This window comes from Mirounga angustirostris, unplaced genomic scaffold, assembly GCF_029215605.1.
Source record: "Mirounga angustirostris isolate CCGP_5_RB_7025 unplaced genomic scaffold, mMirAng1.0.hap1 SCAF_15, whole genome shotgun sequence".
Taxonomy (NCBI): Eukaryota; Metazoa; Chordata; class Mammalia; order Carnivora; family Phocidae; genus Mirounga; species Mirounga angustirostris.
The window spans coordinates 1,159,542-1,446,712 of record NW_026991723.1 but is presented as its reverse complement, the minus strand read 5'-3'; the positions used below and the strand labels follow the sequence as shown (position 1 = coordinate 1,446,712).

The following is a 287,171-nucleotide window of genomic DNA, read 5'->3' as shown; positions in this document are numbered from 1 at the left end:
TCTCCTTCCAAGGAGGGCAGACGTGAGAAATCTGTACCGTGTGTCTCTGCTAGGCTTCCCAGGCCAGGGCTTTGTGGGGGGCGGCTGGGGGCAGGGACTGGCTGTGCCTCAGTCTCCCCGTCGGCAAGCCGGTGATGAGGGCGCCTGCACGGGGTCCTGAGGAGGGAATGGAAAGGGCACCAAGTGCTTGGAAGAGTTCCCGGCAAGTAGGCAGCGTAGAAAAGCTTATTCCCACTGTTGCCCCCACGACCCTGGAGGAACTGGCCAGTGCAGCTGCAGGGACAGAGGCGAGGGAGGCAGACACCCCCCAAGGGGAGGGGAAAGAGGCCAGAAGCTGCTCTGGGGGCCGGGGGTGGTCCTGCCACCTGCTTCCCACCACCTGTCTCCACACCTCTTGCAAACCAACCAGCTTAAGCCACTTAGTAGCTGCCACTGTGCCTCCCATCACAGCACATCTCCTGCCTAGCCGTGAGCCAGAGACACTGGCCCCCAGGAGGCGCCAAGGGCTGGACTGACTTTGAAGGCACAGACATCAGCCAGGCGGCTGGGCCCAACACAACTCTGCCCCACACTCTCCTGGCACCTTACCGGTGGGAGCTCCTCTTGGGGTTATAGGACTGATTATCTCTCTCCCTCCTAGAGTTGTCAAAAGTCCTAGCAGGTTATACAGGGCATGGAGCAGTGTGGGCAGCAAGGGGTGAACCCTGCCCCTGGGGAGGGGGTCAGACCAGGCCACTCGGGTTTGCATGCTGGTGGGGAAACACTCCCAAACAAGTGACCTCTCACTGCAGGACCTGGAAACAGAGCAGCACCCAGGCCGGATTTGAGGAGGGGTCTGGGCTGCCCTCCAGGAGGCCCCAGGACAGCCCAGCGGTCACACTCTTACACTTCACCAAGTCTCTGGGCTGACCATGGAATAAGCAGGATGGCCCTCAGGTGGGCCAGAGGCCTGAGTCTGTAGCCCAGGAGCAGAGGTACGGGGGTCACTGTGGGCTAGGAGTCCTGGAGGCTCTGTCCCGGCCCGCATGCCCTCAGGTCCTCTGCGGTGTGGAGCGTCCACTCAGGGACAGAGTCTCAGTGCAAGGCTAGATGAAACTGTGAGCTGGACAGCCAGGGCTCCATGGCCAGCAGGGACACGGGTGCATGCCCTAAACTACAAGAGGGACATCGGGGCTCCCCAAATTGACCATTTGTCGTTTGCTCCTCCTGTTACTGCCCCATGTTATAGATGACGGAACCGAGGCTCAGAGGGGATAGAACTGTGCATTCATGGCTCGGACAGACATTCGCCAAGTTGCTGGATGGTTTCGGGCCTCTTTGTATCTGCCCCGTATCCCCAGCTTCTTGGAGCCTGGTCCATCCAGAAAGCCCACCAGGCACCCTCCGGTCCTCTCCACCTGCAGGCTCAGTGCCACCCCAGCTCCATCTGTCGAGAACTGAGTGCAGGCCCATGCCCATCTGTGCCAACCCTGACAGCTCCTCTCTGACGTATCTGAGCTGGGGGGCAGCGGTGTGGGGGGCTAGCCCCCAGCAGGCTCCTGCCTTCCTGCCAGGCACTCTCCGCTGGACCTGCCGAGGGCTCCTGGGCAGGGTTCGTCTTCAGCTGCTCGTTGATGCACCCAGCCCAGGGCAGCCTCAGTGTCCCCAGCCCCCCTGGTCAGTGAGCACCAGCCCTGTAACCTGAAGATGCCCCGAGGGACCCCAGCACCCCTCTCGCACTCCGTTCCCACCTCCAGAGAGACCCGTTCATTCTTCAAGGACGCCACTCACCCTCAGCATAAAGCGCCCATTCTTCATCAGCATGGGGCTGGGGTGGGAAAATATTTTCCAAAGGTCAGTTTTCCAATTATACTTAAAATTTGAGAGCTCATTTTTTTCTTTTTTGCCTCCCCTCGGTGCAGCCGTGTTCTGCTAATTTCATAAAGATACCATTTAGCTGAGGTAGGTGGGATTCTGGGCATCAGAACAGCTTCCCAACGTCAACAGCCAGCCTAACCGTAACCACTGACTTCCCATCATTTGTGGGGAAAAAAAACGTTTCTCTCCCCAAAAATTATGGCCTGTAGGAATCAGACAACATCCCCATTGCCCAGCGGGAAATTACAGAGATTTTCTTGCGTATTTAACTTTAAGCCACGTTTATAAAGTCCTGCTCTGTCTTAATGACTCGCTCCGGTCCTGGGGAAGCAGGAGGTTTGAGCCAGTCCCAGGGGCCTGTGATGCAGGTGAGTGCCCCTGTCACAGGTCAGCGCGACCCTGGATCCCCACTCACTGGCCTGCATGCAGGTCGGGGGGACAGAGCAGGGCAGACAGGATGGTCTCCGCTAGGCCCCTCCAGGGGGAACAGGATGAAGGGTCCACAGGCAGCAACCAGAGGACCCGATCCGGACGCCCCTCTCCCTCTTCTGCCTCCACTGATACCCAGACACCACCTCTCGCTCTGCTGACCCCACTGACCTCCAGATGCCCCTCTCTCCCTCCGCTGACCCCGCAGACCCCCAGACGCCCCTCTCTCCCTCTTCTGACCCCGCTGACCCCCAGATGGCCCTCTCTCCCTCCGCTGACCCCACTGACCCCCAGACGCCCCTCTCTCCCTCTTCTGACCCCACTGACCCCCAGACGCCCCTCTCACCCTCCTCTGACCCTGACCCCCAGATGCCCCTCTCTCCCTCCTCTGACCCCCAGATGCCCGTCCCTCCACTGACCCCGCTGACCTCCAGATGCCCCTCTCTCCCTCCATTGACCCCCAGACGCCCCTCCCTCACTCCCTCCCTCCCTCCTGACCCTGCTGACACCCAGACGCCCCCTCCCCCTCCATTAACCTCGCTGACCCCCAGACGCCCCCGTCTCCCTCCTCTGACCCCGCTGACCCCCAGACGCCCCTCTCTCCCTTGCTGACCTCGCTGACCCCCAGACGCCCCTCTCTCCCTCCTCTGACCCCGCTGACCCCCAGACGCCCCCTCTCCCTCCACTGACCCCGCTGACCCCCAGACGCCCCTCTCTCCCTTGCTGACCCCGCTGACCCCCAGACGCCCCTCTCCCTCCACTGACCCCCAGACGCCCCTCTCCCTCCTCTGACCCCGCTGACCCCCAGACGCCCCTCTCTCCCTCCTCTGACCCCGCTGACCCCGATGCCCCTCTCTCCCTTGCTGACCTCGCTGACCCCCAGACGCCCCTCTCTCCCTTGCTGACCTCGCTGACCCCCAGACGCCCCTCTCTCCCTCCTCTGACCCCGCTGACCCCCAGACGCCCCTCTCTCCCTTGCTGACCCCGCTGACCCCCAGACGCCCCTCTCCCTCCACTGACCCCCAGACGCCCCTCTCCCTCCTCTGACCCCGCTGACCCCCAGACGCCCCTCTCTCCCTCCTCTGACCCCGCTGACCCCGATGCCCCTCTCTCCCTTGCTGACCTCGCTGACCCCCAGACGCCCCTCTCTCCCTTGCTGACCTCGCTGACCCCCAGACGCCCCTCTCTCCCTCCTCTGACCCCGCTGACCCCCAGACGCCCCCTCTCCCTCCACTGACCCCGCTGACCCCCAGACGCCCCTCTCTTCCTTGCTGACCTCGCTGACCCCCAGACGCCCCTCTCTCCCTCCTCTGACCCCACTGACCCCCAGACGCCCCCTCTCCCTCCACTGACCCCGCTGACCCCCAGACGCCCCTCTCTTCCTTGCTGACCTCGCTGACCCCCAGACGCCCCTCTCTCCCTTGCTGACCTCGCTGACCCCCAGACGCCCCTCTCTCCCTCCTCTGACCCCGCTGACCCCCAGACGCCCCCTCTCCCTCCACTGACCCCGCTGACCCCCAGACGCCCCTCTCTTCCTTGCTGACCTCGCTGACCCCCAGACGCCCCTCTCTCCCTCCTCTGACCCCACTGACCCCCAGACGCCCCCTCTCCCTCCACTGACCCCGCTGACCCCCAGACGCCCCTCTCTTCCTTGCTGACCTCGCTGACCCCCAGACGCCCCTCTCTCCCTTGCTGACCTCGCTGACCCCCAGACGCCCCTCTCTCCCTCCTCTGACCCCGCTGACCCCCAGACGCCCCCTCTCCCTCCACTGACCCCGCTGACCCCCAGACGCCCCTCTCTTCCTTGCTGACCTCGCTGACCCCCAGACGCCCCTCTCTCCCTCCTCTGACCCCGCTGACCCCCAGACGCCCCCTCTCCCTCCACTGACCCCGCTGACCCCCAGACGCCCCTCTCTTCCTTGCTGACCTCGCTGACCCCCAGACGCCCCTCTCTCCCTTGCTGACCTCGCTGACCCCCAGACGCCCCTCTCTCCCTCCTCTGACCCCGCTGACCCCCAGACGCCCCCTCTCCCTCCACTGACCCCGCTGACCCCCAGACGCCCCTCTCTCCCTTGCTGACCCCGCTGACCCCCAGACGCCCCCTCTCCCTCCATTGACCCCGCTGACCCCCTGACGCCCCTCTCTCCCTTGCTGACCCCGCTGACCCCCAGACGCCCCTCTCTCCCTTGCTGACCCCGCTGACCCCCAGACGCCCCTCTCTCCCTTGCTGACCCCGCTGACCCCCAGACGCCCCTCTCTCCCTTGCGGACCCCGCTGACCCCCAGACGCCCCTCTCTCCCTTGCTGACCCCGCTGACCCCCAGACGCCCCTCTCCCTCCACTGACCCCCAGACGCCCCTCTCTCCCTTGCTGACCCCGCTGACGGGAACTGGGAACCTGCCTTCTCCCTGCCCCCACTCTGTCGGTCCCCACACCCCATCCTCCCCCTGAGCCAGGTCTTGTCCCTCCAGGTCCAAACCTCCAACGCCTCAACGTGGCTCGGAGCGAGGAGGCACCTCCCCAAGGCCTGCCGAGCCGCCCCTCTTGCAGGTCACGGGGGCACCAACCAGCTGAGGAGGCAAGTGATGCAGAGATTTCAGAAGCCACGGCGGCGGGGTGGGGCGGGGGTCGGTGAGCGCGCCCGGGGGCTTGAACCCATCTGCGGGAGGAAGGCCAGTCCTTTCCCAGGGTGGGGAGGGGGCAAGCTGCGGGACAGGAGGCGGCCCCCCGTGCTCTGGTGCGGTCACCCCTGGGCCGGGCTGTCCAGGACACCTCCAGGCAGGAGGAGTCTGCAGACCCACAGGCCTGAGCCGAACGATGCCGAGGCGAGCCGAGCGGAGGGGAGCCGAGCCGCCGAGCGGAGCCGAACGGAGCCGAACGGAGCAGCGCGGAGCGGCCGAGCCGAGCTTAGCGGCGAGCCGAGCCGAGCGGAGCCGAGCCGAGCGGAGCCGAGCCGAGCGGAGCCGAGCCGAGCGGAGCCGAGCCGAGCGGAGCCGAGCCGAGCCGAGCCGAGCCGAGCGGAGCCGAGCGGAGCCGAGCGGAGCCGAGCCGAGCCGGAAGAGAGGAAGCGGCTGGAAGGCGGGAGCAGAGGGCAGGCCGGAGCTGGCAGGGCAGGTCGGGGTGCAGGAGCAGCGAGAGCACGTGCGCCATGAGGGGCAGGGGTGCAGGGCCTGGATGGGCAGAGCCCGCCCCTTACTACAGGCCCAGGCGGGGGAGGAGGGAGACCCGTGCCCAGTCTAGGGGGCGGCGCTTCTCCGCTCCAGCCCGTGGGCTGATGGCGTCAGCAATGTCAACTTTTAGAAGCTGGGAATCTAGCTTTTGATAGGAAATACCCCCAATTTCCCAAGTTTGGCCACGTATTTCGTGTTCTTAAACACGGGGGTTGTCAAACCACACCTGCAGTTGTTCCCCGGATTGCTGGGCTCCAGCTGCCTCCTGCCCCTGCCCCAGGGTCTTTGCACATGCTGCCTCTGCCCGGTGATCGCAGGGCTGGCTCCTTCTCCATTCGGAGGGCCCTGGCTACCGCCGCACTTTGTTCTCTTCCCCGCCTGCCCTGTCCTGCCCTCACTTTACATTATATACTTACGGGGTCCTCTATTATCTGTCTCCCCCCACCTCACCCCCAAAGTGAAATTTGCTCCTAAGGCAGTCTGATTTGTTCACTGCTTTACCCTCCAGGCCTAGAACAGTGTCTGACACATAGTAGGAGCTTAATCAAAGCGCAAGCAAATAAGTGTGTAAACTCCTGCTCCTTCAGCACATGGCTGGCAAGCACCCTCTTGCCCCCATCATTCCCCTTTGTTCCTGGGAGTCCGGGCATCTCCAGCACCGGGTGCTGAGCTGGGTCCCGCAGGAAAGGCCCCCTGCCCTGGAGAGAAGGAGGGGCCTAACCTGGGGCTGAGGTTGCTGGAAGCCCCTCCTGCCCTACCCCTCTGCCCCATAACCCTGTCTTGTTTTGCTTGCAGAAGTGTTCACCATCTGAAATAACCGGGTTTACCAAGCCCGTGTGCTCAGTTGTCCTAAATCAGACCTGGGCTAAGCACGTCTGTGGGATGGCAAGGAGGTCCATGTGTCGGGGTACAGGCGTGAGGGTTCCAGTGGGGGTGGTGAGGTCATGAGGCCTGTGGGCAGGGTAAGGAGCTGGGATTTTTTTCTAGGGAGTCATTGAAGGGTCTGATGCAGACCCTGTGGGGTACAGAACAAAATCTAATAGCTGCAACCTGTGTCCTCAGCTTCCAGGCAGTAAAGACATAAGTAGAACAAAGTCATTCCTATACGAAGGCACAAGATAAAGGAGGTATGGCCCTGCCTTCAGAGCTAAGACCCTAGAGAGGCAAATAGGATAAACATTAATTCTCATATTTACCCATCCACTCATCCACCCACCCACTCACTCATCCACCCATCCATCCATCCACCCATCCATCCATAATCTACCCATCCACCCATCCATCCATAATCTACCCATCCACCCATCCATCCATAATCCACCCATCTACTCATCCATCCATCATCCACTCATCCATCATCCATCCACCCAGGGAGGTCCCTGCAGGACTTGGCTGCACTGGCTTCCCGATTGCCTGGATACTTTCCTGCACTCACTCTCTCAAGATGAAAATTGCAAAGGGAGAAAGGAAAAGCTCCAGGCTTGGACCAGGCTCTCCCCTGCTCAAGCACTGGGCAAGGAAGAAGAAAGGAAAGAAACAAGACTCACGGAACACTTATACTATAGCCTGGACCGTGGTAGGCACTTCAGAGGAATGAATTCTTCTCAAAGCTACCTTATGAGGGAGGGATTATCCTCTATATTTTTCCCAGAAGAAACTGGAGATTAGAGAGACCAAGTGGCTTACTCGAGGCCAGAGAATAGTCGGTGGCTGAACCAGCTTTCATACTGAAGGCTAGCTCATTCCCAACCCCCAAACCCCCAGTGAAAAGGAGGGGTTCAAGGAAACCTGTGTAATCGCTGTTAGGCAAGCAGTCTGTAAGCCATTGGGTAAAATGAGCACTGCCACACTAGGATCTTTTATGTCATTTTAAAAATTGATATAAATACATGCACAGGTAAAAAAAAAAATAGTTCAAATACAAAAGATGGACAGTAAAAGGGCCCCTGGGTGGCTCAGTTGGTTAAACGTCTGCCTTTGGCTTGGGTCATGATCCTGGGGTCCTGGGATCGAGTCCCGCATTGGGCTCCCTGCTCAGCGGGGAGCCTACTTCACACACTTCCTCTGCTACTCTTTCCCTTGCTCGCTGTCAAATAAAATCTTAAAAAGAGAATTTATATATAAAAAAGGTGAATAAAGAGGAAGTCTTAACCTCCAGCTCCAGTCATGAAGTACTGAGTGTAAGATTTACCCTGTCCCACAAGCAACTATAAAACTAGATAAAGTATATATGACGCAGCTGTTTTAAGTACTAGGCATCAGAGAAAGCAGAGCTGTGATTCTCAAGAGAAGAAAACATGCAAGGTGAGCTCCACATTCTGGCTTATGCCTGATGCACTCACCCAACCGTGGCACAGGGATATAGAACCTAAACAGACAGCTCGCTGGGAAGAGAGAAGAGACTGGTGCTCAAGACTACTGAGGCAGATAAACTGCAAGGCACGGTGTGGGAACGAGGAAGCTGTGTAGAGATGCACTGTGTAGAATTCTGCATAGAGCGCCTCCGGGTCAGCAGAATACTGGCTGTGAATGCACAGGGCTGTGCTCCACTAGGTTTAGCAGAGAACAGCTAGTGGGTGGCTGAGAGCTGGATGGGGATCCAGGAGGTTGCACAAGGCTCAAGGACACTGGTGTTCTGCTTCGCCATTGTGAGGGGCTCCTCTGGACCCACCCTAAAACACCTACCTGCAAACCTCAACAGGATCAATTTCATCTGCCAGTAAACTGTCAACACCCTCCAGAGAAAAATAACATCTAGACATCTTTGAAATGTTACCAAAAAATTCAATCTAGAATTCTATAGCCAGCAAAATCACCCCTTAGAAATAAAGGGAAAATAAGGATATTTCATGCAAACAAAAACTGAGATAATTCATCTTCAGGCAGATTTGAAATGCAAATGTTAAAGGAAGTTCTTCAGATTGAAAAGGAATAATAGCAGACGCAAGCTTACTTGCATGAATCAGTGAGGAGTGCCAAAAGTGACAAATATGTGGGAAAATAGAAAGGACACTGAAGTACCACTAGAGAAGGAGAATTGATTCATAATGATAAAAGTGGATTCTTCAGGAAGATACAGCCATTCTAAACATTAATGCACCTAATAACAGATGCTCAAAATGCAAAGAAGCAAAAACCTGAGTACTAAAGAAATGGGCACATCCACAGACACAGAGGTATAAGCTTCCTTCCTGATAAAGAATAGACAGTCCTATAAGGATACGGACGGTCTGAGCATCATAAACCACATTAACCTAACTGAAATCCATAAAACACAATGCTGAAGAATACACTTTTTCTTTTTAAGATTTTATTTATTTGACAGAGACACAGTGAGAGAGGGAACACAAGCAGGGGGAGTGGGAGAGGGAGAAGCAGGCTTTCCGCTGAGCAGGGAGCCCGATGCGGGGCTCGATTCCAGGACCCTGGGACCATGACCTGAGCTGAAGATGCTTAACGACTGAGCCACCCAGGCATCCAAGAATACACATTTTTAAAATGCACATGGAAATTCAGCAAAATGAGTCATGCTCAATTAAAAAGCACTGCAATAATAGAGTATGTTCTCTAGCTACTAGTAGAGATTAAGAAATCCATAGGAAGTTAATGAGAAAATCCTCAAATCTTTAAAAGTAACACATCTAAATAATCCATAGGTCAAAGAAGAGATCACAAAGGAAATCAGAAAATATTTTGAAGTAGTGAAAATTAAAACAAAACCTATCAAAATCTGTGGAAGGAAGTAAAAGCTGTGCTTAAAGAGAAATTTACAGCTTTAAATGCCTACAGAAGAAATGCCTACAAGGAATTATCTAAATTCTACCTTAAGAATTTAAAAAAGAACATATTAAAATCAAAATAGAAAGAGGAAAATAATAAAGAACAGAAATCAATAAAGTAGAAAATGAACAAACAATAGAGAAAAATCAAGAAAATATAAAGTTGGTTATCTGAAGATCAGTAACATTGACAAAACCCCTAGCTAGCTCAATTAAAGAAAAAGAAAAAAGGGGTGCCCGGGTGGCTCAGTAGTTAAGGTTATGCCTTCAACTCAGGTCATGGTCCCACGGTCCTGGGATCGAGCCCCGCATCGGGCTCCCTGCTCAGCGGAAAGCTGGCTTCTCCCTCTCCCGCTCCCCCTTCTTGTGTTCCCTCTCTCACTGTGTCTCTGTCAAGTAAATAAATGAAATCTTAAAGAAAAGAAAAGAGAAAGAAAGAAGAAAGAAAAGAAAGAAAAGAAAGAAAGAAAGAAGAGAAAATACAAGTTGCTGTTATTAAGGATGAAAAAGGAGATGTAATTACAGGTCCTGAAGACAGTAAAACAATAATAAAGGAATGTTGTGGACAACTTTATGCCAATAGATGTGACAACTTAGATAAAATGGACAAATCCCTTAAAAGACACAAAAGTCCATAATTCACATGCACGTGTGCATGTACACACACACACTCACATACAGTACACATGTTTAGCCCTACACTTACTAAAACTTTGAATTTTCCCCACAAAGAAAAGTCTAGGCTCAGATGGCTTCACTAGTGAATTATATCAAATATTTAAAGAAGAAATAATACCAATCTTAGACTAATTTTTTTCAGAAAATACAGGAGGAAAAATTTTCTAACCATTCTATGAGGCAATCATAACCTTAATAACAAAACTAGCAAAAGACATTATAAGAAAGTTACAGACCAATATTCTTTAATAATATAGACACAAAATCCTTAACAAATATTAGCAAATCAATTGCAGGGGGGAAAAAAGTGTGTGTGTGTGTGTGTGCGCATATGCATGCAAGTGCATACATGTTAATACCAGAAATGCATAGTTGCTTTAATATTTTAAAAATCAGTACATTTTACCACATTAACAATGAAGGAAAAATATATTATCACATCAATAAATGCAAAAATTTTTTTGAAAAATTCAGTACCTGTCTAAATCCCATGATTTGGGGTGAAAAAAAACTCTAAGCAAATTCTAGGAACAGAAGGAAACTTCCTCAACCTGATAAAGGATATCTATAAGAAACCAGCAATTAGCATCGCATGTAATGGTGAAAGATTGCATGCTTTGCTTTAGACTGAAAAGAGGATAGGGATGTCTGCTCTCATCCTTCTATTTTAACATTGTACTTGAGGTTATAGCCAGTGCAGTGAGGTAATAAAATAGAAGTCAAATGCATACAGATTGGTAAGTAAGAAACAAAAATATATTTTAAAGATGACACATTGTATACATAGAAAAGTCTAAGGACTTTACCAAAAAAAAAAAAAATCTACTGGAAATAATAAATGAATTAGGCAAGATTTCATGGTACAAGATCATCACACAAAAATCAATTATATTTCCATATAATAGAAATGAACAATAGAATAGGATTCTTAAAAGAAATCAGTACTATGTAGCATCAAAAATGTATAATGACTAGGAGAAAACTTAGCCAAAGTTGTGCTGGGCCTGTACACTGGAAAGTACCCAACAATGCTAAGAGCAATTGAGGAAAATCTAAATAAATGTGGATACATACCATGCTCTTGGGTTAAAGACAACATTGCTAAGATGTTGATTCCCAAACTGATCTATAGATTTAATGCAATCCCAATCAAAATCTCAGTAGCCCTTTTCTTAGAAATTGACAAGTTTATTCTAAAATTTTTGTAGAAATGTGAAGTACCTAGAATATCCAAAGCCATCTCAGAAAGAAGGGAAAGATTGGTGGACTTACACTATTTAATTTCAAGACTCATTATGGTATTGGCAAAAGGATGGACAAACTGATCAATGGAATAGAAATAGTCCAGAAATAAATCCATTCTTACAGAGTTAACTGATTTTTGACAAGAGCTCCAAAGAAACTGAATGGAGAAAGAAAGCCCTTTTAACAAATAGGTCCAGAACAACTGTATTTTTATATGAAGACTCACTGCCAGTCACCAAGATAGTGCTGGCAGCCTCGGGTGAGAGCTGAAGTGTGCTGTTAACACCTGGCTGAGGCCACACCATATGCCAGGCCTTAAGATGTTCCTGCCTACCATAGGTGAGGAAATAGAAAGATATCTGGGAGAAGATATGCCCAGGACAGAGCTTTGTTCAGATACCAGAGGGGCCAGAAATGGGTCCTTCATCCCAGAGATGAGGTAGCCATACCCCCATGCAGAACCCTTCCTGCCAAATCTCCAACCACCCTGAGCCACAAGACTGGGGCAGTGGCTGCAAAAGCAGAGACCTTCCTGGACCAGGAATCATGAGTCAAATCCCGATGTGCCTGAGTGGAGACCTCCTGGTCTCTCTCTCCTGCTTGCCTCCACACTCATCTCTGAGTCTGATCTAGACCCTTCAAACTCCAGCCTTCTAGTCCACCCTCCATACCTCCCCAAAGTAATAATATTTATGATATTTAACTTATGAAATTAAATAATGAAAAGACTTCTACTTCTGGCCAAGAGAGAGTAACAGTCTAGATTTACTTTCCCACATGAAACAACCAAAAAATAAATAACGTGTATGAAACAAGGGTTTTTCAACACTGAACATCAGACAATGAAGGAAAGTGACTGATCTCTAAGAGCCAGGAAACAAAGGAGATGAGCCCTGTGATTACTCCAGTTTACTGCCTTTGATAGTTTCCAGGTCATGATGCAGGGAGAGGGAAAAGATAGAGTATAGTGGTCTCACTGAGTTGAGAGATGGAGCTGAGACTGGGGAGACCAGATGGCAAGAGTCATTAGACAGAATACGAGAAGAGTAGAGACCTGCATGGAGAAAGAACTTCAGAGGGCTCCCTTCACTGATGTAGCAGAGGCAGAGTATGGGTCAGCATATACATGTGAAGAAGCTATTCAAGGATGGAGAAAGAGCCACCTGAGAAGATTAGAGGCAACGATGCCCAGTACTCTCACAAGACCAGGAAGGGTGCCTCTTCCCATCAGCTAGGTTGGAAACCCTCATGATTTATAGGGCACTGTAAAGAATACAAGAACAGTCTTGCCTTGTCAGTAGGGAGTCATTTGCCCTAGAGGGAATGCTGTTGTGGCCCCACCTAATAAATCTTAAAGACTTCCAATCATCAAACTGTTTCCAAGTAACTTAACTGTGTTCCAGAATGAAGCACAATAATATTTGTAGAAAAGCAAAATTATTCAGTACCCAACAAGGTAAATTCACAACACCTAGGATCCAATAAGAAATTACCAGGCATTAAAAGAAGCAGGAATATACAACCCACAATGAGGAGAAAAACTAATAAACCAAAACTGACCAGATGATATGTGAATAGTAACTTTCTGAAGTTAGGAAACTTAGAATGAAATTGAATTTAAATTATTATGATACTTCAAGTACAAAGTGAAACTTTCTTTGTATTTATGCTTGCATTCAATCCACATATGGACATAATAGACTCATATTCCATTTCTAGGAATATTTTTCACTTTTTCAAATTAATTCAAAATAAATATATTTTCTTCTCAAAGATTTAAAAAACTGAAAGTGAAACATATATTAACAGCAGAGAAGAATATTAAAGCAGTTATTGTAATTGTATTCTTTATGTTTAAAAAGTTAAATAGAGACATGGAAGATATAAAAAAAAAAAGACCCAAAGCCAAACTTCTTCTCTAAAAAATAAAAACAAAGTTGAAGGACTAATATTAGCTGATCACATAATTTATCATAAAACTACAGTACTCAAAACAGTGTGATATTGACAGAAAGATAGTAAGGTATATTGATGTCCAGAAATCAATTCTCAGAAATATATAAATATAGTTAGCTAACTTAACAATGGTCAAAGTCAAGTCAGGGAAGGCAGGATAGTCTTTTCAACAAATTATGCTGTAACAATTGGATATAAGCAGGGAAAAAAATTGAAGTTCCATCCAAAATTCATATCTATAATTAAACTCAAAATGGGATCATACACTTAAATGTAGAGCCCCAAACTATAACACTTTTAGGAGAAACCTTATGATCTTGGGATAGGCAAAGATTTATTAGGTACAACACCAAAAGTGCCACCCATAAAAGAACAAACTGATAACTTGTACTTCATCAAAAGTAAAGACATCCACTTTGCAATAGACACTCTTAAGAGAATGAAAAGACAAACTACAGACTGGTAGAAAAACTTTTCAAAGCATATATCCAATAAAGAACTTGTAGGAATGCTCAAAACTCAATAAGAAAAGAATCCAACTTAAAAGAGGGCAAAAGTTTTAAACAGGCACTTCACCAATGAACATATATGGAAGGCAAATAGGCACAACCCCACTAGTCATCAGAATATGAAGTTAAAAACATAAGGAGATACCACTACATACTTATGAGAGTGGCTAAAATTGAAAAGACTGACCAGAGACTGACTGAGACTGTAGAGAAACTGGGACTAGTGGGAATGAAACATGGTACAAACACTCGAAAACAATTTGGCAGTTCATTAAAAAGTTATGGTGGGATGTCAGCATGAGGAGCTCCATGGACTCACTCACCAGAAAAAATATCTGGTAATAGCTATTTAAAAAACACAATTATTTAAAGTCTCTGGAAGTTGTCCTGAGGGCATATAAAAAATGAAGAAAAGTTTATTCAAGGAAACATACTAAAACTTGGTAAGAACAGAAAGAATCTGTGGTATTTGAGCCATGGTTGCATTCCTTCTTTCCTTCTCCACTCTCAGCTTCTTACCCTCCACTCTGGGTAAGTGAGGCCAAGAAGATGGTGACCCCCTTCCCCTTAGCTCCCGAACAAGTCTTAATATACCTCACCAGGAAGGGCAGGCCACCAGCATTTCTAATGCCGTCCAGTTCCAAGTTGAGGAATTCCTGGTGAGTGTGGCTGAGAGGTCAGGAGCTCCCTTCCTCCACCATCTCCCACCCATAGGATAGAGGCTCTGCCCTAAGTACAGCCAGCCAAGAATACTGGGGCCCTCAGCACCCTTGCCCCAGATTAGGGGAGAATTTCCAGAATAAGAAAGTCAAGTCATGCAGACCAGAGTCTACTGCCCTATTCGGGGCTCAGTAGTAGATCAGAGACATTGTCCAGGAGGAGAGGCTTCCCATAAGAAAAGAGCTCCAAAGCTCTCCACAAAGGAACTGACATCATTTGAAAAAAAGCATGGAGAAGTTTAAGCTTAAGGTGGCTTAAATTAGAGGACAACAGTTCCTCTTAGTTAGGAGCAACAAGCTAAACTACAGGCCATCTAGTTCCTAAGCCTAGAGAGAACTAGGGAAAGAAACAGATAAGAGATGACCCTGGGAACTTCAAAATATAGTCCTGTCCACAATGAATTGGATTAGACTGGTGAGAAATACATGGCCCAGGGGATTGTTGAAAACTATAAAGCAAGCAATTGGTGATCAGTTGCACCTAAGGGGTGGAGAGTAACACCAAATGAAGATGACAGCCTAACAGAACTCAGAGAAAGAGACGATTCAAAGAGAGCCCCACCAAGCCACCACCATCCCAGGGGAACTATGTAAGTGGTCAAGGCTCTGCCCCCAGAGGAGCAACAGCAATGCCTTCATGCTGCAAGGAAAGCAGACTTCACTAAAATTGTCTAGCCAAGTCACAAAACAAATCGCAAAAATAAGTCCAAGAGGAAGGGCAATCCAAAGTTCCTAAAACATATTACCTAAAATGCCCAGTTTTCAACAAAAAATTATGACATACAAAGAAACAAGAACATTTTTACGTAGAATATAAAGAAAGAAGAAAGTGCTTCTAAGAGGACCATTAGGTCATATGCAACAAAGACTTCAAAGCAACCATTATAAATATGTTCAGAGAACTAAAGGAAACCATGCTTCAGGAATTTAAGGGAGATATGAAGACAATGTTTCATCAAATAGACAATACCAATAGACATGGAAAGTATTAAAAAGAACCAAATAAAAATTCTGGAGTTAAGAAGTATAATAAATGAAATGAAAAATTGATTAGAGGGGCTCAAATAGCAGATTTGAACTGGCAAAGAAAGAATTAGTGAGCTTAAAGACAGAATAATAGAGATTATGCAATCCAAAGAACAGAGAAAATAGAATGGAGAAAATTGAATAGAACCTCAGAGAAAACCAGGACACCTTTAAGCACAAGAACATACATGTAATGGCAATCCAAGATGAGAAGAGAAAGCAGAAATAATATTAGAAGAAATAATGACTGAAAACTTCCCAATTGCTGAAAAACATTAATCTACACATTCACAAAGTTCAGCAAAGTCCAATCAGGACAAATACAAAGAAATCCACACCCAGATATATCAGCGTAAAACTGCTGAAAGACAAAGACACAGAAAATCTTGACAGCAACAAGAGAAAATGACTTGTCACATACAAAGTAATCCAAATAGGATAACAGCTGACTTCTCATCTGAAACAATGGAACCCAGAAGGCAGTGGTATGACATAGTCAAAGTGCTAAAAGAAAAATACTGTTTAACTCAGAATCCTATATCCACCAAAACTATCTTTCAAAAATGAGAGTGAAATAAAAATATTCCCAGGAACCAAAACTGAGCAAATTTTCTTCTGGCAGACCCATCTTGTAAGAAATATTAAAAGAAGTTTTTTCAGGCTAAAAGGAATTACACCAAATGAAAATTCTAATCCACATGAAAAAAAGAACACTGTTAAAGGTAACTGTGTAATTACCAAAAAAACACACAAAAAACAAAAAACAAAAAAAACACAGAATACATATTATTTTCTTCTTTCTTAACTGATTTAAAAAACAGTTGTATGAAACAACATGCATATCAATGTATTGTTGGGCCACAAATGTCATATATTTGACAATAACAACATAAATGAGGTAGGTAGGAGCTGAGTTATATTGGAGTAAGCAAATGACACCAGATTGTAACTCAAACCTGCCTGAACCAATTAAAAAAAAAACAGAAATGGTAAATAATAAGATAAATAGAACAATTCAGTAAATACATACTTGTTCTCCTTTCTATTCTCAGTTTTTTTAATATAAAAACAGCAATTATAACAATGTACTACTATTTGGTTTGGAACACATATAAATTTAATACGTATAACAATAACACAAAAGGGCAGAGAGGGAATAGATCTATTTAGGAATATCATTTCTATATCACATTGGAATGAAGTTAGTAGAAATGTAAATCAGATTTTTTATAAGATATGTGTGGTAGGCCCTAGAGCAACTACTATAGTAGTAACCAAAAAAATATAAAGAATCACTAAAAGAATGAAGTAAAGAAGGAAGAGGAACAAAAGAAATAAAGGAGACAGGGAGTAAAGAAACAGTAAAAGTCTAACTATATCAATAACCACATTAACTATGAATGGATTAAACAATCCAATCAAAAGGCAGAGACTGTCATAGTCAATAAAGAACATCATCCAACTACATGCTGGCTATATGAGACACAGCATTAGATTCAGATTCTCATAGGTTAAAAGCATAAGGATGAAAAGAGTTATATCATGTATATACCAACCATAGGAAAGCTGGAGTGGCTATATTAATATCAGATGTAGTAGCTTTAACATTTTTTACTAGAGACAAAGAGGAACATTTTATAATGCTAAAAGTGTCCATCCATAAAGAAATTATAAAAATTGTAAACATATATGCACAAAATATATCTCCCTCTGACCCTCCCCCCCTCTCAATAGAGCCCTGCAATATGTGGAGGAAAGGCTGATGGAATTGAGGGTAGAAATAGACAATTCAACAATAATCATCAGAGCCTTCAATACTACACTTTCAATAATGGATAGAACTAGGAAGATCAACAAGGAAACAGAAGACTTCGAACAACAATATACACAAACTAGACCTAACTAATATGTATAGAACACTGCAACTAACAAGAGCAGAATATACATTTTCCTCAGGCATACATGGAACATTCTACAGGACAGATAATATGGTAGGTCACAAAACAAACTTCAATTCTTAAAAAAAAACAAAAACTGAAATTGTACAAAGTATGGCCTGCAGTCACAATGGAGTAAAGCTGGAAATTAATAACAGAAGTTGGGAAATTCACAAATATGTGCAAATTAAACAACATACTACTAAATGCCAATAGCTCAAAGAAGAAATCACAAAGGAAATTAGAAAACACTCTGAGATAATAAAAAATTTTAAAATGACACATGAATATTTCTGGATGTAGTTTAGGGAGCAATTTATAGGTATAACTTACAGGGAAGGAGAAGAAAGATTGCAAATCAATAAACTTCCACCTCAAACACCTAGAATAAGAAGTGCAGACCAAATCCCAAGCAAGCAGCAGGAATGAAATAATAAATACTACAGCAGAAATTAATGAAATAGAGAACATAAAAACAATAGGAAAACCAACTAAACCAAATGTTTGTTCTCAGAAAAATCCACAAAATTGATAAACCTTAAGCTAGACCGAAGAAGAAAAAAAGAGAGAAGATTCAAATTACTAAAGTCAGAAATGAAAGAGGGGACATAACTACTGACCTTACAGAAATAAAAATAATTATAAGAGAATGCTGTGAGCAACTGTATGCCACAAATGAGATAACTGAAATGGACAAATCCCTAGAAAGAACTAAAAATGACCCAAGAAGAAATAGAAAATCTAAATGGACTCATACAAGTAAAGAGCGTGTCTTAGTTATCAAACAACGTCCACACAGAAAAGTTCAAGACCATATGGCTTCATTGGTAAATTCTTCCAAATATTTGAAAAGGAGTTATTATGAATCATCATGAATGCTTCCTAAAATAAAAGAGAATGGGGCAGTTTCCAACTAATTCTATGAGACCAACATTGCCCTTATATGAAAACCAGACAGGGTGCCTGGGTGGTTCAGTTGGTTAAGTGACTGCCTTCAGCTCAGGTCATGATCCTGGAGTCCCTGGATCGAGTCCCGCATCGGGCTCCCTGCTCAGCAGGGAATCTGCTTCTCCCTCTGACCCTCCCCCCCTCTCATGTGCTCTCTCTCTCTCTCTAATAAATAAAATCTTAAAAAAAAAAAACAACCAGACAATCACAAGAAAATGGCACACCATTCACTTACATTTTCTTATGAATATAGACACAAAATCCTCAACAAAATGCTATTAAATAGAATCCAGCAATGTATAAAAAGAATTATGCACCATGACCAAGTGGGATTTATCCCAGGAACACAATGTTGGTTTAACATCTGAAAATCGGTTACATAATATGCCACATCAATAGAATAAAGGGGGAAAAATCACATTATCATTTCAATTAATGAAGAAAAGGTATTTGACAAACATCTTTTCATCATAAAAACACTTAAACTAGGAATAGAAGTAAATTACCACAACTTAATAAATGCCATCCATGAAAAATCCACAGTTAACTGCATAGGTAATGGTGAAAAAACAAATACTTTCCCCTACAATCAGAAACAAAACAAGGGTGTCTTCTCACCACCCTCTATTTAACTTGTATTGGAGATTCTAGCTAAGGAAATTGGGCAAGAAAATGAAATAAAAGCCATCTAGATTAGAAAGGAAGAAGTAGAACTATCTCTAGTTGTAGATGGTATGGTCTTGTATGCAGAAAATCCTAAGGAATCCACTAAAATCTATTACAGCTTATAAACAAATTCAGCAAGTTTGCAGAATACAAGATGAATATATAAAAATCAAAAATATTTCAGGGGCGCCTGGGTGGCTCAGTTGGTTAAGCGACTGCCTTCGGCTCAGGTCATGATCCTGGAGTCCCTGGATCGAGTCCCGCATTGGCCTCCCTGCTCCGCAGGGAGTCTGCTTCTCCCTCTGACCCTCCCCCCTCTCATGTGCTCTCTCTCAAATAAATAAATAAAATCTTTAAAAAAATTTTTTTCAAAATAATTTTATTTACAACATCAAAGGGAATAAAATATTTAGGGGATAAGTTAAACAAAAGTAATATAAAACTTTTATTCTGACAATTGAAAAATATTGTTGAAAGAAATTAAAGAAGACCTAAATAAATAGGAAGGCATGTTTTGCGCTAAACCCATGTTCGTGGACTGAACAACTTAATATTGTTACAATGCCGATATTCAACACAATCCCTACCAAAATCTGAGTTCTTTTCAGAAATTGACAAGCTGATCGTAAAATTCACATAGAAATTCAACAACAGTCTTGAAAAAGAGCAGAATCTTGCCCATTTCAAAACTTACTACAAAGCTATAGTAATGAGGATAGTGTGATGCTGACACAGGAAAGACATGTAGATCAAGGGAACAGAATTGAGAGTCCAGAAGGAAACCTTCACATTTTACAGCCAATTGATTTTCTGTAAGGGTGTGAAGGTGATTCAGTGGAGGAAAAGAAATGGTCTTTTTAACAAATGGTGTTGGGACAACGTTTTACCCTCACATCAAAGAATGAAGGTGGATTCCTACCTTACACCACATACAAAAAGTAACTCAAAATGGACCAAAGATCTAAACACAAGAGCTAAAGCTATTCGAGCCTTAGAAGAAAACAGCACTGTAAGTCTTCCCAAACTTGGAGAGAAAATGGTTCCTTAGATAGGATCCCAGAGGAATAAGTGACAAAAGCAGCATAGACTGGAAATCATCAAAATTAAAACTGGTTGTGCTTTAAAGGGCACCATCAAAAAGGTAAAAAGATAATTGCAAAGTGGGGTAAAATACATGCAAATCCTATATCTTATAAGGGACTTGTATCCAGAATATATAAAGAAGTATTATGACTAAGAAGATAACCAATTTAAAAATGGGTCTGAATAGACCTTTCTCCAAAGCAGATATACAAATAGCCAGTAGGAATATAAAAGGATGCTCACCATTACTGGCCATCAGGAAAATGCCCATCAAAACTATGAGACACCACTTCACACCGACTAGAATGGCTATAACCAAAAGGACATGGCAGCAGGTGTTGGCAAGGATGTGGAGAAATTGAAACCCTCACACATTCTGGTGGGAACATAAAATGGTGGGCTGCTTTGGCAAGCAGTTCGTTCCTCAAAAAGCTAAACATAGAACTACCATATGACCCAGCAATTCCACTCCTAAGTATTTACCCAAGAGAAATGCAAATATAAGTCCACACAAAGACTTGCATAGGGATGTTTAGAGCAGCTTTAACAACCAAAAACAGCCCAAACCGGAACCAATGTAGGTAAGTTATCCTTCAGTGATTGGACGGTTAACAAACTTGTCTATTCCTTCCATGGAACAATGTTTGGCAATAAAAGGAATGAAGTTTTGATACATGTAACAACATGAATGAATTTCCACATAACTATGGAGAGTGAAAAAAGGCTGTACACAACAAACTTTCCAGGGTGATGGGCATGTTTGGTATCTTGAGTGCAGTGAGGGTTCCATGAAGGTAGACTGATGAGAGAGGGAGAGGGTGGGGGGGTGCGTATGTCAAAACATATCAACTTCATCAAGAAGATGAAAAGACAGCCTACAGAATGGAAGAATGTATTTGCAAATCATATACCTGATAAGAGTTTAAGAGCCAGAATCTATAAAGAACTCCTACAAACTCAACAAAAATTACCCAATTAAAAATGGGTAAAGGACTTGAACAGACATTTCTCCAAAGAAGATATACAAGTGGTCAAGAAGCACGTGAAAAGACACTTAACATCATTAGTCATTAGTGAAATGCAAATTAAAACTAAATGAGACACCACTTCACAATTACTAAGATGGCTATAAGCAACAAATGAAAAGTGACAAGTTTTCAAGAGAACATGGAGAAATTGGAACCCTGGTGGCAATATAAAATGGTGCAGCCACTGTGGAAGACAGTTTGGTGGTTTGTCAAAAATTAAACATAGAATCACCATATGGCCCGGCAATCGCATGCCTCGGTGCACACCTAGAAGTACTAAAAACAAGGACTTGAACAGACGCTTGTGTGTATGTCAGCGTTCAGAGCAGTGTTAGTCACAAGAGCCAAAAGGTCGAAACAACCCGTTCCCACTGACAGATGATGGATAAACAAAATGAGGTCTATACCCGCAGTGGGATATTACTCAGCCTTAGAAAAGGAGGAGGTCCTGGCACCTGCTACAGTGTAGACAGATCTTGAGGACACTGTGATGACGGACGTAAGCCAGACACAAAAGGACAATACTGTGGAGTCCACGTGTACGAAACATCCAGACCAGGCAAATTCACAGGGACAGAAAGTAGACTGGAGGTCGCCAAGGGCTGGGCGGGGGGATGGGCAGTTGATGTCTAATAGGGACAGGGTTTCTGTGTGGTTGCGTGACACCGTGAACGTAAACAAGGTCACGGAGTCGTATACTTGAAATGGTTAAAATTGCAAATTTTATGTTGTACATATCTTACCACAATTGAAAATAATGTGATATACCAAACCCCATTGATCTTTAAATGGGTGAATTGTTTGTGAAAGCTATCACCTTTTTCACTTTACATTTAAGCATTTCATTGTATGTCAGTTATATTTCAATAAAGCAGCTAACAAAACTATGCATGTGTTACTTTGATAAAAATGAAAATTAAATTTTAAGAAAAAAATGTATGAATGCAGTCTCTAAGTAATTCCATAAATACAGATCTCCACAGAGCAAAATCTCTCTCTCGCCATGTCCCTGCTGCGCTGGGAGTCACTCACTCAACTAAGAACGAGGTGCAGGCCTTCACGCAAGCCAGGAGGCAGGTGCTGGGGTGCTGAGACGCAAGGGACAGAAGTGGGACCTTGCCTTGTTTCTTCTTCCATGAAGCAGGAAGAGCAATAGTGACCACTTCAAAGGATTTACAGAGGCATGTAGACAAGGCTTAGCTGCATCCAGCACACATCAGCTCTGAGTAGGGGGGCTCTGGCCCCCAGGCAGAGCCGAGAGGGGCCACGTCTCCCACATCCTGGAGCGGTGGGCATGTGAGTAAACCCGGGAGGGTGTGTGGTGCTGGGGGAGTGTTGGGAGCTGTGCCCTGGGGACCCAAGGTGGAGACCAGGGTCCCCATGACCACGAGCTTCTCAAAGTGCCTTCAGGCAGTGCTGGGCTCTGCCCCCCATGATGAGCCCTCATGGGCCCCCCGCTATTGTACTGGATTCAGCCCCATTCCGCCATGGGATGCACACCACCGGCTCTTGGCCTCAGTCTCCCTCCCCTCCCCCAGGGCCCGAACACGCCCCCTGCTGCCCTCTTGCATCTGCCACCCCACCAGGCCCGGGCCCCAGGCCCCACCTCCGGACAGCCCGCCTGGGCTATGAATAGCACACAGCACTTTTCCTTTCCAAATATAAAATGTTTGCTTTCAATCAGGGGCGTCTGGGGAAATGGAAATTATAGGATTGGAGAGTGTCCTTGGGTAAAGAAATACGTGGAATGCCGAAACCTTGCAGGGCCTCTGATTAGGGCTGGAATAATTCCTGCTGTAATATAAACAAGCCTTGCTCAGCTAATGGGGGGCAGGGGAGAGGGGCCGGGAAATAGGGCGCACGCGGCCTCTTTGTTCTCTCCCCCTGGCACGCCCCGGCAGCTGGACCTAGCAGCCAGGCCAGGGTCCAGAGCAGACCAGCTTGGGGGCCTCAGGACAGCAGAAGCCGAGGTTTCTGGGGTGCTGAGTGACCGCGGTGAGACCCTGTCCAGTGGGGCTTGCTGTTCTCACCGCGGCCCGTGGGATAGATGGGTTCTGTGGGTGGTGCTCCTGGCCCCACGGTCCTATCCAGGCTTTGGCGCCCTGGGCCTGCTCTGGGGGCTGGCGGGGTGCAAAGGTGGAGGCCAGCTGGGAAGATGGCCAGGGAGAAAGGAGAGGAGCCTGGGGAAGCCAATCTGAGCAAAGGTTTCCCAAAGAGCCGGTCAGTCGGTCAACAAACGCTTGGTAGTGTCCCCTTGAGGCACAAGGATGTGAAGGGGTGAGGACCCTCTCCCCACCCTCAAGGGACACAGGGTCTGATGACACCACCAGTACACCAGCCACAGACCTGGCAGCCGTGATCCCAGGCTCCCAAGTCGGGTCAGGAGGGATGGCCCGCCATCACTCGGAACAAGAAGGCCAGGCCTTGGAGGCCATCTGTAACTTGAGCACCGTGCCGTTGCGCTGTGTGAGGGCCAAGGCGCAAGGAGGCCCTCACCAGCCCGTGGGGCGCCAGGGTCGGCGAGCACCCCAGTTACCCGAACAGATCTTCCCGTGTGCAGGGGAACCTGTCAGCTGCAGCTCCTGGTAACCCGGTACTCAGACGTCCGGCCCCCCGTGCAAGCCCTCGGACAGACGGCGCGGAGAGCTTCTCATCAACGGGGGCACTGGGACGCGCCCTAGGAGACGTTTGTAAAAACTCACAAATCAGAGATGTGTGGCCACGCGGGTCAGTTCTCCCTGAGGAACTGGCCGCAGGGGCCGCAGGAGGGCTTGCTGTCTCAGGGGCCCCGGTCTCTCATCTGTACAATGGGTTCAGATGGCAAACAAAGCCAGCTGAGGTGACCCTGAAAAGGGAGGCTGGGCCCACAGGTCCGAGGCCTGTGAGGACCCCCGGCGTACCCCGCAGCGGCCTGACCCAGCCCCGCACCTGGCTCTGAGGCCTACGGAGGGAACAGGTGGGCCCTGGATGGGGCTGGGGCTGGGAACCCCGACGCCCTCCAAGACTCCCCCGCACGGTGGCTGTCAACGGGTGCAGAGCCCGGAGGCGGGTGGCAGAGGGGGACGAGGGGGGGACGAGGGGGGGACCCCACCCAGGGCTCCCCAAGGGTGGAGCCCATCCAGCCAAAGGGGCCCAGGGCTGCTGAGTGACGGAGTGACGGGACTCGAGCCTCATATCCTGCTCAGCGTCTGAAGTGAGAACATGTTGAAAGCCCCACGTGTGGGGCGGGGGTGTGCTGGGGCCTGGGAGCCCGCCTGGGGGCAGCCCTGCAACCCGGCCAGTCAGTCGGGGAGGGGGGGCTGCCCCGGAGCGGGGGCGGGGACAGGCCCCAGGAATGTGGCAGCCTCCTCCTCTTAGAGGGCCCCTGCCCGCCCGGGCCGCCAGTGGTTCCGTGTTTACACTACATTAATAATGGTTTAAACGTTCTCATAAATAGATGCTGATTAATTGGCAGCCCATTTGCTGCAGCCCGGCCTGCCAGACGGTTTCCGGGAGGCCCGCTCCACGTCCCTGTTTACTCGCGGGCAGGGAGCAGGGTGGGCGCTAATGCAGGGGGCAGGCGATGCCGGCCTGGGGGTGCCAGCCATGTCCCCTGAGCTGGGCCGGTGGGCAGTCCCCACGCCGGGCCAGGTCCTGGCGCCTCGGAAGAGCCAGGCCCTGAGCCTGCTGCTTGTTTATTCACCCGTGCGTTCATTCATTCATGCCGTCAGCTGTTAGTCATTTCTTCCTTCAGTGGAGTCTGCCGCTAGGCAAGCCCTGGACATGGCCAGGGAAGGGCCTGGGGCCTGGCCGCCCCTTTACAGGCCCTCGGACTGCGGGAGGAGGCCTGGTGGAGGGAGTCCCTCGGGCAGGGGTGAAGCGGGGCCCAAACTCTGCGCCCCACGAACAGGGGCTTGGCTGAGTGTCCCTGCCCACCAGGGTCCTCTCATGGCCCGTCTGCCCTGCTCTGTCTGGTCTCCCGCCCGCACCCCCAGCCCGCACTGCCCCCTTCCTGGCTGCCCGGCAGACGCTCCTGTGCTCATGGCCCAGCCCCAGCCCCACTCTGTTGGATGGGGGGCCATGCAGCACCTCGTCCTGGTCATGGAGGGCAGAGGGAGGGCCTGGCCCCTGCCCCACGCTGCAGCCTGGAGCCCTGCATCATCCTGCAGGACCTGAGCCCCACTCACCAGCGTTTCCGAGTGCTGTCCTCACAGGCCACGTATGCCCATCCCGCAGAGGGAACACAGCTCTCTCTCGTCGCCTGCCCAAGTCCTCCTCAGACCCCCGGTCCGCTCCGGAGGGCTCTAACCACCGGGCCATGCTGCCGATTCTGGGTTGCTGAAGGCGTGACGGAGGGAGGGTGAGTGCATGAATCCCACCGGCCAGGTCCGCCGGCGGGAGGGGGGGACGCGGGGAGGGCCTCCCTGGTGATTGGTTTTTAAAGCTCCGCAGACCTGAGCCCAGTGGGGAGGTCAAAGGTGACCGCTGATGGTTGTCACTCAAGCAAAATAGGCCCGTTTTCATTTTTCACTTGGGCCCAGACCCCTCCAAACAGACAGTGATTAGGCCCTGATTGAGCCTTTCCTCTGCCTGATGACTCCCACATGTGACCCGCTCCCAAATTACATGCAAATGTTCCACGCTGAGCTGCCGAGAGCCCCGCAGCCCCACCAGCTCCTGCCGCCGCCGCGGGCGCCCGGTGCACAGGTGTGTGCAGGCCCGGAACACCAGGGGAGGCACCTGCGGGCCCCGGGCCCCGGGCCCCTGGGGCTGGTGCACCTGAGCCTTGGTCTGCTCCTCCGAGGAGAGGGCAGGGCGCAGCCAGGGTGAGCTGGTGGATCCTGCTGCAGCTCCTGGGCTCCTGCTCCCGAGTCCCGCCTGCAGAGGTGTTGGGGGCAGGGCAGACAGACGCGTCAGCTGCATCGAGCCGTGCTGGGCACGGCCACGCACGGTCACTCTCACCCTGCCTCCTGGGGACACAGAGAGTTCAGCGTGGCACCCCCGAGGGGAAGCCTGGAGCCCGTCCAAGGGCATCTCGCCACTCCCTACACAGGCTGCCATCCCTCGAGATTTCTGACCGGCCAGCCCAGGAGGGGAGGGTGGCGACACTCTGGTCACACTGCTGGTCAGGGGCGGAGGCGGCCTGAGGCCCCAGCCCACATGTGGAACCTCAGAGCCCAGGCGCTGGCCGGCAGATGGCAGACAGGGGCGTCCAGCAGACACGGCTGGGGGTGTTCTGAGGACAGCCCAGAACCCTCCAGGTCATGCCACCCAGCCCCACACGGGGCGGGACTCCACTCTGCAACGCCCAAGTTCTGGCTGCACGCCCCCAGTGACGGGGAGCTCAGTCCCACGCCTGCCAGAGCCCTGCAACCCTGAGCTGGGGGTAAAGGTCTTCCTGTTGCATGAAGCCCCCCCGATGGTCCTGGGTCTGTGCTCTGAAGCCGCAGTCGGACCTTAGATCTCTTCCTCTCATTCATTCATGCATGCACACATTCATTCAGCACACCACTCTGCCCACCCACCTAGTTGTCTCCTCACCCTGTGCATGCTCCACTGTAATCTCAGTGCTCATTCCTCTCCGAGGTGATCTGCGTCACGGGCTGGGGGGCTCTTGTCTGCGTCCCAGCTAGAACGTCAGCTGCACCAGGGCGGGACCCCTGCTCACCTCCTCTCCTGGGTCAGGGTCACTGTGAAACACTGGAGAGACACAGAGAGATGGGAAGGCGAGGCAGAAGAGCAATTTGTGCTTTGGACCGGGGAAGTGGGGAGTGAGCTGGGGAGAGAGGGAAGCCAGGCCTTAGGAACAGTGAGCAGATGGGTGGACGGAGGAAGCAGGCCTTTGTGTTCAACCACGTGAGGGGACCAGACCCGCGTCTGGGGCCCGGCTGAGTGCGAGGCGTGGGGAGGTGGGCCGCAGAAGCAGGAGCACAGGGGCCGTGTGGAGTCCCCCCATTTCCCACTGCGCCCCCCCCTGCAAGAGGGGCATTATTTCGGGAATCCCACAGAGGTGCCCTGAAGTTGGCAGGGGCCTTGGGTGGGCCCCGGGGCAGCCTGCCTGGAGGATTGTCCGTCTTTGTGTTTTAGGGTGAGGAGGACAGGACCCCATTGGTGGGGGGTCTGGAGGGAGGGCTGTGGGCTCTTCCCTTGGTGCCTCCATGCCCCTCCTCCAGGCCCACAACCACCTTTACGGGGGGCCGGGGGGCACTACCCGCAGCCCTGGCCGGTCCCAGCGCCCTGTCCCCTCAGGTCCTGGGCAGGAAGCAGCTCGAGCTCAGCCCCTCCTTTGGCAGCAGGTGGGTGGCCCCTCATCAGCCTGATGTGGAAAGTGGAATAACTCCTCCCAATTACCCTCGAATCTGGAAACTTTTTGTGCCTCCGACATTTCCTCTAGCCCGAGAGTTAATCAGCCCCTTGCACCCCCCTCGGGCTGGGGCGTGGGGGCACAGGGCAGTGTGCCCCAGAAAATTATTTCTCATTGCCAATTATTACCCATTAGAGCTAATGGTTGTGCTTAATCACCACACACTTATCTGGGGTTTTTAAGCCACTGGAACGGCCCCCTCCCCCACCCCGCGCTCCCGAGAGCAGAGCTCCAGCCATTGCCAGAAAAAAATTTTTTTTCACCAAATCGCACATCTGATACCGTTTTGTTTGAAAAATGAGTTGCCCTCCCCTTTCTCGTGAATGCTGGTCACACAGCCAGTGAAGTTTGGGGGACAGAGATGGGACCTCCATGGGGTGCCTTTCCAGGCCTCTGGGGGAGGTGGGACCCCTCCCCAGTTGTCCCGCCTAGCCCCAGTTACAGAGGAGGAGACCCAGGCGAGGGTGCGGGGCGAGGCCGTGCAGCGCGTGCAGACCGAGCAGGGGCCCAGGCAGAGGGTCAGAGCTGATGCAGGTGGGTGCGGGCCGCTGGGACAAGGCAAGTCGGGAGGCTCTCCCACATCAGCCTGCTGTGCCGGGACGTCCGCTGAGGACTAACCCGTGTTCAGGTGTCCATCTGAGAAGTGAAGAGGCTCTGAGGGGGGCAAGGCTGCCGCTGCCCCCGCAGAGACGGGGGGCCTGGCCCTGGTGGGCGTTCCATGTGTCGGGGCCGAAGCCCGTGGGCAGAACCCGCTTCATGACCTCTTTCCACAGAAGTGCCAAAGCCTCTCTGAGTTTGGTTTCCTAATCTGAAACATGGGGCTCTGGATCCCCCACGGGCAGGGCCGCCAGGCCTCAGTGCTGGCCCCACCGTCACTGTGGAGGCCCCGTCCCCAGGCGGCCACCCCGCTAGCGGGAGAGCTGGGAAGCAAGTCCCCAGGACACACCCTGCGCCAGGCAAGCTCTTCGGCCACACAGGGGCTGAGCCGCCCAGCCCCGCCCACTGGCTTGCTGTGTGGACCCCCACTTCAAACCTGTAACCTCAGGCAGACCTCGGGGTCCACAGAGGCACAGCCTCCCAAAGTCCTCCTCGACCCGGGGTATGTGGTGAAGGATGGGCTGCCCTGCCCTGCTTCTGGGGGACTTGGGATGGGCTAGGGGGACACGTTAGCACAGCAGACCGTCCCCGAGCGCCCTGCACGGCCCAGGACGGGGAGGGAGGCGGCAGCCCGATGCGGTGTATGCACACATTCGTCAGGTCTGTGCGCCCGGCTCTGAGCCATGAGGGACCCGCGAAGGAAAGTCACCCCGGGAGCTGCGAGCCCGCCCACACCCAGGGAAAGGAACCCGGGGTTCTCGGAATACAGCCAATTCCACAGCTGGGGCAGGGTGGGCACAATCCAAGCCTGGACTGTGTGTTTCATGCGTTCCGTGGACGCACTCGGAAAACCCCCTGGCCGCTGTGGAAGCTTAGGGGAGCCAGCTCTCGGGGGCCCGTGGCCGCGCAGAGACAGCAACGGTGATGAGCTACGGACCCTGCCACTCAAGACCCGTCCTTGGGATACATAGAGAGCAGGGAGGGGTCTTTCTTCCGAGGCAACTCCCAGGTCCTGTTACCGGCTGGTGAGTGTGGGGGGACCTGTGTTGAACTCCGCGTCTTGCGGCTTCTGTGACAAAGGCAGTTTCAGGCAGGGGTCCCCTCGATGCTGACTCCGCCGGAAGCGGCTACCAGCAGCAGGATGTTCGCATGCTCCTGCGATTCCGCCCACAGACGTGGGTCAGATGCAAGGAAGGCGAGCTGCTACGAGCGAGGGGTCCGGCAGCACCTCAGCGGGTGATCACGTGCACCGCCATCGCGAAGGCCTCCGCGGCACCCGAGGAGGACACGTCCCTCACGTCGCTCACACCCAGCTAGGAAGACACAACCTGAACCCAAACAGGGGGAAACTCAGACCCACGGGAGGAGCATTCCGCAAAAGAGACTGCATTCACCCAAAAGGCCGCTGCCAGAAAAAGAGGCGTGGGCCCGGCTTCAGACTGCAGGAGAAAGGAGAGGGGACGGCCCTGGACGGGGGCCAGCGGCCTGTGAGGGACAGCACGGGGTCAGCTGACTCCGTCGGCGTGCGGACGGCAGAGTGTGGCTGCAGGGCCGGCTTCCTGCAGGGACAGCGAGCTGTGGGCTCGCCGGGGGCCGGGGCCCCCTGCCCGGGGCTGCCCGCAACGCCAGTGTGCACAGGACAGAGGGGACAGAGCCAGTGGCCCTGCGCCCACGAGCCAGGCGGCCGTCCGCGGGGCCCGTGTCCATGTGCTAAGTGGTTTCCAAATACACGGTGAAAACAGAACGGCCTGGAGTACAGAGCTGGGACCCCAGGAGAGACGGGGCGGGACAGGCACGGGGAGGGAGGGGCGGGCGATCAGAGGCAAGCAAACAGGGCTGGGAGGGCAGCGCCACAGGGGATGAGCTTTCCGTCATGCAAGGCATGTCCGGAAGGGCAGACGCCTACACTCTAGGGACTCTGCACAGGAAATTCCTGGACGCCAAGGGCTTTCGTGTCCCCCAAAGTCTGCATTTGCAGCGGGGCCTGGAGAGAGGGCTGGCTCCCCGTCAGGAGCCGTGCCCTCCCCAGTTCCAGTGGGCAACCCCTAGGCGTTTGAGCCCCGCTCTGAGTGACCTTTGTTCTCTCTCCGATGACAGGAGATGCAAGGAGGACCTGGCTGGTTGTCTGTGCTCAGGGCAGAGGCTGCAGGGGGATGGCACTGGGGCCGGGATCACTTGGGGGTCCCTGGGGGAGTCAGAAGGCTCAGCTGCTCTAGAGGGACTCCTGGGGGGCCTGGGGGGCCTGTGCCCTGGTTGCCACCATCCCCACCACTCTCTGCTGTCCCCACTGGAGGCCTTCTGCCACCTGCACTGGGGCTCCATCTGCGTCCAGGACAGAACCCGGAGGGCTGCCTGGTGGCGGCATCAGCAGGGCATGAGTGGACTGTGGGTGGGTCTCCCTCCACCCAGATTCTTCTTGCTAAAGCCCCCGCTGTCCCTCGGGCCCGCTGGACATGACACCTCTTCAGGGAGGGACCCATCCGTCAAGGAGCCGTCAATGGTCAGGCGCAACCGTGCACCACCCAGAAGGGGCAGAAGCGGCGTCAATCCAGGCCACTGTGAGCCGCCAGGCCTTGCGGGCGTGATGGATGGGCGCCACCCAGCCACTTTAGGCCCATGTTTACGGGACGCCCAAACAGCGGTCAATCCTCCAGGACCATCACTCACGCCAGCTACCAGGCGTCCCTCCACAGGCCCCTGGTGGTCTTGCTGGGGTCCGTCCGGCAGCACTTAGCCTGTCAGCCCGAGGGTCCTGTCCAGCCACAGCTGTGACAGATGAGCACAGAGCCCCCAGGGGCCCGCGGGGCCAGGGCAGGGCTGCCAGCCCGGCCGCCCCACACACCCACTGCTGTCCGCTCGTCCCTGCGCACCTGGTAACCAGGGCCCTCGCCGGGGACAGCGCTGTTGTGCGGTTTAAGCCGACTTCTGTGTCGGGGTCGAACAGGGCCAGGGGGTCAGGTCCTGGCTCTGAGGAAGTACTGTCCCCCCCCCCGCCTCTTCCTTCCTTCCTTCCCTCCCCCCTTCCCTCCCCCCTTCCTTCCTTCCTCCCTTCCTCCCTCCCTCCCTTCCTTCCTTCCTTCCCTCCCCCCTTCCTTCCTTCCCTCCTTCCTTCCCTCCCCCCTTCCTTCCTTCCTTCCTTCCTTCCTTCCTTCCTTCCTCCCTCCCCCTTCCTTCCTTCCGTCCCTCCCTTCCTTCCTTCCCTCCCCCCTTCCTTCCTTCCTTCCTTCCTTCCTTCCTTCCTTCCTTCCTTCCTCCCTCCCTCCCTCCCTCCCTTCCTTCCTTCCTTCCTTCCCTCCCCCCTTCCTTCCTTCCTTCCTCCCTCCCTCCCTCCCTTCCTTCCCTCCTGGAACCCAGGAGCCTCAGTTTCCATCCCCATAAAGCAGGACCATTGACTGCTGATGCAAGGCTGTGCTGGGGAGGGGACAGGGCGTATGACATCTCTTTCCTCATAGTGAGCATCCTCCGAAACCCGATGGCCACCGTAAACCAGCCTCACAGACGTTCCTCATACAGTACGGCTTCCAGGAGCCAGCCTTCCAAAGAACAGACCCACATCCGCAAAGGTTAACTCGAAATGGATGGAAGGCCAAGTGTAAGAGACGAAACTATGAGGCTCTTAGAAGAAAACGCAAGAGTAAATCTTACGACCTTGGATTTGACGGCAGTCCCTTGGATGTGACAGGAGAAGCACGCGCAACAAGAGAAAAAATAACTACAGTAGAATCATCAAAATTAAAACCTTTTGTGCTTGAAAGGGCCCCCTGAGGAAAGTAACAGGACCACCACTGAATGGGAGAAAATAGCCGCCAACCGTGGGTGCGCTAGCGTCTCCCACGCGGAACGTACAGACTCTACGGCTGACCTCAGGGACCTGCCCCCCACGCGCCGCAGGGACGCCACCGCCCCCGAAGCTCCAAAGCCCGGCGAGCGACGCAGAGCCGCAGCGCTGCTGCCCTCCTGGCGGTTCCTGCGCGTGGGAAACGCAGAGCTGCCCCGTGACCCAGGCCTTCTCCCCCAAGACGCGGGGCAGGGCGGTGAGGGAGGGCTGCTGGGTGGCGCCCCACACTGGGCGTGGACCCAGGCCCGCGGGCCGGTGTCTCCCGGGCCACCTCCGGGCTGGGGCATCTCCACTGCGCCTCCCCGCCTCCCTTTCCCGCAGATGGATTCACTTCGAGGGAGATGGTTAGCGCCGCCAGAAACCCCATCCCCGGAGGCCTAGCCGGGAAAATGAGGGTAATTCCAACCTGAGCCTGGAGCGGGGGGCTTGCTCCCGGAGCCAGCGGAGGTCCCCAGGGTGCTGGGAAGGGGGTGCCGCCCCACCCCCGGCAGGGCACCCGCACCGGGCCCCACTCCCTGCTCCCCTTCCTGGGGGTGCGCGTCTCCCGCTGGGGCCTCCGGGCAGCATTTGTTCAGCCAGCGTCCTTTGTGTGGGGTAGCCAGGCTGCGGGTGGGGGGCTTTGGGCGGGAGGTTGCACCCTGGTGTCAGAAGCCTTCCCCCAAAGCATCTCACAGCTGTCGGGGCCGCCTGGGCGGGCGGGGCGTCCATTAGTGGAGGCAGGGGATTTGCCCTGCTACTTGTGTAAACACAGGGCTTAGGGGGGCGGCGTGCACCTGGGACACCTGAGCAGAGGCGGGGCCAGGTGCCACCTGTGGGGGGCTGTGCACCTAGGAAGACGCAGGGGTGAAGATGTGCCCAGCACACCCCTGCCGCGCCCCGCAGAAGCCCACCCCCGCGGCGCCCGAGCAGCGTCCCCTCCTGCACCAGCCTGGCACCTGGGCGCCCGGCCCTGTGTCCAGATGGTGTTGAGTCCTTCTCAGCTCGGGGGTTCACGTGGCAGCTCTCTGCCCCCCGGCACTTACCACACGGCCTGATGGTCTGTTTACAAGGCTCTTCCGCACCAGACAGAGGGGCTCTTGAGGGATTTTAATGACCTCCACCTCCCCTGTCAGCGCTAATCAGTGTTTCCTGAATGAATGCGCAAAGGAATGAATGAATTCTTGAGCACACCACCCCCCACGCCCCACCAGGCCCTGTGTGGAGGCGGGAGCAGCACGTCAGGGGGCAGGTGGCCTTCCTGCCACAGGAGACCCTGGGGGAACACTGGGGTCAGCTGGGGAGGGCGCATGCTGGGAAACAGACCTGAGGAGGTGAGGGCAGACATCTGGAGAAGTGGGATGCAGGGAATGGCCTGTGCAAAGGCCCTGAGGCAAGACCTGGGGGTTCTAGGAACAGTGAAAAAGCTGGCAAGGCTGGAGCCCAGGGAGGGAGACACAGGGAAGCAGAGAGCAGGGGAGGTAGGTAGGGGAGTAGGGGAGGAGCCCTGCTATGGGACCGTCCAGCCCCCCTGCTAGCCCCAGCCCTTTCCCTCCACTCATTGTCAGGGAGAAAGGGCCAGACCCTCACTTCACCTTGCAGCAAAGCAAGGTGGGGGTGCAGCAGGCAGTTCTGGCCATGAAGGAAGAAGTCCCTGAGGAAGGGGTGTCTGAGAGGTTGATCCTGCCCCCAAGATGAGACAGTCCCGACCCAGGTGCCACCCCTGCCTGCCCTTTGGCTGTGGTCCTGTGGGCACGAGCTGTCTGGAGCTCTGGCAGCCACCTTGTGCTCATGAGGCACTACACCCAGATGGGGAGAAGAGCTGCACCCCAGTCACCTCACCCCAGCCGTGACCTGTGTGCCTTCTCCTCACCGTCCCTGTCTCTCTCCCTTGTCAGCTCAGGGTGCCAGGCTCCCATGTGTTTCTGCTGCCCAGAGCAGGGGCATGGGTGCCCCAAACTGTCCAGTACACAGACGAGTTCTCAGCCTGTGCGTGCATCCCAGGGCCACCGCTCCACTCAGTCTGGCCCTGATGGAGCACCCAGGGGCTTCGTGGGCACCGTGCACACACCTCCTCCCATGGGACGCCCCAGGCTGCAAACCCACCAGTGGGGGCCAGGCCACCATCCAAACCGGCGACCTCGGGACACCCGGGCATGGCGTGCAGGCACGACCATGGCCATGCTCTGCGGGGGCCCAGGAACCACTGAGGAACCACAGCCATGGGGCCCCCACTGGCCCTTCCAGAACCAGCACCCCGGCCTTGTGACACCCACGACCACCCTGGGGTGAAGTCAGTAGACAACACGACCTCCCCCTGCACGTCATGTGATGTCTCAGCTGCAACAGACTGAAAGGAAAGGACACTAACGCTGTTAAATGTGCAGTTCAAGGAACAAATGTGTAGGAGGCCCGGCCACACCAGGCGGCAGGAGGCGCCCAGCCGCGGGCACGGTGCAGCAAGTAGACCCGAGTGCGATGGCATTCGGCTCGGGATGGCTGACCCCATTTTTACCTACGTGAAATTCGGGGATCGGGGCTCGGTTGTGACACGTCTGCGTGACGCGGGCCCCCAGCACACGGGTCCCGGTCTCCTGCAAAGTGAGCAGCGCCTTGGACAGCATGCGGTGCTCTTGTCCCTCACGTCCCTGGGCACCGAGTTCCTGGAACGCTCAGCATGGGCCGGGAGCGTGGAAAAGGCTGTTTTCACGTGACACAGGGCTGGGGGTCCAGGCCAGGACCCTGAAGGGACTCTCACCACATGTGTGTGGGGGCCCTGGCAAGTGTCCTGGCCCAGTACTTGCTGCCAAACCCAGACATCCCCCACTGGCCTCCAGGCTGCCCCTAATCTGCACCCCAACTTCCCTGCCCCGGCCCCCTCCGGGCTGAGTCGGCAGAGCCCCAGAGCCCGCTCATGTTGAATGGCCCTGCCCTCGGGAGGCAGGCCCGGCCCTCCAGCGGGCCCAGCTGGGCGGGAGCCCCTCGTGTCAGGCTGCGGCTGGCCGGGCAGGCCTCTGCCCCCCCAGGTGCCCCCCCCCGGCCCAGCGAGGGGCAGGTGGTGATGGATGGGCGCAGGAGGCTCCATTCTGCGCAGACATTCCTCCTGCAGATAAACGGCCTCGAGTGGCCGCCCCCACAGCGGCCAGCGGAGAGGCCCTCTTGAAAGGCAGGAGTTGAGGGGCCTCTGTATATAATAAAGGTGAAAGAGTGTCATCCAGACATTTTTATGCTCTTCCCGAGGTCCCAGCTGCCGCGCGGCCGGAAGGACCTGGGGCTTTTAACCGTGGCCTGAGGAAGCGGCTGCTTTTAGCGGGTTCCAGGCCTGAGAGGGAGCTTGGGGTCGGGACTTGGGCATGGCTCAGGGCCCCTTTCCCACCTGAGTCAGCCGCACCCCTCCTCAGCAGGAATTCTGAAGGACGCACTAGCTTGTCGGGGCTGAACACTGGGGGCGCTTGGCGACTGTGGGCTCCGCACTGGTCGGAGCCTGCAGAGCATGTGGGCCGTGCGTGCCCCCCACAGGGCCGTGGGCTGACTCCCAGTTTGGCACAACCTGGCTGTCCCCGGGGCGCCTGGCCGGGCAACATCACCATCCCCAATACAGAGGCTCAGTGGTCTGCCTATGACTCTAGCCCCTCCTCGGGCTTTGAGGATCCGCAGGAGTGGGGTTGGTGGGCCCTCTCACCAGGCCCGGCACGGCATGGGTGCTCACGGACGCTTCCTCCCGCGCCCCTCCCCAAGTCTGAGTGTGCGGGAAAGGAGTGTCCACCACACCTCTGAGAACACCAGGCTCAGGGCGGCCACGCCACTCCCAAGCACACCTCGGGGAGGGGACAGCAGAGAGGGGTCTCCCCCACAAGGGCCCAGACACTTGAGCGTCCAGGGCAGGGACCCCCACAAGGGCCCAGTCTGTGTGCATGTCTCAGGACTCAGGGGTCAGCCTCAAAGACCGGGTGCGCTCTCTGACACCCCAGGGCCACTCAGCCTACTCCCTGCCTCGGTGTCTTGGAATCCCCTGGCCCATCAGCTGTGACTCAGGGCGCAGGTGTCCCCCAGCCCCCTCCAGGCCCCGAACACAGGGGACAGGTAACATGCACCAGGCTGTAGGGGCAGGGGTGAGTGGACCCACAGAGGGGAGGCCCCAGGCCTGGTGCGGCCGGCAGCCCCGGTCCCACAGAGAGAGCCCCAGGCTGGAGGCAGTGGGCTCGTCACGCCTTCCCAGCGGCCCTGCCCCTGCCCCTTCAGCGCCCGGCACGTGACTGAACACTGAAGCTGCTGCACAAGGAAACCAGAATGACCCAGCATTGGATCAGCGGCGCTGACCAGGTCCCGCGGGGAGCTCCAAGTTTTCTGGAAAAGCAAATGGAGAGAGAGATTGGTTATGAGCCCTGTTCAGGAGAGGCAGAAAAAGCATGTTCTTCCATTTTTCATATTAACCGGAGCCCGACCCTGGGTCCCACCCCCTGCGTCAGCCTCAGCACCCCAGCTGCAGGGGTGCCCAGGCCCCACGGGTCCCCAGCTGGGCATTGGCGGGGCGCTGAGCCCCCTGTTGAGCCCTGAGAAGCCTGTGGTTCCCGCTCAGCAGCCTGGCCATCCTGGGGTCCATCTCCCGGACTCCCCTGTCTTCTCTCCTTGCCCTAGAATCACCTTTGGTTCCTCCCCCTTGGCCCCTAGGACACCCAGCTCTGTCTTTTCACTGAGTCTGAGTTTCTCCAAACCCAGAAGGGGCTGCTGGGGAGGAGGGCCCCTGCCCGAGTGTGGGGACGATGGAGGGCGGGGCGCTGGGAAGTGGATGGTGACCCTCCCCAGAAGCGATCCCTCTGCTGGCTTCTCCGCAAGACCAGCCCCCTCCTTTTTCCTTAAACCATGGGGTGGGCTCCCCTCCCCACCAGACCTGTCCTGGAGGCCAAGACCGCTGCTCTTTGTGACAAGTAGCAGTGGGTCCTTGCTTGATGACTCCCTGCTCAGCTATGGGCAGGTTCTCCTTGACTTTTCAAGACTCATGAGATCCTGTGGCCAGGAGCTCCTGGGCCCCCTGACCCTCAGAGCCTTTTGGCCTCGTCGCCACCAGGTGTCGCTGACCTTGGGGAGAGGTCAAACCAAGAAGTGAAGAGTCTTGGTTGTTCAAACATTTTAATAGGCAACACAAAACCTGGTTCAAATTCAACACAAAACCTGGTTCAAATTCAACACCAAACCTGATTTACCAGTGACAGGCCCCTGCCCTGCCCCTCATCGGTCCTCCCTTGGGGGCACTCTGGGGTGCAGAGGTGTCCCCATGGGACTGAGGGGCAGCTGCCCACACCACACCCTGCCTGCCGCCCCTCCCTGCCCCACCCCTGCTTCCTGGAATCAAACCCTCCCGACAAAGGCCTGGCTTCTCAGAGAACAGCAACGGTGTGTCCCCCCTACACCCTCTTCCCAGCCCAGGTCTGCTCCCTGCTCACCGGCTGGTGAATCTGAGCCTGGGAGGCCCCAGGGCCCAAAGGCCCTCCACCTGGGCCTGCTGCCACCCCCAGCCCGCAGGCCCTCCAGCGCCCTCCACGCGGGGCCCACCCCCACCCCCCACATTCTCAAAAAGGACCCTCCAAAGGCAAGGACACTTGGGCTGCGGGAAGCAGGGTGCAGGCTCCCTCGGGCTCCCCGCTGCCCTCGCTGTCCTCCACGGGCACTCAGAGACCAGAAGCACCAGCGCTGCCCCCCACCCTCCCAGGCACAGGGCCGGCCCCAGCAGCCATGTGCTGCCTGCCCCCTGAGATGGGGGCTGTCCCCTCTCCACGGATGAGCGGTCCAGGCCAGGCACTCCGGCCTCCCGCCTGGGCCAGCACCGGGGCCACCCCACTCCCCGGGCCACGCCCCACCGCCGGCCCAGGTCAGGTTTCCATCCGCCACCATCAGGCAGATGTCAAGCTCAAAGGGGCAGCAGTAATTTGGACAATTACAGTCACTATTATTGCTTCCTCTCCTTAAACAGGGGCCCCAATTACTCAGACACAGCCACCAGCCACTCCCCAAGGCTGCAGGGGGACCCGCGAGGGTGGGGGGAGGGGATGGGACTGGGGGGAGTGGACATGGGGAAGCAGAGGGACTGGGGGAGTGGACATGGAGGGGGAGGGACTGGGGGAGGGGACATGGGGAGGGGGAGGCACTGGGGGAGTGGACATGGGGGAGGGGATGGGACTGGGGGAGGGGACATGGAAGAGGGGGAGGCATTGGGGGAGTGGACATGGGGAAGGGGGAGGGACTGGGGGAGGGTACATGGGGGAGGGGAGGGGACTGGGGGAGTGGACATGGGGAGGGGAGGGACTGGGGGAGTGGACATGGGGGATGGGATGGGACTGGGGGGAGGGGACATGGAGAGGGGGAGGGACTGGGGGAGGGTACATGGGGGAGGGGAGGGGACTTGGGGGAGGGGACATGGGGGAGGGGATGGGACTGGGGGAGTGGACATGGGGGAGGGGGAGGGACTGGGGGAGTGGACATGGGGAGGGGGAAAGACTGGGGGAGTGGACATGGGGGAGGGGGAGGGACTGGGGGGAGTGGACATGGGGGATGGGCTGGGACTGGGGGGAGGGGACATGGGGAGGGGGAGGGACTGGGGGAGTGGACATGGGGGATGGGCTGGGACTGGGGGGAGGGGACATGGGGAGGGGGAGGGACTGGGGGAGTGGACAGGGGAGGGGTGGGAACAGCCCATCTGCCGGTGATTGTCCAGTCTGAGTGCCTGCCTACTGTGCAAGCTGGAAGGTCACTCCACCATGGGACTAGCGGTGCCGCGGGCAGGGGAGACTGGTGGTCACTGCAGGATGCGGGGGAGGGGGGCAGGTCTGTTTGAGCACGAAGTGCCGCGTGCGTGCGGTGTCCTCCTCCGAATCCCAGGGTAGGTGTGGCCCTGAGCTGGGTGGAGGCTAAGTGAGGGGCACCGCGGGACACAGGGGAGCTGCACACTCACTGCCCAGGGGCCGGTAGCCCAATGCCAGGATGCGGTCACTAGGGCCAGGCCGACCCAGGAGCCCCTCTGCTGGCAGACAGAGCCTGGCCCCAGCTCCCCCGGGGGGTGACACGTGGGGCTCCCTGAGGTGGTGTGTGGTCCAGGGAGAAAGGTGACTCCAGACCTGCCCCCTTCCCAGGGTTCATCAGCCACAGCCCGCAGGGCCCGCCTGGTAAAATGAGCAGTCATGTAGTCCCTGCTGTGTGCGGCCAACCTGGTTTACAGGGAGTCAGCATCAATCCTCAACCCTGTGAGGTAGGCATTTCCCATTGCCCTGACCCTCCAGAGGAGGGCTCCAGGGGAGCAGCGAGGGGCGCAAAGGGGCCAGAGGAGGACGGTGGGGTCGCAGGGAGGGGAAGGGCCAGGTGAGCAGGTGGAGGGCAGGGCGGGTCCTGGCCCGCACCAGGGGCTCCCCGGGACTCCGGGGAGGGGGGATAGGAGCCACGGTGAGCTACAGCGCGTCCCCGGCACAGCGGGGCCAGGCCGAGCAGCTGCCCTGGTCCCTGGTCGGAGGGGAGCGGGACGGGCCTCCCCACGCTCCAACACCCAGAGGCCTGCAGGCCTGGCAGGGGGTGCCAAGCACACTCCGCTGCGGGGTCTACAGCCTGGCGGGGGCGTCCCAAGGAGGAGTGGGGCCAGGATGGCAATGCCGGCCACGACTTCCGGGGTACGCCGTGAGCTCCCCACCAGCCTGCGCCACTGGCCCTTCCCTTCTGTGGGGCTGCACACTCACCCTGCGAGCCAGGCGACCGAGGCTCACCCGGAGCTCAGACTGGAGCCGCTCCTTCCAGTGTCCATTCCTGATGTCGGGCCCCTTGGTAAATGCGCATGATTGACACGACGACATTGTTAATGTTTCGTATCAATTTGACAATCGTTAGTGCCTCCTCCTGACTCGCTTGCCACACGTGCAGAGAAATCCCACCGGCAGCAGAGGCCAGCAGCTCTGTCCTCTGCGTGTGGGCTTGGCAGTCATCGGGCCGGGAGGGACAGCCCAGGGTCACGTCCCCAGCGCCACACTCACAAGCCGCGCACCCAGGGCCAGAGGCTGAGGCTCGGTGACTCAGCATTATCATCTATAAAATGACACGATGACCCACCTCAGAGTTGTTACAAGGATTGTTGTCTTCATGCACGTGCAATGTAAGAAGACACCACATTTGCATCTGACTCTCAGGGGCGTGGAGGCCAGCGTGGCGGGGACCCCGTGGGAGCTCATCCCGCTTGCACACAGGGCCCCTTGCCGTGTCCTCACGTGGTGGAGCTGGGGGGGCCAGGCTCTGGTGTCTCTTCCCCCATCGTGGCCCCAGATGCGTGACCCCATCTTACCCTAATCACTCCCCAAAGCCCCCTCCAGACACCCAGCCCACTGGGGGTGGGGCTACAATGCGTGGGTTTTCGGGGACACAGCGTTCGGTCCATTGCAAGGATTAAATAATAGAATCTCTATCAAGTACTTTGAGTACAGTGAGCCCCGCCTGGGTCAAAGCGGGTCATAACAGCACCAAGTCACACAGGCCTGGGCGTGATTCCTGGTCACCCCTTGCCCGCTGTGCGGCAGGGGGCGCATCACGGCCCTCTCTGAAATCAGGTCCGGGATAGCTGACGGGTGCTCACGGTCATCAGCTCCTGGTGCGGCGCGGCGGGTCTACCCGAGCTGGGCCGTCCCCATTCGCAGAGGAGAATACCAAGGCGCAGAGATGCAAGGTGGGCGGCCAAGGTCACCTAGCGAGTGCTGGTGTTGGGTGTGCGCTTGGGCCTGGAACCCACTGTCCCCCGGGCAGTAGCTCGGGAAGGCAGTGCCAGCCCCATACCCGCTTCCCCGGCTGGGGGTCCTCCCCAGGACGCGTGCCTCCGGGCCCGGAGGAGCCAGGGGAGCCCAGGGTCACGGACCTCCCCGGCAAGCATGCCCACCCCATGGCACGGAGAGGATCCATCAAAGGTGCGAGGAGGCCGTGCCTGAGGACGTCATCCTGAAGGCCGTGCGGGCTTTGGGAGCGGCTTCAGGGCGGTGTGGGGTCAGCACCTGCTGTCGCCATTATAACCACGGCTGCTCTCGTGGGGCTGACCCGCAGCCAGGGCGCCGAGACGGTCCCTTCCCACAGCCTGCAGAGCGGACATACCCATCTGCTGTCTGGCCTCTCGTCAGAGGCCTGCTGACCTCCGTGAGCCTTGCTCCCTTTGTCTGAATCCTCACATCTGTCCCCAGCTGGGTGACCGAGGTGCGAACCACGCTTTGCCAGCCCCAGGGGTTCACAAGTGTAGCTGTGGGACCCCAGGCGGGGTCCTGTATCTCCGACGCCCGGGTCCTCATCTGAAAATGCGAACCTACATGCTTCTGCCTCGTAGGGTTTGTGACATAATGTGGGGCCTCCATGAGCGGCCTAGAGGTTGTCCCACGGCTACTAGGAATACCACTGTGGGCAGAATGGAGGGAAAGTGGGCCCACTGGTCGTCTGCGCCCTGCCAGGCCTCCCCCTACTATGCACCCACGTGAGGTCTGTGAGGTGGACCCAGAGCAGCCAAGACCACTGAGGCACGGAGTAGCCGTGTAGCCAAGAGCAGAGCCCACAGCGAAGCCAGGGTCAGCTCCGGTCCACAGCCCCACACCAGTGAGGCCCGGGCCCAGGAGGGAGTGGGGCTGTCTCTGGGCCTGCCCTGCAATGGGTCTCCCTCCCTGCATTTCTCCCAGCCGGCTGCCCCACGTCACCCTTACTGGAAGGAGGCCTGACACTGTGAAGGCCGTGGGGCATGTGCTCTGAGCACATGATATGTGCTGCCTGCCAGGCCCAGAGAGAGAAGTGAAGCCAACGGCCAGTGCTAACTCACTGCAAGCCTGCCGGGCCTGGGCCCCGCGGGAGGGGCCCCGCGCGTCCTGCACTCTGCAGGTGCCAGAACCCCGGGCCACCCGGGTCCCTGCGGGGCATGACGGCGACACAGTGAGGGCTGATGTGAGCTCCACCCTTGGTGTGTTATCTCACACCCCGATGACCCCACTTTGCCGGTGGGGGGACTGCGCTTCACTACCCCGGCTCACACACCAGGAGCGACGCAGGATCTGGCTGGTGGGTGTCCCTGACTCAGAAGAGGTGTCAGTGGACAAGGTGGCCGCAGCCCCCGTGAGCTCAGTCCCATGAGCTCAGTCTCATACACGGAGGATGGAAGGCGCCCACTTGGCTCCTGGCTGGGCTCTGGACTTTGTGGAGCCCCCAGCTCCCGGTCCAGGGCCCCCATCGTGGGGCGTGCAAGGGGTTGCTGGGACCAGAGGAGTGCCAGGCCCTGCCGGGGAGGGTTCCCCAAGAGGTGACCCGGAAGCCTGGGTGGGGCAGGTCTTGGGAGGGGCCCATCCCGAATAAAATCTCATCTGTTCTCTGGAAACGCTGAGTGGGTGGGGGTAGGTGACGTGTCCAGGTCCACACAGCAGGACTCACGCCGCCGCCTGAAACAGCATCTTCAGCTGAAACCCCACACTCCCCACGGGTGCTCCTGGGTGCTGGGTGGCAGTCCTGGGGGTGGTGCCAGGGCATTCTGAGGTTTGCTCCCCTCTCTAAACCATGGTTTTCCACCAGTGTATTTCCAGGCCTCCGACTCCTGGCTACGTGTAAACTGCTGTGGATTGTTTGCCGATGTCCGACAGGTGACCTCCAGAAAAAAACAAATGTGCTGAGTCACGTAAGTAAGTTTGAGTAGGGCGTTTGGGCCCCTGGGACGACAATGTCATAGATTTTAACATTAAGGCCACTGTGTCTTTGTGGGAAATGTCTCTCCCACTCTAGCACCCTACACGAAGGGGTGAGGTCTGGCCTACGCTGATGCACAGAGGAGGAACCAGGAGGCCTCATTGTCACCCCAAGGACAGCCGCGGACCCTCGGGAGCACGGGGTCCCCAGTCTGCAGCCCCTCCCTGGGGATCCCACCCCCTGAGGGCACCAGGACCACACCACCGGAGCTGTCTTGGAGGATGAAGCCTCTTTTCCGTGCTACCTGCTGACCCTGTGAAACAAATTCTTTCTTTCCTCGGGGTGAAGCAAGGACCTCAAGCCGCACACTGGCTTTCTTCTGGAACAGATTGGAACTGGGCGCACAGGGCGCTCAGCGATTGGTGGGTCTCCAAGCCCGCTGTTGGTTGACGACTCTCAGAACCAGCTGAGGCCCGGGGGCCGGGGTGCTGGCCTCGGCCTGGAGCTGACAGCAGCCCGGGCGGGGTGCGGGGCCCCACATGTGTCCTGCCCAGTGAGGCCGGCCGTGCGCAAGGACACCGGGCTTCTGGCTCACAGGACCCGTAGGCCTACAGCAGGACTCGTGCTCAGGCCACAGCCTCCAGCTGAAGCCCACCCTCTGGGCCTTGCCTCCCCAGGTGGTCCTTAACCTTGGACACGGGCCAGACTCAGCGTGGGAACTTACTGCCAGGTCTGAGGTCACTTCTGCTTTTACCTGCAGGGTCAAGTCCATGGAGCAGGGGGGCGGGCCCCCAACTGTGCAGCCTTCGTCAGCACCAAGTCAGGGACAGCCCTGCACTGGTCACAGGGACACCGGAAAGCAAGGCCACTGGGGCCTCAGGAAGCTCAGGGGGAAGCAATGTGGACCCCCTGGAAATGGAGCCTTGGAAAGGCAAACCTGAGTCAGGTGCCCCTCCCCCCACTTAGGGAGTGGGGCCTGGGACAGCTCTGCTCTGTGCCGTGGGCATGACGTTGCTCACACCCGCCGTCCCAGAAAGCTCAGGCCCTCCCCGGTGGCACAATCCAGGCCAGGGGGAGACTCTGCAGCTCCATCCCGCAGTGCTGGGGTGTAGTGCTGCGACCATCTGGAACCTCAGATGTGTGCTAGGTAGGGTAGACCGAGGCACAAGGGCCTGGTGCAGACTGAGGCAGACCTAGAGGCAGAGGTGCCTCCTGAGGGGTCTCAGCCACCAGACCCTCATCAGAACACTCTGAGAAATGCCACAGCCGTGACTGCCAGCGATGGGACACATCCCGCGGGGCAGCCCAGATGCTTTGGAGTGTCCTGGATGCGGAGTTGAATGACAGCATCACACGGCAGGAGCATTTTCAGGTCTGTCATCCTGTCCTGATGGCACCAGGGACAAATGCTCCGTTCAGTGATACTGTCCTGAACACCTTTCTAGATGTTTGTAACAAAGAGCACATCTCAGTTCACTCGGCTACCCCAAGTAGCTGCAGGCCACATCAGAACTAAGCTTCACTTGGCTCATTGTGACAGGTGACTTTGGTTCCCGGAAAGTGATGCCATTTGTTGTTTTAGGAGCATGACTTAGTTTCCCTCAGACAGATAGCAAGACAGCGAGACAGGTAGATGACAGAGAAATGATGTAAGGGGGCAGGTAGAGATGCACACGTTCATTCACATGCACACATGCATGCATATATATGTGCACATTTATCTCATGTTCCAGGGCAGGCAGCACGCAATGGGAACAGCAGGCCGAGGGCTGCTCACCTCTGTGGGGCAGGGTGTCGCGGGGAAGAGGCACAGGGGACCTGTCCAGGGTGCTGGAAACTCCGTGTCCTGTTTACCCGAGGGTACGCGTCAGGAAAAAGTCACCCAGCGGGGCAGTTTGTATATATGTGTGCCATTCCTCAAGTTTAACATACAAAACTCTTTCCACACTAACAGTGCAACCTACAAGACTTTGCTTCTTTAAGTTTTCGACTCTATTTCTTTTCTTTTTTAAAATATTTTATTTATTTATTTATTTGATAGAAACAGCGAGAGAGGGAACACAAGCAGGGGGAGCGGGAGAGGGAGAAGCAGGCTTCCCGCAGAGCAGGGAGCCCGACGCAGGGCTCGATCCCAGGACCCTGAGATTATGACTGAGCCGAAGGCAGTCGCTTAACCAACTGAGCCACCCAGTTGCCCCAATACTTTTATTTTTTTAAAAGATTTTATTTCTTTATTTGACAGAGACAGACACAGCGAGAGAGGGAACACAAGCAGGGGGAGTGGGAGAGGGAGAAGCAGGCTTCCCGCGGAGCAGGGAGCCCGATGCGGGGCTCGATCTCAGGACCCTGGGATCACGACCTGAGCCGAAGGCAGACGCTTAACCGACTGAGCCACCGAGGCGCCCCAATACTTTAATTTTTTAAAAATATTTTATTTCTTTATTTGACAGAGACAGACACAGTGAGAGAGTGAACACAAGCAGGGGGAGCGGGAGAGGGAGAAGCAGGCTTCCAGCGGAGCAGGGAGCCCGATGCGGGGCTCGATCCCAGGACCCCGGGACCATGACCTGAGCCGAAGGCAGACACTTAACGACTGAGCCACCCAGGTGCCCCTCAACTCCATTTCAAACCATTGGAAGAGCTGTGAATCGATTCTATCACCCCTGGTATTGGCTATACATGATTTAAATCGAACGGGAACATAACTTCAAGCGCTAGATTGCCGCCACACACGACTGACTTATTCCAGTCCCCGAGATGTCCCCAGCTTTACACTCGCACCAGTCGTATTCTCTTCCCCGAGGCTCTCATGGAAAGCCCTGTCAGATGCCTCACTGAATGAGGTGGTTCTTGCAAGAAGCACGGTCTTACTCCTGCTGTTTCCCTCTTTCCCACACTTGCAGACGCGCCTACGCTCACTCCGTCAGTTACCGAGAGAGAGATGCGTGAAAGTCTCCCACCACGCTCCCGGCCTCATCTCCTCTTCCTTTCAATTTCGTCGCTTTTGAGCATTTGATATTTTGGGGCTCTATTAATAAGGTGTATGTAAACTTAAAACAATAAAATTGAGTTATATTATGTGATGTTGCCCTTCATTTTTAACTATATTTATTACTAAGTGTGTTTCTTGCCTGGTATTGTTCATTTTTTGATAGCCTGAAAGATATACTTTTTATTTCCTCTTATTTCTTAACCTCATAACTAAGACATATTTCTTGTAGGCAACATATTGTTGATTTTTCAGAATCCAGTCTGGCATCTTTATCTTTTACTTAGGATATTCAGCCCATTTACATCTGACATAATTTAATATAATTACTAATATATTTGGGTCTGAATCTACCATTTGTTATTATTTGTCTCACCTGTTCTGTGTTCTTTTTTTCTCTGCTTTCCTGCTTTATTCTGGATTTTATTTTCCCATTTCTCCACTCTTTTAGCTTCTTAGTTATACACTTGTTTACTGTTCTTTTCATAATAACCAAAGAGATTACAAACTGTAACCCTATTTTATTAAAATCTAATTTGAATTTGCATTTTTACCAATCGCTAGGCAGTGCAAGGACCTTACAACACACAAACTCCGTTGACCCCCTTCTGCCTCTCATATCGTTGTTGCCGTGCATGTTCGCTCTACATGTTTTTATGTAAACTTTGTGTTTTGAGATGATGGGAGATTCATGTGCAGTTGTATGAGATGATAGAGATCCAGAGTGTACTTCACCCAGTTTCTCCCACTGCTAAGAACCAGGACGCTGCCACTGGTGGGGTCAAACTGCAGAACATTTCCACCACAAGGACCCCTCACACGGCCCTTTTGGAGGACTTTCCAGTTCCCTCCTCCCCCCACACCCTAGTACCTCTTTGAAGTACACTTGTTTAAATAAAAATAGGAGAGGTTTAAATAAAATATTACAAAATGACAGTATAGATGTTATGCTGATACAGCAAAAATCGGGAGGGAATTTCACAAATGGGTAAAGTTTGGGAAACGCCACTTGAAGGGTTTGGGAAGCAGCACTAGCTGGACTGAGATATGAGGTGAGGGGCAGAGGTCAGGTGGCAGGAAGACAGCCTGGCCCGATGTCCCGAAGCCACTGCAAACTCAGCTAGTGTGGCTGGAGGGCAGTGAACAAATGGGAGACCACTGAGGGGTGGTCAGGAGTCAGAGGTCAACAGAGACCCCAGAAGCCACAGGAGAGTGGCTTTTCTCCAAAGTTAACAAGAACTGCTATGGGGATTTAAGTGAAGAGATTATGAGATTTTGACGTATGTTTGTAAAGATCCATTCCAGCATTCTGCAGTGTGAAGGACCCTGTGGCTGTGTGCGGAGAACGGACAGGAAGGGGCTCCAGGGCGGAGGCAAATGCAATTGTCCTGAGAGAGCCCAGGGCACAGCGGGAGATGACAGTAAGGGGACAGACTCAGGATATGACATTTAAAATCAGCTTTATTGAGATATAAGAGCACTACTTAATCATGAAGAAATAGAAAATTTGAACAGACCAATAATGAGTGGGGACATTGGAACAGTGATCAAAAACCTCCCAACACAGAACAGCCCCAGACTAGACGGTTTTACTGGTGAAATCTACCAAACATTTGAAAAAGAATTAACACCAATCCTTCTCAAACTCTTCCAAAAAAACTGAAAAAGAACGAACACTCCCAAACTCATTTTATGAGGTCAAAATCACTCTGATGCCAAAGCCAGATAAGGATGCTATAAGAAAAGAAGACTACAGGCTAATATCCCTGATGAATATAGATGCAAAAGTACTCAGTAAAATACCTGCAAACCAAATTCAACAATACAATAAAAGGATCATTACCTTGATCAAATGGGATTTATTCCCAGGTGGAAGGATGTTTCAACATATGCAAATCAATAAATGTGGTACACCACAATAATATAATGAAAGATAAAAGTCATATGATTATCTCAATAGATGCAGAAAATGCATTTGACAATAAATTCAGTTAAGTTGCAGGATACAAAAGCAACACATAAAAATCATATGCATTTCTACACACTAACAATGAGCTATCTGAAAAAGAAATAACGGAAATAATCTCATTTACAATAGAGTCAAAAAATAAAAATAGTTATAAATAAATTTAACCAAGGAGGTGAATGATCTATACACTAAAAATTACAAGATACGGATGAAAGAAATTTTAAGAGACACAAATAAATGGAAAGATATCCTATATTCATGGATCAGAAAAACTAATATTATTAAAATGTCCACACCACCTAAAGCCATCTATAGATTCAATGCAATCCCTATCAAAATACCAATATTTTCCACAGATATGGAAAAAACCTTAAAATTCATATAAAACAACAAAAGACACAGAGTAGCCAAGGCAATCCAGAGAAAGAAAAAAGTTCAAGGAATCACAATTCCTGATTTTAAACTTTATTACAAAACTATAGTACTCAAAACAACATGGTACTGGCATAAAAAGAGACACATAGACCAATGGAAAAGACTTGAGGGCCCCCCAAAACCCATGTATAGTCAGTCAACAAATATTTGACAAGGGAGTCAAGAAGACTCAATGGGGGAAATAATAGTCTTTTCAAAAAATGGTGATGGGAAAAATGGACAACCACATGCAGAAGGCAGTTGGAACCCTGTCTTATACCACTCACAAAAATTAACTTGAAATGTACTAATGACTTAAATGTAAGACCCAAAACTATGAAACAACTAGAAGAAATATAGGGGGAAAGCTCATTGACATTAATCTTTGCAAAAATTTTTTGGATATGGCGCCAAATCAGAAGCAATGAAAGCAAGAATAAATAAGTGGTATTACATCAAGGTAAAAAACTGCATTCTAAAAAACAATCAGCAAAATGAAAAGGCAACCTACAGAATGGGAGAAAATATTTGCAAACTGTCTATCTGATAAGGGATTAATATCTAGAATATATAAGGAACTCCTTCAATTCAATAACAAAAACAAACAAACAAACAAAAAAAAAAAACAGACTAAAAAATGGGCAAAGAACTCGAAGAGATATTTTTCCAAAGAAGACATATAGATGATCAACAACAGGTGCATGAAAAGATGCTCAACATCACTCATCATCAGGGAAATGCAGATGAAAACCACAATGAGATATCCCCTCACACCTGTCAGAACGGCTAATATCAAAAAGACAAGAAACAACAGGTGTTGGTGAGGATGTGGGGAAAGGGGAACCCTCTTGCACTGTTTGTGGGAATGCAAATTGGTGCAGTCACTCTGGAAAACAGTATGGAGGTTCCTCAAAAAATTAGGACTAGAAGTACCATGTGATCCAGCAATTCCACTTCTGACCAGAGGAGATAAACTCATGATCTTGAAAAGACATCTGCACTCCCATGTTTATTGCAGTATTACTCACAATAGCCACAATATGGAAACACCTAAGTGTCCACCCATAGATGAATGGATAAAGAAGATAAGGTGTATATATACAACGGAATATTATCCAGCCATAAATATGAAGGAAATCTTGCCCTTTGAAACAACAGGGATGGACCCCGACAGCATTATACTAAGTGAAATAAGTCAGACAGAGTGGCGGTTGCCAGAGGGTGGAGGGTGAGGCAGATGTTGCTCAAAGGGTACAAACTTTCAGTTATAAGATGAATAAGTTTTGGGATCTAATGTACAGCATGATGACTATAATTAACAACTGTATTATATACTTCAAAGTTGTTAAAAGAGTAGAACTTAAATGTTATCACCACCAAAAAAAAAAAAAAAGGCTAATAGGTGAGGGGATGGGGGTCTTAACTAACCTTATTGTAGTCATTTTGCAGTGCACATATGTAAGAAAACATCACCTCGTACGTTTTAAACTTACATATGTTATATGTCAATAATATCTCCATAAAGCTGGGGAAAAAATATCAAGGAGCACAATGGCTGGATTATAGGATAAGAAAATGTTTGGGTTTCTAAGAAACCGCCAAGCTGTCTTCCAAAGTGGCTGCGCCATTCTGCATTCTCGCCAACAGTAACTAGGCGCTCCTCCCGCCCTGCATTCCCCCCAGCACTTGGTGTTGTCAGTGCTCTGGATTTTGGCCGTTCTGGTAGGTGTGTAGTGGAGTCTCGTTTCAATTAGCAACTCTGAATTACGTATGATGTGGAGCATCTTCTCATATGTTTATTTGCCATCGGTATGTCTTCTTTGGTGAGTAGTCTGTTCAGGTATTTTGCTCCTTTTTCTTAATTAGGTTGTCTGTTTTCTCATTGTTGAGTTTTAAGAGCTCTTTGTGTATTTTAGACCAAAGTCCTTTATGAAATAGGGGTTGTTGTTTTTTTTATCAAATGTTTTCTCTGAGTATGTGGCTTGTCTTTTCATTAGCTGAATGGTGTCTTCCACTGATCAGAAGTTTTTAACTTCAATGAAATCCAACTTACTATGTTTTCCTTTCATGGATCATGCACTGGGGTATTGTATCTAAAGAATCCTCACCAAACTCAAAGTCATCTAGATTTTCTCCTATGTCATCTTCTAGATGTTTAATAATATTTTCATTGGGAGGGAGAATAGAATGCTCTAGGTTGCCCTTCCTCTTGCCCTCTTGGAAGTATGAGAGCATTCTTCTCTGATCTTCATTCTGAGGATCTTGCGCAGCTCCAGGAGGTGGAACTCATAAAAAAATGAATGTTTCATATCTCAAGCTAGCCCATGCTCAGTGCCTGGCGGCTTGTCATTTGCCCCCAGTGCTTCCCCAGTTGCTGGCTCTGGCAGTGGCTTCAGCTCATGGCAAGCTGTGATTCTGTGTGTCTGCCCGACACTCCCGCCTTCAGGGTAGTCATTCGCTCCGTGACCTCTGGTTACTGCCTGCATGGTTTTGCCTTTACCAGAATGTCATGTAGTTGAAATCACACAGTACATTACCTTTTCAGATTGGCTTTTTTCACCCAGCAATATGCACTTGAGGTTCCTCTGTGTTTATTCATGGCTTGATGGCCCATTTCTTTTTAGTGCTAGATCATATTCCCTTGTCTGGATGGACCAGTTTGTTGATCCATTCACCTACTGGAGAACATCTTAGCTGCTTCCAGTTTTGGGCAGTTGTAAGTAAACCTGGCATAGATACCGATGTGCAGGACTTGGTGTGAACGTAAGTTTTCAGCTCATTAAGTACCCAGGGGAGTGATTGCTGGACAGTATGGTAAGAGCATGCTCAATTTGTGAGAATCCACCAAACTGTCTTCCCAAGTGGCTGCGCCATTTTGCATTCCTACCAGCTGTGAATGAGAATTCCCTTTGCTCCACATCCTCTCCCAAAATTGGTGTTGTCTTTGCCTTCATTTTCAAATATATTTTTTGCTAGGTGTAGAATTCTAGGTTGACAATGATTTTCTTGCAGTACTTTAAGATGTTTCTCCATTATTTTCTGGTTTGCAAGCGTTCTCACAAGAAGTCCTCTGTTTTCTTGTACGATGTTTCTTTTTCTCTTAAGATTTTTCCTTTATAATCATTTTTAAGAAATAGGATTATGAAATATAAAGCCTCTGGACATGTTTTGAAGTCAGAGCCAGCCGGTTACTGGTGATGGATCAGATGGGGGAGTCAAGAAGGAAAGACATCAAAGATGCTGCCAAGAGTCTGAGCTTGAGCAGCTAGAAAGATGGAGGGCAGGCTGCTGAGAAGGCAGCTGGTACAGGCTGTGAGAAATTGCGCTTGGTCGATTCAGAGAAGAAGGCACATTCCTCAGAAAGCAGAGCCAGGGACAGAAGTTACAGGGCAATAGCTTGAGAGATGATCCCAGGCAGCACCGAATAGGAAGGGGACCTTAGGCAGGGGAGGAAGGAGGGTGGACGCAGGTGTCTTATCCGAGTTAGCACTGCAGGCAATGGGTGTCTACTCCCACCCGAGAATTCCAGGAGCCCTTGTGGAACACGCTCCTCGAGGTGGCCAACCCAGGGGACATAGAAGAGGGAGACAGCCAAGGCTTGAGGGCTGGTCCCGGAGCACTGATCCTCAGATATGCTGGCCTGCCTCATGCTCTGGGGGCAGACAGCCTCGGGCGGAGGCACAGGGGCTGACAGCTGGGCGGAGGCTGTGGGGGTCCACAAGCAGAGGGGGAGGGGCTTGGTGGCAGACCAGAGGACAGTCACCTGTCCGCGCTTCATGACCCAGGGGCTTCCAAATCTGGGAGTGAGAGTTTGCACCCCTGAGACCTCCTGTTGGCTTGGCTGTTTGCCTGGAAACTCCCGCCACCTCATTTAACCGTGCTCAGGGCACGGCAGCTCTTTGCAGAGATCTCAACAGCATGCAAGGGAGCCCAGCTCAGTGAGGCTCCAGCCCCCAGCCTTACTGCCCGCTGAGAGACCTGCATGCACAGAGCTCTGCCCTCCTTCCTCCATTCCACAGAAGGGGCTGAGAGCCGCCGTGGCTTACGTGAGGCCACGCGGCCCTCAGGGGGGCTGGAGTCAGCACGGACGCCCATCCACCTGCACCGGGCCCTCTCCCCAGCACGGCGACTCTGCCCCCGGGAGCCCAGTCCCCCGCTTCCACTGTCCAGCAGTGAGCGTCAGACAGAGCGGTCATCCCGTTTATCACCACGTCTTATGAACTGAAAACAATGTCCATGAGGTCAGCTCCTTGGGCTTTGGGGTCGGCTGTATAAATATTTGGTCTTCAGGACTCTTCTCGGCCAAGCTCCTCAGGGTGCTGACGTTAAACACACTCCTGCAGGAAAAATGCAACTGGTCTCAGGAAGGCCTCGGGGTCCAGCTCTCAGAGAGTGTCTGCTCAGGCTAATGTTTTGACAACACAAAGCCCATTTTTCCTATGACTTTTTCTCATTTAAGACAAGAAAGATTGCCCTCTGCTCGCCAACACGCATACTCACAGTCATTAATACGAAGGCATTTTAAAACATTTGTGATCAGAAAGGCCTGTGTTTTCTCATTTCTTTACAGTGTCAGGGAGATTTGAGAGAGAGGGAGAGGGAGGGAGGCGGGAGGAGAAAGCAAACTTAATACCTGCCACCAGGGCTTCGTGGAAGGATGTGCTGTCCGTGCCTGGGAAGCTGCGGCCATTTACGACGGTGCTGCAGACTGTGTGCGGGCCCACACCGCGTCCTCGGGTGGCAAGCAGGTCCCAGGGCAGCCTGGGCAGCTCGCGTGGGCGCCTGACTCTGGCGATGGGGCTGCAGGGGCTTGCACCTGTATTCCGAGATGTCACAGGCGTATTCGTCTCCTGTGGCTGCTGTGAGCAGACAGGTGGCATCCAGGACAGGTGTTCACCCTCCCTTGGCAGGCTCTGGGGGAGGGTCCTTCCGGCCCCTCCTGCTCCTGGTGGCCCCAGGGGCTGTGGAATGCCTCACTCTGATCTCTGCCTTCTTCAGCACGTGGCCTCTTTCCTCTCTGTCTGTGGCCCTGTGGCCATGTTTCCTCTTCTTCGACAGACACGAGTCGTGCCGGGTTGGCCCACCTTACTCCAGCATGACCTTGTCTTACCTACTTGCGTCGGCCATGACCCCATCTCTACGTAAGGCCACACCTCCTGAGGTCCTGGGGGTCCTTTGGGGTGGGGGTGCGCTGGTGAGAAAACAGCCACCTGTAGATGGTGGGCATGGTGGGAGGAGGGCCGTGGGAGTGCCCGCCCCCCAGAGAAGGATCCTCCTGTGTCCGGAGGGTCACAGCTGCGCCCGGTGCTGTGGGAAGCCCCCGGGCATTGTCCCCACTGCAGGCCACTTTGCAGGGGAGAAGGGGCCTGGGTCCCAGAAAGAGCAGCTGGCCATGCCAGGTGAGGCTGGGTCCCGGGCTAGAGGGCGGAGGGCGCCGGCGGGGATCCGATGGCTGGCGCCGCTTGTCCACACTGGTAACCTTGAGCCACCGGGGCTTCTGCATCCTGGTGGTTGGGGGTGCTGGGCAAGCTCCAGGGAAAGGGGCAGGGAGGGACAAGGCCCCCAGCATGGGCTGATGCCCCTGCAACACGCGGGAATGCTGAAGCAGAGTGTTTTATCTTGACCCCTCGCTGGCTCTGAGGAGGCCTGGAGGACAGACCCCGGCGTCTGGGCCGTGGAGGGAGCAGAGCCCAGCCCGGCTGGTGCACCGACAGACAGTGCGGGGCGTGCGGGGCTCAGGAGGGAGCAGGGCACCCCGGACTCTCCACATTCGCCTTCGGAAACTACTTTGCGTGAGGCATAACAAACACCAAGGATCGAGCGCGGCATATCCCCTGGGGCCTCCGCGTGCCCTCTGGACGGCCGCTGCCCGGGTGTCGTGTCAACCTCCTCCCGTTGTGCAGACGCGATCTGGACTCCTGTGTGCGCGTCCCCACCTGCCGGGGCGCCATCCGGCATGCTGCTACACTCGGTGCGAGTGGACTCACCCGACGAATATTCTTCGTGACTTGCCTCCCGGGAGACGGCTGGTACACAGCTCTCATAAATTCATCCTCAGCACCGCGGACACGGGCGACTTGCCATCCTTCGGCCAGGGGACACGTGGCTGTCCCACAGCATCGCTGCCACGAGGAAGGTCTGGGGACACTCCTGGGCCAGGAGCCCGCTGCCTGTGGGAGGGCGCCTGGCCAGGAGCGGGGCTGCGCGGCGGGCGGGGCGGGTGTCAGCTTCGCTGGCAGAGGCCAGACAGGCCAGCAGGTGCCACGGGCAGTGAGGGGCAGGGGTCTGCGCCGCACCCCAGCCTCCCGGCCCACTCAGACTCTTGCTTCTACCTCCCTTACTTCTCTAAACGGTCACGATACCGCGACAAATGTCAAAATAACCAGGAAAGCAGCAGGAATGGCCTTGTTGGCTGATCCCGTCACGGGCTCCACGGTGAGGAAACACGACCATATGTTTCATGCTTGCTCTTTCCGTAAAACCCACAGCCACGGCCTTTCTCTGTGGGGCCCCTAGGATCCCAGGCCTGGGCGTCTCGCCGTCACCTGGCTCCGGTGACGCTGCCCGACCTGTGATGAGGAAGCTGACTTCGGGGACAGGGCTGGAACCTGGCAGCAAGTGCAGAGGCCTTGGGGCCCCGGGCTCCCTCAGGTGTGGGGATGAGGACAGGCTTAAGGCTCCCGTCAGCCGGCTGGACCAGGACCTCTGTCCTTGTCCCCTAGAAGAAGCCGTGACCATGTTGTTCCCAGACCTCAGGAGCACCGACGACGACGGCCGGCACAGAACAGGGCCTTAGTCGGTGTTCTCCACGGTCCTTGCTTGGCACCGTGGAGCTGCAGCTGCTACAGTCTGGGGGTGCCCGTGGGAGCCCCACCCCCCGTGCCCTCAGACATCGTCCGTGCAGCAGTGGTCCCGACTGCCTGAGGGTCGTGCTGAACCTGGCATGGACACAGGTACCAAGGTTGGGGCTTGGCCCTGCAGCTCAGCAGGACCTGGCCACTGGCTGGCCTCCACGTCCACATCTATTGGGAGTGGCTCAGCGACCTCAATAGGACCACAGCCCTCCCGTGGCACACAGTGACTGTTCACAAATAGCCCTAAAACAAGAAACCTCATCTGTGCAGACAGGTGGAGAGACCCGGAAGGAGGACACACAGAGGGAAGTCCACTCCAGATGCAAGGCAGGGGTCTGAGTGGGCTGGAAGCTTGAGAGCGAGAGTAGGGCAGTAGGGAGGCGTCTGTCGGGCCCTCTGGGAGGTCAAGAGGGGGCAGCAGGCCAACCTTGGGCCACACCTGTGGAAGGAAAAGGGGGAGGGAACAGACAGGGGCCCTCAGATCATCCTGCTGATCTGGCAAAGTGTCACCCAAATGCTCAGGGCACCCTGGGGCAGAGAAGGTCCCACGGCAGAGCCTTGTGGGACAGAAAGGAGCACCCAGCGGGAGGCAGGCGGCTGCCCACACTCCTCCACGGGCTCCCCGCACCACCCCTGGGGTCCCTTGGGCATCAACCTGCACATAGTCAGGACCATGGACACTCAGCTGTCTGAGCCCCAGCCTGCAATGCTGCATGGCCCTTCCGGGCCTGAGGGCCCCTCTTCTTCCTGGCCAGCGCCCTGGTGGAACCCTCCCAGATGCACTGGACACTGCATTAACCTTTCTTACCCCAGAGGCCTCAGCTCCTTGGGTTGGGGCATGGTCCCCTTGAGGGATGGCCCTCTTCATGTCAGCGGGCAGGTGGAGCCTCAAGGAGGAAGAAGAGGGGAGAACCTCTGGGGCCAGGAGAGAGGGCTAGGGGCAGCCCTCCTGGTGGAGGTGTCCGAGTGAACCTTCCCAGGTGTTCCTATTAAGCCCTCCAAGGCAGGGTCACTGTTACTCCCAGAATGGGACCCTGGCTTTCCAGAGCAGCTTCCCCTTGAGCAGAAAGCCAGGATTTAACCCAGTCTCTCAGCAGCACCAAGAGTCCAGCTGCTGTGGAGGTGACCCTGCGTGTGCCCAGGGGCAACAGGGTGGCCGGGAGGTCCCTGAGGGCGGAGGGAGAAGGAGGCAGAGGGAGGAGGTGTCCTCGCAGTCAGGCCACCCCACACTGGGAGGCAGCAAAGGGGGGGATGGTACCGGCTGACATGCCCACAGGCTCCCCGTGCGGGCACCTTCCAAGGGCTTCACACACCTGTTCATCCGCTGGTCCTGGGGGGCTCATGCGGTGGCAGGAGGGAACCAGAGCGAGGGCTGACTGCGGGCACCCTCCTCAGTCCCCACTGCCTCGTTCGGCATGGCCCTCACCCCCATACCTGTCTCTGACCTTGGTTTTCTCACAGGGATGGGGTGACAGGACCCCCGAGCCCAGAGCCCCTGGAGACACGACTCCCTTCCCGGCCCACAGGCGTGTGGAGCTCTTGGCGATTTCCGCAGGCCGGCTGGGCCTCCAGCCCCTGACATGCCTCTAACCCTGGCCTCCTGGCTGTTTATCCTCAACCGCGTGAAGAAGGCATAAACCGTGGAGCTTGCCCAGGTATTTATTTTAGTTAGTGAAAATGCCTTGGACTTTGCCAAGAGCCATTTGACTTTAATTGGAAACTTTTGAGGCATTAATACTGCACTGAGGTTTAAGACGTGTCGGAGGCTCTGAAACCATCCATCACGTGAGGGCTGCTTCAGACCAGGTGGAATGAAGACAACCTTTTAGCAAATCCACCTCCCTTAATGGACTCATTTATAACTCTCTGCATCGCTGGGCAGTGTCTCTCCGGCAGAACCCCAGGAGCGCCGGCCAGCGTGCCTGAAAGCAGCCAACATCTGGTGACTGTAAATGAGGAACCCAGAAAAAACAAAACACAACATAAACAAGAGGCAGCGTGGGGAGGGCCAGCCGGACGCCCCCGTTGTGCACTCAGGGCAGACACCTCCCCGTCACGTGCAGGAAGCCAGGGGGAGGCACCATCTGCACCTCCTCCGAGAAACATTCCCCCAGCGGCTCTGTTTATGGAGGGCTTCTGGGGGCCAGCCTGGTCAGGAAGCCGTACCAGCTGCTCCAGCCCATGATACGTTCCCCTGGGCGTCTCGGGCCCGGCCCCATCACAAGGCCTTTGCTCAGGCTCTTCCCTGTGCCTGGAGCACTCCTGCCTCTCCTCACCTGAACTAGTTAGCTATCGCTGTGAAACAAATGATCCCAAACTTAACAACTGAGGACAACAGAAGTCGGAAGGTCAAAAAGGAAAGAGCAACATTGAAGTGGCTAAAAATAGAAGCAAAAGTAATGAACTACCTTCTCATTAATTCTTAAGTCGTATTTGATGATTGAAGCAAAAATTAGAATCTGATGTGTTGCTCAGTGTATGAAGAAGAAATACTTCAGATCTGTTCTTTAAATGGGAAAAGTGATGAACCTAAAGGGAATTAGGTTTTCTACACTTCAAAATATCTTCAAAAACATTGTACATAAATCAAAAGAGAATACTAAAAGATGTTGAAATAATCTACAGAAAGATATTAAAAGATCATAGGGTAGTTCTATTTTTAACTTCTTGAGGAACCTCCATACTGTTCTCCAGAGTGGCTGCACCAGTTTGCATTCCCACCAACAGTGCACATGGGTTCCTTTTTCTCCACATCCTCGCCAACACTTGTTGTTTCTTGTGTTTTTGATTTTAGTCATTCTGACAGGTGTGAGATGGCATCTCATTATGGTTTTGATTTGTATTTCCCTGATGATGACTGATGTTGAGCATCTTTTTATGTGTCTGTTGGCCATTTGTATGTCTTTGGAGAAATGTCCGTTCATGACTTCTGCCCATTTTTAATAGGATTATCTCTGGGAGGGTTTGTGTTGAATGTATGAGTTCTTTAGACATTTTGGATATTAACCCCTTGTCAGATATAATGTTGCCATTTGTGACAACATGGATGGATCTAGAAAGTATTATGCTAATTGAAATAATCCAGATAGAGAAAGACAAATAGACACGATTCCATTTATATGTAGAATCTAAAAAACTAAACAAATGAATGAACAAATAAATAACCACTAAAAAGGGAGAAAGAAATAGACTCCTAGAGAACAAGCTGGCCATTGCCCAAGGGGGGTGGGTGAAATATGTGAAGGGGATTAAAATGTATAGATGTCCACTTATAAAATAAACAAGTCATGAGATGAAAAGCACGGCATAGAGAATATAGCCAATAATACTGTCATGTACTTATCATTGTGAGCATTTCATAATGTACATAATTATTGAATCACTATGTTGTACACCTGAAACTAATTTAATATCATACCTCGGCTATACTTCAATTTAAATTTTTTTAAATTTAAAAATACAGAGCAGAAATTGATGAAATTGAAACAGGAAAAACAATGCAGAAATTTAACGGAAAAAAAAAACTGGTTCTTTGAGTAAACCAATAAAAGACAATCCTCTAGCAAGACTGAAAATACCCAGAGAGTAGAGACATAAATAATAACCAACATCAGGAATGGAAAAGGCACTACCACTCCACCTACTAAAACCACTTACACGATGATGGGGATTCTACAAACAATTCTAGCCTCATAAATTCAACAACTGAGGAGAAATGGAGAGAAAGAACAAGAGAGTAATTTCTCAAACACCACAAACTATGAAAACTCACCCAGACAAATGAGGCAAACTATATAATCCCATAACCTTTAATAAATTGAGTTGGGTAATTTGTAAGCTCCTGAGAAAAAAGTTTCCAGGCCCAGATTTTTTGCTAGAGAATTCTAACAAACACTTAAAGAAGAATGGAAACGGTTTCTATGCAGTGAGGCTCAGAAAACAGAGGTGGGATTACTTCCCAGCTTCTGTTAGAAGTCCCTCTCAGCCTGACACCAAACCCAGACAAGGATTGCTTGAGAAAGGAAAGAAGGGGAAACAATAGACCAATCTCTCTCAGAAAAATTCAGATGCAAAGATTCTCCACAAAATATGAGCCCAGTGAATCCAGGAGTGTAACACAAAGCATTATATGCCATGACCAAGTGAGATTTAGTCCAGGAATGCAAAGCTGGTTCAATAGTCTATAATCAGTATAATACACCCCATCCAAAGATTAGGGAGAAGAGTCAGATGATCACACCAATCAATGTAGAAAAAAATTTGATACAATCCAAGTCCCACTCATGATAAAAACTTAAGGAACTAGGAACAGAGGGGGGACCCCCTCAGCTTGCCCAAGAACACCTACTACCAAAATCCTATAGCTAACGTCATACTTACTGGTGAAGGGCTGGGTTCTTTCCCCCTAAATTTGGGGACAATCACCACTGCCATTTCACATAATCCCGGAAGTTTCAGCCACTGCATTAAGCCAAGGGGGGAAAGGCACACAGATTGGAAAGGAAGAATTTAAAGCATCCCTATTTGCAGATGATATGACTGTGTATGTGGAAAACCCAAAGGAATCTACAGAAAAATTTCCTACAACTAACTGAGCTCAGCAGGGCCAGAGGACACAAGACCAACAAACAAAAATCAACTGCACTGTCATATACTAACAATAAATATGTGAACATAGAAAAAATACATCATTTACATGACCCCAAAAAGGTACAAAGTGTAACAAATATGTACAGGATCTGACAATTACAAAATGTTGGTTGAAAAAAACCCCAAAAGACCTAAATAAAACGGAGAGTCATAATATGTTCATGGATTGGAAGACTCAGCATGGTAAAGAAGTCAGTCTCAACTGATCTGTAGTATTGATGCAGTTCCTATCAGAACCCCAAATGGGTTTTTGGTCCATGTAAACAAGCTCATTCCAGAATCTACACGGAGAGCACAGGCCCCCGGGCAGCTAGGCAGCTATGACCAGGAGGGACCACGCCTCTGTCGCCACAGCAAAGGGGGCCAGGTGGTGCTGGGGGACAGAACCAGAGATCAACGGGACACAAGAGGGACCCAGCGGGAGCCCCACCAAGGACGGGGGTGGTTGCCAAAGGCGCAAAGGGAGGAAAAACAGCCTTTCCACGAGTGGCGTTGGGGCGGTGGGACATCCGCCGGCAAACAAGGAGCCCGACCTAAACCGCATGCCTGATATGGAGACCAGCTCAAAATGGATCATGGATTTAAGCGTGAAAGGTAAACTATAAAATTTCAAGAAAAAAAAAACCTCAGGGGAAAGTCTTAGCATCTAGGACCAGTGAGCCCTTAGTCTGGACACTACCAAATTGATAAATTGGACCCTATCAAATTAAAATTGTTTGCTCTGAGGAAACAATCAACAAAACCAAAAGACAACCGACAGAATGGGAGAAGATATTTGCAAATGACATATCAGATAAAGGGCTAGTATCTAAAATCTATAAAGAACTTATCAAACTCAACACCCAAAGAACAAATGATCCAATCAAAAACTGGGCAGAAGACATGAACAGACATTTCTGCAAAGAAGACATACGAATGGCCAACAGACATGTGAAAAAGTGCTCAACATCGCTTGGCGTCAGGGAAATCCAAATCAAAACCTCAATGAGATACCACCTCACACCAGTCAGAATGGCTAAAATTAACAAGTCAGGAAACGACAGATGTTGGTGAGGATTTAGAGAAAGAGGAACCCTCTTATACTATTGGTGGGAATGTAAGCTGGTGCAGCCACTCTGGAAACAGTATGAAGTTTCCTCAGAAAGTTGAAAATAGAGCTAGCAAGAATGATAACACCCCTGGGCACTCAAGTATCCCAAACACTATCCCGCTCCCATTACACCATCCCATGATATCCTACAGCACCACCTGTAAGGTGTTCAGCACATAGTAGGTGCTTAATAACCAAGGTTCCATCTCCTTCCCCTGATGGTTTCTTAGAACTTCACAGCCCTGGCTCAGGGTCACTAGTTGTGATTGTTTCTTAGGATGGTGTTGCCAGCACAGGGCAGTAACAGTGCCTGTCACTGCCCTGCCCCCCCCCCCGCCGCCATGTGCCCAAAGCACACTCTCCTCTTTGACTGCTGGATAGCCCCATCTGGAAGCTAGTACCAGTTCAAAGAATGCAACTTCCATTCTAAAATCTGGCTGCAGGGGCGTCTGGGTGGCTCAGTCAGTTAAGTATCTGCCTTCGGCTCAGGTCCTGGTCCCAGGGTCCTGGGATTGAGCCCCGCATTGGGCTCCCTGCTCAGCAGGGAGCCTGTTTCTCCCCCACTCCCTCTGCTCCTCCCCCTGCTGTCTCTCCTTCTCTCTCTGTCAAATAAATAAATAAAATCTTAAAATAAAATAAAATAAAAATAAATAATAAATAATAAATAAAATTTGGCTGCAAACCCTCTGACACTCCTGCATGGAGTGTCCCCTCCTTGGAACTGGGTGGGCTGTGGCTGTGGCTGCTTTGGAGGCCAGGTCATAGGAAGTCATGCAACTTCCACTTTGCTGCTGGAACACCCACCTTGGAGTCCTGGCCTGCCACGGCAAACGTCTCATCACCCTGAGGCCTCCATGCTGAGAGGAAGCTTAAGCCACACAGAGCCACTGCAGTTGACCAACCCCCTGGGACCAGCACCCCAGCCATCCCAGCACTGTTGACAGTAGCATGCCATCTGCAAATGGACCTCCCACCCCCACACTTCCAGCCTGTTTCAGGCACATAAAGCCCTTTGAATCTTCCCAGCTGAAGCACTAGACACCGTAGAACAGAGACAGGCTGTCCCCACTGTGTCCTGTTTGAATTTCTGACCCACAGAATCTGTGGGCATAATAAAATTATTGTTTTAAACCCCACAGTTTGGGGTGGTTTGTAATGCAGCAATAGGTCATTAGAATATAGGATCATGGAGCACTAGGTTCTGGGTCCAAAACACTAATCTGTCATGGACCAGATGTGAATATTTCTGACGTCCACTTCCCCAGAGGAAAAGGATCTAAGTTGGTCATAGAACATGATGACAAACGTAAGACCCTGCACACTTCTCTGTCCCCTTCAAGGGCAGACATTGCTAATCAAGCACAGCACTGCTCCCACACTCATCTGCAGTCTACTCGAGTGGCCCTCTTGACTCGGACTCACTGTCAATCGGGCATGATGACACCCACTCCTAGAGTTTCCATGGTGACCAAGTGGAACACAGGTGCTGCTCAAAGTGTCCCTTTCTGCCTCACTGTGGAGCTGGGACACCTCATCTCATTTTCTGCAGTCCTCAGACTGGGATTAAACCACTGGCTTTTATGGTTCTCAGGCCTTCAGACTTGGAATGAATTACGTCTCCAGCTGTCCTGAGTGTCCAGCTTGCAGACAGCAGATCATGGGACTTCTCAGCCCCCATAATCACAGGAGCCAATTCCACATACCAAATTTCTCTCTCTCATCAATTGATAGATTGATTGAGAGAATCCTAGGCTGGTGCATACAATAACTGAAACTTGAAAAATTTACTAGAGGGATTCAACAGTGGATTTGAGGAAGCAGAACAAAGAATAAGTGGACTTGAGGTTAGGACAATTGAAATTGCGACTGAGAAATGGAAAGAAAAATCAACGGCAAAAGGTGAACAGAGCCTAAAGGACCTGTAGACACCAACAAATAGATCATCATATGCATTGGATGAATTCCAATGTTTTGTAGCAAAACTTAAAGACAACCATACCCAGACACATTATAATTAAACTGTCAAAAGCTAAATATCAAAAGAAACTACTGAAAGCATCAAAAAAGAAACAACTTGTCACATACAAGGGATCCACAATAAAATTATCAACTGATTTCTCACCAGAAATCCTGGAGACCAGAAGAAAGTGGGACGATACATTCAAAGTGCTGAATAAAAAAAATTGTCAATCAAGATTTTATGTTCAGCAAAATTGTCTTTCCGAATGAGCAAGAAATTAAGACATTCCTAGGTAAACAAAAGCTGAGGGAATTTGCCTCCAGTAGACCTGCCCTGCAAGAAATGCTAAAGGGAGTTCTTCAGGTTGAAATGCAAAACATTAACTTGAAGCTATACAAAGAAATAAAGATTCACGATAAAGGAAAATACATGGAATTATATAAAAATGCCAGCATTATTTCAATTTTAGTTTGCAACTCCACTGTTTATCTTCCAGAGGATTTAAAAGACAAATGCATAAAAATTATAAATCAATGCCATTGGGTGCACAGTGTATAAAGATGTAATTTGTTATATCAATAACATAAAAGGAGAACAAAACTATACAGAAGCAGATATTTGTATACAGTGGAAGTTAAGTTTGTATCAATTCAAATTATATTGTAACTTTAGAATGTTAAAAGCAAGCCCCAGATAACCACAAAGAAAATATGTACAGAAAATATGCATGAAGGGCAATGAGAAGAGAATACAAATGTTTCACTTCAAAAAAATCAACTGAACACAAAGAAGTCAGTAATGAGGGTGTGAGACACAAAAAGTTATAAGACATATAGAAAACAAACATCAAAATGACAAAAGTAAGTCCTTTCTTATCAGTTATTACCTTAAATGTAAATGGATTAAATCCTTCAAAGGCAAATTAATAGAACAAATAGAAAAGGGATCTAACTATATACTGCCTACAAGAAACTCACTCTAGATCTAAAGATACAAATAGATCAAAAGTCATAGAACGAAGAGATCCTCCATGCAAATAGTAAACAAAAGAGAGCTGGGGTAGCAATACTAATATCATAAATAGATTTTAGGTCAAACACTGTTACAAGAGACAAGGACATTACATTATATATTGATGAAAGAGTCAACTCACCAAGAATATAAAATAATTATAAATATATATGCACAAAACAACAGAGCCTCCAAATATATGAAACAGCGACAGAATTAAAGGAAAACAGACAGCTCAACAATAACAGTTGGAGACTCCAATACCCAACTTTCCATAGTGGACAGAACAACCAGACAGAAGATCAATAGGAATACGGAATTTGAACAACCACAAATCAACTAACCCTAAAAGACATGTACAGAACACTCCACTCAACAACAGCAGAATGCAGTCTTCTCAAGTAGACATGGAACATTCTCCATGATAGAACACATGTTAGGCCACAAAACAAATCCTGACACATTTTTTAAAATTGAAATCATAGCAAGTATCTTTACTGATCACAAAGAATGAAACTAGAAATCAATAACAAAAGGAAAACTGGAATATTCACAAACATGTGAAAATTAACACACTCCTAAATAACCAATGATCAAAAAAAAAAAAAGGAAAATGGGAAAATACCTTGAAATGCATAAAATGAAAAATACAACATATCAAAATTTATGGGACACAGAAAGCAGGATTGAGAGGAAAATTTATAGCAGCAAACATACATTTTGAAAAGATGTCAAATCAATAACTCAACTGTACACTTTAAAAAAAACTAGAAAAAGAAACACAAATTAAACACACAAAATGAGAAAAAGGAAGAAAATAATAAAGATTAAGGCAGAGATAAATAAACTATAGAATAGAAACACAACAGAGAAAAAAATCAATGAAACAAAGTTGGTTCTTTGGAAAGATCAACAAAATTGACAGACCTTTAGCTGAACTGACAAAGAGTGAAGACGCAACTTTCAAATTCAGAAATGAAAGTGAAGATACTAGTGATTTTACAGAAATAAAAAGGATTATAAGAATTAGGATTAAAAGAATACTCTGAACAATTATACTTCAACACATTGGAAGAAACCTAGAAGAATAGACAAATTCCTAGAAACACACAATGTACCAAAACTGACTCATGAAGAAATAGAAAATCTGAATAGGACTGTAACCAGTAAAGAGATTGAATCAGTAATTGGACAAAGTTATCCACTCTCACCTCTTTATTCAACATAAAACTCAGTAATTTAAAATCTCCCAATAAAGAAATATCCAGGACTAAATGGCTTCTCTGGTGAATTCTAACAAATATTTAAAGAGGAATTATACCGATCTTTCCCAAACTCTTTCAAAAATTTAAGAGGAGGAAATATTTCCTAACTTATTTGAGGAGGCCAGCATTACCCAGATGCCAAAGCTAGACAAATACACTACAAAAAAAGAAAAGTAAAGTACAGACCAATATCCCTTATGAATATAGATGCAAAAATCTTCAACAAAATGCTAGCATACCAAATTCAGCAGCATATGAAAATAATTATGACTGTGACCAAGGGGGATTTATCCCAGGAAGGCAAGGGAAGTTCAACATACAAAAACCAATCAATGCAATACACCATCTTAATAGAACGAAGGGGAAAACCACATGATCATCTCAATCAATGCAGAAAAATCCAATACTCCTTTGTGATTAAAAACACTCAATAAATTAGGAATAAATGGAAGTTCCTCAACATGAAATATCATATATGAAAAACCCACAGCTTACATAATACTCAATGGTAAAAGACTGAAAGTATTTTCCCTAAGATCAGGAATTGGACAAAGTTATCCACTCTCACCACTTTATTCAACATAAAAAAGGCAAGTACAAGAAATACAGGTTATCCAAATTGGAAAGGAAGAAGTGAAATTATTTCTGTTCTAATATGACATGATGTTCTATGTACAAACACTAAAGAATCTATACACAAACAAAGCTGTCAGAGCTAATAAGTGAATCCAGCAATGTTGCAGGATACCATCCCAACAGGCCAAAATCAGTTGCATTTCTATACAGTAACAATAGAAAGGAAATGATAAAAATAATTCTATTTAAAATAGTATCAAAAAGAATAAAATACTTAGGAATAAATTTAACAAAGTATACAAAGACTTGTACACAGAGAACTATAAAACATGGCTGAAAGAAATGAAAACAGACATCAATGTTAATGACATCCCATGTTCATGGATCAGGAAACTTGATATTGTCAAGGTGACAATACTACCAAAAGGATCTACAGATTCAATGTAATCTCCATCAAAATCTTTACAGCCCTTTTTTTTTTTTTCAGAAATAGAAAAACCCACCCTGAAATCCATATGGAGTCTCAAGTAAGCCCAAATAGCCAAAGAATCTTAAAAAGAAGAGCAAAGTTGGAGGACGCTCACTTCCTTATTTCAAATCTTACTGAAAAACTACCACAATTAAAACAGTGTGATCTGGCATAAGGACGGACTTATAGAGTGATGGGATAGAATAGAGAGCCACAAAGAGACCCTCACAAAATGGTCTAATGATTTCCAAGAAGGGAGCCAAGACCATTAAATGGGGAAAAGACAGTTTTTTCAACAAACAGTGCTGGAAAAACTGCATATCCCCATACATAAGAATGAGGTTGGACCCTTCCTTTACCCCATATTCAAATATTAACTCAAAACAGATCAAGATACAAACATAAGAGCTGAAAACTGTGAGTCTTGGTAGGAAACGTAAGGGAGAATCTTCATGACCTTGGGTATGTCACCAAAACCACAGGCAACAAAAGGAAAAAATAAGTTGGATCTGTCAAAATTAAAAGCTTTCATGTATCAAAAGGCAAAACCAGGAGAGTGAAAAGACAACCCACAGAATGGGAGAAAATATTTGCAAGTCATATATCTGATTAGGAACTCATATCAAAAATATATAAAGAACTCCTACCACTCAACAACAAATATCAAACAATCCACTTCAAAAATGGGCAAAGGATTGAACAGATATATTCTTCAAAGACATGCACATGGTCAACAAACACATGCAAAAATGTTCCACATCATTAGTCATTAGGTAAAGGCAAGTCAAAACCACAATTAGATACCCCCCCATATCTACTAGGACGGCGACTCTGTTAAATAAAACAAAAAAAGGAGCACAACCAGTATGGTGAGGATGTGGGGAAATGGGAACCCTCACACAGTCCTGACTGGAATGCAAAATGCCCCAGCTGCTGTCCCTCCAACAGTTAAACACAGACTTACCACAGGTCCCGCAATCTCACTCGTAAGCATATACTCAGAAGAACTGAAGACTCCAGCAGATGCTGGAGCGCCACGTTCACCGCAGCTGGATTCACAAGAGCTGGAAGGCAGAAACGAGCCAGGCGCCCGCCAGCAGAGGAACGGGTAAACAAACATGATACGCGCCTACAAAGGGACTCTACTAAAAGCAGTTACAAGGAGGAGTGCTCTGACCCACGCGACCGCACGATGAACCTCGCCAGTGGTAGGCTAAGTGCAGTAAGCCAGCCACAGAAGGGCACATACTGATTCTACTTCTGTGAGGGTAACGCGGTCCGCAGGGCTGGTGGAGGGGGATGGCCAGCGAGGCTTAGCAGTCATGGTTTCCGTTTGGGACAGTGAGAGAGTTCTGGGGGTGTGTAGTGGCCGTGGTTATACAACACTGTGAGTGTACTTAATGCCACCACTGAATGGTCACTTAAAAATGGTTGAAATGGTAAACTGTATGTTATATATATTTGGCCACAGTAAAAATAGGAAAGAAAGGAAAGGAGGCTCAGCGTCCCGGCCAGCCTGGCTGCTCCCCGGCCTGACGGCGCCAGGTGACTGGACCTCCTCCTCCTTCCCGATCCAGCCTGCAGGTGAGTGGGTCCCTTCGGCCAGGATGCTGGCGTCCAGAGTAAGCAGGAGGCTTTAATCCCCAGAGAAGGAAGTTGAAGGAGAGACAAGTGTCTCCCCTTCTCACAGCCTTAATTCTTCAGGGGAAGGGAAATGATCATTCTATTCCCGGTCGGGAATCCTAGTCTTTCACCCGCAGGAGTCTACCTTTCTAGAGTAACTCTAGAAAGAAGCCAGATAGTGAGCGAGCCGTTACGACTAACCATGCATGAGGCTCACACAGCCGCAACTCATCTCCCCCATCATGAACGGGGTGCTTGCCCCGCGCTACAGACAACCCCAGGCTCTGTGAGGCACTGGGACTGGCCCCAGGTCTCATAGATAAAACACATGGGAGAGTCAAGAATGGACTCCACGTCTGCCTGAATCAGAAGGGAGACCTCATCAGGCCAGAGGCAGAAATGTTGGATTCAGAAGGGGAAGGTTCATCTCCAGGCTTTGGTCCCACCTCACTGTACGTCTTTGGTCCAGTCATTCCATCTCTCTGGGCCTCGTTTTCTTCATCAGCAAAAGGAGGATGCAAATGTCCACCTTTCAGGGGCTTGTGCTTGAGTCAGTGTGATTCTAGCCTAAATGACTCATTCAGGGAAGATTTATGGTGGCTGGTCTGAGTCCTTCCATGTGCTTGGGTGAGCACCCTGGGAGAGTCACATTCTCTTGGTCTGACACATTTTCCTTCCAAAAATGTTAAGATGGAAGTGTAATGAAGTAGGCTCCCCAACAGGAGTGAATACCCAGGAGGGAAGTTGAGGGACTTCTGGCTGGACAAACTGCTACTTGGTGGCAGCATACAGCGTTGACTTCTCCTCTGGAAATGAGTAAGACTGACTATTCTTTGAAAATCTTTGGAAGCCTGATGACCCTTGCAGAAAGCAGGTGGAGAAACAGGGGAGCGTGAGGTTCCCCTGGGGAGCCGCACAAGGAAACCCCGTGAGTAAAGGTGAGCACTGGCTTCGGCTTCGCTAGCTGTGTGACTTTGACCAGGGTGCGCCCCACTCCAAGCCTCTTACTCCAGGTGCCCACCACCTCCTTCTGAGCGCTTCCAGCAAAATCTTCCCACAGAAGAGGAGGAGATGGCCAGGGGTGTGGTCAGACTTCTTTGCGCTGGGCAGGGGCGGCTCCTCCCCACCGATGACAGGGTGTTAGTCAGCAGATGCATTATGAACACCGCCACCCCCAAGCTGCCAGGCGTTGGGTGCAGACGTCCCTGGAGCGCAAGAGCGTCCCACACATCTGGGCGGCTGAGCCAGGTCTCCCGGTGGAGGAGTTCACAGTCGTGGGGAGACTCAGAGAGGCCCTCGGGGCAGCAAATGTTGGCACAGGGTGGTAGCATGAGAGAACGCACCAGGGGAAACTGAGGCAAAGTGGCGCGGCCTTGCCCCCGGATGAAGCTGCCGCTCAGTCCGCCCACGGTTGCCATGCGGGAGCGTGGGCTCATGTGGCCAGAGCTCCTATTTTTTCCTAGAAACTCCAGCGATCCAGATACATACGTGAAGTGTGTGTGGCAGTCTGTGTCTTGGCTCTGTCGCAGTAACGAGCAACCCCAGGCCCCGCAGATGAAAGGGGAAGACTGAACTCTTGCTCAGCCGTACTCTGCCCCCGGCCACCTCCTGTAACTCATGTGCTGTGACATTCATGGGGGACAGGTGGGGCTGGGCCCGTGGACACCGCTGGAGGAGCCTCCCGTCCCTGGTGTCTCCACCCCCACCCCCGCAGCCAGATGACCATCCCGGAGGGCACGCATCTCCTCTGCCCCCCTTGGCTGACTGTGGAGCTAACCATGGTGCTCGGAGGGAGGAAGTCCCCGCCAAGGGCACAGCCACACAGAGCCGCCTGCAGGGGGCCGTGTCCCGGGATTGAGCCACCGGGAGGCGCGCTCACGGCCGGCTCGGGCAGGCGGCCAGAAGCAGAGCTGTGCGCCCGCTGCCGCCCACGCCCACCTGCCCCGCTCGGCCCTCCCAGACCCCCTGCCCCGCGGGCTCCACACCTGCTGTCCCACGCCTCCCTTGGCCCCTCCTGCCCTATCCCTTTCAGATAAAAATGACTTCAGACGACACTGTTGCCCATTTGCACAAGTTGAGCTCCGCAACGAGCGCTGGCTGATCCCCCCGCCAGGCGCGGCCCCTGCGGCAGAAACTGCCCCACTCCGTCCTCGGGGCTGCCCTGAGGTCGGCACTCTGGCATCGCCACCCCAGTCTACAAGTGGGGAAACTGAGTCACAGAGGAATGAGGAGCTTGCCCTCGGCCACCACCTCCACCATCTCCCCACAGCCACCGCGGGCCCTGGAACGAGGCCGGGGCGCGGCTGCACCTGGGGCCCAGGGCCGGCCCGGCTGGCATCTCCCTCGCCCCCTGGTGACGGCTCCCGACCCAGTTTCCCGGGCGTCTGCCGGGGACCTTGGCTCCTGGGAGTCACACCAGCCCCCTCGCAGCCCCCGACACCAGCTGGGGGCCGCCCTCCCGGTCCTCACAGTCTGGTGCTGAGGAGAGGCGGCTCCCACCTCATGGAGCAGGGATCCCTGGAGGCTCCAGCCAGGCTGCAGCCCCTAGGGGAGGCCTTCGGTTGGGGCCCCTGCCCCCGAGCGGTAACTGATTTGGCGAGGACGGAACACCTAGCCGTTGGATTGTGTGGGGTAAGATACACAGAACATACATTTATTGTTTGAACTGTTTTTTAAGTCGAGTGTCATCAAGCACTTTCTCGGGTTGTGCAACCATCACCACCACCTGTCCCCACAACGTGTTCCTCCTGCAAAACTGTGTCCCCACTAAGCACCCCGTCTGCTCCCCCAGCCCCCAGCCGACTTTTTGCCTCCATTATCCGATTGCTGGAGACACACTCTGCAGTAGGTGTCCTTCTGTGGCCGCCTTCCTCCACGGGCCGCAGTGTCCTCAAGGTTCACGTGCGCCGCAGCGGGCGACAAGATCTTCCTGCTCCAGCCTGCATGGCACACTCCACTGCACACGCACGCCGCGGCCCGTCTGTTCGTTCCTCTGCAGCCACCAAGAGCTGCAGCACCACGGGCGTGCATGGCAAACGCCTGCCCTCGGCTCCTTCGGGGTACGCCCAGAAGAGGGGTTAGTGCACCACACGGCAATTCCATCCTCAGTTTGTTGAGCAAGAGAGACATGTTCTTATGTGACATCTTTTAGTAATTCATACTGATTATAGGAAAGTGGGAAAAGCATAGCCAAGGCAAAAAGAAAACCAAAAATGACTTTTTTCAGCTTTGCGAAGAAAACTGCTATTACCATGTGTAGGGGTTCCCTCTGGAGGTGTGAACAGGCCTCCACCCCGTCCGTCCGGCTCCGCTCCTGTCTGCCCTCCCTGTGCGCGGCTGTTGCCCGGGCTCGGCTGGACCCCAGTGTGGCCCTGCCCTATGGTGGACGTGGGAAGAGTGCCGGCCTCGGGGGCCACGCCAGGCCTTCCGCAGACGGAGCGCTCGCTCGTGCCCGGCGCCTCCCCTCTGCCCACCGGGCCAGGCACCAGGCCCCGCATGCCTTGCAGGTGCTGGGGCCCAGCCGCTGCAGAGTCATCTAGAGAATCTATTTGGGCTGTCATGTGGAGTCGAGTTTCTTTTGGCACACGCTGGAGACTGACAAAAATATTCACGTCAAAACATTTCTGGTGCAAAATTTATGAAAGCATTTGAATTTGGCCTGGGCATTTTTTTCTTTTTCCCTCTCCCCCTCCCCCGCCTTGTCCTGAGTTGGGGGCGGGGAGAAGAGATAGAGTCCAGATGTTGGTGGGAATGACTCCCCCTTCTCCCTCCCCCAGCCCCTCTGGCCAGAGGGACGTCGGAATCAATGGCCACTGTGTGTCCACGGGAGCACAAAAGGCCGGTGCGGCCGTGCCTGGCCTGGAGTCTGCCCCTAACCCCTGGGTCGGGGTAATTGTCTGCAGAGGCGGCCTGGGGCGGGGGCACTAATGATTTAGGCGGGATCTATTTCACGGCAAGCCTTTTCTACTCCGAAGACGCCTAATCGAAAGTAATCTGAAAATTAGGGAAAATAAAAACCATGCCCACCGTGACATAAATACCCATTTCCTCGCATTGGCTGCTCGAAACCACCTCATTCCAGAGCAGCGTGATGTTTCCCTGATGGGCAAGGCCGGGCTGGGCCTTTTGATCCACTCCGCCCGCCCGCGGCTCCCGCGGGGCTCCCAGGGCAGAGGGTGGGAGCGGCACTGGCACTGCCGCCCAGGTCCCTGTGGGGCCGGGCCCTGCAGACCTCACCTGTGGCCTGGGCGGGGCGGGGGGATGCCCGCTCACTCTTCCGGGTGACCTCTCCTCCGGGGTCACTCCTTGGCCCTCAGACCCCCGCAGCCCAGAGACCCCGAAGGCCTTTGCCAGAGCTGCTCCGGACGCCCCGACGGCCCCTGGCCCGGGCCTGTGTCCGCCCCAGGCCTTCTGTCCATGCCCAGCCCAGAGCAGAAGTCACTCGCAGAGCGGCCCTCTGGGACTCGCCCTGTCACCGGACCCCTCCCCGTGAGACTGGCCTGTCCTGCTTGGCGTCTTGCCTCTGAGACCTGTCCACAAGCTCCAGGGGACAGGGGCCACGTCCAGCTCGGTCACCACGGCTGGCACTCGACAGACCTTTGCCGGCAGAATGGGGGTTTTCGTGCAATAATGGAGTGCAGTAGTTTACAAAAGGGGTGGGAGCTCTGGGGCCAGGGAGGAAAACCCGGGTCTGGTCCTGCCAATACCGCCCGCCTGTCGCCTCACGGGCCACCGGGCGGGGGCGGGCCCAGCACAGCAGACGGTGGGACCCACATGACTGCAAATCCTCTGGCGTTCCCTCAAAAAGAGGGATCTCCCTTTGGATTGCTGGGCTTGTGACAAAGAAGCTTCCAGATAGCTCTGGAAGGCCCCAAGCATTCAAGTCTTCCAAGTCAGACCCCACTTGGAATGTAGAGACACGCTCTCTGGGCCAAGCCAAGAGCTGTGCATGGAGGCGGAGAGGCACAAGCAGGGGACACAGTGCCCGGCAGGACAGAAGCTTCCCGTGTTGGGTGGAGGCTGGACGAGGGGACCTTCCAGCCTCTGACCCCTGGGAGACAGGACGGCTCAGGGGCCCCCGCCTGGGCCACACACAGCCCCGCCGTTACCACGGTCACACCCAGGCCCTTGGGCTGCCCCTACCTGGAGCATGGTCATCGCCCGTCCCACCGCCCCCCACCTGACCAGCCCCTTCCCGGGGCTGGGCCACGGGCTCCGCTCACAGCAGCCCCTGTGGGCCTGGGCTGGGGGTGCTCACCAGCCTGGCTGGGTTGGAGCAATGCTGGTAGGGGGCCCAGGGGCCGGCAGCTGTGGGGGGGTGACCAGAGGGAGCAAGAGGGGGTGCAGGGTGGGCACGCACAATGTGGCTGCACACCCCCTCCTCCGGGTCCCGGGAGGCCACCCCACATAGAACACGGTCCCCTCTGCCCCTTTTCATGTGCTCAGGGGACCCCTGTGCCTGCCTGGGATGGACCCCAGCCCCTTTACGCTTCCCCAGGGCCCCAAGGGGGCAAGCCATCCTATGGCCCCTCCCATTTCTACTTGGGAACCTGATGTGTTCGGGGGCCACCCAGAGCAGGGTGTGGGCTCTGGGAAGCCTAGTGGGCTCCCTGTGCCAGTCGCCATTCCTGGCCGTTCCTGTGACCCCCTCTCCCTCTGTTCCTTCAGGCTCCCAGGGGCAGAGATCAGCCCCTCAAGTCCCACGGGAGCCCTGACCCCTCTCCCCGGGGACCCTGCTGGGCCAGGTTGTGTGAATTCCGTTTCTCCCTTTGGCACGGCCCATCTGCAGTATCTGGGGCTTTGGTCAAAATGTCCATTTGAATACCCTGCATCCAGGCCAAGTCTCCCCAGGCAGAACAGGCTCCATCCCAGTCCGGCGAGGGCAAAGCACACACTGTCAGCACCAGCCTCAGAAGGCTCCCCCGGGAGCTCTGGAAAGGCAAATAGCGAGTCCCAGGTAAGGGACTGGGGTGTCCTGGAGGGCAGGGCCAGCAGTGGGGCGGCAAAGGGCAGGCCTGGCTGTGGGGCCAGGGGGAGCTGCCCACGGAGCCCAGGCAGCGGGCTTCCCCAGCGGACCCAGGACCCAGGGTAAGAGCTAACTGGGAGGGATGGGGCGTCCAAAGGCCAGAGGCCCACGGAAGCTGTGCACTCCCTTTCCCCTTCCAGAAGCCTCACCTCTCCCCCATCCCCCCGGGGTGGGGGCCTGACTGGCACGTTGGCCCCGCAGGCTCTGGGGTGGGTGCTGCGGGGCGGACAGGGGTGGTAGTCGGAGGGAGGGCCACGTGAAGGCCCCAGACCCGGCGCGGTGTTGCAATTACCCATAAGCCTGGTGTTTACACGGGGATTTTACAGAGAACTCGAAGCATATCTTCCTGTTGCTTTGGCAGCAAAGGCGTATCAAGTGAGTGTTCAAAAGGGCCGAACCACGTTTGCAAAAATAAAAACCAAATGGCTGAGTAATTTCCACCAGAGAAGGACTCACTCTTGCAATTGCACGGTCTATTTAGCATGCTTTCATAAAACCTTTTAACGAATCAGCCCTGAACCCGCACGCCAGGCCCACCCCACCTGTCAGACTTGCGTTTCCAAACATAGGTACGGCTGCCCAGGAGATTGGATGCAGGTTTCCGTCCTCGTGGGGAGTGCAAGTCCCCGGCACCCTTCAGCACAGGCCTGTGCACGATGCTATGCTCGCTGGGATGGGGGTCCCCCCTGGAGGAAGCCTGGTGGGGGGCCGTTGGGAGGGACACCAAGGGACCTACAGGAGGCTCACTGGGCCTGAGGAATCAGGGAGAGCTTCCTGCAGGAGGAAGCGCCTGAGCCACAGACTGGAAGGGAAAGTAGGAGTGGACAGACCAGGAGTGAGGGAGGGAAGGCCTTGGTGGGAAGGGGGCCCTGAGAGAGGACTGGACGCAGGCCTGCGGTGGGTCTGTGCATCGTGCGTAGTGGCCCAAAGGAGACAAGGGGAAACGTGTGTCGAGTGGAAGGTTTCATTCTGGAGAGCCAGGCAGGGCAGCCGGCCTCCAAGAGGGGGAGACACGGCGGGTGCTTTCAGCCCTCTACCGCAAGCACAGAACTCAGCCCGCTGACCCCCACAGCGAGGACCCAGCACTCCCGCCACCACGGAGAGTGCCCGGGCCCGGCCCCAGGCGCCTGCAGGAGGCCCGCACACCAAGGCGGCCACACCCTGTGAGCCCGGGTTGCCCACGCCCGCTGCCCGGACTTCACCCCTTGCGGCTGGGCCGGGCGCGCCAGCGTTCCCGCGTCCACTCACCTGACGTTCAGCTGTTCCCAGTTCGAGCGAGTCACACTGCAGCTGCTGGGCGTCTGAGAACTAGGAAGCTGGGTTCGGTCCCGTGGTCACTGTGGGTTTACCTTCATGGGAAACTACCAGAACGCGGCCCGCCGTGGGGCCCACGCATACCACCTGCAGGACAGGAGTCCCAGCTGCTCCTCATTCTCTTCGGCCCAGGGTGAGTATCCTGTTTCGGCGAGCACTACCCCACATGCTGCTGGGCCCTCGGAACGCCTTCTTTTGAGAAAGGTTTTCCAGATCTTTTGCCCCTTTTGCTGTGTTTGTCTTGTTGAGTTTAAGACTTCTTTCTCTGTTTCAGATATAGAAGCCCTATTTAGATTTTTTCCCTCTGAACTTCGGCTTGCCTCTCCTTTTTAACTTTTTACTTTGAAATAATTGTAGATTCAGAGCAGGTTGCAAAAAAAAAAAAATGTACACCCTTCACCCAGCCTCCCCCAACACCAGCACGTGGCCTGACAGGAGCGCCTTCTGGAAGCAGGGGGCGTCCACCACCGCGACCCACGGAGCCCATCAGGTCCCCGCGGCCGCCCGTGTGCGTGTGCACCCCGCTCTGTGCCGTCTCAGCCCCGGCCGCTGGATGCGACCGCCACAGGATGCAGACTGTGTCAGCCCCAGAAGACTCCCCCCCGTGTCCATTTACAGCCACTCCATCCCTAACCACCAAGCTCTAGTACACTGTTTAACAAATGTGATATAAAAGGACTTATGCAGGATGTATCCTTTGAAACAGGCTTTCCCCCTCAGCGTCGTCCCCGGGACACCCCCCCATCTCTGCGTGCGTCAGCGTTCCGTCTTCCTGCGGAGCAGTGTTCCAAGGCCCGGACGCACCAGCGTCTCCACATCCATGTGGGGAAGTTCACTGGGCTGTTTCCAGATTTTAGCTATGACAAATAAAGTTGATATGAACATTCCTGTCCAAATTTCTGTGTGAAAATAAATTTCCATTTTCTGGGATAAATGCCCGAAAGTGTAACTGCCAGGCCTTCTAGTAATTCCACTAATAGGTTTAACAGGAACTGCCCGAGTATTTTGCAGAGCGGCTGCACCAATCCGCACTCCCGCCCAGAACGTGGGGGGGCCCCAGTTCCCCGGCCTCCTGGTGGCTCGGCTGTTGTCACCAGACTTTGTCCTCGCTGTCATGAGAGGCGTGTAAGAAGGTCACATTCCCTGGCGGCTGCTGGTGTTGAGCCTCTGCTCACGAGGTTCATTTGCCGTCTGTGTGCCATCTTTCGCCAATTGCTGCCCAAGCGAGTGGCCATTCCCTAATGGGATGGTTTGTGTTCACTCTGGGGCGCTGAGACGTCTTTCTATGCTGTGGTCTTTTGTCACATATGCAGCTTGCAGGCACTTTATCCCTGTCTGGAGACACCTGTTCATCCTGGTGATAGAGTGTCTTTCACAGAGGAGCCCAAGTTTCTATTTTTGATCAATTTTCCTTTTATGGATCATTCTTTTGATATGAAGCCTAAGAACGCTTTGACTAAGTGCCAAAGATTTTCTATTTTTTTCTTGAAGTTCCCTAGTTTACATTTTGCGTTTAAATCCATGATCCATTTTGAGCTGGTGTTCGTACGAGGTGTGCGGTTTAGGTCGGGCTCCTTGTTTGCCGGCGGATGTCCCACCGCCCCAACGCCATTCATGGAAAGGCTGTTCTTCCTCCGTTTGCGCCTTTGGCAACCACCCCCGTCCTTGGTGGGGCTCCCGCTGGGTCCCTGTTGTGTCCCGTTGAGCCCTGGGTCTGTCCCCCCAGCACCACCCGGTGCCCTTTGCTGTGGCAACAGAGACGTGGTCCCTCCTGGTCATGCTGTCTAACCGCTCGTATTCGTTTTCCGGGGCGGCCGTGACAAAGTACCACAGACCGGAGGCTTAAACAAGAATTTATTCTGTCCGAGTTCTGGAGGCTGGAAGCTCCAGATCAGGGTGTCACAGGGGTGGTTCCTTCTGTGCTGAGAGGGAGGCTCTGCTCTCTCCTTGGCTTGTGGGTGGCATCCTCGTCCCGTGTCTGTCTCCCAAGTTTCCCCGTACACCAGCTGTAGAGGATTAGGGCCACCCTAATCACCTCTATTTATCGCTTGGCCACCTCTGTAAAGACCTTATCTCCAAATAAGGTTACATTCTGAGGCATGGGGGCGGGGGGTGAGGGTGTCAACACATGAGTCTGAGGGGGCAACATCCAACCCCTAACACTTCTTCAAGGAGTGCACCTCTCCATGTGAATTTGAGAATGGGCTTGTCTATGTCTCCCGGAAACTGTCTTGAGGCTTTGATAGGAATTGCACCAAATCTACAGACAGGTTTGGGGAGGACTGACTTCTGTACCGTGCTGGGTCTCTGATCCCTGAGCGTGGTGTGAACTTCTCCATTCATGGAGGTCGTATTTGGTTTCTTTCATCCACATTTTATCATTGTCAGCATTTCAGGTCCCGTGCGCATTCATCATGCTTATACCTAAGTATTTTATTCTCTTTGGAGTATAAATGGTATTGTGTTTTTAATTTCCATTTTCAAATGTTCATCATTACTGTAAAGACATACAGTTGACTTTTGCATTTTGATCCTTTATCCTCCGACCTTGCTGAACTCACTTATTACTTTGAAGGGCTGGTTTGCTTTCTGTAGACTCCTTTCGATTTTTGACATAGACAATCATCATCTGCAAATAGGGACATTTCTTCCACTCCAGTTGTAGAGACAGTTGACAGAGATCCCCCCTCTATTCTTAGTTTGCTGAAGTGTTGTTGTTTTTTTTTTATCATGAAAGTGTGTTAAATTTTGTCAAATGCTTTTCCTGCCTGAATTGATATCATCATATGATTTTTCTTCTTTAACCAGTTGATGTGTATTGTATTGACTGATTTTAAAATACTGAACCAGCCATGCATTCCTGGAATAATCCCACTATGAGTGTATGATTTTTGTTTCACACTTTGGATTTGATTTGGTAGTATTTTGTGGATGGTTTTTTTTTTAAGATTTTTTATTTATTTATTTGAGAGAGAGAGAGAGTACAAGCAGGGGAAGCAGCAGAGGGAGAGGGAGAAGCAGACTCCATGCTGAGCAGGGAGCCCGATGCGGGACTCGATCCCAGGACCCCAAGATCATGACCCTAGCCAAAGGCAGGACTGAGCCACCCCGGCGCCCCTGTGAATGGTTTTTGCTTCTAAAATCATGAGAGATATTAGTTTTTAGTTCTGTTTTGGTGCCAGGGAGCTCCTGGGCTGGTAAACTGCTCTGGGAAGTGCTCCCTCCTCTTCTCTGAAGGAGATTGTGCACAAATGGTGCTAATTCTTCATTAAATGTTTGCTAGAATTTTCCAGTGAAATCGTTTTGGCCTGAAGATTTCTTTTCCAGGAGCTTTTAAATTACCCATTCCATTTACTCAATGGTTACAGGACTAGTCAGCTCATCTCATTCATCTTGGTTAGACTTCAGTCATTTGTGGTGTTGGAGGAATTGGTGCATTTCTTCTAAGTTGTCAAATTCGTGATCGTAAGTTTTGTACAGTATTTCCCGTTATGTTTCAATGGCTGCAGGACTTCCGGTGTCGCCCTGCTTCATTCTTCTGTCAGAGATTCGGGTCTTCTCTCTGTGTGGCTCAGTCAGCCTTGCTAGAAGAGCATCAACTTTAATGATTTTTTTCATTAATTTTCTGTATTCTTTTCCTCTTTGCAGTCCCATAGATTCCTACTCTTATTCTTTCCCTTCTCCAGACTGCCTTGGATGTATTTTGCTCTTCTTTTTCTTATTTCTGGAGGTACAATCGTAGATTATTTCTCTGAGGACTTCTCTCATTCCTACCATAAGCATTTCTTGTTACAGATTTCTCTGTCTGCATGGCCTTCTCTGTATCCTGCAAATTTTGGCATGCCACGTTTTTATTTTTCACCTAGTTCTACTCATTTTTGTATTTTCTTTGAGACTTCCTTTTTGTTGCATAGATTACTTAGAAATGTACTGATTACTTCCCAACTGTTTGGACATGTTCCTTTTGTCTTCACCTTATTGATTTCTAAGGTCAATCAATTATGGTCAGAGAACACGCTCTATGTGATTTCCATTCTTTCAGATGTGTTGAGGTTTGTGTTATGGTCTGTCTTGGTAAAAGCTCACGGCTGTGTGAAAAGAATGTGTATTCCACCATGTTGGGTGACAGCTCTGTGTCTTGCTGAGAGGGAGGAGTGGGCCAGAACTGTGGCCTTGTCTGTTTCTCCTTCAGCTCTTCTGGGTTTCACTCCATGCACTTGGGAGATGTGTTGTTTAGTGCATAAACATTTAGGATTGCTGTATTTTCTTGGTGCGTTGGTGCTTCTCTTGTGATGTAATGTCTCTCTTTGTCCCTGGTAATTTTTCCTGCTCTGCATTCTACTTTATGTGGCATTCATGTAACCAGTTATCTTTTTTGAGAAGTAATGCTTGGAATGCATATATCTTTTCCCATCCTTTTATTTTCAACCTGCGTCATTATGTTTGAAGCGAGTTTCTGAATGACAGCTGGTAACTGGAATAGTTTTTATCCATTCTGCCAGTCTGTGTTTTTTAATTGACGTATTGAGATCATCGTCACGTATAGCAATTATTGCTATATTAGGGCTTAAGTTTGCCATTGTATTATTATTTTCCATTTGTTCCTTTGGTGTCTGTTCTTCTGCTTTTCTCCAGCTCTTGAAAACTGTGCTGCTTTCTTCTGAGCTCTGTCACAGTCAGGGACTCTGCTGTCACCTAAGGTGGTGCTCCCATGCAGGCAACATGCCATTTCTCTCTGACTTCTGAAAAAGACCTTTTCTTTGTCTTTACTTTTCACAAGTTTAGTTCCACTATATCCTAGTTGGTGTGGATTTCTTTGGGTTTATCTTGCTTGGCATTTGCTCAGTTTCTTGAATCTGCAGGCTTATGTCTTTCATGTGGCTTGTGTTTGTGTGTTCTTATCAGAAACTTACACGTAGCAAAATATTTGTATTTTGATGATAATCAATTTGTCAGTTTTTAGTTATGTTTTGTTCCTTTTGTGTCTAAGAACTCTTTGCTTATATGTGAAGAACTTCTCCCATGTTTTCTTCTAGAAGATGTGTAGTTTTAGCTTCTATGTTAAATCTCTGACCCCTTTGGCCTTAATTTTTGTGTATGAATGAGATAAGGCCCAGGCTTCAGATATCTAGTTTTCCAGTAACATTTCTTGAAAAGACTCTCTTTTCCATGTTGAATGGCCATGGCAATTTTGTGGAAAATCAGCTGACCATGTACATGTGGATTCACTTTTAGACATTTCATCCTATTCCATTTTTCTGTATCTGCTACATCATTTTGTTTACTCAGCTTTAAAATAAGGCTTTATAATTTTATGTCAAGTTCTGAAATCAACCAGTGTTAATTCTAATTTTGTTTGTTCATTCAAATCTTTGATTTCTCTCAGCAGTTTCTGTAGTTTTCAATATATAGGTCTTGCAAATATTCTTGTTCAATTTATTCCCAAGTATTCTGTGTTTTCATACTACTGTGGCAAGTACTGCTTTATAAATTCACTCTCTGGTAGTTATTGCTAGCACATAGAAAATACAGTTGGTTTTGGGGCGCCTGGGTGGCTCAGTTGGTTAAGCGACTGCCTTCGGCTCAGGTCATGATCCTGGAGTCCCTGGATCGAGTCCCGCATCGGGCTCCCTGCTCAGCAGGGAGTCTGCTTCTCCCTCTGACCCTCCCGACCCTCCCCCCTCTCATGCTCTCTCTCTCTCTCAGTCTCTCTCTCTCAGATAAATAAATAAAATCTTAAAAAAAAAAAAAAGAAAAAGAAAATACAGTTGGTTTCTAAATACTGATCTTGTATCGTGTGACCTTTTCCAATCTGTCCACTCATCATTTTTTCCTCTTTCCTTCATTGGGCATTATACATAAAACTGATTTATGCTATGGGTCTTCATTCAAATCAGTTCCAGTAGCTCTTTTGTAGATTCCTGAGGTATTATTATGTACACGAACTGTGAATGTTCTCTAGTCTGTTGGCCTTTTATTCTCTCTCTTGCCTTATCACACTAGCTAAGTACACTCCTAAATGGAAGTGATAAGAGTGTTCCACTCTGTTTTAGGGGGAAATACCCTGTCTTCTCCCTATAAATAGATGTCCTTTATCAGGACTTCCATTGAAGACATTACCTTCTATTTCCAGTTTCCTGAAAATTTTTTGTCCTCAATGGGTACTCAATTTTATCAAGGGGGTTGCTTTTCCCTTTTCTTTTAGTCTACTGAGATAATCATATAGCATATAGTTTTCTTCTTTATTCTTTTAATATGGTGAATTACATTGATCGAGCTGAGAATATTAGACTAACTTCACCCTCCTGAGATAAACCCCACTTAAACACAATGATTTTTTTATACATATTGCTGGATTTGATTGTTGACACTTTATGGAGAATCTTATGTTTGTATTCATAAAGGATATAGAGTTTATAGTTTTCTTGGTAATTTCTTTGTAATGTCTCTAATTTTGACATCAGGGTAATGCCGGCCCCATAAAATGAGAGAAGAAGCATTGCCTTATCCTATGTTTTTGGAAAGAGTTTATAAATCTTTATGAAATGTCTCTAGAATTCACCAGTAAAGCAACTGAGGCCTGGAATTTTTTTATGGGAAAAGGCTTTTTAATAATGAATTCAGATTTTTTATACTCAGAGGGCTAATCAGATTTCCTATCTCATGCAGCTCTGGTTATTTATATCTTTCAAGGAACTTGTCCATGTTATCTGTAGAACTTATTTCATAAAGTTGATCATAATATTCTTCCATTCTTTCAATGTCTGTAGGGTCTATAGTAATGACCACTTTTCCATCTGTGATTTTAGGACTTGGTATCTTCTCTATGTGTTTTCTTAGGCTGTCTAGCTAGAGGCTTATCAATGTTATTGATCTTTTCAAAGAACCAATATCTGGTTTCATTAATGTTCTCTATTGTTTGTCTACTTTCTACTTCATTGCTTTTTTCCCCATTTTTAATTTAAATTCAGTTAATCAACATATAATGTACTACTGGTTTCAGAGGTAGAGGTCAGTGATTCATCAGCCTTATATAATAACCGGTGCTTATTAATTACATCACGCACCCTCCTTAATGTCTATCACCCAGTTACCCCATCCCCCACCTCCCTCCCCTCCAGCAATCCTGTTTGTTTCCTATGATTAAGACTCTCTCATGGTTTCTCTCTCTTTCTGGTTTCATCTTGTTTTATTTTTTCCTCTCTTCCCCTATGATCCTCTGTTTTGTTTCTTAAATTCCACATATCAGTGAGATCACATGATAATTGTTTTTCTCTGATTGACTTATTTTGCTTAGCATAATACCCTCTAGTTCCAACCAACTTCATTGCTTTTTTTCATGTGAATATATACGTTAAAGCTTAAAGCAGCCAAATGAAGTAAAGTTAAGAATTTAGAAAACTTGGGTCGCCTGGGCGGCTCAGTCGGTTAAGTGTCCGACTAGTGATTTTTGCTCAGGTCATGATCGCAGGGTCGCGGGACCAAGGCCCACATCAGGCTCTGTGCTCAGCAGGAAGCTTGCTTGAGATTCTCTCCCTCTGCCCCTCCCCTACTCTCTCTCTCTGAAATAAATAAATAAATCTTTAAAAAAAAAAGAATTCAGAACTCAGTCACACTAGCCACATTTCAAGTGCTCAACTGCATTATATAAACATTTCTATCTTTGCAAATAATTCCACTGGATGGCTCTGTTCTGGGGGGCAGGAGGTCTATTCCTCAACTGGTCCCATCTCTCTTAGCAAGGCATTTCTGAAAGCTTCATGGGCGGGCCAAGCAGCCCTCTAATGCATCTTGTTCTCCTGATGAACATAGGCTTGGCCCCACCTCAGGCCTTATGGCCGCTTCCCTTCATCCTTGTCCCTCTGCTTCCTCCCAGCCCTAACTGTCTGTTCCCCACCTCTGCTTCCAGAAGGAGCTTCCAACACAGACATCTGACCCTGCACCAACCTGCTCAAATGGCAATGGCCCCATTACCTAGAATCCCACAGGACTTCCCAGTGGGGCAAGATCTGTCTCCCCCCCAAGCCTGCACCATGGTTTAGACAGGCCACTGAGTCACTGGTGTCACTTCTCAGTCACCTACTGGTCTGTAGGAGGACGGAGGAGAGGGACAACGCTACCAGCCCCAGAGGTGCTTGCTCACCTCTCTTAGGCCTGGTCCATGTCCTAAGCCCCAGAGCTCAGGCCCCCCAGAGTCACCCAAGAAAACAGGTTCCTGCTCTTTGAGACCAGCCGAGTTTGGGTGTGAGACAGAGCATCCAGGAGGGCATGAGCTCCCCATCAGGAATGTGAAGGAGTGGGGCACTGGTCTGGAATGGGCTCGGGGACTAAGACAGTAGGACCTGGAGTCTTGTGCTTTTCCATCAGGGCTTCCAGGGGCCCTGAGCCTGCCTGGACAGGTCAGCCCAACCCATTACAGAAGGAGTGGCTGGCACCTCTCCCTGCCGACCTAGCCATGCCCCTGACAGCCTGCCCTTCAGCCCTCCAGCCATGAATCACAGCGGCCTCACAGGAGGAAGCAGTGATAACCCCAGGCCTCAGAAGGGCCACCCCCTATGCTCTGTCCTAATCCACCCTGCAGGGCAGGGCTCAACACAGCCCTCTCCACTTCTGCCCCTGGCCTGCCTGCACAGCCCAGGCCTGCCCCCGACACCACACATCCCTCTGCCTGGAGCCCCTTCCTCACAATCCCCCCCACCTCCCTGTCCCTCCCTCCACCCAGGTCCCTGGTCTTTCAGCCCACCTGGCTCTCCCACAGCCTAGCAGCCACTGAGCCCCAGCACCCAGCAGAGGGACATGGGCTGGGATGGGGCCACTTTGACCACCCAGCAGATGCCCTGAGAGGATCAAGAGATGTGGGGAACCCCATAGGTAGTTAGTGGGGAGCCACAGAAGGTGACTGAGCTGGGCAGCGACCAGACAGTGTATGAGGCTGAATGTTGAGATCAGAAGAAAGGAAATCAGAGAGAGAGACAGGTCAGGGCCAGTGTGTGGGGGGGGTTCCCAGGGGGGCAGGGCTTGTGTGGGAGGGTCCGGGGGGGCAGGGCTGGTGTGTGTGGGGGTCCCAGGGAGGGAGGGCTGGTGTGTGTGGGGTCCCGGGGAGGGAGGGCTGGTGTGGGGGGAGGCCCCGGGGAGGAAGGGCTGGTGCAGGGGGTCCCGAGGAGGGCTGAGAAGGGCCGATGTGGGGGCTCCTGGGACAGCTGAGGATGCTGGCAGGTGCTATGATCTGATAAAGCCAGAACCAACCCAGGCCAGGGGTGCAGGGAGAAGGAGCCCCAGGATCCAAAGGACAAAGGAGCAGGGCTTGGAGTAGCTACGTGGACGTGGCCACCTTGGTGGATGGTCCGTTTCACAGGGAGGAAGTCGAGGCCCACAGAACCAAGATCCTCCCTCTCCTCCTTCCTACAAGCAGGCACATCCGCTGTTTGGGAAATGCAGTTTGCGGGGGGCCGGGAGGGATTGCGATCTTGAAATAACACTGGCTGGAGCTCGGGGGAGGCCGGCGGGCACGCAGGCGGACAATTAATTACGAGGATCCCGCTCTGAGCCGGGTGTTTACGTGCGTGCTCTTCTGTTTGGGGCCTGCAAATCCGTGTCAGATGTTAATGGAACAGCATCATTTTTCTGCTGAGGTGGCATCCCCAGGGATGTTTGGATGAGGCGGCCGGCGGGACTTGGCCTGGGAAAGGCAGGCCGGCGGCTGAGGAAGGAGGTCATTTGTCAGGCTGCCCGACAGCCCGGCCGCCCCACCCAGGTCCCTCTGTCCACCAGGCTCTGGGGATGTGAAAAGTAAGGACGCACTCAAAGTAGGAGGTGGAAGTGAATTAAGTGAGCATCGACTCAGCAGACACAGGCCAAGGGGCCACGCCTGGCCGCCCAAGGCCGCCCGTATCCTGCTGTGACCGGAACCCCATGAGGGCATTCTTCCGTAGGCTGTGGCAGCGAGGAGGGAGGGCAAGCCGGTGGGGACACACTCCCTCTCAGCTCCCGCTGAGGCCTCTCCTCTGTCCCTCCGCTCCATGTCGGCCGGCGGAAGAGGCCCAGAGACAGGAAGTGACTGGCCACCATCACACAGCCAACAGGCCCTCGGTGTGGGCAGGCCTGTGGCCCCTCTGTGTGGGAAGGGAGCTGAGGCCTCCCTGGGGTCCCGCAGACAGGCAAGGAATGCCCACCAAGGGCTCCTCAGGCCAGTGGTGTAGCCACTCATCCAGGCAAGCCTCCTGGGCCAAGGCCTGGAAGGGACAAAACCTTGCAGGGACCCTGGCCCTGCCAAGCTCTCCACCCACACTGTGCCCCGCTATCCCTCAGGAAGCTCCCTCCTGCCCCAAGGCCTTTGCACAGGCTCAAAGGCCATCTCCCAGCCCCAGGGTCCAAGCCTCCTCCCTACCGGCCGAGCTGGAGGCACAGTGGTAAGCGACTCGTGGTGGGAAAGCTTGAAGCATGCTGCCCGGCACACAGTAGGATCTCCGGAAAGGCGGCCACTCTGGCAGCACAGACTTCGGTAGGAATCTCACGCCATCGTTACCGCTGGGAGTTACTGTGAAGCAGACTTGCTTTCACAGGCCTGGGAAGCAGCCTGAAGTTTTACGCCAGGAGCATCCTTTTGTAAACCCTGGTTGGGGAGCCCTCTTGATTCTCCTCCCTACACCCAAGGAGGGCAGAGACCCCCTGCAGTGGATCTGCCTCAGTGTCCCTAGCTGCAAAGAGGGCTCTTTGCTCAGGGCTGTGCAGAGGTGGGGTGGGCAGGGCCCAGAGGGCCTGCAGCCTGCACAACTAGAGACCCTCATGGTGGAGGGGAGAGCCGGGGGAGGGGACGGCACGGTGCCCTTTACACGGCTCCAGGTGCCACAGCGTGGCCTGGCCCTGCTGCCCTGCCCAACTTTGGGGCCGCTCCCCTGCATTTGGCCCCCTGCTCCAGCCATCCTCAGATGGCACCCCACCTTGTCCCCACCTCAGGGCCTTTGCACAGCAACCCCCTTCTCTCGCAGAGCTCCTCCTCCTGGGGCCCAGGAACTGTCCCGCCTGGACTTGAACCCCAGTTCCACCAGCTGCCAGACTGCGTGCCTCAGTTTCCCCATTGGTAAGACAAAGACAGTGCTAGGACCTTCCAGAGGGGACAGCAGCGAGCGTGAACGCACCAATGCGGGGCTGGTGCGGACACAGGTCCTGGCACACCGGCCACTTACGTGGTTTAGGATGGTGCGGACGTCCCTGCACTGCAGCGCGCTGGCCACTCACTTCCCGGGCCGTTGCTGTTCCCTAGGCCGGCCGTGCCACCGTCGCCCTGGGCCGCAGCAGAGCTGAACTCAGGCTTCCACCGACCGCGGAGCCTGGTTCCCGGCCCTCCCCTGCCCCCTGGTGGTCACTCTCGGTATTGCCCCCAGGCACCAAGAGGGACCCTTCCTGCCCAGTTTGGGACGGGCTCCTCCCCAGGCTACAGGCACCCAGGGGGCGGCCGTGCCCACAGCGCTGAGCTCCCACCTGCACGGACGCAATGGGGACGTGTGCCTACCGGGCCGAGGGCCAGGGTGGAGGGGCCCCCCGGGAGGGAGTGTTCAGGGAGGGGCTCCAGGGGAGAGGAGCCCTGGGGGAGGACAGAGTCCTAGAGGGACGCCTGCTGCCTCAGGGCCTTTGCTCATGCTGCTAGAGACCTTTTCCTCCCCCGGGCGCTCCAGGGAACCTCTCAGAAGCCCCTTGTACCTGGCGTGTGAGCGGCGCCGGCAAGGCCTGGGCTCTCCTCCTCTGAACTCGGGGGCCTCCTCGGCGAAACGGGCTTCTCGTGGGCCTCGACGATGGCTCCGGAAGGCTCTCGGCACAGCGCCCGGCACACAGCCGCTGTTTGCGACCGCGGAGTCCGGCTGGACCTCGACCGCCGGGTCGCGAGCGGCGCGTGCCCTTCCAGGCGCTGGGCACCGGGCGCCGCGCGTGCCGGCCGGACGCACCAGGCCCCGCAGACGACGCGGCTCCGGAGGGCGGGCGTGCAACCTGGTGTCTGCTCCCGCCAAGTGCACGGCGGGCCGGGGCCGGGGCGGCCGGCTGGGGCGGGGACTGCGGCTCCCCGCCGGCGCTCCGCTCGGCGGCCCGCGTGCGCCAGGCCGGGGCGCGGGGCGCGGGGCGCGGGGCGCGGGGCGCGGGGCGCGGGGCGCGGGGCGCGGGGCGCGGGGCGGGCCTCGCGTCGGCCCCCGGGAGCGCGGCCGCGGCGCGGGGCTCTGGAGGAGCGACACGGGCCGCCGGGCTCGTGGCCTCGGGGACCGGGCGTGGCCGCGGCTCTGGGGGTGGGGCTCCGCCTCGGGCCGCGAGGCCGCCCGCGTGCTGGCGCAGGGAGCCCCGGAGCCGGCGGGGAAACGGGCCGGAGGAAGCGGCGCGGCGCGAGAGCCAGGCGGTCCGTGGGAAGGGACGGAGCAGCGCCCCTGGGGCCCCTGGGCGCGCTGGCCGGGCCCCCAGAGCGGTGCCCCCAGGCCGTCGGGCAGGGGCTGGCGTGCAGGCTGTGCTGGGCGCTCCCTCGGGACCCCCTCCCACTTCACCGTCTGGGGCTGTCAGCGTCCCCTGGAGAAGGGAGGAGACCCCGCCCGTCGCGGCCGCTCCCGCCCCGCCGCCCTGGCGCAGGCACACCCAGCCAGGGGCCATGAGGGGGCCTCGCATAGGCGGCCGGGCCCCGGTGAGGGCACAGGGTTCCGGGGTGCAGCCCAGGTCCGGCCTGGGGCCGAGGGGATGCTGAGTGGCACCTGGGAGCCTCCCCCGGGCCCTGGGCCTCAGCCCCCAGCCCCCAGCCAGCCCCTGAGGGTCCGATCCCGACAGCCGCGCGAAGGTGGGGACCCAGCAGTAGCCAGGTGGCCCAGCCTCCAGGATGCGGGCCCAGGCACCCGGCGGCTGTGGGGTGACAGTGTGGGGGCCCCCGGAGGGGCCACAGGGTAAATTCTGGCTGGATCTGGGCCGGGATGCGACAGCTGCACGCAGGGTGAGCGCCCGGGCCGGGGGTGTGCAGAGGTTACCGCGTTGTGTGGGATCCGGCAGAGGGGACTTGGGCGGTCGGGGGCTCCGGGAGAAGGCCACGTCCAAGGGCCAGCCATGTCTGAGATGCCCAACAGAGGGGCAGCCCCTTCCAGGCAGGAGGACAGGTGCCCGGAGTGCCCACCCTGACCCACCCTGAGCTCCCCTGAGGTCCTGGAGGCGCTCAGCCGCAGTGCGGGCTACAGGAGGTCTACCTGGATGGAGGCAACCAAAGCTCAGTCGGAAGAAGCAACAAGGGCACCGGGTTCTACGTGTCTGTGCCCCGTAACACACGGCACACGACGCACTGCCAGCAACAGCCCACCTGAATGCACCGCCCACCGATGCCCTCAGCTGTGAGGGCTGGAGGCTCCCGGGGACGCTCCCGCAGGCTGGTGCGGGGCACTGTGCCTCTGGGCCGCAGGGCAGGGCGTGCTTTCCCAGGAGAATGCTGGCCGCCCCACCGGGCCGGGCCGCCAGCCCCCGCGCTCCCTCCCACCACCCCCACCGCAGGAGTAGACGCTGCCGGGTGAGCAGGAATGACACAGACATGGTTCTGTACAAAACCTGAAATATTTTTACTCTTTTAAAACTTTGATCTAAGCTGTCTTAGATCTCATGGACTCGATACAAGAGTAATATGAATTGGGAAATAAAACACTTTAATAGCCACGGTAAACTTTGTTAGAAATGTACATGTTGCCAAATAATAATAATAATAAACTTTAAAAAATAAAAGAGAGAGAGAGAGAACAGCTTGATGGCCGGGTTAGAGTATATAAATGTTCAACGAGGACGGGAAAGGAAGCCTCGGGGACGCCGGGACGGCACAGCGGGCGCGGCCGGCGCCCAGCGAGCTTGCCCGCCAGCCTTGGGGCCGGGCCTCGCGGACTCAGCGCCCAGGGACGGGCGTATAAACCAAGCTCATAAGAAATGTACAAATATAAAAAGCTACAAACATTAATAAATTACAGCATCACAAAACACAGAAACACTTCACAAGGTGCTAAGTAAAATAACTGCATCCCCACCCCCTTCGCCAACGAGAAGGAAACAAAGAGCTGGCGTCCGCGTGGAGGCCTCTCCCATCTCGTGCGGCTCGCTGCCGCCCAGACAGACAGAAGACTCCAGGGACACGTGTTTTTCAGGCAATACCTTAGTTCCTAAAAGAAGAAAGTAACACCAACGGGAACAGTAAACAGAAAGAAGGAGGCAAACCCAAGTGTTCATCATACTCGGCAAAAAACTCGTATAAATGTTAATGACAGACTCTCTAGAAAGAAATCCCTAAAGATACTTTTACTCTTATAAAAAAGAAGTTATTTAAAAAGCTATTTACACGCTACATTCTATGAAAAATATGCTTCAGGAGATACATCTAAAATTAAAATACAGGATTGCCTGAGAAACAACTCCAGCCCCTCCGTGTCGACGGGCGGACGTTCGGTCTGGGGTCCACCCGGGGACTCGACACAAAACACGGACAGATGACAAGACAGACGTGCCGGGCCCCACGTCCTCGGGCCACCCCGTCGTCATCCACCCCGCCAGGCGGGGTGCCTCGGCTGAGAAGTGCTTCTCGGAGTGTAGCCCGTGGGGCAGCGTTGGGCCCACCCTCATGGCTTAGCCCGGGCCACCAGGCCCCACATCACGGCTGGGCCCGACCCTTCTGGGGAGACCCCATGATGGCGCCCCCACCCACTAACACACGGACCCTGCTGCCGGCCCCAGCGTCCCGAGAAAGACCCTGGCCATTCGGGGCACAACACCCACCATCCGGCCCGCCACCCGCCGGCCGGGGAGCACAGAGGCCCCTCTCCTGGCCGGGCCGCACACTCTCTGGACTGTCTGAGAATCACTTGGGAAGAGTAGGGGGGCACATAATACCCCATTTTCTCCTCCTCTTCCTCTCTAGTGTTCTTTGCCTTTTTTAAGCCTCTGGAGGCTACCAGCCTGTGGCCAGCTCAGACTCTGGGCCTGGTGAGCATTGGCTCACTCCTTCCTCGAAGGACTCGTGCTCCTGCAGAGCTGCAGAAGCCCTGTGATCACACCCACACTCAGGGGTGCCTGGAGGCTCTCCTGAAACTGGAATGGTCCTCAAACAGGCAGGGCCAAGTTTCGGGAACTGGTCACTCTAAGCAACTTGAGAAAGGACGTCTGTCCACATTGGTGAGCTCCGCCTGCTGAAGCAACAGATGCTCGTATGGGGGGAGTGGTGGCCGGGAGGGGGCCAGGCCCTCCCCCGGGTGAGGCAGCGTGGCCACCCTCCTGGGGGCTGATGTTCTAGCGGGGCTCCGGGGGTCCTGAGCGGAGCAGAAGGATCCTGGCTTTCCAAACTTTAAAGGAGCAGTTTTCCGTTCCGATGAATTTTCAAAATTTTTCCAAGCCTCTGCTTGGCGGTGGCCATGCCCTTCTTTGTACGTTTTCCTGGAGGCAGACGAGAAGACAGGAAAATGCCAGGTGAGCGAGAGGCCAGAGGAGCCCCTCCTGGAGCCCCCACCCTCTCCAGAAGACGGGCCTGCGGGGCCTGAGCCTGCAAAACCACCAGCGGCCAACGAAGGGCCCTGCTTAGAGGCTGCAGCAACCAGGACGGGGGACAGCATTACTCCAGAGTGAGGCCCGTCCCACCTCCTGGCAGGAGCCACGCTCCTTGTGTCCAAGGCCGGCTGGGACTCATGGCCAGGGTGCAGGCACACTGGGGACCTGGGGGTGAGAGTGGGGGCATCCAAGGGACCTAGTCGGCAGTCCCACCGCCAAATCGCCCGGGGGAGCCTGGAACCCCTCAGCAAACTGCTGACCACACCCCGACTTCAAGCCAGGCCACAAAGCCGAGGCCACCAGACCAGCCTCAGCACTGTGAGTGACCACAGCTTTCCATCTTGGAAGGGACCGTTTCTTGCACATGCTGGCCACGTATGTGGCTACAGACATGGGGCCACGGGGGACGGGGCAGGCCTGCAGGCACCTACGGCACACCCCAGAGCAGGGCCGCTCAGGGCACGCGCACACGGTACCTTTGGCAGCGGTGTTGTTGGGGGATGATGCGGAGGGCCGCCTCTGCGAGAGGAAGACCCCAGGGGCCATGGGCTGGGAGGCACGGCCAGCCTGGGCCCCTGCAAAGGCTCCGGCCGCGGTGTACTCGTGGTCCGCCAGGCTGCTACTGTGTGCCTCAGGCGGGGGCTCGGGTGAGCTGCCCTCCTGTGAGGCCTGGCTGCTGGCCGTGCTGGTGGAGGCCGGGGTGGTGGAGGCTGGGGTGGTGGAGGCCGGGGTGGTGGAGGCCGGGGTGGTGGAGGCCGAGGTGGTGCTGGTGGAGGCCAAGGGGGAGGGAGTGTTGGGAGCCAGCTTCCTTTTGGTGTTCTTCTTCTTCCTGCTCTTCTGCTCCTCCTTTGAACAAAGCGCACGGGCCGGCTTCAGCTGCTGAGGAACTGGACCCAGCAGCAGCCCAAGCCCCACCCCCATTCACCACGAGCCCCAGAGCAGCGCTGGGGCCCGTGTGGGGACCAGCGTGCCCCCTGCGTGAGGACGTGTGGCACTCAGCTGCAGGGGACATGCCCCCCCCCCGGCTCTGAGCTGCCAGGGGACGTGCTGCCACTCCCACCTCCCCAGCCCGCCACTCCCAGGGGTCAGCAACACTCGGTGTCCCCAGGCCTGCGACAGCTCCCAGCCTGGGCGGGCTGGGCCCCTCCTCACCTGCTGGGACAGCTTGGCTGCGGCAGCTGCCAGCCCGGTCTCGATGGAGGCCACTCTGGTGCCCTCACGCACAGGCCTGTCCTGCCTTGGAACCGATGGGCCGACCCTCGCTGCAGGAGAGAACACCGCCTGCTTGGAGCGGCTGCCCAGCCCCTGAACCCCCCTCCCCAGCCCCCTCGGCCCTGTGCCAGTCTGTGCCCGAGTCTCCGGGACTCTTCACAACTCAGGGAGGGTCAGCATGAGGCCCGACGTGAAGGGCCCCCATGCCAACAAGACGGGAGAGAGCAGGAAGGGGGCACACAGATGGTGGACGAGACCCCCACCCATGGGCTGCCGTGACCCAGCCAGGGGCAGAGATGGCCTTCCTAGGGCTGCTCATTCAGGACAAACCAGGTGAGGGACCGGCCCCACAGGGAGCCCCCCATTGTCCACCCCACTCGCAGGAGCTGGGGTGCCTTTGGGGAAAGTGCAGCCCCAGTCAGGCTCCCGGAGGCAACCAGCCCCACCAGCACCCCTCACAGAGCCAGGGCCGCAGCCTGCAAGCCCGAGGGACGGGCGGGGGACACACTGCCCAGCTCTACCTGTGGGGCTGTAGGGAGCGTCGTCAGAGCCTTTCCTCCGCTTGGACCGGGACTTGAAGACCGGACTGTCCTCGTCAGACTCCAGGGAGGGGTAAACTAGGGGGGCAGGGGCAGAAAGGCCTGAGCCAGTGGCGCCATGGGGGACGGGGGCTTCAGGCAGCCAGCCGACCTTGTGAGCCACTGTCCCTCTGGCTCCGCTGCCACACACTCGGGCACGGGCGGCCCCAGGACCATCCGGCCAAGGGCCCCCCGAGACCCAGGGAGAGCAGGGGCTGGCCAGACAAGAGGCCCCAGCAACCCCCACGGGCACTGCCCCAGCCTGGCTGCAGCGTCCCCTGTGCTTCCCAGACGCCCCCTTCTCTGCTGCTGGGACGGAGGCTGCCGTCCCAGCGAGTCTCCGAGGAGGGAGACCCACTAGGCTGCGTCCTTCCATCGGGGCCCGCCCTGCCCCCCACAGGAGTCCAGAAAAGGCGCTCACTGCTGTCAGTCTGTGTCCAGCAGCCGGGGCCGGGCCAGCCCCCCTTGGGAGGGCTCTCCAGGGGCAGGAGTGTGAGCTCAGGGCATCCTACACATCCCTGCGAGGCAGGCCGAGGTGTGCAGGCAGGTGCGCACTCCTGGCTGTCCCCCCCCCCCCCGGGCAGCCTGGAGCGCCCCCTGAGGGACAGCCTGGAGGGCTGTGGTGGGGGTGAGGGGTCATGCCCTCAGGGTCCCTGCTCTGCCCCCCTCAGATGTGGGCCACCGGGGGCCTCGGTGTTGTTATTCACACAGAGACACACAGGGTGGATGGGGTCTCAACGTGTCTGCACAGCCGCGTGGGGGATGGCTGGGCCGGTCCTCAGAAGGCAAGACGGGTATGGACCCTCAACCCAGCACGCCCCCTCCTAGGTCCTTGCCCGGGGGCACCACGGCCACACAAAACCCCTGCACCAGTGAGCACGGCGGCAGTGTCCACAGGGCCCCAGAGGAGGAAGCCACCAGGCGACTGCAAGCAGCCGACGGTGAGCACGTGTGGCCGTCCGCGCTGACTGGCTGCGCCGCGATGAGCCCGTGAAGGACCGCCTGCACCCAGGACACGATGCACGCGGACGGGGGGACTCGGGGGCCAGGGAGCGTTCCCTTCTGGGTGGTGACAATGGCGCACCCTCCACTGAGTTACGTGCTTCTGAAGGCGACCTCCCGATCTCCTAAAGAAGGGCCAGCGTCTCTGCACCAGGATGAGCCCCAGCAGCACGGCGGAGAGGCCCCTCCCAGGGGGGCGGGCCGGAGCCCGCCCGCACCCCCACAGGGCTCACCGTAGTCCGAGTCCTTGAAGCAGGCGTCCAGGTGGTCCTGCTCCTCCTCGTAATCGTCCAGGTCCACGCTGTTCTTGGCCGCCCTCTTCAGCAGCCGCTTGCCCGCGCTCTTGCCGCCACCCCCGTTCTTCCGGGCACCGTGGGCCGCCAGTGAGCTGCCCTTGGCCTGGCCGGCGCCCCACGCGGTCTGCAGGCAGGAGTCAGAGGCCTGCAGGTTGGCCATGGACAGCATTCCCTGAATGGCTTCCTGCGTGCTGGGGGAGGCCGGGGGCTGGCTGGAGGCACAGAGAGATAGGCACTCAGCCCACGGCCCACAGCCCACAGCTCTCGGCCCACAGCCCACGGCACTCAGCCCACGGCCCACGGCCCTCAGCCCCCAGCCCACAATCCACGACCCTCAGCCCTCAGCCCACAGGCCACGGCCCATAGCCCATAGCCCAGCCCACACTCCACAGCCCACGACCCTCAGCACTCAGCCCACAGCCCATGGCCCACGACCCTCAGCACTTAGCCCACAGTCCACAGCCCACAGTCCACAACCCTCAGCACTCAGCCCACACAGCCCACACAGCCCATGGCCCATGGCCCACGGCACTCAGCCCACAGCCCACACCCCACGGCACTCAGCCCATAGCCCACAGTCCACAGCCCTCAGCACTCAGCCCATAGCCCACAGCCCATGGCCCACGGCACTCAGCCCACACAGCCCATGGCCCACGACCCTCAGCACTCAGCCCACAGCCCACAGCCCATGGCCCACGGCACTCAGCCCACACAGCCCACAGCCCACGACCCTCAGCACTCAGCCCACAGCCCATAGCACTCAGTCCACAGCCCACGGCCCATAGCACTCAGCCCACAGCCCATGGCCCACAACCCTCAGCACTCAGCCCACAGCCCATGGCCCATAGCACTCAGTCCACAGCCCACGGCCCACGGCACTCAGCCCACAGCCCATAGTCCACAACCCTCAGCACTCAGCCCACAGCCCACGACCCTCAGCACTCAGCCCACAGCCCACAGCCCATGGCCCATGGCACTCAGCCCACACAGCCCACAGCCCACGACCCTCAGCACTCAGCCCATAGTCCACAACCCTCAGCACTCAGCCCACAGCCCACGGCCCAAGGCACTCAGCCCACGGCCCAAGGCCCATGGCACTCAGCCCACATAGCCCACAGCCCACAACCCTCAGCACTCAGCCCACAGCCCATACTCCACGACCCTCAGCACTCAGCCCACAGCCCATAATCCACAACCCTCAGCACTCAGCCCACACAGCCCACACAGCCCATGGCCCATGGCCCACGGCACTCAGCCCACACAGCCCACAGCCCACGACCCTCAGCACTCAGCCCACAGCCCACAGCCCATAGCACTCAGTCCATAGCCCACGGCCCATAGCACTCAGTCCACAGCCCACGGCCCATAGCACTCAGTCCACAGCCCACGGCCCAAGGCCCATGGCACTCAGCCCACAGCCCATAGTCCACAACCCTCAGCACTCAGCCCACAGCCCACGGCCCAAGGCACTCAGCCCACGGCCCAAGGCCCACGGCACTCAGCCCACGGCCCATAGTCCACAACCCTCAGCACTCAGCCCACAGCCCACAGCCCATGGCCCACGGCACTCAGCCCACACAGCCCACAGCCCACGACCCTCAGCACTCAGCCCATAGTCCACAACCCTCAGCACTCAGCCCACAGCCCACGGCCCAAGGCACTCAGCCCACAGCCCATAATCCATGACCCTCAGCACTCAGCCCACACAGCCCATGGCCTACGACCCTCAGCACTTAGCCCACGGCCCACGGCACTCAGCCCACAGCCCATAGTCCACAACCCTCAGCACTCAGCCCACGGCCCACGGCCCACGGCACTCAGTCCACAGCCCACGGCCCACGGCACTCAGCCCACAGCCCATAGTCCACAACCCTCAGCACTCAGCCCACGGCCCATGGCCCACGGCACTCAGCCCACACAGCCCACAGCCCACAACCCTCAGCACTCAGCCCACAGTCCACAGCCCATAGCACTCAGTCCGTAGCCCACGGCCCATAGCACTCAGTCCACAGCCCACGGCCCACGGCACTCAGCCCACAGCCCATAGTCCACAACCCTCAGCACTCAGTCCACAGCCCACGGCCCACGGCACTCAGCCCACAGCCCATAGTCCACAACCCTCAGCACTCAGCCCACGGCCCACGGCCCACGGCACTCAGCCCACAGCCCAGGGCTCATAGCCCTGGCACCCTCCCACCCAGTGGCCAGAAGACAGCATGGGGTGCAGCACAGTGGTGGCTGATGACTCCCACTTAGAAATGGCCAGTCCTCTGTCCCCACACTCTGCAGGGACAGAGAAGAGCGTGGAGAGGGAACACAGGGAGAAGTGAGGGAGAGGAAGGGGGCAGAGAGAGAGAGATGCCGTTCTTGCCTCTGATCACAACTGCTCCCTCCCACCCGTTCTTTACGCGACGGCCGCATGTCAGCTCAGCCCCAGCTCAGCTCCTCTCAGTCACTCCACGGGTGCCCAGCTTTCCCTAGGCCGCCTCCCGCTGACCTGACCCCCGCACCCGCTGCCCTCCGGCTCCAGGCACTGCCACCCCCAGTGTCCTGCCACACCCTCTGCCTGCCCCATGCCTACCCCCATCACCTCCTCCCAGCTGCACCAGCTCCCCTCCTCCAGGACCTGCTCTGGCTTCCGAGATACCCAGTGAAGTTGTGCCATTCCCTGGCACTGTGCTCTCTGCTGGCCTGGGCTCTGGGAGGGGTAGGCAGCCCTCCCCACCTACGCCCCCCTCCCCGTGCACAGCAGGGTCCTGGATATGGCTGGATGGGGAGAGCGCTCAAAGCCCAGGCCTGGGCTCCTCCAGAAGCTTCACTCACCTCCTCATCCCAGCAGACCCTCCCGTGGGATCCTGCTGGGCCTCCTCGGGGGACCTCCTCAGCTACCAGCCCAGGCAGCTCCCAGTGGCCCTGGCCCAGCAGGCATCTCCCCTTAGGGGCCATTTCTGGCCCTCGTTGTTGCCCATCACCCCAGGCTTTGGGCCACAGGGGACAGGACAGTCCTCCCTGGCCTGCAGGGCCCCCAGCCAAACCATTGCATCAGGCACTCCTGGGCTGACCCTCCCTCCACTCCCTGGACCCCCAGGAGACAGGACCAGGAGCCAGGCCTGGGGTGGGGGACCCACAGGCCGGCTTAGCCCTCCTCCCCATCACAGACCGAGAACGCCCAGGGAGCGGCGGCAGGGTCTCACCCTGATGTCTGACCTCCAGGCCCCCTCCTGCCTGCCCCATGTGCCCCCAGAGGATGGACCCACCCGCAGGACTACTGTGACCCCAAAGCAGCACCCGAAGTGTCAGTCCACACAGCCCTCCTGGGGGTTCTGCGTCATCTGCGTCTCACGCCACTCCCTCCCCAGCCCCATCCCCACCTCCAAGTGTCTGAAGCACATTTAGTAAGACCGTTCAAATGAAGAGGGGCCATGCGTCCCCACTCAGATGGAAGCTTCCCAAACCTGGGGCTGGAGGGCTGGGGGAGACTGAGTTGGCCCCAGGGAGCAGATACAGAGCACCCCTGCAGGTCCTGGGGGCCCAGTGGAGCAAGCCTGGTCAGAAGCTGTCCTGCCAGGTCCCTGCTGGGCCCCCCACAGGCAGCCCTCCACAAATACCACCTCCCTGGGCCCTGTCCCAGACACACCGGACCTCAGTGTTCTGGTTTCTGCTGGAACCAGACTGCACTGCAGTTTCAAAGCCAAAACAGTGGGAAAATCAGTCCGGTCAGACCCCCCGCAGAGGTGGGAGCTCCTGGCCCCTCTGTCCCACTCCTGTGATGCAGCCTGCCCCATCCACGCTGCGCGGGCACAGGGCCGTCCAGATCTGACCAGGAGCACACAGCATATCCCTGCTGCACCAGACCACCGACCTGCACAGGAGACAGCAGGAGCCCACGGCCAGCCCAGCACCCGCTACACCCGGCTCTCGGGTGCGGATGTGGTCCCACCAGCCCCGCCCTGAAGGTCTGGGCCTCCTCGAGGCTGGGCAGACACCAGGCTTCCCACAGGGACAGGAGGGCAGGGGGCCAGGACACCCGCTGCGCGCGTCCCCCGCCCCGGAGCCGGCGTGGTCCCAGCCCCGCTTGGCTGCAGCCGACAGGGAGGCCCGCAGAGCCCAGGGCCGCATGCGGCAAGGGCCGCCGGTCTGTCCACACGGGGCCGGCGAATCAAGAAGCAAAGTCTAACCAGAGCACATGGAAAATAATCTCTTAATCCTCCAATTATCATACCAAAATCCTCTCCCCCCACCCCCAGCGGTAAACACTCAGCAAATCATCCACAAGAAATTAACGTATTTCCCTCCATTTTTTTCAGCTGTTTTTTCCCAACAGCAAAAACTTAAAACAGAGCAAATGGACCATCAAAAACTGACCTGCTCTCCAAATGGGAGACTGGGGAGAGGAAGTGCCTGCGGCGGATAGAGGGGGGTGGGCCTGGCAGGCACGTGTGCACACGTGTGGGCGGGCCTGAGTGCTCACGTGCATGGGGCACACGTGCGTGTCTGCAGAGCCGTGAGCAGCCCACCCACTCACAGGCCCCCTCCTCCCCGGGGCTGAGCCCAGGCCGCAGTGTCCGTGTCCCCGCACCTCTCCGGGGTCTGAACACGAACGGCTAGCTGAGGTGTGGGCTGGCCAAAGTTCCTCCAGAAGAAAGGCACCCCCAAGGCGGTGCGGGGCCAGGCTCACAGCAGCGCCCTCCTCAAAGGGGGTCACAGTCAGACTGCTCCCAGCCAAGGGGCCTCAGGCCAGGTCCCGCCCAGCGCCTCCGTGCAGCGAGGGCCCCACTCTGCACATCGACAGAAACCACCGCGTGCCGAGCAGGAGCCCACACCCGGACGGCTGCCCACGCGGCCAGCCATGCACCACGCCCCCGGGAGAATGCGCCTCCGGCTGTCTGTGAACACAACACGGCGCACAGAACAGACGTTCCCGAGAGAAGGTACAGCCATGGTCAGCAGGAGCCCTTCCCAAGCACGGCCAAATCCACCTCCTCGGCCCCTGTGTGTCTGACACCGGCTGGCTGGGCGGCCTCCTAGCGGGTTCGCACAGCCCTGGGACCTCGATTCCGCAAACACGGTCTCGGAGGCAGATGGAGGGGACCGAGCACCGCGCAGGCCGCGGGAGCCCTGCCTCCCTCGGGCAGGTCACCCCTGCCTGGGCCGCCTCCCAGCAGCGCGGCCTTGAGCAAGCTGCCCTGTCGCGGGAGTCTGCTGCATCCTGAGGACTAGCAGGGCACCAGCCCCCAGGGCAGTGGAGGTCCCCCCTCTGGGGAGGCCCTGACCTCTCGGTTACCTGTCTGTGATACTTATGAAAATCCCACTTAAAAAAAAAATGACCACAATGCTTAAAAACAACGTTTAACTGAACGGAGAAAGACTTCAAATGGGACCATCACCAGAGAAACGAGCTGAGGCCCTTTACCCAATAAAGCGCAGAGGGGTCAATCCATTTCTCTCACATCAGAGGCCTGGGCCGGGCAGGCCTGGGCAAGAGCGATCTTGCCACCCGGGCCTCCATGGCTGCAGTGAGTGGGCTCCCTGGACGCACACGGGGACTCAGGGACAGTCTGGCTTGGTCCCCATTCGCCCCCAGTTGGGTGTGGTCACCTGGGAACCTGGCAGATCCAGCCCTTCCTCCAGGCTCTTCTGTCCCCAAGCTCTGAAGCAACCGTCTCCCTCCCTCGGGGTGAGGTCTCTGCAGCCTTGGGTCCCAAAGACACCAAGTGCCCTGGACCAGGAGGCTGGGCATGTGCCATGGAAAGTTTCCTGCATCACCTTCACAGCATTTGGGGTGTGTCTAGAGACACAGCTGGATGACACAGCCCGAAGCCCAGCCCTGCTGCTCCGCAGGCCGCCAGGTGGGGCAGCCCCTCAGACGCTCTCACACGGCCCCACGCCCACGGCCCCCCAGCCTCCCCCATGCCTGCCATCTGGGCGTCCAGGAGCTCTGCCCACCCTGGGGGCCGGTGGGACTAGCCCCCACTCGGCTCCCTGGCCAGCCGGCACCCTCTGCTGAGCGGGTCCCGCTCTGGGCGCCTAACTCGGGACAGGCCGGGCCCCCACATACCTGCTGGGGTTGTACTCAAGCGCACCGACCTCCTCGCTGGCCTGCAGCAGGTCCAGGATGCCCGCGGCCGAGCCCACGCCCTCCTTCTTCCCTTTGGCACTGCGGGCGGGCTTGGAGTCTGTATCGATGTGCAGCGAGCCCTCGTCAGAGGAGCCGTCACTCTGCTGCGGGGACAGAGCCACGGGTCAGGGGGGCTTGGGGGAGAGCTACTGTTTCCCTCTGGCCAGAAAAAGCCGTTTCCCACAGTTTATGAAGAGCCAGCCTTTGTAATGAGCACTGCAGGCGGGGCCGGGCGCCGGGGCTTTCCGTCAGGACCGCAGGCCTGCCCCAGAGGACGGAGCCGTCGCCACGCCCTGCCGTTTGCCCGTGAGCCCCAGTCCTGACCACAGACACGCAAGGAGCCGTGTGGCTGGGCAGGGAGCCGGTGGGGGCTCATGCCCACGCTCGGGGAGCCCCGTCAGCCCCTGGCTGGTGGCTCCTCGGTGGGAGGTGGCCCAACTTCAGTCCCCACAGCACAGGGCCAGGCCTGGCCCCACGTCCCCTCATTCGTTACCTTCATGGCGGGCGGCCACTCACAGAGACCCGCACCCCTCCGCGTGCCCTGTCTTCATCCCTCCTCCGCGGGGCCCGCGGCCAGGACCCAGGCCACCCTCCCCATGAAAACACCCGAGACAAGGCAGAAGAAGACCCCTTTTGCAGCCCACACACCGCCGTCAGCCAGGTCCCGCTGCGTGGCAGGACCGCCCGAGACAGGGACGGACAGCTGGCTCGGCCTCCTGGGCCCAGCACAGGTGCGCTCACCTTGTAGAGCGCCGAGTCCAGCTTTGGCTTCGTAGCGGGCGTGGCCAGAGGCTCCTTCCCGTCCAGCAAGACTGAAAGCACAGCAGACGTGCGTCTGGCAGAGGCCTCGGGAAGACGGCCCGCTCCCCACCCTCACGCCCTCACTCACAAGACAAATCTCTCTTGGGGGTGCTCCTCTTCCTCCTGATGGGAAACTCATCGATCTTGAGCTCCCCGTCATCCGACACGTACTCGTACTCGTCCCGCACTGGCTGGGGCTTGTCCTCCTTGAAGCTCTGCACGGCCCCAAACACGCCTGGGCTGGGCTGTGGCTTGAGGGCCTTGGAGCTGGGGCGGCAGGAGCGGGTCATTCAGCACCCCCTGCACCCCATCCTGGGCTTCAGAGGACCAGCAGCTGGCCACACGCATCCCCGTCCCATCCCTGTCCCGTCCCCCGGGCTCTTCCCGGACGCTGTGGCCCCAGCGAGGACGGCGCATGGCCCACGGGGTGGGTGCCGGCCCTTCCTCGGGCTGTTGGAGGGTGTGCCCCTCACCACCCCCCACCCTGGGGTCCAGCACCAGCTCGGTTTCAGACGGAGCCAGTGGCCCTGGTTCCCTGCGGAGCTATTTCGGAAAAATGAATTCCGCTGTCCTTCAGCTGGGCCTCCCCTCAGGGCGAGGCAGGGCTCCGGCCGTGCCCAGCCATGGGGACAGCAGGCCGGGGCAGGGCCGTCGTCAGCTGCGATGGGACGGCTCCCAGTCCCAGGGGCGGGCAGCCCTGTGGGATGTGGGCGAAGCAGCAAGCACACACATCTGGGACACGGTTGGAGTCCTGTCCGCAGCCACCTCCTCCGTCTCCAAAGCCCCCGGAGCCCAGCACCTGAGCTTCGGACCAGCACCAACATGCTCAGGGCCATGAGGTCAGGCAGCGGACCCTCGGACCAGACCTGCCCCACCTGCTCGCCGAGCAGCCTCGACACAATGCCAAGAGGTCTCAAGAATAAGGCCCCATCGTCCCAGGCTCTGCAGGGCCCCAGACGTTGCCTGGCCCCATTTCCCCACCACCTACAAGGAGGAAACTGAAGCCCACGGCAGGACGCTGGCCCCCTTCCCACTGGGATGCGCTGCTTCCTACCGAGGGGCGCCCACCCTGACTTCAGATTGAGCAAGCAACTGCATGAGGGACCACGCTGGTCGGGGCATGTCAGCGGGTGAGGTGTGGCTGGCCTGCCAAGTTGGGTCGGCAGATACACACCTGTCCCACAGTCTGGAACCCAGACGTGCCCACCCCCCCACACACACCCTCCCAGGCTGGGTGCTCCACTTCTCAGCACAATGTCACCTCCTCCAGGAAGCCCTCCTGATTTTTCAGGCCCCAGAGGCCCCACAAATCTTTCCTCCAGAGCCCCCATCTCAGCCATAATTTTAGGTACATTTGAGAATACCAGGTTCACACTGGCCTCTGGGCCCCAAGGCCAGGGCCCTGACCCACCCTACCTCTTTTCTCCCAGCCCAGAACAGCAACTGGGCTAACAGCCACCGAGTCACGCTCTTGCCCTCTGCCCCCTCTCCAGCCATCAGAGCCACCAGCCTGGGAGGCAGGGAAGGGCTCTACCAGCCCAGGAAGGGGGCCTCACCTGGGGAGCCCTCCACGAGGGCGTGTGTGTGCTGTGTGCGTGCTGTGTGTGAGCATGTGTGATGGGGGAGGGTGCGTGTGCATGAGCCTGCACGTACCCCAGCAGTCTCTTGTTGAAGGAAAACGAGAACTTGGGGTCCTTGCTCCCTGACAGAGGACACTTCTCCAACTTCTGCTCTTCCTCCATCTTCAGCAGGGAGTCAGGTTTGCTGTTCTGAAAAGCAAACCCAGGACCATCCTTGAGCCCCACGCAGGCAACCAGTGGGCTGAGCCTTTGCGACAGGCCAGCCTCCTCCCTCTGACCACATCATCCAGGAACCCCCTTTCTCTGTAGCCCGGGGCCTGCAAGACACTGTCCAGCTCCAGGGAGTGCGAGTTCAAGCAGGGCCGTCCGCCGACTCGGACAGTGGCACACCCGGCCCCTTCAGCCCGTGCCTATGGAAGGCAGCCCCACGGAGGCCACACTCACACCTACACCTTCACTACCCGCCCTGGGGACAGGTGGACACACACCTCCTCCCACACCACCAGGCCCACACACATTCCCGTACACCTCACCTTGTACTTCCACTTGGCTTCTGACTTGCTCTTAGTTTGCTCTCGGATTTCTAGCCTCTCCACGTCATTCTGCGAGCTGATCGCCTCCTTGTTGGGCACACTCAGGACACCCTTTGTGGCCTAAGAAACAGCAGTCATGACCCAGCAGTGGACGTGGGAGGGTGTCGAGGATCCGTGAGGCTACAGGCAAACCAAGAGCCACACAGCACAGAGCCCCTGCCTCCCCGCTGGCTCACATGCAGCAGCCCATCCACTCACCACCTATCATCCCACCCACCCACCATCCACCCATTCATGCACCCACCCACCACCACCCACCCACCCATCCATCCATCCATCCATCCACCCACCATCCACCCATTCATTCACCCACCACCCACCCACCCATCCATCCATCCATCCACCATCCACCCATTCATGCACCCACCGCCCACCCATTCATGCACCCACCACCCACCCACCCATCCATCCATCCATCCACCCATCCATCCACCCATCTATCGACCCACCATCCACCCATTCATGCACCCACCACCACCCACCCACCCATCCATCCATCCATCCACCCACCATCCACCCATTCATTCACCCACCACCCACCCATCCATCCATCCATCCACCCATCCACCCACCATCCACCCATTCATGCACCCACCGCCCACCCACGCACCCACCCATCCAACCATCCACCCATCCATCCATCCATCCACCTATCCATCCATCCATCCACCCACCCACCATCCACCCATTCATGCACCCACCACCCACCCACCCATCCATCCATCCACCCATCCATCCATCCACCCATCCATCCACCCACCATCCACCCATCCATCCACCCACCATCCACCTACCCATCCATCCATCCATCCACCCATCCACCCACCTATCCATCCACCCACCATCCACCCATTCATGCACCCACCACCCACCCATCCATCCATTCATCCACCCATCCATCCACCCACCAACCACCCATTCATGCACCCACCACCCACCCACCCATCCATCCATCCACCCATCCATCCATCCATCCATCCACCCACCCACCCATCCACCCATATGCCCATCCATCCATCCATCCATCCACCCATTCATGCACCCTCCCCGCTTCCTCCCTCTCTCCCCTCTTCCTGCCATCCATCCATCTGTTCATCTGTTCTTTCATCCACCCTCTTTGTCTTGAGGAAGAGAAAACCGAGGTGTCCCACTGCAGCCCTATAATGCTGTCACTGACCACCCCCCACCCCGAGAAGTGGGTAACAACCTCCCACTCAATGGGGCTTGGTCTTGGGCTCATGGTCCCTGAAACCCACACCTAAGGGCCTCTGGTCACACCAGTAGGTCCCCAGGGCCAGGTCTGCCTCTCTCACTGTCTACAGGGGCTCAGGCCCCTCAAGTAACTGCCCACATCGTAAGTCTCCCTTCTGCCTCCATACTGCCCTCCACTGGGCACCTGATCCACCTTCAGATCTCAGCCAATGCCTGGGCCCCAGGAGGACCCAGCCACCTCAACCCCGCAAGTGACCCTGTGTGGTGCCCCCCGTCCCAGAACAGACACCACTGCCTTTCCTGTGAGGCTTCCTCCCCACTGCACCAAGCTCACTGGAGCACAACCCACCTACCCCGAGCCTCACAAGGACACAGCAGCCCCAGCTTCGCCCCACAGGCCAGCCCCCGAGGTGTCTGCAGACCCTCTGCCCACAGACAGGAGGGTGAGATTACCCACCTTGCCTTTCTTGGGAGGCTCGATCTTGGTCAGCGCCTCCTTGGTGTGGGCCTCCAGCAGGTCCAGGTTGGGGATGGTGGGTGAGGCTGCCCCCCTGCACTTTTTCCCTTTCTTCTTGCCCCCATCCTTGAGCTTCAGTGATTTGGGGGGCTTCGGGGGCTTGGGGGGCTTGGGGGGTTTGGGAACTTTGGATGGCTTGGGCATCTTCACGGTTTTGGGAGTCTTTTTTTTGGATACTTTCTCCAGGAAGGACCGAGGAGGACTGGCCTCAATAGGAGATGGGGGCTCCTCTTTCTCCCGGTCCCCAAAACAGACTTCATCTGAGGAGATGGCCGGGGTCACTTCGGGTCGGGCGGCCTTGGAGGCATTCTAGGGAAAGGAGAAGGAGAGGTGGCCAACGGCCTCCTGCCAGGAGGGCCTCAGCCCAGGCTGTGGGAGACACTCCAGCAGAAAGGACCTCTGCCTCCACCATCATACAACACATCCGTCTACACCACTGGGACATGCTGACATCTATCCTACAGCATCGTGTGACACGCTCACATCTGTCTACACCATTCTGTGACACACATTTGTCCTAGAGCATCCATGCAACATGCTCACATCCATCTACACCACCGTGTGACACATTCATCTGCAGTACCCGAGTGACAAGGTGCCATTCGTCTACACCATCAGCCATCTGACCCCTCTATCTCCTTGGTGGGGACTGCCATCCTATCCTGCGGCACGGAGAGGCTGGGGGCAGTCCAAGTTCACACAAGCAGGGTCTCCAGCGGCTGGAATTGTCCTCCCTCCAGACCCCTCCCCACCCACGTGGGGAGCTCCGGCCAGGAGGCCACGGGCAGCCACAGGTGCCGTGGAGTCCCCCTCATGCCGGTGACCCTGCCTCAGAGGGCCGGGGGAGGAGCCGTCTCAGACACGGCTGACCCTGGCAGACATCTGTGGGGAGGGCCAGGCCAGGCAGGCAGAGGGCTCCCCAGCCAGGGCTGGCGGCCCCCCGGCTCAGTCCTACCTCGCTGAGGCGGATCTCTTTGGCGAGGTCTTTGATGAGCTGGGAAGGTTTGAAGTGCTCTGGGAGCTCGTCCTCATGCTCCGCCAAAGCCTGAAGGGCAGCACACGCAGGGCCGGCGGTCAGCTGCCCGGTCCGGGTGCCGACGGCCACCTGTCCAGGCCACGCTGCCCCACCCACTTCCCACCCAGAGAGTCCCCGAGCAGGCTTGACCGCCGAGGATCCTGCTTCACCCACACTGTCCCTCCAAGTCATCTCCTGCCTACCAACCCAGGACCCCGGCAGCCCAGACAAGCACTGGGGAAGGGCTGACGCAGGCAAGGACTGGCTCCCCGAACGAGTCAGCCCCCAGCCAGACTCATAAGAGGGCTCTGCCACCACCCCTCTCCACAGGGGGAGGAACAGGGTCCCAGAGAGGACGAGGTGTCCAAGGCCACCACCAGCTGGGCAGTGGATGCGGGCCATCCCGTCTTCCTGGGCATAAGGCTGCTATCTCTGGACTTGTGGCTGAGGTGAGGTGGGAGGGATACCAGACACGGTTCCAGGCCTTGAGGCCAGAGATGTGGCTGTAGGACAACCCTGGGAGGTTACCAGACAGAGCTGCTGGGGGTTCCTGGGTGAAGGGGGGACAGGACAGTGCTGCTGGGGGGGGCCCTGGGGGGGGACAGGACAGTGCTGCTTGGGGGGCCCGGGGGGGGACAGGACAGTGCTGCTGGGGGGGGCCCTGGGGGGGGGACAGGACAGTGCTGCTGGGGGGGGCCCTGGGGGGGGGGACAGGACAGTGCTGCTGGGGGGGGCCCTGGGGGGGGGACAGGACAGTGCTGCTGGGGGGGGCCCTGGGGGGGGGACAGGACAGTGCTGCTGGGGGGGGCCTGGGGGGGGACAGGACAGTGCTGCTGTGGGGGGCCCTGGGGGGGGACAGGACAGTGCTGCTTGGGGGGCCCGGGGGGGGACAGGACAGTGCTGCTGGGGGGACCCTGGGGGGGGACAGGACAGTGCTGCTGGGGGGGACCCTGGGGGGGGACAGGACAGTGCTGCTGGGGGGGCCCGGGGGGGGACAGGACAGTGCTGCTGGGGGGCCATGGAGGGCACTGGGCATACTGTCAGGGGTACCTTGGGGGGTAAAATGCCATGCTGCTACAAGGGGCACAATGTGGGGACACAGTGGAAAGGGAGGCCCACATCAGAGAGTGAAGCCCACTTCTGAGCTGATGCCTAGGCTGGCCAGGGAGGCCAAGAGGCTCTTCCCATCTCCCGCCCGGAGTCCAACCCTGCCCCCGCCCCTCAGGTGCACTCAGCGCCACCCACCCTCCTCCTACGGACTCTCCAGGCCCCCCGGCCCCCAGCCCTCAGGCCAGGAACTGCTTCCAGCACCCCCACCCCGCTACAGGTGGGCAAAGGGCACCCAGCAAAGGAAGGACCAGCACTGGGGAGGGCTCCCCACCAGCCACGCTCCCCTCTGCTCGGGGACAACCTGGCCCACCTCCCTACCTGCTTCTTCGTCCATGATCTAAAAGCACCATTGAGAATTTTAGCTCCTTGGACTAAATGGGGGGGCAGCTGCTTCCCAGACTTGTGAGAACCTGGCGGGAGGTAGAGGGATTGGGTCAGGAGAGTGTGTGCCGCCTGCAGGTGACCTCACACGGTGGGTATGGGTGGGGTCAGGGCTGGACCTCCACCCACTGCCACCTGCCCAACTGCCAACGGTCCGTCTTGGAACCTCGGGGACCTATCCGAGATGCCCTGTGAGGGGCAGGACCGGCCCTCCCACCGTCCACCCACAGGGACTGTCCCCTCCGCCTGTCCCCCGGCCCACCTTAGTGAGGGGCCACAGATGTACCCACACCTCACGTGGCCTCTGCACAGTGGTGGTAGTTGGGACTCCCACTGTGGCCACGGGGACAAGCACCGCCTCTTGAGACGCCCCTGGGGGCTGGGTGAGCCCCGCAGAGAAGGTGCCAAGTGCCCCCCTTCTGGCCGGGACGCTCACTGCAGAGGCAGAGCCGCCGGACCTCTGAGCCACCAGGGGACTGGCTGCTACTCTGGGCCCCTGACGGAGGGGCAGACCCAGCTGGTCAGCGGTCATCCATCAGGCCATCCCCAGGGTCTGGCTCTGTCCACACTGCCCCAGCCCATCTCCCTGCCATGGGCCCCCAGGGCAGCCCCCATGGGCTCGCTCCTAGGCACGCCCTCTGCCAGGGTGAAACTCAGGGATCTGAATTTGGGGATGGACAAATTTCACTGAAACCTGACCAGGCAAGATCAAGATCCATCTCTTTAGCCTTCCCATCTCAAACAGGAGCCCGAGTACAAAGGGCTCCAGATGAGGTGGCTTGAGCCTGCGGGGGGAAAGCAGCCCGGCTGCTGGGGGCCGAGCACTGACCCTGAAGGCCAGGGGTGGAGGGCAGGGATGCCACAGGGGTCCCTCAGCTGCACGCCCAGGGCCAGGCAGACCCCCAGGCCTCTCGACAACCGGAATGAGCCCCATCAGCAGTCACGTGAGGCTATGCATGCCAGGCCCAGGAACACACATCCCAGCGTTCTGTCCAAAACATCAACAGCCCTGCGGGATGCCATCCGGCCTCACGCTGCCCCGCGGGGCTCAGCCCACCCCAGGGTCTGGCCGCCCGGCTGCACGAAGCCATAGCCATTACCCACCCCCACATCCCCCAGCCCCATATGCAAACCAGCCACCTGGACGCCATCAGAGACGCCAACCTGCATAGCCATACCTTTGAACGCCTCCAGCAGGTGCTTCCCCATGTACCAGCAGGCTGTTTCAAAGTTGGGAAACTGAGTCAGGCTGCCCAGTTTCAACCTCCTTTCCACTTCGTATGCTCTGGAAACCACAGCAAACAATTGTCCAGGGCACTCAGCACTGAGCAAGTGACACTAAGGATGAGCCAGGAGAAGGCCACACCAAGGCTGTGCCACTCTGCCCCCCACCCTGCATGGCTGGGTGGAACAGGGGACCACATCGGAATGACTGCCCTGTGGCCAGTGCCCGGGAAGAGGCCTTTCAACTCACCCCACACCCTCCAAGGGCCACAGAGGCTGTCCAGGAACCAGGTCACCCAGGGGCCCTGGCAGGACCACAGAAGAGGCTAATGGCATGCCCAGAACTCAGGGGGGTGCCACCACACCGGCCTGGCAGCAGGGACCCTGGCTGGGTGCGACTGGGGCAGGTGTGGCCCTACCTCATCTGCATCTCCACGCTCAGGCTGTGGAGGAAATGTCCCGCGAAGGCCAGGCAGTCCACAGGTGTGAGCGTGGCGTAAATCCAGCCTGGCGAGGCAGGGACGTGGCTAGCCCTTCAGCGTGCTCTCAGGCCGGGCTCGCAGCCGCCGCCTGGCCTGACCCCGGCCGGCATGAGCTTGGCATCGTCCAGCCTGCCCTGGTGCCCCCGTCCACCCTGGCTGGCTGCCCACACACACCCTTCCCGCCGTGTGATGGGTGGCTGGGCCCTCCCGGTAGGAGAGCCTGTGTCCACGCTGGCATTCTTGCCTGGCACCAACCCAGGAACTGAAGAAACCGGCCCCGCCTGCCCAGCACCCCCAACCCCCACACACAGGGTGAGGGGCCGAGGTCGAACTGCCAAAGCCCAGGAGAGTGGGCGCACCCCTAGATCATCCTTGGACACGAGCCTCGGACAGGAGCCCACTCCCTGGATGCCATAGTCACGGCGGAGCAGGAGGCCCCAGGGCAAGGGCAAAGGCGGGGAGCCTGGCAGTTACAATGGGGTGCGGGACAGGGCGCTCACCCGAGGGGATGAAGAGCGTCTGGCCCTGCTTGAGGGTGCACTTGTAACATCTGTCCACCTGGTCGGCAAAGAACATCTCGCTGTGGTTCGCGGCCGACTGCCAGCGCTCATAGAGGGAAATGTTGGCTGAAGCTGGCTTGATGAGATAGAAGATCTTCTCCCCCTGCCAATGAGAGGCCACGACCCGGCACGCTGGGGCGGGGGCAGAGCCCGCCACGACCCGGCACGCTGGGGGGGTGCAGAGCCCACCACGACCCTGCATGCTTTTAGGGGGGCAGAGCCCGCCACGACCCAGCACACTGGGGCACAAAGCCCACCACGACCCGGCACGCTGGGGGGACAGACCCGCCACGACCTGCACGCTGGGGGACAGAGTCTGCCACGACCCGTCACGCTGGAGGGCAGAGCCCGCCACGACCTGGCACGCTGGGTGGGGGCAGAGCCCGCCATGACCCGGCACGCTGGGGGGCAGAGCCCACCACGACCCTGTACACTGGGGGGCAGAGTCCACCACGACCTGGCACGCTGCGGGGGCAGGGCCCACCACGAAACGGCACGCTGTGGGGGGGCAGAGCCCGCCACGACCCGGCACACTGGGGGGGCAGAGCCCGCCATGACCCGGCACGCTGGGGGGCAGAGCCTGCCACGACCCGGCACACTGGGGGGGCAGAGTCCGCCACGACCCGGCATGCTGGGGGGCAGAGCCCTCCACGACCCGGCACACTGGGGAGGCAGAGTCCACCACGACCTGGCACGCTGGGGGGCAGAGCCCGCCACGACCCAACATGCTGAGGGGGGGCAAAGCCCGCCACGACCCGGCACGCTGGGGGGCAGAGCCCTCCACGACCCGGCACGCTGGGGATGCAGAGTCCACCACGACCCGGCACGCTGGGGGGCAGAGCCTGCCACGACCCAACACGCTGGGGGGGGGCAAAGCCCGCCACGACCCGGCACGCTGGGGGGTGGGGGCAGAGCCCGCCACGACCCGGCACGCTGGGGGGCAGCAGAGCCCGCCACGACCTGGCATGCTGGGGGGGCAGAGTCCACCACGACCTGGCACGCTGGGGGGCAGAGCCCACCATGACCCGGCACACTGGGGGGCAGAGTCCACCACGACCCGGCACACTGGTGCGCAGAGCCCGCCACGACCCGGCACGCTGGGGGGGTAGAGCCAACCATGACCCAGCACGCTGGGGGGCAGAGCCCGCCACGACCCAGCACGCTGGGTGGGGGCAAAGCCTGCCACGACCCGGCACGCTGGGGGGCAGAGTCCACCACGACCCGGCATGCTGGGGGGCACAGCCCACCACGACCCGGCACACTGAGGGGGCAGAGCCCGCCACGACCCGGCACACTGGGGGGCAGAATCCGCCATGACCCGGCACGCTGGGGGTGGGCAGAGCCCAACATGACCCAGCATGCTGGGGGGCAGAGCCTGCCACGACCGGCACGCTGGGGGGCAGAGCCCGCCACGAACCAGCACGCTGGGGGGGGCAGAGCCCGCCACAACCCGGCACGCTGGGGGGACAGACCCGCCACGACCTGCACGCTGGGGAACAGAGTCTGCCACGACCCGTCACGCTGGAGGGCAGAGCCCGCCACGACCCGGCACGCTGGGGGGCAGAGCCCACCACGACCCGGCACGCTGGGGCGCAGACCCCACCACGACCCGGCACGCTGGAGCGCAGAGTCCGCCATGGCCCGGCACGCTGGGGGGCAGAATCCGTCACGACCCGGCACGCTGGGGGTGGGCAGAGCATGCCACGACCCGGCACGCTGCGGGCAGAGCCCGCCACGACCCGGCACACTGGTGGGCAGAGCCTGCCACGACCCAGCACGCTGAGGGGGGGCAAAGCCCACCATGACCCAGCACCCTGGGGGGCAGAGCCTGCCACGACCAGGCACACTGTTGGGGGGAAGAGTCCGCCACGACCCGGCACTCTGGGGGGCAGAGTCCACCACGAAGTGGCACACTGGGAGGTGCAGAGCCCGCCACGACCCGTCACGCTGGGGGGCAGAGTCCACCACGACCTGGCACTCTGGGGGGGTGCAGAGCCCGCCACGACCCTGCATGCTTTTGGGGGGGCAGAGCCCGCCACGACCCGGCACACTGGGGCGCAAAGCCCGCCATGACCCGGCACGCTGGGGGGACAGATCCGCCACGACCTGCACGCTGGGGAACAGAGTCTGCCATGACCCGTCACGCTGGAGGGCAGAGCCTGCCACGACCCGGCACGCTGGGGGGGAAGTGCCAACCATGACCCGGCACGCTGGGGGTGGGGGGCAGAGCCCGCCACGACCCGGCACACTGAGGGGCAGAGCCCGCCACGACCCAGCACGCTGAAGGGGGGCAAAGTCCACCACGACCCGGCACGCAAGGGGGCAGAGCCCGTCATGACCCGGCACGCTGGGGGGCAGAGCTCGCCACAACCCGGCACACTGAGGGGCAGAGACTGCCACAACCCGGCACGCTGGGGGGCAGGCAGAGAGTGCCACGACCCGGCACACTGGGGGGCAGAGCCCGCCACGACCCGGCACGCTGGGTGGCAGAGCCCGCCACGACCCAGCATGCTGTGGGGGGGGCAGAGCCCACCACGACCCGGCACGCTGGGGGTGGGCAGAGCCCGCCAGGACCCGGCACGCTGGGGGGGGCGGGCAGAGCCCGCCACGACCCAGCACGCTGGTGGGCAGAGCCCGCCACGACCCGGCATGCTGGGTTGGCAGAGTCCACCATGACCCGGCACACTGTGGGGCAGAGTCCGCCACGACCCAGCAAACTGGGGGGCAGAGTCCGCCACGACCCGGCACGCTGGTCGGCAGAGTCCGCCACGACCCGGCACGCTGTGGGGAGGGCAGAGGCCGCCACGACCCGGCATGCTGGTGGGCAGAGTCCTCCATGACCCGGCACGCTGGTCGGCAGAGTCCTCCATGACCCGGCACGCTGGTCGGCAGAGTCCGCCATGACCCGGCACGCTGGTCGGCAGAGTCTGCCACGACCCGGCACGCTGTGGGGGGGGCAGAGTCCTCCATGACCCGGCACGCTGGTCGGCAGAGTCTGCCACGACCCGGCACGCTGGGGGGCAGAGCCCGCCACGACCCGGCATGCTGTGGGGGGGGCAGAGCCCGCCACGACCCGGCACGCTGGGTGGGGGGGCAGAGCCCGCCACACCCCACGGACACTGGAAGTCCTGGCGTGAACACTGTCCTTTCCCTGAAAGATGGGGCCATGTGGCTTTGCGATTCGTAGTCTGTGAACCAGGACAAGTGTGCTATGGGCAGCAAAGCTGGGACCCGCTGTCAGGAAAGCTCTGCTCCTGAGAGCCCTGGGCCTGGGCCGCCCTGCCCTGTAGGTTCCAGGGCGGGGATCATGAGCCGAGCTGCCCACCCCATGTTGGGCTCGGGCAGGTGTGGGGAGACCCTGGTAGTCTCCTTACGATCCCCTTGTTTGTCTGTCTTCACATCTCCCTTCTCCCCCGGCTCCCCTCCCTGCCCCCTGGCAGAAGCCCTCAGCCCTGCCCCTGCTCCTGTGCATGGCCCTCTTCCAGGAAGTCCTCCCAGCACCACACTCCTCTCTCTGGGCATGCACACTGCTGAGCCCTGGGCTCCACTCCAGTGGGCCACGTCCAACTGCTTCATGAGCCTCCCCCTCCTCAGGAACATGTGACATGCACCCCACCCCTCTGCCTCCCGAGGGCCGGACACCACGTCCCTCCTGGAGAAGCCGGGCACCGGCCCCACGGGGCTCACGCACGGAGGCAGCTGTACCTACCTTGAGCACGTGATACCAGGCAGAGGCGCCGCCCGAGTCGATGTGGAAGTCGGTGTAGCTGTCCTTCACACAGATAAGGCAGTACTTGGTCACCTTGGGCTTGGCCAGCAGTGCGTCATCGGGCCAGCAGTTCTCCACCCACGACAGCTTCTTGACGATGTCAGGCGGTTCCACAAAACTGGACATCCTGGGGCAAACGCAGGGGGAGGGGCACCAGTGGCCCGACATCCGCCAGGCCACCCGACCGGGAAGGGGCTCTGAGATCGCGTCCCTCCTCGCGTGCCACGTCTCTCACCTATCTGTCCACCCCGGGGCCATGTGGCACCACCCCCATCCCACAGACAAGCAAACTAAGGTTCACGGGGGCAGAAGGAGCCCAGCTGCTGGGCGTCGCCACGCCAGGATCGAACACCGGTCTCTCACGGGGAACCGGGGACAGCCCTTCCCTGCAGAGCTGGAAGGGACTGTCCGGGCTGGCCCAGGAGGGTGCTGCCGGGCACGGTGCAGCAGGCGGCAAATGGCGCATCTCACACGCAGCCCAGGCGCTCCCAAGCATCGCTTGGAGAAAAGCAGCTGCTTTCCAGAGCGGACCACGGGGGCTGGTGGTCACCGTCAAGCCAGTGGACTCCTTTCCAAGGTGGACATGGAAAGGCAAAGGTGGCCTTTCCGATGAAATGTCACCATCCTGACTAAAACGCACGGGGCTGCATCACCATCGCGCAGGGACAACCCGGCGTCCTCGCTGCTGCAGGAGGGGCAGAGCCGCACGGCTCTGCACCAAAGTCCGTGCCCGCAGGACGAGACCGTCACGGCCCGCACGCCCAGCCCTGCCACTCCGACCTCAGCGACCTTCAACTCTCCGGCATGTCCCCAGCTGGTGTCCCTCCCTGTTCCCCAGCGCCCTCTCGACCAGCCCAGGCCCCTGGTGGCCCCAGACCCTCCACGGCCACAGGAGAGGGGCCCGGCCCTGCAGCCCCAGGGCCCTCTGCAAACCACACACCAGGGCTTCCCAACACGGCCACAAATGCCCTTCTTTCCCTGCTTGATGGCTCCTCGGGTGCAAAGCCAGCCCGTTCTCCTACCGCCAAGACCAGCTGCTCCCTGCATTCTCCCAGGGTGGAGGGGTGGTGTCCCAAGGCCCCCAGACACCTGGGGCCACCGTGGGTGATGTGCAGAGGTAACCATGTATGTCCACATAACAGACAGCAGGCACATCACTCTCCATCTGTCACAGCAGGTGCCTCTGGGGTCAGGGGACGTGTGAGTCACTGCAGGATCCCCGAGGCCACACACCCTGAGACCCCCACAGATGGCCTGTGGGGTCAGGCCCAGCCCTTGCAGCCCCAGCCAACATCCCCGGGGACAGACCACACTGATTACATGGAGGCCTCCCTCTGCCTCTCAGACGGTGTAGACCAGAGCCCCAGCTGCTCGACGGCCTGGCGGGAAGTGTGCGTGACCCCCGTGCTCCTCGGATCGGGCCTGAGGACACCAGAGGCACCACACATTTTCTGCCAGCAAAGGGGGGGCCCCGAGAAGCCCAAGGGGAAACCCCAAGCCAAAGCACCCACTCCCCCCAGCTCCGCCACCCCGCGGCTCTCTGTGAAGACCCCAGGCTGCTCAGCAGACCAAGCTGATGGCGACATTCCCGAGTGTGCACTCTGTACGAAAGCAACACGCCATCACAACCCGCCTGGGAGAACGTCCTTCTTGTGAACTCGCAGGAGGCGGCTTTCTCCCGATACCGTAACCCATCCTATTTCCCTTTGTGTCTTTGCTGTCAGGAAGCTCACACAGGACCCAGCATCCAGGTCCAACATCCTGTCGGGGCTCCTGGAACAGCTCTGTACTCTCTGTCTCCATGAGGCTTCCAGAAACTCTTTTTCCTACCCGCCCTTCTGCACACGAGCTATTTGGCTATGTGCTGAGCTTTTCAGAAGTAGGCAAGATGGAAAGCCTCCAAAAGTGAAACCACGCTTAAACTAGACCATTGTCAACAACTCAGGCCCTACGGTGCATGAGGGGCCAGCCGGAGAGCAGCAGGGATTTGACAGAGGGGCAGGAAAGGTGGGGCCGTGGTCCCGGGAGAGCAGGGGCACAGGGGCTGGGGGCAGGGCCAGCCTCCGACGACACAGAAGCCTGGACTTAGGCGGTCCCCAGACAGCCACGGTGCATCATCCACAGCGCATCTGCCGGCCCCTCCGCCCTGAGAAGAGCAGCAAGCTGGGCAGGCCTGGCACACGGAGCTCAGGCTGAGAAGGGGCAGGGCGGGGGGGAGAGCAGGCGCACAGCACGACCCTGTGGTGCTAAAGGTGTGAATTCGAGAGTGCGCCTGGGATGTGTGCAGGCACGTGGGCCAGCAGGTATGGATGTGTGCGTGTAGAGGGACGTGTGGGAGCGTGTGCACCGTGCGTGGGTGTGAGCTCTTTCTGGGGAGTGGGATGGGGGCCGGCTGGAGGGGGAGTCGGCGTTTTGCTGCTTATCTTCTGCTTGAATTTGTCTCAATGCGTAAGAAGAGAACCCGCAAGCTAACACCGCGGGCGGCTCGCAGGCAGCTGGCGGGTGGCGGCCCCGGGGCTGGCGGGCGCTCACCTGGTGTCGGAGAACTCAAGGCTGGTGAGGTTGAGAACCCGCTTGCGGTTGGTACTGTAGTAGTAATCCACAAACTCCTTCAGCTTCATCTTGCAGTCCTTCTGCTTGGCGACGTCTGTCACATCCACGCTCCGCTCTGGGCCTACGGGCAGGGCAGGGGGCAGTGAGTGGGGCAGGAGGTGCCAGGGAGGCCGCCAAGCAGGGCTGGACCTGGAGGCTCGGGCTCTGACGTCCACCGTGCGTGCCCGCTCCCTCGGCCATGGCGAGGGTCCTGGGGCACGGGAGGCCGCTGACATGCTAGGGCGTCAGCTAGGGTGGCCATGAAGGCGAATGAAAACACAGGACGCAGGCACCCTTGAACTTCAGACAAGCAAACGACAAATATGTTGGTAGTCTAAGCACAACCCAAATGATGCTTGGGACATGCTTATGTTTTAAAATTTTTAAAAATCAAAAAACTCCTACATTTCTAAGGCACCAGCTTATTCTGAAAATGGATAAGTTAAAGGAAAAACATTTTTCTTGCATTTTCTGTAGTTGATGAGGAAAAGATCAGGGTAAGAATCGCTGGTGACAGGAGGTTCCAGATAACCAAGGACCTGGCGAGGGCAAGCGTGCCCCATCTGACTCATAAGTAGCAGTGGGAGAAAGACGCACAGAACTCACGGCCTCGTCCTTCCCGACGGTCCGCCGGGGCCGTGCAGACCCCAGCTGTGGACACAGAGACGCTGAGGCGGGTGGCCAGGCTCCGGGGCCCTCAGATGGGAGTGCCACCACCCGCACCCCCGAAGGAGTCCCGCTGTCCACCCGACTGCAAATCTGAGCGTCTGCCCAGGCGGTGCGGGAACCACTGGGGACACAGGAGCAAGTTACGGGACACACTGGGGGCCACATACCCCATGTGGGACGTTCTAGGACCAACAACCCCAGTCCTCCAACAACCTCGGGAGAGAGGAGAGGCCGACGGGCCTAAACACCAAATTCGGTGTGTGATTCACATGGCCCGCCCGGAAGGCACGTGCCGGGCCCCTGGGGTAACTGAGGCAGGGCTCTGGTGTGAACAATCAGCTGCCAAGCACAGGCTCGGCCTTGATGGTGTTCTCACGTCGTCTGTCAGAGCCATCGGCAGGAAGACACTGGCTCCCAGGTGGGCAGTGCCTGGCAGGCAGGCCCTAGAGTCCAGCTGTCAGTCCAGGGGTGCGGCCTGGCCCAGACACTGGTCGCTTCGCTCTCCCTGCCACGGGGGCCCCGGGCATTCTCAGGGTCTTCCCTCCTCCTGCACTGGCCACCCAGCCATCCCCATGAACGCCCCGAGCCCCAGCCATCATGAGGGCCCCAGAGCTGGGGCCATCACTGCTGGGGGGAGACGGCCTCACAGGCGATGCCCAAGCACACACAGGCACTGCCCTCCACCCGGAGCTGCCCCGACAAGGGCGTCCACAGTGCTGGAAGTGGCCAGTGGACACGAGGCAGGCTGGGCAGGACAGCATCAGCTGGAACTGGAGGGATCCAGAGAGGAAGGGTCCCGGGGCAGACAAGGGAGGCCGGGCCCCAGGCTGGCCCGGGAGGGGCCGAGGGGGACACAGCACAAACCTCAGAGGAAGGGGCCCCTCACAGCCGGCAGAATGAAAGGGTCCCCAAGACAGCCCCCATTTTGCAGCCAGAATAACTGAGGCGGGGTGGCCAGGGTCACATGCCATTTAGTGGGACAGGGGGTCTAATTCCTGAAGGGAGCACGTGGTATGGAGACCAGCCGAGCCTTCGGCGAGCAGGCCACTCACCCACATAGTTCTCGACGTCGCTGACATAGAAGGTGGGGGCCGGGACCGCCAGGCCCAGCCCATCTTTCTTGGGGACGAGAATGGGCTCAGCGAAGCCGTGCTCCTCCATGTAGCCCAGCGTGAGCTGGCTGCCCGGCACGCGGACCACCACGTCTTCCGCGCTGTGGAAAAAGTGGGGGTGGGGGGTCATGCCGGCCAGCGCCCCCACCCTGTAGCTCTGGAATAGGCCTGGCTATGGCCTCGGGACCAGGGACACGCAGCCCCAGCTCCTGCCACACGCCTCCCACATCCTGGGAGGAGGGCTTGCCCACGCCCCGCCCCCCACATGCCCGGGGCTCCCGGGGCAGCCACAGGGCACAGACAGGGACCTCAAGGTCCAGGAGGCCCAGGATGGGGACACCCCGAAACCAGCCCTCCCACCATGGCAGAGAAAGGCACAAGTGTGAGCAAGCTCTCTCCCCCTCCTCCCCTGCTCTACCTGCCCACCCTCCACTCCACGGGACTCCTCCCTAGTGCTCGATATCACACCCTGCATTGGGCTGGGGTCGGGCCTGAGGACACGGCAGAGGGAGACAAACCCCTCTTCAGGGAGAACCCACCCCCGAGACAAGCTGAGCACAGGCCCCAGGGGCAGCTGTGGGCTGGGCCCTGCCGGGGGGGCCAGGGTCCTTGGGGACCCAGCTGGAACAGCACCGGTGGTGACACTGGAGACAGACTGTCATCAGAGGGGCAGGCAAGGCTGTAAGCCCACAGCTGAGAGCAGAGCTGGGGCTGGGGGGTGGTGGCAGGAGTCCGCGTCAGAGCAGCCCGTCCAGGCCTGCAGGGGCAGCAGGGAGAGGCACAGGCCCTGGAGTGGGGAGAATGTGGCCAGGGTGAGCAGGGGCGAGATGCCAGGCGGCTGGGGGCCTGTCTGCCTGCTAGAGGGCTTCTGCCTCAAGCCAAGAGCACGGGGAGCCACGGGACAGCATGCACAGGGCGACCACAGCTGGAGGTCAGTCCGGTTGCTGTGCGGACGGACAGGGGCCTGCAGCAGGAGCAGGGGGGGCACCACGACTGTGGAGGAGGAGGCTCGGCATGTGCTGCCCGGGCCAGGGGGCGGCAGTGAGGGCGAGTGTGAAGAACGGGGGGTGGCCGCGTGACCCAGGGGCCGGGGCCATGGTCTGAGAGCTGGAGGAAAGCAGGCGTGTGCAGGGGGCAGCCCAGAGCTGAGCTGCATAGATGTGGGCTGAGGCAAGTGTCAGACTTGCCAAGAGAGGCACCGGTGGGACAGACAGGTCTGGAGCTCAGAGGACCAGAGGCTGCAGAAGGAGGCTGAGCACGGGGCAGTCCGGGAGGCCAGGAGGGCGGACGTGAACTCTGAGGGCAGAGAGACAGCAGGGACCAAACTCCCAGGGAGAGCGGTCAGCAGGAGAGGAGGCCAGGCAGACGGAGGTGTCACAGCTCCAAGGAGAAGGGGCTGCAGGGCCACGGTTCGCCAAGAGGCCAGGGAAGGCAAGGATCGAGGCGACCCCCTGGGGCTGGAGCGCGGGGTGACAGAGCATTGGGCGCAGACCAGGCATAAGTGGCACGTGAGCCAGGAGGAGGAGTGCGGTGAGCAGCGGCTGGGGCAGCCGCAGGGCCATGGGGCCAGGGCAGAGTCAGCTGTGGGAGGCGCCGGACAAACCCGAATCCCCTGGCCTCACACAGCCCCACGCATCAGGTAAGGACCCAGCAAAGGCAAACACAGAACGGTCCTGCGGGGGTTGGCTGCCGTGGGAAACCACGCGCTCTGAAGGCCCCGCCTGACGGGCACAGGCGGACCACGGGCGCACCGGCAGACCCACCTGCCAGAGCGCAGGTCCCAGCACTGAGGACAATGAACAACTGGGAAAGGGAGTTTCAGACAAACACTGAACACATTCACGAGGTAACGGGGAGGATGGGGCAGAGGGCAGGGAGGGAGGAAAACAGCGTGGGCAGCGTGGACGAGGCATGAACAGAAATTCTAGACACGAAAAACATCATTTCTGAAAAATTTTAAAAACTCAACGATGCATTCAGTGGTAGCTGCCTGAAAATAATGGTGAATTTGATGAAATATTTGAAAAATAATATAGAGAATGGGGAAGAAGTGCCATTAAAATGAAAATAGAACATTTTTCAGAACTGAGGTAAGATATGATTCCTCAAATTAAAAGAACTGACTGAGTCCTGAGTAGAATTAATAAAAACCAAATGCACATCTGGGAGCATTATAGCATATCTATGGTACATCAAGGACAAGGGGACAATCTTAACGTTTTCAGAGAAAAAAACAGATTTTTTGTCAAGCCAAACCAACCAAAACACCAGCCACTAGACTGACAATAGACATCTCATGAGCAACGAGAGATGCCAAATGACAATAGAATACTATACTCAAAGAATTCAAGGAAAATAACTTTTACTCTCGAATTTTAGATCCATTTTAGAGAAATTAGAATCATTCAAGAGTAAGAATGAAACGAAAACATTTTCAAAAACAGACTATTTCTATAGGCCTTTACCAAACCACTAAAGGATAGTAATTCAACAAGAGGGAAATCGAATCTAGAAGAAAGAAATGGGACTTGAGAAATAATGAAAAATTGTGCTGTGGATTTCACACAATCCCGATCAAAATACCCGCAGACTTCTCTGCAGAGACTGACAAGCTGAACTGGGAGTGCTGAATGGAAGCGCAAGGCACCCAGATGACCAAAACAATCTTTTTAAGAGAAGAACAAAGTTGAGGACACTTACCAATTTCAAAATTCACTCCAAAGCTACAGTAATCAAGACTGTGTGGTGCTGGCATGAGAAGAGAGAAGAGACACACGGATCAGTGGGGCAGAAGCAAGCGTCCAGAAATAAACCCAAACATCTACGGTCAACTGCTTCGCATCAAGAGTGCCAAGACAACTCAATGGAGAAAAAATAGTCATTTCAACAAATGGCACATGGGAGAACTGGATGTCCACATGCAAAAGAATGAAGCGGGAGCCCTACCTCACATCACATACACAAATGAATTCAAAATGAGTTGAAGACCTAAACATAAAAGCTAGAACCATAAAGACGTTCAGAAGAAAACACAGGCATAAATCTTCATGACCTTGAATTTGGCAATGGTTTCTCAGAAGCCAAAACCATAAGCAACAACAACAAAATAAATTAGACCCCATCAAAATTATAAACATTTGGTTTCAAGGGACACCATCAAGAAAGTGGAAAGGCAACCCACAGAATGGGAGAAAGTATCTGGTAAGTGACAAGTATCCAGAATATGTAAAGAACTGTTACAACTCAACAATAAAAAGATAACCAATTAATTGGACAGGGTTACAGTAACTTAGAGTTGACTTCTGGTTTCGACTTCAACACGTAAAGAGCTTGGAAATGGTCACTCCTGTCCTCACAAGAAAAAAGGCTGAACAAACTGAAAATCAACAAATTTTCTTAGACTCACAGAGAATTAGGGTTATAGGGCAAACAGCCACCCCCGAAATCTGGGGCGACAGGCAAATACAGAAAATCATAACCAAGATAACCTTACCTGAGGCAGAAGCTGCTGGAGGTGGTCAGTGGGAGGAATACTTAAATGGTAATTTTTTACAAAGTGCACAGGTTGAGTGCGAACTAGCTTCAGAGGTAAGAACTCATGGGGGCTCCGTCTCAGAGGAGACCCAGACTTTCATGGGTTTTACCTCAGGATGTCCTGGTGAAGATGTGCTCCTACTTCAGGTAGGGTTGGGGGGAAGCGACTATGTTTCTCCTCCATAACAAAAGTCTACCTTCCAAGAGAACTGACTTAACCAGGCCCTCATCTGACAGGGGGAAGGGCCAGTGGCCACCTCCAGCCCCCACTGGCTTCCTGTCTCAGGAAAGTAGAGAAAAAGCAAAGGCCAAGAAATGCTTCCAAAGGTAACAGCCCAGAGCCTCAGGCCCACTGAAGCACTGAGGTTTACTATTCAATTATAGAACACTTCCCCTCCCCAAACCATATAACAGATAACAGTTGAGCATAATTCAGAGAGCTGCAAGACAGATTCCATTTAAGAAGTTGTTGTTAAGGGGTGCCTGGGTGGCTCAGTCGGTTAAGCCACTGCCTTCGGCTCAGGTCATGGTCCCAGGGTCCTGGGATCGAGTCCCGCATCAGGCTCCCTGCTCAGCGGAGAGCCTGCTTCTCCCTCTCCCTCTGCCTACCTGTGTTCTCTCTCTATCTCTCTGTCAAATAAATAAATAAAATCTTAAAAAAAAAAAAAGAAGTTGTTGTTAGGGAAGCCCAAAGAAAGCAGGGAGGAGGGAAAAACAAGGTAACTACGGGAAAGTGATGTGTCTGGCACCTACAGCTACAGTGGACACAGCCTAGTCCCTAGTCAGGTCAACATGAAACCTCACTCTAAGTGCATAAGTACCTCAGTTCATTTGACTTGATACATCACGTCCAGCTTTCAACAAAAAAATCACAAGGCACGCTAAAAGGCAAGAAATCCATAGTATAAAGAAACAAAGCAAATCACCCCGCACCTGTCAGAATGGCTAAAATCAAAAAGACAAGAAATAACAGGTGTTGGTGAGGATGTGGAGAAACGGGAACACTCGTGCACTGCTGGTGGGAATGCAAACTGGTGCAGCCACTCTGGAGAACAGTATGGGGGTTCCTTAAAAAATAAGAAATAGAGATACCATATGATCCAGTAATCCCACTACTGGGTATTCACCAAAAGACAATGAAAACACTAATTCAAAAAGATGCACCCCTATGTTTATAACAACATTACTCACAATAGCCCAGAGTTGGAAGCAGTCCAAGTGTCCATCCATACATGAATGGATATAGAAGATGTGGTGTACATACACAATGGAATATACTCAGCCATTAAAAAGAATGAAATCTTGGGCACCCAAGTGGCTCAGTTGTTAAGCGTCTGCCATCGGCTCAGGTCATGCTCCCAGAGTCCTGGGATCGAGCCCTGCATTGAGCTCCCTGCTCCACGGGAAGCCTGCTTCTCCCTCTCCCACTCCCTCTGCTTGTGTTCTCTCTCTCGCTGTCTCTCTGTCAAATAAATAAAATCTTAAAAAAAAAAAAAATGAAATCTTGCCATTTGCAATGACATAGATGGAGCTAGAGAGCATTATGCTAAGTGAAATAAGTCAAAGAAAGACAACTACCATATGATTTCACTCATATGTGGAATTTTAAAAAAACAAATGAACATAGGGAGGAAAAAGATGCGAGGCAAATCAAGAAACAGACTCTTCACTACAGAGAATACACTGATGGTCACAAGAGGGGAGGTGAGTGGGGGGATGGGGGAAATAGGGGAGGGGGCTCAAGAGTACACTCATCCTGATGAGCACTGAAGTGATGTATAGAATTGTTGAATCACGGGGTGCCTGGGTGCCTCAGTCCGCTAAGCACCCAACTCTTCGTTTTGGCTCAGGTCATGATCTCTGGGTCATGAGATCAAGCCCCAAGTCCAGCTCCGGGCTCAGCACAGAGTCTGCTTGAAATTCTCTCTCTCTCCCTCTGCCTCCCCCTCTGCCCCTCCCCCTGCCCATGTGCTCACTCACTCTCTCAAATAAATAAAATCTTCTAAAAAAATTGTTGAATCACTATCTTGTACACCTGAAACTAACATAATATTACACTATATGTTAATTATACTACAATTAAAAAATAAATAAAAAGTTTAAAAATATCAGAACACAGCTCAGATATAGCACAGAATTTGGAATTATCAGACAGGAAATTTTTTAAAACTGGGGCACCTGGGTGGCTCAGTTGGTTGGGCATCTGCCTTCAGCTCAGGTCATGATCCCAGGGTCCTGGGATCGAGCCCCATGTCAGTCTCCCTGCTCAGTGAGGAGCCTGCTTCTCCCTCTTCTGCCCCTCCCCACCGCTCACGCATGTGTGCGCTCTCTCTGTCTCTCAAATAAACAAAATCTTTAAAAAATAAAATAAAATAAAACTTTTAAAAAATTATGATTAAGGGGCGCCTGGGTGGCTCAGTATTTAAGCGTCTGCCTTCGGCTCAGGTCAGACCAAGCTCTGCATCAGGCTCCCTGCTCGGCGGGAAGCCTGCTTCTCCCTCTCCCATTCCCCCTGCTTGTGTTCCCTCTCTCACTGTGTCTGTCAAATAAATAAATAAAATCTTTTTAAAAAATTATGATTAATATGTTAGGAGTGCTAGTGGAAAAAGTGGACAACATGCAAGAATGGAAGGGAAATGTAAGTAGAGAAGTGGACGCTCTAAGAACCAAAAGTAAATGATAAAAATAATTGAAAACTGTAACAGAAATGAAGAATGCCTTTGATGGACATGGCTAAGAAAAGAATCAGTGAGCTAGAAGTTAAGTCAATAAAATCCACTCAACCTGAAACGCAAAGAGAAAAAAAGAATGAAAAAAGCAGGGAATAGGATATCCAAGAAGTGGAGAACAACTGCAGAAAGAGTAACATATGAATGTTGGGAATCCCAGAAAGAAAAGAAAGAGAGAGAGGAGAAGAAATGTTTGAAGCAATAATGACTGAGAATTGTCTAAAAATAATGGCAGACGTGGAACCACAGATCCAGAAAACTCAAACAACACCAAGCAGGATAAGACCCCAAACTGTTCGTAGGCATGTCATAATCAAACTGCAAAAAATGAAAGACAGTATCTTGAAAAAGGCCACATGAGCAAGATCTACTTCTGCCATAACAGCGTGAAGAGCTCCACTGACCCACACCCCGGCGAAACTGGTAAAAATTATTTTTGAAAAACATTCAAAACCTCTGGAAATGATTCTAAGAGCAAACAGCAAATGAAGAAACATCTAGTAGAGAAAATCTACAAAAACTTGGTAGGAAAGGCAAGAGTGTGTGACCACTCCTCTCTTCACCTCCCTGGCTTGGTGAGGAGACTCCCCTCTGGAAGGCTGCAGCCAAGGACACAGGAATGCTGCCTGGGAGGGCTCCCCAGCTTCCAGGCAGAGGGATTTCCTCCTGGAGGAACAGGACGGCAGCCTTTCTCATCCAGCCCCAGCTGTCTATGGCTGATTCTAAGTGTTGGGTGAGGGCAGCCAAGACATGGGGGCTCCCTTCTTCCACCTGGCCCACAGGTACTGAACCCGTACCCTGAATGTGGCACCCTGAGAACAGTGGGGCCCTGGTCACCCCCTGCCCAGCCTCTTCTACTCAACAGTCGACTAGAAGTCCTAGCCAGAGCAATTACGTAAGAAAAAAAAAGTAACACAGATTGGAAGGGAAGAAAGAACATGACCTATTTGCAGATGACATGATCCTGTATATAGAAAGATGTAAGGAATTACTACAAAGCTATTAGAACTAATAAACTAGCTCATCAAATTTGCAGGATACAAGATAATATTCAAAAATATACTGTATTTCAGTACAGTAGCAATGAAATAAGAAAACAGTTTCATTTAAAACACATCAAGAAGAATAAATTTAGGAATAAATTTAACAAAAGAAGTACAAAACTTATACTCTGAAAACTATAAAACACTGTTGATGGAAATTTAAAAGATCTCAATAAATGGCAAAATATCCATGTCCATGGGTTAGAAGACTGAGCATTTTTCAGATGGCAATACTCTGACTCTCCTGCTCTACAGATTCACCATAATCCTTATCAGCTGACTTCTCTGCAGACTCAACAAGCTGAATCTAAAATTTGTATGGAATTGCAACAGACCCAGAATGCCAAAATGATCTTTAAAAAGAAAAACAAAGTTGGAGGACTCAACACTTCTTCATTTCAAAACATACTGCAAAGTACAGCAATCCAGACAGTGTGAGACTGGCCTAAGGGTAAACAGAGATTAGTGGTGCAGAACTGAGTGTCCAGAAATAAATGCATATACTTATAGCTAAGGGCCAAGGCAATTTAATAGAAAAAGAACTTTTTTTTTTTTTAAGATTTTATTTATTTATTTGACAGAGAGAGACACAGCGAGGGAGGGAACACAAGCAGGGGGAGTGGGAGAGGGAGAGGCAAGCTCTCCGCTCAGCAGGAGCCCAATGCAGGGCTCAATTCCAGGATCTGGGATCATGACCTGAGCCGAAGGCAGATGCTTAACCGACTGAGCCACCCAGGCGCCCCAAGAACTATCTTTTTACAAATGGTGCAGGGACAAATGGAGAGCCACATGCAAAAAAAAAAAAAAAAAGATCCTTACCTCACACTATACAAAGAAATTAACTCAAAAAAATTTAGATCCTTACCTCACACTTGAAGAAATTAACTCAAAATGTATCAAAGACCAAACTGTAAGACCTAAAAACTATAAAACTCTTAGAAGAAAACATAGGGATAAATCTTCATGATGTTGGGTTTAGACTTGGCAAAAGATCCTCAGCTATGACAACAAAAACACAAATAACAAAATAAAAAATGGATAAACTGGACTCCATCAAAATGGCGAACATTTGCGCTTCAAAGAACACAACCGAGAAAGTGAAAAGTCTACAAAACAGGGTAAAGTATTCACAAATCTTATGTCTGTTAAGAGACTTCTAAAAGGGGCGCCTGGGTGGCTCAGTTGGTTAAGCGACTGCCTTCGGCTCAGGTCATGATCCTGGAGTCCCGGGATCGAGTCCCGCATCGGGCTCCCTGCTCGGCGGGGAGCCTGCTTCTCCCTCTGACCCTCCCCCCTCTCATGTGCTTTCTCTCATTCTCTCTCTCTCAAATAAATAAATAAAATCTTTAAAAAAAAAAAAAGAGACTTCTAAAATATGGAAAGAATTCTTATGACTAAATAATAAAAAGATACAAAAAATTAAAAATAGGCAAAGGGTCTGAACTGACATTTCTCCAAGGAAGACATACGAACGACCAGCACGCACATGAAAAGATGCTCAACATCACTCATCATTAGGGAAATGCGGATCAAACCAGAGTGAGGGAACACCTCACACCTACAAGGATGGTTAGAATCAAAGCGCAAGTTTATTACAAGTGCCGGTAAGGGCGATGAGAAACTGGAACCCTCACGCTCTGCTGGTGGGATCAGAAAGCGGTGTAACCACTTTGGAAAACGGTCTGGCAGTTCCTCAGACAACTGAATACAGAGCTACTCCTAAAAACATGAAAACGTATGTCCAACAAGATCTTGTACAAGAATGTTTACAGCGGAAATATTCCCAGTAGCCAAAAATCAGAAATAACCCAAATGTGTCTGCTGATGAATGGATAAAAAAAATGTGGTCCATCCACACAACAGAATATTAAGTAAAAATTTTGGGGTGATGAAAACGTTCTAAAATTGGCTGTTGGTGGTGCCCACATCTGTGAATATACTAAAGACCACCAAATCGTACCCTTCAAACGGGTGGACTGTATGGTATGTGAGTTATATCTCAGGGAAAGTGGGGGAAAGAAAGAAGCCAGAGGAGGGAAGGACCTTCTCCACGCAGGGTCACAGGTAAGAGTCACACTGGATTTCTCATCAGAAATCATGCATGCAAGAAGACAGTGGAGCGAAATATTTGAACTGTTAAAAGGAAAAACCCCACCACGCAGGATTCTGTGTCCAGTGAATTACTCTTCAAAAGTCGAGGGCAAACAAAGACGTTGTCAGACAAACAAAAATGTCTTCCAGGCATGAGGGGCCGACGTGGCCCAGAGCAGCTTTAAGAACACAGGTCCTCGTGCCAGGTGCTACTTCTCAGCAGCGGTTCCCCACAGACCCTGCCCCTGCCCCTGCCCTCAGCCCTCTGCCCTCACACAGGACACAGGTGGGAGTGGGGAGCGCCCTGAGATGGGGACCCGGGGACAGCGTGCCAGGCCCAGGGGCACAGAGGAAAGGCCGGGCCCATGGGGGCTCGGGGCTGCCGTGTCTGGAGGGTGGTCTTAAGCAGGACCCCAGGCCCCGCTGCTCGACTGGACATAACCTGAGGACAGCAGCCTGTCCCTCAGGAAGGCTCCGTGCAAAGGGCGACCCCAGGTGGGGGACCTAGACGTGCCCAGAGGAAGAGGGTCCCCAACAGCTGTGTCTGCAAGTGCTAAGAAGGGAGAGGCTGGCCGCAGAGCCAGAGGTGCCTAGGGTTTCGGGGGGTGCACCACTCCCCTGGCGGGAAGGCCATGCCCCTGAGCCCCAGGAGGATGAGGCCGCTGCCGCCCACCTGGGGAAGGTCCGACTCCGCAGCTCCTTGATGAAGAGCTGGCTGCCATTCTGCACGGGCTTCACGTCGGGCGTCTGCCCCGGGCCATGTTTGTGCCAGGCCCTCTTCTTCTTCACTGTGGGGAGACAGGGGCAGCTCAGGGACCCAGCTGGGAGGGCAGCCAAGGAGCCATCAACTCCTTGCTGACTCAAGCCTCCCTGGAGGCAAAGCCCTCGAGGTCCCCTGGGGGCCCGGCCCACCCGCCTCCCTAACCCCGTGACCTCCCCACCCACCCCCACCCTGCACCTGCCAAGCCTCTGGCTCAGTGACCACACCCAGAAGCTAGGGTGCCTAGCGGCCTTTCCACTGGCACCCAGTCTGCTGGGACCTCTGCTGCCCCAACAGCCCACAGCTGGGGCACAGGCAGGCTGGCGCTTCCCACTGTAGCTTCTGCCCTCCTCACCCCTACCATGCGCACCTCACGCTCCCCGGTGTGTCCACCCCTGCAAACTACCATCCTGCCTGCTCCCTCCGACTCTCCTGTCCTCACGCGTGCTCCCAGGACACTGGGCTCCCGACGGTGGACTTTTTACACGAAAGTGGGTGCACATGCGCCTACCAGATGTGACATATTTGCACACACATGCACAAGCACACGCGTGTGTGCACACCCACACATACACGAACCCCCCCCATGGGACGCAAGCCCAGGAAGGGAGGGAAGTGATCTCCTTGTGGCCCCCACCCCGCTCAGGGCAACCACTGGTGGCTCGGAGTGAAGACAGCGAGGACAGCACTGGCCCAGAGACCTGTCCCTGGAGGCTGCCGGGCGGGTCTGGAACAGGCTGGAGGAGACCGGAAGTGAGGGATGGCCCGTCGGCCCTCCGATGCCTGTCCTTCACAGACAAGGACGGGGAGGAGGCTGCCACCCCTCCCCACCTCCCGTCCCGTCACAGACCCGAGACTGTCTCCAACGACGGCGCACTATTTCGATCATGCTTGGTCTGCCATGGCCAGGTCTGAGTGGACGCTATCGAAACCTGTCAAGATCCTGCAAAGGGGGGCCTCCAAGCTGGGGCCTCTGGTGGCACCAGGCACAGAAGGAAGATCAGAAGGGCCCGGGTACCTGCCCAAATCTTTCTTGTCCCCCACCTTGTCACTGTGTGGCCTTGGGCAAGTTACTGGGCATCTCTGTGCTGCATCTTCAATAGAGAGGGGCTAGTCCTGACCTCCTGACTCCTCGTGAGCCACAGGAGGCAAACGATGTGTGGCACCCAACCTGCCCCAGGAGCTCTTGGGGGGCACACTGTGCAAGCCCGGCCCCTCCTCTTGGCAAGGCTGTTTGGGCTGCAGGCCCTTGTTCACAGGGCTCAGTCCTGCTCCAGACCTCCGGGCTCCCCCCCGAGCCCACTGAGCCTGGCACGGCCTGGCACCAGTGGGCACGGGGGGGGTGGTGAATGGCGGGTCTCCTGGGTGCTGCACTGGCCCCTCAGTCCCGCTGAGCAGCCCAGCTCTACACGGGGGTCGCCAAAGCCACAGGTGGCCTGGGAGTCATCCCTGCTCCCCAAGGAGCCCAGCAGGCTCAGGCTGGGGGTGGGGGCACCCAAGGCCAAGGCAGGGCCCGGGGACACCACCCTGACGATGGCCCAGTCCCCCTGACTCTGAAACCAGTCTCCACGTCATCATCCCTTCTGCTGGGCCTGCAGCTGCCTCAAGACGTGAGCCCGGCCTGCCTCACACGCACGGGGCTCTGGAGTCTCCAAGGAGCTCCCCCTGAAGGGCCTGGGGAGGGAGGGTAGCCGTGCACGGCCACAGAGGAGCGTCATGGGCCTCGGCAATCGGCTGCCCACACCAGGGGGGGCCTCCCTGCCTTCGCCCAGTGGGAGGCGAGCCTGGCTCTTGGGGCGCCCCCACTTATGAGGGGTCCAGCGCGTCCAGGGCCCTAAGGAGGAGAAGGGGAAGCCCAGGCCACAGGCTGGTAGCCGTGAGTGACACCACAGGTAGGGGAGACCAGCAGAGAGAGAGGCATCCCCGTGCAGTCTAGGGGGCAGCAGAGGACCCCACTTGGGCCCCCCAAGGGCCTCCAATGCCGGCCCCTGCATCTGCCCCTCACCCCACTTCCCAAGGTCTCCCCATGGAAGGTGCGCAGAGGCCGCGAGGACGCAGATGCCCAGCAGGAGGGCCCTGGCCCAGGACGTCATGTGGGGAAACTGAGTCTTGGAGGGCGGCCAGGGGCCGGGGCCGCGAGTGTAAAGGGCAGTGGGAGAAAGCAGGAGCACAGCCACGTGCCCGCCAGGGGCTGGGCCTGGGAAGCAGCGCTGCCCACGGCTGCTGGCCTTCCTGGGCCCTCACTCGGGATGGGGCATCGAGAGCAGCTCAAGGACACTGCGGCTAAAGCTCAGGGCTGGGACAACAGCCCGACACAGTCGCAAGGGAGGCAGGGTGAGCGTCCCGGGGCTCCCCGTGCAGCCCTGGCTGGGGCGCTCCTTCCCTCCCCGGGGCCCAGGACACCCTGAGCCCCAAGGCGAGTGTCCTCTTGCCTGTGTGTCCCTGACGAGGCACCCTGGAGACCTCGGCCCAGCAGGAGCCTGGGGCGTTGGGTGACAGGTGCCCTCAGGGCACCATGGCTACAGGGCCTCGGGAAGGAGGGATGTGGGCAGTCAGGGAGGCAGCCCCCGAAGCAGGCACGCCGGGCCAGAACTGCTCTCAGGGCTGCCCAAGCCTGCGAGCCTTCCCGTTGGTGGGGACTCCTCGCCAAGTTCCCTGGGGACCCTCAGGCCCCAACTCTGTGTGAATCGGGCCAGCGGGTGGGCCCCCGTCCTCACCTCAGCGTGCCCACCACAGACCCACACAGGGCCCCCAGAGCAGCCCACGGGCCTGGGGGTCCCCTGGGGACGTGGGCAGGATGAAGGTCCTCACCGTGCAACGTCTGACTGGAGAAGAAGCGGCAAACTGACCGGCGCGTCCCAGCGACACAGACCCAATTCAAGGGCAGAGCGACACATGACTGGGCACGCACCCTGGCGGGAAACGCTAGTTCCCACACTCTGCACAACGGCCATGCAGCCTCCAGTAACAGCAGGGAAAGCCCAATTCACAGGATTTATGAAGCACATGTGCACATGCACACACACACACGAGCATCAACCTGTGCACACACATACTCATGCACACGTGTCCACGCCCGGGCACACACGTGTCCATACACACAGATGCTCGTGCACGTGTTCACACTTGTGCACACACACTCACACACGTGTCCATACACATAGATGCTCGTGCACGTGTTCACTTGTGCACACGCACGTGTCTGTGCACACACTCACGTGCACGTGTCCACGCTCGTGCACACACGTGTCCATACACACAGATGCTCGTGCACGTGCTCACACTTGTGCACACACACTCACACACGTGTCCATACACATAGATGCTCGTGCACGTGTTTACACTTGTGCACACACACGTGCACATGTCCACGCTCATGCACATGTCCATACACACAGATGCTCGTGCACGTGTTCATACTTGTGCACACGCACATGTCTGTGCACACACATACACATGCACACGTGTCCAAACTTGTGCACACACACGTGTCTATACACATGGACGCTCATGCACACATGTCCACGCTCATGCACAAGCACACACACACGTGTCTATACACACGGAATCACATGCAAACACATCCATGCTCACGCACATGCACGTGTCTACACACACGGACACTCACGCACACGTGTCCCTCCTCGTGCACATGCACGTGTCTGTGCACGTGGATGCACACACAAGCATTTGTGCACACACTCATGCACACGTATACATAACACGCACACGTGCACACACACACACAGCCAGGGAGGGGCTGCCGGCTCCCACCAAGCTGCAGTCCCCACATACCCTGGGGGTGGCTGGCTGTAAGTACCAGGACGGGTTGCCTGCACTTGGCTTTGAGCAGCAATACCAGGCAGCGGGGAACCCCGGCTCAGGTGCAGGGTCTCAGTCAGCAGGCATGTGTGCCCCCACCAGTGGGCAAGCTCATGGTCAGGGAAAGGTGCTTCCAGGATGGGCAGAGATACTAGAGAGGTCAACAGCGACCTCAGCCCCCCACTGTAGCCCAACCTGAGCCCAAATTCATGCAAGAGCCCAGACCATAGTGGCTGCCCCACCCTCCCTCAGGACGCTCAGCCCTGTTGTGGGGACAGGTGGGGTCTCCTAGCTCCAGTCCCATTCTGTCCCTGGCCCTGCCCCGGGGCCACATGGCGCAACCCCAGCCCCCACCTGTTGACCCCTGCCAGCCCTGAGCTTTGCCCGTGGCTCATAAGGTGTTAACAGTGACTGTCATCCATGTGTACCTCCTGCCAAGCAGGGACCAGAGTGCTCTTCGGGTAACCACAGCAGACCCATCCTGAGCACCAGCCCTGCCAGCTCCTGGGGCTACGAGGTCAGTTAGGAGCCCAAGAGCCTTCCTGCTGGTCTCACGAATTTGGTGGTGCTTTACTGTGTGACAGCCGTGTGCAGGGGGCTGGAGGATGAGAGCTGAACCAGTGCAGCCCCCCTGTCATCTAGTGACGACAGTACACAGGCCAGACACAAAGGGAGGCAAGAAGGAAAGGTGACGCCCCACCTGCCTCACCCAGCTTCCCGAGGGGCGGGGGCATGGCCAGCCTCAGTCCACAGAACAGGGGTGCTGGCACCCTCCCTCAACCCCCACTGGATCCACAGGACTCATCCCACAGGAGCCTTGTGAATGGACACCGGGAGGGAGGCTCCCTTTGAAGGGGAGTGACAGGACTCCTGGTGGCCTGGGGCCAGCTCTGGTTCCCCCCCAACACTCCTCTAGCCAACCCAGGGCTCGGGATGACAGGGCTGTGATCAGCCCCCCAGCCAGGGTCAGCGTCCAGACTGTACCTTTTATGAGCACCCATGCTCCCCAACCCAGGACAGAAACCAGAGGCCACATTAACACCCCCACGCCATCTGTCTTGTCCCCAGGCCAGACCCCCCTCCCAAGGAACCTGCAGACCAGGGCACACCCCCTACATGGGCTCAGCCTCAGAACTCACCTCCTAGCAGGGACACGAGCCCCCCATGGAGCCACATTGGATGAACCTGTTCCCAAGGAGCCCCCACAGGATGCCCCCAAGGGACCAGCAGGCATTTGAGACAGGGACTCTCCCTACAGGCGGTACCAGAGAAGGGACAGCAGATCCCCAACACGGGCACTGCCAGACCCTGCGTGGCGGTGGGCAGTGGGCAGGGCTGGGCAGCCTCCTGGACAGCTGCAGCATGGTGTCCCCATCTCGGATGGGCCTGGCCCCAGCAGGTGCTGGAATGTGAGGACCCTGCCCGGCCTTTGGAAGTCAGTGGGGTCTCTGCACAGGCCAAGTGGCCTCAGCTGCACCCCTGGGTGGGAGCCAGCCAGGTGGGGCTGTCGTGACAAGTCCATAGGGGCAGTAAGCAAGGCCGGCAGTGGTCCCCAGGCAGCAGGGTGCAAGTACCCGGGCATTTCACCCAGCAGGCCAGGCCAGGGCCGATCGGAGCTCAGGGGTGGCAGCACGGCCCTGTACTTACGGGTAGACTTCCCGTGGGTTTTCTCGCAGTTCGGGCAGTGGTATATGTCGATGTCTGGGGCCTCCTCCTCTTCTACTCCCACACAGCTGAAACGGAGGAAGCACAGATGTTGCAAGTCCCCGGGGCCTTCCCCTGTGGGACCCGGGCAGCTCCTGTCCACCTCTCAGGAGGCGGGCAGCATGCACGCAGGCGGAACAGGACAGGAGCCAGGACAGCGGCCCACAAGGACAGGAGGGGGCATGAGCAGGGGGTTAGGGAGGGGCAAGGAAGGCCTTGCTGTGCGTGACCAGGCTACGCAGAGGGATGGGCCGTCCCACAGGCCTGCCTGCAGGACAGCCACCACTGTCCTGTCACCACAGAGCCGGGGGGCCAAGGGGGTCTCGGAGGGGGCTGCCCCCACCACGTCACCACGGGCAGCTTAGAGCTACGGGTCAGGCCCTCTGACCCCTAGAGGGACTGCCATCCCAGGGGGCCTTACCACGGTGCCAGGACAACAGGATATCAAAAGATTGAAGTCGAATCCCTACCTCACATCATATACAAAATGTAACTAAAATTAACTAAAATTAACTAAAAATGGATCAACCACCTAAATATAAGGCCTAAGGCTATAAGACGGTAAGAAGAGGACACAGGAGCACATCTTCATGACCCTGGATTTGGGCATGGATTCCCAGATAGGACACCAAAAGCACAAGCAACAAAAGAAAAATTAAATTGTGTATCATCAAAACCTTTGCTCACTAAAGGACACTAGGAAGAAAGTGAAAAGACAACATGGAGAACGGGAGAGAGTATTTGCAAGTCACAGTTCCGATGAGGGCCCAGTGTCTGGAACACACACGGAGCTTCACAGCTCGAGGACAGGGAGACACACAAATCAGCTTTTAAACGGGCAAAGGCCTCGAACAGACATTTCTCTCAGGATGAGGTACAAACAGCCAACAAGCTCAGGAAAGATGCTCAACATTCTTAGTCGTGTGGATGTCACTGGAAGGCACATCCAAACCAACGAGATACCACCCCACACCCGCTAGGATGGCTACAGTTTTTACAAGAAAACACCACCAGGAAAATTGCAAGTGCTGGCCAGGATGAGGGAAACGAGAGCCCTCTTCCATCGCTGGTGAGAATGTGTAAAAGTGGACAGTTTCTATGGAAATACTCTGACGGCTCCTCAGGAAGTTAAACAGAGACTTACCCGATGACCCCGCAATCCCACTCAGGGCATGTGCGCCCCGAAGAATGCAGAGCAGGGCCTCCGACAAATCCCGCACACAAGTGTTCACAGCAACATCAGCCCCGATAACTAAAAGACGGAAACCACCCAACGTCCACCAGCTGACGGATGGACAAACCAACTGTGGTGCATCCATGCAACGGAGCGGTCCCCAGCCTCAACAGGAAAGGGGCCGACACCTGCTACAGCACGATGGACCCCAGACACACAAGGTCACATACTGCAAGATTCCATTCACGCAAAATGCACAGACAGAGGACCCTCTGCCGGTGCGAAGGGCTGTGGGAGGGGAGCGGGCAGTGACTGCTGAGCGGGCGTGGGGTCTCCTTCTGGGGTAAAATGTTCTGGAACCGGATAGAGGCCATGCTTGCACAACAGTGTGAAGGTACTAAATGCCAACGAAGTGCTCACTTTAAGACGGTTAGTTTTATGTTACGTGAATTTTCTCTCAATCAAAGACAAGGAACGTGCCTCGTGACGGGGACACCCATCCCCCACCACTGACCCCGTCCTCGCTGAGGCTGGCCGAGCGCTCGTTCCGCCTGCGGCAGCATCAGAGCCCCTACGTGAATCTTCTGGCAACAGCCCTGCAGTAATGGGAGGGTCACCACGCGCCTGTCGTACGCGGTGAGCCGCTTGCCCGGACCCCAAGCGCCTCCTCCCTGTGTCCCCTGGTCCCCTGGCCAGGGTCCGCCACCGCAGCTCCAGGCCCCTCGATGGACCACCGGCTGCCACGGCTGCCACGTGCCACGGTCCCAGGAGCAGAGCCGGAGCCCACAAAGCCCCCGACACATGCTTTTGGAAATAGGAGGTTCACTCTTCATCTCGGAGCAAACACCGAACCAAAGTGCAGGCAGTCTGAAGAGTCGGATGTAAAAGACAAAGCCATCAGAAGCAGACTGTGAGGGCGTATTCATCTGCTCTCACGAGGCAAAGTGACTTTCTAAACAAGCAAAGAATTGCAAAGGAAATCACAGAGAACACTGACTGACTGAAACAGGACTCCCATCCGACAGCCAACTTTGAAGTGCCAGCTTCGGAAAACATTTACAGCAAGTATGGGAGCGTTCCTACCCTCCCGCCAGGAACCGTGCATGAAGGGCATTTCCTCCAAGAAAGCACAGGGCAGACCCCAAACAGCCCAGGGCTACAGAGAAAGATGCCCCACCCCACTAGCCACCCAGAAAGGGGAGCTAGAACCACATTACTGCCATCAGTCACCTGGCAAATTCACCAAACCAGACACGCTGAGCTGGTAACGCTGCAGGTGGGAGGCACAGTAAGGACAGCAAATGGCCAGATCACCACTGGTCTGTCTCCACAGCACCCCCCTCCCCCACCAGAGCCCCGAGGTCCCCTCCCACCAGCAGCCTGCTCCCTCCTGTGTCCTCAACACCCCCCACCCAGCTCCTCCCCACCCTCAAGGAGGAGTAGCTGCTCACCCAGCCCCTTCCCAACCCCCACCCCCCAGGCTGGTGTACCTGCCTGACCCCTCTGCTCCCTCCCTCCCAGCCCCCAACACCCCTGCCTTCCACAGAAAGGACCCTGCACCGTGGGCCTGCTCTGCACCCGGCCCTGCTCTGCACCCCGCGTCTGCTCTGCACCCCGGGTCTGTTCTACACCCTGTGTCTGCTCTGCACCCCGCGTCTGCTCTGCATCACGGGTCTGCTCTGCACCACGGGTCGGCTCTGCATCCCGCGTCTGCTCTGCATCCCGGCCCTGCTCTGCACCCCACGTCTGCTCTCACCCCACGTCTGCTCTGCACCCCGGGTCTGCTCTGCACCCCACGTCTGCTCTCACCATACGTCTGCTCTGCACCCCGGGTCTGCTCTGCACCCTGCGTCTGCTCTGCACCCCGGCCCTGCTCTGCACCCCGGCCCTGCTCTGCACCACGGGTCTGCTCTGCACCCCGGCCCTGCTCTGCACCTCGCGTCTGCTCTGCACCCCAGCCCTGCTCTGCATCCCGGCCCTGCTCTGCACCCTGCATCTGCTCTACATCCCGTGTCTGCTCTGCACCCTGCGTCTGCTCTACACCCCACGTCTGCTCTGCACCCTGGCCCTGCTCTGCACCCGTCTGCTCTGCACCACAGGTCTGCTCTGTACCCCGCGTCTGCTCTGCACCCTGGGTCTGTTCTGCACCACGGGTTGGTTCTGCATCCCACGTCTGCTCTGCACCCTGGGTCTGCTCTGCACCTCGCGTCTGCTCTGCATCCCGGCCCTGCTCTGCATCTCGCGTCTGCTCTGCACCCCGGCCCTGCTCTGCACCTCGCGTCTGCTCTGCATCCCGGCCCTGCTCTGCACCCCGTGTCTGCTCTCACCCCACGTCTGCTCTGCACCCCGGGTCTGCTCTGCACCCCGCGTCTGCTCTGCACCACGGGTCTGTTCTACACCCTGTGTCTGCTCTGCACCCCGCGTCTGCTCTGCATCACGGGTCTGCTCTGCACCACGGGTCGGCTCTGCACCCCGCATCTGCTCTGCACCCCGGCCCTGCTCTGCACCTCGCGTCTGCTCTGCATCCTGGCCCTGCTCTGCACCCCGTGTCTGCTCTCACCCCACGTCTGCTCTGCACCCCGGGTCTGCTCTGCACCCTGCGTCTGCTCTGCACCCCGGCCCTGCTCTGCACCCCGCGTCTGCTCTGCACCACGGGTCTGCTCTGCACCCCACAACTGCTCTGCACCCCGGGTCTGCTCTGCACCCCGGCCCTGCTCTGCACCTCGCATCTGCTCTGCACCCCGGCCCTGCTCTGCACCCTGCGTCTGCTCTGCACCCCGGCCCTGCTCTGCACCCTGGCCCTGCTCTGCACCCCACGTCTGCTCTGCACCACGGGTCTGCTCTGCACCCTGGCCCTGCTCTGCACCTCGCGTCTGCTCTGCACCCCGGCCCTGCTCTGCACCCCGCGTCTGCTCTGCACCCCGGCCCTGCTCTGCACCCCACGTCTGCTCCGCACCCCGCGTCTGCTCCGCACCACGGGGGTCTGCTCTGCACCACAGGTCTGCTCTGTACCCCAGGCCTGGGCCAGCTGGCCTCAGTTTTCTTATCCATCAGAGACCACACCGGTGTGAGCCCCCATCGCCCACACCCATCAGGAGCCATGCACTGTGAGCGAGAGGCAGAGCCCTGCAGACATTCAGGACCCACTGGGTCTAGAAATTGGACCCAGAAGCCACACCCCATATCCACACCCCACATCCACACCCCATGTCCACACCCCGTGTTCACACTCCAGGTCCACACTTCTTGTCTACACCCTAGGCCCACACCCCAATTCCACATCCTGCATCTATACCCAGAGTCCACACCCCACATCCACCCTGTGTCCACACCACATGTCCACACATACTCCTGCCTGGCTTGGCCACGGGGATCCCAGGGACACACAAGGAGCTGACCCAGCACACAGGAGTCTGAGGTCAGACTATCAAGCTCAGCCCCACAGACTGGGGCCCTTTCAACAGGTCAGGGGTCAGGTGCACAGTGGAGTGCAGAGGGAATGGCGGCTGAGTTCTAGGCGGGGTGAAGGGAGGGAAATCATCATGCCTGAACCACCCCCCACCCAACAACCACCTGCTGGTTCCACATGTCTGGAGGCCCCATCGTGCTCTGGAAGGCCCATGCATGAACCCGCATGACAGGTGGGGAAGCTGAGGCCCAGGGTCACAAGGCGTGCACGCTAACACCCCTGCCCAGCCCTGGGCACCCCTTCTGTACACCAGCACTTGGGCGTGCAGGTCTCACCAGAGCCAAGACAGGCTAGCCACTTGCTGCTTTGTGCAGGGAGGCCAGGCTAAAAGGGAGAGAGAGAGGTGGGGGCGTGGGTCCCTTGTTCTGCCCAGGACACCTCGGGGCTGGCCCTCACCTGGGAGGGCCACCCAGGGCCTAATGCCAGCAGGTCCCCCACGACCGGCGTGTGTCACCGCTCGGGCCCTGACGGCCTGCGCCTAACAGCCCTGACAAGGGCCACCAGATGTGTGGAAACCAAGGTCCCAGGAGCGGCCCCCTGGCTGCACTGTATGCGAGGACACACCTCCTACCTCCCCATGTCCCAGGCTGCGAGGACCCCGCGGTTCAGAGTGAACTTCTGGGCGGGGAGCACCCAGCCACAGCTGTCCCCCCCACCTGCATGGGGAGGGCCTTTTACTGAAACCACTCATTTATGTTATTATCCCAAAGTTAAGGCTTTCTCAGTGCCCCCTGAGAAATTACTTGGGAAATCACCCAAAAATCTAAGAGAACAACAGCCATGGGAAAGTCATAAACATTCTCCCTGCCCTAAAGCCAGGAGCAAAGACCCACACCCTGGGCGGGCCCCATCGGCCCGTCGCTGTGGGCACAGAAATGCCCAACTAGCCCCACGTTCGCGGCCCCGGGCGCCAGCAATCAGCGTCTTGACAAAATGAGGCAACTGTGCCTCATGCTCCTGGCCCGCTGCACCCCACGAGATTCAGTAGGCAGGTGGTCAGAGAAAATCCCAAACGTGCACGTGCCTGAGGGCGGGCGCCACGCCACGCCCTCCGGAGGAGCCCGGTGAAGGGCCACCTGAGCCCAAGCACCAGTCTCGCCGATTTGGAGGTCACCTCCCTATGGAGACCACTACTGGGTCAGGACAAGAGCTGGGCTCCCAAGGACTTCTCCGGACAGAGGGACAGGACAGAGGGACAGACGTGGGGCATCAGGGCACCTGAGGCCTCGCCTGTCCTCGCCTCCGTGGGTGTGCGTGCTGGGGCTGCGGGCTGCGCAACAGAGGCTTGGAGGGCCCGGAGAAACAGCTGACTCAGCCTTCTCCATCTAAGGCGGGCATGGGGAGCAGGCCCTAGAGCCGCCCCATACGCCAGGCCCACGCAGGGGTTCAGAGTTACGGGCTGAGGTCCAGTGACAGATCCAGTACAAGGGGCGCTGACAGGCTGAGAGCCAGGCCCGACTTACGGTCCCTGCCGTGTCCTGTCCCTGTATCATCACATCTGTATGAGACGGGGAGATGACCCATGCAGAGACTGTGACCCCGAGGGCTGGGGACCAAGTGAGAGCAGCTGTGGTGCCTGGGGGAGCAGGACAGAGGACAGAGAGGGATAGAGAAGGAGGGGAGGGAGAGAAGGGGAATGGGGTGGGGAGGGGGAGAGACAGAGGGGAAGGGGGAGGGAGAGAGGGGGAGAGGAGGGAGGGGAGAGGAGGGGGAGGGGTGGAGGAGTGAAGGGAGAGGGAGGAAGAGGGGGGAGAGGAGGAGAAGAGAGAGAAGAGGGGGAGGGGAGAGGGAGGGAAAGGGGGAGAGGAGGGGGAGGAGAGGAGGGGGAGGGGAGGAGGTGTGAGAAGAGGGGGAGGAGCAAGGCGATGGGGAGGGGGGAGGGGACGAGGTGGCGGGGAGGGGGAGAGAAGGAGAGAGTGAAGGGGGGAGAAGGACAGAGAGATGGAAGGCAGAGGGAGGAGGGCAAGCCTGGCAGGGAACTGGCGCGGAGGGAGCAGGGCAGGAGCGGGAGGGGCTGCAGGGCCTTGGGCGAGGAGGTCAGTTCTGCCCCAGAATAAGCACCGACTCAGCGGCCCAACAACGGCTGCGTTATGTTCAGCTCTGGTGATGGCAGCAGCCCCACGGAGGCCACGGCCACCCCAGTCGGGGGCAGGAGCGCAGGAGGCAGAGGCCACCTGAGACATGGCCTCAGACCCTGTTGACCCTGCCCTCCCTCCCGAGAGCAGCCCAGCTTCCCGGGGCCCCAGAAGACGGGGTCAGTGAGGGACTGACTTCCCACAACGTGCAGGCCCCGGGGCCCCAGGGTGGCCGTGCCGTGACCGGGGAGGGAGAGCACGGACCCAGGCCTCACGCCTACAGGAGTGGAGGCCGCCAGCCAGTGACCCGTGCGGGGGGCAGCCCACCCTGGCTGTCAGCGGGGTGAGATGCTCACAGTGCACCCTGGACACAGACCGAGGCCCCACACACCATAGGCCACAGGCCACGGGCCACAGCAGGGGCCAGCCACTCGGGCATGCCGCCACAAAAGCAGTGAGAGTCAGGGAAGTGGACCTGTCACCACGTCATGCCTCAGGCACACACGGTGCTCAGTGCTCAGCATGGCCAGGGTGCTGCTGGGCCACCTTTAAAAGAAGAACAAAGTACATCTTTACATGCTGACATGGATCCCGGAGTGGAAAACACACAGTAGAGAACAAGGTATGCACGATTCCTCCTGGTGGTGAGCCCACAACAAAACTGCGGCTGTGTGTGTGCTGCATGTGTGCATGTGTGCATATGTATGTGTACATCCATGTGTGCGTGCATGTGTGCATGAGCTGCATGTGTACGTCCTGCATGCGTACATGTGTACGTGTGTGCATATGTGTGTACATCCGTGTGTGTGCATGTGTGCATATGTATGTGTACATCCATGTGTGCATGAGCTGCATGTGTACATCGTGCGTGCGTGCGTGCATACGTGTGTGCATGTGTGTAAATCCGTGGGTGCATGTGTGCATATGTATGTGTACATCCATGTGTGCGCGCATGTGTGCATGAGCTGCATGTGTACGCCCTGCATGCGTACATGTGTACGCGTGTGCATATGTGTGTACATCCGTGTGTGTGCATGTGTGCATATGTATGTGTACATCCATGTGTGCACACGTGTGCATGAGCTGCATGCGTACATCGTGTGTGCATGCATGTGTACGTGTGTGCATATGTGTGTACATCCGTGTGTGTGCATGTGCGCATATGTATGTGTACATCTATGTGTGCACATGTGTGCATGAGCTACATGTGTACGTCGTGTGGGCATGCATGTGTACGTGTGTGCATGTGTACATCCATGCATGTGTGCATGTGTGCACAGGTATATGTACATCCGTGTGTATGTGTGCATGCATGTGTACGTGTGTGCATCCATGTGTGCGCATGTGTGCATATGTGTGTACATCCATGTGTGTGCGCATGTGTGCATATGTGTGTGTACATCCATGTGTGTGCGCATGTGTGCATATGTATGTGTACGTCCATGTGTGCATATGTATGTGTACATCCATGTGTGTGCACGTGTGTGCATATGTGTACGTCCATGTGTGCGCACGTGTGCATGAGCTGCATGTGTACGTCGTGTGTGCATGTATATGTACGTGTGTGCATGCATGTGTGGTTGCCTGTATGAGCATGTGAGTGTGTGCTGTGTGCGTGGCTGCATACATGTGTGTCTGCATGTGTGGGTGCATGTGGGAGTATGCACGTGAGTGTGTGCTGTGTGTGCGTGCAGGAGTGTGTACATGCATGTTTGCCTGTGCTCCTGTCTGAGCTCCTTCGACCACTGGCTTGAAAGCCAGTGGTGAGACCTGCGGAGGGAGGTCATGTTTTCAGGGGCACATGACAAGTGAGGCTGGGGACTGGTTTGATCTGAGCCCCCAGTGACCTGGCATCCGGCACAGAGTCAACCCCACAAAGGTTACAGCTAATGTTAGTGCCATGAGCCCAGTAAGTAGAAAGACAGCAGGTGGAGTGGTGGGGGGTTGGGGGGGGACAAAACACTGAAGAAACTGGCCAAGCAGGAGGGACCTGAATGGGTGTGGGGAGCACCGCTGACACTTTAGAGGCAGCAGTGGGGGTCACAGGCGCCAGCACAGCCTGTGCTCCAGGGGAGGCCTGGGCTCCCGGCTTCTTGGGCAGAACCCACATCCACACTAGGCGCCGCGAAGCGCTTGCGGCATAAAGGGCTGGGGGCCCGCAGAGGAAGCGGCTCTTCCAACGTCATCCCGTGGGAATCCCTGCTCTGCCCCCAGCCAGGCAGGGCTTTCCGGAGCCCAGGGGCAGGACCCTGCCCACAGAGCTCCCCAGTGTTCAGGCTCCCGCCTGGCCTGGACACCCCACACCTCACTGCTCGCGTTTGTGAAGGATGTCCTGAATTACAATTAAATTGCATCGTGGCTTTTCCTATTACCATTGTCAAGAATGTGGATTTAACATAAACCACAACTTCTATAACCCTGTTCTGACATTTATTTATTTTTTAAGTTATAGGAGGAACCTCACAAAAAAATCAAAAAGGAAGTGGGCCCTTCCAGGTGCAGAGGGGAGGGACGGGCATCGCCTGCCCTCTGAGGCTCCCAGGAGCTCAGTGTGGGCAGCGGACCCGTCCCAGCAGCAGGGCTGGGGGGGGTAGGGGAGCAGGACCCACCGGAAGGCGCCTCCTGACCTACTGCTGCCGCGTGTGCCTTGAGCTATTCCTGGGGCAGGAATTCCACACCTGCACACCTATTCTGAGGCAAAAGGTAGGAAGGCACACAAGCTCAGTGTGCAAAGTGGGTCCTCCATGATTACTTGAGAGAGCAAACACCAGGAGCAGCGAAACCTCCTGCCAGGAGGTCGGACACCAGAGCCCTGCTGCTCTCTCACGGCAGAACGGCCCATGGCCACTAAACCTCGGCTCGGCTCGAACACGTGTTTGAGATTCGACAGCTAAGGCCCCCACGCACTAGCTCACCTCCTCCCACCTTTCCCAGGTCCTGGTGCCCCATGGAGAAGACTGCCTGAGCTGTCCACCCTGCAGGGAGCCTGCTGCAGGGGAGAGGCCAGGCTGGCAGGAGGACACAGGGGAGGCAGGGGCAGGCCAGTGCCTGCACACCAGTCTGAGTGGCCAGGGAGCACGGAAGGCCCAGTGGGGGATCTCCTCCTTGCCAATCACTGGCCACGGTGATTTCCCTCCCTCTTTCTGCCCTCTCCCTCGCCAACCTCACCCCCGGCTTCAGGGCTGCCCCACTCCCCCCACTCCTGCCTGCTGATCTCTGGAGGATGCCCAGACACTGGTCCTTGACACACTTCCATAGGAAGCAGCCATGGGGACACATGGGGACAACTCGGTCATCACTCAGCTTCGACGCAGTCAGTGGCCACATGTCAGACTCAAGATGGTCCCTGAGACCCTAACTGTGCCAACAACAGCTAAATCCCTGAGTACCAGCCACAGGCCCAGGCACCACGTGAGCTTCTCCACATGACAGGCAAAACCATAGTGTGGGAAGCGACATGCCCCAGATCACACACAGGGAGCAGTCCTTCCCGAACACGGGCACGGGTGACATGCATGGGCCCACTCAGGATTCCACGGGACAGCCACTGTCCATCCAGTTTGCTGATTCCACCCTGAGAGCCTCAGGCCCCACGTGCAAGGGAGACTGAGGCCCAGAGAAGCCTGAGCTGGCCAGGACCCCATAGGAGGAGGAAACGGAAAGTGGGTGGGAATGGGCACACCAGGCCCCGGAGCCTCTGCAGCTTCCAGTCAGCCAAGGACCCACCGTTCAGGGGGAGCAGAGGAGGCACAGTGATGGGGTGGGGGACAGAGAGGACCAGACCCCTGACACAGCCGGGCTCCCAGAGAACGAGTCACAAAGAGGACTGGAGAGAAAAAGGAGGGAACGGCAGGCCTGACCCAGCCAGAGAGCCGGCCCCCCCACACACTTGCAGGGGTGATGGGACACCTGCCATGATCCAGGCCTCACTCCCTCCTGGAGGGTGGCCAGTCTGGGGACTCGGTGCCCTGGGACCCCCGAGGGTCACACAGGCTGTGTGGCTCCCACATGGCCCTCGTGAGGATCTGGCCACAGAACAATGATGGGGCTCCGGGGATCCAGGTGAAGTCTGTCTGCTGAGTCCAACATACAGATTCCTGGGAAAAAAACGATGTGATTATTGTCAGAAGCCACTAGGCTCTGGGGTGACTATTACATGGCCACAGATAACCAGGACCACAGGGAGGAACTGGATGCTCAGAAGAGACGAAACAGGCTCTGAAACACAAAAAACAACTGTTCTCCCAGCCCTTGCTGGTGGGACAGGTGAGTCCCAGAGGGGCTGCGAGTATAACCACAGCACTGTGTCTGGCACACAGGATGTGTGTGGACAGGAAGACGAGGACAGCTTCTGGCTTGTCATAGCCACTGTCACCATCACCCTCATCGTCACCACCATCATCACCATCCTCATCACCATCATTGTCATCACCACCATCATCATCACCATCACTATCACCACCATCATCACCATCACCACCATCATCACCATCACCATCATCACCATCCTCATCACCATCATCACTGTCACCATCACCCTCATCATCACCATCACCACCATCATCACCATCCTCATCACCATCATCATCATCACCATCATCACTGTCACCATCACCCTCATCATCACCATCATCATCACCATCATCACCATCACCACCATCATCACCACCATCATCACCATCACCATCATCACCACCATCATCATCATCACCATCATCACCATCACCCTCATCATCACCATCATCATCACCATCATCACCATCACCACCATCATCACCATCACCCTCATCATAACCCTCATCATCACCATCACCACCATCATCATCACCATCATCACCATCACCACCACCATCATCACCACTATCATCATCATCACCACCATCATCACCACCATCATCACCATCATCATCATCACCATCATCACCACCATCCCCATCACCATCATCACTGTCACCATCACCCTCACCACCACCCTCATCATCACCATTATGATCACCATCATCACATCACCACCATCCTCACCACCATCATCACTATCATCATCACCATCACCATCACCATCACCACCATCCTCACCACCGTCATCACTATCATCATCATCATCACCACCATCACCACCATCATCACCATCACCACCATCATCACCATCATCACCCATCCTCATCACCATCATCATTGTCACCATCACCCTCATCATCACCATCACCACCATCACCACCATCATCACCATCCTCATCACCATCACCACCATCACCACCATCATCATCATCACCATCATCATCACCACCATCATCACCATCATCACCATCCTCATCACCACCACCATCACCACCATCACCACCATCATCATCATCACCATCCTCATCACCACCACCATCACCATCACCATCATGATCACCATCATCACTGTCACCATCACCCTCACCATCACCCTCATCATCACCATCATGATCACCATCATCACCATCACCACCATCCTCACCACCGTCATCACTATCATCATCATCACCATCACCATCATCACTGTCACCATCACCCTCATTGTCACTATCACCACCATCATCACCATCATCATCACCATCACCATCATCTTCACCATCATAACCATCGTCATCATCACCCAAGGGCCCAAGTCGCTCATGTGGACTTAACGGAAACAATGCACTCCTAAGGGCTGCCTTCTTAAAACCTTACTCCTAAAGCATTTAAAAGCATAAAACCACACCTGCAGGTTTAGTTTAACTAGGTGTTTGTTGGAAAGAAGTAAGCAAGTCACACAGGCTTGTGGCTCTAATCACCCAAGGTCACCTCAGGGCTGCCTCTGGGCCTCAAGGGAACCTGGCCCTTCTCACACTCCACAGAGATGCAGCCAAGTGGGACACCTCCCGATGGTTCTCCAAGGGTGCCCTGTCACCAGCCTCATGGATGCAAGGATCCAAATAATTCCAAACAATGAAGAGCAGCACCAGGAGTGAAAAATACCAAGTACTCAAACCAATGACTGCTTTCTGCACAGTCCTACATGCCTCAGGGAAACCTTAGTCCATGTGTGGACTGCATGTCAAGGATGTAGTAAATAGAAGGAAGGCTGGGGGGGGGGGGCAGGGGTTGTGGGAAAAAACACAAAACTATGTCTGCCTGACCAGTGATTCAAGTCATGACTTTAAGTAGACACTTTATAGAAAAAACATAAATGGTTTTTAAACACGGAAGGAGATGCAACAGCACTTGTAGTAAGACATGCAACCCAACTGTGAGAAGGCTCCCACCCATCGGCTGCCCAGCCTGGGGGCTGCAGGGGACCTGGCAGCCTGACACACGGACAGGCGCCCTCATGTGTCCTCGGCAGAACACCCTGGCACAGCCTCTAAGGTGGGAGCTGCTGACACAGAAAGTGCACATGCCCTCGGCTGTGATCCTCCCCGCAAAACGCCCAGGGACACAGGCGCAGGTGGGGACTGGGCACTTACAGCAGCAGCAACCAGGTGTCCATCCACGGAAAACTCAGGTTTAATGCCAAGAAGTACAGACTCTAGCCTCGCTGACCCAGAACAATCTCCGGGATATACTGTTCAGCAAAGGGCATACGTTGCAGTAAAGGTATATGGTGCACACCCGTTTTTTGTTGGGTATTGTTTGGAAACGCATAAACATGTTCCTCTGTGACCAGAAACCTGACCCCAGTGACCATCTCTCAAGGACTGGTGGTCAGCAGGCAGGGGACAGACTTGTCACTGGAGACAAATTTTTGACTATTAATTTTTTTGCTATGTGTGCATATTATTATCCCCCTTCAAAATTTTTAAAGAACTATAATCACAATAAACCGATTTAACTCAAAGCAAAGCTTTTTGAATTTTTTTATATATACAGACTTTTAAAAAATACTCTTCTGACTCTAAAAAACGTATCTGTAGAGAATGCAGATCAAACACAGTGCTGATCCATGCTCATGGTGAGTGGCCAAAACTTTCTGAGAGCAGCTTTAAGTGGGCAAGAAGTTAAGGCTCCTGCAGTTTCAGAGACGAATGAGACTCGGCAAAACTCCACCCTGTCCGGCCCTCTCATTTGTGAGATGGAGGCACTGAGGCCAAGCATGGACAGTAGGCCCACTGAGCCCACAGTCACACCTTCTACAAATCACAGCTGGTGCTGTTCTGGGGCCCCAAGGGAGGAGGGAGGCATCAGAAGCTCTGGAGATCACAGGTCTCCACGAGAGCAGGTCCCCAGAGACCAGCCATGTCTCCCCACAGTGGGGACCTGGGAGTTATCTAGAACAACCTGCCAAACAGGCCCTGACTATGCATGGGGCCAGAGCATGGGTTGTGGACAGAGGGGCGGCCCCCACTCAGTCCAGCAAGGAGCGGAGAGAAGAGCCTGGTTGCCCAAGGTCAGTACAGGCCCACGGGGCACCTTGTGGACGCATACGGAGTGCTGTCAGATCCCCTGACTTTTCAAGACAGTCGGGAAATGCACATTTCTAGGTGAAACCTCTGGATTTTTCTATATCACAACCAATGCAACTGTTTGTGAAAACCCTGCATGGACCAGCATCATGAGCCCAACAGCCATGCTGGCCGGCAGTTTGCAACCTCTGGCCCTCTTCCCCCGGGAGTCACCTGAGCAGCGTGTCCCCGCCTTGCCCACCTGAGGCTCCCTCCACTGCCTGGCCTCACCAGTCTCTGAGGCCTTCAAGTACTCCCTCCACGGCTGGGCCTCAGTGGTGATGTCCCTGGTGGCAGCTCTCCTCCCCGGCCAACCCAGGGTCTGCACACACCCTGACCAAGAGGCTGTCTAGCAGCCTGGGGACCACATCTGTCCTAGGAGATTCCAGGCCTCACCTCTCTGGGACATCTGCCTGCAGAACCAAGATCAGAGGTGGTGTCCAGTCACCAGTGTCCTGGTCCCCCCAGACCTCAGCAGCATCAGGACAGCTGGAACAGGGGGAGGAGGCTGGCCCTGGCACTGCCCCTTGGGGCCTCCCTCAGCATCCCTGTCTACAAACTACAGCGAGAAAAGCTGACCAGCAGCCCTCTGGGAGCAGCAGAGACAAAAAACCTCACAAACCAAAGTATCCAACAGGGGAGCTGTTAGGTCAGTACCCACCTAACAGATCGTTATGTACCCAAATGTTTTATACTGTAATATGAGGAAAAAGCACACCAACTCATCCAGGAGAGGGGCAAATGTGTACAGAGGTTATAAGTTAGCACCTTTAAACGGTGGCATATAAGGGGGACAGTTTTCTTGCCTTTAAAATAGTTATTTGCAACAAAGAAAATTACAAAACAAAAAAATTACATGGCATACAAGATAAAAATACAGGTCTGAAGAGACAGAGAAAGCATAAGAACCCAAGTATAGCAGAGATCGCAGAATGATCAGATCAGAAATCTAAAAGAACCAGGATAATTATGCTGAGGGCTTTAATGGAAAAGGTGGACGGCATGTGAGAACAGATGAGTAGTATAAATAGAAGATGGAAACTCGGGGCGCCTGGGTGGCTCAGTCGTTAAGCGTCTGCCTTCAGCTCAGGTCATGATCCCAGGGTCCTGGGATTGAGCCCCGCATCAGGCTCCCTGCTCCGCGGGAAGCCTGCTTCTCCCTCTCCCACTCCCCCTGCTTGTGTTCCCTCTCTTGCTGTGTCTCTCTCTGTCAAATAAATAAAATCTTAAAAAAAAAAAAAAAGAAGATGGAAACTCAAAGAAAGAAACAAGAGGAAATCCAGAAATCAAAAACAGCAACAAAAAAAATGCCTTCGTGGGGCTTATCACTAGACTGGGCAAGGCCAACCCAGGAATCTGTGAGCTTGAAGGGATGCCTGGGTGGCTCAGTCAGTGAAGTGTCTGACTGTTGGTTTTGGCTCAGGTCATGATCTCAGGGCTGTGGGATCGCAGGGTCAGTGGGGAGTCTGCTTGTGATTCTCTCTCTCTCTCCTTTTGCCCCTCCCCCACTCATCACACTCGCTCTCTCTTTCTCTCTCTCAAATAAATAAATAAACCCCTAAAAAACAGAATCTGTGAACTTTAAGATAGGTCAACAGAAAATTCCAAAACTGGAGAGCAAAGCGGAAAAAGAAAGAAAAACATGGAACAGAATATCCAAGGACTGTGGGACAACTATAAAGGAGTAACATATGTGGACGGCAAGGCCTGAAGAGACAAAAGAGAGAGGAAATGAGGACAGATCTGAAATCATAATGGCTGAGCATTTTCCAAAATTAATGACAGACCCCAAACCCAGATCCAGGAAGCTCAAAGAACAGCAAGCAGGATAAATGCCAAACAAATGTACACCTCAGCAAATCACATTCAAACTGCAGAAAATCAAAAACAAAGACAAAATCTTGAAAATAAAAAGAGCCATGGGGGGGAAATATCTTATCTACAGAAGAGCAAGAGTAAGAATTACAGCAAACTTCTCCTTAGAAACCATGCAAACAGGAAGAGTGGAGTGGAAACATTTATAGTTTTGAAAGAAAAAAATACCAACCTAGAATTTTGTATCCTAAAAAGTTATCCTTCAGAAGTGAAAAAGAAACAAAGACTTTCTCAGACAAACAACTGAGGGAATTTGTCACCAGTAGGACAGCCTTGGAAGAAATGTTAAAGAAATACATTCAGAGAGAAGGAAAGAATATAGGTCACAAATTTGGATCTTCATAAAGAAAAGAAGAGTGTTAGAGAAGCATAAATTAAGGAAACATAAAATATTTTAATTTTCTTATTTTTACTGATATAACAGATAATAGTTTGTGTAAAACAAAATAATGTACTTGATTATAGCTTAGAAATAAATGACATGAATGACAGCACTTGTATAAGGGACAGAGGAAGGACCTGGGAATGCTGTGTGGAGCTTGCACTGTCCTTAATAGTGTATTCACAAGGGGGCCTGGCTTAGCCATAAGTATATATATTGCAAATGCAAGGGCAACTGCTAAAAAAAAAGTTAAAAAAGAAGTATTATTGATATGCTAGAAGAGGGGAAAAAAATGAAATCATGCAAAATGCTCGATCAAAACCAGAGAAGGCAGAAAAATTGCAGAAGACAAAAAAAAAAAGAACAGGAGCACCAAATAGAAAACAGAAACTAATATGGTAGATATTAATCCAGCATTATCAGTGATCACCTTAAACACCAGTGGTCTAAAATACAAATTAAAAGACAGAGACTATAAGATTGAGGAAAAAAGCAAGACTCTACAATACACTATCAAAAATCTGCTTTAAATATAAAAATATATAGACTAAAACCTGCTTTAAATATAAAAAAATATATACACTAAAAGTAAAGGCACAGTGTGGGGAAAGGGGAAGGGAAATTCTCTGCACTTTCTACACAATTCTGCTGTGAACCTAAAACTGCTTTAAAAAAAACAAGGGGGTCTATTAAAAAAATAAATAAAAATAAAAAGGTTTTAACTGGGGGAAAAGTAAAGGGATGAAGAAAGTTATACCATGCTTATGCTAATCAAAAGAAAGCCAAATAACCATATTAATTTCAGACAAAGTAAACTTTGGAGCAAGAAAAATAACTGGGATAGAGGGGGAAGTTATATAATGATAAAGGGGTTAATTTTCCAAGAAGACATTAAAATCCTTAATGTGTATGCCCCTAATAACAGAGCATCAAACTATATAATAAGGCAAAAACCAACAGAACTGCAAGGAGAAATAGACAAAGACACTACTATACTGGTAACTTCTACATCCTTTATAAACAATTAACAGATTTCAGCAGACAAAAATCAGGAAGGACATAGTTGAACTGAACACCATCAATCAACTAGATCTAATTGATATTTATAGACTACTTCATTCAACAAAAGCAGAATAAACATTCCTCTCATGCTCACAGAGAACATTCGCCCAAAAAAGATCACATTCTGCGCCATAAAACACACCTTAACAAATTTAAAAGAAACTGTTTAAAAGATACAGTCACACCACAATGGAATTAGACTAGAAATCAATAACAAAATGGTATCTGGAAAACTCTAAAACACTTGGAAATTAAATGACACACTTCTAAATGACACAGATCCAAAGAAGTTGGAGGAGAAATCTTAAAATATTTCTAACTAAATGGAAATGAAATAGTTATCAAGATTTGTGGGATGCACTGAAAGCAGTGCTTAGAGCGTCATTTATACCACTGAATGCATATGTTACAAAAGAACATCTAAAACCAATCATCTCCACTTCCACCTGAGGAAACTAGAAAAAGAAAAGAAAATCCAAAGTAAGCAGAACACATAATGAAAATTAGAGCAGAAATCAATGAAATTGAAGACAGCAAATAAATAGAGAAAAGTCAAGGAAAGCAAAAGAAGATCCTTTGAAAAAATCAGTACACTGATATGCCTCTATATAAGTTAACAGAGAAAGAGAGAAGACATAAATTACTAATATCAGAAATGAGAGAGGGGCCATCACTACAGATCCCACAAACATTAAAAGCACAGTAAAGGAATATTATGAACAACTCTATGCCCACACATTTAATAACCTGGATGAAAAAAAAATCTAGTCCTTCAAAGATTCAATCTACTGAAAACTCACACAAGGAGAGATAATCTAATTAGTATACATCTATAAAAGAAACTGAATCAATAATTAATAAATTTCCAAAACAGAAAGTACCAAGCCCAATGGGTTCACCGATGAATTTTACCAAATATTTAAGAAAGTTATTATACCAATTTTCTATAATTTCTTCCAGGAATTAAAAGTAGAGGAAATACTTCCTAACTCATTTTATGAGGCCAGCATTACCTTAATACCAAAGCCAAACAAATGTATTATAAGAAAGGAAAATTGCAGACCAATATCTCTCATAAACATAGAAGCAAAAAATTCTTCTACAAAACATTAGGAAATCGGGGCACCTGGGTGGCTTGGTGGGTTAAGCATCTGCCTTCGGCTCAGGTCATGATCCCAGGGTCCTGGGATCGAGCCCCACATCTGGCTCCCTGCTCTGCGGGGAGCCTACTTCACCCTCTCCCCTCTGTTAGTGCTCTCTCTCTCTTGCTATCTCTATCTCCCAAATAAATGAATAAAATCTTTAAAAAAAATAGAAGCAAATCAAATTTAATAGTGTATTAAAAAAATTATACACCACGACCAATAGTGATTGATTCCAGGTATGCAAGCCTGGTTCAATACTCAAAAATCAATTAATGCAATCCACCACCACGTAAGCAGGGTAGAGAAGAAAAATAATATGATCATATCCATAGGTGCAAAAAAAAGTATTTGACAAAATCCAACATTCCTTCATGATAAAAATTCACAGCAAACTAGAAACAGAGGGCAACTCCCTCTACTCCCTCCCTCTCTTTGTTCTAAAGAGCAAAGCTCTACAAAACTTATAGCTAACACTATACTTAATATGAGAAACTAGATGTTTTTCCAGTAAGATCAGGAACAAGACAAGGATGTCCACTCTCACCATTCCTATTTAACATTGTATTGGAAGCCGTAGCTAATGAAATAAGATAGGAAAAGGGGGAAAAAAGATATGCAGATTGGGAAGGAAGAAATAAAACTGTCTTTGTTTGCAGATGACATGAGTATCTATGCAGGAAATCCCAAGCAATCAACAAAAGAACTCCTGGAGCCATAAGTGATCATAGCAAGTTTGTAGGATACAAGGTTAATACACAAAAGTAAATTGCTTACTCACACACCAGCAATGAACATTGGAATTTGAAATTAAAAAACACATACCATTTACGTTAACATTCAAAAATATGAAATATTCAGATATAAATCTAACAAAATACGTGCGAGATCTTCATGAGGAGAACTACAAAACTGATGAAAGAAATCACGGAACTAAATAAATGGAGCGGTGTTCCATGTTCATGGACAGGAAAACTCAATATTGTCAAGATGTCAGCTCTTCCCAACTTCATCTGTAGATCCAATGTGATTCCAATTAAAATTCCAATCAAGGGGCACCTGGGTGGTTCAGTTGGTTAAACGTCTGCCTTTGGCTCAGGTCGTGATCCCAGCATCCTGGGATCAAGCCCCGCAGCGGGGAGCCTGCTTCTCCCTCTGCTGCTCCCCCTGCTTGTGCTCTCTCTCTCTCTCCCTATGTCAAATAAATAAATAAAATCTTTAAAAAAATAAAATAAAAATAAATAAAATTCCATGAATGTCAACAAACTGATTCTGAAATTTGTATGGAGAGATAAAGACCCAGAACAGCCAACACAAAATTGAAGGAAAAGAACAAAGCTGGAGGACTGACACTACCCAACTTCAAGACTTACTAGAAAGCTACAGTAATCAAGACAGTGGGGTTTTGATGAGAGAATAGACAAACAGATCAATGTAAAAGAATGGAGAGCCCAGAAATAAACCCCCATAAATACAGTCGAGTGACCTCTGACAAAGGAGCAAAGGCAGTGCAATGGAGGAAGATGGTGCCAGAACAACTGGACATACACATGCAAACACGCACACACATGTACACACACTGGAAATGGACATTCCCATGCACACTCACACGCATGCACACACACTGGAACAAGCATGTCCCATGCACACTCACATGCAAGCACACACAAAGAATGAAAACATAGATCTAACAGCTTTACAAAAATTAACTCAAATGAATCCTAGACCTAAATGTAAAATGCAAAACGACCAATCTCCTAGAAAATGACACAGGAGAAAATCTGAGTGTGCTGATGCCTTTTTAGGTACAAACACCAAAGACATGATCCATGAAGGAAAAATTTCTTCTGAAATTTTTTTAAACTTCTGCTCCGTGAAAGACACTTTTAAGTGAATGAAAAAATAAGCCACAGACTAAGCCAAAATCTTGGCAAAACATATACCTGGTAAATGACTAGTATACACACAGCGATAAGAAAACTAACAACCCAATTTAAAAATGGGCAAAGGATCTACAGACACCTCACCAGAGAAGACATACGGGTGGCAGATAAGCGCATGAGAAGATGCTCCACATCCCGCGTCATCAGGGAAATGCAAATTATAACAAGATTCCACTGCACGCCTACGACAACGGCCAAAATCCAGGGCACTGACAAGACCAACTGCTGGCGAGGACTCGGAGTGGCAAGAGCCCAGTCATGGCTGCAGGGAACGCAGACCCACGCTGCGGCTTCGTACGAGACCAAACACACTCGAAGCACCTGCGTGGCTGGGTCGGTGAAGCGTCTGCTGTTGGCTCAGGTCATGATCTCGGGGTCCTGGGATTGAGCCCTGCATCGGGCTCCCTGCTCAGCTGAGAGTCTGCTTCTCCCTCTCCGTCGGCCCCGCCCCCTGCTCGTGCTCTCTCACGCGCTCTCAAATAAATAAATAAAATCTTAACAACAAAACTAAACACACTGTTACCATTGGATCCACCAAGCAAACCCTAGGTGTTGACCCAAATGAGCTAAAAACTTAACTCTACACAAAATCCGGCACGTGGATGTTTACAGCAGCTTTATTCATAATCGCCAAAACTTGGAAGCATCCAAGGCGTCCTTCAGTGGGTGGTGGACAAATAAACTGTGGTCCATCCAGACGAGGAAACATTACTCAGCACTAAAAAGAAATGCGCTATTAATTCATGAGAAGATGTGGAGGAACCTTAAATGCACATCACTAAGTGAAAGAAGCCAACCTGAAAAGCCTGCATGATTCCAACTGTATGACATTCTGGGAAAGAAAACCATGGAGCCAGTGAAAAAATGCTGCCAGGGGTTGGGGGACAGGGAGGGACGAAGAGGCAAAGCACAGAGGATTTCTAGGGAGTGAAAGTACTCTGTATAACATCACCTTCAAATCCCACAGGACACACACAGCAAGAGTGAAGCCCAAAGTCGACCGTGGACTTGTCACGAAGGACAACGCATCGGTCCAGGCTCATTAGTCGTGCAGACGTACCGCACCTGGGCAAGGCGTGCGCAACAGGCCGCAGGTGCTGAAGGGTTATGCGGGACCCTCCGCACTTTCCTCTCCATCTTCCTGTAATCCAAAACCACTCTAAAAGTCTATTTTTTTTAATCAGAAAGGAAAAGTTCCACACATGTCGTTGAGAATCATGAGGGCTCTTGTGCTGGAGAAAAGCTGCCAAAACAGGAAAACCGTATGATGGGAACGCTAATAAAGCCTACGGCAACAACATCTGTCACAGATACACTTGAAGCAAGTACATGACGAGCACGCGGAGGGAGGGGCGGGCACGAGAGGCCCAAGCGGTCGGGAGGCTCAGTGCCACTCAACTTCAGAACCTCGCAGACACAGAGAAACGCCGGGCTTGAAAGTAAGGCCTCCTGCTCTCCCACAAGCCCACCCCGCCCCAGGATTCCTGGACATCTCAGCCGCCCACCGCCGCCCACCATCCACCTCTTGGTCTGATCCCTGGAGCACCATCTGCCTTCTCCCACCTCGGAGGGCTCTCCTCATCTCGAGGTCCTCCCCTCAGGGCTCCCACGCCCCCACATCTGCTCCCTTGGTCAGGGCTGGGGTGTCCTCCCAGTCAGCAGAAATGTCCCCTTGGCCAGTGGGTGTCCAGGTGGACCATGAACAGCCAGGCAGAGTCCTGTGAATCCTGTGCGTGCAGGCCAGCCCACCCTGGACCCGGCCATGTGTCGCTGGGGCCCATCAGGACCACAACCAGCCGAGGGCTGGGGATCCAGAGGTGGCCGGCCTGCAGCCTGCAGCCTGCAGGTGCGGACTAACGAGGTGACTGGAGCTGGGCTCAAAGTTGGGCGCGTGTGCCGGGCCCACGCGCAGCCCCCTGGCGAGGCCGCCTGAGGGGCGTTCCTGCAGGACCAGGACAGGCTCCAGGAGAAGGCCGGCCTGAGGGCGGGGAAGGCTTCCTTCTCCGGGCAGGTGTGCAGGTAAGGGTGGGCTGGACAAAGGTGCAGAGTCCTGGCCCAGGACAGGCCGGCAGGGACTCAGGGAGCACCCCACATGCCCCAGCTCAGGCTGCGGTTGCCACTTGAGTCTGTGGATTATGGGGGCATCCCAGGCCCCAGAAGGTAGGCCCTGCAGGCGAACCTCTAGCAGCGGGAGCAGTCCCCAGAAGCTGAGGTGACGGCTGGCCTGGGGAAGCCGAAGTGACAGTCCATGACGTCAGCTGTGTGGACAGGAGGAATCCAGCATCAGCAGCATTCGGGGGGGGGGGGTCATGGCCCCTCAAAAACACCTACAGGACACACTGTGTCCACTGCCCGTAAATGCTCAGCTAGGAGCCAACTGTCCCTACCCTTCGCTGGCCAGCCAAGCACCGACAGGCCCGGTGGGGGGTAGGCAGGTATGCAGAGCTGGGCTGGGCCCCCCCTTTGCCAGGTGACCCAGGGCACCAACGCCGTCGGTGGGGAAGCAGCAGACCTGGGCATCCGTACCCACTCGGCTCCCTTCCTCGGCTCCCTTCCCACATCTGCGCCCCCACCAGTCCACACGACACGGGGGTTCCCTCCCTGATGAAGAAGCCCAGGCTCTGGGGCATCTAGGAGGCTCTGTCCCCCAGGCCCCACCAGTCTTTCCCAGCACTACAGCACCTGAGCGGAAGCATCGCGGGACGAGAGCCACCCAAGGAGCCTGGGACCCAAACCCTCTCCGCTGAGACTCTGCCTCAAACACACGCTCCCAAGAATGTAGGACAACGTTTCCCGGTGCTTCTGGGGACACCAGGGCCCACACAGGAGGCCTGATGGGGGCTACCACCAACCAAGGGACTCCTGGGCAGCATGACCTGGAAATCTGAGGCCAGGGGAAAACGGGAAATGATCGCAACCTGGGGACACGTCTCTGGCTATGCGTCCTGCAGGCCGGGTCCAGGGCAGCCCCACGGGTGGGGGTGCACTGCTGGGCCTCATTCCCCACGAGGCTGCAGGAGGCTGGACTGGTGGAAGCCTCCCCGCAGTCCCTCCATCTCCGCAACTGTGGCCACGGGCCAGACCCCGAAGGCCTTGTCGGGCAGGCACGGAAGCCAGGCGGCCCAGGCTGGCTGCGGGCACTGCGCTGGAACGGGACTGCGAGCCCGCGAGCTCGGGCTCGGGCGGGAGGGGCACTGGGGGGCCGTCCCAGAGCACCCCACCCCCGGGAAGTGACACTGAGGGGCAGGTGCGCCACAGACCACGCTCCCCAGCTCAAATTTCCAAACTGAGGAGATGATCTCTCTCCCTCTTTCCCGAGGGAAAGGAGAACTAAGCCCTCAGCGCGTCACAGAGCCATCTCAGAGAACACAAAGTCCTTTTAAATGACCGCGGGGGCGGGGGCACTCACAGTCAGCGACAGAAATGATCAGACAAACCTGCAAACACAAGAACGTCTGGAAATGAACAAGGACACTAAAATCTAAAACTCCACAGGCAACAAATTAGACACATTTGTTTAATACTGCCGTTCACAGAGGGTGGACCAGAGTCTTCTGGAATGCACACACAGCACACTGTAGAGCTGCTCGGGGGACGTGGAGAGGGGCCTCAGCCAGCTCCACTCCCGGAGGTGCAGGCTGGGCAAGACGCCCGAAAGAGGGAGCTCGAGACGCGCTCGGTGCACCTCCCACCACGTGCGTTAACCAGGCCCCGGGTCCCATCACCCGAGAGCCCAGCGCCTGGACGGCCCAGGACACGAAGTCCCTTCCCCCCACAGAAGCAGCATGTGGGCCTCGCTCACGCCCTCCCCACGTGCTGTGCTGGGCTCCCCGGGCACAGCCCCACCCTCTGGGTCCTCTCAGGGCCAGGCAGACCCTCCTGCCAGCACACAGCGACCCCTCAGAAGTGCCAAGCAGGGGCGCCTGGCGGCTCAGTCGTTAAGCGTCTGCCTTCGGCTCAGGTCATGATCCCGGGGTCCTGGGATAGAGTCCCGCACCGGGCTCCTTGCTCAGTGGGGAGTCTGCTTCTCTCTCTCCCTCTGCTGCTCCCCCTGCTTGTGCTCTCTCTCTCTCTGACAAATAAATAAATAAAAATCTTTAAAAAATAAGTAAAAAATAAAAGAATTAAAAAAAAAAATGCCAAGCAACCCCAAACACGGACTCTGTATGTCCAGAGTTGGCTACTTTCTCCTTTACCACATCAGCACCCTGAAGACTCACGGGACCCTCCTTTGTGCGTGAAGGGTGGGCCCCCTCCCAGACTGCCGGGGTGCACGCCTTGGTGCGGTGCAGGGAAGGTGAGGTGCAGGCCAACCATCAGCCGCCCGCAAACAGCGAGCACGGCGCTCCCCTTGCTGGGCTGTGGACACCACTCTCCTCGCCCCACCACCGCTTGCTCACTTGCAATTAGTGTGAACGGGCCTGGGTCCCTCTGGGGTACGCTGCTAGGAGGGGCCCGCTCTGGGGGTGCACGGCCATCTCCAGCCAGGCCAGCACCGCCTGACCCTGCCCATCACTGCACTGGGCCTGAGCACGGGCCCACCCTCCCCTTGGGAGCCCCTGCAGGGCACGGGGACAGATGTGTGACAACCGAGGTGTCCAACAGTGTCCGCCCACCGAGGCCTACGCTGAGGGGTGAACCGGCTACAGAACAACCCGTACGAAGAACACGCACAGTAAAACCAGCTTCCAAGGGCACAAGTGCGAACACACAACAAAGATGGGGGGCTCATGACCCCCGGTGCTGTGGGGGCAGGGCGAGGCCAACAGGACGGCACCAGATGCAGCTTCCCAGGGACATACCCTCCTGTGTCACCTGGACGTGACCCTAAGCCCCCTGCACAGGGGCCGCTGCCCTGGGCGTCTCCTGGGCTCCGGTGGCCGAGCCGCCCGAACACCCCCAGAGCACACTGGGCAGCATCCTCAAGAGGCCACCTGGGCAGCCTCGGGCCATGAAACAAGCCTGACACCTGAGCACCAGACATGCCGGCGCAAGGGGGGCCCTGCGCTGGACGGCCCGAGGAAGCACAGCTCCTCTCAACCCGTTAACACGCTGGCACGCTTCCTTTAGGCGTGTTTTGTTTTAACTAACGCACACCAACTCTGACTCGCACTTTTTGTTCCATTGAAAGTCACAGCGGAAACCCTTCCCTGTGAACCCACTGCTGAACCCGCCGCTTCCTGCGCAAACACCGGGGTCCCCTTCGCCTGACGGCCTGGGGTCCTTCATATATTACATCAGCGTTCAAAACGTCTCTCTACATTTCTGAAACCTGCCCCAGTGGACTTTTAGCAGATGTTCAAATAAAGGGCACGGTCCCTTTAAGAATCAGAAGCAGGTTTTGGAGCGTCTACTCCAGCAGTTTCTAGGGAAACCTGGTGCAGATGCAGAGCAGATGCCTCTGTCGGGAGCTCTGGGAATTGCAGCCCTCTGTCCCCTAAAGCCCTCAGAGACCCGCAAGGGGGCTGGGAAGACAAGTCTGACCAGAGAGCAAAAGCAGTCAAGGTCATATTAACAGAAACAGGACTCCAGAGCAAGGGAGGTGAGGCCCGGTCCTCAGTCCCCACCGCACCCCTGGGGGCAGCAGCCTGGAGGGTGTGTGGGGTGGCCCTGGTGGCCAGCTCTGTGCTTGACAGCAGGGAGCAGCCCTCAAGTGACGGGTGGCATGGTCCCCAGGGCTGCTGCATCTGAAGGAGCAGAAACCAGTGCACCCGGAGGTCCTGTCCCACTGGAACATCCCAGGATCTGTTCTTTGCCGTTTGTTTTTAACCACACGTGACAAGAAAAGCAAAGACTGGGATATGGAAACCTGGAGGGCCTTGACCCAGAACCCCCAGCGAACCCCCAGCAGCCACGACTGGCTGTGGGGCCTGGAGCAGGGACGACCCACCACAGGTGCCTCAGCAGCGGCCAGTGCGGCCGGCGGCCGGGAGCTCAGGGGGGACACGGGCTCCAGGACGGGCAGGGGCAGACCGATGGCACGGCGGGAGAACACCCTGGGCAGATAGGACAGCGCGCCCTCCACACAGGAGTGAGGCGCACTGCCTTCCAGACCGGACTGACCCCGACAGAAAGGGTCAGGCAACGCTGGCCCGGAGAGTAGGGGGATCTGCACACGGCACCCGCCCGTGTTACAATCCGCAGCACTGTCTGTACCCTTCGACCCTTCCCTCCGTCATGGAACTTGTCCGACAGGCGCGGCCGCACAGGGCAGCTGACTGTAGACGCCAGGACGTTCCCTGAGCAAAGCTGGGGGAGCTCAAGGCGAGAAGCAAGCTGAAGGTCAACCAGGAGGCCGGCGGACGGGGCACAGACAGGCCGAGCCCGCGAGGCCGGAGCGCGAGAAGCAGCGTCCGGGGCGCCTGTGGACGGAGGGGCGGGGGGTGGCGGTGCGTCCCGCACAGACGGGAGTCCCGCTCGCGTCCTCAAGAAGCTGGAACCTGGCTGGTTTCATGACACGCTCTCCGTTTCAAAGCACCACGGGCTAGTGTTGCATTTGCAAATCCAACCCCTTGACCATTTTTTTTTAAGATTTTATTTATTTGGGACAGAGAGAATGAGATAGAGAGAGCACGAGAGGGGGGAGGGTCAGAGGGAGAAGCAGACCCCCCGCCGAGCAGGGAGCCCGATGCGGGACTCGATCCCGGGACTCCGGGATCACGACCCGAGCCGGAGGCAGTCGCCCAACCGACTGAGCCACCCAGGCGCCCCGCCTTGACCATTTCTAAATAAATAAAAGCAGGCATTCCCTATCACGGTAAATAAATGTAAGAGAAGTCAGAAGCTCCGACTCCCACCTGAGGAAGTTCAGCTGCCGCCCGCCGGCCCCCCGGGCACGCGTGTGCCCCAGCGCGTCTCCACACCTGGAGGCAGGCACCCCGGACGGGCACAGAGGCCGGAGTGGTGCCCCCCACGCGCGCGGCTCAACGAGCAGGGCCTGCCCCGCGCGCTCAGAGCCTCCCCCGCACACACCCTTTCTCCAGATGGGCCCTGTCTGGGTCAGTTTCCAGTATTTAGAGTCTTCTCTCAGCCTGACCCCAGCTCCGCCTGCCTCCTGCTCCAAGCCTTCACCCCACGCTGGAGGCGGGACCACAGGGCGCCCTCCCGGCCCACCAACACCCGCAGACCGGCCTACAGGGGCTCGTGGCCGTGGCGCAGGGAGAATTGCTGGGAGCAGCAGGGAACACGGGTGGACAGGGCAGGCGGGCAGGCAGGCCCCTGCCGCGGTCCGCAGCCCGCCCCAGACCGCCGCCAGGGGCCCCTGAGGTCGATGCTGCCGGTCACTGCTGGCACTGCCCTCCGGGAACCCAGAGATTTTACAGTCCGGGAGGGGCGACGGGAGGGGCCCAGCGCTCGCCCGCCGGCCGCGGTCGGGCACAAAGCACCTGTCCTCGGAGGCAGGAGCCAGGTGAAAGGCCCTCGGAGCCCCAGCCCCGCACCCAGCTGCTGAGACGTGGCACCGCCCGTAGACGCGAGGTCATGCCTCGGCCTCACGCACGCCCGCCCCGGGCGGGTGACTCACACTTCCACCTCGGCATCCCAGGCCTGGGCCCGAAACACACACGTCTGATCCCGGCACCACACGCAGGCAGCACAGACGGCGGGGGCCCAGGCCGCCGGGGGGCGCCGGAGAGCCCCACACCCGCACCCACGCGCCAGGCCACCAGGCGCCCTGGAGAGCCCGTGCCCGCACCCACGCCAGGCCGCCAGGGGGCGCTGGAGAGCCCGTGCCCGCACCCACGCCAGGCCGCCAGGGGGCGCTGGAGAGCCCCACCCGCACCCGCGCGCCAGGCCGCCGGGGGGCGCCGGAGAGCCCCACACCCGCACCCACGCGCCAGGCCGCCGGGGGGCACTGGAGAGCCCCACACCCGCACCCGCGCGCCAGGCCGCCGGGGGGGGGGGGGGGGCGCTGGAGAGTCCCGTGCCCGCACCCACGCCAGGCCGCCAGGGGGCGCTGGAGAGCCCGTGCCAGCACCCGCATCAGGCTGCTGCTGCGGGTGGCGCTGGAGAGCCTGCGCCTGCACCCACACAAGGCTGGGGCCCGCTCCACGAGCATCCAGACTGGGATCAAAGGGTCACCACCCCTCCCCCATTCCTCCCCCAAGGCTCCCCTCCCTCCTCTCAGAGCCCCCCATCTCCCCCCAGGAACTCACCCCCCATCTCTCCCCCCTCCCTCCCCACCAGGACTCCCCCCACCCCTGCAGCTGGTCTCTGATCTATCCCCCTCTTGCCCCTACATCCACTGCCTGCAGCACTAGAACAGAATCTGGTTAACTAGATGGACACTAGAGAACATCCCGCTCTGTCCTGAGCCTACTGAGCTGAGAATAAAATGGGAACTCCCACCCCTGGCCCATATCCCAGGGCACCTCCCCACCCATCTCCCCTCCCACGCAGGGTACTCTGGGTGGCCTCTGACCAGCACCCAACTGCCCCAGCACGAGGGTGCCCAGCACTGCCTGCAGGGCCTAGAACAGAGCCCGGGGCCTGAGGTGCCCACTGGTGAGCTGACAGCTGCCTCGTTTGGCAGGCGAGGAGCCACCCCAGCGCCCGGCGCCGCCAGCGTCTGAAACCCGGGAATCCTCACTGCCTACAGCACAAAACCAGCGTGGCTTTCACTGGTCGGAGTGGAGAGGGGGCTGGGTGACCCACGGCTGCCGGCCCTCTCCCAGCCAGACTCGCCTAAGCAGACCCAGGTCCAGCGCCCTCAGGACTGGGAGAACAAGGGACCACAGTCAGGAAGTGCCCGGGGCTGGGTGCAAACCAGTGGCAGAAAACGCCCTCACCTCCTGGGTGTCCCTGTTGTCACAAGCCTCACTCCAAAACAGCTGGGGATATCAGCACAGGGTGCCCGACTGTCGGGAAAGACACTCCACCAACGGCAACCAATCCTGGAGCTTCCAGGCTCCGAGAGAAGGCTCCAACGTGGCCCCATGTTGCCCCCTCCCGGAAGGTCTGGGAGCTCTCAGGAAGCCCCACCACGCCCTCCCCAGCCCTGTTCATTCAGGAGGCAGACCACATCAGGCTACAGTTTCTGGATTTTTCCAGGATGCCAAGTGTCACGCTGCAGGACCCCCGGCTTCAGTCACTCCTGCAGGGAAATGGGGCCTGAACCCCCGAATCCATGTCCTCTCTCCAGCTGGTGGCAGGTCAGCCCAGGAAGATGGTGAGTGGGGCCTGGACAGGAAGGGCCCTGTGTCTCCAGGGATGTGCTACCATTGCCTGGAAGCACTTTCTCGAGGCCCTCCCGCTCAGCCCAGCTTCCCGAGATCCAAACCCAGACTATGCCTTAACAGGGTGCCCAAGGGGAAGCAAAACGAGGGCCAAAGCAGGCAAGTGACAAGAAGCGCTCTAAGTATCGGAGTTCCCGTCATCAGGCTAGGTGAACTCTGGTCTGGGACTGCCGGCCACAGTGGGGTGGGGGATCCGAGCCGCAGACTGGTCCCAGGGCACTCTCCAGGCACCATCTGGACGCTCACACTTGTCCACGCTATGTTAGGCACAAGAAGGAATGAGGGCCACCTTGTATCTCCGTGTGAAGCAGAAAACAGTACCCCACTTGGAGGACCCAGTCCTGGTGCATATGGCCAGAGACCATGGCCAAAGCTTCCTGGGGAAGCTGGACACCCCATCATAAACTCATGGTTCAGTCAACAGCCCAGGCTACTGTCCCAGGGGCTCATTCACTGTCCTCATGCCCCCATTCAGCCCAGGGAGCAGTGCTGAGCCATGCTGCAGGCTCATGTCCCTGGGCCTGTCCACCTTCTGGGGTCCTGGACAGCACCCCCGTCTCTGGGGGCACAGTGCTGCTGTCCCGCCCATCATGTTGTGGAGTCAACCTCAGTGAGCTGATCTCTCACGCCTTGGTTGGCTCCCCTCCCAATCAGCGCTGCCCATCATCACAACTCTGGAGGCACTGGGAAGGTCAGCAAGGCTGCGTGCAGCGCAACCCAGCAGCAGGCCGCAACCCGCCCCACTATGGCTTCCTCAAAGGGGAGGCCAAAGGAGGTGGAGACCTGCATGGGGCCCCACGTAAGTGTATGGAAAACGCCAGGATGTGACAGAGGTGAGGCCCAACAAACACGGTTATAAAGGACAGCACCCACCCCATGTGTGTGGACACATGGGCACAAAACGTCCACGGGCATGCTGCTACGTGTGCGCACGCCCCAGCACACGCATGAACACCTGTGTCCTGCACACGCCTTGTTCTGATCATCCAGTCGCTAAAAGGTGATTTCTTTAAAAAAGGGGTAAAAGTACCAGCAATGAACGATCCAAAAAGTAAGTTACAGAAATGATCCCACTTACCATTGCACCCAAAGGAATAAAATACGTAGCAATAAACTTAACAAAGGAATGAAGGATTTACAAAATACCGCTGAAAGAAATCAAAGACCGAAATCTAAATAAGTGGAAAGACACCCCGAGCTCAGGGATCAGAACACGTAATACCGTTCAGATGTCAGCACCACCCACAGCAAGCAATCTACAGATTCAATGCAATCCCTGTCCAAACCCCAACAGCCCCTGCCCAAGAAACCGAGGCCAATCCTTAAATTCCTATGGAACTGCCAGGAGTCCTGAGAAGCTGAAACAGTATTTTAAAAAGAACAAAGCTGGAGGTCTTGCACCTCCTGGCTTCAAAGCCTACCACAAAGCTGCCGTTGCCAACACAGCGTGGCTCTGGCGTAAGGAAAGACACACAGACCACAGAATGGAACAGGGTCCAGAAGACGTGTACGAGGTCAAATGGTTTTCAACAAGGCTGCCGAGACTTTCAACAGGGAAAGAACAGTCTTCTAAGCAAGAGGTACTGGGACAACTGGATGTCCGCTTGCAAACAAATGCAGGTGACCCCTACCTCAAATCATATAAAAATTAACTAAAGCAAAAACCAAATAGAAGAGCTAAAGTTCTAAAACTCTAAGAAGAAATCAAAGGGGCCAATCTTTGTGACCTTGGATTTGACGCTGGATTCTTAGATGTGACACCAAAAGCACAAGCATAGAAGAAAAAACATAAAATTGGACGTCACCAAGATTAAGACTTTGGTGCATCCACGGACATTACCACAAAAGTGAAAAGACAGCTCCCAGAATGGGAAAATACTGGCAAATCGTGTAACTGGTAAGTGTTCAAAACATATAAAACAGTCTTAAAATTCAACAATAAAAAGACGAATAACCCAATTTAAATATGGGCAAAGTGTTTCAACAGACATTTCTCTCACGACGGCAAACAAAGGGACGACGAGCGCATGAAACCACACTCGACATCATCAGCCATTAGGAAAATGTGTATCAAAACGATAATGAGATTCTACTTCACAGCCGTCCGGAGGCCTGTGATTTAGAAAGTGGGGAATAACAGGTGTTAGCAAAGATGAAGCGGTATCAGACGGCTCCCACGTCGGCGGCAGGAACGCGGAGCGGTGCGGCCGCTGTGGGAACCGGCTGTGGTCACTTCAACAGTTAAGCACAGAATAACCACAAGACACAGTAATTCCCCAAAGAAACGAAAAGCGGTCTTCAGACAAATATTTATACCCGAGTGTTCACAGCACCACTACCGACAGTGGCCATGACGGGAAAACCCCCAAGCCCATAGACTGGTGAACGGGTAAACGGACACGGTCTGTCCGCCGGACAACATCCGTGAAGCTCGGACACCTGCCACAGCACGGAGGCACCGAAAAACCATGCTGAGTGCTGGAAGCCACACAGGTTCCATAATAGGGCCATTTGCAGGAAATGTTCAGAACAGTGAAATCCACCGGGACAGAGCAAACACGGGGACAGCTGTCCAGGGCTGCAGGGCGTGGGGGGTGCGGAGCTGCTGATTAAAGGGTTCGGAGTCTTCTTCCTGGGTGACGAAAACGTTTGGGAACCAGACAGAGGTGACGGCTGTGCAACATTCTGAACACACTAGATATCATAAACCACGCACTTTACAATACTCATGGTCATGATGTGTGACTTTCACTCCCAATTAAAAAAAAAAAAAAGACAAAAGGCTGGTTTCTCCACTAGCCTGGACAAACACCACAAGGACCTTCAGTCCTTATGTTCTGCGCTCAAAGCCAGTCACTGGCTGGAATCCCGTGTTTTTTTGCCGATGACCACGCACACTGGGGGGAAGTGGACAGACTCTACACCAGGGTTAGGGCCTGCTCCCACACCAAGCCGAAGAGCTGAGCACCAAGGCGGACAGGAAAGAAGACGGAGCGAGAGGGAGAGGCGTAGAGGCAGAGACAGGGCCCCGAGCAGGGCCGGTGGGGCGCCGGGCACACCTGGGACCCGGGCTGCCGCGAAGAGCCCAGCTTGCCCACCTGGCAGCACGAGTGACTCCCTGCTGCAAAGACCTTTCCTTCCGTGCGGGTCTGCGGAACCACGGACACGAACGGGGCTGTCAGTGCCTGTTTGCTCGGGCCCTCGAGCCAGAGGAACCCAAGCTGAACATGCGCACCTTCCGGGCGTGAGGAGCCAAGTCCCCCTCTCTGCTTGAAGTGAGAGGACGAGGTGGCCGGCCCCACGACCAGCCAGGCCACTGCGGGAACAACGAGGAGAACGAAGCCTGACGCCAGAGAGCAGCCCAAGGTTGCGGGGGGGGCTGCAGCCACATCGGCCAGTTAGAAGCCAACTGAGGGCTTTGCTCTTCCCACACCAGGAATTTTAGGAGCTGGATTCTCCCAGCACAACCCCATTTCCTGGCCGACACTTGCCCTCAATCCCCTCGTTCTTTTGGGATACAGCCCCGCCACATGGCCAGGCGCCATGAGCACAGAGGCGAGGGGATGGCCCCAGAGGACAGGGTGCCGAGATGGGCACTTGGCCCAGTCTCAGGCCATCTGCAGCCAGGCCTGAGCCCAGGCGACCCCGACTAACGCCGGCCGCGGGGCAGAGGCTCACACCAAGCACACTTCCAGTAAAAGCAAACATTCTGGCACTCTCGATGAGCCCGACTCCGAGTCTAAGGACCGAGGGACAGGGGCCTCCTCTCTGCCTTCTAGACGCCGGCAGGACGTCGCCCCCACCTGCTCACAGCTTCTTAAACTCATGCACTGAGAAGTCCTTGTTCCAGGATGATTAACTGTCTTGCCCGCAAACCCGTCAAACACACCTCGATTCCATCTCCTCCCATATTCAGGAATCCCTGGTTCAAGGACTTAACAGCCCCCTCCAGTTGTGGGGGCTATAACATCGGCCCTGGTGGGCCCTCCCTTCCCTCCAAGCACACATATTCCACGGGCCAACAGGGCCAGCCTGGAGCTCTGCTCAATGTCACCCGGCACCATGGGGCCGAGGACCCCGGCCGGCTCTGCCCCAAGAAGCTTATGGCTGGGTGGGACGGGGGTCATGGCAAGAGCCCACAAAAGCCAACCAGTCCTGGGAAGGGGAGCCCAGAGACAGGGCCCCCCTGCGAGGAGGAGCCCAGACAGACAGACAAGCAGGAATTAGAGATCCACACCAGAACTCACCCCAGCCCCACCCCCACCATGCCCACCATCTCTCCCCTGGGGACCGGCTCCTGGCCCCGCCCTTGTCCCCATGACAGCAGAGGAACCCTATCAAATTCCCCCTTCACTCCTGGGCTCAGAGAGCCAGCGAGGCTCCCCCTCCTGGATATACCAAAGGCCTAAGGCCGTTGCTGACGGGCCTCCTTGCCCCACGCCTGGTCCTGCCCCCACGGGGCTCCCTCAGGACTGGGACAGGGCCCCCCAGGCTGGCACCGAGCTCCTCATGTGCAAGCCTGACTCTGGTCGAAGAAACCCCACAGGAGGAGATGGATCTGCCTTGTGAGCCCAGGAACCTCTGCACCCCACACACAACGCATACCCAGAAACATTTACCAAGAAGTCAGTGAAACTTCTGTCGCCGAAGCGTTCGCACCGCACCTCCAGCTTCCCAGCTCCTTAAAATCAATTTTACCGATTACGCCTCCAAAGCCCCTTGGAATCGACAGAACAGGCGACTGAAAGGGGACCACGAAGCTTTGGGGTGTCTGATACTTGAACAGAATCATTCCCGTTGCCCAGAGACAGGGACTCTTCACACCTGGGTGGTGACAAGGCGAGACGCTGGGTCATTCCCTACAGCGACCGGCCCCAGCAGCCACACGCCTCACTGCAGGCCGGGGTCAGGACGCACGGGGTCTGGTGAAAGACACAGGCCACCCACTGCCTGGCCTACCCAGGAGGAGAAAGGCCCCCAGTGCCATGGCTGCCACACCTGCCTAGCAGACACACAGACAAGACGGTTCGCGAGGTGGCCGGCCACAAACTCCATCCCTCCCCAGTCAAAGCCAGCTTCCGAGGCAATGTACCCGGTGCGGGTGAAGGCCGGGTGGGCTGACAAGGTGCCCCAGCCCCAGGAGATGGGGGGCCACGCGGGCTCCTGCCTTCCTGGCTGACCGCACTTCCAGCCCAGTCCAGCAGAGAGGCCTCCCTGGGGAACGCCAGGACAGCAGCTCAGGGTGCCCGGGGCTTCCTGCAGAGGCAAACACACCCTGGGAGCAGGCTCTGCCCCTAGAATGGGGCTGCCCCAACCACGCCCTGGCCTGGGGACACTGCTGCAGTCCTCCCAGCAAAGTCGGGGCCGCTGTGAGTGTGGGTAACCAGAGAGACCCTTCCCAGTCCTCCCAAAATAAGGTGCCCTGGAGAGACGTGAGGGATCACAGGTGGGACAAGACGGAGCCCGTTATTTTAACAGTTATGTTTATTTTTACAGGTACTGTCTGTAGCGAGTTCCACTAATGTGCTATTTCAGGGTATGATACGAAGTTTCCTTCTAAAAGAAATATTCAGGAGACTGAAATGCACCATGGGGTCCTGGAACAGAAAAAGGGCAGCACAGGGAAAACCTAGCTAAATAACCTGCTAGGGCCTACGGTTTGGTTAACAGCCCTGCCCCCATGTTTTTGCCTCAGTTTCCATGCTTGTAGCATGGTCTGGGGAGGTGCTAACTTCAGAGGAGGCAGGGTGACGCCTACAGGAACACAACCATTTTTGTAACTCTTCAAGTCCAAAATTCTCTAAAATAAAAAGTTATAAAGTATTTAAACTTTAAAAAAATGAGTCGAGGGGGTGCCTGGGAGGCTCAGTCGGTTAAGCGTCCAACTCTTGATTTTTGGCTCAGGTCATGAGTTCAAGCCCCATGTCAGGCTCCGCACTGGGCATGGAGCCTGCTTAGGATTCCCCTCACCCCCTCCCTCTCTCTGAAAACAATAAAATAAAATACAATAAAATACAATAAAATACAATAAAATACAATAAAATACAATAAAATACAATAAAATAAAATACAATAAAATAAAATAAAATAAAATAAATAAAATAAAATAAAACGATAAAATAATAAAATAAAATAAAATAAAATAAAGCAGAACAAAATAAAGTAAAATAGTCGAGCTGCTGAACACAAAGTAAACGAGAGTACAGGGGGACGTGGATCTGGAAAGTCTGGGTCAGCCAGAAATACCTGGAGACGGGGCAGCACAGGGATCATCACACCTTCCCATTACAGAAGAGGGGTCCATGCAGGGGTGGGGAGGGAGGGCCACACATGGCCCAGGCCCAAGCCCTGACCCTGTGTGCCCCATCTCGGCACCTGCCCTGAGCCATCTGGGAAAGCTACAGTCTCAGGGCTCACTCCTGCAAGGGGCCCTTGATTAGATGCACAGAAAATGTGCCCACGGAGGGGGAAAAACACAGCCCCTTGCAGACCCCAGGGCCACCCCATGTGGGTGGAAATGAATCTGGGCTGATGAAATGACCTGTGCCTACGTTGGATCAAATCAAAGACCTCCACTGAGAACTGAGAAATAAAGAGATAAGGCTTACCCAAACGTACCTCTCCCCAACTCTGCCCTGGCCAGTCCAGCAGACGCCGCCCACCAGGCACGCCAGCCCTCAGCCCCTCTCCCCTGCCTGCCCTTCACACCAAGTCTCAAAGTCCGGTTCAGACCTCACCTGCCTTCCCAACCCAGTGGAGGGGGCCCCTGGGCAGCCCAAGGTCCTCCCAGGCCTTCCCCAAACCTGGGCACCCAGGGAGCTCAGCAGGCCCCGGGTGGGGTGGGGGAAGAAGGGGAGGACCCCCCACATGCAGGGCGCTCGGGGTCAGCTTGCCATCACCTCTGGAACTGAGCAGCCCTGAAGGATCAGACGGCAGCTCTCACCCTTGGCCCGGCCATGCACTTCCATTCCAGCAGGCGCTGGGGGTGGGTGCGCAGCTGCACTGTTTGGAGGGTCCTGCGTTCAGGTGCGGCCCCCCACCCCCACCCCGGGGCTCTGCAGCCTTGGGCATCCACAGGCAGGAAGGCAGCCCGGCAGGCCCAGGGGATTTCAGGAGATGTCCCTGCCCGGAGCAGTCCCATCCCTCCTCACGGGGTCCCTGTCACCAGCACTGAGCTGGGACCCCGCCTGGCACTGACCCAGCTGAGCAGCTCCTGTCCCATTGGGCTGCCTGGGTCCCCAACATGGGAACTCTTCAGATGAGCGGGAGGTTCTCCTCTGGGGACTGGGGACCACCCAGCAGCACACACCAGCACCCACCACCTGCTGGCGCTGGGTCCGAGGGGCAGCCACGGAGGGCACACAGCCCTGGCCGGCCCCTGGCCCCCCGTCCTGCCCCGGCCCCAACACGTGAGAACCTGTTGGAGCAGTCTGGGCACCGCGGGCACCTCCTCTTCCTCCTTCCCATTTACTTCTGGGTGGGAAGGGGCCTCGCTTTGAAAACTGGGCACAGGGCCAGGTCGCAGCCGCGGGCCAGGGCCCGGCTCTACCTCCCCACCCCACGGCCCCCAGAGGGCATAAGGTCAAGTGCAACCCGGGGCGTCCCTGTCTGGAGCGGGGGGGGCCGGGGCACCATGCCGGCAACAACACCCCCACCCCCACCAACGCCGTTCCGTCACCCACCTCCGCGGGCGGAGAGGGAGGGGAGGTGAGGGGCGGGGGGGCGGGGGGCCGGCCGGGGCCCCCACCCCACCCGGCCCGGCCCGCGTCCCGGGGCTCGGGGGCCGCGGCGGAGGGTGGGCGCGCCGGCCGCCCCCCCGGCCGGGCCCGCCGGCGTCCGGGCCGCCGCTCGCGCCTCTCCCGGGCCCGCGCGGGGAAAGTTCCTGCAACTTCGCGGGGGAGGCGGCGGGCCGGGCCTGGGCCTGGAGCCGGCCTCCCCGCGGCCCCGCTGTCAGCCGCCCGGCCCGCGGCGCCCCAACTTGCCGGCGCGGCCCCCGGGCCCGCTTTGTGCGCCGCGCGAGGGGCGCCCGCCCCGGCCCCGGCCCCCGCCCCGGGCACAAAAGGGCGCGCGGCCGGCGGCCGGCGGCGGCGGCGGGGGCCTGCGGCGGGCGCGCACCGGGGCCGGGGCCGGGGCACGGCTGGGGGGGCGCGGGCGGCCGCGGGGCGGCCGGGGCCGGGGCCGGGGCCGCGGGCCGCGCGCTCACCTGCCGTGGAACCAGTCCTTGCAGGCGTCGCACTCGATCATGAAGCGGGTAACGTCGTAGGGGAGCCGGCACACGCAGTACACGGGCACCGTCGCCATGTTCGCGCGCCGCCCGCCCGCCCTCGGCCCGCGCTGCGCTCCGGGTCGGGCCGGGCGGGCCGGGCGGGCCGGGCGGGGGGCCGCGCCGGGCCGGGGCCGGGACGGGGCCGGGGGCGCACGACAGCCCGCGCGCACCCGGCCGGCGCGTCCACACAAAGCGGGGCGCGCGGAGCAGGGCCGCGCCGGGAGCCGCCCGCCGGCCCCGGGGCGCAGGGCGCGAGTGTGCGCGGGGCCGGGCCGCGCGCGGGACACAAAAGGGAATGGACGCGCGGGGGCGGCGGGCGGGGAGCCGCGGCCCCACCGAAGGGACCCCCGGCCGCCGAGCGGCCTCTACGTCAGCGCCCCGGGTGGCGCCGCCTCCGCCCGCCGGCCTGGGCCGCCGCTCCCGCCGAGGGAAGGCGGGCCGGGGACCGCGGGGACAAGGCGGGCTGGGGGACCTGCCGGGGAGAAGGTGGGCCGGGGGACCCCTCTGGGGGAGAAGGGGGGCTGGGGGGCCTGCCTGGGAGAGGAGGACCGGGGGACCCCTCTGGGGGAGAAGGAGGGCCGGGGGACCCCTCTGGGGGGAGAAGGAGGGCCGGGGGACCCCTCTCGGGGCATGTGGGCCGGGGAGGAGAGCGGGGGACCCCCCCGGAGAAGATGGGCCGGGACACCCCTCTGGAGGAGAAGGTGGGCTGGGAGACCTGCAGGGGAGAAGGCGACCAGGGCCCCTGCCAGGAGTAAGTGGGCCAGGGAGACCCCCTGTGGGGGAGGATGGATGAGGAACCAAGCCAGGACAAAGTGGGCTGGGTAATTGGGGGGTGCAGGGAAAGTGGGGGGGTCACCCGGAAAGAAGGTGGGCTGAGGCTACAGGGTGGGCGGGCCCTGAGACCCCTGGGTGTGGGGTGAGACCCTCAGGATGTCCTTCTCGTTCAGATGGCCAAGGAACAACTACTTGGCTCCAACTCTCTTCTTACCCAGCAGACGGACAGGGGGCAACGGGGGTTTTCTGTTGCTTTTCCTCCCTGCTCCTTTTCCCGCTAGGTGCAGCCAGCAACCCCCCCCTCCCCCCGCAGGATCCTGACTCTCCTGATGCTCAGCCCCCAGAGGAGGACAGAATTCAGGGAGCCAGGGGCGCACTCACACAGGTCAGCTCTAGAAAGCGAGAGTGATTATGTGGAATTGGAGCCCCACCCCCATCCCTGCTCAGAGCCCCCAGGCCTCGTGTCCCTGTCAGGATTGTGGCTCTAGGGCAGCAGGGCTAGAGGGGTGGGGACAAGAGGTGCTGCTGCCTTGCTCTGGGCGCTGCAGCCTCAGCAGGGGGGTCAGGGTCTGGGGTGGGGGGCGCTGAGGGCTCCTTCCCCCCAGCTGCATCCATGCTCCTCTGGGGGTGCCTGAGCAGTGGCTTCCAATGTGCAGTAGTGTTCTGCCCCCTGCTCCTGGGGGATGCTGGCCACCTGAAGCACAGGACTCCAGCCTGGACGGAAAGCCTGGTCCAGGCCACTCGGCGGCGGCAGCCCGGACAGGCAGGTGCTCAGCTGAGTCTGCGGCCTCTCGGGACCACCTGTCCCACTTGCAGGCAGCTCCGCTGAAGTGCTCCGTCCTCTTGAGGCAAAACCCGCCCTGGCGTGGCCAGCCCCGCTCCCCCAGCAGATGACCCCTGGACCGCAGCCTGGCAGTGCCCATGGCAGGGCCTTAGCTGGGAGGCACCAGCATGAGGAGTGAGAGTGGAGAAGACTCTGGGCAATGGGGGGGGGGGGGAGCTCCCAACCCCCCGCCAGCCCCGTGCTCAGCGCCTTCCTCCCTGAATTGTAGCTGTCACCCTCCCCTCTGGAGTCCTTCTGCCTGGACCTGGTGCGGACTCTGGGAAGCACTGTCCACCAGGAGCACCGTGGTGCGAGTTAGTGCGGATGAACAGTGCTGAGTCTGCAGGGCAGCCCAGGGCGCCCGCCCGGGCACTGCTGAGGGACCGTCCCCTCACACCAGCAGTGTCCGTCTCCACCCTTGGCGGTCCAGCAAGGCCAGAAGTTTCTGCAGGCCCCTGGGCTGCAGCCCTCCTCCCACACCTCCATCTCCTTGTTTACAAACAAGGACAGCGTCACCAGCATTTAGCAAAGGCTCACCAGAGGCTTGCTTAGTTCCTTGCAGGCTCCAGCAGCAATCCCCACCCCCACCCCACCCCACCCCCCACCCCCGCTGCCTGGGAAGCACACAGCATCAGCCCTGGGCCACCCCTGCTCCACAGACAGGCACCCAGATGGGTGCCATTCCACAGGACACTGAGGCTGGAAGCAGCTCAGTCCCTCCCGGAGGAGTCAGCCTGCTGGCGGGAGGGAGAAGCAGGCCGGGAGCCCCCACTTCCCCGGGGCCTGAGGCCATTCCAGCCACCCTGCCCTCCCTGTCTGCACGCGTCCACTGCATCTGGAAGTGTCCGCAGAGATGCTCGAAGCTCTTCCAAAGCCGCGGGCCGACTACACACTAAAGTAAGCGTTCATGTGGGTCCCAAACCCTCCCTGTCCTCAACCTCCAGAAAGCCCTCCTCCCTCTCCTTCAGTTACTTAGATGCGCATTGAGCACCTGCTGTGTGCCCTGTTGTAGCTCCTCTTGCTGTAAGGGGGAGAGTGACACATGTCCCACAGTGCCCTGGGGAGACCAGCACTGGTGGGGGGGGGGGGGAGGGACCTAGGGCCTCCTGAAGTGACCTGGGCTCAGAGGCCACACAGAGAGGGAAAGTGCATGGGGCCAGATGCAAGGACCCAGGAAGCAGGGGCAGTGGCCTTAAGATGCAGGTGTCCCCTCTGGCTGCCCACTCATGCTCTGGCCCTTCCATGTGGTCTGCCCTTTGCCTCAACACCGACCGAGTCCATGCCATTCCTGGGGGCGCAGTCCACATAAGCATCAGGACCTCAGCACCCACCCACGTGGCCGGGCCTGCAGCAGGGCTAAGAGGGGGCTCCCAGCAGCACGCAGCCTGCAGCCAGCCTCGAGGGTGGGGCCCGTTTTATTCACCTTGTTGCCCAGTGGAAACACAGCATGTTTCAGGTCACGTTGATCCCCTCCCTCTCTACAGAGTATACTGAAGGCTAGTGCAGGCTTTTCTTTTAATGGTAGTAACATACACAAGATAACGTTTACCATTTTGATCATCTCTAAGTGCACAGCTCTGTGGCATTAAGTACATTCACACTGTTGTGCAAGCATCACCGTGCCCCTCTGCAATTCTGGCCCCCCGTCCCCCTCCCCCAGCCCCTGATGCTTACCATTCTTCTTCCTGTCTTCGTGAGCTTGACTGTCCTAGGGACCACGGGTCGGTGGACTCCTGCAGAGTTGGACCCTCTGTGACTGGCTTACTTCGCCCGGCACGGTGTCCTCCAGGTTCACCCTGTTGTAGCAGGGGTCAGGATTCCTTTCCTTCTTAGGACTGAATACTGTTCCATCCTACATAGAACCCACATTTGATTTGTCCGTTCATTGTTGAAGGACTCCTGAGTTGTTCCCACCATTTGGCTGTTGTGAGTGATGCTAGGAGTGTGGGTGTGCAAATATCTGTTTGTGTCCCTGCTGCTACCTTTGTGTGTATGCCCAGAAGTGGGATCGGTGAATCATAGGGTAGTTCCAACTTCTTGAGGAACCTCCATACCGTTCTCCAGAGTGGCTGCACCAGTTTGCATTCCCATCAACAGTGCACGAGGGTTCCAATTTCCCCATATCCTCGCCAACATTTGTTGTTTTCTGGTTGTATGTGTGTGTGTTTGTTATAGCTGTCCTAATGTGGGGGAAGTGGTATCTCACTGTGGGGTGGTTTTTTTTTTTTGAAGTAAAGATTTTTATTTTGATTTCTCAACATACAGTTCAGTATAATACTAGTTTTTGATGGCAAAAATTTGTTGCCACTGAAACTCCATGATCATTGTGGGTTTGATTTGCATTTCCCTAATGAGTAATGATATTGTGCATAATGACCATCTATATATTTGTCCATGTCCATTTGAGGCCTTTCTTCATTTTTGGTTTGGGCTGGGTTTTTTTTGTTGTTGACTTGTAGGTGTTCTTTATATATTCTGGATATTAATCTCTTATCAGATAGATGATTTGCAATTGTTTTCTCACATTCTGTCAGTTGTCTTTGCACTCTGTTGGTCAGGTGTGTCCTTTGATGTACGAACATTTTTAATTTTGAGGAAATCCAGTTCAACTCTTTTTTCTTCTTTTGTTGCCTGTGCATTTTGATGTCATATGCAAGAAGTCATTACCAAATCCAGTGTCATGAAGGTTTCATCCTGTGTTTTAGGTTTAGGCTTTTGATCCATTTTGAGTTAGTTTTTGCATTTGGTGTTAGTAAGGGTCAGCATCCTGCTTTCGCGTGTGGAGATGCAGCTTTCCCAACGCCATGTGTTGAAAGCATAGTTCTCTCCCCGTTAAGTGCTCATTGCACCCTTGTCAGAATCACTTGACTATGTGGGGAAGGGTTTATTTCCAGGCTTTTTATTGTCTTTCATTGGTCTGCATGTCCAGGCTTATGCCACACTGTGTTGATTTCTGTAGCTTTGTAGTAAGTTTTAGAATCAGGAAGTGTGAGCCCTCCAACTCTGTGCTTTTTTCGGGATCCTTTCAGTTCTTCTAGGCCCCTTACAGCTCTATATGAATTTGATGATTGGCTTCTCCATTTCTGCAAAAAGGGCTATGATAATTTTGACAGGGATTGCATTGAATGTATAGGTCATTTTGGGTAGTATTGCCATCCTAACAATGTTAATATTCTGATCCATGAACATGGGATGTGTTTCCATTTATTTGTGCCTTACTGCTTTCAGCAATGTTTCATAGTTTTCAGCTCACAAGTCTTTTGTCCCGTCACTGACGTGTATTCCTAAGTTTTTTTTTTTTATGTTGTTGTAAATGGAATTGCATTCCTAATTTCCTTTTGGGATTGTTTATTCTTAGTGTATGGAAACAAAACTGATTTTTGTGTGTTGATTTAGTATTCTGCAACTTTGCTGAATTTATTACTTCTAATAGCATTTTGTGGAATCTTTAGAGTTCCTAATTCTTGATGATTGTACGTAAAAGCATGTCATTGGTGAACAGAAATTACTTCTTTCTGTCTAATTTAGATGCTGTTTGTTTTTTATTTGTGCTCAATTGCTCTGGCTAGAACTTCCAATACCGTGTTGAGTAGAAGTGGTAAAAGTGGCATCTTTCTCGTTTCTGATCTTAGGGGAAATGCTTTTTTTTTTTTTTTTTTTTAACTTTTTCACCATTGTTCACTTTGGGCTTTTTAATATGTGGCCTTACTATGCTGAAAAATTTCTTTCTATTCCTTGTTTGTTATTTTTATCATGATAGTGTGTTGAATTTTGTGAAGTGCTTTCTCTGCGTTGGTTGAGATGATCCTGTGGGCTTTCCCTCTTTCGTTCTGTTAGTGTGGTGTCTCACCCGGATTGATCTTGAGACCAAACCATCCTTGCATTCCAGGAACTAATTCCACTTGGTCGTGGTGTACCATCTTTCTAACTCACGGGTGCATGCAGTTTCCTGGTATTTTGCTGAGAATTTTGCATCAAGGTTCGTGAGGGTTGTTTTTTTTCGTAGTTCTCTCTTCTTGTCGAGTCTTTGGTTTTGGTTATCAGGGCAATGCTGACTTCAGAGGAAGTGTTAGGAAATGTTCCCTCCTCCTCAACATTTGGGAAGAATTTAAGGATTAGTGTTGATTTTTTCTCTAAATCCATGGTAGAATTCACCAGCAAAGCTTTCCTTTGCTGGGAGGCTTTTGATTACCGATTCAGTCTCTGTAATAGCTGCAGGCCCATGAGATGTCCTGTTTCTTCATAATTCAGCTTTGGTGGGTTGTGTGTGTCCAAGAGTTTGCCCTTTCCATCCAGGCTGTCCAGTGTGTCAGTAAGCAACAAGTGCAGGTCTTATGGCCATGAACCAGGCAGACACGTCCCTCCGCTGAGGAGCTCATGTGCCAGAGCAGATGACAGAAAATTAATAACAGTGTGGGGGGTGGGAGAAGTCAGAAAGGAGGTACTAGTTCAGGGTCGGATGTGTGCTTCTGTAACACAGGAAGCCATCTGGTGAATGCCAAGAGAGTTCTAAGAGCAGGCCCTTGGGAGACCTGGACCAAACTGATCTGATCTAGAACCCACTGAAATGAACAGTGACCCATGGGGACTTTGGAAACCTTCTGGGTTTTCCTGATACGTGTGAGAGTGCCCTTCCTGTCGAGCATCTCTAGGATGGCCCTGTGATGTTTGGAAGCAGTGCATTTGTAGACAAAAGCCCCTCAGCCCAGTGATTATCTAATTTACCATCCAAAAGGGCGCTGTTCGTAAAACACCAGAACAGGGCAAACGGGCTACTCTGGGAAAACCAGACCCAGGTGACACTTATGTAACCCACACCTGGGTCGGTCAGGTCTGAAGAGCTGGATCTGCACGAATGCCAGGAGTGGATGTGGCGTGATGAGGCTGGGCGGGTGTGCTGCGGGGCCACCAGGCTTGCTTCACGTGCTGCTGGCATCCGCTGGGCACAGTGGGCCACGGCCATCCCAGGCACCACCCTGAAGCGGCCAGCGCTCTGCCTGGGTAATTTCCACGCAGCCCCCAGGGTGTCCCTCCTGGAGTCCCCAAGACATCACCTGCACAGTCCAGCGCACAGCACGGGCTAAAGTGCCTGGTGCAGAGCCTGGCTTGGCCCATGGGCAGGTCTGTGGGGCCCCTGGCTGTGCTAGGGAAGCTGATGAGGAGAGGAGCGGGGGCCCGGCCAGCAGCAGCCAGAGGCCCTCGTGGCAAGGGCAAAGCAACCTCTGCAAGGCTCACTCCACCAAGTGGGGAGTAAGGAGCAAAGGGGAAAGGGCAGCAAATCAGGCATTGTCCAAAGAATTCACGGCAGAATAAGGTCGCAGGAGAAGAGAGCCGCTCCTGAGGGGACCACACTGGGAGAGAGCTGGGGTCCTCGTGCCCGCCCACAGAGGGTGCTGAGAGGGCCCCTGTCAGGAGCCAGGAGGAGACAGATGGCAAGGAGGGGTGTTTGCAATTCCCTTTGTACTTGCAGCTGCTAACACGGATGAGGGCGCAAATGGTGAATTCGTTCTTAAAATGTTTGCCCTGGCCTGGGGTTTTAGATTCAAAAAAGCCAGGACACTAACAATCTGTTGACTGGAACATGGACAAACTGAGGGTACATTACGGTACAAAGGGAAATGTCACCCTCACAGACAACTGAAGCAATGCAGGTGAAAACCAGAAACCCACTTTCCTGTCCCACTGGCCAAGAGCGGGGCTGGTCAGCGCTGAGGACCAACACACCCTTCCCTCCTCGTCCCTCCCCTTGGCCTTCCTTCCAGGGAGAAGCTAATTCCTGGCGGGGTGTGTGCGCCCACCCAGAGACTGCTCCTCATCTCCCAAGTGCCAGCAGCACCCAAGAACCCTGTGTGGTGGCTTCTCCCCTCATCAGTGGGTTCTCTCTATCCATTGATGCCTGCCCTGGACCTGAGCCCAACTTTGCTCTGCAGACCACCATTGTTGCCAGCCCCAACGGTCCTCCCTGCCACACGCCCGTGACCCTGTGTTATGTTCCTTGTGTTCTTATCTGATAGGGCCTCATGTGCACACATCTATACTGCACCCTGAAACCGAAGTGCCATGAAGTGGCCCCTGCTGCTGAGTCAGGAACACCCGTACACAGCCACTGTGTGGGGCCTGGGTAGCATCAGAATGCGGTGGTGCTGGGCGCAGTGCCGGGCACGGTGGTGCTGGGCGCAGTGCTGGGCACAGTGCCGGGCGCGGTGGCGCTAGGTGCTAGGCTCGGTGGTGCTGGGCGCGGTGCGGGGCACGGTGGTGCTGGGTGCTAGGTTCGGTAGAGCTGGGTGCGGTGGTGCTGGGCGCGGTGCGGGGCACGGTGCCGGGCGCGGTGGTGCTGGGTGCTAGGCTCGGTGGTGCTGGGTGCGCTGCGGGGCGCGGTGCCGGGCGCGGTGGTGCTAGGTGCTAGGCTCGGTGGTGCTGGGCTCGGTGGTGCTGGGTGCTAGGTTCGGTAGAGCTGGGCGCGGTGGTGCTGGGCGCAGTTCTGGGCACGGTGCTGGGCGCGGTGGTGCTAGGTGCTAGGCTCGGTGGTGCGGGGCGCGGTGCGGGGCGCGGTGGTGCTGGGTGCTAGGTTCCGTCGAGCTGGGTGCGCTGGTGCTGGGCGCGGTGCGGGGCACGGTGCTGGGCTCGGTGCTGAGCGCGGTGCCGGGCGCGGTGGTGCTGGGTGCTAGGTTCGGTAGAGCTGGGCGCGGTGGTGCGGGGCGCGGTGGTGCTGGGTGCTAGGTTCGGTAGAGCTGGGCGCGGTGGTGCTGGGCGCAGTGCCGGGCACGGTGCCGGGTGCGGTGGTGCTGGGTGCTAGGTTCGGTAGAGCTGGGCGCGGTGGTGCTGGGCGCGGTGCGGGGCACAGTGCTGGGCTCGGTGCTGGGCGCGGTGTGGGGCGCGGTGGTGCTGGGTGCTAGGTTCGGTAGAGCTGGGCACGGTGGTGCGGGGCGCGGTGCGGGGCGCGTGCCGGGCGCGGTGGTGCTGGGTGCTAGGCTCGGTAGAGCTGGGCGCGGTGGTGCGGGGCGCGGTGTGGGGCGCGTGCCGGGCGCGGTGGTGCTGGGTGCTAGGTTCGGTAGAGCTGGGCGCGGTGGTGCTGGGCGCAGTGCCGGGCATGGTGGTGCTGGGCGCAGTGCTGGGCACGGTGCCGGGCGCGGTGGTGCTGGGTGCTAGGTTCGGTGGAGCTGGGCGCGGTGGTGCGGGGCGCGGTGCGGGGCGCGTGCCGGGCGCGGTGGTGCTAGGTGCTAGGCTCGGTGGTGCTGGGCTCGGTGCGGGGCGTGGTGGTGCTGGGTGCTAGGTTCGGTAGAGCTGGGCGCGGTGGTGCTGGGCGCAGTTCTGGGCACGGTGCTGGGCGCGGTGGTGCTAGGTGCTAGGCTCGGTGGTGCGGGGCGCGGTGCGGGGCGCGGTGGTGCTGGGTGCTAGGTTCCGTAGAGCTGGGCGCGCTGGTGCTGGGCGCGGTGCGGGGCACGGTGCTGGGCTCGGTGCTGGGCGCGGTGCGGGGTGCGGTGCCGGGTGCGGTGGTGCTGGGTGCTAGGTTCGGTAGAGCTGGGCGCGGTGGTGCGGGGCGCGGTGGTGCTGGGTGCTAGGTTCGGTAGAGCTGGGCGCGGTGGTGCTGGGCGCAGGGCCGGGCACGGTAGTGCTGGGCGCAGTGCTGGGCACGGTGCCGGGTGCGGTGGTGCTGGGTGCTAGGTTCGGTAGAGCTGGGCGCGGTGGTGCTGGGCGCGGTGCGGGGCACGGTGCTGGGCTCGGTGCTGGGTGCTAGGTTCGGTAGAGCTGGGCACGGTGGTGCGGGGCGCGGTGCGGGGCGCGTGCCGGGCGCGGTGGTGCTGGGTGCTAGGCTCGGTAGAGCTGGGCTAGGTGGTGCGGGGCGCGGTGCGGGCGCGTGCCGGGCGCGGTGGTGCTGGGTGCTAGGTTCGGTAGAGCTGGGCGCGGTGGTGCTGGGCGCAGTGCTGGGCACGGTGCCGGGCGCGGTGGTGCTGGGTGCTAGGTTCGGTAGAGCTGGGCGCGGTGGTGCGGGGCGCGGTGCGGGGCGCGTGCCGGGCGCGGTGGTGCTGGGTGCTAGGCTCGGTGGTGTTCTTACTGATACAGCCTCACGTACACACGCCTATCCTGGGCGCGCAGGCCCCTCACCAGGCGGGCGTGGGGGCTGGAGGCCGCTGTAAAGTTCCCGCAGACGTCTGTGGGCTGCGCAGGACCGACGCAGGTGCGCCGAGAGGCGCGCGTCACGAGTGATTTCTGTTCCCGTCTGGCTGCACTCTTTGAAGTTACGGCAATAAACGTGTTACTTTTCAAACAAGCAGACAAGAGCAACAAAAGTTCTTTTCTACAAAAACAAGAAACGGTCAGCACGAGCGTTTGGTTCGCCCCGGAGCAGCGGCCGGGCCGCGGGCCCCTGCGCCCCCGCAGGCCGCGCTCACCCACACCGGCGCTGGCGCCCGCTGTGGCGCTCAGCGCGGCCGGCCGCGGGGCGGGGACCGTGCGCGCGCAGCGCCCGTGCAGCTGGGAGGAGGCCTCCCCGCCCCGAGCACAGGCCGGAAGCGCTCGCGGCCCCGCCCCACGCCGTCCGGCGCACAGGCCGGAAGCGCTCGCGGTCCCGCCCCGAGCACAGGCCGGAAGCACCCGCGGTCCCGCCCCGAGCACAGGCCGGAAGCGCCCGCGGTCCCGCCTCCAGCACAGGCCGGAAGTGCTCACGGCCCCCCCCCCCCCAGCGCCATCCAGAGCACAAGCCGGAAGTGCTCGCGGCCCGGCCCGCGCACAGGCCGGAAGCGGCTCAGGCCCCGCCCCCGTGCGCAGGCCGGAAGCGCGCCGGTCCTCTGCGAACGCCGGGTGCTGTGGCTGGCTTCCCCCAGATGCCCGCGGCAGGCTCGTCCCCAGCGCTGTCGCCTGAGCGACCATGGAAGCGCCACAGTGGCGGGTGGGCAGGGCCGGCGGGGGAGCCCCGCTGATGGCTGATGTGGGCATTAGCAGCAGCAGCGCTCAGCGCGCTCTGCTTGGTCTCCGAGCCTGCGGTCCGAGGACCGGCCCGGGGTGTGTGTCGTCGGCGGGGCTCGGACCCCCACCCACCGGCCCCGGTGTGTGTGTCGTCGGCGGGGCTCGGACCCCCACCCCACCCCGAGCCCCGGGCGCCCCCAGTCTGCGGTCCGAGGACCGGCCCGGGGTGTGTGTCGTCGGCGGGGCTCGGACCCCCACCCCGGGCGCCCCCGCCGCGGTCCCGGCGGAATCTGGAAGCCACGCCGTGTTTATACTAAAAGAATAAAGATTTTTATTAAGCATTGTAAGTTGCATTCAATAGCCTTCGGTACAGCACTCCACAACCCACCTACAATCAGTCAGACCCAACAGCAGTTCATTCTTGCACAATCCATGAGTTAGGGCAGAACTCCCTTCAACTTACAGTAAGATCCTACTCAGGTCTCGCGGGCAGGGATTGGGGAATTACATCTCATTTCTGATCACTAATGTGTGATGAAGAGCATCAGGAGAATTATATGAAAACGAATAAGAAGTGATTCTGATTTCAAAGTACATTGTTTGGAAACAGTAACAAAAACATCAAAATGATATAAGTATACCTGCTTCTACTAAATTCTTGATGGGAAAGTTCTCAAGAACAAGCAATTTGTTTCCTGCTACAGAAGGGGAGGTTGTTTTTTTTGGTTTTTTTTTTAAGATCAAAGGGATTTTTTTTTTGTTTTTCACAGAATTTCATATTTTGCTAATATGAAGGCATAAAACAGCAACAAAGAACAATAATGCATACAGCAGTGAATACACCAGGGTAATGTTGATATTTGAAACAGCTAGATAATTTGGGGGGGTTTTTAGAATAAATGCAACAGAGGTCAATAATCACAAAATTTTAAGGTTAGAGCAAGATCAGTCAATGACTAAACAGAGTTAACATCTTTTATAGGACTATTACTGATTATTAGCATTTTGTTTTGCAAATGGGCACATACTGGTAAGAATGGAAGGACAATAACATGCATAATATCAACTACACACTTTAAAAATTATGAACCATGCAGAAGGTTAGCTCAAGTAGTAGCACGAATGGTCTACGTCCGATCAAAACCACATAGTTCATTGATCACAGATGCATGGTATTAAGTCACAAAAAGTTTCAGAACACATTGTGTTGATTTTGAAAGGTCATTTGCATCTTCTATGATTTCAACTTTATCTCCATTTAACTTGCTTGTAAAGTAAGTATGATGTGCTGCATATTTAAAATCAGCAGAACGGCAATATTACTCTATAATTTTTTAGTTTTGATAGTTGCACTTTTTTTTTTAACACAAAAGAACCACATCAACAGTGATGAGATTTAAGTAAGAAAGAAAAACCGTGGTGTGCCTTACTTCTTTCATAATCATAAAATCAAAGCCTTAGACAAAGCTTTCTTGTGAACAGTAATGCAAAATCAAAGATAATGGCATACATATGGTGCCAAATGCTAAAAATGATATTTTAAGCTATATATACTTAAAGACTGCCAAAATTTGTTTTCTTTATAGTTCAAGAAACACAACTATAGGCTTTTGTCATAACCAGTTTAAACTTTGTGTGTACTTCATTTTAAGTGTGGGAGTCAAATGCTCTTCATTTTCTTTCTCTCTTTTTGTTTTATTGTAGCATTTTGACTACAACTGGTTAAAACTAAAAATGTGTTGTTTAAATCTCTGATATCAAAGAGGGATCCGAATTTCCAAAGTCCTCATTTTTCTCTTACGGAAAGGAAAAAATGTACATAACTGTAGGCTCTCTTTCTCTCCAGATATTCCTGAATCCTACCCTTCCAGCATCCTTCACCCTCTATAAAAAATAAGTTTACTCTTCTTTCTTTAAGACAGCAGCCTCCAGAGCATCAGCTCTGCGGCAAGCACTGTCTGTACTTAGTGCATTTAAGTGAGGATTTGTATTGCACGTCTTAGAGTCATTGTTCAAGGCACTTTCCGAGTGGCTGGGGGCCCTGGCGTCGCCTGCGCTCCCGTTCATCTGGGCAGCAGGCTTCTCCTCAGCCACCGCTCCGTTTTCAGCCAGGGACCCATCTGAAGACACGGCGGATGACTTGGATTCCCCGGATCTTGACTTCAGTTCTTTGGCCACTTCTTCTGCTGAAGCAGCATAAGGAGGCTTGCCCTGGTCAAAATCAAGGACAACAAGCAATAAAGCAGCTTTGATAAACAGTGGGAGAGAAGGAATGCCTACCAAGGCCTGACACCGCCTGCTTCAGATTCAACAGCGGAAGGCACGGCATGGGTGTGCTCTTCACGGGGTGTACTCGCGGCCCTTACGTACTCTGTGGGCTGCACAGCCCGTACTCTCTACACTCCCTGTGCACCTGCGCACTCTCTCTACCCTTCTCTCCATACACTGCAGTCTACGTTCTCCACAGTCTGTCTACACAGTCCGCACCCTGTATGGATTTATAGTCTGTATGCTCTATGCACGCTATACCTGAGCCTCTGTTCTCTAGCACCTGCAGAGTACATACACCTACCTACTCTGGTCTGTACCTCACTCTCGTGTACGCACATTCTCTACAGTCTACACTCCATACTCTCTCTAGTCTGTGCCTCCATAGTCTACACTCTAATACACTCTGTCTTATTTCTGACTGAGCTGCCACTGGCAGGAGCTTGTCTCAGCAGGTTCATCCTGGGACCCCTTCCCTCCACTTCTCTGTAGCTAATATCCTGGCCATGCAGGAGAGCCCCACTTGAGCTCTACCTAATCCTTCTGGGTAGTACCAGTTCTTCCTTAACACCGCCCCTCAATAAATCCTCTCTGAAATTTCAGACTACGACTCCCCCAAATGTTCACCAACTAACACGTCTGCCTGTCACGGTCTGTGGGGGGCCCATTTCTACTGGGAAATGGAGGCAGACCTAAGTCCTCTCTGAACAACCCAACAAGAAATAAGTAAGTCTAAGCTGATAATCGCCACATATGTTTGTGACTTATCTCTTCTGAACGGGTCTCTCTGCTCCTCTTAACAGATTTAAAAGTAATTCTGGAAAAATATGAACTTTTAGAGTGATTCAGCTCATGTCCTGAAAGACAAGGAAGACGGCCCGAGATCTTCCAGGTGCTTACATCTTATACCATGGGTTTCTCAGCCTGGCACCGTGACATCTTGGACCTATCATTCTGCCATGGGCTGTCTTGTGTGCTACAGAGTGGTGGGCATCACTGGCCTCTGCCCATTAGAAGCCAGAAGCGCCTGCAGGTTGAGCTGTGGTGATCAACAGTGTCCCCCAAATAAGCCAATGGCCCTCAGGGGAGCGACATCACCAGGGCTGAGAACCACTGTCAGAGGCAGACACATTGCCGAAGAAAACCTTAATCGTCTTTGCCTTCAAATGGTCATCTTTCAGTGAAGAAACTGAGACCCAGAACCCGAAAGCCGCCTACACATCTCCCAGCTCTGCATTCCTTCCCTTTCAACCCCAGGCGGCAGCGTGTCTGGTCTCCAGTCTTCCCTACTCTGAAAACCAGGCCCTCCCTGCTCAGCCAAGTGGGGCTGGAGGTGCCCGTCGCCCTCGCCTCCGGCACGCCATCTTGCATGCTGGTGGTTCCTAGGTTGGTTCCCCTCTGGGCTCCATTCCCACGGGTCTTCTCACTTTAGTGTTCAATCAGAGTTCAGAAATACGAATGTGAGCTTTTCCACAAGTCAATACTACTGTCATTTTGTTGGAACCTTAAGAAAAATAATTAATACAAAAGTATAAGAGGGCAAAGAGGGGAAAAAGGTAACATCAAAGCTTTCCAACCTCCGAGCCCTCACTCTCTGAGGGAAAAGCCCACTTCCACTAGAGAGACACGTGCAGCAGGGTCGCCAGGGCTGGCGGCAGGGGCCGGCTGACTGGGGGCTCCCCACAGTCACTGTCTGGAAACCATGGGGGCAGGTACAGACGATGCCAGCGGAGGGAGCAGGAATGCTGACTGCACCTGTTCAGAAACAGACGTGCCCTCTTTCTACAGCCAAGTCTTCCCATAAGCCTTGGCCACTACATGCCCCCCCGAAGGGCACCCCGAGCACAGGGTGGCACTGCTTCCTCCGCCCACTGACACTCGACCCTCCTGGGAGGCTGCAACACCAACAAGACAGACAGGCCACAGACGCTCGCAGGCCAGCTGCCCTTCACTATCTGTGCTTCTCAAGGGGCAAGAACACTGATGCCACCTAAAAATGAGCAACAGGAGGCACCGAGGTGGAGCCGTCAGAACACAGCATAAGAACACCAGGGAAGGAACCGCACCCCTGCGGGCCGCCGTGCCTCGGCTCCAGCACCCGACCCAGAGGAGCAGCACGGAGCAGACCAAGAAAGCCCGGAGGGGGGGTGGGAGACGGAAGGGAGGTCCAAAACAGAAACAAAGACGGCGCCGGAAACGAAGACCCAACTAGGGAAACACAACAGCAAGTGAACATCGTAATACATGAAGATGGCAAAAAGGAAGAAAAGCTTAAAATCGGAAATGCAAGTCAAACCACAATGAGATACCCAGCCAGACAGCTAAACTCAAGTATGGACAGTAAGTGGCGCTGGCGAGGGCACGGAGAAACGCAGACCCTCGTGCATGGCTAGCGGGAAGGGAAAACTGTGCAGCCGCCGCAGAGAGTCTGGCCGTTCCTCAAGTGCATGAATGCAGAACGCCCACAGGTCCCAGGAATCACCCCCAGAGGAATGGGACGTCTGTCCATGCAAACACCTGACGGCAAAGGCTGTAGTGAACAGTAGTGCGTATCTGAAAGCTGCTAGAGAGATACCAAAAGTTCTCATCACAAGAAAATACGTTTTTGTAACTCTTTGAGGTGATGCAGGTCAACCAGACTTACTGTGGCGATCACTCTGCAATATGTACACCTGGGACTGATGCCATGCTACCTATGCTGCTGACATCTCAGTAAAGCTGGGGAAAACCCGAACCTATACAAAGATGCCCACAGCAGCACCACCCGTAACAGCCGGAACAGTGAAAACAGCCTAAATGTCCATCAGCTGATAAATGGGTACACAAGATGTGCCCCGTCTCCCGGTGGAGCGTCCGCAGCAACAAACGGAGCGACGTGCTAGTGCTGCAACGTGCACTTCCGGGACATGCACACAGAGCACGGCCACGGAAAGCAGGCCCGTGGCTGCCAGGGGCTGGGGCGTGGCTGCTCCCGAGTAAGGGCTTTCTTCTTGGGGTGGTGAATGTTCGGGAATTAGCAGGGTTGCTGCATGCCAGTAAGAACAGACTGCACTGTCCACCTGAATGAAGCAGGTGAGTTCTGTCTCAAAAGAAGACCGCCAGGGAGCGGAGAACATGCCAAACACCGACAGGAGACACAGGACGAGCTCCACAGGAGTGCCAGAGATGAAAGCCAGGAAGGAAAAACGAGAGAAATGAAAAACCAGTAGTCCAAGAAAACTTTCTGATGTAAGACAAGATCTGAAACTGCGTTTAGAAAGAGCACGTTGTGGCTGAGAGCACCAACCCAGAACAACCAGCAGCGGGATGCATCACTAAACCTCAGCAGAGAAACAAAAACCATTTGGGCATTTGGGCCAAAACCCCAACGACTTCCAAGGGAAAGACAATTCTTTTATTATTCGTCTTTGACGTAAAGCTTTATGACAGAAGAAAATGACAGAACGTGCATGAGACACCTGAAGGGGAGGTAAGAACCACCGCTTCTGATTGTTAGGAAAGCAAAACGCTCTCAAACGTGCCCTCGTTTCCACTGGGCCCTCCCTGTGAAGTGTGCTGAGGAGAGCCTCGAGGGATAGTGCGGGTGGACAGAGGACACGCTTCCACAGAAGCCGGGCAGATAGGCCGCGGTGCGGCAGCAGGTCAAGGCCGTGTGCCGGGACAACACAATCGGTAACCGCACAGCTACCATCAGAAACGCGGGCGCCGGCGGACGGAGCCACTGTGCGTGCAGCTGGGACAAAGCCAATGACAAGGCCGGGGGCACTCTAACTCAATCACGCCCGGTTCTCGTGGTGGAAGAAGAGACACATAGATACCAACAGTACAGTTTAGGTCAAATTTCCAAAGTCTTAAACTTGAATTAGAAGAGTCCATATAAACTGAGGTATTTCACCAAAGAAAAGCAGCGGCATACACACGCGTGTGTCTGTGTGCACACGGTACATTCGAGTTCACGTACTTCCTCTAGCCCTGGTCACAGGAAAAGCCCAGAAACAGTGATTCGGTGTGAGGAAAGGAAGAGATTCAACAGAAGTCCTGTGACAGTAAAAGCCCTTGGTTTAAATTACAAACATCAGTGTGAATTCATGAGGATTGTATCTTAAAAAAACGCAATAAAAAGCACGCATGTCATGTGTGTGTTTCTGCACAAAGAAACAGGACTGTGTGTCCAGGCGTGTGCACACAGAACATGAGGAACAGTGACCGACCCCACGGCATCGGGGTCCACGGGCACCCAGACCGTGGTCTTGAAATGCCATTTCCCACTAAAGAGCCCAAGGAACTAAGAGAAATGTGGAGGTTCTGCTGGGCCAGGCGATACCCGCAAAGGAAGCTGCCGCAGACCAGACGCCACACGAGGGCCCACGGCCAGGGTGGGCAAGGTGTCTGTCCTGCAAGGGCTGTCATACTCAGGTACCAAACAGGAGGCGAGGAGAAGAAGCTTCTCTTTATAAAAACAGCCCAGTAATAACAAAAAAAGAAACGATGGAACGAGAATGTCTTCCTTTTGCAGTTTCCAGTGACTGCATGGATCCGGTCAGTGGCACATCAGTACAATGGTCCTGACACGCAGACACGGAGCCCGACGGAAGCACACAGGTCCACCTCAGCCCTGGCACCGGGACAGACCCACTCCCAGGATGCAAGAAAGAGGAGGCCGGGTCACGGGGGCCTCCCCCTCAGCACACACCCGGCCAGACGCAGGAAGTCTGTGGGGGACACACCGCGTCGTCCGTCCCCCAACAGAGTGAAGGCAACAAGCAGGGAGGGAGGGAAGCCAGCGGATCCAGGGACTCTGAAGAACATGAGCACCCCGCGGAGACGAAGCAGCAGCTACGGCACACAGCTGTCCTGTGTGGCTCGGGGTCTGTGTTTTATACCAAAGGCCCAGCAGGGCCGGCAGCAGCACGTGGCCTTCTGCCCAGGACAGGCTCTGGGTTGGAACACAGTGAGGGCGCTTCCCCTCCCTCTCGTCAACCGGATTCAGAGGCGGAGTGCCTTCCGCTCAGAGGGGCGTTTCTGAAAGCAGAGGAAGGTCGGGGTGGCGCTGGGGGGCCAAAGTGAGCAGAACCCACCCCCCACCCCGGGGGATGCTGCACTGCAGACTGGGCCCTGCTTCTAGGGAGGGGGCTGCCTTGTACCTGACTCGCTAGATTTCATCAAAACAGAAGTTTCTGGGGCGCCTGGTGGCTAGTTGGTTGAGTGTCTGACTCTTGGTTTCGGCTCGGGTCATGATCTCATGGGTCCTGAGATCCAGCCCCACATCGGGCTCCACGCTCAGCAGGGAGTCTGCTTGAGATTTTCTCTCCCTCTGCCCCTCCCCCTGACTCACTCTCTCTCTACAATAAAAATCTTAAAACAAACAGACAAACAAACAAAACAGAAGTTTTTAAGATGCTGAGGTCAGCTGGTAAAGGCAGGCATTTTAGTTTCTCTTGGCCAATTAAATTTCCGTGCGTGGGTTATTAGTATGTGAGTCCCAGGAGTCCTGAGGTTTGCACGTGTAGCATGGACAGAAATGCACACTTTGATTAAATGTTGTAACTCAAGAAGTAGACTGACTGGCATTTCTAAAAGATCCTTCTCAAGGGGAAATTCATCAGGATCCAGGCTCTGAAGTGGGACGAAACTCCAGCTCTTTTCACAGAGATGTGTACATGACTCTGTCCCCTCACAAGCTAGTCAAGGTGGTCCAGGAGAAGAAAAAGATTTCAGTTTTCTTCTTAAACCCTAACTGCTATTTACCTAAATAATGTTTTAGAACATAAACGCCACTGACAGCCCTGGAACACCCCCCATGCAGCTGTGACCAGGAGACCATACTCTTCAGCACCCGTGACAACGGCGGCCCCACTGGGCTGAGGGGTCCCGCCTCGCACCACCATGTTAGATGCACACTCGACAGCTACAGAATCACCGCAGCACTCCCCGTCTAGACCCAGGCACCGAAGGACGAGCCCGCAGGACCGGGCCCTCAGAGTGCGCCACCGCCCCGAGTTGCGGATTACCTGAATCACACCCTGGTTTTTATAGCCTCTGCCATAATACCGTCCACCTCTTCCAAACGTTCTGATCACCGGGGTGGAAATAACTCCCCTTGGACGCCTGAATGGATAGAAGATGACAGAAGCACACAGGCTTGAATCTGCTAAGACAGCTAAGGCATTTAAAATGACGTCCATCTCATGCAGTCAACTTGTGTCACGCCATGGATTTATCCCAACATTCCAAGAAATCAATCTTATGGTTTTGGTCCATATCCAGTGCATTCAATTTGAAAAACAACACACTTCAAAAATGTTACTTTTTTTGAATATTGAAAAACAGTTAATTGAATAATGTGTGCATAATTATTTAATAATGGTTAAAACAACTACATAATACTATATATAATGGAATCCTTTGTAACCACAAACTGGGACATCAAAGAATGTATCTAATGATATAAAAATGTTCCTAGTAAAGTCATAATTGGAAGAAGAGGCTGTTTTCTTATTAATACAAACACATTTTCAGAACTTACCCTCTTGCTGGTCCTCCAACAGAAACTACCTGTAGGGGGAAAGGCCCACGGCCCCCACGGCCCCGTCTGCTCCCAGCCCAGTGGCCAACCACAGTGCCAGCTATCTCTAGCTTCCCTCCCTGAGAAGGTATTGGCTGGATTCCTGCAGAAAAAATAGAACAAATCTTGACAATCACAGAATTAAAAATAGCAAAAACAAGCAAGCAACTTCTTTTCAATTGTGGTTTACGTTTCATATAAAACCCCCTTCCCTTGTTTTGTGAAGACTTATTTATTACATAAAGTATCTATGTGCACATCATTTGATTTTAATGGTTTTTGTTTTTTCTTTTTTTTTTTAGATTCATTTATTTGAGAGAGAGAGAATGAGAGACAGAGAGCATGAGAGGGAGGAGGGTCAGAGGGAGAAACAGACTCCCCACTGAGCAGGGAGCCTGATGCGGGACTCGATCCCGGGACTCCAGGATCATGACCTGAGCCGAAGGCAGTCGCCTAACCAACTGAGCCACCCAGGCGCCCTGATTTTAATGGTTTTAACTGTTGTTAAAAATACACCTGAGAGTCAGCAAACATGTTGGCTATTCATAGAACTCATGGCAATTGAAAAGCTACAAATGCAAACTGTGCAAGGCTTTTAGCCTGAAATAGGTTCAAGAAAGTGCTGCCACTGGGTGCTCAGGAACCCCCTTCACCACCAAGGTGGACACCTGCAAACTCAATGTTTTCTCTTCCCATAACTGCTTCCAAGTCTCCTGCCTTCACCAAACATTACAGAAGTTAACCAGTAAACGTGGCTGCTATTTCTCACTGTATTGTTAAATTAGAATTCCTTTACGTGGGGTCACAAACATCCACTGTATTCATTAACTTCTATTAGCTACATACAGCCTGCATTTTCTAAGGTTTTCTGACTAAACTAAGAAAATTCTCAACTAACTGACAGCAAAACTTCTGATAAAAACCAAGCAGAACAGAACCTCAGGCTTCTTCTTTCCTGGCAGATGGAATGGGTTCTAACACACTCTCCATCATCCAGGTGTTCAACGTGACAGTTGGCTGACACACAGCCCACAAGCAGATCTACGACAAGCCTCACATTCCTAACAGCCACACTGAAAAAATACAAAAACAGATGAAATAGGTTTCGATAATGTTTTATTTGACCCAATATATCCCAAATAGTATTATTTCAATGTGTGATCAATGTAAAAACTACTAATTAGATATTTTGTATTCTTTTTTCTATGTTAGGTCTAAAATTGGATGTGTATATTGTGTTTAGGGCCCAGCTCAGCTTGGACGAGCCCAGGTCAAGTGCTCAAGAGCCACGGTGGCCGACGGTTACTCCACTAGACAATGCAGAGCTGAGCTCCAGACACAATTTGGGGGAAGTTATGAAACAGGTTCCCCTTGCCATTTCAGCCCAAGAAACAACTACTTTTTTTTTTTAAGATTTTATTTATTTATTTGAGAGAGAGCAAATGAGAGACAGAGAGCATGAGAGGGAGGAGGATGAGAGGGAGAAGCAGGCTCCCCGCCGAGCCGGGAGCCCGATGTGGGACTTGATCCCGGGACTCCGGGATCATGACCTGAGCCGAAGGCAGTCGCTTAACCAACTGAGCCACCCAGGCGCCTCTCAAGAAACTACTTCTGACCCCACAGTGTCCATAGCCACCAGCCCACCCAGAGTTGTATCCCAACTGCACACTGACATGAGTGTCCAGACAAGGGGTGCACGGAGCTGAAGCCAATGGTGAAGCAGAGAGCACGAGTCACTGCATGTTGCATGGCGTGGGCAGGAAGAAAAGCGCCGGTGGGAGGCAGGAGAGGGGCATGCGGGGCCGGTGAGGGGGAGAAATGGCCCCAGAGCCCTGGGGGGGGGGTAGGGGGCGCTGCACTGGCCTGCAAGTCTTTACTGCTCCAGAAGAGCTCTCCCTCCAGCCCCAAGGAGCTGAGCTGGAAAAACATCCCTGGGCAGGAGAGAAAGACTTGCCTATCCTAAAGTTACTCAAAAATGTATCTGAAGAGCCCTGTAATGTGGATGGGATGGCCGGGTCTAACTCTGCAGTCCCAAAATACAGGACATGTGACAAAGCTACTTGTCACAAGCTCTAATTACAGCAAAATCACAAGACGTTATTTCAAAACTAAATGTTAAGACTTTTTTCTCTCTTGTAAGACTAACACATACAAGAAGAGAAGCGAAGGGAATTTAAAATAAACTCATTTGTATATGTGGTATTAGAACTTTCTGTAAAAATGTTTCCTATGAAACAGTCTGTGGAAAGTTTTTGTGCCAGGAGTTCTGCTACGGCCTCGGAACCTTCTGCACCAGCTCGTCCTCTCTCGCCGGGGGAGCAGCCCACCAACGGGCACCGTCAGGCAGCCTGTCCCAGCACAGGAGGCGATGCTGGGGCCGGGCGCACCGGGCCATGTGCACACCCGATGGCCCCGCTGCAAGGCAGAGACCTGGGGGTGGAGGGGGCTGGAGCGGGCCTGGCGGAAGGGAGGCGGTGCCGGGCCGGGACAGCAGAGGGGGCCAGGCGGGGCAGCGAAGCTCTAGGAGAAGGCATGGCATAATTACCACCCTGCGACTTGCTAGTCCTGCTGCTGTCACCGCCGGAGAAGGCCCCGCAGTGCCCCGCTGCCGTTGCCACTCGGAAGGCACGGTAAGCGCCTGTCGCTACAGTCTCCCCATAGGGGCCTCCAAAGCCACAGACTCCTGTGGGACCCGGGTGGAGAGAGACGGAGAAGCCATGAGGAGCAGGTTCGGGGGGAGCCGCCGGTGGACTTCTGGGCAGAGCGGCCCCGTCTCCTCCAGCTGCTGCTCCCACACCACCAGCTGCCAGGAAGGGGGTCTCCCAGCCCCCCTCACCAGCACTGGAATAACTCTGAACTGTCAACCACAGGGGCTCAGCCACTGGCGGGGGGGGGAGGGGGGGCGGGGAGGGGAGGGTGGCCTTGGCGGAGAGGACTCCTCTGGCACCCCAGACGTGAGCCGACCAACCCTAACACCTAATCTCTGCCGCAGGCTGTATTTCCCTCTCTCCCTTCCTCATCACGGCTTCGGGAGTCGAGTCTGCACTGGTCTCTCCTGAAAAGCTGGTGCTGCAAACTTCATCACAAGCCTGACGATTAATTACAAGTTCCCAGCACAGCAAGACATGGGCCACCACGGGGCTACACGTGGTGCACATGGCATGTGCGCCTCTCCCCCCACACCGCCGGTCCCTCCCGAAAGCACCTGCACACTCACCTGCAAAGCCCCGCCCCCGGCCCTGAGCCGGGGGGACGGGCCCGAAGTGCCGGGGGTACACGGAGGCAGGGTAGAAAGGCAGCGCCGCGGGCGGCGGGAAGGGAAGTGGGTGGCTCTGCCGGGAGAGGTTCAGCCCTTCCAGGATGCTCTGCCGCATCTTTTCCACCTTGGCAGCTTGCTCAGCCTGCAAGTCAAGTGCCGGCACGTGAAAACGTGGCTCACAAGGCTTCACTTGAATTGGAACGGACGGGACAGAGTGAGACACGCCAACTGCCAGGACACGTCTGCATACTTCCCACAAGTCACGGTCTGCGTAGCCACACTTCGTACGGAAGGCAAGCAAGACTGAAAACGCAATGAACAGATCCCTCTCGCTCCCATGACCTCGATCCCAGACAAACATCAACTTAAACCCCGGCTTTCTTGGCTTATTTCCAGGCAAAACCATTTACCGCAGGAGTTCTTAATCGAAAGTGCTGTTTTGGTTCTGGAAACCAGCAGCTGAGTCCAGACAGGTCACGCTACAGCGCAGACAGTGCCCACGGACTGAGCGCTCAGGCCGGTGCGTGCTGCGCATGATACCAAGCACACTGAGACACAGAGGGTAACGTCAACCACACAGACGCGCCCAACACTGCTCATGTGCATCAAACCCACTGTGAAAAAACACCTACAACATTCGCCTGGAGTGTCTTTTGTTAATAAATCCACAAAGACATACAGCAACACCAGTTCTTGATCCGAGGCTCTGAAAACCCGCACACCCCATGAATCTGTCTTCAGACTGAGGCTGACTTGGGAGCCATGTGGCTCGGGGAGAATACGTAGTTAGAAGCCTGAAGCAAACGTGAGCCTCTTTCGTGCAACGGGACAAGATCACCTGACGGCCGACTTCACCTTATGCTTAAACCAGGATTTCACACAAGCATGGTCCCTCCTCATCCACGAGTTCCACGTCTGTGGATTCACCTATTGCTGAAATGTATCTGAAACCCCGAATCAGTGCTCGTGACCTTCTCGTGGCGATCTGCAGACCCGTGCAGAGCAGGGTGAGGTGGGAGGTGCCACCAGGGCTCTGCCATCCTGTTTCAGATTTTACACTGTCTACTTAGTGCCACGTTTCTGTGTTTCTGTGGGTGATTCTGCTGTTTGAAATGGGCCCGAGCATCGTGCTGTGTGCTGGCTAGTGTCCCTAAGTGCCAGGCTGTGGGATGTGCCTTGTGGAGAAAGCCCGTGTGTCACGTGCACTTTGTTCAGGCTGTTAGAGTGCTGCGGCCGCGAGGACAATGTGAGTGAGCAATATATGTCCATCGAGATGTCTGGCAACAGAAACACACATAAACAAGGCAGCGTATGGAGCTGCTGACAGAGATGTGGCCAGAGGCCGGTAGAAACCCAGCCCCGTATGACCCCCAGGAGCAAGGTTCAGTGTCCGGTGACTGAGTGCTCAGGCAGGTACAGCACGCCACCTCTACATCCGGAGCTCGGCGCCCGCGGCCTGCACGGTCACTCACGCACACGCGGGGCTGGCCCGGGCTCAGGAGCCAGCGCACGTTCCTGCATCCTGGTTTGAGGCGGCCAGCCCCTCCTCTCTGCCCCCCACCGACGTTCCCCGCAACTGACCTGACCATCACAGAGGTCGATGAGTGGGGTCTTTTCCCGGCTTGCTTTGAGGAGCTTGGACTGGAAGAGCTTCCCATCAAAATACATCCAAGGGCAGCAGTGCTCCCAGGGCACCGGCTGGCCACACGCGTCGTTCGCAAACAGGGCCATGTCCACGCCACTCATGAAGAGAGCTGACAGCTGAATGCCTCGGGGGTCGAGGTTCTCAATCTTTAAACGGAAAAGAGTGATTTCCGTGGAGTAAGAGCACGACAGGCCCCGCTTCTCGCGTCTGACTACAGCTCTCCACGGTTAACGTGGACACCCCTCCACCAAACGCCCCTAAGCACAGTGACCCTAGCGCTGGCCTACCTGAGCACAGACTTTTTATGTTACTTAACGGATTTACGTTTAAGACGCCGCTGTGTAAACATACTGCTTATTTCAATGTGGAACTGTAAAGCATTGTACCAGCGCACAGAGACCGCGCTGTGGCTGACGCCACAGTAACAGACTACCAGCAGTCTCCTGAGCGCCCAGGAAGTCCACAACTCACGCATGACAACAAATCACACCGCAGATCCTACATGCTGCCAACGTAGGAACAGAAAGATTATCACAAGGAACATTCTAGTAAGATTCTACATTTTTCAAGTCATTATATTAAAAAAGTACTCAGTATAATTTCATTCTAAAACCTGTACTTCATGTTTGTATCATTTTACATGTTAATGTTTTAGATAGCAACTCATTAATGAGACCGTCAAATGTTTCGGGAGAAATGGATAGCTTATAAATGGAGAACACAACAACAAAAACACTGTGTCTGGACCATGCAGACTATCTCTCCTGGCCCCCCCGCTGGTGCTGCCGCCCTCTCTGCTCGCACCTGGTGCGCTGGGCAAGGACCACTGACAGATACAGTCAACTCTTGATCGTCGGTCTACGAAGGACCTGGTTTGTGGATTACCCAGAACTGAGCTCTCACTGTCTGGCTTCTGTCTTCCTGCCCTGCACGCTTACTTTCTAAGGTGATGCTGTCCCAAGAATGCATTCTTTATGGGGCACCCACTAAGCAATGCCTAAAAGTGGCAGGTGCCCTGGCTTTTCATTAAAAAGGAAAAAAGTCATGCCCATGCCAGAAAATGATGAATTTATGAGCATCTGCCATTTCGTGCCAACATCCCCACAATCAGCTAACGCCGTTTTCCAACCTCTGTTTTTTGGATTTTTCCAAACCTGGAAAAGCCTGTCCATGCCCACAGCCTAGCCCACCGGCCCCTGCTTTGGGAGCGGCTTCTCTGGAGCCTCCAGCCTCACTGGGAGGGATACCCTGCTCGGCTGAGGGCAGGCAGGGCTGCATGATGGGGCTGGGTGCATTTTTATATTTATGAGCAGAAAACACAGAAAGAGAGGAACAAAATGGAGAAAGAATTCACTTGAAGTGGAAAAGTCCCTTCCCCTCTGAGAGTCTCGAAGCAGAAAGTGGGAGTGTTTCCTCCTGGAAAGCTGACCCTGGGAATGTGGCCTCGCAGTGAGGGGGCCACGGGGAAGCCAGGGGTGGCCAGTGTTGTCCCGCAGGGCAGCAGTGCCTTCTGGGGAAGCTGCTGCCAGCGCCTGGTCCCCGGTGGCGGCCACGTGCACACGCCACCCCTCACGTGCAGGACGGAGCCCACGCCGCCTGGCGGGCAGACGTGGAGGGCTCTCCCGGGCAGCTGACGGGAGGTGTGGGGAGTCAGCCTCACCCACACACATATCTACTTATTCTAAAAAGACTCACCATCAGTGAAAGAACCGTTTGCATGGGTTTCAAAAATGATTATCAAGTCATTTAGTTTTACTAACAACAACTACCATAATTTCACAGAAAAAATTCTCAAAATAAACGCTGTTTAAATAATGTAAATAAAATCTCAACTGCCGTGCAGACCTTGCCTCGTCCAAACAGTTTTCTAAATTACTTCACACAGTGTTTTGTATTTCCTTCCCTACATGCTAATTACACAAATAATGCTACGTAACACCCACAGGGACCGTGACACGTATGTATCGGGTACTGCTGTGCGCATTTTCACATGCATTATCTTGTTTACGTCTCGACCGCTGTGCAACACACACACCTCTCCTAGCACCCCACTTTACAGAGGGGGACACGGAGTCACAGAGTGCTCAGGGTCCTAACACCGGTCATCGGCAGCACCGGAGTCTGATCCCTGGGTCGCGGGTAGAGCTGCGATAGTTGCATCCCAGCCTCACTCCCTTACACCCAGGAAGAGAAAATCGTCAGCAGTATCCAAAGTCCCTCAACTAGAGAAAGTGACACAACTCTCTGACTTTATAGGAAATACAAATACGAATTCAGCCTCTGCCCAATTAGCTCAAGAACCAAATGCCAGTGAGGCTGCTCCCCAGCACCTCTCTGCCGGGCCGCAGACCCGTCCTCTGATTGGCCATGTTCACCTGCACGCACCCTGACTCTTACAGGCGCCACAGGGGCCTGATCCAGTCGTAGAGCTCCTCCTCCTCCATCTTTTATGTTCTGCACTGAGTAGGCGAAACTGTTACAAGAATTTAAAGCAATTATAAGGACATCAAGAGCAGGAGAGAAAGAAACTGGATAAATATCGAGCCTGTACAAAAGTCCTTCTCCCGACCCTTTCCCCGCCTTCCTCCAGGCACAGGGTCAGCGCTGATTTACCTTCACCACTACCTTCATGCGGGTAGCCTAAGAGAAGCACCTAAAAAATACAGCAGGGAAAACAAGGGCCCTTGATCCCTGTAGACCACATCTGCGAGGAGCCACGCCGGACACGCAGCTGTTCACGGTCACGGTGGGCAGACTGAGCACCCACAGACAAGCACTCCTACAAAGTCATTCTAAATTAATGCTTTCAACATCTTTCCCCACCAAACCTCCCATCAGAAAAGCCAACGAGAGGCCAAAGTCAGAACCGGGTCTTTTATTTTTCTTCTCCTTTTTATTCTAAAAAGCATAGAATGGACAAAAATGGGAGAAAAAAAATAGGGTCTGGGCAATCCACAAACTGGACAGAGGCCCCTAAGACAACCACCAAAATCAAGAGTTGACTATATCCCAAACAGTGAAATGGCATTTCACGGAAAAGCATCATCCTTGCTTTCGATATATAACAAATTTTAATGGTTAAATGAAAAAGCAATTTAAAAATTAACTTTTCTATCACTGAATTTGAGGACTCTCAGCTTTGCCTAGGGATTTCTGTAGCATTTAAATAATGATTATTCCTATCAATTCTCGATCTGATAGCTGAGAGAATCCTCAATCTTAAAAAAACAAAAAACAAAAAACTACCTTTCCCCCCAGTGAATACTATGTCCCCCTTCCAGCTCCACGGAATCTGGGCTGCTTGGAGTGAAGTGCCAGCAGTGCAGGCCGTCCTTGAAGGGAAGGCGGACCTCCAGACCAGCAAGAGCCGAAGGGACAGTGGCAGGCCTCAAGTCACTGCACATAAAATGGGTCTTTCTAAACACAGCTCTAGAAACACCTGGCTTCAGAGGAAGGATCAGGAGAAAACCATGAAGGCACTAAGACCTCAAAAGAACCAAAATGAAAGCTTAGGGTGTGGCTGTCTTTCAAAAGTTACACCCTGTGTGTTGATCCAAAATGAAAAGGATATGGGAGAGAAGATGAACTTTGAGGAAAAGCAACTTGATGGTGAGTAAGGCTTGGTGGGCATACCTGATACCTGGCGGTCTGATTTTCAGAACTGGGATGTCAATACTGATGTAATAATCTAAATAAGAGAAACAGGAAGTAGAGGTAGAGGGATGGCACCACACGCTAGTCAAAGTATTCACAACACCCCTGAGCACAGGCTGGGGACGAAGACAGAGCTATGGCACCACCAGCCGGGGGCACGCAAGCGAGAGCCTGCGCTGAGAGCCAGCCTTTTGGGGACACCCAGCCAAATACTCTAGAACGAAAACTTAAATTCAAAAACATTACAAATAAAAATAATTTCTGTCTAACAAACAGAAAAGCTTGATCTGCAAAGTAAAGAATATAATTTGGGGTGGGTTCTAAGTTTTGTTGTCTTATTTATTAGCTTGTGTCGAAGTCATCAGAAGCCTAGGGCGACCACGTGTGACCCAGGGCTCTGCACAGTCGAGGGCCACTCAACACCAAATTACTGAATATAACTAAATAATTCAGGGGAACCAGACATTGATTGGGCCCCAACTGTGGAATACTGAGTATCTATAAAGCGAGCCCCAAACAGCCCTGCAGGGAAAGAATGCCTTCATAAAGAATGGCTAAAAGATCTAAAAGTGAAGGCAATTTGTCAAAAGAGATTATTTGATTACAAATCAAGTATTAAAAAACAAAAACAAAACAAAACAAAACTATGTCAAGGGAAAAAAAAACAAAAACCCTGTACATTAAAAAGAAAAGGTAGATCCACTGATTTAGCTAACTCTGGAAAGTCTTAAACTTTCTAAAGTTTAGTACAGACATTATAGAAAGCGAGTACAGCTGTGCGAACACAGCGACTAACCCAAGTGCACTGAAAAGATAAGCACCCCGAAAAATCAGGGGACCACTTGGAGAAAATTAACGTTGCCAAAACAATAAAGAACAAAAGGAGTTACTGGAAGGAAAACTTAAAAGGAATACGATGTTAAATGCTAAGCAAAAGGGGCACAGGGATGATGGCGTAACTGTTCCTCAAGTGGCCTTTTAAAGGGGTTTACAATCGAGGAGGGCCAAGACTATTTTTTAGAGAAAACGAATGCTGTTATTAGGAACAACAGAACGAAATGAGAAAAGAATCCTGGCCAGATGTGAGAAAATCCTGAAGACCAAGCCCTCCCTGGGGTTCGGGGTCCCCACCTGAAACAAAAGCAAGTTTACTTCCTGATGTGAAAATAAGAGTAAACGCCCCCTGGTAACGAGGGAAAACCTCTATCGGATAGAAGCTGACTTGACGGTTTCCATCACCCGGAAGGATACTGCCTTTGCCCTGAAGGCTCCCAGGTCCGCAGCTCGGTTCTAGTCTAGCGCTCTGAGCGGCTCTGCCCGGTGAGGTCAGCCCTCATCACAGAAGTCCGAAGCAACGCTTCCCAACACAAGGAATGAGGCTTGTCCATTACCTTGAGCTCCTGCAGCTGGTCAGGCTCATAGAGTTTGGGGGACAGCGCCTGAGCCAGGAAGGCGTCCAGCTCCTGGCGACGCAGGATCCGTGCTCCAGGCCACTGCACCATATACCTACAGGTGGACAGAGAGGGTCTGGTGTCAGGATGGAGCGGTCACCAGTCACACACACAACCTGGCATCCAGGTTCTTGGGACACTCAGATGACATGCGCTGGGCGGGGGGGACCACCGAGAGTGCTCCCCCAGTGTCTTTATGCGCACCGCATGATACCAGCTACAAACGTGTGTCTCATCCCCTGGGCTCAACACAGTGTTTGCTTTCAGAGTGATTAAAATAGCACACCACATCTGCACACGCTGCAAAGCAGCTGCTCAGTGATTTCTGGTACAACTTCACTCTGGTAAGGTATTCAAACCCTGAAAATACAAGGTAAGCACCAATTTACATGATTTATTTATTTCGATTCAAGACCGGATACCTGGAAGGCAGACTCTAGGTCCAAATAAAAAAGACGCAGCTTCTGATGAAGAGCGAGTGTTGCGGGAGACCTGTGCACGCCAGAGGCTCCCGCACCGCAGGAGAGCGCCAGGGGAGGGGACAGAGCGGGGCCCAAGGGACCAGAATGGACACCACGGCCTCCAGACCAGTGCCCACAACCCTTGGACACGCTGACCTCCCGGGGGCAGCTCTGGTGTGAGCAGCTGGAGGTGAAATCGACTTTTAAGATTTTTAAATTTTTATTTATTTGACAGAGAGAGCACAAGTAGGCAGAGTGTGAGGCAGAGGCAGAGGGAGAAGCAGACTCCTTGCCAAGCAGGAAGCCCGATGCAGGGCTCGTTCCCAGGATCCTGGGATCATGACCTGAGCCGAAGGCAGACGCTTAACCGAATGAGCCACCCAGGCGCCCCTGAAACCGACTTTTAAATCTGAAACATCCATCTGCGCCATCTGCCTGGGAACCGCCAGGCATCCATGGTCTTCTTCCTTACTCACCTCGCCACAAGCCCTGCCTCCATGACAACTCCAGCCCCGGCCTGAGGCTCCGCAAGAGCCCGAGGGCCCCAGTCCTGCACTTGGCAAACCTGAAGGACGACCCAGTCAAGTTGCCGCTGATTGCTAAAAATAACCTGGGGTGACAGACCCCTCTGTGACCTCTGATGGGTGGCTCAAAAGGAGCAGAGACAGCCGTGACATGCCTCACAAAGCTCCTTCCAGTCCTGTCTCCTGAGGAAGTTCTCTCAGAGCTTAAAATCTAAGTCAACAAAAGGAGGAACAAGGTGGTGTGGAGCCCTATTTTGGTAATAATCAATATTCCTCCACGGGAACGTGAGTGAACAGGCAACAAAGGAGGTTCCATCCAGCAGATTAGGAGAAGTATTTTCAATAAAAACCGGTACCAGGGACCGGTCTACACAGGCACATACCACCTCCAAGCCCCGCGGCCCCAGCAACCCCAGGGCAGGGGCTACCCCGCCCCACCTGAGAGATGGGGACACGGCGGCAGAGCTTACGTGCTTTGCAGGAACATTACATGGTGCGAGGAAGAAATTTCAAGGCAAACAAACGGTAGACGCTGCATCTGTATGGTATTTAGATTTAGCTGGATGTCTTTAACGGAGATGTAAGCTTCACTTGGTTGAGCGGTCGATGTCCGCAGGGATGAACACCGCAGCCCTGCAGGGGGTGGGTGCCGTGTGCCTGGGGGACTACGGTCTGCGTCTGGGCTCGATTCGAGACAGCGGGTGTGCACGAAGGCCCCCACTCGGACAGCAGTGGCCGTGGGAAACACTGCTCCGTGTACAAACTCCAGCTGCACACCTGGCTGCTCCTGTATCGTGATGAAACGCGCAGAACACGAGACCTGCCATCGTGAGCACGTGCACGTGGACAGCGCTGGCCTAAGACCCGCTCAGCGTTGTGCGCCCACCAGACACAAACACCTCTCCCAGCACCCGTCCCCCGTTCCTTTTAAAATGATGAATGAGAAAAAAGGCCGTCTTGGGGACAGACTGGTTTTGTTGGCAGCAAAGACTCTCCAAAGTCAGTTTAGCTGAACAACAATGTTTTTGGTTAGAATCCCTGGTATGTCCCCCGTTTGGCTTTCTATTCACATTTTCACAGAACCAGCATTCACCTCTCTCTTTCTGGACACACAAGGGAGCGAGGCATGTGCGGACAGGTCGGACTCAACCACACCACACAGGCCATGCCCACGGTCATCAGTAAAGGTGACGGACAATGGCCTGGCCTGCTCCCCCGCCTGCCTGCCACGCCACTCCACATGAGCAGACAGCGGGAGGCTGTCTGTGGGGCCAGGCAGAGGCAGGTCCCTGTGTGACCCTCCTGGGAAGGCTATGCTTCCTAGGGTGCGGGCAGGCACAGCTGCCACCAACTGTCTGCGTCTCGCTTGGGGGCTCAAGACCTCCACCCCCTTACCTACCTACTGACCTGAGTCCCACCAGGACGGAAGCCAGCCCGCTGCTCAGGAGAACGTGAGCGCGCTGGGATGAGGGCCTGTCTTGGCTGTACGCTGGAAAAGCCGCCTTCCGCCCTGTTCTGAACACTCGCTCCACTCCCACACGGAACCTCGGCTCAGGTGTGCACCCCACCCCACCCCCCCTTCGTGAGGATGGTTCTAGAGATCTGGCTGCCATCCTCCCATCCCCCCCTGCTGTCACACTGTCAAGTGCCCCAGAAGGGACACAGGCATCAAGATCCTGGAGGCAGGAACCAACCTCACTGGAAAGAGACACTGGAACACACGGACCGAGAAACAGTCTAGTCAGGGGCAGACGAGCGGCAGCCAAGGTCTGGGAACCCATTTGTACGGACAGCTTCCTGAAGCTGCTGCCCCGTTAGTTCACGTGCTGTCCACAAGACGGAACATCTGCAGACAAGCCAGTGTTCGCTCCGCATCAACCCAGGGGAAGCCCAGACGCTTCCAGGACTGGAAGAGACTTGGCAGCTGAACATAAGCACGAGCAGCGATCTCCTGTTGCTGATGCACATCACTGGACAGCAGGCAAAATCTCACAGAGACATATGCACGAGCTGAACTAAGATGACTTCTCTGATTTTGACAGTGTCTTTGTTTTTAGAAACACACACCCAAGAGCTCAGGGACAGAGGCATCGCACCCACAACTTCCACTCAAGGGCGTGTGGAGGGAGTCTGGGTGAAGGACAGCCGCAAACTCCTCAAACCCCTCTCACAATTTGCTCAAGTTCGAAGTTATGCAAAACAAACGAACAAAACCCAAAAAGGAAAAACAAGGAAAGAGAAAAAGAAAGGGAAGCCCTGTGGCCGACCCCCAGCCCTGCCCCACGCGGCCACCACAGCCAAGGGTTAGCGGCCTCAGGCTTACGCGCCCCTCTTGCTGCCCGATGTCGCCGTCTGCAGCAAACTAACCTGCTCTCCTTGGATTTGCAGATCACTGGCCTTGAGAGTGAAGGACCAGTCTCTCCCAAGAGATAAGGCCAGACCACATTCAAAAATACCTGCCACGGAGGCCAGCAAGTCTGTCAGGGTCCCGTGGACATAGAGCCGACTGCCTGGGCACCGTGTCTCCCGCTCACAGCCCCCTCCCCATTCCCTGCACCTCCCCCTCTAAGACCCTCCCGCTTGGCCTGGACGGGGATGGTGGCCTTCCAGACATTAATCCACCCTCTTCCCCGGTTGCTGGCTTTCTGAATAAAGCGACCTCTCTTTTCCCACCATCACTTGTCTCTTGAACGTTGATTTTTGAGAGGCGAGCTGCCGAACCTGAGTTCAGAACCGGTTCTGTCCAGGAACGGTCATCTGCTGGGCACCCACAGGGCCTTATCACCTCCCCTCCCGGGACCTAGGCCCGACCCCAGGGCCTCAGGAGCACACATCAACCCTGACCCCTCCTCCTGGCCCTTCCACGCACCACCCCCTCCAAACTGTGAGGCCTCGACTCAGCCCACCCCCATGACCTGAGGTCGTACCGTGGAGCCAAAGGGGACCATGCAGTGCGTCTGTCACCTGCCTGTCCCCAAGCCCAAAATGCAGAAGGTAGAACAGACTCTCCTAGTGGAAGTGGACCAGCCTGCTTACAGGAGGCCCCCAAGCCCCCGGGGACTTGTCCTGTGAACCGCAGTCTCTCACCTCTTCCTGACTTTGTCTCCTCAACCAGCTCTACCTCTATAGGACCTGAAACCGTGAGAGGCTCTCCACGCAAGAAACCCCAGGTGTCTGCCCATCTCCACAGCCAAGCAAGGCACCTGCCTCCCACCAGAGTGCTAGAGCCTCTCGTGACATGGCCAATCACATTTACTAATCGTCCCAAGTTCTAAAATGAGTATATTTTCTATAAACAACCATAAAGATTGTCTTAAAAATGGGGACCAGGACAATCCTGAAATCTGGAAGACTTTACAAAGGCCTGGGGTGATGGCCAAGGAGTGGCCACGAGGACAAGGACAGAGACCAGGAGAGGAGGGCAGCCTTGGGTGTGGCAGGTGGCATCCTCTCTCCAGGTTGATGGGACGGTCAGCTGTCCACTGGGGTAAAGGCCACACACCAATTCAAACTTGGAAGAGAGAAATACAATCAACTAAATTTGTTCTTGCTAATTTGATCTTAGAGCATCGAAAATCTTCATCTCTAATGTTTGGCTACATATATATTTACTGATAAAAACAGGTCCATAAATGAATTTTCCATTTGAGGAAAACAGAAGACTGGAAACAAAAATCTAGTCTCTCCCACGAACCAATCCTCAATACGCTTGTGCCAACCCCAGTTTAGAGAAGGAGAGGCTTCTACATGAGTCACTGACCTTAAAGCCTGTGATGAATTTAAGAAACGTCAGGAAATGAACATCGACTAAAGCTCTGTCCCGTCCTCAGCCCAGGGTGAGAAACAGGGGAGTCAGGGGCCAGGGAGGAGGGACACACAGGGCTGGACCCCCAGGCTCTGATGCCAGGCTCAGAGGCCGCCCCGTGGGAAGGGTCCAAAGGCATGCGGCACCTGCTTACCAGAAACACCCTGGGAGGGCCTGGGAGGCCGTCTCCACCCCTAGGAAGCAGGGCTGCCTGGAGAAAGAGAAGGGTGGTGCTCCTAGGATGATGGAGACCCATCAGGAGAACACACAGGCCAGGCCGACACGGCCCCAGCCAGTGACAATGAAGCACCAGATTTCGTGATGGCAGGAGTGGCCTAGGGGCCCCTGAAGAAGGCAGAAGCTGTGAGTCCACGGAGGTCTGAGGAGGAATGGAGTGTTTACACAAACAGCCTCCCACGGAACGTGTCCTAGCTACACAGGGGACACAGCGGCCCCACTGGAGAAGCCTGTGGACACCTGCCCCGCCTCACGGTCAGGGTGCAGGCACACAGCCCCCGCAAGACCACAGCAACTGAAGGGCTGCTGCACCTTCAGGGTTTGGCGGAAAAACCAACAGGACTTTACCTCCAAACACAAACAGAGGCTCTTAAACGGACCCTGAAGTTAGACAGAAATAGGCATGATGTCGATCCTGATGACTACATTGTGCTTGTATCAGAAAATGCCCTTGTTTGTTCGAAAACCACACTCCAGTATGTGGGTTAAAAAAGGCTCTATTTTGCCCGCCCCCATCACCTCCTGCTCTGCAACCACCAGTTTCTTCTCCGTATTAGGAGTCTGTGTGTGTGGTGAGCACTGATAATACACACGACTGCTGAGTCAATACGTTGTACGCCTGAAACTAATATAACGTATATTAATTACACTTCAATCAAAAAAATTAAACTCTTAAAACAAAAAAAGCTCTTCGTACTGTACTTGCAACCTTTTCCTAAGTTGGAAATTGGTTCAAAAAACTAATGAACCTAGTTCAGCTATGCATGCCAGCACGAACTAACTCCCAACACCAACAGTGTCCACACAGGCATCCGGGACCCGTCGGCTGAGGGCATGCCAGCATGCAGGCCCAGATCCGGGTTTTCGATCCCTCTCCAAGGGGCAGGAGCCGGACCCCTGGAGAAGGCAGGGTCCAGAGCGAAGCAGGCATCTTGTGGTACCAGAAAGCAAGAATGTGCTGGGGGCACAGAGGACACAAGAGCCCACCGAATGAGCCCCGAGGCCTGAGCTGGAACAATCTGAGCAACCAAATAAACAAGGATACATCAGGTTATAACCCTAGGAAGAAAACAGATAACCACAAGTCCGTACCGATCTACACGTGATTAAAAGAGCTACCTCTGCCCTTCAGAACTCCAAACGACACATAACACGCACAGCCTTCAACATCTCTAACGTTTAAGGGAGAAATTCTGTTTAAAATCAGTATGATGTTTACATACAGTACACACATACAGCCATCCCATCAACATGCCACACAGGATCAGTTCCAACGCACACTGCATCTCCATCAGGCGAACACGGGAGGGGGACCGCTCCGCATTCACACGCACGGCGTCTGGGGCGCCGGCCCGCCTACCGTAGGACGCAGCACAGCACCGTGAGGTGGGTGGGCACGCTGGCCGGGTTGAGCATGGCGGGCGTGTCTGACCTCATACAGGCCAGGAAGGCCCTCATCCTGCGGTTCTTGTCTTCCACCGCCTTCCCCAGCCACAGCCGCTTCAAGTTGGGGCAGGTCCACTCCCTGAAGGCAAGCGCTTCCACCAGCTCTGGCGTCTGCGGCGATTTCCCCTTGTAAGCTGCCCACTCTTTAATGATCACAGGCGGAACTGGAGGAGGGAAGAGCAGAGGAGAACCATTCACGCCCAGCTCAGCCACTGGGAGCCGAAACATATCCAGCCCTCCAACAATTACAGTCTGCAGAGGCCACCGCTCACACGTCAATGCATTCTCTCATCAGCAAGCCACCGGCCACCAGTCCTCAGGTCTAGAACGTTCTGTCCCCTACACACTTTCTTGTGGCTCAATCAGATTTCCATTCAGGCCACTGGTAAGCTTCTCCTCAATCAAATCATGTCTTGATTTCCCCACACAACTAAGATGTACAAATCAAGGATGTTGGAAAAAATTTATTAAGTCTGTTACGTTTTAATATTAACAACTGGGAAAATTTACAGAAGTATATGATTATCACGGAAATCCAGTTTAGATAGCTAATCTTTTTCTACACAGACACTTTCACTATCAGATTTGAGAAACAATCCGCACTTGGTGCCACTTCGCTGGGAGGTCCCCTTCTAAACTGTGTTCTTAAAGATTAGTAAGAATAAGTGCCCTGCAGTGAGACCCTAAAAGCCCAGTAAGGCGGCAAACTGAGGCAAGATTCAGTGTCTTGAAATCCCAGGTGATGTCAGCACATGGTAATTCTATTCAGGAAGACTGAAGACAAAGCATAATAAAATTCCCCATTTCGCCTCCAAAAAGGCAAGAAGGTCTAAGCTGATCTAATACGAAACAGTGGGCTCTTCCCCATAGCTGTCTTACCACTATTCGAGTCCATTAATTCTTAAAGCACAAACAAAACAAGCACCTCTTCCCACATACATTTAAATCCAATAAGAGAAAAGTGTGACAGGGGAGTCACGGTGAAGACATGGCACACCACAGGGACCGCGTCCAGTGTCCCCTCGCTGCACTGAGGGGACAGGCCGATGCTGGGCTTTGGGTGTGCGTTTCCCGGGCAATGAAAGCTCACTTGGGCCCATGACTGCTGGAGCAGAAGTGGGAACCAAGAAGCAGCCAGCGTGACCCACCCAGAACCAGATGGCACCGGCACTCCACTGTCCTCTTCCACAAGGCCCTTCTACCCAAACAAGAGCATCCCAGATGGGCTCACTTTCCCGAAAGTACCGCCCAATGCAGACGGGAGACTGAAGGCCCAAACTCTGGTGGAATGAGCGATGGACCACCTGCAGCTCCACCCGGTCCTGTCTGCACAGGGTCCTGGAGGATGTAGGCAGCCAGACACCTGGACACACAGGGCATCAGCAACAGGACAGCCAGCTCCGCACACCCAGCCCCAGACAAGGCAGGGAAAGGTGTGCTGCCATGGAGCCCTGGGACTCCCACCCCAGGAGCAGGCTGCTGGAGCAGGGTGCCGGTCAAGATAGCTCCCCAAAATTGTCTTCTCACAAAAAAGTTACTGTTTTGTCACTGGGAAAATCCCTTCCATTCACATTTGAGTATCTTAACATTTAAACACTAAAGAAAAATCTAAAATGTGTAAAATACTTAAAGTCCATTAAGCGCAAACAGATACACATGTATACATAAATACGTGCATCTTTGTATTCATCCGTCTTTTGAGACGTCAGACACGCACCCACGCAGTCCCTGTCCTTGGACTCACAATCTAGCCCCACACCTGCCAGGCCTCGGCACACGCGGCCTGCACACCGGCAGCCGTCACCACCACAAGGCCCCCTCAGCCCAGCTAGTATCAGGGGCTGGCAGTCATCAGCCCCAGATAAACAGGACAAGGTTGGTCACAAAACAAGCCCTTAACCAGCAGGCTGCTGTGTGTCTACTGGTTAATCCGCAGTGTTCATTTCCCTGCCAAAAAAAGCAAAAACGCACAAATCTATTTTGAAACATATTCATTTTGGTGGCAAAGGTTTAAAGGCACACTGGTTAGATTTTATCTCTGTAGGATTCGCTAATCTAGGTTCTTTCACTTTCTCCCCACCACACGCGCACGCACGCTCACGCGAGGCAGCTGCCCCTTGCCAGGTGTCTGATCTGAGCCCTCTCTGGGAGGCGTCCCCACTAAGTCCATCTGCACCTCTGTCCCCACTGCTAACACCTGCCACAGTCATTCTACTTTATTGTGTCCTGCTTTCATCTAGAAACAGGTTTGGGCAGCACCCTCTTGTTCTCGAGGTCCAGGCCCCACATGGAAGGGGGGGTGGGGGGCATGGAGGCAGCCCCTCACGCCCGCCTGTCCCCACTCCCCCCGGGGCTCCCCAGACAGCTGTGCACACATCTTCCAGCTGGCAGAGGCCGCCGGGGACTGCCTGCAGATGCTGCAGGGGACACGCTCTGCACCCACCAGGAGCGAGGGGGGGCAGGGCTGCGCTCCCTGTGAAGGAGGGGTCCCGTGTAGTCACTTCCTCTTGTCGTTCTAAGTATTTTTGTTGCCTAACTGCACTACTCATGAACAGCTGGAATCTAATTTAGGAAATACAAGGGAAGGAACACAAAACTTTGTCCCGAGAGCAAAGCTGCTCCTGACTTGCTTTACCTTTAACGTGTGTGTATCTGCTTCTGGAAGTCTTCTCACGTACCATCACTTAACAGTGGTGGAGCCTGTGGCCAATCACCTCATAGGTATTTATTGAGCACCTTCTATGTACCAGGCGGGGGCGGGGAGCTGGGGAGGCAGGGGAGGCTCAGGGGCCAACCGCCACGTGCCACGCGAGACCCAGGGTGTCCTCAAACCCTGATGCCCAGCCCTGGGACCAGGTACCACAGAAAGGGGCCGAGGACTCACCCTAAGGCAACCTTGAGAAGGAAACCCAGGCACCTCCTGCCTGTTATGTGGCTACAGGCTACCTTGTGTGAGGTTGACCACAGTTAACTCATTACAGCCTAGTGCTGATCAAGGATCCCAGGGACGGCAGTTTCCAGGTGACGGCAGCCGTCCCTGTGTGCATGTCCCCATCCACGCACCCGCCCGGGACAGAGGGCTCAGGCTCTGTGACTCCACTCGCAGGGACAATCAGAAGGAGAGGAGCTCTAACAGCACAACCTCTGGGCTCCTGTGTTTGCAAAAAGCCCTGGTTACGTGCGGATCACACATGGGGAAGCCGGGGTATTACGGGCCCCCTGGGCACACGCGTCTGGCACTCAGACAACAGCACTGTGATAGATAAGCACGGCCGTGACGACCCCATGTTGTAGAAGACACGCCCTCATGCCCAGAAACCCTGCCGTGACGCCATCAGCGAACACTCACCTCAGCTTCTCCACCGACAGAAAAACTCACCCTTTCAGGCAGAACTGAAAACACTGAACGGGAGACTGTCTTCCTTCCCTCACGCTCAAGCGACATTTACATCGGCAAAAACAACTCCGGGTGCTGGTTTTCTGTACTGCCAGAGGCTACGTTTGCAACGCACCTTCTTTACGGGAAGTACGTCTTCAAAGTACAGTCTGGGACCTACTACGCTGTTACACCCGAGCTGCTGGTGAGAACCCAGCAGCTCCCTCGGACGGCAGGCACGGCCGCACAGAAACCCAGGGCAGCCAGCTGCCTTGCAAATCTGTTCTGACGCCGTCCCAGGCCAGGAATAATGAAAATGTTTCATTTCGTGAGCCAACTCCAACCAGCCGGCGGTGGCTGCCGACAGAGCCGCGTGATGAAGAATGCCTACGCCCAGGGCCGGCCACCGCGAGCACTAGCCACGCCCGCCACGGCCGGGGGTGCACGGCTGAGGGAGGAGAGGGGGACAAGCCACTCCCACGACCCCGGCCAACTGGGCCTGTGGCCTGCGGCCTGCGGGCAGGCGTGTGCATGCATGTAAGGAGGAGGACTGCCGTGCCTGCTGAGCCTCACGGTGCAGAAAAACAACTAAACCACACAAGTAAGTAAAAACAAAACCTGGTTCTTCTGCATCTATGCAGAAACAGAAAACTGGGCAAATGGCAGCTGTACCTGCCTCCTCACAGGAGTGGACACGTGAGGGGTGCGGCCCAGCTGGCTGCCCGCTCCCAACACGTGTGTGGGTGCCCTCCAGCACACGGTGCGAGGCCCCCCAGGCCGCAGAGCGCGGTGCTCCCGACATGCCCGCGACTACGCCCGCGACCACACCGGCCTCCTGCCCCTGCGCACGCCGCTCCCGGTGTGTCAGACCCAGGAGGGCAGGGACCCGGGACAAACACGGCTCCGAAGGAGGGCCACGACCTGCCACATGGAGCCGCCTGCCCATGCAGCTGCCCCTCGGGCTCAGCTGCTCACAGGTCGCTGAGGAAAAGGCAGTCGCTAATGCTACTCCTGGAAAGCTTTGTAGAGTAAGGAAACTCAGATAAATATAAACAGCCTTCACAAAATCACAGGGGAAATGTGTATGATAACCAAATTTCACACATATTAAAACAATGCACTAATATTGGTCATATTATTCTGTTCTATAATATAATCCACAGTGAACCAATTTAATTTTACTTCTTTTTAATCAGCAGAACCAATTACTTGGCACAAACAAAATTTCTAAAGCAAAAGCAAACTGCACCACGAAGAAATCCAGGTTCCCTTTGGCTTTTCCTATTTAGAAAGTGGAGACTTTCACCTCCTGTGTCTGTACCTTATGTCCCTTCACTTTCTAGAAGCCTGTTTCTCTTACTTAATTTTGAGGTCCTGGGGAGTCCTGAGGCTACTTTTTCTAAGGGGACAATAATTTGAAAATGTGCCCATCACTGGGTTTTACTTCCTGGATTTTTACCTCTTCCACCGTGGCCAGGAGTCTTGTTACCCTGCAGTCTTTTTGGAACCAGACCCCCTTTCTTCCTGCCCCTCCTGACTGCCCTGGTGGGGTGAGGGACAGCTGAGGGGCACCCCCAGGGGGGCAGCAAGCCTGGGGCCACCAGCAGGGCGGGAGCTTCATGCTCCAAGCCTCCAGCCGGACAACTGTCCCCAGGCCCCACCCAAGAGCCAGCAGCCATAAAGGCAGATCCCAGCAACTGCCACTGTCCCCATCCAGAACATGGGGCAAATCGCTTGTGCCAGGTCTGCGGTCTTCCACGTGGCCCACTGGAGGGGCCTGGAGCCCCCCTGCCGGTGACTTTGAGCAGCTAACTGTCGTAATAAATAAGCTTCTGATGAATTTCCTAACAGCAAACAATGGAACCCAGGGATGGACACACAGAAAATAAACTGCCAGCATGTAATTCAGTATGACTTTCACAGGCCAGAGTTTTTAAGGATCTGAGGGTGGATATCCCGCTTTAACCATATGACTTTAAAAATGAAACTTGCTAAAATCACACGAGCACTAGAGCACTTGTTAGAGATTATGAAACGCTTTATCCTGTGTCTTGATCAAGAGACCGCATTTCCAGGGCACCTGGGTGGCTCAGTCAGTTAAGTGTCTGACTCTTGATCTTGGCTCAGGTCTTGATCTCAGGGTCATGAGTTCAGGCCCGGCAATGAGCTCCATGCTGGGCATGGAGCCTACTTAAAAAAGAGAGAGAGAGACTGCATTTCCAAAGGGATACAGGTCTTAAATGTCGTGAGAGTTCAATATTTTTAAACAACCCTTTAGACTTCACGTGTCCTCCGACTGGTTCTCTCTGACAACAAAGCCCTCCTGGGGAGCCCCCAGCTGTCACGGCGAGCACGTCGAACCAACATCACGCTGACACCATGCTGGACCCGGAGCCTCCTCACCTGCTACAGACGGCGGGCTCACCTGGGACCCACGGAGTGGACGGCGGGGCCAGCAGGCAGCTGAGAAACAAACCTGCCCCAAAGACCTCATGGTGCACGGTCAGTGCTTTATGAATCTCCTGCAAAGTACCACTGACTTCATTTCATCCACAGATGGTCTAGGAGTGGCCACGGGTAAATCATGGTTTCAACAGACTCAACTTTCAAACCTAATCAACCGGGAACTCCTGAGCAGCAACAACAACCTCACCTCATCCACAGCCCCAAGGGCTTCCTCCCTAAGAACACCAAAATGTGCAATCACTTATGACATGTTTCAGGCGGGAAACCCACGGCAGGGGCATCACCACATCTGCGTTGAGTCAGCTGGGATCTAAGAGCAGGCTTCAGGGAGCAGTCCTCAGGGAACAATCGTAATGCACTGTAATGAGAGCTGAAGGTCACCACGTTCCTCTCTCACACAAGGTTTGCTCTGAGTAAGCTGCCAGCGTTGAGGCTCAAGGCTCACAAAAGCTCCTAAGGACAAAACTCTTCCCTGTGGAGAGCTGGTGCTCCAGTTAGCATGATCATCAGCAAATAAAGAGCATGCATTACTGACCTAAGAACCTTTTCTAAGGCTGTTTTCCCCTCATTAAGACAACCAATGCATGAAACAAATTCAAGTGTATCAGGTCCCCAAAAAGACCAGAGAGACCTGGGTTCTAAAGCCACCCATTACAGAGCTAACAATGGTCTCTTAACCTGTAAACTCAAGAGGTCAAATGGACACATCTTTACACCTAGAGGTTCACCGTTACCTGTAACCCACGTGAATCACACTTTTCTAGGTGCCACTGACGTCCCAGGGCTGGTTCACAGCTCCTTTCCCATTGCCTCAGTTCAGCCGCCTGTCCCTACCCAGCCCACCCTCCTGAACAGAAATGTCCCACCCTTCCTCACCCTTCGGTGGTTTCCCCGTGACTGACAGAGAAGTGAGAACCCACTTTCTTTCGTCGCCTGAGCAGAAAAACTACAATGCGCTCAGCACCAACCTCCCCCAGAAACTCAGCCGGGAGGCACCTGGGAGGCGCATTCAGTTAGGTGTCTGACTCTTGGTTTCGGCTCAGTTCATGATCTCAGGGTCGTGAGATGGAGACCCGTGTCAGGCTCCATGCTTGGTGCGGAGTCTGCTCAAGATTCTCCCTCTCCCTCTGCCCCCCCCCCCAGATCTCTCTCTTTCAAAATAAATTTAAAAATCTTAAAAAAAAAACCATACATATAAAAGAAACTCAGCCAGTCCACACGCCCCCATGCGCAAGAGCTTTAGAGCTCATAGAGCTCATCTATACCACTCCTCCCTTCTTCACTGTCCTCTCCCCACAAGTGCCAAGCCCCAACAGCGTGGTGTGTGTGCACGCCCAGCCCTGCACCACAGTGCACTGCTCTCTTGCTTATGACCAGAGGGTGCTGGTCTGTGCAGTGAGCACCATCCCGTGCCTCTGGCATCCCCCACTGCCTGCTCAGGGCCCAGTCGGACACCTGCACCGCCCAGGTGCGGAGCAAGCAACGAGGGGGTGAGCATGCTGTGCGGCACAGGGCCACACCGCACACCTGCAGCAGGGCAGAAACCCCCTGACTTCCTGCTGTCCCTGGCACCCGCAGCTCACCTGTGACAAAGAACTCCCGAGATGGGAAGAGCGCACCTGGCCACCACTGAGTGCACACAGAGCACAGCAGCCCACCTGGACTGCTCTGCAAAGCTGTGGGCACTGCAGAGGGGACCCATCCTGGAAAACTCCCAGGAGTGTGCTAAATACAGAGAACTGTTTCTGGAACATAACCAAATGAGGAAGAGAACAGCTTTCACCACGAAAGCCAGACTTGTGCTCCGGAGCTGAGGGCACAGCAGGGAGTGGGGCTGCCCAGCACTCTGCAGCGCCTGGCAGTCTAGGCCAAGGCAGAAGCAAGGGGACACGGCCCTGGAAGGGAGGTCGCAGCTGCAGGGCCTGGGCAGAACACTGGCCAACCCTGTGCGAAGCGAGCAACCCTCGTCCGGTGCAGAACACTGGCCAACCCTGTGCGAAGCGAGAAAGAGGATGTGTCCACCAGGGCCATCCCGGCGCGGCAGAGTCCACTGCCAACACTCAGTATTTCCCGTGGGGCCTCCAGCCCCAGTCGAGGAGGCAGACGCATCAGCTATAGGCGGCTACAGAGCTCAGTGGCCACCCTCCAGTCAGGGCATGGAGGCGCTTCATTTTAAGGCTTACTGAACCACACTGCAGCATAGTAATCAGAAACAGAAAACGTCAGAACCTATGGAACGAGCTTTTAGAATTGCTAGAATCTCTCCGGTTCAGAGCCCAAAGGTAAGACCGTCACGTGCGTCCCTGAGCACAGGTCAGCTGCGGCATGCCGCCAGGCCTGCTCGGACCGGCTGCACACATAGGGGATCTGTCCCTAAACAGTCTAGTTGAGGGGATGCTCTGGTCATCTACAATGTCCACGGTTCAGGATATTCTTATTTTAGACTGTATGTTTTGGGAAACTTTTCTGTATTTCCTAATAAATATACAGTGACTTTTAACATCTCCTACGTTAGTAAATAAAATAACCTAAAATAGACACGGTTCTCCCCAAATATTACGCTGCCCCACTGGAAGATGGAAAATGCATGCTCTGACCTCAGCTTTTGCCAACTGTCAAACAGCACCTTCCGTCTTTCCACTGCCCCTCCACCCCAGGGTCGATCAGCTGGAGTCCTCAAGGGGGACAGTGACCAGGGCCCTGTCTGCTGCGGGCTGTGCGCAGGCACACAACACCCACACAGAAGCAGCCACACGGAGTGAGGGCCTCCCCAGGAACACGGACCCTGTGCGCAGACACGCTTGCGGATACTGGAGCACACGCCGCTGTCGCCCTGCCTGGGACGCGCTTGCCACAGGAGAGGGTGCCCGTCCGGACTGTTTCCAGATCAACATCCAGTTTAAGGTGCACATGTTTTACCAAATACACAGCATGACTGGAACGTTACTGAGGAAAACAGCCCGGGGCTGGTCCTCCTGTCCTAAGGACCCCGTGAAGCCCACCATCTTGCGTGGGGACACTCGGGGCAGACTCAGTCACGATCCTCTGAGGCTTTGGAAAATGCACAAGAGGTTACGAGGTACTGAGGAAAACAAACAATGGATTTCACAGTACATACATTCTGGTGGAAGTCTGTTCTTTCTAAAAGCAAGTCTCTCAGTTTTCTTTCTGCTTTCTGCCAAGCTAAACAGCACTCCGTAAACATACTGGCGAACTGGCCTATAGAGCAGGGCGGCGGGAGGCAGGTCTTTGCTGGCTTCATCTTCAATAGAAACAGCAATTTTGATTTCACCCTTTGCATGGAAGAAAGCAGAATAATATTGCACATTTTTCATGTTGAATTTACAACAAACTCACAGAAATACACTGCATTATCTCCAGTTAACATTGCAATTCTATTCCAAATCATTTGCTTAACCACTTGCGTGCAGTGGGGTGTTAGGGAGAGTTCATTTAGTGGGTTGTCAAAACATATGCTCAAAGAGTCAAAATAAAATCTACATGGTTTCATCTTTAACCTGGAACCAAGAGCATAAGGAAACCACACAGACGAACCCGAAATCTTTGAAACAATCTGGACAGGTAAGAGCAGACAACAAATAGAATAGAAAATGCTGAGAACTTGCAAATTTTACTTATGAGTCAAGATGGTCATATGTAATGAAATTCATAATTTTTAATGACCTATGTGAAATCCAAGAAATGAGTATCCTGAAAATAAAACGGTCAAATTGTCCTTACCAAGCTCTTCCATAAAACGTTAGCATGTGCGTACATGGTCTCCCAAAGAGCAGCCCTGCAGCGTCCCTCATTCTGCACGATTTCAGCATGTGCCAGGACTCGGGAGACGTGCCTCCTGAATGAGGGGCATGCACAGCTGCTGGGGCAGACCTCGAAGGAAGGCCCACTTTGCTCACATCCCACGGCCAACATGGCACGAGACAAGGGGCTGGGCATCCACACCTGAGGTGGTGGCAAGACCTCTGTGGCCCCGTCTCCGACATTCTATGGCATCAAGGTACATCTCAAGAGATTTTGCAGGAACTTTATTTAGGAATGTTCATGACATAAGAGTATACATATGACCTTCAATGTCTGTTAAATTTATCACTACCTACTCTTTCAGTAATTCCCTGGCCTTTGCTCTTTCTTCACATAGATTTATGTCAGAGAGAGTGCGGTGGGCACTCTCTCCAGGTCCCTGGCTCAGCCGGCTGCCTGCGTGAGTGTGAAACTCTCGCCTCACTGAAGACACGTCGGCCTGACAATTTAATACCAGAGCCACGTAGCTCACAGCAAACAGCATGCCTGACACACTAAGCCTGCCCTGACATACAGAAAAATGGTAGGTGGCATTTTAAAATCTGAAGAGATAATCATTTACTTTTCTCAACCACAGTCACTTTATCAATATTTGCCCTTGAGATGAGGGAGTGGTGGAAGAGGACAGGCCGTCTGTCGCTCAGCCTGCCCCCGAGTAGACCACAGCGGCAGGGCAGAAGCGCAGGGGTCCAGGACCTCACAGCCCACACAACCCCACGGGGAAAGGGCGCAATCTCCCCCAAACCTAGGTCCCTTTAAACTCGGGAAATCCTTCTCCCGCGAGAGGAACTTTCCACTTACCCTTACAACATGCGTTGCCCCTGAAAAATAAAATGTTTACCTCACAACCGTAATCTGAAAAGTGATACCATACGTGCAGACCCGTATCAGAGTGCATGACACCTGGAGGCGACTGCGGTTTAAACATAAAACTCTGGGTGCCCTTGGACTGACACCGAGGGAGTGATGCTCGGGTCAGCCAGCTAACGGTCGCAGTCCGGCTCGGGGTGGTGTGGGGCAGGGGGGCTTGTGCACTTACTGACCCCACCTTACAAACCACAGATGGATTGCAGAAAACAGGGAGAAAAATGTCTGATTATCTGTGGGGGTACAGACACTGATGAAAACATGTTAAAAATACATGATGGCAATAAACCCATCCACATGAGAAATCTGGTCACCGAGGTTACATGTTAAATCGTGGGTCTAGGGCCATAAACATCAACAGAAAAGACTACAAGTCACTGAGAAAATTTAAATGGACACATAGATCCATTCGAGACACCAAGATTCAAAAACGATGCCACACTGGATATCTATTGAAGCATATGTTTGGTAAGACACTAATAAAGTGAAATCCTGATACTGTATAAACACAAAATCACATTTTCTGACTGTTAGCATGTCACACAGTCCTGTGTTCGATTTTCTGCTGAAGGGCTATAAACTGCACTCGACAAGTCCGAGGATGCAGAGCGCTGTCCGCCACTCCACAGGGGTGCTCTAGGACAGATGACAGAGAAGACAGGCAGTGCACGTGACAGCTAATTAAACCTCACACCATGGTATAAATATGGTACAGAAAATTTTAAAATTAGAAATGAAAATAAAATCACAAGTCAGAAAAATAACATGATGTGCGTTAATTACACATCTCAAAACTATCTCCTATCAAACCGAAGGGGAAAATAACTCTTTCCCACGTTCTTCTCTTTGTGCATTGACAGGTACGCATTTTTGCCTTTTCTCTCAACGTTTAGGAATGGGGAAATGCAGTCCGTTTCAGGTGCCTGGTCAGATGGAAAGCGGCCAGCCATACCTTTGTCAGGACGTGGAAGATGTAGGGGTACATCAGCCCCTTCTTGTGCCGATGCTCCGCCACTCTCAGTACCTCGGGCGCCACCGGGGGCAAGGGCGGTGTGGTGATGTCCATGTGGTTGCGGGTGGGCATGGACAGGAGGCACGGGATCGGCTGCACAGTGCCCATCTGGCTCCCCTTTCCTTCAGCAAGCTGGCTGCCCGAGGAGGCAGTGGATGAGCCTTCCGTCTGCAGAGCCACGGGTAACAGGGGAGAACGGGTCAGGTCAGGTTTCCACTCCTTTCACTGTGTGTCTTGTGCAGAGGACCTCTCCCCAAAGAGAGGGAGTGGGAGTGGCCCCCCGAGCCTGGGTGGGGGTGGGTGACCCCGCCACACTATTCCCAGGGGCCCCTAAGGTTGGGAGTGGCCTTCTGTGCTTGCTGACCCCCGGGCAGCCACCATGCCCCCCCTGCTCGCTGTGTGGAAACGGGAGGGGACGCTCAGAGACACTGTGTCACTGCCCAGGAACTTGCAGCACCGCGGCTCACACCCACTTCTCACCACCACAGCTGGCATTCAGAGAACAGACAGAGACCCAAACCCAGGTATTCTCTCTGGTCATAATAACGCCCCAAATTAAGTATACACAGGGAGCTGCTTACTAAAAAGTAAAGCTAAGAACAAGCTAATTCCATTAAAACTGACGAGTCAGATCCTTACATAATGACACAGAAATATGAATGTAGGATAGCATTAAGTGAAAAATACCCATCCTGTAACAACCAATCGCCAAAACATAGAATGTGCATAGCTGCAGAGGGAAGAGTGGGCCCCACGTGGGGCTCAGGGATGGAAGGCTGCAGGAAGCGGGCTGGGGAAAGGGAAGTCTGCAGAGGGACACCCTTCACTTTCTCTTTATGAATTTAGCGAAGTCCAAAGTGTTTACTGAGATCAATTATTATTTGCATAACAAACAGTTTTATTCTTTCTCATGATAAATGCTGGAAATAATAATTGCTTATTGCTCGATTTCGTGTCAATCTAAGGAATTTCTCTGTTTTGAAACAAAACATATTCTTTACAGTGGTATGTACTTAAGTGCTTAATTTTATCCTTTAAAACACAAAGTACCAAAACTGGCCTTAAAAAAAACTCAAGGATAATCCATAAGTGTTTTCTATACTCTCCATTCACAGAATATAGACACAAGCAGCTGAAAATTTTGGAAGATGCTTTGCAAATAACAGGCATCCACAAAGCATTCCTGTTGCTTATTCACAGGATGACCCTTCAACAGCGAGAGTGCTCCAGAGCCTTACATGAATTTCCGACATGGTGTCACCTTGTGTACAAACAAGCCCTCTTCCAGCGAGAGATGGGGCACATCCTAAGGTACCACGTGTGGGGACAGGCGTGGTTCTGCAGCAGAAAGCTATTGCTAGGGATCACTAGTAACAGGGAGAGGCAGATAAAAGGGGGAACGGAATGAACTTTACTTTCATTTTTAACGTGTACATTCGAAGTGATTCCTCATTCAATCCCCACAAAACCCTGCAGGAGATGAGGGCTCTGCAAGGCTCTAAGTCCTGACAAGAGTGTGTACCAGCGGATAGTAGGCCCCACCCAGCCTGTGGAAGACAGGAGCTGTCGCCTTCCCCTCCCCCGTGCGTCTGGGACCCCTCCCCCGCACTGACATCTGGGACCCCCTCCCCCACACTGATGTCTGGGACCCCTCTTCCCCCACACTGACGTCCAGGACCCCCTCCCCCGCAACAACATCTTGGACCCCCTCTCTCACACTGACGTCTGGGACCCCCTCCCCCGCAATGACATCTGGGACCCATCCCCCAGCCAATGTCCTTGACACCCCCCCCCGCCTGTATGTGACCCCCTTCCCCTCTCATCCCCAAAGTGTGTGACACCCCCTTGCCTTCCCACCCTCCCTGCCACCTGCCAGTGTCTATTACAACATGCTTTAAAAAAACAGCACTTAGCTTCAAACCAAGCCCTAACATCACATGCTCAAAAGAGTCAAGATCTGAAGGAATAAAAGCTGAACTACTACCTTTGTTTGGTCTCCTGGGTCTCCCCGAGCTTGCGGCTCCCCGTGGCTCCCCGTCTTGTCCCAGCCAATCTTGTTCCCACTGATGTGGCTGAACAGAAACAAAAGGAACACGGTAACCGATCAGCGTCTGCGTCCCATCACACCGGCCACGACAAGACAGCCTGCACCGAGCCCACAGACCGGCTCTACGGACCTCGGCTCCCCCAACAAACCCCCGCCAGAGAGAGCCCTGCACTGGGAACGCTTTCTGCTTGCTCAGTGGGGCAGTGACGCCACTCTCTAGAAAACACGGAGCACCGAACCCAGCACAGGGCCCAAAGAGGCCCGGGGACGACCATGGAGGGGACCGATGGAGGAGGCTCAGCCGTCGTGGAGACAGGATAAAATAATCCCACTGAACTGACAGCGACCAGGCAGGGGAGCGTTACATGTTATGTGGATCGAGTGTCACTCGTAATTCATACGGACACGTAAGCTATGAGGCGCTGAGAGACCGCACACGGGGCGCTCAGCCTGTTCTCAGAGACGCTGCAGGAGCACAGGTGAGGGAGACTCATCAGGGAAGCCAGAGGTGGGTTCAGAGAACAGACGGACAGCACAATCTCATTTGGGGAATAGCTTCAAGTGACAAAGCAGCAACTAGGGCCTGGAAAGGGATGGGGAAGAGCACGGAGGGGCTCACAGGCCAGAACGAGGCACGTCAGTCAGCAACTTGAAAACACTGTAGGTTGTGACCCATTAGCAGCTCAGGGAAACAATTCAGTGGGCTTAACCAGCATTTTTAAAAGATTTTATTTATTTATTTGAGACAGAGCGAGCAAGAGAGAGAGAACATGAGCAGGGGGAGGGGCAGAAGCAGGCTCCCACCGAGCAGGGAGCCCGACGCGGGGCTCGATCCCAGGACCCTGAGATCATGACCTGAGCCGAAGGCAGATGCTTCACCGACTGAGCCACCCAGTCACCCCTAACCAGCATTTTTTCAAGCATTTTAAAATGGAACAGAATGCAGTAAATGTGGGACACATGACATTATCGCATACATTTTTTCTTCACTTGTTATTATAGACCACAGCACAAAAGAAAGTTTACCGTAGTCCCGGGGCAAACTCGTGAAAAGCGCTACCCTGGAGGAAGCTGGGAATCTGGAGGTGCTGAGGCACAAGCCCACAGACGGGAGCCTTCCGTCGTCATCCCTCCCCACGCCAAAACCCGCTTCTAAAACCAACGCTGGCCACAAGGCCTGCCAGGGAAGAGCGCTTTTACCGGACTTGACTTTCTAACAGACCCACGGGACAGATGGAGATTTGTTAAGACCCACTAATTTCCCTGGGATGCCTGGGCAGCTCAGTGGGTTAAGAGTCCAACTTTTGATTTCGGCTCAAGTCATGATCTCAGGGTCCTGGGATCAACCCCGCATCGGCTCTGCAGTCAGCAGGGAGTCAGCGAGGAGTCTGCTTGTCCCTCTGCCACACCCCCACCCACCAGCTCATGAGTGTGTTCTCTCTCTCAAGCAAATAAATAAATCTTTAAAAAAAAAAAAAGACCCACGAATTTTCCTATCTTCCAACTGACTTCTTTTTAGTTGTTACCAAAACAAAACAGAACAAAACAAAAAAATGCAAAAAGGAGAGACGAGAAGCAGGCTGCCCATCATAAACCAAGGGTCGTGCCCCAAGTTGTGTCTCTCAGAGCCCATTTGGCTCCTCAGTCCCAGCCACGGGATGGGGCACCTGGACAGCTGCCCGGCGTCCAGGTTCCTGGTCATCAGCAAGGATGCAGAAAGCACTGCTCTGTCCAGGTCCGCTCCTCCTATGTGCCCCTTCAGCCCACAGCTTTGCCAAACCAGAAGGAGCCCTAGGGATGAGCTGCGGCACCACAGGACATGGAAGTACTCCGAGAGCATAACGATCATTCTGTTTAAACTCAAGAGAAAAGCAGCCATGGTGGAGGAGAGGCTACAGCAGGGCTCAGGATGTGAGCCCACAGACCCTACACCTGAGTGGGAGACGGAGAGGACAGCCCCACCACACATGTAGAGTGCACATTCCGAGCACTGGGAAGCAAAAGTTGGCAGCACTGAAGTGTCTAGAACACGGCACAAACAGAGCTGCCTACGTACTTTTTCACTAAGAAGTCAGTGACCTTTATTTAGTGAAACTTTGGAACAAATTACTTAAATGCTTACAAGTTTGGTTTTTTTTTAAAGATTTTATTTTCTGATAGAGACACGGCGAGAAAGGGAACACAAGCAGGGGGAGTGGGAGAGGGAGAAGCAGGCTTCCCGCGGAGCAGGGAGCCCGACGCGGGGCTCGATCCCAGGACCCTGGGATCATGACCTGAGCCGAAGGCAGACACTTAACGACTGAGCCACCCATGTGCCCAAGTGCTTACAAATTTTATAGAGAGATATAACATCCATTAATTACTATTTTAAACAATTAGGTATAACATACCTGTAAAAAAAACTGCATGAGTTACAAGTGAACAGCTTAATGGGTGGCCACAATTTGAGCACAGGTGTGGGCAGCCAAACTGAGACAGGGCTGACGCACCAGGCGGCCCCTCCTTGCCCCGATCCAGACCTCCTCCCCAAGGACATTGGCTGCTTTACTTCTAACAGCAAACACAGCCTTCCCTGGGCTCGAGCGCCACAAAATTGGAACGGTGCAACTGTGCACTTCTGTGGCCTGCGGTTTGGACTCAGCCATCTTCCTGGCCGCCATGCTGGTTCAGCCTCCCTGCTGGACGTGCTCCAGGGAGAGCACGCCACCATCAGGGCTACAGTCCAGCCCACAAGACATCCCAGGAGCTCCCACCCTTGACACGCTGGGTCTCCTGTGGTGCCCATCTCAGCCTTTCTCGGGATGTGGTGACCCCCACATGGTCTCGTCTGCATTTCCCTGATGACGAAGGAGATGAGCACCTCTCCACGTGTGACATCTTCTCTTGGGGCTGCCTGTACAAATAATCCATACGCTTTCTCCATTGCAGAAAACGTGCAAAATGTTCTTCTTAAGACTTCTAGGAAGTCCCCTATTCTGGATACAAGTCCTTGGTGAGGCAGAGGGATCTACACTCTGGTGGACTTTCAGCTCCTTTCTTCATGACAGACAGGTTCTTATTTGTGATGCCTCATCTTGCAGGCCCTGGCAGCCACGTCACCTCAGTGCAGGCTTCCCTACCCGCCCGTCTCTGCTATTCTCACAGCCGTGTTGCTCACAGCATGCGTCACATTGGCACTGAATTACTGTCCATCTCCATCACTCAATTATACGTTCCACGAAGATAAGCACTCACAGCCACTGCCGAGCTGGAGCCCAGTGGCTAAAGGAACGAATCATGTAACTGCAGCCTAAAGGTGTAAGGTGAAGACAGCATAAACCTGACTTCTCCTCCATGCGACACAAAGCTCAACACGGGGACTCGTTACACATGCAGCCCTGTAAGCACGTGGACCTCATGAGATGGGCCCCAGGGCAGCGAGCACCCAAGCAGAGTGGTTACCAAATTAACAGTAATGTCATAATCTAGATGATCTCACAGTCTCCTAATAATCATACTATAAAACCTGAAATTCTGCCTGAAAGGCATCTTGACAATAGCCAGTTTCTCTGAAGTGCTGAACATCTCACTAGGATGACTGTGTCACTTCACAACGTGAAACAAGCTATTAGCATACGACAGATGCCTTGCCTTGAAGAACACACAGTGGGTTTCACTCCCCACAACTCCTCAGAACGGCATCCTGTCGCCGGCCACGCCCTGGAGAGACCTGCTGGGCCCCACACAGGCCACAGGAAGCCCGCATGCTCATGCCAAATCCTGCTGACAGGAGTCAGGCTCAGGAAGAAGGGACCCACGCACGGCAGAGGGGCTGTACGCAGCCATCAACATACCCAGGACGGTGGTGAGGACGAAGGCCAGCACCACACCACTGGGCTCTGTGGGCCTCACTCTGCGGGTGGACACTTGGGGCCATCCTGCACCAGAGCTTGCGGGAGACAGCACAGCACCCTTCCCACTGGGTTCCCTCCTCCACTCGGGTCCAGTCGGCGGGATGGGGGTTCTGGGGTGCGTGCGCACCACGGGGGAGGGCGGCTGGCCCACCACACTGACTTCTCACTCCCACCCCCACTACACGGGAGTAGGCTGCCCTGACGGGGCACTGACCACGAGCTGACTGACTTGTCAACAGCAAAGAAACGGCAAAGGCAAATGAAACCAGATGGGAAACAACAAAACAGGAGAGAAAGATAAAAGATCCAATCTCCAGCGGAAGTATCCAGTGTGCACGGGAAGCCACAGATGTGGTCCGTGAGTGCAGACGGCCTGCAACAAGCGCGAGTAGTACATTTTCACATCTGTGTGCTCCCCAGCTCACGGTAGGAGGAGCCTGGATGCACACCTGTCCCCGCCGCAGACCTGCAGAGCTCTGAGGCCCGCAGCCAGGGGCTCCCACCGCAGAGCAGAGGGCGCGGCTCCGGCACAGGGGAGCTGGGAGCTGGACCCACGACACTGCAGCAGGTGCAGTCTCCTTAGGCTCCGATTTAAGCTCATGTCACATGCTCAGGCTTCCTCACAAGAAGCTGGGAACAGAGGAGGTGGTGGTCCAATTCCCACGCAGCAGCCAGATGGGGTTGGCGTCCGCGTGCGCCTCTCGCGCATTTGCCAGGACTTCTCACACCTCTCCCCCCACGAGGGAGGGCGCCAACACCTAAGAGAGGCAGACGAGCTCCACACAAAATGCCCACCCGGGTCTTTGCACGGCCAGGACACATGCAGACCCCCTCCTGCGATGGCACAGAAGTTTATCAAATCTTACCGACACAGAAAAGTACCTCAGGATTATTGCTACGAGGAGACAGAAGGTTTGCTACCTGTCTGGCACCACACGGAGCGCAGGGCTCTGGAAGGAAGAACCCACGGCCGTGTTCAGCCTGTCCGGGGCCGGGAGCCGCCGGGCCGGGGAAGGCGTGGTTCTCTCTGTGAACCCCCGTGCCTTTGGGAAAGGAGCCCGAAAGGACACAGGGTAGAAGCCCAACAGCCCAACAGCACCACCGTTTCATGGCAAAAGGTGCACTGGAAGCACATCCCCTGGGCCACCAGGTTCTTCAGGGTCTCTGGCATGGACGCAGCGCTCTGACACCACGGGACACTGTCTATCACTTCCTGAGCTCACGCACCAGCTGATTCGCTTCACAAACAACCCAGACGCTTCCCATCCACGCCCAGCGCAGCATGACCTGCCACGGGAGGCCGGGGCCTGAGTCCTCACACGGGTGCACAGGCCCTTGGGCTCCGATGGGGACCTTCCACAGCCCAGATCCAGTCCCACAGGGTCCATAGCGGGTCTACACCCGACAGATGCTGCCTGGACCCAGTACCCGCACCCACGTGCACGGGAACAAGAAACAGCAATCCACACAAACGACCCCACAGAGCATACAACTTACATTCACGTTCCCTCCCAACGGACTTTCCGACGTCCACTTAGAAGCGTCAGTGATGACAGCCAAACACAGAGGCAACACGCGGTGCAAGCACACTCCCGCACACAGGTACCCACACACCCTGACGTAAGCACACTGCGTGTACAGCAGCCTCTGAGGCCCCGGGACTCCTGGGCCAGCAGGGACGCAGACGGGGCTCATGAGGACCCCTGAGGGCAACAGCCCCGGCCTCCCACCCCAGCTCCAGGGCCAAGATGCCGCTGAGGTATTCAAGCAGGCGGGAATAGGGGCAGGCCTACCAAGCATGGCGGGCATCTCACTCACACTCTCACACACACACACACACACACACCGAGCATGCCCAGCATCTCACTCACACACACACACACACACACACAGACACACACACACACACACCGAGCATGCCTGACACCCCTCTCTCTCTCTCTCTCACACACACACACACACATGAACCTGGGCGGCAGGCAGGAGGCAAGTTCCTGCCTCAGGACTCCCGAGACACCCTCTCCCGTGAGCACACACTCGTAGGGCTCCCACTTTCCCCACTGTCCACATTCAGGGCACAGAGCACACCTCATGCTCACCTCGGCGCAGGGTGCCGCGCTCCAGGGAACGTGCCAGGAGAGCCAAGATCTTGCATCTACTGAACTTTAAAAGTATGTGTTTGTGGGCGCCTGGGTGGCTCAGTCGGTTGAGCGACTGCCTTCGGCTCAGGTCATGATCCCGGAGTCCCGGGATCGAGTCCCGCATCGGGCTCCCTGCTCGGCAGGGAGTCTCCTTCTCCCTCTGACCCTCCTCCCTCTCATGCTCTCTCTATCTCATTCTCTCTCGCAAATAAATAAATAAATAAATAGATAGATAGATAGATAGATAGATAGATAGATAGATAGATAGATAGATAGATAAATGTGTTTGCCAACTTTATGTTTCACAAAAATGTACTTTGTTATGTTTTAACATTCCTTTTCTTTTTTTTAAAGGAAGAGCGAACATCCTTTTATGCTTCCTGACCATCTGTGTTTTTTCTGTGAACTGCACATTTATGTTCTTTGCTACTTAAAATACTTGTCTTTTTCACTTGTAGGATGCTTTGAGGGAGAGGAGAGGTCAATTCACTTTCATTCAGTAATGGTCCTGTCACCTACCAGCACCATCCTTTAAAAGCATGCCACCGACACAGACCATGCCAGCCTGAGCCCGTGCCTGGTCTGCGCTACCTGTCGCCGTGCTCACAGAGCACCGCGAGCGCTCGGGTCGTGCCGGGCTAAATGCACCTCCTTCCCCCAAGACCGTCCTGAGGGCAGCCGCAGGTCCAGAGCTCCCGACTCAGATCCAAACCAAAGGTAAAGCAGGTCACGCCTTCCTGCTCCAGCTGAGTTTCTGAGCCAGTAGGGTGAAACCCTGTCCTGCGCACAGCAAGGCCCCGGGTCCTGCTCTGCCTGGCGTACGGCCCCAGAGCTTCTCCCTTCCCGCCCTCCTCTCTGTTTTAACATGTCTGCTGATCATGATAAACGGGGATTCAAGGACACTAAAGTGTTGATAGGCCCACAAGCCTACCCAATGTCTGGATCTGAGGCTTCACCACACTTCCCATCACCCCACACACGAGCCCACCTTCCGACAGCTCCTCCAGAGAGCACCGTGAAAGCACCAAGGCGGGGCAGAGCCAGAGAGGCGACGAGGCCTGAGCCTTTGGGGACAGGGCAGAGCTGAGGGTACACAAGAGAAGCGAGGGGCCCTCCAGCAATTACCACCCCCACAGGGTGGCTGGCCAAGCTAGGTGGGGGACCGCTGCAGGCAGCTCAGGGCCTGGGCACACGGCACACCCCCTCCTGCTTTGGGCCTTGCTCCCAGCTGCCTAGGAAAAGCATCCCTCGCTAGACCAAACATGTGCCACACAGACATCTTCGGCATGCTGGCGCGAGGTGATTTTCAACAGACAATACTCAGTGCCTTCGAATTCCAGAGGGGAAGAGCTTCTGGGATGTGACCAGCTGTTCTCGTTTGCACACGAGCCTGGACCCCGGCCCAGAGTCACACCCAGTACATCTTTACTATACTCCCTTTCCAGAAGGTTAACTCAGAAGTGTAAATGCAAAGGTACAACCTGTGATTCACCTTGGGATTGCAGAACTGCAACACCACGATAATCGCTTACATACAGAGTTATGCTCCACCATTCCGTGGAGCACACAGCCATGCATGGCAGCAAAGCCCTCTGTAGCTCCGCCCAAGGTCAGCAGACACTCGCGCCCACTCCACAGAGGAGGAGAGGGGACGTCTGGCCTCAGGCTCTACGCTCACCGAGCATTCGCAGAAGACGAGAAACCATCTCCATCGATGGAGCACCACGGGGCCCTGGCCATCCAGCCACAAGCCAGGGAGCAACGAGGAAGAGGAGACACAGCAGTATGGTAGGCCCTTGCTTTTCCCCATTTCTTCCCGTTTGTGAATCAGGTTTCTTAAAACAACGGTATTTGACAGGAGGAGGAAGATAGTGGATTTAAGACTTTCTTGATCAGATTCTAACAAACTACATATTTGAAAATTCATTTACTCAGGGACACACATTTAAAATACTCCTCTCCAGTTCCAACCCGGATTGCAGCTTTCTCTGGTTCCGGTCAGGTAAACAGCGTGATTTCAGGAATGGTCTACAAGCTGCTGAGTTGAGATGTGAGTTGCTAGATTCAATTCAGGAGAGGAGATTCAGAGTTCCCCTTGATCCAGGAGCCAAGACTGAAAGCCACCAGCGTCTAACTTAAAATGCTTTCTGCGGGGGGGACTGGGGTCTCACAGCCTAGGGGAGAGTAAGGGTCAGCAGCAATTGACCAGATAACTTCACCACATCTAAGGGTCACACAAACCAATTTTCCCAAAACTCCACCCCAGCAGAGGAGTGGCCCAAGCCCGCACGCGGCTGGAACGGTGCGGATTTTCAGCCCGGGAAGCCGTGAGGAGGTGTCTCACCTCTGCTCCTCATCTCCAAGAAGCCCGAGTCTGTGCGCAGAGATGTCACCTTCCTACCACAAATGACAGCTCTCTCTGCACACAACTCTCGGCCGCCAGAGGATGGAAGGCAGCTTCCCGGGAGACCGAGCTATGTGACGGGCCTCACGCAGCCGACACAAGTCTGTAAGCACCAGCTACACCGCACCCACTCACTTTGCAGCTGCTCCACCACCTTCATCGTTGTCGGAAGACGACGGCGTAGAAGACCCTGGAAAGTACGCTGAGTCCACATGGTTGGGGCTGCCGCCTGGAGCCGGGTGGATCGGGGATGACCGTTCGTACAGCGGGGTATGCTTTCCTTCGTGAGGAATGTTGCTGTAGGTGCTGTGCTCAGTCAGACTCTTTCCACTCGTTTCCACAGTGAGGGCCGGCTCAGCGAGGCTGTACGGGTGTGGACCTTGGCCCGCAGCACCTGGGCTGGGCACCTGTGGGGCCTGGAACAGAGGGCAGAGGTCACGCGCGCACTCGAGGCCCGCAGCACCCAGCTCCCGTCGCAACGCCTGGTCCTGGCTGCGTCTTAACTCAAGAAACACTGGCACTTGCTTCACGTATCAGCTCAACGGCCTAAAAAATTATTTTAGCTTTTGTTAAAACCTGATGTGTATGCAGCAAGCCCCAAGGCAGGCAGACCAGCTGCGGGAGGGGGAAGAGGGCCTTACCACAGGCTTTGCTTGCAGAGGGGTCTGCGGAATGTTGAGCATCTGGGGGGGGACGTACGGCGGCATGATCCCAGGCATTCCAAACGGATTTGGTCTGGCTGTTTCATCGACAAGGAAAGACAGTGGTACACGGGTTAGCAGAGGACATGCCCCAGACACCAAGTGGCCAGCACATGCCCCCACCTGCCCTGCCCCCTCAGGTGACAAGACACCACCAATCCCCACCTTCAGAAATTCATGTTTCACATCAAAAAATACTTCATTTTATGGTGATCTACTTGTAGACTGGGCCTAGGATTTTAACTTACAGGCGTTTGGGCCACCCTCTCTCTGCCCCTGCCGGCCTCTCAAAGCCCTAAGACTGCAGGCGCTGAAGGGACAAAGCAGAGACAGATACTTCCCCTCGCGTAAGGGAGGCAACGGAATCTTCCTGTTGAGACTAAAATTCAGTTCTTGGCTATTAAACAGAAACAGCGACGTGTGGAAGTTGCTACCGGTACCTCTCAGTTTTCCACTGCGAAGCAGAACCACGATGGGGCTGCTCGTACCAATGCGTGTTGCGGGGCCAGTTACCTGGCATTCTGTGCTCTCAGAACGTGACTCTCTAAACCTGCTCTGACGGACGCCGCACTCGCTCGGCTGCCCCGTGCTGACAGGAGCGAGCGCAGCCGGGACAGAAGCAGCTCTGGACACACACCAAGACCAGGCCACGTGCCAAGACAGGACGCAGAGCCATGAGCCGGCACAACACGTGGTGATGAGGCCTGTGGCCTCAGGATCAGAACACCTCCAAATGCCACAAACCAGTTACTAACGCAATAAAAATAGGAAGGAGACCCTTTGTGGCTTTGCTCCACTGAACAGTCAGGGGTGGGGCACCTGTGAGGTGAGGCCGCAAGGCCGGGCCTGGGGCACCTGAGCCCCAAATGTTCCCACGACCCAGATGGTGGGAACAGACAGCAGACATGGGGGCCGCAGAGCCACACGATCTCCTCCTTAGGCTTCTTTTAGAAACTGAGCAAAACCAAGCCTAGAGACCCCTGAACGCCAACATCCTTTACCAGGAAAAGTGTTCCTCCAACTTCAGAATCTGGGCGACTCAAGGCCAAACAAGGAGCCCCAACACTTGCCAAGATAAACACATTTAAATAAAAATAGTACTAAAGCACCCCAAAACCCAAGCCCTCCCTCTCATTCTCTGAAAGAAAATTCCCACTGGTATGTAAGCTGAGCTTCCAGAGCCACCCAGTCCTGGTGGAGCCAGGAGGGAGGGGCAGCGGCTCACTTCCCCCCACCCAACAAGGACCCACGCGCCTGGAAGCCACAGCCGGCTTGCAAGAGCCCGACTCCAAGTGCCCGGCACACGCCCGCACTGAGAGGAGCTGGGGGCAGGACTCCCACAGCTGTGGGGCGAGTAACTGGGAACGGTGACGCTGGCGCACACACACTCACATGCTCACCACATGCAAAACACACGCACACGCACGCACTGACCACACATACATGTGTGTACACACGTGTTCACTACACTCACCATACTCACCCCAGAGACACGCACGCTCATTCACCACATGCACGTACACACAGCCGCACGTGCACGTTCCCCACAGCTGTGCATTCATGACACACGCACGCATTCACACCTATACGTGCCCCCCACGCACACGTTCATTACATACGTGCACTCACCCACATGCCCATGCGTGACATGTACTGCACACGTGTGTGCATTCACCCCCAATACACACGCACACATGTTCGCCACACATACACATAAACAAACCCCACGTACCTACACACGTGTGTACACATGCAAACACAGAGGGAAACACTCCTGATCAAATACTTCAGACCCAGGAGATCAGAACCTGCGAGTCTGAGACATAAGATGCTGTAACTGGTTCAGTTCCTTCTCAGGAGATTCTGAATCGTATCCAGAACACTAGGAACTCCATTCAAGCTCTAACAGTACAATTTAAGTCACCATGAGAAGCGCAGTTTTCAACCTCTTGTGGCTGACCCGCCCCACCGAACTTCTGAGCAACCACACGGAATGTCGGCCATGCCAATTAGCAGCATTCCAGGGAAGGGGATCCTTTTGTCTCTATTTTGGGCCATTATGTGCTACAAAGTTCCTGAAAAGCACAAGCTTCTTTAAAAACAAAAATAAACTGTAACTTAAAAGCAAAGATTTCCAAAGAAAGAACATTTTCTAAAATTACATTGTAATCACCAACGTCAAATAAAAAAACCTTCGAGAACCTACAAAGCTAGTTACTAATCTATCAGAACCTAGTCCAGTAAGTGAATTAATCTGTCTGTACTTCTGTGAAGGCTGGAGGACGGCCCAGCAAGCCAGGCCAGCCTCTGGATGCGGCGCACCTCCCTGTGCTCGAGTTCTGGTTGTCACTGCCCTCGAGCCAATAAGCAGAGCACTGGGTGCCATGTGACAAGGCCGTCTTTCTCGGGACTGACCCTGGCTCGCGTGTGGAGGTTAACACCGCCAACCTGTCACTCTCCTCCATTCACAGACACTCTCCTGAGAGAAGGGCGGTTGTCAGCAGACTATGCAGACGGAGACAGACGAGTGGAAACAGTGTTTAATCACTATATGAAAAATATTTTCACAATTAAAAAAATTTTCAGACTTCTTTGTGAATGATGAGAAAAGCACACGCATGGCAGCCTGACAGCTACGCTAAGTTAGCAGCGCTGTGGGCAAGACGCTGCCCAGCACCCACTGCCTCAGTTACCCACTGCGCCCCCGGGGACCTGCTCAGCCATTCCCTGAAGTAAGAGAAGACACATCATAACCAAGAATGGCGTTGACCAAGAAGCTTTGCTGAGAACCAGTCGGCCTACCCATGCCCCAGCCGCCTAGCACAGACTCATCTACCACCAGGCATTTAGCTGCAGAGACGTTAGGCCAACCAAACAAATGAGTACCAAAGTCATGAACTCTTAAAATTCTCTAATGCCAATGGATGCATGATTTTCAGGTGTTGTACAAAAAACATAGCTTTGAAAATTCAGATTCAAAGAACAAGTCAATATGTTCCCTACCACCAATACTCATTTTCAACACCTATAAGGTCAAATTTTCCAACGACATTAACTGTATTGAAATGGATGTATTTACTCAGCACTGATATTGTACAGAAGTGAAGACACAAAGCCACATGAAGAATCTTGTGTAACTTGCTTCCATCGTCTTCCAGATGAGTAGCTTCCGAAGGCAGGCCACAGGCCAAAGATGGTGAAGGCAGAAGCAGGAGGAGAGGAAGTCGGCCAGCTTTGAGGGGCTGAACCTGGTCACTTTCCAGGAGCACCAGCTCCCGGGGGCTCAGAGCTGGCACACCCACACAGCCAGGCCCCCCAAGAGGAGCCAGAGGCCGCCATCTGCAGAGAAGCATGGGCAGGCTGAGTGCAGGGCTGAGAATCAAGCAAGTAAGCACCTGACAGAACCACAGACCCTGGGGAAGCACACTCAGGCCAGCAGGAGTAAGAACTCCGGGAACTGGAGCAGTTCACCATGACGAGGGCAGCCTTCCTGATCGTGGGACTGTGGGCACAGAGCAGCCCATGGCTGGGAGCCAGCGGGCTGCTCCCCCAGCACCTCTACCACCACAGAGACTGGACAGCGCACGTGGACCTCATGGTGCAGCATCACTCAAGCCCACACAGCACCCGAGTCTTCAAGAGCAGAAGCTGACGAGCGACGGATGCACCCAAGTTGTATCCAAATCTGTCGAGCTCCCGGCTCGCTCACGCCGAGCCAGAACGGCGCAGTCCCACAGCAAAGGATGCCGTGCACATGGGCTGGCAGAGATGGGGAGCAGGAAGGAGCACCAATGCCTCACGTGGCTGCCCACGTGGCTTCGTGAGCCCAACACAACAAGTCAGTCTCTGTCCGCTGTGGATTTCGGAAATGCACAACCTGCAGGGAGAGTCCCTGCCAACTGAAGTGGCCATGCCCTTTTGTCACCACGCCCTGAGAAGCAGCCAACAGACCTGACGATGAGCTGGTCATCCTGCAAAGACACCTTGTCGAATGGCTGCCAAGTTACCCCAAAGTGACTGATGGTTCAGGTGTTTTTTAAAAAACGACCTTTCAAAAAGCCATGAGACCAGACAGGCTGTATCACTTCACAGTACATGGACCAAAATAAACTCCCAAAAATCTTAATGAAAGGTCATGGGAACACATGTCGAGCCTGAGGATGATGTTCAGGAATCGAAAGGGAGGGAGGGGCGCCTGGGTGGCTCAGCTGTTAAGCAGCTGCCTTCGGCTCAGGTCATGATCCCAGGGTCCTGGGATCGAGCCCCGCATCGGGCTCCCTGCTCCGTGGGGGGCCTGCTTCTCCCTCTCCCACTCCCCCTGCTTGTGTTCCCTCTCTCGCTGTGTCTCTCTCTGTCAAATAAACAAAATCTTTTAAAAAAATAAAAGTATTGGGGCGCCTGGGTGGCTCAGTCGTTAAGCGTCTGCCTTCGGCTCAGGTCATGATCCCAGGGTCCTGGGATCAAGCCCCGCATCGGGCTCCCTGCTCGGCGGGAAGCCTGCTTCTCCCTCTCCCACTCCCCCTGCTTGTGTTCCCTCTCTCGCTGTGTCTCTCTCTGTCAAATAAATAAATAAAATTTAAAAAAAAAAAGAAAGGGAGGGAGATGAAGCTGACCTTCTGCTCCACGTGAGAGCGCCGTGGCTTCTCTCTGGCAGAGTTGACTTAGACCCTGGGGCCTGACATCAGTACCATGTGCTCCAGCTTCAGATAAAAATGGGAACAGACGGACACACAGACACATCTCCAAAACCAGCAAGGGCAGAATGACACGCACAATACAGCCCCCGATGATCCCACACATACAAGGTAAGAAAACAAAGAAACCTGTTTGAGGGGACAGATGGGACCTTCAGAAAAGCCTAATGAATTTCTTTAAAGAAGGCAAGATGTGAAACAAACACTACCATTTGCTGACCCTGTTCTGTGGGCACATCGCTGCTCGTGACGCTGCCCTGTACTGACAGTTATATTTGAAGCTTTTCCACAATAGAAAAGCTTAAGCAGACACCACGGAAATGGTGGCTTTAGTAAGCAGAACTGTAAGGCTGAACACCCCATAAACTTTAAATGCCAAATTTCAAAGAGTTGCTAGTAACATGCGGAGCAGTAGAACGTGGACTATCATTGTTTAATGATATAAAAAGCCATCACTGTTCACAGCCAAACACTGGAAATACCCCAGACGATGAGCACAGGTGGCAGCCAGGACAACGGGGCAGACCTGGAGAGGGCCAGGACCGCGATGGGCCTCAGCCACAGTGGCCGGGCGGGAGCGGGCAGGCTGTCTGCAGCGTGCGGCCGTCCCGCCGTGCTCCCGCGGAGGTGGCACCGACCGAGCAGGACGGAGCAGTGCAGGCAGTGCTGGGTCCTCACTTGTGCTCGCTCCCCGGGCACACACGAACCTGCCATCACCCTCTGCTCCAGGCAGGCCGCGTGACCGCTGCATCCGTGTGCTCCCGCCTGGACAACCCTGCTTTCCTGGAGATGGACCTGCCTCATCAGCCGGAGCAGCCTTGCAGGAGCTGCGTCCTTCTTCCCGGACTGTGTCTCCATTTCCAGAGTGACATCTGCCGACTGTGCCCTGACAGGCTGGGAGCCACACTGTGGGGAGACAGAGCTGTACTTCCAAAGAGACTGTTAACCTAGAAAGCCAGCGACAGCTGATGGGACAGGCTGGTGACGCGAGCTATGCAGGCCGTGTGGCCACAGCTGCTCCCCTTTAGTCACCAGAAAGGGACGCCTGCCGGCACAGCCGTAGCCCAGAACCAGGGCCCACGGACCAGTCCTCGTCTCTCCTCACGTTTACACCTGCGCCTTCCTGAGCCCGGGCCCCGAGAGCTGGCTCCAGAAGGCCAACGACAGGGGCCTACTCCTTCCAGGTGAGACAGCAGACCCGGTCTGATAGAAGGGGACCAGTGGGGAGGCAGGCTCCCAGGGGCCCCTTCTTGTGGTCGCGGTCGGTCTGGTCCTGGCTTCCTGGGGGCAGCTCCCATCCCCACACAACCCCGGGCACAGGCCTGGTCCTGCAGGCTCCTCCCTGGCCTACATGCTCTGGGGCCCGGCACGTTCTGAAACCCTCCACGCTCTGACTGCCCTGCCAAAGTCCCCACATGTGTGCCACGCACCACCAGACCCCCACTTCGGACAGTGCAAGCCCAGCCAATCCCCTCCCGTTTCAAGCCCTGTCCTTTACGAAAGCCACGGAAATAGGCTGCCACGGCCCCGGCCCTCCCTGCTCCGTGCCTGGTGGGGTGGCAGCAGCTGCTGCGCTAAAAACAGTTTCTCCTCGGACTCCCTACACCTCACTGAGGCCCAAGCAGCCACACACACCTGGGAGCCACAGGAAGTCCCCCCCTCACCTCTTGACAACGGACGTCCCTGCCACACCGCTGCTGTCTCCTGCGAGCCCGACCTCACTCCCGGCTGCCCCTCCTCTCCCTGACCCAAGCCACTCTGTCCACAGAAGCCCCAGGGAAGCCCTCCTACTTCCACATCTCCACTTAGCACTCGGGGTACAGACACGATAAAGAAAAGGGGACGAATGACACAGAATTCAGGGAGCCGGTGGGCAGGGGAACCTGATGTCCCACTGAGGCTGGTTTCATTAACTGCACACAGGCTATTGGTCATGTGCCAAACGCACCTGGTGTGCAACAGGTACAAAGTAACAACTTCTAACACTATAAATCCTTCAATGAGCTTTCATAGCCCCTAGAGAGTCTGAAGCCTCGGGCTGTGTTTGGCCGGTGGCCACTGCCCACAGCCACACCAGCCCCTGCCTGCTCCCTGCATCCTGGGCTCCAGCCACTCCCTTCCGCTGCTTCCATGCCCAGCGCCGCCACCTCGGGTCTCCTCCGCGTGGAACAGACTTCCTCCCCATCACCACCTCACTAAACACCTGCTCTACCTTCAAGCCTGAGCTCAACGTTAACTCAGTCAAGCAGAACCAAGCCCTGACTTAACCGGTACCAGCTTAGTCTCCCGGTCTTCCCAGAACTGCCTGCTCCCGAGCCGTATGAGTCCGCATCTCACTCGTGTGCAAGGCCCAGGATGGCACGTCTGCTCTACCACACTGTCCAGAACCGGCAAGTGCTGGCATGGGCCAGACACATCAAGGAGTTTTTGGTCTTTTTAATTAATATTTCTGAGCAGTTTTAGGTCTATAGAAAACCTAAGCAGAAAACACAACCCTTGCATTCGTATGATATGTGTTCAACAGATGGTCTATTTCTGATATGTGACAATTATGAACCAGAGCCCACAGCTCGGTGCTCACGCTACGGGTTTGGACGAATTTTTAAGGACACATATCCACCACTATGTGTCACACAAAATCCTCCGTGCTCTGCCTACATTCATGCCTCCGCTGACTTTCCACAGGCTCCATGGCTGTGCCTTTTCCAGAATGTCGTGCAGCTGGAATCATACAGCAGGGAGCCTGGAAGAGTGGCTTCTCTCAGTGAATGTATTCAAGGTCTTCGTGAGTTAATAACCCATTTTTTTTTTAGCACTGAATAATATGTCATTGCCTGGATGGACCACAGTTTATTTGTCCACCACCCATTGAAGGACGTCTTGGATGCTCCCACGTTTCAGCAATTACGAATAAAGGGCAAAGTTCCGTGTGGACAGAGTTTCCAATTCCTCGGGGTAAACACGGAGGAGCCTGGCTGCTGGACCACATGGCAGGAGTGCGTTGCGTTTTCGGAGACACTGTCACGCTGTCTTCCGCAGTGGCAGCAACACACACTCGCGCTGTGCCGCATCCCCACCAGCATCTGGTGGTGCCGGAGCTCCGGATGTTGGCCGTTCTGACAAGTGTGCAGTGGGAGCTCAGCCACTTTTCACGGAAGAGGCCAGGAAGACACAGCGTGTGCATCCTCAGATTCACTGGGCCTCGGTTTCACTTGTGCAGCCTTTTTACAAGAACACCAGGCTGAGCCGAAGCCTCCCGTGTCCGTTCACAGGCCTGAGCTGGGCCTCCGGCAGCCGGGAGCCACACACTGCTGACAAGCTTCCATTCTGACCGCTCGTATGTGCACCTACATTCAGATGGGACTCTGTGGCCATGGGAGGCATTATGTGCTGGGACAGAAAGCACAAAATCATAAGCATCTCCAGGTCCCTAGTCCCAACACAGTGTTTCTGACACAATAAATGTTTACAAAATGAATACTAATCTCACCTGTAACTGATTTTAAAAACCCATCTCAAAACAGATCATTTCTGGGGGGTCCACTATGCAAAGACAGTACAGACTGGAACCCATTTTTCACCCTGAACCATACCACACGCTGTGCAGGCCAGGCCTCCCAGCACCATGGCGCAACAGGGTGTGCAGGCCCTCCTGTCAATTCCACACCCTCTGCATCAGTGTGGGGAGCAGAGGCTCCCTCAGGGCCACGGAGGCCCACAGGCTCCAACACAGCAGCCCTGCCCAGTGCCGGTCTCCCTGACCACAGCCAGGCCAGGAAGGTGTTCCTGGATCATGGAGACCCAGTGAAGATCCTGACACAACAGTTCTGGCCTAGAACCTCAACTCCAGCCAGGTTAGGAACCGCTGGTTAGAGTCAACTCTCCCCATTTTTACTCCCAATAGCCTCCAAGGGGCTAATACAATGTTTTAAATGTCTTTAAAACTACACATATTTCAGTTTCTACAATGATTCATACAGACAAGTTCTAACGAATGATAAAATTATGTTCCAACACTGGCTGTCAAAGTTCTGAATGCATCTCCCCAGAGAACAACATAATGGACCAAGGTCAGAAAAGACCACTTAGGACCTACCTACTGCTCACAAAAATATTTTTACGGGAAATGTGTCTTGGGTTCTCACATGGAATACCAAGAAAGCCTCTCCCCAACCCCACGTTGCTCCTTCTAGGCTCTCCATTCCCACTCAGCTCCACAGCGGGAGCCTAACAGCACATACAGGCAAGAGGGATGGGTACCATCTCCACATTATTTTGTTTCTTTATACTTGTCAGGAAAAAAACGAAAACGATTTTACAGGAATCCACTTCTGCTGGCTCCGAATTGTGTATCTGTAACTTGAAATACACCTTCCTCCAGTCTTGCCCCAACCTCTGTCCCCAGTCACCCCACATTCCAGGCCACACAGCTGCCGGCCTGCACTTTCAGCTGCCCCAAACTCTGTGCCCCACGGCTCAGGTCTCCGCCACAGTCAGCAGCACCAGGAGACCCTGCAGAGAAGGCTTTAACGTAACACACAGTAGTTATCACCCACATGGACCTGCTTAAAAATACCGCCCCCAACACCACAAATTCTTCCCCAACCCACCACCATTCCCCAAAACCCACAGACAAGAAGTGAAACTAAATTCCAGGAGCATCACCTTCATCCATAAAATACCTCCTTCACGTATTGTCTAACAACGTAAGAACACGAGAGCACTTTGTATAACATATAAGTTTTTAAGAAGCTCAAATTCAGGGGCGCCTGCGTGGCTCAGTCAGTGAAGCGACTGCCTTCGGCTCAGGTCGTGATCTCAGGGTCCTGGGATCAAGCCCTGCCATCGGGCTCCCTGCTCAGCGAGGAGTCTGATTCTCCCTCTCCCACTCCCCCTGCTCGTGCTCTCTCTCCCCCAAATAAATAAAATCTTTAAAAAAAAAAAAAAAAAAAAAAAGGCAGCTCAAATTTAAACATGAATTTAAAGCCCATCTCGCCTCTTCAACATATCATCAACCCTGTTAGCAGCTCAGACTAGCACCAAACGCTGCCTCATGCCCTTTTCCACCCTGACCTCCCTGCCGGCCCCTCCTGAGTAAGCGTTCTAGTCCCTAATGCACTGGAGTGACTGCTTCAACTACCCTGTCACACGAGGACCAGGTGTCCCCTCAGACACATGAGGGGCAAAGATGCCCTTCTGGGAACTCTCCCCAGGTTCTGTGGCTGCAGACCATTCCTTGCCTTTCCCAGCCACTGTCCCTCTGAAAACAGAGACAGTGTCTGCCCTGTGACAAGGGGCCACAGAGCATGTCACATACACCCATCTCCAGAACCAGGAAGCCTGAGGCCGGAGACCGTGGGGTCAGGATGTCCACCCCTGGCGTCAGACCTTGCCTGTCACCTGTCTCAACAGTGTCCACTGGGTGCCCCTGCCATAGGAATAAAGCAACCCACATGACCTGCCTGCCACATCTCCCTCTGTCCAGCACAGTGACCCCAAATCACGATCCTCTCACTGTCCCAGTTGCAACAGCTTTTCCTGGATTGAGTCACTCAAATACTTTCCCACGGGGGTATGAGGGTGAAGGTGGCAGGTGGGGCCCTGGCTGCAGACCTGACATTCCTGGGGGAGGAGTGGGAGGCAGTGTGCAGAGGATTAAAGCAAGGTGCTGAGACATGATGGCTGCTAGCTGATGGCCTCAGACAAGTGACAGTGAAGCCGGGACCTCAGAAATTGGAGTGTCCCAGGCACAGGAGGTCAGGGCGCACTCTTGACTGCAGGGCGTTGAGGCCCTGAGGCGGGAGCCGGCATGGCACGTCCCCGGCAGAAGCCAGCAGGGCCTGGACAACGCAGGGCCAAGGGCGCAGGACCAAGCTGTGGGGAAAGCAGGGGCACAGCTGAGAGTTCGTCCCAAGCATGCTGGGACTGCGCATGCCAAGTAGTTTAAACAGCACCAAGGCTGCAGGGGGCCAGAGCAGGAGGATGAGCCCCACAGACAGAAGTCCTGACCGTGGGTCCCAGCGGACAGGCCAGCAGAGCAGCCTGCGGCCCCGCCCTCCTTGGGCATCCACAGCGACCACCACCAGCAGCCACACTCCTCTGGACCTGGGGGCCCTGCATGCACACTGCAGCTCTACGCTTGTGCGTGTAGGGCCCCCAGGTCCAGAGGAGTGTGGCTTGAGCGTACCCCATAAGGGACAACTGTCTGGGACATTTCAAACCTGGGACTAATCTTCTGAAACCAGTACACAGAGGTGCTCTCAAACCACATCAGGAACATGGAAGCAAACACAACAGAAACAACAGTGGGCAGCACAGTGTCTCAGAGCTTCATGGCTCCAGACCCAGACAGAGGCAATCGGACTCAGGGAGAAGTCTGGCACGTCGACTCGGGGCTTCACAGCCTCCCGTGAGAGCACCACCAGGCAGGCTTCACGTAAACAGCTTATCATTACTTTTATTCCCCAATTTCAAATCTCTGAGTTAAATTTGGTCTTTTGCAAACAAAAAACAAAAAAAAGAGGCAGCAAAAGAGAAGACACCCATCTGCTTTTCTGAAGTGGATTTACGAAGGCGTGTGCAGGTCCAGAGGCCTCCCCGCAGAGCACCCCATGGACACCTCCTGGCCCGCCCCCAACTCCCAGGTCTGTCTGTCCTGCTCCTCAACCTTTCAGGGGCCACTGAGGAGTCTGCCCAGGAGGTGCAGCTCCATGCACTCACGCCAGTGGCGGAAACCTCACTCTAGATGAATAAAACTACAAGACTACTGGGCCCACGTTTTAATCTCTCTGGTGACTGCATGGTCAGCGTCCGTCACAGAGGCTTGGATTTACTTACCTAAGTAATGTGCTGGGTGAAATGCCATAGGCTTACTAGTCGCTGAGTAATATCCAATTGCTCTCTTAAATCGAATAACTTTGTCATCTGTTCTAGACTGGAATAAACGTAGGAAAACCTTTGTAAATTGCATGCCACTGGTCCTGTGCATGAACATACTTTCACAATTCAGCACATGTATCATCTACAGCTTTTCAAGTTAGAGAAGAGTTTAAAGTGACATTAAAATCTTCCAGGAAAAGCAACAAATCAGACACTAATCCTGTCAGAGTGACGTGGGTTAACACAGACTGGCACCCCGTCAGGAGACCCAGGTCTGCAATGCAGCCCTCAGGAGTCCCGGGCTTCTCCGGGCCACGTCCCTGGTGCGGCCTGGGGAGGTTTTCTGTCCTGTCTCCAGCAAGCAGGACAGTGGTTTCAGCTTTCCAGAGAGACATGGGAGATCACACCAACCTCATGTCCTCCATTAACCCCGACTCACTCACATTCCCTACTTTCCCCAAAAAAGAAGAAGAAATCCCTGACCATCACCTGAAGGGATGGACAAGTCACGTTCACAATTCCACTCAGCCCGCGTGATAGGTCTGTCTTCTCAGGAGAAACGTTATCAATCGTGATGGAGAATGTAGGAGCAGCAGACCTCCCAGGCGTCTACCTTGAGCCCTCCCGGTGCAGCCGCGGGGGAGGCCGGGAGCCAGGTGAGGGGCCCCTGCCACACCCACCCCCGCCGTGCAGACTGCTCCAAGCCTGCACTGTACCTGAGAATGCTGGAACACATCTTTAGCTACGGCATCCAAGTCCGAGGGGTCCTGGATGTTGCGGACGTAGTCGGCCACAGCCTTGATCACCACATCACACGGCGGCAGGACTAGCTGGTGGGCCCGGACCTGAGAAAGAAGTGCACAGGTCAGTACATGAGTCCCAAGGGCAGGGCCCAGAAGCTGCAGGCCCCGGCATGACCCCCCGGTGAGTCTTGGCCCCAAGACTCTGGTGCTGAGGCTCAAGCCATGGCTCCCCTCAGCTATTAAGTACAACTCGGCCACTTCCGCCAAGCTGGGTCACGGAGCGCCTGGCAGTCCCACGTTACTTCTGACACATCTGCGGCCTGCTCACCGTCAACCCTGGGCTCAAAACCCCGTGCCCCAGAGCAGCGAACATAGCGCGAGAAGCCACGGGCTGCAGACACTTCCGTTCTTCCTACGCCAGCCGACAGGAGGCCGTGCTGGGCGAACGCAGCCCAGGCGCCAGACCACCAAGAAAGCCAAGTCGGCTCTGAGTGGGAGGAAAGATGGGTCCCTGACTGCTGATGCTGACGGTCAAGTCTTGTGAACGATACACAGAACAAGTGTTGTAATATTTCACTGTCCCAGAATAGCTCATCCCACGAAAAGGTAAGTAAACAGGTTTTATTTTAAAAGGTTTTATGCTCTTTGATAAAAACTAAAAAACCATGGAAAAAATATGACTTCAGCTAAAACTATAGTTTCGCCCTTTTCTTAGAAACAAAGATGAATCAGGCACTAAGTTTGTTTCTAGCAATTAAAAAAAGTCAAATGATAGCAAGAAATAATCTTTATTTCCCATATAACCACAAAGATCACAAAGATAAAAAAACAGGGCACAGACCCCAAAAAGCCTGTGCGTCCAGAACTGTCCGCTCCTGCCCGCCACCCTGGGCTGTGCAGGTGGGCCCAGTGTCACCACAGGGGAGCTGGCTTCAGGGACAAGGAGTGAGGAAGGGCCACAAACCATGGAGTGCGGCGGCCCCTGAACCTGGAAGAGGCAGGAAACACCCTTAGAGCTTCCAGAAGGAGTGTGGCCTTTAGAACGGTAAGATGATAAATCTGAGTTGTTTTAAGACACGTGCACACATGCACAAAGACAGACAAAAACAAAAGAAAAAACTCAGAAAACCTGAGCCTGAGCACAAGACGTGGAAGAACCCACCAGAACACAGACATTTACACTTTTAAGTCACCATCGAGAAAACTTTCAGATGCGCAGACCACATTCACTCTCTCCGCACAGAAGCAACAGGTTTTCTTGAAGTGCTGTTCCTCATGTCCGGGTCCAGGTTCTCAGCCCCCATGTGCCGGCCATTAGTGCTCACGAAGGGACACCCCATCGCGAGGCCTCCGGAGAGCCATGCACACGTCTGTGCGCACACATCACAAGCTCAGTCCTGGAAACCCAACCCCCCATGAGGGCAAAAGCCCATGGGTGCACACATGTCCCACGGGACGAAGCCTGGTGAACAGCATGTGCCAGCCAGTCTGCGAGGAATGCAAGTCCCACCTGTGCTCCCCCTTCTGGGGTGTCTGGTCTCATGGCCGGGCAGGAGCAGGGCCAGCTGGTGGCAGCCCAGGAGGGAGGAGTCGGAACAGAAACCCTGCACCGTGTTCAAGGAACATGGACGGGGCCAGGGACAGCCGTGCCCGAGGGCCCAGGGCCTCAACTCCCGGCCTCAGCAGTGTGGATCTGGCTGACCAGGTGTGCCTCTGGCACCCTGAAAGCCTACGGGGCCCTCAAGGTTTTCATACCATGCTGCCAGGGCTGGCTCTCGTACGAGGATTTCAGATACAGAACAGAGCGATAACAACATGGTGAGAACAACCTACAGGATATAAAAACAGCCAAACGTGGAAAGGGCTGTCCCCCAGGGGTGGGGAGCTAACGGTGCTACAGGCTACCTCTCCTGGGGTGCGCACCCGGTCACTGGGACTCCGCAGATGACGGGGAGCCACTCACAGTCTGTCCCACCGAGTGAAAAGGACCACCTGTCACTTCCGTTCCTGTGGACATCCCTGCTTCACTCCCGCCCCCACGACTGCTGTGCTGAACGAGCCTTGAAGGAAAGCAGCCAACGCCACCAGTGAAGACTCCCGAGTGCCCCCCCGGCCCCGCTCGGTGCAGAAGTCCCCACGGCCCTGACTCCCTCACACCAGCCACCACTGGCCCTGCAGCTTCCTTCAGAATCAAGCCTCCCAAACCCACCTCAGGGCAGCACCCGGTGGCAGCGGCCAGGCCCAGGGGACAGCACGAGCGCACGCACGGCTTGGGGCACATAAGAGAGGCTTTAACTCAGGAAGAAAGAGCACACAAAGTCATTTCTGCAACTCAGATGGCACTGTTATAACCTCCAAACATTCGCCAAAAGATTATGCACGTTCCAAAATGATTTACCACAGAATTCCTTTTATGAGAAAGATTCCTGGTACATTCAAATAAGGATATATTTGCAGATAACCAACCAATTTATTAAACTTCTGACATTCCTGACAACTTTTAATTTGTACTTTTTTTAAAATTAATTTATTTTTTAAAGATTTTTATTTATTTATTTGACAGAGAGAGAGAGACAGCGAGAGAGGGAACACAAGCAGGGGGAGCGGGAGAGGGAGAAGCAGGCTTCCCGCGGAGCAGGGAGCCTGATGCAGGGCTCGATCTCAGGACCCTGGGATCCTGACCTGAGCCGAAGGCAGATGCTTAACGACTGAGCCACCCAGGCGCCCCAATTTGTACTTTCTTTAAAAACCTGGCCATGTCATACTGGGAAGGAATCGCGCATTCCTACGGGCTGGAAAACGGTGCTGAGAGCACCAATCAAACGGACAAAGAAACAGTCCCTGAAGATCCCGGCCACCTCGAACACGGCTTACGGCTCTCCATCCACACACACCCGCACACGCACACCACACGAAGGTGTTTCTCGGCCAACTTTCGGCTGGTGCAAAACACTGATCCGCTGTCCCTCAAAAAGCGCTAAAACCTCCCGAAGATGCTCTGGGGGAGCATGTGCCCCCCCCCACAGCAGCAACTGCAGGAGACTTACAGCAATCCACCCCTGTCCACTCATAAAAACAAAATCAACGCTCAAACCACACAAATGAAGTGTTCGCTCCTTGGAGAGAGGCTTCAAGGTATTTTTACGAAAGTCCCACTTCTTTTTTCTTTTCTTTGAGCAGCTGTACTTTTACTTTAGCCCAAAGCTTAACATCAGGGGGAAAAAGCCAAAATTTAAATAAATTGCAATATATCTAAAGTTGAGAACAGGTATTTTTTGTCTCCAAGGATAGAAAGTAAATTCTGTTTAATTAAAAACCAAACGTTTATGATCATCTGCCTTTTTACAGCACTTTGTAGCAATTGCAGTAATTGTTAGTTACTCGCTTTACAAGCAAAAAGACGAAATCTGGAACTGGCAAAGACCTCCCAGAGTGTGCAGCCCCCTTGCTTGCAGACGGGACACTGGTGGAAGACACACCCTGCGTGGTGGGGGCGGCAGGCACACCTCCAACGGGGCCATCTGCACTGAGCCTCATCTTTCCCCAAGGTCCCATTTCCTACTGAAGACCACGTGCCGCCGTCTCCTGCGGGTCGTGGACAGGTGGCGAGTGCGGAAGGCACTCAGCCAGGCGGCCTCCACGCTGGCCCTTCGTGCACCCCCTGGCTTTCCCTCTGGGACCTCTCAGACCTGCAAGCCAGCAGGCGCCCCTGTTTTGCCAACCGTGATGATCCTGTTCCGTGTGCCTCTCTTGACAACCTCTACCTTGTATTTTCTTCCGACCCCTGGTCCAGTGCTGGAGCTGTCATGAACTCAGTGGTGTGAGCACGGGACACACCCACCCCACAGGGATGCGACCGGGTCCACGGAAGCCCTCGCCACGCAGCCCCCAGCTGAGCCAGCACCAGCCGCCACAGGCAGCAACGGGCTCCCACTCTTTAGGGCCCCCATTCCCATCCATCCGCTAGCAATTCAAAGGCCACAACACGAGTTAGCGTCTGTCTCCCCAAGGAGATAATCTCTTCCCACCCCTAGAGGAGAAATAATGAGGGTCCTGCCATAGAACCAACTTGTAGCCACCCGGTTCTAGCATTCCACTACTTAGGTGATTCTGTCGCTCATCTTGGTTACATTTCAAAAATCAAAGACTTTTCTGCAAATTAATTTAAATGGCACAATGCAGTTACCACATGACACTTCAACTGTTAAATTAAATCCATTATGTCACAGCAGCAAAGGATTCCACTAAAATCCTAGATTTTCTCCCAGACAGTATGTAGATTGTATCGAAGGCTCTTCTAAAGCTTTTTTTTTTTTTTTAAAGATTTTTTATTTGACAGAGAGCACAAGCAGAGGGAGCTGGGAAGGGAGAGCAGACTCCCTAATGGGCGGGAGCCCGATGTAGGGCTTGACCCCAGGACCCTGCAACCATGACCTGAGCCAAAGGCAGATGCTTCACCGACTGAGCCAGGCAGCCACCTAGGGGGCTCCCCCTCCCTTTATTTTTGTAAGATTTTATGTGTTGCGTCTTTAGGAAAAGAGCATCCGCATTCTGACACACAATTTAGCTGAAGACATTTATATACACCAGTTTCTTAAAACGAAAATTTAGCCCCGCACACACCAAGGGAACCAGTCAAGAGCCCATTAAACTGCGTTTAGACGTGCGCGCACGTGCAGTTTGATGTTGGCCTGGCGGTGCTCGAAGCCTGGGGAAGGGAGCCCATGGTGAAGTTTCACTTGCTCTTAAACTTTCTCCCGTGGATTTTCTTCATACAGAACAGATGATTTGGGGCCACTTAAGTCTTGTTCTTCATGTTGACAGGAATCTGAAATCCTCAGATGTTCAGGAAACGGGAAGACACAAATCGGGCCCCTTCAGGAGCAACTGTGTAGGGATGCGACCCTTGGAGGCCGCTGCAGGGCGTGACTCGCTGTCCACTGCGCCCCCACCTGCATAAAGGAGCTGCACAGCTGACTTCAGGGCAACATTTATAAAGCTGACACTGGAAAGGAAGACGGGTGCATGTAGCCAGACCATGTCTGACTTCATGGATGTTAGTTTACGGTAAACAATACAGTTTGTTTCTTTAGAAGGATAGTTAGGAAATACAAATGTTAGAAATCCAAATGCTTTAAAATGAAGCAAAGTTAAAAATAAGATGCAAAGTATAAAAGATTCATGTCCGTTTTGTTTGAGAAACACTGTAGTTATATTTTAATTCTGCTAATTACGTCATCATAAGTATGTCAAAGTTCAATGGCATTTTATTTTGCTTTTGAAAATCTTATAGTATGCTGTTATGAATTAAATAATTATATCAACTTTTTCAAAAAGTTTTACATGAAGTTTTACATAGGAGACTACTGAAAAAAAACAAGAACAAAAAAGAACAAAAAACCCTTCACGATCTCTCCCAGCTTGTGTCCAAACTTTGCATAAATGCTGTCCGTCCATCATGTACGTTTCTGCAAGTGCACGGCTGTTCCCTCCTGTATCCTCCCGTCTAACTGCTCAGCGCGAGGCTATGAGCAAGCCAGAATGCGTACCACTCTCATGCCAACAGCTGGGACAGCGCGGCTGTCATGGCCACTCAGTCCCCGTCAGGCCGGTCATCAGTGCACCTGGCCTGAGCTCTGAGACCCACAGGGATCCCTACAGGACTCCCTGCTAACTGAACAAACACACCACAAAACCAGGATTCTGGGGCTTGGTGCTGCTGCTCGCACACGGCCTCCCGGCCGCTCACTGCAACGTGGGTGAGCAGAACACAAGTTCCCCGCGACAGCTCTGCTCCATCACCATTAGGAAAGCCACAGCTGTGAGGGTGTACGTCTGAATCCTGGCAGTGTCAGGGAAGGAAACCAGAAAGCCACTTTGCCAACAACACTCCTTTACTCGTGCATGAACATGGGACGCCAGAGGCTCACATTCTTGCTGGAGACCAACTGCTGACGTAGGAGGGACCTTCGGAGGGCCGCACAGAGGAGCACCGCTGTGTTCTACCCTCACACCACCACCGTGCGGTGCACTCTGGACGTCCCGAGGGGACAGAGGGGCCCACTAAGGTGCTCGCTCATAGGAGCACCCAGGTGAGCAGCGCCGCCACCCCAAGGCAGAGCATACTCCGGTCTCCTGCCTTCTAAGTGACACCTCTTCTAGGGTTGAGATGTCCTTTCTATGAAACAACGGCAGATGGCGAGCTCCTTTTCCTTTTGGTATTCCTACACTGCTAAGAGCTGGCAACACTACAGCAGCCCTCCCAACCTTCTTTTTAACAGGTCCATGAAACCCGAATCCATGCTGTTGATCGAGGGAGCCACAGAAAGACTGTCCACAGGAGAGACAGGAGGTCAGGCCTTGTCAGACGCAGGGAGGATGGGCATGGGGGCCAAGGGCTCTGGCACACACCTGAGCACCGTCGCTACAGGCAGGCAGGAAGGAAAGGACAGGGTCAGGAAGGGTCAGACCAGATACAGGAGAGGGGAAGAATCAGAGACACCCCCAAGCTGTACCCTAGAGGGTCAACAGGGACAGCTGGTATCACTCTCTGAGAAACAGAATACAGGGGATAAACCCACTTAGGCAAGGAGGAATACCTTATTTGGTGTGCAGGCAGAGCATCCCAGTGGAGATGCCTTGGCAGATGGTGGGCTACAGCCCGCAGTCAGGGAAGGGGTCTCGTGGCTGAACTACACTGGAGAGTGGTCAACACAGCGATGGCAGCTGAAACCCTAAGAGCAGATGAGGTGTGGCAGAAAGCTTGAGGCCGCAGCAAGAGGCACATGGACTAAGGAACACACACACACAAGCAGAGGAAGCCTGCTCACACAGGAGTCAGGAAGAGGACACGGCACATGGGGGACACAGAACAAGGCTGGGGTCCAGGAAGAAAAGCAGGGGTTTCCAGAGGTAAGGAGAACAGGGTGGCTGAGCGTTGAGCACTTCACACCCCAGGGAGATGAAAACCATTCAACGCTTCACAGATGTCAACCGAGTCCTCCGCGGCCTTGGACAAAGGCCCACTGTGGTAGCCTAAATTCACTGCAGGGTTAAGCTGCTGAGCACATTACTAGAGGCCACCCTCCGGAGATTTGTAGAGGAGCTGCGGGGCTGGGAGAATGTGGGAAAGACTGGAGCACATTTACAAATTGAGGGCCATGAGAGCACAGGGGAGACGGGACCGGGTGTGCAGGGCCCCAGAAGCATCCAATGAAAACAGCTCGGCTCGAGAAGAATCACAGACCAGTCTCAGACCAGAAAAAGGCAGTGGCAACGGGCCTAGCTGGGGAGAACGGGCAGTGGGGAGGGGGCCACGGGGGCAGCAGCCCCAGCGCTGGGACAAAGGGTAAGTGGGAGCAGTGTGTGACCAGGAGAGCCTGGAAGACAGCAATGAATGTTCACGACACGTTCAGGAGGAGAGATTTTACCTGCGGACACGGGCAGCCCGGTTCGTGATGGGGACCCTAACATTTAAATCTGCTTTACGGAGGCATTTTACATGCAGTAAAACCCGTCCACCTCAGGCACACAATCCACTGAGTTCTGAGGAAGGCACACCTTAGCGGAGTCGGCACCGCCATGGGGAATAGTGCCTGAGACGCCCCTGGCCCCCTGCGCCCCTTCCCAGCCAGCCCCAGGCAGCAGCTGCACGCGGCGCCCTCTCTCGAGTTCCACCCTTTCTGGGTTTATGCAGAGGCGGTCTCAGAGCTTTCCTTTGTGTCTGAGTTCTCACTGAAGAGAAGTTTGTTTCTTCGCCACTCCCAGGGCCTCCCCGTGCGACTCTTCCACCCGTCACTCACCGGCCGGCCCAGGGGTGATTCGGAGGCCCCACGTAAAGCCACAGGGACGCTCAGACCTAGGGGTGTGTGAACACACAGCTTCACTTGGGGCGAGTGTCGCCAAGTGGGAGTGCGGGTCACAAGGAGGTGTGTGTTCAGTGTTGTGCGAAGCTGCCGGGCTGCTCTCCAGGTGGCCACTCGCCGTGCTCCCCTGGCTGTAACTGGCATTCCCTCATGATGCAGAGGGCCTCTGTGCACCTACTGAACATTCCGGAAAATGCCTGCTCAAACTGTCCCCCATCCTTTTTTGCTGGGTTGTATCATCTTACTGTGCTGTCCTTTCCAAATTCTGGACATGGGTCTTACCAGAGACACTCTCTGACCCTTTCCCTCAGCCGCTTGCTTTTCAATGAGAAATCTTTGCCTCAATTAAGGTTGTAAAGATTTCTTTTGTTTCTTCTAGACTTGATTTTTATATTCTTTTCATTTTTGCACATGGATATCCAATTACTATAAAAACTATCCCTTCCCCATTTTGTTACCTTGGGCTTCTGACATGAGCGCCTTCCAACTCTGTTCTTCCTTCTCAACATTTTTGTTGTTAGTCTAGGTCCTTTGCAGTTCCACATGAATTTTAAAATCAGTTTTCACTTACTTCAAAAAAAAAAAGTTCGCCAGGATTCTGATAAGGAGGTAATAAAGTCTAAGTAAGTCTTTTAATCCATGAACACAGTGGTTTCTTTCCATTTGTCTAGGTCCTTCCTCAACCACAACTGTACATTCGCCATCTGCTCAGGTGGGCAGTTCTCACGAAGAGACAGTGCAGCACCATCGAGGGAGGAGGGTTTGCTGGGCAGGGGGTTGATGGGGAGCCCGAGGCAGCTGGTGCTGGCATAACCAGCTTGAGAGGGTGCCCCAGCAGGGTGGTATGAGAGGAGGTGAGCAGAGAGCCCCCAGAGGCCCAGCAGCAAGTGTCCACACTGAGAACTAGCACCAGCAGAAGGTGGCACTGGTGACAGAGGGTGAGGGGTAGGGAAGTTTACGAGGGGAGATGGAGCTCTTCTGAGAGGAGATCCAGGGCAGGCCGCTGGGCCCAGGAGGCCGTGGTCCAGCAGGGCCAACCGCAGACCTAACAGGAGGCGAAGGACGTGCAGCCAAGCTGTCTGGCAGCCCCAGTGCACAGAGCTCCCAAGGGCTCTGAAAGGTAAAGGGGAAGACTGGCAAGGTCCCCAAGGCTTTCCCAAGTGACAAAAAGTGATTGAGTACAGCCACTAGGAGGGTGGGAGGTGGTGTTTAGATGGCCTAACTCTTCAGAGTTACCAAAGAGCCACATCAGGAAAGGAAAAGCATAGCCCACAGAATTGGGGAGAGTATTTGCAGATCATGTGTCTGCTAAGAGACAGAATCCAGAATACAAAACAAACAAAAACACAAAAACTAAAAAAAGCCCTTACAACTCAATAATAAAAAGACAAATTACCCAATTTTAAAATGGACAAAGGACTTGAACAGACATTTCTCCAAAGAAGATAAATGAATGGTCAGCGAGCACAGGAAAAGATGCTCAACACCATTACTCATCAGAGAAATGCAAATCAAAACCCCCTCACACCCACTGGGACGGCTGAAAATACAACAGACAATAGCAAGTGTTGGCATGGATGTGAGGAAATCAGAACCCTCACACACTTGCTGCTGGGAGTGGGAGCAGGGCAGCCCCCACAGGAAGCCTTCCGGTGGCTCCACGAGAAGGCGAGCAGGACCAGCAACTCTGGCCCCAGGCACATGCCTGACAGAAAGGGAAGTCCATACAGACGTGGGCACAGATGCTCACGGCGGCCAAATGGTAGGCACAATGTGAATGTCCACCAGCTGAGTCCGCCCCCAGGGCAACAGTGTCCTCCTGCCAGAAACAGGAGTGAGCACCAACAGCTGCTCCCGCATGGATGAACCAGGCAGTTACGCTCGTGAGAGAAACCAGACAAAAAAGGACACGTAAGTCTACTTATATCAAGTGTCCAGAGACAGATGTAGATCAGTGGTTGCCACGGGCAGGGAGGCGGAAAAGCGGGGAATGACTGCCAATAAGCACTGGGTTTCTTTTGGGGTGATGAAAATATTCCAAATTAGACAGTGGTGATGGTTGCACAACTCTGTGAAAGCTAAAAATCACTGAACTGTATATTCTGAAAAGATAGATTTTATGACATGTGAATTATAACTCAATAAAAAAGAAAAACAAGCTTTCTAAGCAAGTGGCACTTTTGGAGTAAATGCCCGGCAAATCCCAGCTTTATCACATATCTTTCTGGTCCCACACATGGTTCGTGTCAAGAAGGGAAATGTCGGGGCGCCTGGGTGGCTCAGTTGGTTGAGCGACTGCCTTTGGCTCAGGTCATGATCCTGGAGTCCCAGGATCAAGTCCCGCATCGGGCTCCCTGCTCGGCAGGGAGTCTGCTTCTCCCTCTGGCCCTCCTCCCTCTCATGCTCTCTGTCTCTCATTGTCTCTCTCGCAAATAAATAAAATCTTAAAAAAAAAAAAAGAAGGGAAATGTCTCTGGTTGAGCCGCCTTGTAGTGCTTACAATGCAGAGGTCGCTGGTGGGGCACCAGGTGTGCGTGTGTGCCCCAGGAGGTCTAGGGACAGGAAAGGCCGGCACAGACCTGCAAGGGGGCATGCCCAAACAACAGGTGGACAAGGGGCTCCGTGACAGGAGATGCTCGGCGGTCAGAACCACTGATGGGGATAAAAACTCCAAATGCATGAAACTGAACATGAAGTTTAGGAACAGCCATTAAAATGAATACAAAGACCTATAACTAATGGTCCAACTTAAAAACATTTTTAAAATTAAAACTAAATGCCTATCCAAAATAAAAATTCTACCACTTACTAGGACTCAAAATCATAGAGCAATAAAAACCCAAAAAGCACCTTTAAAAAGGGAGCTCACTCAGCATGTGCTTATGGCCAGGAGGTGTTCCCACCAGGGCTGACCACCCCATGCCCCCAAAGGCCCCGCCCCCAGTTCTAGAATTTTCCATCACATAACATGGCTGCCTGCTGTCCTGAACACAAATGAAATATTCTTTACTTCTGAATCAAACCTAAGACATCTGATGCCACCTTACCAGCACCTCTTCCCATAGAAAGTGAAGAACTAAAAAGCTCAACATCGCCTCTTTTCTACCACCGTTGTGAGATTTTAGGTTCTAAGTGTGTCCAGCACTGCCCTCCCACCCCAGTGAGCACAACCCTGAGTAACAGCACGGCACACAGAGTCTGTTCCCCTCCCTGCCCACTGTCTGCAGGTATCACCCCTCGATCTGGCTGTCTGCACTGTTCTGCACCCACCTGCAGTTGTGGGCAAGGAGGTCGCTGCGGAGAGGGTGAAGGCCCCTCCATGGCAAGGGGTGCTGCGGGCTCATCACGTAAGGAGTTCACAGAACACCCACCTTCTGGGAACAGCAATCCAGCGGGAGTGACTTTGGCAAAAGGCAACACAGTAGGACAAGAAAGGGCGAGGAACACCTGCACTTGGGGACATGAATCAGATGCCTGTGAAAGCTGTGTATACCACAAACTGTTAAAAATCACAAGAAAGTGTCACACACAACTAACCAAATTTTCAAAAGATGTGGTTACTTTTAAGAGCGGGGTAAAGCAGACAGGATAGGAACAGTGTGACACAGCAGGGATGTTCATGAGAAAGGACACCATCATGTCCGACTTCCCCACATCTGCCACAATGCCAAAATGATGCTGCACACAGGACGTGTGCATAAAAGGCCAAAACACAGACACTGTGCAGTATCTGAACTCAAAGCCAGATGCGCTTGCATTTTAGACCGTGACTCTGAAACACCCAGAACTTATCAAGTCATTGAAAAATTATTGCAGAAAAATTATTGCATCATACCCACAAAAACCCCCAGCTGATATTTACAATACACATGATAATACAAAAAACCTGATTGGATCCTGACTTAAAAAAAAAACAACACACACACTTTAAATGACTTGCAGGAACAAGTGAAAAATGTGAACATGAACCTGACCTTATAGAACGTAGGGGCTACTGCTGATGTAGTTCGGTTTGCTAACAGTAGTATGAGTAAGGAAGAGACTAGCCTTATTTCTAGGGGGTCGTGACATAAACCGAAGTTTTCACAGGTGAAGTGTTAGGATGTCTGCAACTAACTTCCAAATAGTGGAGTTAAAAAACAAAGATAAATATAAATATACTTTATGGCAAAATGTTAACTGTGGAACCAAGCAGATACATGGATGGACATGGTCTATTTCAACTTTCCACGTACGTAATATTTCTCTTAAACAAAGTGAGGAAAAGCACATGCTAATGGTGTTAGTGACCTGCCAGGAGACTGAGCTGGTCCCCCAATAACCCCACCGACAGTGCTGCTGTCTAATGTCTGACGCGTGACCAAAGCCAGCTCGGCTGAAATGCACGTGTGGTCTGGGGTCTCGGGAGTCTCTCCGCTGCTACCCAAAACTGCCTGACCCTTGTAAGAAGCCAGCCTTCCCTTCATCCCACCTACAAAAGCTCACTGCCAGGCAAACCGAATGAGCACAACACCTCATGCAAGCGCACCTGCCTTCAGGCTGCACATCAGCAGTGGACCGGCAGGACCACAAACGGCAGCACTTTCATCCATGAGGACACAGGAATGACACTATGGCCAAGAGCAGGAAGAAAGCTTCTCTCCTTCAAGGATGAAAAACACAAAGAAAACAAGTAGCTTCTAACAAGAGGAGAAGTTGAAAACCCCGGGCCTGAGAAGTGTTAGAAGGACAAGGAAAGCTTCCTGACAGCCAGCACGCCAGAAAGGAGGGGCCCAGGGGGCAAGGAGCCAGAGGAAAGAGGCAGGAAAGAGATGCGCTTGAATGATCCGGTTTCTCCAAAGCTCACGCCAAGTTACACACAAAATCCGCTTTGAAACTAACCACCACAGAAGACAGTTTACAGCGGGAGGGTCAATCTGACAGGAGACAGAATTTCACAGAAGTACCCCTGGGAACCATCCCAAGCAGCCCCTTCGCTACAGGAACCAAGGCCCAGGCTGCCCGACAGACTTCCCATCCGCCCCCAAGAGCGACTGTGGTCACGGCAAAGGGGACTCGGAGTCCCAGGAGGCTGCTGGCCAGTACACGCCAGGCAGGCGTCCCCACGGCCCTCCCGCTTTAGAAAACCGTGCATGTTTCCAACGCTCCTCACTTTCACAACAGGAAGGCAAGAAAGATAAAAATATAAAGTGTTAATAAAACAGTATAAAGGGAACATTTCTCTAATGAACTTGGTTGGGTCCCCTCCATCACCCAAACACTAAAACCTTAATTATTAATTAGACTTTTATAATTTTAGAAAAGTATAGAACATTATGAAATTTATCAAACTATGCTAAGACACGATCCAAGTAACAGCTGACTGTATTACCTATTAAAAATATTAGGATTTGTAAAACAATGTAAAAAACCTCTAGCTAAAAGATTTCCACCTACCTAGGAACACAGCATGAATGCCTCTAAGGAGACACTTAAGGACATTCATTTATCTCACTAAAGCCTAAGTGCTGGGAACAAGATAAGGCAGTTTGTGGGTCTGTCCAGGCAGTGCTGACGGTGCAGTTAGGGGAGGCGTGGTATCGCTCACTCTGCAGCCTGTCTCCTTCTACAGTAACGGAACATCATTCACATCACTACGCAGCAGCAAACTCAACAGCTGACCGTCACCAGCGTTGGAGACCAAGTGCACTTGTACCTTCAGCGAGGCTAGTGGATGCTCTGGGCCCAGTAAGCTCCAGTGGAAGGAGGCCAGGTCTTCGTCGGGCAGGATGTGATTCCCTGCAACACAGACACGGCACAGTGAGAAACAGCACATCACTGACGCTGCACACCACCATCCGCAGGTCCCTAGGGGCTTCGTGTTAGACGCTGCGGTAACTTAGGACCGTCTCCTTTGACATACCCATAAAACCTCCACACAAACACTGAAAATACATCTTCATCTTTTCATACAAAGCAACAGACAGCAGGCAGACCTCCTGCAGCTGCCTCAGCACGACAGGAGCTTCCAGGACAGTTCCAACAGCAGTACAACGGCACAAACTGCATAAAACTGAAGTGACTTCGCTCGACAGTGCTAAGGTCAGTCTGACAATGCTGGGATGTTGGGTTTCGTTTGCTCACGAGACCCTAGGCTTCAAACCCCAGGTTCCACAGCAGAGGCAGACCGCGCACTTCCAGAATCTCTCTAAGCACGGTTACGTGACTTGTGACATGGGTCACACCTCCTCCCATCACTGCCACCATCACCCACAGATGACGAAGCACAGACCACACCAGCACCAGGAATGCCACTCGGCTGGACGCCCTATCACCAGGGCTGCATCAAAAACAAGAACTGCATTAGGCTGAGAAACTGTAATTTGGGGAACACTCTCCCTTCACTGTAGCACTTGGATGCCAACATGCCAACATCATTAGTGTGCTAGTTCTCTCGATGCAATTTAAAAGTGTCAAGTTCCTGAATAATCCTGTGATTTTTAGATCATGATTTAGTCCCCTCCCCACTGAGAAGGCAGATTTATTAATTAACTACTAAGAGAAAGCAAAACAAGGTGAGTTCGGGGCGCCTGGGTGGCTCAGTTGGTTAAGTGTCTGCCTTCAGCTCAGGTCATGATCCCAGAGTGCTGGGATCAAGCCCCGCATCGGGCTCCCTGCTCAGGGGGGAGTCTGCTTCTCCCTCTCCCAATGCCCCTGCCCCCCAGCTTGTGCATGCTCTCTCACTCTCAAATAAATAAAATCTTAAAAAAAAAAAAGTGATTTCTTAGTTACTAATTAATTAATTAATCTTAATACTCTAAACATGAAAGTACTCGACACATGAGCGCTGAACTGCCATGAATTCCAGAGGAGCAAAGTTACATCCTCACTGTCTTACTGAGCTTTGCACTGCCTTCCTGGGTTCACAGGTGCACAGAACTTTACTGTGAAGTATGATGCATCTTAGATTTTTTTTGAAGCTTCTATCTGAAAAAATATGAGGCCAATTCCAACATCAGTAATAGTCTATTAAAATCTGGGTCACATACTTAACTGAATATTCTACCCAACCTCTCTAAACCAAAGTAACTCATATAACTACACTGCCCTTTACAAAAAGGAAAAGGAAAAGAAAAATAATCTTTCCCATTTGAGGACACTGAAACTTTTACACAAAATCTAAAATAAAAATGCTCGCCCAATTAAGACTTTACCTGTAACTCGTCTGAAATTTTTAAAGAAATTCCAAGCCCTAAATTCATTATTATTCAAAATGTAACTATTGTTTTTCACTCATTTTAAGACTTCACAGGGTAATTTAGCTAGAAGAAAGAGTACAGAGTTTGCACTCTCTCCTAAGAAATATATTCAACATTTCTCAAATACAATAAACAAATATCCTCCATATCTCAAATTAGCTAGGGAATCCCGATATTCTGCAAGCATACAATTTTCCAGTTCATTTAAGGTCAATTAATATGTCGAAGTCATTTTGTGTAACATTTAGGTAAATAGGAAACTTTTCACAATATCTCCATTTACATAATCACTTTTAACATCAGAGAAAATACCTTCTATATTTTAATATTTGAAAATATGAAAGTGTATTTAGAAAATTGGTTTTAATTCTCCAAATCCCAAGTCCAAATGGACAGAAAACAGCCACGTGCTTAACAAACACATAGTTAAGGTGAGATTCAAGCAAGGATAATTTGCAAAATCAGAACTGCTGACGGATTGGTGGTTACACAGTTTGAAATGCTATCACCAAATACAACACAAAAAAAATTGTGGCTCCCTCAGTGTAATTTCTAACTGTGTAAAAACTTTTTGGAATGTTTATAAAATCTGATAAGTAGAAACATCTAAACACAGCTCACAATATGACTGCCATCCTACACATTTCAGAGAAGACAAATGGAGAACACAGTAAGATCTCACTTATCTGGAGACCACGGAGCATTCAAACAGGGCCTGCCTGTCCCTAGCGGCCCCCCCACCCGCCACTGCGGCCCCTGGGCTGCGATCCCAGGAGGGCCCAGCTTGGAGAACGCCCATTCACACTGTGGGCCCAATTCTTACAAAACCAGCCACTACAGCTGGGTGTCCAAGTAGCTTTAAACGTGCATACTATAAGCACAAAACCAGGAATGAACAGAAAAGAAAGAAAAAACTGCAAAATGCAAACAAAAGTGATAGATGAATATATAACTATTGGAAAGTCGTTTTTACATGAAATGAATTAATATATAAAACTTCAATCAAAACAAGATTTCATCTCTTCTAGGTATCCAGCATGAGGAATTCCTCCGAGGGAGTTTCTAGACATCTAAAATGCAGGTATTGGAGGTGAGCTAAGGTAGCTTATGTTTGTTGTTTTTCTTTCAAAGCAGTGAGTGTCCCCAACACACAAGAACCCATGACAGAGCTGAGTTCACAACACATTTTCTTCTCTAACAAACATGACTTATGACAAAGGGTTAAATGTCTAATTTTCATAGTGAGGATGTGCTTAACATTTGTGATTTTAAAATACCATTTTCCCCAAAGTATTAGTGAATTTATTCACAAAATTAGTTTTCCGCCCCGGAAAGAACAACACATAAACGAATACTTAAGAACAAAAGAAGCACATTATCAGCGACACCAAAAAATAATACTGAGTAAGGAACACCACTGAGGAGGGGCACACTCCACAACATTCCAGCACTGACATTTAAAAATATCAGTGTGCGGGGTGCCTGGGTGGCTCAGTCGTTAAGCGTCTGCCTTCGGCTCAGGTCATGGTCCCAGGGTCCTGGGATCGAGCCCCGCATCGGGCTCCCTGCTCCGCGGGAAGCCTGCTTCTCCCTCTCCCACTCCCCCTGCTTGTGTTCCCTCTCTCGCTGTCTCTCTGTCAAATAAATAAACAAAACCTTAAAAAAAAAAAAAAAAATATATATATATATATATATATCAGTGTGTTCCCAGCATAGAACCCTATCAAACGAAGCAGTTTTCACACTGCCCACCTACCTAACAGAGCAGCAAAGATAGGGAAGCGGTTTGGGTTCAGGTCCAGCTGCTTGGCGACCTCGTGCATCAGATACTGGCTCGTGGTGAGACTTTTCCCGTTCCGGCTCAGTTTGAGGGCGTGGGCACTGAAGTAGTAAGGGATGTTGCACAGCGCGTAGTCGGAGTCGTAGGCGACCAAGCCGTGGAAGCCGTTTTCTCTGCAGAAACCGATCACTTCCTGATGGTGGTCCTCGATGCTCTGGGCCACCTGTGCAAGCGAGAGGAGCACGTGGTCAGAGCCCGCCCGCCACAGCGCCCATGTAGACGCCGCTGTGCAGAACCTGCAGATCCCAGATGCAGAGACACCCAAAAGAGCCAAAGAATCAAAGAACCATAAAAAGGGTGTGGCACCCCGCTCCCGAGAGCAAGCTCCGTGGGAGCCATCTCCTGGTCAGTGACTATAATCCCATCTAAACTGCAAATTAACTGCCCATTTCTTGTCATACTCAAAGATTGTCCTGCTTAAAAATACACAATGCCAGCTGATCTCCGTAACAGTATTCTGAGGGAAAAAAGGGAGAAGAAACAGGGATAGAAGAGGAAAATAAACAAGTGTCAAAGCAGGAGACAGAAGCCAGCCACCTCGGTAAAACCAAATAATTTCTTCAAAGTAGAAATATGTCAAATAGGTAAAATAATAAAAAGGATTTTTTTTTTTTACAGAAAAGCCAAGCGTTACCCTTCACCCACAGATCTGCTAGTTATTATACACGCTAGAGCACTCAGCATATGGGGACAGAAGTAAAGGTGAACGTTTACCCCAAGCAACACTGTCACATGGTCATCCTGTGCAAAGGATCAGACCTGGTGGTGTAGTCCCAGGCTCAGGACCACCATGGGGACCAGGCTGAAACTCACTGCCTGCTTAGTGATGAAGACTACAAAGCTGCAGCTTCTTTCCTTGTCCCAACTCTCCCAGGGTGAGTGGTCCGCCGCAGGTATCCCGGAGACCCAGGAATCTCGGGGAACGTAGCATCCTAAGGGCGGACAGCGGGCAACACCCGTGGAAAAGTAAAAGGCTCTAGGAATCTTTCTACTCCCAAAACATACCAAAAGGCATTTGAAAAACACTTTCCTAAAATATATAAAGTCAAAGACAATCAATTCTTCTCCTATTTCCCAAATTCATTCAACCAACTGAAATCTGGTAGATTTTTTGTTTCTACAATAGATAAGGTATTTGAGAAAACAGATTTTTAAATTAAATCAAGTGACTCAGCTAACGGTAGAAAATTAACTCCCCAAAGAGCCCTAAAGTTGAAAAACATTTGCCTTAAATATAAGTGTTTAGAACTATACTGTCCAATGTGTGGCTATACTGAATTAAAGTCAAAACTAAATCACATCCAACCAGTAAGTACGAGTGTTCAGGGGTCACCGGCTGGGCACACTGTGGAGCTGCTCCCATTTCTCACTGAATTTCACAGGACAAGTGGTCACCATATTTTGTTGGAAAGTTAGTTATAATGAAATCTCACTTAGAAGCAAGGGCAAACCCTTTAAAAATGCTATTTAAAGGAAAAGTAATTTCCTGCATTCTCTTAATACTTTTATAAAAACATTTTACTTCATAAGAAAAATATAAACATTTAGTCAATTTATTTCTATTTCTTAGAATAGAAAAATGCACTTTCGTCCCTTATCTAAAAACACTGTACCTTCACTAAAACAGAAAAGTACAGTTTAAGAAAATTCTGAAGTGAGGCCAGCTCCACCTCTCCCAGCCCAAGCCCCCGCCTCCCCCCACTTCAGGATGCACAACTTTATAATGACAGCAACGTCTTAAAACATTTCTAAATCACAGCAAACCCTGGCTGTCGTCCAGACAACTTTAATCATAAATCTGCACAATCTCCCCAGAAGCCCTGAAATGAAAGGAGACTGTGAGTGCCCACCCCTCACCCCCCACCCCTCCCAGGAGTTCCAGAAAAGGCAGCATGGCAACTTGCTCCAGAGCCAGGCGCCCTGTGGAGATGGGGCAGAATTAAGTGCAGGAGCTGCACACCGCACACCCGGTATGTACGTTTGTGACAGAGTTTATTAAACCCCTCTCCCAGGACGCTGCAGCCGGGGCCGTCATCCTTCCTGAGCGCCCCCGTGCCAGTCACCAGGCTGCACGCCTCACAGCCACCCGGGAAGGGGAGCGGGGGAGGGGGACCAGCCCGCTATGAGGGCCCACGACCAGGGCCCCAGGGGGAGGGCAGGTGCACTGGCCCGAGGTGAGCACAGCGGGGAGGTGGCAGTGGTAAACTCGGAGGAAGCAGGGATGGGGTCTCATCTGGCGGTTCTCAAGGAAGGCTTCAGAGTCCTACAACAATCGGCATTATACTTCCAGAACCTTAAAACGTTCGTGCCCTTTGACCCGGTGATCTCACTCCAGGAAACGGAGCCTAAGAAACCAGCACCGGTGACAAATGCTGGGAGTGTCAGAGGGTCAGAGCAGGCTCCCGTGGGAGAACGTAAGCTAACACCCAGGAGCTGGGCAAACACAGCAGCCCGCAGTATTGTGCAGAAACACGGGGAAAAGCTTTCGACAAAACACTAAGCAAACTGTTCAGAATCAATCCCCTGTACACAGAGCAGCGCGAAGCTGCGTCGGTGGGGAAACACTGGAAGGGACACAGCAAACGCCAACAGCTGTGTCAGGACGGTGCAATTAAGCTTAACGAAAACTTCCTTAGAGGAAAAAAAATGAATAAAAACGCTGAAGCAGCACTAGGATAAGCCACACCCACCCTGGCCTCCTCAGTGTCACCATAGTGGGGACAGACGCTCTTCCTTCCCCAAGGATGACAAGGCATGCACTTACTCATCTGCCAACCAGGGGTCTAGGCTGGCATCTGGCATGGTACATTCCAAAAGAAAGAAGAACACTGGGGGCCCCATTACGGGGCCCCAGGAGTCTTTAAGCTACCTGCACAGATGGGTGAGATCTGCTCTATCCAGCAGAAGGAGCAGGCAAAGGGCCTCGCAGAGGGCGGACTTGGGGCTCTCCACCATTGCCTCCTTCCGCCATCCCAAGCACAGTTCCCTGTTCTTTCAGAACATCTGGCTTCAGTTGGCATTAAAAAGCAAAGTGAATGAGCTCTTATTAATTCACTACAACACTAATTTGCAAATGATTAACAATACCTTAATCCTCCCTCAAAGCACACCCAGCGTTAAACAAATAGCTGCCCACTAGAATTAACGTCCTAAAACAAAAGATGGAGGAATCAAGCCCGTGAGAGCATGGACTTCAAGGCTCGAGTCAAGGTGGGCTGACCTGTGCCCCTGTCTTGCTCATCTTTCCCACCTCAGGCACCCTGAGGGCCGGCAAAGCGGACAGAACCAGAACGCCTAGGTTCCAGTTCTGGCTTGGCGCCCACCTGCCCAGCCAGGAATGTACAATTCATGGGTCTTTAAGTTTCCTTCAACTTCCAAATTTCTGGTGTTCTCTCCCACCTTTACCTGAGGAAAGGCAACATGGCCTTAAAACCATAAGGTAACAGAGACACGATCCTCCCCCAGTGGGCGGGTAATGGACGTGTGGTGGTCCGTTACCACAAAACCGTGAGGCCAGAGTCCAGAGCTGGGGATGTAGGTGGTGGACACACATGACGTATGCACTGTCCAAACTCACACAACTACACCTCTCACACGGAGAATGAACTTTAACGTATGCAAATTAAAAACAAATCAGCCGGGACATCTGGGGGCCAGGAATGAATGCAGACCGGCTAAGGTACAGAACTGTACTAGAAAAGTCTGAAATGGCCTCTCTGAGTGGGGTGGGGGCTGCTGCCCTAGGTAACTTTGGAGAACAATGTTTTGAATGGAAGGTCAGACTTCTGAGGACAGGCACCGCACAGATGCTGACCTCTCCTGGTAATGTGTATCTCGAGGGCACAGGGGTGCAGGTGACAGCGCTGAGACCACATCATGAATGGTGGACGAGCCAGGTGTCTCACCGTCAGAGAACGGGGTTACACATGGGCAAAAGGAGGAGGCTGGCACGACCCTATGGTGCCAGCTTAGCCATGGAGACGTCCTATGAACTGATGTGTAGGTGACAACACAGGCAGGCACAGAAATCATCAGAGGTGACGTGTGTACACACACACCTCCCCGCTGTTGACAGCTGAAAAGCAGCGACACCCCAGGAGTGAGAACACCCGCGCGCTGATGTGGTTTCTAAATTCCATTCTCCACGAAATGGAACCAGGGCCCTTGAGAAAAATGGGTGATGCCAGGGCAGGGAAATCCAAGATGATCCTAGGGCATGTCTCTGCAGCACCAGAAAGGAAGGAGGTGCTCACAAAACGAAGGAGGGGTGTGCCAGGACACAGGAAACCCCTCCCCCCCGAGAGACTCCCAATGGCCAAAGCTAGAATAATTTATGCAACAAAATAAAGAACATATAAGGTTATCACCCAAAGTATAAAACTAATACACGAGCCCATATTAGTCCAGACAAATGATTACATAAACACAGTCTGCCCTACACAAGAATTCCAACAATAATGTGAAATCCCTCCCAGGAGCTAAAGCTCACCCCCACCGTCCCCCCAAGAGGGGGCTAGCCCAAAGGACCACTTCCAAAGAAGCAAACCAGCAACGGGATGAAGTCGTGTCACAGAGCAGATGCCTGCCGACTCCACCACGGTATGGTGTGACAAAGGGCACTGCACCTCTGGGGCATTCTCCCCAAAACATGAGAAAGCATCAGGCAGCCCAAACTGGAGGCCAGCCCACAAAATACCTGCTCAGTAACCCAAAGTGCCAAGGACACCAAAGAAGCAGAGGTTGAGGAGTTGTCCTGGACCAGAGGGGCCTGAGGAGATGAGACACCTGAAGGCCACAGGGCAACCAAGATCGGGGCATGGAGCCTAAAAGAACCCCGGCGGAAGGAGGGATAAGAACTGAATGAAGGGGGCGCCTGGGTGGCTCAGTGGGTTAAGCGGCTTCCTTCGGCTCAGGTCATGATCCTGGAGTCCTGGGATCGAGCCCCGCGTCGGGCTCCCTGCTCAGCGGGGAGTCTGCTTCTCCCTCTCCCTCTGACTGCCTCTCTGCCTACTTGTGCTCTCTATCTGTCAAATAAATAAATAAATAAAAATCTTTAAAAAAAAATTTTAAAAAAAAAAGAACTGAATGAAGAACACAGTGAGGCTCATGGTACCGCATCAATGCGAGCTTCTTAGTTTTGATAACCGCTCGCTCACAAGCTGTTACCGTGCACAGAAGCGGAGTGAAGGATATTCGGGAACCCTCTGTACCATCTTGGCAACTTTTCTATAAACCTAAAATTATTCCACAGTTAAGTTTATTTTAAAAAAGAAAAAAGTCCACAGTCTACAAGACACCAGCTGGAAGACTATTTTAAGCTACTTCACCAGGTGAACACAGCATTAACAGGCATGAACAGCACAGTCTAAGATCCTATTATGTGAAAACACATCTCTCCGCAGACCGTGGGGCTTCAGGAAGCAGGAGAGCCCACTGCAGGTGAGATTGGGCCACTACAGACCTGCGAATAAATGAACCAAGTCCCCTGGCCAGAGGGCCCCGGGACAACGCCTCAAGACGAGCACCACCTCAAAGAGCAGGTGTTGGGACTGGGTCGGTGCAAGGTCTGGCTAGGGACAGGAAAAGGGTCTAGGCTGCGTCAAAACAGGACTTGAAAGGCAATTATTCAATTAAAGATAAAAAGTAAATGTCAGAGTTAGGCTTCAGGGAAGCAGGGTCTGACAGGCACTGGCTGTCCCTCTCTTTTGAGCATCTTCTCTCCGGGCCTGTAAGCCCTCTGCTCTGGGGCCCGCCTCCCACCTAAGCTGCCCGGGGACAGCACCCTGCTTCTCTGATTCCCTGGCCTCCAGCTCCAGGTACAAACTGGGCAGAATATAACGAAATCGGTACACCTGGTTCTTAATTCTAATTTTAGAAGTGAGGGAAAACTATGACATACGATACTGGGATGATTATTTCAAGCTAAAAACTCGAAGCCCTGAGACCCACCTTCCTACAAGCGGTAGTAGAGGGATAAAGCCTCCCTCCCCAAGAGTGAGCCAAACCTGGAATTCTGCATGGCCTCAGTAAGGAAAACCCCAGGCTGGTACCCCGAGACCACAGACGCCATAAAGGCAGGTTTCTGTCTCTGGCGCCAGGGGGGTGAACCCCACTGCCCACTTTAACACTTTCTGCACTTCCACTTCTTCATCTGCAAAAGTAACACCATCCCTACACCTCAAAGGGCAGCTGCAACGGTTAACGAGCAACTGCATGTAAACAGTTCAGTCCTTCATAAATAACAAACGCTGATAAAAGTCGGCTACCATTTGTCTTTAAGAAAGCTGCAGAAGAAAGGATCTGCTTCTTCATACTTTTCAAACATACGGGACCTAAAACACTATGAGTTGTCTGTCATAAATAGATTTTCCGACATCAAGAAAAAAAATACCGTGAGGTTTTTCTTAGAACGGTTTTACACCAGCTCAGGGAATAATGTGACACACCCTCCAGCCACTTATGAGATTTAAAAGATGTAAGTTAACCTGAACGTAAGAGGATAGGAGTCGACCTAAATTCTTTTGCTTTTTTAAAAAATGACACCTTGATCTTGAACTCTAGTTGCCAGGTCCTGGGTGGGTGAGATTACTCAAGCTACTCACTCCTGCTCGAGTCCAACAGAGGAATGAGGACATAAAAGTCAACTCCAATTTGGTGGAAGATTTTTATTGTTGTTGTCAACATTAAAAGGGCAATTTCAAGTTATGACATATTTTAGCGATGTCTCTAAAAACTAAGTCTCTCCCCCTGAGAAATCTGGAATCAGAGCTGAAGAGCTTCTTACCTTACACATCTCTTGCCTATTTTATAAGAACTGGTTATAGTGGTCTTAGAAGGAAAAATAATTTTTCAAAATAAGTGAGTGGCACATGAAAAGATTCTCAACTTCATTAATCATAAAGGAAATGAAAATCAAAACCACAATGAGATACCATTCAAAACCCATAAGGATGGCTACTATCAAAAAAATAAACAAACATAAATAAGCAGGTGTTGGCGAGGTGAAGAAATTGGAGCCTCATACACTGCTGGTGGGAATGCAAAAGGGCGCAGCTGCTGTGGAAAACAGTATGACCATTCCTCAAAAAATTACCCAGAGAACTACCCTAGGATCCAGCAATTCTACTTCCAGGTATATACCGAAAGAACTGAAAGCAGAAACTCAAACAGGTATTTGTACACCCATTCTCATAATAATATTATCACAACAGCCAAAAGGTGGAAGCAACCATCAACAGATGAATGGATAAAGAAAATGTGTAGAGACCCAGTAGAATATTACTCAGCCTTGAAAAAGAATCAACTCCTGACACCTGCTACAAAACATGGATGAACCTTGAGAAGAATATTAAGTGAAATAAGCTGGTCACAAAAGGACAAATACTGTACGATTCTACTTACATGAGGTCCCGACAGCAGTGAAATTCCAAGACAGAGTAGGCAGTGGGCGCCAGGGGCTAGGAGTGGGGGGGGGGGGGGGACAGAGTTTCAGTCTGGGAAGATGAGAAAGTTCTGGAAACAGACGGTGCGGACGGTTGCACGACAGTTGAATGTACTTAATGCCACCGCACTGCACACTTAACAGTGGTCAAAACAGTAAAATTTTTGTTATAGTTCACCACAATTTAAAAAAATAAAATTAAGAATATATAATAGTAAAAAGAGGGTTTTGTGCCATCAGCCTGTCTTCTTAGGAAGCCTAAGCACTTGGCTCCAAGAGGTAACTTCCTACTTGTCAAAGATAGAGGGTTTACTTTTCCTTCAGATGACGACGTTACTGTGCATCATTAGCAAGGACTGCGGCTGCCAGGCTATGTAAGAGGCTGAGACTTCTTTTTTCCTTTGCAATCTCTTTAATAGATTGCCTTAATGCCTGGCCAGTAACAGGTACTCAATTTTTGCTAAAGGGAAGATGAATCATCAACTGGGAACCAGTCAGAAAAGAGAGTATCAAGAATATAAGGTGAGGGGCGCCTGGGTGGCTCAGTTGGTTAAGCAACTGCCTTCGGCTCAGGTCATGATCCTGGAGTCGCGGGATCGAGTCCCGCATCGGGCTCCCTGCTCGGCGAGGAGCCTACTTCTCCCTCTAACCCTGCCGCCTCTCATGTACTCTCTCTCATTCTCGCTCTCTCAAATGAATAAATAAATCTTTAAAAAAAAAAAAAAAGAATATAAGGTGAGAAAATAAATCTTACATAATGGCCATTGATCCAGGTGTTGAAAGAAAATAATTCAATGTGTCTGTCTATATAAAAAGAACAAAGCAAATATCTGATTAAAAAGTTAAGCACCTACACTACACATATGCAAGAGGAGTAACCTGAGTCCCCAGCCTCAAGCAGCTTCCAGTCAGCTGGGGATGCACACACAGGTAGTTGTAACAAAGCGGAACCCAGGAAGCACAGATGCACAGGCACACTGTGCGTATGCCTGGTCCAACCTGTGGGATCATCAGAGGAGGCTCCGTGTGGGGCGCCTGGGTGGCTTAGTCAGGTAAGCGTCTGCCTTTGGCTCAAGTCATGATATGATCTCAGGGTCCTACGATGCAGCAATGGGGTGTCTGCTTCTCCTTCTCCTCTGCCCCTCCCCCTGTTCATGTTGTCTCTCTCAAATAAATCAATAAAATCTTTACAAAAAAAAAAAAGAGGCTCCATGAAGGAAGCTGCCACCTGACATGGACTTTAAAGTATGAGCAAAATCCTGACCAGCAGAAGTGAGTAGTTGGACAAGAAGGAGCAACACGAACAGAGTGGGGAAGCTGAACGTTTCCTGGGGAAGCAGGGAGTGGAATGGCTGAAGCGCTGACAAAGGAGGGCAGAGGAACTGTGAGCCATGCGGGCAGGTGGAAGGAGCTCAGTTCAGGAGGGTCTGAACCTCAGTACAGAGTTTGGATTAATGGTTTTGTTCAAGTTGCCGGCAGGACCGACTAACCTGAGGAGCCCGCAGGCTGCACCGACAAGGTGTGCAGGATGAGTTCCACCAGTGAGGCAGCAGGTGTGGGGCCCAGTCAGATGAGATACAATTCTGACGGCTGCCCACACTTAGACACTGGTGAATAAAATGGTACCCTTAGTGTAAGTCTAGCAGTGTACTTTTTGCTCTATGTTATTATTCTGTATCATTTTTTCTAAATGCTGGTAAATACCCAATAATTTGGTTTCACAACCACCAAGGGGTTTGCACAATCACTTATTCGGCCTATAGGCTCCACTTGGAGAGTTCACATGGTGGGGGTACTGGAGTGAGGAAGGGCACGTGGGAGACTGCTGGGCTTGCAGAGGGACCAGCAGGCTGGGTCATGAAATGCAGGGGGAGGGGGCAACACGACTCTAGGGGGCCAGGAGTGTGACCTTGAAGTGGATGACGAGGCTCAAACCAGTGAAGGTTATAAGCAAAATCCGAGGAGCCCAAGTGCACAGAGGATGGAACAGAAACAAGAATGAAGACTAGCTCAGAAGGGGTTGGGGCTACAGAAGGGAGACAGCATTTCAAAGTCTTAACGGTGAAGTTTCCCGCTAATTACAGGGTTCCACTCTGGGGTGGCTAAAACACAAACACAATGGCCACTTGATGTGAGGGATAGGAGGCAGGAAGGGGGTGCTGAGTGGTCAGCTATGTGCTAAATGGGGGTCAGGAGACACGGTGTCAAGCACATAACACCAACGGCCCAACAAGTCTCTGCGAGCAGGCCGTGGGACTGGTCAGAAGCTGTGTGCACACGTGGACAGCAGTAACTTCAAAGAGGTGATGCTGCGATTATGAGAAGGAAGAACATGTAGTGGAAAACAGTGGCAATTATGGGAAGTCTTATTTCAGTAGCTCCAGGAAACAGAAGCACTCTCATCATCGAAAAGGGTTCAATAAGGCAGACAAAGGAGAAATGCTGGCTTTGATCAGTCTAACTTCAAGAAAAGGGAAGAGATTTAGACACGGTGATGAATGTTATGGAAATCAGTGCTGAAACCACAGATCGGGGGCTCAAGAGCATAATCCAACCCACAGCCTATTTTGTTTGGCTTAAATAGTATTTTTTAAATGGGATAATTTCAAATAAAAGTCTGGATTCCTGGCTTTCTTCAAAAACGTGAAGCCTGATAATGCTGGCTCTACAGTCCAATAAGGTTTTTAAAACATGCACACTCTTGGATCTACCAAGTTTGTGTGTGTACCATTAGCAGGGGCTTGGATAAACTATGGAACACTGTGCAGGCATTAAAAAGAATTAGAATTATATAAACATAAAAAGATTTTTTACATCCTTATTTAAAAAAGCAAATTGCTGAATAATGTATTGTGTGATCACATTAATGTTAAAAATTAAAACCATATGGTGATAGTACATAATATGTTGTGTAATGTATAATACAAAACATACATAGGCAGCTGCTACAGAAAACAGTATGGCAATTCCTCGAGAAATTAAACACGGAATTACCATATGATCTACCAATTCCACTTCTAGGCATCTCCAAAAGAACTATAGCTGGGGCTCAAAGAGAGCACACCCAAGTTCATAGCAGCATGACTCATTATTCACAACAGACAAAAGGGGAAGCAACCCAAGCATCCATGGACAGATGGATGGATAAACCAAATGTGGTCTGTGGAATACTATGCAGTCTTTAAAAAGGAGGGTAACTAACACAATGTCACAACATGGATGAATCTTGAAGACATTAGGTTGAGTTAAGCCAGTCCAAAATTGGTACACTGCAAGATAATAAATATTTTAAAATCAGTATTTTACATGGGTGGCTGGTTTCGGTTGTAATGTGGTCAATTTTGAACCGAAGTATTCCCTGGTCAACTCAAGGTCTTAGAGAACAAAGTGTAACTACTAGTTTTTGGCCTCTCCTGGATAGAAACCGTGCCGCTCCCCCTGTAGCTGGAAAACACAGCAGAGGCACTGTGCTATCGGATCTGACCTGGGAGTGAAGTGCAGGTAGGCACACCCCTGAGGCATTCTTACACAAAGCAACTGAACTTTGCCTTCAGCTCGGCACTTCCTCCTTGAGAAGGTTACTGGTTACTTGTCCCCAGATGTAGCCTACTCAGCAATCCTGTCTCATCCTATATAAAATGGGTAACAAAACCCTGTGCTGGCCAAATGAGACAACGCCGTGAAAGGGCCCAGCGAGGGCAGGCACCCGACAAGTCAGTCCCTGCCCCATCGGGTACGCATCATCATCCCAAAATCTCAAGCCACAGCCAAATCTCACAGACTTCCACTGACGTAAAGCAGGAGCACGGCTTTATTATGTCAGACCTAAGTAAATATGCCAGAGCACCGACTCAGGGGAAGATCTGAAGGTCTTCATTATAAACCACACCGACTCAAGTCTTGTGGCAGGAACATTTAGGAAAGCTCCAGGGATTTAATGCCACGAAGATTTTTAAATAAATATCAGTCCCTCCCTGAAGTTACAAAGGTTGTGATGACTCAAAGCACACAAGAGGAAACACTCCCAGTAACTGGCAGAGGCCAAGCTCAGGCCAGGCAGTTCATTGACCTGAACAAAATTAGCCGACTCATAGGCCAACTCCTAATGGTTAAAGAAATATAATTATTACTGTACCAAAAAAATTACAATTATTACTCTACCAAAGACATACTCTTCGAAGTCAAAAAAGATTTCTCTAAGCAAAGCTGACAGGAAAGTAAGCCTTTCTGCCAGTTTACAGAAACCTAGAAGGCCAACAAGATGGTAGATTTTTATAAGACACATGCCTCATGGACCCAACATGACATATAGTGACATTTCATGTCAATTTTGGCAATTCCTTTGTCAACTTTACATAATACTGTAGAAAAAAACTACTGATTGTCACACAGTAAAATTAACTTTTATTTACTTCTGATGTGTAGTTCTAAGGTTTTAAAAATGCATTCCCGGGGCACCTGGGTGGCTCAGTCGTCAAGCGCCTTGCTTGGGCTCATGTCATGATCCCAGGGTCCTGGGATCGAGCCCCACAACAGTCTCCCTGCTCGGCGGGAAGACTGCTTCTCCCTCTCCCACTCCCCCTGCTTGTGTTCCCTCTCTTGCTGTCTCTCTCTGTCAAAAAATAGATTAAAAAATCTTTAAAAAAAAAAAAAAATGCATTCCCACCACCACCTTCAGAGTACATAACAGTTCCATCACCCCAAAAAGCTCCATCCCCGCACCCTCCCCTGACTCCTGCCCTCTGGCAACCACTGACCTGGTCATGAGAATGTCACATTAAGAGAATCACACCTTTAAGCCTGGCTTCTTTCGCTCAACATAAAGCCTTGGAGATTCAACGCACGAGTTGCCTGTACCAAAACTTCCTGTTGCTGATGAGTAGGACTGCACAGCATGGCCGGACCCATTTGTTTAGTCACCTACTGAAGGATATTTTGGCTGTTTCCAGTTCTGGCTGTTACGAATACAACTGCTATGAACACTCAAGTACAGTCTTTGTGTGAACAAAAGTTTCACTGGGTAATTACCCTGGAGCAGCGCTGCCAGAGCACATGGTAAATGCATACTTAAGGCTGTGTGCCAGCCTGCATTCCCACCAGGCATGTGACACGCTTCCAGCTGCTTAGCATTCTTGTCAGCACTTAGTATTGTTGGTAACGCTTGTTTTAGCCATTCTAACAGGCATACGGTGATATATTATCATGGTTTTAATTTACTTAACCGTTTTAATGGACATGTCTTAAAAAAAAGTACACACTGCTTCATTCCCTTAGGGATCACTGAACATAAATTTTTCGGACTCAAAATCATCCTTGCAGAATAAACACTGTGCCACCCTCGGGGGCTACTCAAGCACACAGGATTGTTTTCCTGGTTCTTCCCGATAGGCCACAGAATTATGTCTGGTTTTTACAGCTGTTTTTTTTTTTAATCTTCTCCCTTACCAAGTGTCACTTCTTGCTATTAATGGCGCTCCTGACTCAGGCGACTTTCCTCTGCACCCTTCTCTCACGCTGAGTTTAGAAATGCGTTACCAAGCTTCTCAGAATCAAATCTGAGAAGGAGAGGATTTGATTCTCCAGTGAGGAAAAAGAAAGCTTTGTTTTTCCTTTTCAGGTCACTGTACCAAAACTTCCTGACCTCCCATTTGGCAGCTTAGAAATTTCTAGTAGCTAAATTTCTTAGACGCGTTCCAAAAAGGTGAGGCTGCCGGGTTAAGCGCGCACTGGGTAACCGAGCCCTGACCGTATCAATCTGTGCGACGGGCACTGTGCTCTGCTTCCGCACCAGGAGCTAAAAGCCTACCTAAAGCAAAACAGTCAGGTAAAAAATCATCTTGTGTCTGGAAGCCTCCGTGGGAGAAATCATCTCAAATCTAGTTTCCAAGCACTCACACACTGGTAAAAATTCTGAGCACCTAGTAGGTCAACCACACAGAGAGGTGCGAGATAAACGCACAGACGCTTCTTTACAGTCAGAAAAGAACTCAGGAGTTCTTTCAAAAGATAGAGACTGTGCACACCCTGAATCCAACCCTGCACAGCATTTACAGAGCTCCTTTGAAAGTCATTTGACCAGAAAGCTCATCCTGCCTTGTCGGTGCTAGTTTCCAGCTCCGAACACCTTTCCAAATATCCGGGAGGTGGACAGGCGCTGGCAGTCGCCGCCGCCGCCTCACCTCCCCGGGAGCCCGGGCTCCCGGGCAGAAAACGCCAGCGGCGCCAGGCTCTCACCCAAGGTCCCAGGGGGCCGGCTGTGCCTGGGCCAGGCCCACACACCGATCCCCGCTCTCGCAGCCGCCACGACCCGCACACTGAGAAGCCCTGTCACCAATCGCAACGGCACCGGGGCGGGACTTCCGCTACCACTTTCGGCTTTCCCACCACCATCTCCGCTCAGGCAGACAGGAAGGGTGAATTTCACAAACTTTGAGCTTAAGCACTTTCACGCAGAAATAATGGCAAACAGGTTGGAAGACACAGTGGCAGCAGCCAAAAAACCAAAACAGGCCCCCCAATTTTTAACGACAACAACGAAAAGGAAGCCATCAAAAGTGGAGTCGAGGGTCACTGATGCGCACGTTATCTCTGCAGGGGCTGCTGGGTCCTGAAGCCGCCCTTGGCCCCGGTTCAGCGAGGGCCCGTGCGCCACGGGGGCAGCGGAGCGGCCGGCGGCAGCAGCTCTGACGACCTGCGCAGGGACCTCGATCCTGGCGCCTCGGACGCACATCGCCTGTGCCCTGACTCGGAGCTACACGCTTCACGGCAGACGCTGCGAGCCCCAGGCGCCAGGCCACAGAACCAACAAAATGCCGTCGAGTCCAATCTGCAATTCCGCGAATTCTAACGCACACGGAAATCGGACCATTGCCCCCGACACTGCCATCTCAGCGGGAACCCGGACGCAGCCCTGCGTTCTCCAAAGCGGGGCCACCTCGGCAGGCCCTGGGCGGCGCGAGCCCGCGCGACGCGGCCCCCCTCGCCCCCGCTCGGGACCCCTTCCCGGCGCCACGCAGCCACTCGCCCGCACGGAAAACCTGTTGCTGTGCGGGCACGCCGCACGCGCGGGGGCATCCGGTGCAAGTTCAGGCCGGCGGCCCGCCCGCCCCGGGGAGGGACGGCACCCCCGCGAAGCCGGGCGGGGCGCCGCGCCCCGCGCGCCCGGGGCTCCAGGCCGCGCGTCCATCTTGCGGCGCCCGCGCCCTCTGACCCCGGCCCCGGCCCGCGCCCCGGCCCGCGCCCGCCGCACCTTGACGTGGAAGCGGATGAGCGCCAGGCGGATGCAGTGCGCCATGCAGACGGGCGGCAGGAACCAGACCTTGGGCGGCGGGGTGCCCTTGTTCTGGACATGGCTGACGATCTGCTGCGCCGTCTGGCGCTCGTTGCCCTGCCGCTTGACCCACTCGTGCAGCCGCGCCTTCTCGAGCGCGCCGTTGAAGAACACGAAGAGCTCGATGTTGCCGCCGAAGCAGGCCTTGGCCAGCGCGGCCAGGTAGCCGAGCATGTGGTTCCACTGGCCGCCGCTCACCCAGTCGGTGTAGAAGCCGCCGTAGAGGCGGTGCAGGCAGTTGTCGGCGTCCACCAGCAGGCGCAGCGGCGTGTGCGGGGGCCGCTGCCGCCCGCCGCCCACCAGGCTGCCCCGGGCCAGCTTCTGCAGCTCCACCGGCACCACGGCGCTCGGGCAGTGCTTCTCGATGTAGTCCTGGAAGCCCTGCACGCCCATGGCGGCGGCGGCGGCGGCGGGCGCGGGGCGGCGGGGCGGCGGGGCCGGGGGCGGCGGGGCCGGGGGCGGCGGGGCCGTGGCGCGGCCGGGGCGGCGGCGGGCTCTAGGGGGGGCCGGGGCGGGCCGCGGGCGCGCTCATGGCCGCTGCGGCCGCCATGTGCTGCCGCCTCCCAGGGCCATGGCGGGAGGGACCTGCGCCGTGCGCCGCTCGAGGCCCGGGCCAGGCTGAGGCGGCCTCGCGCGGGCGGCGGCGGCGGCGGCGGCGGGGCGGGGCGGGGCGGCGCAGGCTGACGCACGCGGGCCGGCGGAGGGCGGAAGAGGCGGTGCCGCGGCCTGCGGGGCCCGCGCCCAGTCCGGATCCCGGCCCCGGCGGGGGAGCGCGCCCGCCGGGAGAGGCAGCGCGAGCGGCCCGAGGGAGGGGGCGCCGGGACGGCCTCGCGGCGGCGGCTGTGGGTGCCGTCACCGCGGGGAGACCCCGTTCCGGTCCGCGGGCCCCGTCACCCTGAGGAGACCCCTTCCGGTCCGCGGGCCCCGTCACCGCGGGGAGACCCCGTCCCCGTCCGCGGGCCCCGTCACCCTGAGGAGACCCCCTCCGGTCCGCGGGCCCCGTCACCGCGGGGAGACCCCGTCCGCGGGCCCCGTCACCCTGAGGAGACCCCCTCCGGTCCACGGGCCACGTCCCCGTCCCCGGGTCCCGTCACCCTGAGGAGACCCCGTCCCCGTCCGCGGGCCCCGTCATCCTGAGGAGACCCCGTCCCCGTCCGCGGGCCCCGTCACCCTGAGGAGACCCCCTCCGGTCCACGGGCCACGTCCCCGTCCCCGGGTCCCGTCACCCTGAGGAGACCCCCGTCCCCGTCCGCGGGCCCCGTCACCCTGAGGAGACCCCCGTCCCCGTCCGCGGGCCCCGTCACCCTGAGGAGACCCCCGTCCCCGTCCGCGGGCCCCGTCACCCTGAGGAGACCCCCGTCCCCGTCCGCGGGCCCCGTCACCCTGAGGAGACCCCCGTCCCCGTCCGCGGGCCCCGTCACCCTGAGGAGACCCCCGTCCCCGTCCGCGGGCCCCGTCACCCTGAGGAGACCCCCGTCCCCGTCCGCGGGCCCCGTCACCCTGAGGAGACCCCCGTCCCCGTCCGCGGGCCCCGTCACCCTGAGGAGACCCCCGTCCCCGTCCGCGGGCCCCGTCACCCTGAGGAGACCCCCGTCCCCGTCCGCGGGCCCCGTCACCCTGAGGAGACCCCCGTCCCCGTCCGCGGGCCCCGTCACCCTGAGGAGACCCCCGTCCCCGTCCGCGGGCCCCGTCACCCTGAGGAGACCCCCGTCCCCGTCCGCGGGCCCCGTCACCGCGGGGAGACCCCCGTCCCCGTCCGCGGGCCCCGTCACCCTGAGGAGACCCCCGTCCCCGTCCGCGGGCCCCGTCACCCTGAGGAGACCCCCGTCCCCGTCCGCGGGCCCCGTCACCCTGAGGAGACCCCCGTCCCCGTCCGCGGGCCCCGTCACCCTGAGGAGACCCCCGTCCCCGTCCGCGGGCCCCGTCACCCTGAGGAGACCCCCGTCCCCGTCCGCGGGCCCCGTCACCCTGAGGAGACCCCCGTCCCCGTCCGCGGGCCCCGTCACCCTGAGGAGACCCCCGTCCCCGTCCGCGGGCCCCGTCACCCTGAGGAGACCCCCGTCCCCGTCCGCGGGCCCCGTCACCCTGAGGAGACCCCCGTCCCCGTCCGCGGGCCCCGTCACCCTGAGGAGACCCCCGTCCCCGTCCGCGGGCCCCGTCACCCTGAGGAGACCCCCGTCCCCGTCCGCGGGCCCCGTCACCCTGAGGAGACCCCCGTCCCCGTCCGCGGGCCCCGTCACCCTGAGGAGACCCCCGTCCCCGTCCGCGGGCCCCGTCACCCTGAGGAGACCCCCGTCCCCGTCCGCGGGCCCCGTCACCCTGAGGAGACCCCCGTCCCCGTCCGCGGGCCCCGTCACCCTGAGGAGACCCCCGTCCCCGTCCGCGGGCCCCGTCACCGCGGGGAGACCCCCGTCCCCGTCCGCGGGCCCCGTCACCCTGAGGAGACCCCGTCCCTCGGGTCCCCCCACCCGGAAAAGGCCGCGTCCCGACCCCGAAGCCGGTCAGCCCGCAGAGGGAAAGGCGGGCAGGCTGGTCCGGAGCTCGGGAGTCGGGGTGCGTCGGGCGGAGGGGCAGCAGATGGCACCGGTCCTTGCCGTGCCGCGTGTCCTCGGGGGTGGGTACCGGAGCTCGGAGATGAGCGCGTGCTAAGTGGTGACGGCGCTTTAGCTCGCTGGGGCACAGCCCCTCCGGACTCCGGGCGTCCCCAGACCGGGGTGCTCGCTGGGGGCCCTCGGGGGGAGCGGTGTGGGCCGCCACGCAGCGCCCCGGGCCGAGCCCGCTTCCCGCAGACGGGGCTGTGGCCCCCGCGCGCCGGGCGGAGCGGCGGCCTGTCGGGGTCACGGCCACAGCGGCGGGACCGTGGCTCCTCGCAGCGCCCGCCCTAGTCTGCTCCCACCGCGAGCCGCCTGCCTGGCTCCCCGGGGCTCGGCAGCGCCTCCGAGGACGGCGGGTTCAGCCCCTGCTGCTTTGGTGGCTTTGCCGCAATGGCTGTGAAACCGAGGGTAATCCTGGGTGTCTATCGTGCTTCAGGAAGACTCTTTAAAAGACGCATTAATGTCTTGCAGAACGGAGCATTTAGGAACCCTGAACTCGTAAGGAGAGTTGGGAAGGGGCATTTTTGCCTTCCTCCAGCCCTGCCATCTGCTCTTTTCTGAGGAACCCCCGCGGGGGAGCAGCCCGACAGCAGGTGCGGAGCAGAAGGAGCCGGCGCCCGTGCGGCTCCGAGAAGCCCCCGCCCTCTGTCCCCGGAAAGGCCAGTTGGATTTTTTTCACGCCTTTTCTTATAACTTCACCTCAGGTACAAGCCGGTGCGATACATACTTAAGTAAGATGCTCTTGGTATTTTGATAAGCATGTTCGATTTTTTAAAAACAGACTGTAGCGAGTTAAGCCGCTGCCCTGGCGCGGAACGAGTAACGAACCAGGATCGTGTGTTACTTAGAAGCGCAGTGAGCCGTTCACGGCCACATGAAGTGCGGACACCCCCGAAACACCCCCACTGCCTCTGCGACCCACTGCAGCCCCCAAGGTTGAGAAGAGGGATCGTTTCAGTCACTCACTGCGCTTTAATTTATAGCATTGCCTTCCGTGTATTTACCGTCTTTACTTTAAACATGCCCGTTTCTCATTTTGTAAATGCTTTAGCGCCAGAATCTGGGATTCGGGAATAAATTTTCACCTTAAGGCAGTGTGGCGTCTGTGGAGTAAGGTTCTGGAGTCAGACGGCCAAATCTGTGTCCTGCCAGCTCTGTGCCCTTGTCAAAATTGCTGCCTTTCCAGGCCTTGGGCTTTATCGTTTGTACGGTGAGGACGTCAATAGTACTTACCTCCCAGATTGTTGTAGGATTAAATGAGGTGATTTGTGTGCCTGCCACACAGCGAATACTCAGTAAATGTTGGCTCCTATATTTATTATTCCCACATAACTAATTATGTTGACTTTATGCTTGAGAACATGGACAAGTTATTTTACTGTTTAAAACTCTAAAATTTGTTTTCCTAAGTGTAAAACATAAAATTAATGTATGCTTACTCGCCCTATTTAGCTATGTGTTCACCTTTTTAAAAAAGCTCATTCTTTCATTTTTTTTTTTAACTAATATTATTAATGGCTGTCAAGATGTTTGGCTGACAAATATTTTATGTAATGTGCATCCTCAGCTCAAATTCAGGGGCTGGTTGAAGTAAAAAAAATTTTAATATCGTTATTTTTACAGTAAACATCTGCATTTAAAATTCAGTAAAAAATTATAATATATTCTTGGGTTCACAGCACATGGCAACTAATGATTGGGGACCTTCATATCCAATGACTTTATCCTTGGACAATCCACTTAGAGTGCATGATAAAACTTTTAATTTCACCAAGAGATTGTCACTCAAGTGAGGAAAAACTTTAAAAAATGCTAAAAAGGACATGGTCCTATGCTTCACAAAAATTACAAAATGAAATCTCAGGAAAAACATTGTGATTAATACACAAAGAGAACAAGCCCATGGTGTGCAAAAATTATCAGTAGGTGGAAAACCAATGACAGAAATACTATTTTCATCTCTTTTACGTTTCAGCCAATCTGTTATTGATCAATTCATCTACAGCTCAGAGTAGGAAAATATTGTCTTAGTTACATGACTCTTTCCAAAGTAAAGTGCTTTATAGTAGAATAACACCTTTGATTAATATTCTACTTAATTGAGGCTTCTATCTACCAGCAATAAAAGGTAAGGTTTCATTGTTTCAAGGAAGGTGGAAGGGAGCTCTGCTCCCACCCATATAATCACTAGCATATATTGGGAGAACAGCAGGCTGGAACAGCTAAGCATGGAATCTGTGACCTGAGCAGAGAACAGATTAATCCCTGCTTGGGATTTGAACCTATAATGTTTACCTTGCACTAAGGCTCTATCTAATCTGTTAATTGTCAACCTAAATGACCTGGAAGAGCACACAGGTATCTCTGCAGTCTTGAAGATTTTGTTGTTGCTGTTTTGGTATTCTGGAATCGGGAAGTGCTTTTCGTTTTTAGTTATGTGAATTAAAAGTCCTTTTTCTTCACAGGTGTGGATTTATTTTCTCTTTCAACCATAATTTTTAAAAACAGGTATAAAGTTATAGTTTTAAATTGTAAGTCCTGGGAAAATATAAGCAGATTTCTATAAATTCACATTTCTGGCACTCTTCAAGTACAGCGGGAGTTCCCAAATGCATGGCAACATTTTACATCGTCAGCTGGTGACCATCTCCGCTGAACAGCTGCTGCACTCTTTATCACCATACTTTTCCCTTCCCTATCTACAACAGTTGTTGGTGTCCATTCTTTCTGAAGTCTGCAAAGGACTTACTGCCTGTGTCCCCTCCCCACCACTTGTGGGAATGCCTGATGGCCTTCCTCACACTTTCTGGGCATCCAAGGCCTCTTCCTCCCAACATCTGTCCTTACTGACATGAGACATTCAAGCATCACACTGTCTTCACTCCCACCCTCACCACTGGGAGCTGCTGAGGAGGAGGAGACAAACATCCAAGGGATGCTTTGGAAGACAATACTCAGTCAGCATATAGTCTCTCTTATTTGGATAGAAGACCTTCATAGTCATTCCTTAAATATGCCTGATGGAATCTTCCAAATTTTTTTTTTTTTGGTAAACTAAATTTTATTTCTCAATATGATATAAATCTAATGAGAAAAAATTTTTAAACCAGCAACTCCCATTCATAGTACAAAACCATTTTAAGATTTAATTATTTAGAGTCTAGTTATCATTAAATGGTCTGTTACATTTGTGCAAACTATAAAAAAATGTTTCTGGAAGGAACACTTGTCCCACACCAGCATATGAAGAGCATCCAGGCCTGACCAGGTTGGAACACATGAACCTCACCTCCTCCAGGGACCCTGTAGCCTCACACACAGGAACACACAGTCATTCTTTGGAAAGTGAGCTGAGGTTCCCCACACGGACTCCTCCGCTGTCTAGGGAAGAGATTAGGGTTGCCTGCTGAGCTATAGGAGCACAAGTGCCAACATTGGGAAGGCAGGGAGAAAGTTCTGCTTTAAATGCAGATGCCCTCAGGGTGGAGCAATAGCCTGAGCCTAGGAAAGAGCTGGAAGCAAGAAACAGCTGCTCCTTCTCTGCTCACCACTGCCTCCTCCCATCCCTGCCTGTAGCAGGTCCTAGATGGGGGTGCCCGCAGCACCAGCCATAGCTGAGGGGCTAAGACACCCATCTCCACATCAGTGCAAGTGGGAGTAAGGATTTCAGCACAGATACCTCCAGTTTTGTTAAACTAGGAAACCCTATATTTCAAAATAAACATTTCCACATCATTAAAATAGAAAAGATGAGGGATGCCTGGGTGGCTCAGTTGGTTAAGCATCTGCCTTCAGCTCAGGTCATGATCCCAGAGTCCTGGGATCAAGTTCCACATTAGGCTCCTTGCTCAGTGGGGAGCATGCTACTTCCTCTGCCTGCAGCTCCCCTTACTTGCGTGCTCTCTCTCTGACAAGTAAATACGATCTTTTAAAAAATAGAAAAGATTATAGACTCAGTGATCTTTTTTTTTTTTTTTTTTTTTTTTTCTGAGAGAGAGAGAGAGAGAAAGCATAAGCAGGAAGGGGAGGAGGGGCAGAGGGAGAGAAAGAGAGAATCTTAAGCAGGCTCCATGCCCAGTGCAGAGCCCAACATGGGGCTTGATCTCACCATCCTGAGATCATGACCTGAGCTGAAATCAAGAGTTGGACACTTTAACCAACTGAGCCACCCAGGTGCCCCTAGACTCAGTAGTCTTATCCTAGCATTTACTTTTCTTGAGATGTACTGTCCAATAGAACTTTCTGTGATGGAAGAAAACTGAGCTGTGCTCTCCAATATGGTAGCTGCTAGCTATATGTAGCTATTGAGCACTTGATGTATACAATTGAGGAACTAAATTTTTAATTTCATTTAACTTTCATTAAATAGCTACATGTGACTAGTGGCTACTATATCAAAAGATCTTAATTCCTAAAGAGCTGAGCAGTTGCATCAGCCTTGCCTCATATTGGCTTACATTTAATGAAATTTATTCAGTAAATTACTTCATAATGCTTCAACATAACATCACATTTGCTCAGTGCTTTATAGTTTATAAATTGCCTTCTCTTAAAAAATTCCCTTCAGCTCTGATGGATGGCTAGCTACTTGCAGAAATATAGAAATTAAAAGATAAGGCTCCTACCCTGCATTTTTAATTTTCCAGCCCACACCATTTCTATCACAGTTTGTAGAGTTCTTACCACCTAGGACAAATGCAAGAGATGCCTTTCCAATATGTCAGTAGCCTTTTGTTTGTCTGTTTGTTTTTTTATGTCAGTAGTCTTAAAAATACTTTGCTCACACCAGATGCCATACCCAAGTTATTGCCTGATCAGCACAGTGTACATCAAGACCGGCTTCCTGGGGTCTGGGTAGGTCTGTGAGTGCAGACCAAGTCTGTGTTAATCATTGTAGCAGACCTCTCTCCCACATTGCTCACATTGACTTATAGCCAATTGCACAGCCTGGTCAACTGAAAAGACTGTCTAAAACTCCAAGCCTGGACAGGCAAGATAGCATATTACACTGTATGGGCTTTGGCTCTTATGTCACAAGCAGCAGAGACAACTCCCTCTTATATAAGCAAAATGGCATTTTTTTAAAGAATTAGAACCTCATAAATCAACTTATAAAAGTTGAGGAACCAGGATTAGAAGTGGGCAGAAGTGAGGGAGGGCAGGCACTAGTACATGTAAAAATACATCTGGGGTGCTGAAGATGACATAATGAACTGCAATATTCCCTTTTCCTGTGGTCACTTGCATAAGATTCAAAGTTATAGAAAAAAAAGTTGAATAGACCAAGCTTAAGTAAAATGTCTCCAACCTCGCAGTGAAAAGAATATGGCTCCTTCAGTTTTAATATGAAGAAGCATGTACCTGGATTGAGCATCTCACCAAAACTATATACAACTCCTGAGAAAGATATCTATGTATGTTTAGGAAGGGAAAAGGAATGCTGAATGTCCAAGATAGACATTTGTTCATGACATACATGATAAGACCCTTCCTATACCCTGTCCTTAAAAGACACAGATACTATAAAATCATGCCTTCTAAATCTAAGCCAGTGATTATATACTGAATCACTGCTGAGCCACATGTCTAAAGAACTGGCCAGTTCTAATTTGATCCATCTGTCTTTTTTTTTTTTTAATTAATTTAACTCACCACAAATTCACTTAATTAACTAAGAAACTAAGACCTGTATTTTATCACAAAGGTTCTCCTAAGAAACACCACGTAACTCCTTACAGCTCTCAACATATGGTATATCTCCATGACATTTCCATGACTTATAAGTCTAGCAATCCTATGCTAAATAAGGTTAACTTTTAATACTTTAATCTATTAGGTAGATACTTACTAAGCATTCATATTTTTCATTTTGTCAAGTCCCTTTTGTGACTCAGATTTCTATCTTCCTCTCCAGAAGCTCATAGTCTACTAAGAAAAGATAGAGATAACTTGTATTACCAAGAAAGATATAGATTAGTACCAATTAGTACCATTAGTACATTCATATGAGGAAGATACTAATTTTAAATTGGAGCTTCAGCCTCACTGTCAGCCAAGATGTAGTAATAGGGACTGACCACCCTCCCACCTGAAACAACAACAACAAAAAAAACTGAAACAAAATAAGTGAGACAACATGAGACTGAGTCCCACTTTGGGCTCTGCACTGGGCATGGAGCCTGCTTAAGATTCTCTCCCTCTTCCCCTGCTCTTGCTCTCGCTCTCTAAAAAAGTAATTAATTAATTAAGTGAGACAATGTTTCTTAAACATTGAACATCAGTCAATGACGAACAGAGATCTTTGAAAGATGGGAAACAAAGGGAGTGAGCCCTACAATTACCCAGCTCACTGCCTGGTAGAAGTTTCAGGGCCATGATGTGAGGAAGACCTGGTAGCCTCAAGTTGAGGGAATGGAACTGGGAATCTGAGTTGGACAAAGTGGCTAGGATTTGCAGGGCAGAGAATTAGAGAGAGGAATTCTGTAAAGAGAGATCTGCAGATGATCCTCCTGAAATATTCACCTGAGAATTGATTAGTGCATGCATGTGAACAAGCTACCCAAGGCAGAGGAAGAAATGTTTGGAAAGGATGAGAGGGTATAGTGCCCGATTCCAACAGATTGGAAAATCACATCATTCAAAAGTCATCAGCTAGAGTACTAAAAAAGTCTTCCCTCAATAGTTAGATAAAATTATCCTAGACAAGGATTCTGGGAAGATGGTGGAGTAGGAAGCACCAGGAATCTGTCTCCCATCTAGACAAAAATGGCACTGGCAGAATCTGTCTGATGTAACTATTTTGGAACTTTGGAATGTGTTGAAGCATTGCAACTTCCAGAGGAAGGCTTGGATGGTAAAATTTTGTTAATTTGGGTCAATTTCAGCTCTTAACACAGCAGCAGCTACTCATCCCCACCCCCAGCCACATGGCAGGCAGCTGTACACATGTTCCTTGAGCAGTTTACATACAGCCTCTAGGAGTAAGGGTGGAAAAAAAGGACACTGTCCTCCAAACATTGGTGATCTGTGCTCTCACTGATGATTGGTGCTTCTGATATCACAGAGGTGCAAAGACGTGGGTAGCCATTGTTGTTGAACCTTCCCCCATTGCAAACCCTTCCCTACCCCCAACCTCCACTGAGCTGACTTCCAGGAAATGTGAAGGGAAGTGCCTTTTTCTCACCCCTTCATTTTTCACCTTTCCCCTTTCATGAGCCAGACATTAAAGATTGGATATTCAAAAACAACTGCATGTACAGAGAAGATTTAAAAGTGACTGCACTTGCCCAAGGAAAGTCTCAGAAAAGACCTAAGAAGACATTATGTTTATACCTTAGTCTGATCCATGGTTGTTTGAGACAACCTCAAACAAAACAACAACAACAACAACAACAGCCCCAAAACCCTAGGGAGTGGGGAGAACCTGATTGCCAGACTTGCCACATTATTAGATTCAAAATTCCAGTGTTCAACCAAAAACCACATAAAATTCTTTCCCAGAGAAAGAATTGGGAAAGTATGGCCCATTCAAAGGTAAAACCATTCGACAGAATCTGCCCCTGAAATAAACTTAATAAAAGATGTATTAAGGGGCACCTGGGTGGCTCAGTCATTAAGCATCTGCCTTCAGCTCAGGTCATGATCCCAGGGTCCTGGGATTGAGCCCTGCATCAGGCTCCCTCCTCCGCGGGAAGCCTGCTTCTCTCTGCTCCACAGGAAGCCTGCTTCTCCCTCTCCCACTCCCCCTGCTTGTGTTCCCTCTATCGCTGTGTCTCTCCCTGTCAAATAAATAAATAAAATCTTTAAAAAAAATAAAAAAACAAAAGATATTAAACAAATACTTTAAAACAACTGTCTTAATGTGCTCAGAGAACTAAAGGAAGATGTAGGGGAAGTCAAGAAAATGAGGTATGAACAAAAAGGAATATCAATAAAGAGACAGAAAACCTAAGAAGGAGAGAGAGAGGCAAATCCTGAAGCTGAAAAATACAATAACTTAAATTTTAAAATTCACTAGAGATATTCAAAAGCAGATTTCAGCAGGCAAGAGAAATAATCAGGACCTTGAAGATAGCAATGGAAATTATCCAGGCTGCGGAAAGAAAAAAGATTAAAGGAAAGGAATGGAACCTAAGGGAAATATGGGACAACACAAAATGTACCCACATACTCATCATGGGAGTCCCAGAAGGGGAAGAGAAAGAGGCAGAGAAAACACTTGAATAGTGGCTGAAAACATCTCAAATTTGACGAAAGACATGAATATAAACATCCAAGAAGCTCAACAAACTCCAAGTAAGATGAAGTCACAGACCCACACTGAGACACGTACTCAAACTTTCAAAAGACAAAGAACAAATATTGAAAACGGCAAGATGTGATGAGCACTGGGGGTATATACAACTGATGAGTTGTTGAACAATACATCTGAAACTAATGATATACTATATGTTGGCTAATTGAATTTAAATAATGATAAAAAGAAAGCAGCAAAGAGAAGCAAATCATCACATACAAGGATCCTCAATAAGATTATGTGCAGATTTCTTATCAGAAACCATAGAGGCCATAGGACAGTGGGCCAACATATTCAAAGTACTCAAAGAAAAATAATATCAAGCAAGAATCCTATATCCAGCAAAACTGTTCTTCAAAAATGAGGGAGAAATCAAGACATTCCCAGATAAACAAAAACTGAGGGGGCTTAAGACCACTAGACCTGCCCTGCAAGAACTGCTTGAAGGTGTCCTGCAAAGTGAAACAAAATTATATTAGACTGTAACTCAAAGCCATATGGAGAAATAAAGGTCTCAATAAAAGTAAATACAAGGGCATCTTTAAAAAGTAGTGTTACTGGGGCACCTGGGTGGCTCAGCCGTTAAGCGTCTGCCTTTGGCTCAGGTCATGATCTCAGGGTCCTGGGATCGAGCCCCGCATCGGGCTCCCTGCTCGGCGGGAAGCCTGCTTCTCCCTCTCCCACTCCCTCAGCTTGTGTTCCCTCTCTCGCTGTGTCTCTCTCTGTCAAATAAATAAATAAAATCTTTAAAAAAAAAAAAAGTAGTGTTACTGTAAGAATGGTTTGTAACTGTAATTTTTGTTTTCTACATGACTTGAGACTGATGCATTAAAAGAAAAAATCACTATTTTTTAAAAATATTTTATTTATTTATTTGACAGAGAGAGAGGGAGAGAGTGCACAAGCAGGGGGAGCAGCAGGCAGAGGGATAAGCAGGCCTCCCGCTGAGCAAGGAGCCCGATGTGGTACTCAATCTCAGGACCCTGGGATCATGACCTGAGCCAAAGGCAGACGCTTAACTGACTGAGCCACCCAGGTGCCCCTAGGTTAAAAATGTTACTAATGTAAAAGCTAGTATTACTGTACCATTGATTTGCAACTCCACATAATGTTTTCTACATGATTGAGGAAAGTGATGCATTTAAAAGAATTATTATGTTTTGGGGCAGGCAATGTATAAAGATGTAATTTTGTGACGTCAACAACTAAAAGAGGCTGAAGTTCTAAAAGAGCTGAGATTTTTATTGGAGTTAAGCTGTTATAAACTACAATTAGAAAGTCACGACTTCAGGATGGTGAATGTAATCTCCATGGTAACTGCACAAAAAGAAAGAAAGAATTCAAGAATTTTACAACAAAAATCCAAAACACAGAAGGCAGTAATGCAGAAAATGACCAAAAAACCCCCAACCCTATAGAGTATATACAAAACAAGTAGCATAATGAAAGAAGTGCCTCTTTATCAGTAATCAGTAATTACTTTAAATGTAAATGGATTAAAGTCTCCAAACAACAGTTAGAGATTAGAAGAATGATAAAAACACATGTTCTTTTTTTTTTTTCTTTTTTCCTTTGGTTTGGAAAAACACATGTTCTAACTATATGCTTCTACAAGAGACTCACTTGAGATCCAAAGACCCAACTTGAAAGTGAAAGAATGGAAAAGATATTACATGCAAATAGTAGTCAAAAGAGAGCAGGAGTGGCCATACAAATAGCAGACAAAATAGACTTAATCAAAAGGTTTACTTTCTTACTTTGTCAAATATTAGTTGACCATATAGTTATGGGTCCAATTCTGAGTTCTCTTCTGTTCCATTGATCTATGTCTATTTTTGTGCCACTATCGTACTGTCTTGATGACTACAGCTTTGTAATATGGCTTGAAATCTGGAATCATGATGCCTCCAGTTTTGTTTTTCTTTTTCAGGATTACATTGGCTATTTGGGGTCTTTTGTAGTTCCATACAAATTTTAGGATTGTTTGTTCTAGCTCTGTGAAAATGCTGGTGTTATTTTGATAGGGATTGCATTAAATGTGTAGATTGCTTTGGGTAGTTTAGACATTTTAATGATGTTTATTTCCAATCCATGAGCATGGAATGCTTCTCATTTCTTTGTGTCCTCTTCAATTTCTTTCATAAGTGTTCTATAGTTTTCAGAATACAGATCTTTTACCTCTTTAGTTAGGTTTATTCCTAGGTATCTCATTGATTTTGGTATAATTGCAAATGGGATTAATTCCTTGATTTCTTTTTCTGCTGCTTCATCATTGGTGTATAGAAAAAGACAGTCTCTTCAACAAATGGTGTTGGGCAAACTGGACAGCGACATGCAACAGAATGAAACTGGACCACTTTCTTATACCATACACAAAAATAAATTCAAAATGGATGAAAGACCTAAATGTGAGAAAGGAAACCATCAAAATCCTAGAGGAGAACACAGGCAGAAACTACTTTGGCCTTGGCCATAACAACTTCTTACTAGACACATTATCAGAGGCAAGGGAAACAAAAGCAAAAAAGAACTATTGGGACTTCATCAAGTTAAAATCTTCCGCGCAGTGAAGGAAACAATCAACAAAACTAAAAGGCAGCCTATGGAACAGGAGAAGATATTTGCAAATGACATATCTGATAAAGGGTTAGTATCCAAAATCTATAAAGAACTTATCAAACTCAACACCCCAAAAAACAAATAATCCAGTTAAGAAATGGGCAGAAGACATGAATAGACACTTTTCCAAAGAAGACAGCTGGACGGCTAACAGACACATGAAAAGATGCTCAACATCATTTATCTTCGGGGAAATACAAATCAAAATAATGATAAGATACCACCTCACACCTATCAGAATGGCTAAAAATTTTTTAAAGATTTATTTATTTATTTATTTATTTATTTATTTATTTATTTATTTGAGAGAGAGAATGAGCAGGG

The 287,171-nt window shown here is 53.9% G+C and overlaps 2 protein-coding genes and 1 long non-coding RNA gene across 10 annotated transcripts; 1 reads left to right on the top strand and 2 right to left on the bottom strand.

Annotated features, from left to right (window-relative positions):
• Positions 1–88,293: 88,293 nt before the first annotated feature.
• Positions 88,294–178,120, bottom strand: PHF2 (PHD finger protein 2). Of its 3 annotated transcripts, none has more exons than XM_064578969.1 (22): positions 170,698–170,899; positions 132,638–132,723; positions 127,082–127,196; positions 116,952–117,112; positions 115,171–115,312; positions 112,579–112,765; positions 108,810–108,972; positions 108,247–108,334; positions 107,782–107,927; positions 106,541–106,632; positions 105,053–105,142; positions 104,038–104,406; positions 102,309–102,428; positions 101,849–101,964; positions 100,284–100,462; positions 100,136–100,206; positions 99,335–99,498; positions 93,214–93,488; positions 91,922–92,017; positions 91,341–91,450; positions 90,665–91,034; positions 88,294–90,077 (listed from the first exon to the last, which is right to left on the bottom strand). In XM_064578969.1, the coding sequence occupies exons 1-22, from the start codon at positions 170,793–170,795 to the stop codon at positions 89,989–89,991; spliced, it is 3,327 nt and encodes a 1,108-aa protein (XP_064435039.1). In that variant the 5' UTR covers positions 170,796–170,899; the 3' UTR covers positions 88,294–89,988. The 3 variants fall into 3 exon arrangements, with proteins under 3 accessions (XP_064435039.1, XP_064435040.1, XP_064435038.1); XM_064578970.1 differs by having other exon boundaries at positions 107,782–107,888; positions 170,698–170,898; XM_064578968.1 differs by lacking the exons at positions 127,082–127,196; positions 170,698–170,899 and adding an exon at positions 174,032–178,120.
• LOC135362633 (uncharacterized) lies at positions 170,986–178,260 on the top strand. Its single transcript, XR_010407548.1, has 3 exons — positions 170,986–171,246; positions 171,816–173,254; positions 178,120–178,260. It is a non-coding gene; the product is annotated as an uncharacterized LOC135362633 (long non-coding RNA).
• Positions 178,261–181,571: 3,311 nt separating this feature from the next.
• FAM120A (family with sequence similarity 120 member A) lies at positions 181,572–273,960 on the bottom strand. Of its 6 annotated transcripts, none has more exons than XM_045882099.3 (18): positions 273,258–273,799; positions 258,484–258,730; positions 255,185–255,267; positions 241,598–241,726; positions 240,840–240,936; positions 229,249–229,346; positions 228,743–229,023; positions 220,107–220,194; positions 218,063–218,290; positions 215,540–215,714; positions 206,494–206,743; positions 200,047–200,161; positions 194,938–195,147; positions 193,315–193,498; positions 192,646–192,780; positions 190,059–190,200; positions 189,544–189,640; positions 181,572–183,475 (listed from the first exon to the last, which is right to left on the bottom strand). In XM_045882099.3, exons 1-18 carry the CDS (start codon positions 273,729–273,731, stop codon positions 183,164–183,166), a joined length of 3,345 nt encoding a protein of 1,114 aa, XP_045738055.1. In that variant the 5' UTR covers positions 273,732–273,799; the 3' UTR covers positions 181,572–183,163. The 6 variants fall into 6 exon arrangements, 5 of the variants coding, with proteins under 5 accessions (XP_045738055.1, XP_045738054.1, XP_045738058.1 ...); XM_045882098.3 differs by having other exon boundaries at positions 192,643–192,780; positions 273,258–273,798; XM_045882103.3 differs by lacking the exon at positions 181,572–183,475 and adding an exon at positions 183,482–188,554 and having other exon boundaries at positions 192,643–192,780; positions 273,258–273,958.
• Between the last annotated feature and the right edge of the window lie 13,211 nt (positions 273,961–287,171).

Coding starts and splice junctions, on each gene's coding strand:
- PHF2 (XM_064578969.1), bottom strand. CDS start 170,795: ATGGCGACGGTGCCCGTGTACTGCGTGTGCCGGCTCCCCTACGACGTT. Junction 101,965..102,308: donor AAGCCAAGTGGAAGTACAAG/GTGAGGTGTACG, acceptor TTTGCTTTTCAG/AACAGCAAACCTGACTCCCT. Junction 93,489..99,334: donor CTTGAGTACAACCCCAGCAG/GTATGTGGGGGC, acceptor CTGTGCCTCCAG/CCAGCCCCCGGCCTCCCCCA.
- FAM120A (XM_045882098.3), bottom strand. CDS start 273,731: ATGGGCGTGCAGGGCTTCCAGGACTACATCGAGAAGCACTGCCCGAGC. Junction 255,268..258,483: donor TATCTTTGCTGCTCTGTTAG/GTAGGTGGGCAG, acceptor TCTGTGTTGCAG/GGAATCACATCCTGCCCGAC. Junction 218,291..220,106: donor ACCCAGGAGACCAAACAAAG/GTAGTAGTTCAG, acceptor GTGGCTCTGCAG/ACGGAAGGCTCATCCACTGC.